Source organism: Phaenicophaeus curvirostris, chromosome 9, assembly GCF_032191515.1.
Source record: "Phaenicophaeus curvirostris isolate KB17595 chromosome 9, BPBGC_Pcur_1.0, whole genome shotgun sequence".
Lineage (NCBI taxonomy): Eukaryota > Metazoa > Chordata > Aves > Cuculiformes > Cuculidae > Phaenicophaeus > Phaenicophaeus curvirostris.
This window is the reverse complement of record NC_091400.1, coordinates 20,712,351-21,000,708: the sequence shown is the minus strand read 5'-3', so window position 1 is coordinate 21,000,708 and position 288,358 is coordinate 20,712,351. Positions and strand designations below refer to the sequence as shown.

The following is a 288,358-nucleotide window of genomic DNA, read 5'->3' as shown; positions in this document are numbered from 1 at the left end:
GAGGAAATATTCATAAATCCATATCAAACAGCACCCAAATTATGACAAATGACATGGCAGTCATAAAATTGCACAAGCACAACTCACCAAGTCATTAATTTCATGGCTGTGGAAAATAAACAGACACATTTTTTTCGCAGCCCTAATAAATTTTAAAAAACTCAAAGAATGGTCCATCTGCTTCGAATAATTTTTAATTTCCTATTCTGTCTCGTTCCCATTAGCTATTCCACTGAGATATTTGCTAAATTCTTTCATTTGCCTCCTCCCATCTGTATTCAATTACTCTATTCCCAAATAGAGTTAGTTTTTCTTTCTCCTAAGTGCAGTACAAAATATCCCCACCTGTACCTTAAAGCAAATGTTATGTGTGTTTTATTATCTGTTAGACTCTATGAGTCATTCTAACTCGATTGCCTGTGCTGAAAGACTTGGAGGGCAATCTGATTTTGATGTTTTCTGGCTTTGGTGAAAAACACCTGCCTGATTCTCATAGCTAATCTATTAACTTGGTAAATGCCTCAACAGATGTTCTAGAATCAGCTAGGGATCAGGGTCTGTCCTCGTGACAGCGTCCGCTTGTAAGCTTGAAATATTTAAATGTTCAGAGATCAGAGGCCAATGATGTGTTTTGGGTACAAGCTTTCACTAAATCATATTTTTTCAGGCGGTCTCTGGAGTGCAATCCACATGCAATAAGTGGCTGGAGTGTTCTGACTGAGTAGGCCAACAACACAGGCCTCCTTGAACTTTGAAGGGACATGAATTTCAAGGCAGGATTGGCTGCTTTTATTGAAAAGTGGAAGAAGTTTTAGACTGCTGAAGCTGTTCCCCTTTAAGCTACATGTCGTTTTTCCAATTCCTTTCCTTTGTTCTTAATGAAACCCATTAAGAAAGTATAAGCCTTGGCTTTGGGACCTGCCTTTCCAAGGATAACTTAATGTCTCTGAGGAACCTGTTCTAAGTCATCATTCCCTGTTTGGGTCAACATTGCTCTGCATGATTCACTTACTGTGTGCCTGAACCTCTGGTTTGTTACGTTGGTTTTAAGCCAGAGTTTCTCCACTGACTCCAAGCCATCCCACTCTACTCTATAAGAGGCCCCAAGCCTCACAGACAGGCTGGGATCACTGGAGCAGAGCAATCCCTTGAGAAGGCTTTACTCCTCCCATAGGAAGGGTGGGATAGATGCATGACATCAATGTCAAGCCCACATGAATTCCCATTTTGCAGGTTAAGGCAGTTCTCCATCCAGCTAGCACCACCAGAGCAACACAGATGAGAAAGCAAAGGCTCAGAAAACCCCGTGGCCACTGCTGCCTCCTTTTTGCTTTCAGAAGTGGCCCTGGGTCAATCCAAGCTGAACCTCAGAGGCTAAACATGTTTGTTACTTTTGTGAGCTTTTATATCACCTTGATTCTTGTAAGAAATGCTCAGGCTTGTAATAATACATCCCAAGTAGTTCAATTTGAAATGGCTGCAAGCTTCACTGAAAAAAAATTCTCAATGAGATCACAGGAAAGGCAGAACAAGAGGAAATTAGGGCACCTTTCTCCGACCTTCACGCACCACTTGGCTCTGCGGGCCAAGATACCTCCACTTCTTCATCTGCTGTGGTTACCTCCACTTCTTCATCTCCTAAATGGGCTTTATGTATGCAAACTTGCTTCACTGTTTTGAAGCTTAATTAGTTAATGTTTGTAAAGTGTTTTGAGATCAATACAGTATTATTACTAATGTATTCAAACCCTCATTTCCGCTGCTCTTCACTCTTGGAGGCTTGACAAGAAGGCTTTCACTGTTCCTCATCTCCCACAACCCTCAGAAGCAGCTCTGCTGTTAGAGCTCTCATCTGAGTGATCAGCAGATGGAGTTGGAGGAGTGAGGAGGGAAATCACTGACTCATACCATTACTGCTGTTACACATGCAGCTTTCTAGAAGACAAAATAGGAAATATGAAGGGAGGATTGATAACAAATACTTGCGTATTTAAAGGAAGATACAAAGTACAGAGAACTGCTTATGTGTTATCTGAAATGATTGCATTTTTCAAAAGCATCCTCTTAGTACAGACATCTTATTGGCCTGATAAGAGATGAGGAAAGGTTCTAAATGTGAGCTGAGGAAGAAGAAAGAGCAAGAAGGATCACTAGAAATGGTGTTCCCATCTGAGGATCTACAGCAAGAAGCTTCATTAAGGAGGAAAAGGAGATTTTTCTCTTTGTAAAGAAATGTGGAAGAACTGACGATAAGTTACCTACTAGAAATAGTTTTAGTTTCTTCCTTCAGCTTTCAGGCTGTATCTCTGCCAGAATTAAATCTACTCCTCTCCTGTCACCAAGAGATTAAAAAATGGAACGGGTCACTGGAACAAAGATTGATTTTTTTTTTTAATTCTGCAAAATTCTCATGATACATTAGGCAGATAGACAAACTCACTTAGCTTCTCACCTATTTTGACACTTTCAAGGTGGTAATTTTTTCAAAATAAGAAGCAGCAATGGGCCATGTCCTGGTCCAGTCACACTGGCACAAGTGATGCCTTGACCTGAAAAGCTAGGTAGGGACTGTGCTGGCAGGAGAGAATGCCTGGATGAGCAAGAGCCAACAAAGCCAATTCAACATGCCTCTGCTCATATAGAAAATCTGACACCGGAGTTAGAAGTGGTATGATCAGAACATGGCAAATAAAACCTTCTTATAATCTGCGCAGCCTGGAGGTGGTCTCCAGACTCAAGCCTGGCTGCATGCCTCCACCTCTGTTCTGCACAGATTAAGATATTGGATCGGGATCCCACCTAATCTAGAACATTTTAAACTCTTCTGTCTGTATTCTAAGCATCTTCTGTTCAGTAAACATTTGGGAAAAGCTGTGTTCCAGACTACCAGGAGGAAGAGAATACATTTCTGACATTAGATACACACAACTCTATCAAGACAAGCTGCAATGAATTTGTAGATCCTTTGGTACAAAAAGAGATATATGAATTATAAAGCAAGAATAATGAAATACAATGTTATTATAGCTGTCCACAGCAGAGGGTGCTAAGATTAAAGAGAAATGACCATAGAGTTAACATGTGGGGCAACAGGAGCGGATTTAAGCAAGCAGGAGATGGAGGTTTGCTGATTACTGAAGTAAAGACAATGGTTGATTCTTCTTGAAAACCACTGTTGCTTTTTTCCAAAATTCAGGTTTTTAATAAGAAAGGAGGTACAGCATCCATAGCAGAAAAATGATGTTTGATTTCTTGCATCAATAACTTTCCTCAGAAATGGAATTTAACACATATACTAATAAAATCAGTCTGACCTCAGTGCCAGGGAAAGTCATGGAGCAGGTGATCTTGAGTGCTATCATGAAGCACATGCAAGAGAACCGGGTGATCAGGCCCAGTCAACATGGGTTCACAAAAGGCAGGTCTTGCCAGACTAACCTGATCGCCTTCTATGACAAAGTGACTCGGCTGCTGGATGAGGGAAAGGCTGTGGATGTGGTCTTCCTGGACTTCAGCAAAGCCTTTGACACAGTTTCTCACAGCATTCTGCTTGAGAAACTGTCAGCCTCTGGCCTGGACAGGCGCACACTCTCCTGGGTGGAAAACTGGTTGGATGGCCGGGCCCAGAGAGTGGTGGGAAATGGTGTGAAATCCAGCTGGAGGCCAGTGACAAGTGGGGTTCCCCAGGGCTCAGTGCTGGGTCCAGCCCTGTTCAATGTCTTCATCAATGATCTGGATGAAGGCATCGAGTGCACCCTTAGCAAGTTTGCGGACGACACTAAGCTGGGTAGAAGTGTCGATCTGCTGGAGGGTCGGGAGGCTCTGCAAAGGGATCTGAACAGGCTGGACCGCTGGGCAGAGTCCAATGGCATGAGGTTTAACAAGGCCAAGTGCCGGGTCCTGCACTTGGGGCACAACAACCCTATGCAGTGCTACAGACTAGGAGAAGTCTGTCTAGAAAGCTGCCTGGAGGAGAGGGACCTGGGGGTGTTGGTTGACAGCCGACTGAATATGAGCCAGCAGTGTGCCCAGGTGGCCAAGAAGGCCAATGGCATCTTGGCTTGTATCAGAAACGGCATGACCAGCAGGTCCAGGGAGGTTATCCTCCCTCTGTACTCGACACTGGTGAGACCGCTCCTCGAATCCTGTGTTCAGTTCTGGGCCCCTCACCATAAGAAGGATGTTGAGGCTCTGGAGAGAGTCCAGAGAAGAGCAACAAAGCTGGTGAAAGGGCTGGAGAACAGGCCTTATGAGGAGAGGCTGAGAGAGCTGGGGTTGTTTAGCCTGGAGAAGAGGAGGCTGAGGGGTGACCTCATTGCTCTCTACAACTACCTGAAAGGAGGTTGTAGAGAGGAGGGAGCTGGCCTCTTCTCCCAAGTGACAGGGGACAGGACAAGAGGGAATGGCCTTAAGCTCCGCCAGGGGAGGTTTAGGCTAGACATTAGGAAAAAATTCTTTACAGAAAGGGTCATTGGGCACTGGAACAGGCTGCCCAGGGAGGTGGTTGAGTCACCTTCCCTGGAGGTGTTTAAGGCACGGGTGGACAAGGTGCTGAGGGATATGGTTTAGTGTTTGATAGGAACGGTTGGACTCGATGATCCAGTGGGTCTCTTCCAACCTGGTTATTCTGTGATTCTGTGATTCTGTGAAAAACAAATCAGATCAAACAAACAAGCAGACAGTGAATGTTATCTTTTGCTCTACCTCTCTGTCCCCCAGAAGTCTTTTAATCAGTATCAAGAAGATACATTTATCTCATGTCAAAAGCAGCCTTAAGTAAGCGAGAGTGGAGAATTCAGGAATACTTATGCCAGTAAAGCTGGCTATTACTTCAATGAAAATGAGGTATCTGACTGATAGCTTAGCTCCTATTGTGTTTCAGTGAAAACACATCCTTGGATTTGGAGCTGCGTAATGACATTATTGCATTAAGCTTGTTACCTGAAAACAGGCAAATTGCTCCAAAAACATTCTGCTACCAGACATGTGTTTGGCATCATCTCCTCAGAGATGACTGAACGTGTCATTAAGTCCCCCCTCCCTGTACTTACCCACCCACCGGTTTTCACAGCCTGTTTAGTTTGCTTGTGGGACAGAGTAAAGGAAAAGAAGGGAAGAGACAAGAGGTTGAACACCAGCAGCTCTGAATTACATGCCCAAGGGTCTGGAAAGCTCACAGGTTTGAAAAGGGATTACCAAGGCTTTGGCTAGTAAGTCAAGCTGAACTCAGAGCAGGAGCAAGTAAAAATTTTTGCCCTTGATGAAATGCAGTGTCTTCTATCAGTAATTCTTTCTTTTCCCCACACAAAGCAAGTTCTCAATTTTCTGCTCCTTCACCACCACCTCTGCAGAAGGCAGGCTTCTGGGATTGCTTAGCCTGGAGAAGAGGAGGCTGAGGGGAGACCTCATCATGCTCTACAACTACCTGAAAGGAGGTTGTGATGAGGTGGGTGTTGGTCTCTTCTCCCAACTAATAAGGAATAAGATAAGAGGAAATAGCACCAGGGGAGTTTTACATTGCATATTAGGAAAAAAAATCTTTACCAAAAGAGTGGTGAAGCACTGGAATCTGCTGCCCAGGGCAGAGGTGGATTCTCCATCCCTGAAGAGGTTCAAAAAGCTTGCAGACATGGCACCTGGGGACATGGTTTAGCAGGCACGGTGATGTTTGGCTGATGGTTGAACAGGATGATCTTAAAGATCTTTTCCACCCTCAATGATTCTACAATTCTTCTCCACTGAGCCCAGAAGCAGTAACTGGATTTCTCTCCTTGAAACTCTTTGGAAGCTGGCATCCTCAGCATCAGCTCTCTAAGCTGTGAGACCTGAACAGAAATCAGACAAAGGTCAGAGGAGGGAGTAGCTTTGTAACTGAAGTCACGCTGATGAACTCAACTAATTTTCCAATGGAGCTGGAGAAGTTCATCCATGACAGCAGACATAATGTCCATTCCAGATCCACATTCCTGTGTGAAATAACTAGTTTATTTGTTAACCTGTAACAGTGAAAGGCTATGAACTGGGAGACCAAAAAACCTTCTCCTTACCTGACATGGATATGTTCCTCCAGGTCAGGAGCCCACCATACAAACCCAGCAGGACAGGCAAAACTTTTACCACTGCAGTTCATGCAGTCCCCACACTGGGACGTTTTACTAACGGCAAGTTCAACACAAACATCAAATAAACAACTGATAAAAGTAGTTTGTTTTATCAAATAAGAAAAAAAAAAAAACACAAACTTTTTAGAGGAATCAGAAATCCAGAGTAGTTTTCTGCTTGCTAGCTTTTACACCTGGAGAACTCCCGATTTACACCAGACTGAGTAGAAATCAGACTTGGGGACTTCCAAATCACCAAATGAGGTGGCTCCCCACAGACATCTGCTTGTTTTGGTGGAAGTCAGGAGGCTAAACGCATTGCACTCATCAGTGATTTGGAGGATCTGGACTTTATCACTTCGGTAAAACCTAACGCTTTTGTGTCTGAAATCCGAGGTTCAAATCTTGTGGTAAGATGAAAGGGATCTGGTTACTGATAAGTCAAAAAGAAAAGTATGGCAACACTCACATAGAGCATATACATAATAAGCCCTCAAGGCTGTTACAACTGGCATCATAACACTGAAATTCATTTAACAGTTATTCAATTCTATGGTCTTTTTTTCCCTCTTTTCTCCTCCAAGTTACCACTCTCACTAGGCGTGAGCAGTCACTGAAGAATGAAGACAAGTAATAAATAAAATGTAATGAAAGTTGGTTTGCATCTCTTTTCATCCCCTCTACACAGCTCCCTCAACCTTAAAATTTAGGGGAATAAAGACCAGGTTTTTGTTGCAGACCATGAAAAGGATATGTATTGGATGTCAGTTCCATAGAAGAGAAAAGGGGAAGCTGAAAGAAACCCATAAGAAGGAATTGCACCACATTCTTCCACCCTCCACCCCAACAAATCTAATTAAGCACGCCAAGACACAAACACATGCTGTCAGTCATTCCAGATCCTATCCACCCTATCAATATTTCAACAGCACTTCACTCTCTTACTTTCCAGGACTATGCACACTCTGCACCATGTGCCCTCATTGTTCCCCATGCTCCTTCCTTGCCCCTTTTAATCACTCACAAGCCACAGACATTTCTTTTCCACACTTAATGCTATGCCAAGGTGGCCGGTGAGCTGGCACAGCAGAGCTTCCTTATGCTCCAGCAAAAGTTTGCAGGTTTGTTGTTTCTTTGTTTGGTTGTTGTTTGGTTGGGTTTTTTTTGGTGGGGTTTAGGTTTTAACAGGAAAATGCAGGAGGCAAAATGTGGCTATTCATATACAGAAGGACACTGAGGAACTGTATTCACGCTTATAAAATAGTATTGCTTATTGGGAAATACTACTTTGCAGTGCCTTCATTTCAAAGAGCACAAGGAAAATGGGCTAAAAACTAGAAAATTACTGGTCCTATATGAGATCCAGAAGTCCCCCACAGACCTCATGTACCTGACATGGGCATTCTCACAGCCTACCACAGATCTGATGCCTTTAGTGACTTGGACTTCTGATCCTACACAGACTGAAGAGTTCAGAACAGAACATAACTTAACAGGGAAGGGAGACACATGATGGCTTTTCATCCTGCGTATCTCCTGCAGGACCAAGGATGCTCTCAGGGTGGCCTCGAGCCATGGACACACACAGTAATTCATTTTCAAAGATGAGGCTTATTTTGGGTGCACTGGAAAGATCACAGCCATATCTTGTGCCAGTGTAAGTATAGGTCTGTCAGCTTTCTCTTCAGATTCTCTCTTGATGTCACCGAGGGAAATGTATAGAAACCCAATCGGATTGAGGATTTCACCGGCTGTTGGGCTGCCTTTGCTGAGATTACAGGCAGTGACCTAAAGTGGCTCCAAAAGAATGACTGGGCTTTCAAGCAGGCAGGAACTATTCCAGCTGAGCAATCTGTCGACATGGATTTTACCCTTTTCTAGTGCTCCCCGATCCTGCTCCAGTGCTGAGTGGATTCCCAGCTTGAAGGTGAATTCCTGCTGTGGGTTCCTACTCCATCCCTATGATGTTTTGGTTTTTTCCTGAAAGACCTAAAGAGCTGATGTTGCAGCCTAATGTCCATAAAAGATGACTGGAGTGCACAAATGGAATGAAAATAGACGTGCTGGTGACCACTGTGTGTGCTGGCATAGACACCAGATAACAGAGACCAGTTGTGCAACTTGATATATCCAGTTCAGAATAGGTATGATTAGATTCTAGTGATCAGCCTGCATTCTCCCCTAAAATCCAAACAAAAACTGGGAAGGGTTAAATCTTTTATTTTCTCTCTTTTGCAAAAAGGATTTTTATCTTTCTGGAATCATAGCTTCTCTCCTGCTGAGCTCTAAATTATGGCTCTTAAATGTGCTGTTCAGTCTCCAAAGTTCTACTTTCTGTCCTCAAATATGCCCCTAAAAAGTGTCTCTTGCTGTGACTGCCCTAATCCCCCCAAAAATGTCAAGCTCTCTCTTTACAAAATGTGAATTCTAATGTTATAAACGTTCTCATGTGATCAGTAAAAAGAATTCAGAGATAAGGACTCATGATTTAAATGCATCCTTTAGAATGAATTTCAAATTAACTTTTCAGCTTCAGTTTTATTAAATTATTTGGGAACACTGAGCTTCCAGTAGCAGGACAGAGTCCATCTGGATAGCATAATTTCACCTTCCATCATGGAGGACCAACAAGTGCACTCTCTTCGTCTGCTTCCTCGTGCTGAGACCTATCACAGAGTCCTCTGAGGTCCAGGGGTGAATCTGGTTGACCGTGACTCAAGTGAGCAGGGAAGGCAAACTAAATGTAGAGCACTAAAGCATTCTCTGACAACAGACACCCTGCATGTGAGTGAGCTGAGATGATAAGGACCCGCATAGACAGACAGGCTTGTTATTCAGAGTTCTCCACCTCTTCTTCAGAGAGTTCTCACTGAGGATCTATGCTTTGGAGAGCCCCAATTCCTCATCTAAAAGGGGCTTTCCTAGTTTAGAGGTCCTTAAAACATGAAGGGAGCTGTGTAAGCTTGGATCCAGGGTAAAAAGGGAAAAATGTCACTCTGCAAAGTTCTAGCTTTAATATAGACATCAAAGTTTTGAAAACCAACATCCCTGGACGTGCTGTCCACAAGCTGTTTCTTCCCTGAGCCCCTCAATATTTTCCACTTCCTTAACTCCCTGAGGAACTTTCCTGCCCAAGGCAGAAATCCAGACATTGAGGGACAGAGGAAGAAAAGGGGGAAAGAGGAAAGCAGGTGAGCATTGCTCCCTTGGGTAGTTATCAATCCTGTAAATAATGAGTTTACTCCTATTTGTAACAAGGTTATCTGCCAACACAAACACTGCATGCCCACCAAGGAAGAACCAAAGCCAAAGGGAACTTCTGAATGGGTCACAACCAGAATTGGCCATCCAGCACCTGTAAAATGTTGACTGTAACATGACCAGTTTCATATATTTGATGAACAACGTGTAATTTCCACATAAATTGAGAAATGACTTCATGACTGAAAGCTGTGCGGGCATGTGATCTAAGTGATGGCTCACTTATCCCTGGTAACATGAACTCAGCTGACTTGGGGATTGCCTGGAGGCCTCCGGGGCATTAGCAAACACAGCATCAAATAACTCTAGCACAGCCTTTTCAGAAAAAAGAGGTTTGACACAGAGTAATGTCATGAGTCACCCTGTAGATGGGTTTATGTGTGGTGTTTGTGGGCAACAAGTGCGGAAAAGAGCTGAAGAGCATTCAAGAATACAGCTGGCAAGGTGCTGACATGCGATTCCAGTAAGGAAATTACAGTTTTTCTCAGCCATTCTTTTGGTGAGGGGTCACTTGAAGCAATGCATGGAATCTCTGGAGACTGCTGCATTTTGCGCACTGTTCTTAGGAACACAATGAGCAAAGCTCCCAGGGGATGATTAATTAAAATCGCTACTGCAAGTTTATCTGTGTATTCATCTGATAGTAGAAACCATGTGTACTAACACAGCAATTCTGACCTTAATTTATAACTAGGTCACTGGATTTCTACTGTGCTAGTGAAGTTAAGAGGTAAAAAAAATGACAGCTGAAAAGAGTAAAGCTCCTTGTGTTTATCCTGGAAGGGAACATGAGCACTGAGGCACTCAGCATGACAGACCTGGCCTTGCAGGAATCTTGCATTCGAATATTTGTTACGCCTGCTAACAGTGTATGGAAAGAGTAAGGCAACAAGAAACGGGTGCTTAAAACCAGCACCCTGAGCAGGCTACAAACGGAGCTTGCCAACTGGGAGTTCAGAGGAGACTAGATCTTCTGACTTCCCATTTCTCTTCACAATTTAGAAAGATGTCTTTCCAGACCTTGACTTTAGTAGCTACCATTTAAGCTCAGGGCCTTGAGCACGAAGCTTGGAATTACAACCCCATTTTTCAGAAATAATGACAGATTGTAGTCTTTTCCAATACAATCTAGAATAGGACTTTTGATCCAGCAGTCTAGGTTACAGGTCCTACTTTCAACCTATCTTCTGAGAAAGCCTATTGGCCCAGTGAAATGGCACACGAACACTTGATTTGTGAGTTTGGGTGGGCTTAAATACAAGCAAAGCTCTGAATGGGTTACCAGTCTCAACACCAAGCAGCATTTTTGGTCCTTTGCAGGACCTAACTCCCTTAGGACACATAACATAAAATAACACAGCACATGCTTATTTAAAACTGAAAAACTAACACATTCAGAAAATCAATTCTCAGACTGTATAAAAAAGGCACCATGTGAAATCACCTGCAGCAAACATGCCTTCGTGTTGCAAAGGGACAATCATTGTGACTCAAGGGTGATACAGGCAGGCCTGACCTATCCATTTAAAAAGAGATCAAAATTCCAGCAGCTTTCTGAGACAGGATCTTTAAAATGCAGCGAACCAACTAAAACCTAACTTTCCTTCTAGAACATCTAAACATTCAAGTTAATGTATTAAAAAGTAAAAACACAATAAAAGATGCACAAAAAGGAAAAACTATCAAGAAAAAGCCACGATCTCAACAGCAGCATGAACACTTCACTCTGCCACATCCTGACATTTTTAGCCAGACAACGGAAAACAGAAATTTCATCTGAACAAATTTGCGTAGAGCAGACTTTGCTGTTCTCCAAATTCTGAAAAAATTAGATTTCTCATCCTTAGCACTGCTTTATAAAGAAAGGGATGCAGGAAGGTCATGGTGTTGCCAGAAGGCAGAGAAAGAGTGAGTTGTTTTGGACATTATGCATGTTATGTAGTCAGATACCACGTATTCATCCCCAGCATGAATTATGTCACCACATTTGTGACCTAGCATGAATTATGTCACCAAGTTTGTGACCTAAACGTGTTGTTGCTAAGCAATGCCCAGTCACAAGGTCTCTTGTAATCCATACCATTTGCTGTTTTACTAGAGATGTGCCACGGTCACAGTCTCCTAATGTGATCCCCACGCTCCTACACTGGCCAACAAAACTCACCATATAGGGATAGCCAGTTCAGGTCGTCTAAAAAAGATTTTTAGAATCCTTTCTATTAATAAAAAAATAAAGGAAATGTAAAAGTTTGGCTCTTCTGCCTGCAACAGGTCTTGATATCATCTTCTCCTTGGCATAACTCCGCCCAGCATTGATGGCACACACCTGGCCCTCACACAGTGCATGACAGTTTTTCACTTTGTAAAGAATATTATTGTTGAAAAGAAGGGAAGAAGAAAAAGAGATCTTCCTTCTTGCAAAGAAAGACTTGAAAAGGTAATCAAATTGCTAGGGCTGAGCAGACCAGGCAGAGAGACTCCTTACATAGGTATAAATTCTTGGATTTATTCTTGGCTCGAAGCCATCAGTCCAGTTTGACATACGCCTCAGCAGCCAAAAGCCTGCGCTTCGATGCAGAATGGAGCGATCATCCTAGACAGAAGTGGGTCACGTCTCGGGAAAAGAACAAAAAATATGGTTTCCTGAGCCACTCAAGATCACCCAGAGCACCTCTGCAAGCTAGCAGGCTGACAGGACACCTGATCCAGTAAAAAACGCAGCAGAAAATCTACTAAAACACCAGGTCTGAATGGATTTTATCACAGAATTTGATTTGTTTTACTCTTTGTTCCTTCTCTTAGGAATGCTTAGAGCATGGTCTGTCCACAATCCATTGCTGTAACACATAAGGACAGGAGAACATCTGCAGTGAGTCAGATGAAGACCTGACTTAGTTCCTTACACAGTTGTCCACCAAGGGACAAAAGCATAAACCTTGAGATGAGCATAACAACAAGATGAGCACAGGCACACATGCATGCACACATGCATAAAATACTGTAAACCACAGTACAGTCTCTCAACCTACCGTGTTCTGACTGTCAAAGGATTCCTTAAACCAGAGGACTACTTTATCTTGCACGCCCTACCAGACCATCCTTCCGTGAGTTTCTCTTGGGGCCATGCAGGGGCAGCCAGGCCAGAGGGAGCCACAGCATCAAGACTCAAAGTGTAAGTACATTGGTGAGAAGGGAGGAGGGAAGAAGCCCTAAACAAAGTCTCGCAAATTGTGAAAACCCATCTGTCTGTATCCCTGCCTGATGACTCCTGGAATTAGAATGATTTCATTCCCGCAAGGAGTTTAGATCTCTGCACGTAGCAGGAACTCTCTCCCAACCTTCCTAGTGAGAAAGGGTGTCAGGGAATCCCTCCAGCAACCTAGAAAGGTCTGGCAACCTAAACACCAAAGGAGGTTCCCTTTACATCCATCGTGACAAGACCTATCAAGAAGTGCAGGTAACTTGGAGGCTGCACTAACAAAAGGTTGGAATCAACTATTCCTGGGGCACAGAGATGATGGACAAGGACAGTTCTAAATGGTGCAAAGGGGCACGAGGGACAGGAAAGAATGTGTGGGGACAAAAACTTGTGGAAAGCAGATATAGCACTGGAGGGAGTGACATGGATGCTGCTGTCCTGCTCAGGTACTATCAGAGGACTACACCAAAGCAAAGCAAGCTCTTCTTTCAAAGGCATGTATCTCATCCAGTGCAAATGGTAAAAGTCAAGAACAGAAACCATACTGAGGCTAAGATTATTTCATTTTTCCATCTTAATTATCCTTAGTTGCTGTTGCAATAGCAAAATTCAAGTACCAAGCTGGGCTGTTACTCATGCCGTACTAGCGCCCTGAGCAGTTCTCAGGAACCAAGTAGGGGTTTTGAACACATGATTTGAAGGTGATGAAATGACCTTACAATGAAGTGACACAGAGAATCATAGAATGCTTTGAGTCAGAGGGGACCTTTACAGGTCATCTCGTTCAGCTCTGCCTGCAGTGAGCAGGGACATCTTCAACTTCATCAGGTTGCTCAGAGTCCCAGTCAACCTGACCTTGAATGTCCCCATGAATGAGGCCTCCACTACGTCCCTGGGCAACTTATGCCAGGGTTCCACCACCCTCGTGGTAAAAAATTTCTTCCTTATATCCAGTCTAAATCCATCCTCCCTCAGTTTAAAACCACTGCTCCTTGTCCCATCACTTCGTGTTGTAGGGATGACCATTTGAAGTATCAGAGGAAAACATTTCTCTCCTTAGGGTCTGGTTCTGCAACTTTAACATTGAAGCACATGACCACAAGAGTCTTTACCTACAGAAGTCTCACCCAGTGAGATTAATGCCTGTGCAGGAACCCGAGCTCGCAGAATGCCACTTCCAGGAGTTAAAAACGTGCTTGTGATGCATTGTGAAAGCTAACACTTAAAGATAATCTTCCTGTCATTTCTATAGGTAGCATGTCAAGTCCTGCCCTTAAATACCTACTCTATCTGCAGTTCAAGTCAATGCAAACTGCAGGTGAGCTATCTCTTCCTAACCTACTTTCCAATGAATTTAGTTCATCCCACATAATACCATCTTGTGTCATACTATACAGATCTCCTTTTTCTCCTAAAATGAACAAACCACTGTTATGATACCTGTACTAAATGGCAATGCCTGGTCTCAGAGTGCACACCAACAGCATTTATTTTGATTTCTCTGAGATGTACTATAGCAAGAGCTGTGGATTTGATAAACACCTTTAGAGCGTGTTATGGAATTTTTGCTCGTGATCACAAATGTGAAAATCAAACATCGGTCAACATAATATAAAAGTGATATAGCATAGAGCAGAATAATGGTTCCAGCACATCTGGCATTGCGATAAATGATTTTCTGTGACAAACAAGCAAGACAATAGACATGAGACAAATGAGTTTCCTGCACTGTCTCAGTAAGGGTTGCCTGTCCTGTAGAGACTTACATAGAACAAACTCAAGATCACCTGGAATTACCTAATCTCATTGGCATTGCATGTGACAGACGAAACATCTGTTTAAAGAAAATGAAATGCACTTCCCCATGACTCGGGTACCGACCAAACACGGATCAAATAGTAGAAAACTTTCCTCAAAATGTTTTTGACATACCTTGGAAAGAGCTGTCAAACAATTCATGGTAGTGCAGAGACATAGACCTCATCGCATTTACTGTTCTATCAAAGAGCATGTCATAGATAATTTAAACATTCTGGTTGTGTGATAAGTTGAGAAAGGATTGGCCAATAATTTGGAAACTAAAATTATCTGCAAGATAAATAGGTGAAATTAAAGGGATTCAGAATAATATCTGTCAAGAAAAATACCCTCCATTGCTGATCTATCAGGAGGAAGGGTACTGTAAGTGTCATTGCCTTGTTTGTTTTGTCTGAAAACAAAGTTTGCAACAATAGATTTTAAAATGCCATTTCAAATTTGGAAACAAATTATCCTCTACAAACCCAAACATTATTGATTTCAATACCTGGTGATTTCAAACAGCAGAAAAATGGCAGATATAAGCATAAGAGAAAATTTTAATTTTGAGTGAAATGAAATTCTCATCAATGAGATTCCACTGAAATGTTTGTTGTTGTCAGTAAAACTTTCCAGACTAACCCAAAACTCACGGATTTTTCCAAAATACATAGATTATAGCTTGAATCTTCTTGCTATGGAAGCCTGAATATCCCCTTCTTTTTCAGAATTTGTAGCCTGTGTCTTAAAATGTTCTAAGAGATTGCTTCAATTTTGGTGACAGAAGAGCAGAACTTTTAAAGCCGTGCATACAGACAGGAGATTCAGATGGAGAGGACAGAGCAGTGCATGGGGAATGGGCTGGCTGGAAAGAGTTGAAAGTTGAGATGGAGGATTGCTCTGGTGATAAAGGTGATGTGGTAGATGATGGGAAGGTGCTCCAATTAAAGTGTGGGTGTAAGTGACAGCACCAGGGTGATGAGAGGAAAATGACTTAACCAGAGATGCTTGAAGCCAACTGGAAGGAAGAAATTCAGTCACTCAGAACAATGCTCATTATACAGGTTTTTCAGGCACAGGGATTTTGTTTTTCTAGCTGGATACAGCAGGTAAAGTGTTCAGGGAGCTGAAACACATCTTCCATGGAAGGCTGCAGGGGAAGCCAGGGGCTCGAATAGCCACAAGTGGCCTGACACCCCTCCAGCTGTAAGCCCAGTAGTCTGCTGAGATAGCCACAAACCACAGCTCTGCCTACTGTGCGATGGTTATAGTTTGGGAGGCTGCAAGATTGCAGTCACACTCAATCATCTGCCTTGAATATCAGCTCTTGGTGACATAACCAGAATCTGCTAACACGAACCTGGTAGCTGCCTTATTGTTAAAAATAACAAAATTATTAATGACTTCCACTTACTTAAGGACACATTCTTGAAGCTTTTACTCTTTGTGAGCTAGTGCCTTCAGCAGGACTGTCACATACAGCCTGGCTGTGATGGAATGGTCTTTCAACCAGGACCTCCTTCAGGCAGCAGGCCTCCTTTTATCCACAAACCCAACTCCAGTCCCACAGAAATACAAACCAACACAATTCCGTAGCTGGATCATTGGCTTCCCATGAGTCACAGCTGTTCCAGGGGCTCCTCACTGCCACAGGGACTTTCTCAAAGGCTCATCACTTTACCTCTAGTAAAAGCTTTTTGACTGGCAACTCCACCTAATAAAACTTCCTGGGGTTTATTGGGCTACTTAGGCTCATCTCCAGAGATATCCCCAGCTAAAGCTGGAAAGATGCAGCTAAAGCAACTTATGAAAGCAAACCTAAAACTGCACTGGACATGGAAAAACTTCTGAGGGAAACAGCACCGGTTTTTTTTTTCAACACAAGCTTTACATAATCCATGGAAGAGACCAGTTTCTAGAGAGGTATCTAGAAGAAGAGGGTCATTTGGATGCCTTGAGTTTCCCCTCTGGAAAACCTCCTTCCACTGACAGTATAAGGAGAGCAGCCAGGGAGTGAAAGTGGAACAGTGGACTCTCTCCTCAAACTACACTCTTCCAGGTACCAAAAAAATCATCTGAACCATTTGACCACAGAGGGCAGTGTCCAGAGGCAGACCAAAATCTGCACAATAATCATACTTAGTTTTTTCTAATCATTCCTCTGAAACTCTTTAACAGCAGAAGAGCAGACAAATGAGTTTATACATGGAACTTCTTGTTAAAGAACATGCAGGGAGGGGAGGGAACCTGGATTAAATTACAAGGAACAATGAAAATTCTTTTTGGGTAAAACTGAAAGGCAAACGTATGCTCTGTTCCACTTGGGAGGATCTGCTTCTTGTCACGTATGGCATGAGTTTGCCAGGGTGCTTCTTTACTTCTGTAACCAAATAGCTTTGTGAATATCCTGGTCTCCAAGGGCAGACGTGAGGAGGAACTGAGAACCCTTCAGTTCAGTGCTTGACCCATCTGATCAAACCCATACACTCCTCTTCAGCAGAAGTGTCACTGCATTGTCTCAGGTCCTGTACATCACCCCTAATCTTCCTCCTGTTTCATCTTTCCCTGCATTTTCAGTCTGGACAGATCACTCTGTTGTACTTGAAGATTCACACACTCTGGTGCAACTGTTTTATTTCAGCCCTCGCTCAGTGAGCCATACAACAAAAGCCAGAGGAGAGGAGCGAGCTCTGCATTGTGTCAGGACTACATAGCTCTGATGATAATTTCCGCTTGACAGCTTTGGTTTTATCCAAGGATTATTCAGTTTGGGAATAACGGAAGATAGACATGCTTACACACAGGTCAAATGACAGTCAGAAAGCACATGTGTTGCAGTTTCTTCACCTGCAGATTAGTCCTGTTGGCTGTTATTTTAAAGCTTCCCTAACTGGCAATGGCAGAAATGACCGTTTGAATCCTTGTATTTGCAGATGGATGCTGGTGTTCCCCTCATATTCCAGGGGGATATTGCTTTGATATTGAATGCTAAAACGCTTCAAAGAATATCAGATTAGTTTTCCTAAAGAGCAAATTCTTAAATACACTGATTAGGTCACTCAAACTCAAAATCATTGGGAAAATGAATTTTTTTTTCCAAGGAGCTATTTCTTAAACCAAGACTCTCACTATGCTATTTTGAATTTTGGGCAAACTCAAATAAATTAATATCAACTATAATGCTTTTCCTTCTGACCACAGGCACAACCACAAATGCTCTGCCATTACTCCTGCTGTTCATAAAGGTTTCAGTAATCATTTGGAGACATTCAAAAGGAAATAAACAGAGAGCTATGCTGATTTTTACTCCATAAAAAAAAAGTAAAATAAAAACAACATGAATTTCACCACCTGTCCTGTTAACAGAGCAGAGGAAGAAATGACAGTTTGGCAGCTTCCGAAGAGCCAGCTGTGACTGTCTGAAATACAGCTGTGAACTCTAGATGTAAATAATGAGAATACAATGTCGGAAAAACCCACTGCTTCATTGATCAAGTTATTAATTTTTCATGATGATGTACACACAGGCAGGTGAAGGAACCTCACTGGCACCTAATTTCACTTCCAAGTTTGTCTGGGTTTCCTAGAACCATATGATCCCACCCAGAAAAAAGTGAAAGTATGCAAAGGATTCTCACTCTGGGGTCTTTGGTATTGAGTATCTCCTGAAAGATAGTCACACCCAATCAAGCCCAGAGTCTGCAACACCAACCAAATTTTCCAGCATGGGTTATATGGGGGTAAGAACTGAATGAGTAGAATGGTCTCTTCCACATCCTTAAGCTGTAGCAATGGGTGTGTGGGGAGAGGAAAGAAAATTGATGATCATCCATTCTAAAATGGGGCTTTTGCATGAGCACCAGGGTAATGGGTGCTCCAGCTTCATTAGATGCACATTAGTGGGGAGCAACCCCCGGCTCACTGAGGGATCTCAGCACTTCGGCTTCCTAAGCAAAGCATTTTGATCTCACCATAAAGGTAGACTCACTTCCAGAATCCTTCCCTCAGCTCTTAACCCCTTCTGACACTTCCAGGATGCATGCCAAGGGACAACTCTTTGGAACACAAGCTTTAAAAACAGAGGCTTATTCAGCGATTGTAATAGATCAGATGGTGGTTTTGTTTGTTTGATTTTAACAAAGAAGAGCTCTATCATAAATCTTCACTTCAGATTCGATTGCTTTATAATATATCATATTGTGATGTAACTGGCATCTGCACTTGGCTCCTATTAGGTGACACCATATGGTACAATTAGAACTGGAGGCAGAGAGTGCCACTGAAATAAGTTAAACTTCATTCATCTACAGTTAAACCACCCTCATTCATCTGCGTGCACTCAACATCCTAATTTAACCTCCAAAGAGATTATCATTTGATGCTGCAGATATCTCTTGTATTTTTGAGACCCTAAACCACTAAGCTGGGCTTCTATTAGGATTTGTGCAAGCTTTTTGTTTGTTCTCTGACTACCTTTGCAGTCCTTCGCAGGGTTAGCCAGATCGGGAAGCTGTGGGCAGTTTCCAACACCTCGCGTCCTCAATGCAAGGAAGGGCTCTTCCACACATTGCTTGCCTCTCACTGGGAGACCCACCCAATTGAATTAAACTTTGTCTTGTGGTACCCACATTCAAGCTATGGCACAAAATAAATCTGCAGGTTATCAGTAAAGGACTTCTAATTGGCAAGACTGCTTTATTTATTCATGGAGGAAGATCAGTGAGTCCTAGAATGCCTTCTTTCCCAGAAGGCTAGGGGGTTGCACACAACTCGCAAATCTTTCTTGATAATCTTTTACTTGAACCAGAAATTATATTATGCTTTTGTTCTTTCACGCCTAAAGCTGACCAAGTGGGCAATGATTTATTAAGCTGGAGTCTTGAGTCTCCTGCCACACAGACCACTTAGTCACAGAAATGGCTCTGAAATAGATCATGCATCCAAAGATAGGCTATAATTAGTGTTAAAGAAACGCGTCTGCTTCAATTACCCAAGTTAATTTGCAAAGCCCTATCAAAGGTTATGAGGTAAAAAGAAAAAAAGCGGCTAACATTTACGTTGCAACATTATGTGTTACACATACACAGAGGAGCAAAAGAGAAAATACGAATTTGCAACAGACCCAAAAAATAAAACCCAAAAGCTTTCACATAATGAAACATCAAGCAAACCTGTGTAAACACAGAGCATTCTTCCAGCCTGGAGTTTTGCACCCTACAAACAATCAGAAGCAAAGGCAATAGTAAGCTTCTATACCCTTTCTCCATGAAAGCCTGAAATCAGAGCCCACTGGACAGAAGGAGATGCATTTCTTTACAGACTGACTCTGGGTTGTAAACAAAGTACTGTGCATTCTTAGATGCTGATTAAGCACATCCTATATCTGAATTTTAGTTTCATTGATTTCAACTCACATAAGATTCTGTGCATCACAGAATAATTTAAGTTGGTGTTTAAAAACTGTTTTTTTCAGAGAATGCACTAGAGAGGGACTATCTTCAGGTAAATGTAGTTTCTTCAGCTACTCCAAATTATTTGGAATATACTGATTCATTACAAATTATTTTAACAATATATCTGGAAAAGATTGAGCCAACCTTAACATTACCTTCCATAGGTTAACAATCTAATCTTTTGCTTTCAAACAACAGATAATAGAAGATATTATCTGTTACAGCCATTGCAGTAGATTGCATCAGCTCCTTATTATAGGGAAGAAAAAGGAGATGGGAAGAGGCATTTCTGGAAATTTCTGCAACCTAAAGCTATATATTGACTGCAAATATCACCATAGCTATGATTTTCTATTCCTATGTGATTGTGCAGTTAGGATGGAGTGAATGTTAACTGGGAGGAAACAAATGGAAAGGCAGAAAGATAAAGTGAAAGAATTGAGCGGATCAAAGTGGAAGACGCTGGAGACAGGCAAGCCTGAGGTGTAGATGGTGAGGAGAAAGTGCACTGAGTTTGTAGCTAACACAGGCTGGCACAGGACAGAAACAGGCTCAGAGGTGCAGTCCCAGTGAGAAGCTAACATCCTTATGAGGAGAGGGCGCTTGCCAGGTGAATTCGACTCACTTCAAATGACTTCCCACCACTGAAATTTATTTAATTTCATCAAATTATTTCAATAACCAGAATTAAGACTTCCTATCCAAGTTTAATCATATCTAACATTTGCTTGTTCAGGAGAAGGAGAGAACCAGATTTAAGTCTCAGTCACACACTTACCAGGAGAGCAGGTCAAGTGGGAATTTCTTTAATTCACAACTTTGCGGTTAACAATAAGAAAAGGGAGATGGGGGACATGTACGCCCGCCCATGCCCAACAGCTCCTTTTGCGATAACTCCAAGCAAGCCACCTCAAGTGCCTCTATTTCAGCTCCTTCTGTAAAGCAATTACGGTAATATTTGCTCACTCTGAATGCAAAGGTATGCCAGAGTTCACAACACAATTTCTGATCCCTAGACTATTGCTGCTACTTGTGATTATTATTATGGAGCAGTTGATGCAGACACAGAAAGTTTCTATTAGAAAACTGAGAGGCTGCTGAGCCATTTTAGTTACCTTGGAAATATTTGTGAAGGATGAGCAAAGGAAAAGGAAGAGGTAGGAGATGAGGCAGCTGTAACCAAAGGACTGACTGCTGTTACTGGTGGGAGACAAAGCCCCACAGGACAATACACGCCAAAACACAGACTTGAACACCAACACAGATACCTGCACCCACTTGACAGCTACGCACGCACCATGGTTCAGCCCCACTGGGCCTGAATCAGCGGCTAAACACAAACAGTTGTGACGGTCCCAATTCCCTTCCCCCTCATCTGGGAAAAGGAAATGAAAGAAAACTTGTGGGTTGGAAATGTAAACTATAACAGCTCTAATGAAAAAAAAGATAATTAAAAAGTATTAATAAAAAAACAACAAAATGTATGCAAATATATAAAATTGCCTCCCTCCGATGTCTATGTCACCACTGACGTTGCAGTGAGGCACAGGGAGAGGTTCCAGGCTGGGTTGAGTAGCAGGAGGGAGCTGGACTTGGAATTGCATTCAGGAACACATAGATCAGGATCAGGGGCAAACAGACAGACAAGGTCCTCACTGGACATCAGTCACTGAAGAAGAGACAGTGACCCTCATGATCCCTCAGTTTTATCCTGAGTATGAGGTCTATGAGATGGAATCCTCTGGTGGTCAGTTTGGGGGTCTCCTCTCCTGTCCATCCCTCCTCCCTGCATGTCACTTTTCCTCCCCTTTCCATCAGCTCGAGGATGGTCTTGGTTCCTACAGGAATAAGTATAAGCGTTGTGCCCCATGTGATCACTTCTAGAGAGAAACACTGTCTAAAACACAGGCAGTGAACTGTCAGAAAATGAAGTTACTCAGACGAGACTGGGATGAAGTCAAACACAGATTCTACTTCAACGCTCAAACGACAACACCACTTTAAATACTGATATTCTTTTCCTCATTAATTGCTTTAACTGCTTTCACCTCCACTACTCATTCAGCACCCTGAACCGAGGTGTAGTTTCAATGTATTTTACAGCAGCTACTTTCTAGAAATTGCTCTGCATTCTTCACAATGCATCATTTCAAAGCAGCACACTAAAATGCAAAGATTGCTGGATAAGATTTAAAGTTTTTGCCAAGCTAAAAATAAAATTACTCTGAATTTTAGAGTCTGATAATCATGTTTATTTTAATGATTGATGAGGGATCGCTATTGAAGCCTTCAAGTGAGGCAGCAGTGCATGCAGCACAGACCTAGTGCTGCAAGTGCAGAAAAACATACGCCAGAAAAATGGTCTTGAGGTTTCCCATTAACATCTACCCCCTTTCACCTGGAGAGAAGAGGCACAAAACAGTCATAGAGGCTTTTCATCAAGTATTGCTATCAAAAGAACTGCAACAATGAAAAGATGCTGTTAAAAGTTATAAACAAAGAAGAGGTAAATTAACATGTTTAGTGAAATTAATGCATTGAACACTCCAGGGACTTTACCATATAAAGCTAAAGAGGCTTTGCGTTGGAACAGCACAGGTAGCTGTGTAGGAAATTCCTGTAACGATATAGCCCTGTGTGGAAGAGTTTTGGATAAAGATGATCTCTTATCCAAAGGCTCAACATGGACTGAAGCCTGACCCACTGGTCTGTTCAGGGGGTGTTTGTGTCGGGTACTGCATAATTTGTGCTATAGGGGTTTTTCCCTGACACCCCCTTGCATGGCAGCTCAACCAAAGACAAATTGTTTATTTCAAGCTCTTCACCAGCCTGCTGAACACTGGGCTTGCAGGATCTGGTGGAGGGAAAATACTCATTTCCCTAAACAGACAAGGCACCCGCACAAGTTAGTACAGGGCCAACTTTCCACTGAAGTTGCTCCATGGAAGCTGATGCTATTTAAAGTGACTATTGTAGTGAGAGAATGGACATGATTTCTGACTGGTAGTTAGGAATCACTCTAGAGGTTTCACAGAAACATGGTTGCAAATCATTTCACCCTTAAAATCTGCTCGCTGTCATCTTAAGCCAGCACCAAAACATGTTTTAAAAGAAAGATGAAGGTCCTGACAGAATGGTTAGAGAACCCCAGTCAGATACATGATACACATGTACACATGTGTAAAGACAGCAAAGTTAAAGGTGCTCAAAAACAGGAGCAGTGCTGAGCAACAGCTAAAGGCTGGAGCCCAGGCTCTCTGTCTGCTGCGTCCTATCATTTGTAGGTGTCTGTTGAAGCTGGAAAACCTATGTTCATTTACACTTGCTACCAATTTGATAGCATAGGTTTAAAAAGGGGTTGAATGCATAAGAAAAAAGCCATGCAAACCTAACCTGTCATATACTTTAAGGCTTTCTAGCTCTGTCCTGGAAAAAAATGATATTTTGCCTTGATATAAGAGAGCGTAGATTTAGATGAGATATTAGGGAGAAATGTTTTCCTGTGAGGGTGGTGAGGGGATGCCGCATCCCTGGAGGTGTCCAAGGCCAGGCTGAATGGGGGAGACTACAACATCAAAGGGAAAGAAGCAGAGAAGAGCCAGGAATGAGGAAAATTGCTGGCAATTTTGCTACAGCCCAAATGATACAGAAGGAACAAACCGTCTCTGCACCTCAGGTAAAGGTCTAGCAGCAGCCTTTTTAACACCAGTCTGCTTTCATCTACTCTACTTTGTAGGAAAGAATCGAGGGAAAACTCGCCAGACTTGTCTTGCAGGTCTTCAAAGGTGGATGTGCAGCCAGTGGGCCTCCTCTATTACGAAAGTAGTCAGAGGGATTTCGTGCTTCTGACGCTGGGACGCCCACCGGTGGCTAGCAGACACAGCTTTCCCTCTTCCTTTCTTGCCTTTTATTTTATTGCTAAATTGCCATTTGCTGTTGTGCCTGCAAGGTAATACAGAAGACTGAACACTGTAAATACTCTAATTTTTACCTAGCTAAGCTTATCCCTAGATGAATCCTGCTGCCTTCTCCTTCCAAGGCAGGTGATGGAATTGATACTGAAACTTTTCCAAACTAAAGTTGATTTGCATTAGCTACCTTCAAAAAACCTAGACACTAACTCTTACTCTAAATCAAGCTGTGATGTACTCTAGATGGCTACAGCTGAACTAAACATTCCTCACGAGCACTCTGCTATCGTGTAGGTGAACAATTCTGTGCAGATTCAGCCCTGCCTCAGCACACTCAGTAGTGTGCAGGCAGCTAACTGAATAGGTCTCTTTGAGCATAATTATCCGGTCTGATTGGGATATTGATTATATACTATCTTTTTCAGGGTTTTGAAAAAACAAACGGAAGATTTTAACAGTAATTGATGAAGAGAAGAACGATCATTGTACCTTTCAACACACTCTATGCTAGAGAGATATGATCCTAGAAGGGGTTTCCAGTGTGCAGTTATAAGACATCACTACATTTTCAGACAAATACTTTAACTGCAACAATGCAGAAAGTTTTATTACAAAGGGAAGGGCCTACAAAGATCTGTGAAAGGATCTGGAGGTCCCAAAAAATAACGAGAACTATAGATAACAGTATCTGTAATGCTATTGCACCACTTGCCACTACTGATGCTATTTGATTTTATCCCAATAATGCAATACGATTCCTAACAGTCACCCAGGGATGTAACCATTGTTAAATGACCTGGCTAAACTTTACAGGCATGAAGTGTAATTGGGGGTGAAAGCAAGTGGTATCAGAGAGAGACTGCGCTGCAAAGACCAGAGTGGAATTTCTATGGTAGAAAACACCACAAGAATTTAAGAGGGTCAGTTCCACAGAATGACTTTGTAATCTCCAATTTATACCACATGTCATGAGACTTGGGTTTTTAGAGTGTGTGAAGACTTCAGAATGATTTAAAACTGAAGATTACTAAGCAGCAGCTGAAGCACAGCTCACAGCTCTCTTGTATTTTTAGAGATGTTCAATGCTATCCACCATGCGAGACAGGCACAGTTCTCAACACGTATAAATGAAGCCTGAATTGCTAGGGATACACCAACCCTTGTAGTTACAATTCAGCAACACAAATTAAAATATCAAGATATATTTTACACTTTTAACAATTACAGATCATATACTCATTAGTTTGTTATGGTACAAGTGATACAGAATTTGCACTCAAGCTGACATCCTGACACAAGACAAACACAGAATCACAGAATGGTTTGGATTGGAAGGGACTTCAAAGCCCATCCAGTTCCAACTCCCTGCCACAGGCAGGGACACCTCCCACTGGACCAGGTTGCTCCAAGCCCCATCCCACCTGGCCTTAAGCCAGGGATGGGGCAGCCACAACTTCACCAGGTAACCTGTGCCAGTGCCTTACTACACTCACAGGAAAACATTTCTTCCTAACATCTCCCCTCTTTCAGCTTAAAACCATACAGTACCATATCAAAACCACACCAACAAATACAACCTAAGAGTAAAATAAATGTCATACTCCTGTTGCCCTGTACAATCACCTCCATGTTAACTGTCTTTAAACTGTATTTGGAACAGTACTGCATAACAGTTGGCTGTGGGATGCAGTCCCAAAGAAGAAAGCTGATAAAGTTCATCACAAGATAGTAATAGTCAAGAAACATGGGTACCAGAATTCTTCTAAGTCTAGTTCAACATAAAAGGTACTTACTTCCATAATATTCACAAGTCCAGTTCTGCTGCCCAAACTCAGGGCTGTGACATGGAGGACGCCAACAGAAAATGACTGCTGCTTTTAGTTAGCTTTTTATCTGGAGTGTAGTAGGGAAGCTTGAACATGAAACATTTGGATCTTAGACCTTTATCACTCTGTTATTCAACTCCTCTCCTCTGGAAGAATCTCCTTCATACTCAGGCTAAACAAAGACCAATAGCAGCAGGCTGGGACGGGTTGGGAAGAAGTTCTGCCTGCTGCAGAAGGTGGGCCACTGCAAGGAGAGCCTCTCCAACAACCAAAGTGATTTCAGAATCCAGTGACTCACAAAGAGCCTCTTCTGATGGTGACACTGTATTTCCAAGGTGATGAAGAAGAATCCTTACAAGTGTATTTACAAAGAGTGTTCAATTATACATGCTTCAAGTTAATATCCTCAGCCTTCATTCATTATGGTAGTATAGTGATTTAGCATAAAATAACACTCAACACTATCATTTGTTTTAATATTTACCCTTCCTGTAGCACTGGAAGGGTTAAACTAAATGGTTCCAGTTTTCTGATGTTTACAATACACTTGAAAGCACCAGAGTGCTTTTCACTTTCCAAACAAGTGATGCACACCATTCCTGAGGAATGCAAGTACGCTGTCACATGCCTGTGCTAGCAGCATCTGAAGTGAAAATTAGAGGTCAGAATAACCAGTGGCATAAGATTGTTTGAGGGGATTCTTTCATCCCCTGCAGTTCTAGCACTTAAAAGAAATTGTTTTGGTACCAAGGTCTTTGGCAACACCACCTCACTGACAAAAGTCAAATCATCCTGTCCAATACTTGACTGGGTAATCAATAATCCTGGCCAGAAAGGGTTTGGACTACTGCCCCCGCTTTGGTTTTTGTTTTTATCTTTACTCCTCAATTTATTGAAATCCAGGAGCTCTTTGGAGAAGATGATTTCATTTTGACAGATAAAAGGAATGTGACGTTTCCCTGTTAGAGTTGGTGGATAAAGACAAGATAACATTAAGAAGCATCTCTGCACACAGAGCAACCCACCACGACAGACATCTGCATCCATACATTGTTGTGAAATAAAATTATGGCAACACATCATGGTGAATAATCAAATAGTGATAGATAAAAGCATCTCATCTTCAAAATAAAAGTAATCTAAAATCAGAGGAGGAAGATGCATGATCCTGCTATCTCAAGGCCCAAAGCAGTACACAGGCTCAACCAAATGATCCATGAGGTCCCTTCCAACCTGACATTCTATGATTCTGCGTTCACACACACACACATACAAATACATGTAAGGCATAGCTCTCATGCCTTTAGCATAATACATTTCACCATACAGAGAAATACGTACATCTTGAAGAAAAAAATAGCTTACAGCATACTCAACAGGTAAAGCAGCCCCTCGCAAGCCGACATCAGGTGAAAGACACCATCTTCCACCACAAGCACGTTGCATGTTTGTGTATTGAATTACAAGACATTCCAAAAGTTGACATATGTTAAATTTCAGATTAGGACCTGCTGAGACTTTGTGTACCAAGTCAGTCTCTGCTCTCTCATTAGTACAAATTTAATCTTTGCAATTTTCTCTCACCATTACTGGAAAAATCGAGTGACCACAAACATTCGCAGGAATGGCAAGTGCCATCCAAAGCCACAGCACTCTGCTAATTTGTTTTATTACCAGGAATTTTAATTCAGAATACATTCATTAACGGGAGCAGTATTTATTGTGGAGAATGTCTCCTAGGAGGAGAAATTTAGAAAGTGAAGTCAAAGAAACCAAGGCTAAAAAAAAATGAGGGAAAACTAGCTCCTTAGCGAAGAGAACAGTACTCTTGCTTCACTTGTGCTTTCTTATGGAGAAGAGACACAATCTGCTGTAATTATTTATGAGTACAGGGGCAGCAACTGTGCTTTCTGAAAGCCCCAAATTCTTTTCATGTACTGCATTTGGGGCTTCTTCCTTCTTCTTTTTCCTGCAGTACTTTCTGAACCATTGCTTCAAAGGCTGTTGTGTAGCTTCTATCATAAACGTAACTTTCTCCTGCCCAGAGGACACCGTCAATCCAGGGGAAGATACACGAGTGTGCTATTGTCAGGGACAAAGGTGTTGAAATCTGCACAATGATTCCAGTGAATAGTTTTAATATGGGGTAAAGCAACCTAACCCAAAATAAACCACTCAGGATGAGAAAGCAAAGACAAATCCCCTCTATGCACATTCGAGTAGCACCTGATATTCAAGAGCAATAATCTTAAGTCAGAAAGATGACCTTCCTTCAGTGCATCCATCCAGGACACAAGTACTCGAAAAGTATCAATTTGATGTAAGAACTGCAGAAAACTTACGGAGGTCGTGTGTAGGGAAAAACTGAGCAAGTCTTTAGGAGGGCCATAGGGCTGATCTCTGCTTTTTGATCTATACAATTTATACTGGCAATGACAACAAGACACATGGGAAAAAAAGGGTGCAGAGCTGGGCTTTAGTACAAGCTAAAGTCTACAGTGTCACAAAGGATGGAACAGCCATGCAACATGCACCTCCTCACACCAGCTGCCTTTCCTACAGGCAGGCAGCCTGAAAGCCTTCTCTCCTCGTATGCACCCAGATCTTTGTCCTTTTTATGGCATCATTAACCTCACTGAACAGTTATTTCTCCTCTCTTCGGTGACTCTGGAATACAAATGAAAGCCAGAGGGAGAAAGATGTAGGAGGGAGCCAGGAGAGATACACAGAGTGAAGCCAAGAGGAATCAGAGAAAGAAGAGTGCAGAGGGAGCCAAAGGACACAGATGCAGTACCCACCTACAGCAATTGCACACGATCATAATTAGACTGTAAGAAAGGAAGGCACAAGAGAGGTACTGGTAGAAAAGCCAAACACAGTCAATAGAAAATCTATATTCAGCACTCAGAAGAATCTAACAGAAAGGTGAGGTCAACACTACGAAGACTCACAAGCAGAGCCCTTATCCACCTTTCTCTGAGAAAACAAACGAGCATGCTAAACTGAAGATGGATTTCCCTGACAAAGCAAACACTGTAGATGTGTTACGTATAGAAACGATAGAAAGGCAAGATGCAGAGAAAGTGCATGCAAGCAGACAGCAGGAAACAGCATCAGGTTACATTGATAAGGTACGGGAGATGCTAACAGAGTGGACTCTGGTAGGGAAACGTGAATAACTTTAATAGCTAATACTTAATTTAAGGTGACACAGAAGAGGTGACACAGAAAAATGACACAGAAGAGAAAAACAATGGGACAAAAACGAACGGCTCACGTCCTTAACACAGACAGACTATTGACTTAGGAGGAAGCTAAATACTATCCATGCTGGAGACAGAATCTCACTGCTGCTGCTCTTATTTACAGTTGTTGTCTAAATCCTTTCTCTACTTTAGTGGTCCCACAGAAACAACAGCTCATTCCTCATAGATGTGGGCCATTCAGCTATTCCGCATGAAGTTACACAGCGAACAAAACTTCTTTGGCTGAGTGGGATCACAAAGAACAGCAGACCACATCCAACAGTGGAGTTAAATGGGAAACATGGAAATATTTATACTGAAAAAAGTCTGTGGGTAAATAATGCACTCTATAAAACAATCAACGTGGCAACTGGATGCAAGACATACACAGAAAGGTCCGCATCTACAGTGGTAAGTTACACTACACTGTTTTATACTCTATACTGTTTTATATAATGCAGCTTTCACATTTTTACTTCCATGTTTTGGGACCTCAAACTGCAGCCAGTTAGAGGGGCTGACACCTCACCAGTAGCCAGGCGTGGTCAGAGAATGAATGCACAGTGCCGTAGCCACCCAAACAGAGCCATGTGCTGAATGGTACGCGTGCCACTGAGCATGGCAACTTCAAGTGCAAACCTCCTTTGCAGGAAACAGACTCATTTATGGATGGCAGGGAACAACACAAGCCTGTACCCCAAGAAGCAGGATAGTAACCTTCAATCATAGAATCACAGAATGGTTCATGTTTGAAGGGACCTCAAAGCACATCCAGTTCCACACTCCTGCCATGGGCAGAGACACCTCCCACTGGATCGGGTTGCTCCAATCCACATCCAACCTGTCCTTGAACACCTCAAGGGATGAAGTATCCACAGCTTCTCTGAGCAATCCATTCCAATGCCTCATTATTCATCGTTATTTGCACAGTATTTTTTTTATATTCTTACTTACAATTTTATTTGTTATCTCTTTCTGAATTATATTATTTCTGAAGTCATATAGAAAGTGAGGCTTTGTTTTCTTAGTCTTATTTTGTGGTTTGGTTTTTATTTGTTTTGGGGAGTTAATTTGCATTTTTAGTCATTACAATTAACAGTGTGTCAGTTCTCTTCCATCCAGAAATATCTTTCCTCTAGAAGGGTTTTACTACAAAGCTGCTATGCAAACTAAGAAAGACTAATTATAATGTCAGTGGACCATAATTACTAGAGGCTCTGGATCTGATAGTTTCAAATTGGTATTTAGGGCAGACCAGCAGATCAACAGATGTGGATCTAAATAAGTGACTTGGAGCATAAGGCAGCACAATGTCAGGGAAGTGTGGTGGGACACAGTTATTAATGGGCTTTTAATTAATGGATATTCCAGACAAACCTGTTGTTATGTGTCCAGCTGAATTCAGCTGGTTACAGTCTCGTGCTATTCCTGCCAGGAGTGTCCTCTTTAAGAAGAAACTTAGATGAATACTGGGCATTTGCTGTTCCTCTCTCTAGAGGTCTACCTGCATTGTGGCTTTGCTCAAGCAAGAGAGGTTCAAGCACTTTGTTAGGGAGGCCCTCACAGATAATCAGGGAGAAGGACACAGACTCATTCTTAGATGTGGGTTTGCACTCCCAGATGAGCCTGACAGCTTGCAGCTCATCTGTATAAAAAATGCCTATGTTGGAAACCTATGTGTGGAATATTTAGCAAAGTGAATGACCATACTGAAGACTCAAAAAACAAGAATGGGATCAAACCAAATATAGCAATGTCTGGGAATTATACGCATTTTAAAATTGTGTAAAGCATTGGGGCCTACAAGAAAGCTGGGGAGGGGTGGGGGCTTTTTTCAGGGAGTGCACAGGAAAATCAAAGGTCAAACATGAAACCTATGCAGTGTTTCTTCTCTATCTCTCACTGTACCCTCAAATCTGTTAAACCAAAATCTGACATCCTAATATATCACATCACATAAAAAAATTCAAAGTAAATTCAATATAATCTCAAATATTTGAATCCCAAATCAATAAGAGAGAATCTTAAAGCCAACAAGGCAAGTAGTGAAGAGAAAACATAGAATCACAGAACAACCCGAGTTGGAAGGGACCCACAAGGATCATCGAGTCCAACTCCTGCATAGGACAGTCCCAACATTCACACCATGTGGCTGAGGGCACTGGCCAAATGCCTCTGGAATAGTATCAGGCTCAGCACCGTGACTGCTTCCTTGGGGAGCTGTCCCAGCGCTCCACCACCCTCTGGGTGAAGAACCTTTTCCTAATATGCAACCTAACCCTCCTCCGGCACATCTTCCTGCCATTCCCTCAGGTTCTGTCTATGTGTTTGCATTCTTACACCGAAACACTCAAAATCAATTTCTATGTCTAGGTAGAGACTCGCTACTATTTAGCAAGTTATTTCATAGTGACACAAATCATTTCTCCCGAGTATGTAGTAATTTCAGGACATAAACTGTGAACACTAGCTGTATGTGTGTACATACTAATTGTATACAACACAATTAGTTTTGGTAGCAGTTAGTAATGGAGTTGCAGCACTTGGAAACTGCTTATCACATTTGTCAAAAATTGCTGGGAGGTGCCAATGGTTCATTTACTTCCCAGTTTGCCCTGGGACCTCAGTTATCCATAAATCAAGCACAGCACTTTTGGCTTCCATGGTTCTTGCTGATTTATAGCAGAACCCTTTACACAACATTAAAAAAAAACCCAGAACCCAGAGCAAGGCACATGAGACCATTACTTAGGTTTCTACACCAGCACTCAGAGACAGGACGCACCACTTTTACAGTTCCTTCTACAAAATGAATTGTGCTGTCTTGCATGATTCCCCCTACACAGAACACAAAGTGGGGTCCTACAGGGGGAAAATGCCACTTGTTAATTGTAAGCAGACTGTAATGCATTCCTAGGAAAGGAAATAATTAAAATAAAGTAGCCTCCTCCCTCACAGCTCATCTACTTTGTAGTATATGTAAGACAGACTCCAGAAGCTCGGACACCATCCTAGCAAGCGAAGTTAATGCACTGAGTGCAGGGATTGATGCAGCCGGCAATCCCGACTGCTGCTCTCAGTGCTGTGTGGTGTTGGAGCAAGACCAGAGTTGCGAAGGCCTGAGCACTGGCACTGAATAATGCTGGGGGAAAGTGGAAGCAGAGATCCACAGCTGAGAGAAACGGGATGCTGCTAATATCCAAATATTCTTTTTTTAGAAATAGTGGGGGGAAAGCAGCACATCTCCAAGTGATGGATATTCTTCCCAGTGTATTTCAGCTTTTGGCTGCAAAAATTCCCACATTAGTGCAAACATCAAAAAAGCCAACAAAGAAAAAAGAAAATCTTCTCTTTGCTTACAAGCTTGTATTGGGTACAACGTGACACCAATCAGTCACAGATGTACTTATTCTAGAGCAGTATTTAAAACAATGAAAGATACCAATCCAAAGGAGAACTCACACAGAAGCTCTGGAACATCGAGAACACTTTCGAGAGTTCTCTGTTCCACTGTAAGCCCCTGGCGTCTTTTTTGCCTTTCTATTTCCCACAATAAAATTTATTTGCAAAAACAAGTGACAACGCAAATCACACCATGTCGTGTTCACAAAAAGGGTTCTTGGGCACTGGCAGAGGCTGCCCAGGGAGGTGGTGGAGTCATCATCCCTGGAGGTGTTTAAAAGACAGGCAGATTAGGTGCTCAGGGATCTGGTTTAGTAGTGGACAGGTACAGATAGACTCGATGATCTCAAAGGTCTTTTCCAACCAAGCAGTTCTATGATTCTATGCAGCAGTAATTCTTGGTGGCATTAAGTGAACTGTATCAAAAACTAAAGAGGAAAACTTGAAAGCCATGAGTCTTACAACTAACACAGAACCTGCAGCAGCCAAAGCAGTAACAGCCAAGAGAGATATTGTCTTTGTTTACGAGGGAGGGGAATTTATTCTTTTGATTTGGAGTTGCTGAAGGGAGAAAATTAGATTCCTTTTTCCTTGAAGCATCTTTGACATTGCACTGCTTGACAGAAATCTACTGGACTCTAGGAAATGTTTCATCTATGTTTTTCGGAAAACGGGCAGATATGGCTGCTAGTAGCAAGTCAGAAAATCCTGAACTACTGTAAACCTATACAGCTCCATTGATTTTATTGGAACTGGATGAACAGAATAACTCATCCTATACAGTTTCTCAGCACAAACTCCACTGGAAGTGCTCCACACTAAACACTGACCTCACTAAAAAGCATCAGAATCCCTACATAGTTCCTGAGGTCTAATGGAAACAAGCAATAGGCACTTAACATGCTTCTCATATTTTTGCCGCTACAATTGCGATTGTGCCCTTTATATCAGCAAAAAGTAAACTTATTAACCAACATGAATTGAAATAAATAGTGAAATGATTTAAATGAAAGCCTTCCCAGGCAAAAAATTGTGAATAAATGCGGGCTGTTTAAAAGAAAAAAAAAAAAAGCCTTCCCTTTTCTTAACTCCTGGCCACGAGCTATCGAGATGTGATCAACGTGCATTGTAGCTGGCTCCAAGCAAATTACAAGTAGCAGCTTTAGGGTCCTACTTAGAGCTGACATGTAACTCCATCAATCACCTTTGTTTTCATCATAAATCACCACATTCCCAGGACACTTTAAGGTTTGCTATACTTCACAGGTCTCTACTTTCCTCTTCTAAAGTTCCTTCAGTAATATAATATACATGAGGAAGAACAGAGTTTAATCTATATTGGTTTAAATGCATAGCTTGTCAAAACCAGTTTTACCCCCAGGTGACAATGATCTTCATAATTATTCCTGAATGTTGTGTTTTAGAGACCATCTCTTTGCTTATTTTATGGAGATGGTGTTTTCTGCATCCTGACTACACACCTGCCTCTCTCTGAACAAACAGGAATACCGTGGGTTTTTAAGAAATGCGTGTCTCTTCCTCTCCATTTCCCTTATCTGAAATTTGTCATTCAGATATTTTAGCCCTCGGTTGCACGGAGGCGAATTGCTATTTGACTTTGAGGAGCAGAACCACAAGGATAAAAAAGCACAAAGCACAAGGGAAAACACCCATGTCTATCCCGAGTTTGATAACCACACTCTGCAACTGCTCTCTGGTACTCAGCCCAGATTCGAGCTTTACGTGAAGCCATGGTTCAGGGACAAAGGAAATCTTCTAATCTCTAAAGCACTTGGGCATCTCTCTGCTTCCATCCCAAGCATAAACACTTAAGAAAGCTGCTTACAGAGTAGCCCTGTGGATAAAGCACTCGCCAAAGAACTTGGAGACCAGGGTTCAACCCCACACCTTATTCCTAGGAGCTTCTTCTGCCTACAAAGCTGCTGAAGTGTCCTCAGTGAGGCCAGACCTCCTCCTGAGAGTGTCCTACACTGCAGCCAAACACATAGGAGGCAGCAAGACAAAGCCTAGTGTCCAGAGCACGCATGAAAGTGGGACAGGAGAGGGTGAAGCATGAGTGTGAATTAAAACAGTTGGTCAATGCTACAAAAATTTGGTTCCCAAAGAGAAGACCTAAAATCCTGATGCAGTTTATTACAGAACACCCAGCAAATCTGCTAAAATTCAGTACACATAGAACTACATCTAGACACAAAAAAGTAAAAATTTCAAAATTAGTATACTTTTTTTTAAAAGGATCCAAGTTGTCTCCAAGACTGAAGGTATATTCTGAGTGCATAATTCAAGTTGAAAGACCAAAGGATTACACTGGGCTGCAGACTGAGTACGTTGTGACGGACGCTCTCAGAAAAACCAAACATACCACAAAATGTATTCTCTCATGTATAATCCCCATTAGGAGGCCTGATCCCTGTGCTACAGGGCTGCAGTGCAGCTTTTGTGATATCTGTGTTAGGCAAACAGGAAAAAGGTCACCAATAAGAACACTCCCAGTATAATATTCAGATTATATTGCAAAATTAACATTCTTAAAGGCTAAGCAAGATAAGCTGATTACAGTAAATGGTTTTCCCTCTTGCACATTTGTAGATGGAACAAAGAGAAGCCACACCAGAAGAGGAAGGAGGTGATTTACAGAAGAGATCACTGACTGCTTGGAAAGAAGAGTAGAATTACATGTGACCCGTTTTCTGCAATGGCACAGCCTTCTCTCAATTTAAAGCTACCTTTTGTGTCAAGGTGGGAAGAAAGGGTCCATAAGGTATCAATACATCAGCATTCTGTTCTCTTCATGACCTTTCAGAGGTGAGCCCGTCTACCCAAACAGCCAATTTCCCCTCTCCCCTTGCGCTCCCCAAGAGGCAGCTGTTGGCATAATCACCTCCTTCAAGATCTAGGAGCCTCAGAAAACACAAATAATGCACTAGGCCAGCAGTTCAGCACTCTCCTTCAATTACCAATACACAGAAGTCGGGAGAAGCAGGCAATAAAATATCCACTTTAAGGTAGATTTTAAGAGGTAGAAAAAACAAACCCATACATACGCCCTCCTCTCCCTCACCACATGAAAGTACAAATTTGTTCTCCCCCCACCTTCCTCAAAACATCAGCTAGCACAGAAAACTTTTTAAAAGGAACAAAACGTATATTCCTCCTTAGACTCTCCTGTATCAGTAGAGAAATTCATCATCCCATGGGCCTCAGCAATATTTTCTGCTTCAGCCTATATGCTTTCAAATTCCCTTCCAAACATAAAAGCAAAGCATCGATGAAAAGAAAATTGATGTCCCAACAAGCAAGAGCTCTTGCAGTGATTACAACCAAACAGCAATTGGCATGAACAGAGCCAACATTTAATACCATTTTAAGGTATAATTAAAAAGGAGAGCTGCTCAGAAAGGGCTCTTTACTATAAAATATGGCAGGTACACACTACAAATACTCCACCAGCTTCTTCCCATGCAGTGGGAGCCTAAAAACCTTCAGATGAGAATGTATGGTGGGTCTGCAGAAGCCCTTTACAATAACACTTAGGGGCCTTTCAGCACATAATAGACTTTGGCACCCTGCTCTCCCTGTCATTAAGGGTGGCACCAGGAAGATTTAGAGCAAGAGTTTGCCTCCTCCCTGTCTCGCAGAGTGAGTGCCATAAAATGTTGGGGCACTTCCACTCCATGTCTGGTCACAGCCTGATTTAGGGGGATTTGATAGGAGGGCAAATAAAAACAGATTTGTTGTTAGATGCCTTGTCTCCTGTTGTGGAGCTTGAGTAATACCGCAGGTTAAGAGAAGCTGTGGAGCAGAGGGGAAAACCAGAGCGGTTTAGCAGCCAAGCATGGTAACTGCGGAGATATGAGCTATTTCACTGAAGGAAACAGGAACTCCATTGCCAGGAGTTTACTGTTGCAAAGCAGGGAGGTGTTTGGTTGTCTAGGGGTTGGTATGGTTCTTACACAAGAGCCAGATGCAGCTCAGACTGGATCCAATTTTCCCTGCAAAGCCTAGGATCTGAGTATAATCTCAGTGCACGTGGGTACCTGACTGCACAACCGAGAACACCGGTATCTCAGCCAACTGTCAGGAGCGACACTGGGATGTGTTAGATAGAGATTCCGTAAGGTATGCCCACACGTCTGATCGCTGGGTCTTAATGCTAAACTGACAACCCCTCAGGCACACAAAGTCCTCTTTTCTTCTTTCAGGACAAACATATTCATGTCAAGGTATGGAAGCTACCTTTTGTATTATAGGAAAACCCTCCACACAATGAACAAAGACTTTTCAGCTTTGGAAGCTGGCTTTCTCAGTCATTACAGGCACCCAAAATATTTAGAATTACCTCCATCTTTTATAGGGACTGCAGGAAAGCTGCAGTTAATTAGTGGCTTTTGTCTCTCAAAGCCATTTGGTGCAATTGGCCTGCAAGAAACATTTTCCAACTCATCTCTAACCCTTCAAATAGAAATAAAGTAGTTTTGTACGATGGAAGCCCATGGGAAAACTTCCCACCAGCAACCACGGTGTTAAACGAGGCACAAAGCAGGGCAGTTGCATCAGAGTTGCTGGAAGGTGATTGTAAGGTGCAGTTCCAACACCTGAGAGAAAACTAACTTTCTGTGCATCAGCAAATTAAAATGCCCCATATTAAAACCCCAAATCTCTTTTGGCTAGATTACACAGGATTTTTTAAAAATACAATTCTTTTGCCTGATGTTTCTTTCACACACTTTCTGCCTGGCTTCACTGGAGACCTACAGGAAAGGATTCTTTTTCATAGAAGCATAGAATGTTTTGGTTTGGAAGGGACCTCAAAGCCCATCCAGCTGCCACGCCCTTGCCATGGGTAGGGACACCTCCCACAGGATCAGGTTGCTCCAAGCCCCATCCAACCTGGCCTTGAATCCCTCCAGGGATGGAGCAACCACAGCTTCCCTGGGCAACCTATGCCAGTGCCTCCCCACCCTCATCGTGAAGAATTTCTTCCTAATGTCCAGTCCAAATCTTCCCCCTTTGCAATTTAAAGCCATACCCCCTCATGGTATCACTGCATGTCCTTGTAAAAAAGCCCTCCCCAGCTTTCCTGTAGCCCCTTCCAGTACTGGAAGCTGCTCTAAGGTCTCCCGGGAGCCTTCTCTTCTCCAGGCTGAACAAGCCCAACTCTTTCAGCCTGTCCTCATAGCAGAGGTGCTCCAACCCTTGGGCCATCTTTGTGGCCCTTCTTAAACCCCTCTTCACTTTCTTCAGCTGAAGTTACTCTCCTCCAAGGAACTGACAGCTTTAGTGGCCTTGCAGTTAAGAAACACGTCACAAACCCGTCTTTCGGGAAAGCTCAAAAAGAAATGTATATACACAGTGCAGGAGCAGGGATGGTAGCTCTCACACTGCTTTTACTCTGAACCCGTACAGTCTCACCAAACTCCTGACACTTCCAAACCCCGGGATTTCCCTCCTCGCAAGGCACATGCAATGGTTGTTCATTCAACTTATTAGCCAGCATTTTGGGTCATCAAATAAAAATGGTTCAAGGGAATATTCTAAAAGTAAGTACAGTTCTTGTTGGAAAAACAGCAATCCGTGGCTCAATATTTGACTGGTTTAGAGAATGTTAAAATCGAGGCTCTAAACAAGATGGGCGCTACCTGCTGACAGCCTGGTGCACGCATCATTGAAGGCATATGAGACAAATAGCTACAAGAAAAAACTAAGCGTAGAAAGAAATACTTCAATAATCTTAGCTAAAGCATAAAACCTTTGTTTCAAAGTACCAGGGCTAAAAATTTGTTTAGCCACAAGAGGGAGACAAACACAGGGAAGGGCAGGATTCCACACTGCATTCAGCTCTCACTGGGAGAGAGTTTTATGGAAAATACGGATGTGGGCATGAAGCACAAACTTAACTTCGATTTTGTAAATTAGTTTCCCGTACATTAAAATTAAAAGATTCCCGGATGTGGCAAAACTCAGATCCATACTGGGACAGCTGCAGTACTGCAGTTAATGCTTGCAGTAACATGACGTTTCTTCGCATGTGCTAATTCCATAGAACACCACCAAAGCCAGAGATAAATTTAAATTTGCATTTTAAGCAACTTTTCTAGAAGAAAGGAAGGTCTTGTTGCAGCGATGAAACAGTTTGGCCATAAAAATCAAACTTTTCCGAAACATCAGGGTTAAACAGAGTTCACCGCATTCTCAAGGTACACTTTTATGACATCTATAAGCCTATCATATGTTATAAATTAATGACAGATACAGCATATTCTAATTATACCACCCATGTCTATATCATTTAAGTAATAGCTCTAAAGGGTGGATTAAAATGATAAAAATCTAAGGAATGGCTGTAGATAATTGTGTAAGGTGTTGCACCTCTCAGATTTACAGCCTGCTGTACAACATCACCCTCTGCTGGGCGTCAGGGAGGAGAATTTGCATGGTAGCATCTTCAGAGATTCCCCCAGTGCACCACCAGGGGCAGAACAAGACGTGTGGTGCTTTATTTGATTGAAGCACATCATCTGATGCACAATTTAAAACATTTAGGCTGTAAGATTTCATTACAGCTCAGCATAAACTGATCAACAGACTCAATGGAACAAAATGACAAAAGCACACTCAATGTGTGGTAAATAAAATAATCCAGGGACCTGGTTTTATGAGGCTCTCCCTCCCCCTCACCTGCTATGGCTGACTTTGACAGCTCGGAGAAACATACAGAGTCAGGATTACACCCAAATCACCTTTTACTTTCAAATTTTAAGGTAAAAAGATGTTATTTTAAAGAGAGGAACTGTTTGCAAGAGAACCATTACACAAACAAATTAAAACAACTGAGAATTTAAACCTTACTTCATGTAATTCCTATAAACTGGTATTGGCAATCTCAGGCTACCCAGCAGCACAATTGGAAGTTACACATCTGGCGTTTGGTCTGTAATATAGTATAACCCGTAAGAAAGGCGAATAACACAAAAGGGAGGGAAATTAAATGATTTCCTTACCCACAGTGGACCAAGACTTGGATATAACATTACAGAACGCCATTCCATGTATTAACTCTCTTCACATTACGAAGAACACGCAATCACACCATGCGATGCAGGAAGCTAAGGAAGAGCAGGCTGCAAATCCCGTGGTGCTGGAATGAGCCTCACCCCAGCTATGAACAGCGGGAGAAGATTCAGACCAAATATCGTCACTATCAGCAAATCACCTTCATTTGCAAGGATGTGCATTTGAGCCACATAGATCCCCAGTGGGTCAAAATTAAAACAGAAGTAAACTAGTTTTATAATTATTGATATAATAGACAAGAGCTGGGGTGGCCAGCCATCAGTTCACTTGTGCCACTTGCCCTGTGCCTCACCCAGCCAAAGCTGTCCCTAACACAAGCCAGAGTCCCCTGGCAGGACTGTGTCCTTAGTGAGTTGCAGTGGCTTCCCATGAGAGCATTTAGCTGCCTAGAGGAGCTGGAAGACAGTGTGATTCATTCACAGCTCATTCTTCCCACATCCCTGTGTGGGCTTTAACCACTGGGGAAATCACCTTTACTCCAGGTGCGGTTCCAGCAGCTCTCCAACCCCAGCATTCCCCTGGAGGCATGCTCGATTGGAGCCCTTATCTTCAGCATTTATGCTCTGTGTTGTAAAATCTTGCATTCTGGCACAGGACCAAGAATGCCAGAAGGTGCTGTATTTAACTCATTTTAGAGAGAGCCACCCCATTACACGATTCTATTCCAAACAAATTCATACAAGTGGTAGTTTTCCCTGACTCCAGCACATGCTGGAGACGGCGCATGAAGATGTGCTACAGATTGCTATTGATTTAAGGTAGCCAGCACTGTGGAAAGCAGGTGCTGTCATAGCCCCAAACTCTTGGATGCCCAAGAGAGATAACACAGCTGAGCTTTTCTGTTTTGCATGTATAAACAGTAAGTTTAAAATTAAGATTAATGTAGACTATACACCACAGTGACACTAAGAAAAGGCCCAAATGATGAATACCACTAGAAGGAAACACACACTTTCTAGAAAAGTCCAGGTTTCAGATTTCTTTAAGTCCAGGCAATCAAGACTATGGACTTCTTTTTAATACACTGTGAATGGGAAACATGCAGGTCAAACACTTTATGAACTTTTTACTGATTAAGGTTAAACAAACATAAATCAAATTTAAATTAAAGCCATTATCTCAGTTTGCATAATATGAGTTCAAAAACACATCTATAAAAAATCCCAAACAAACATTTGTAAACGCATGTATGTATTGATCCGGAATGTGAGAAGACACACGCTCACTTTAAACCTCTTGCCTGTAGCAAGACAGGACAGAACACTAGCAGTTCTTTCACAGTGGATGTATTGTTAGCTAATGCTTTATTTCCTTTATTCTCAATAACTGTTTAATGTTGGAGAAATGTGACTCTTTATCACTGCCATGTGGATCACGATCTAAGAAACTGTCTAGCAATACAAAATACTCATCAACCTTATGTGACCCCTGACTGTGCAAGGATCCTCCTTGGTGCGAGGCGTGGCTCATGGGCACAAGCATGGCAGAATCAAGACCACGCTATCTTCCTGATGAGCAAAAAGTTATCCCAAGTCTACAGATTGTCTTTCTAAGGTGCAGATGAGTCAATAATTTCCATAGTGTGAACTGTGGAGTAAACGCCTGCATCATCAAAGCCTTGCAAGAAAAGCCTGTGCTGGAATTCCCAGTGAACAGTAGAACCCATCTCTGCCTGGGAGAAACGAAGCCAACAGCAGCACCGATCTCAATTTTATTCAAAACCACAAGTCATGCCTCGAGGATATAAATTTATCCCCTCCCTTTCCCATCAACACACACATTTTGCCCCTCGCCTTGGGAAGCATGTTATTAAAAAAAAATTCATTTCCCCCTTGGATACATTTTTATATTGTATACTAAATTATGCATTTAAAATCAAATAAAAAGAATTTACTGCCTTAAGATTACCGCACACATCAGAAAGTGCTCTGTTTCTAGATTTTGGAAGAATTTTCCACCTTCCCCACCCAAGCCAAGCAAATATCCAATGTTGTTACAGCTGAAGCAGCAGGGGGAAAAAAAAAAAAGACAAAACTCTTTTTCCATGTTAAAAAGCTGTGATTCGAGAAGCAAGAAGGAAAAGAGCCCATCTCAGAAAAGGTACTGCTCAGTTCCTCAAATTGGGGAAGGGCATATCTTAAAAGTTCACAGTTTAGGTCAGTCTTAGATAATAATCCTCTGATCCTCACCTAAACAATGTGAGGCTCAAGGCCTGATTAATTGGCAGCTGAATGCAGAAGTTTATCTTGCAGCTTTTCACTCCTTTTGGTTGTGGTTCTCCTCATTGACAGGAAATGAAGAAGTTGAACAACACAGAGATGGTTCAGACTCTGCAAATGTCATTCTAGGGGTTTGTTTGGCAGAGGACAGAGAATAGGAGAGAGAAGTGACTTTTTTTCTAGTATTAATACCAACCAAAACCTACCCACAACAGCAAACACTTGCAAATCCTGAAAACATAAAAAACAAGCATGTCAATCCTTATTTAGAGACTTTAAATACAAGTGCTCTGATACCCTGAGATGTGTTCCTGCCCTGTCTCCTTCACCTTGGACCTGTAATTTCTCAAATTTCAAAAAACTCAGGAGATTTAGATACTTCAGTATAATTTTATTATTTTAAATATGATTACCTGTAGTTAGACAAATTGAACTTGAGTTTCTATAAGGAGCAACTGCAGGCTGTGTGGTCTCTGACTAACACAAGGTTTGCTCTTCAACTTATGCAGAAGAATTTGAGAAACTAAGGTAAACAGGACAATAAGGAGGCACAGACAGATTTAACCTAACTATAAACTAGATTTTCTTTTTTCCATGAAGTTCAGTGAAATGAGAAACTGGAGATGGATATCTACGGTTCACACAGTGCTGAAATGCTCTTGTCCCTGGAGGTGTTCAAGGCCAGGTTGGATAAGGCTTGGAGCAACCTATGGAAGGTGTCCCTGCCTATGGCAGTGGAGCTTGCAAAAAAGAGCCAATATGGGGCAGGGATTAAAGGATCCAGCATATTCCAGACCCAGAGATGGTCTAGGAGCAGCAAGTTGACTATGGCCCAGGTCAAGGGGCAGATAAACCAACCTGCCAGGAAAAAGAAGGAAGTTTGGCATCAGATCCATATGGTGCTCCAAAAAAGAGAGACATCCAACTGAGAAGGCCAAGGACAGAGCACAGCAAACAGCCCAAGCAGTAACCATTTTGGGGGGTTCTTTTTTATTTTTATCAACTACTATAGAAAAGAGAGTACTGAACGCAGTGTCATTCTATTTTTCCTCTATACGCAGTGATGGTGCTGCTCTTCTCTTCTGCAATCTGGCAGATCCAGGTGGCAGGGAAGATGACATTTGGAAGAGCAGGAACTCCTTGACAGGCTACAGCATATTTATCGGAAAGCTTTGGTCATACCTGAACCATCAGGAAGGATTTATCCAAAACCTTTGCATAACTCCACCGCTCCCTCACCCTTACACTTCAACCAGACAGCACATCTGTTGGATGCTGTCACTGAAATGGGTTTAACATTCCTACAGGCTTGCCCAGCTTTAAACTCCAGGCCTCTAGGTTGCACGTAAAGGATACCATCATAATTCAACTCAGCGCACGGACATTGAAACAGGTCAAACATTTGTCAACTTCCTTTAAATGTCTTTTAAAATATTTCCAGAACCACTAAATAAGCCCCTAGAGATGCATGAACAAATAGTCAGTGTCTGTTAAAGAGAAGCGGAAGGATTGCTCTCTCCCAGAAGGGGATAGGCAGGACATCTGGTGAACACTCCAGGTTTTTCCATTCCTAAGGTAATTGTTGACACAGTCCCATGGTCCCACTTATGCTTTCAACTGGAAAACTAGAGTTTGAATAGCATCATAATTCATTGTTGGACCTTTCTACCCCTGAATTAGATGAGTAATTAACACGGCTCCTGGGACTGTGGCTGTACTCCTTGGCACTGTGTGTTTGGTTGAACTGGAAGTCTCTGTAGCAAGGAAAGCAACTCCCTTACCAGGCTTGACATAGTGTGGCTACCAGATACTATCTGTACCACTAGTGGTGGTGAGTGGGAAGATGACCACTTCCCCATACTGCACAGGTCTCTCTTAGGACAAAATGAGCTTTACAAAGGCCATGCCTGCTGCAGCTTCAGATTCCCTGTTTTGGATATAATGAGGACGTGACAGACAGGGGAGTCTACACCAGTAAAGATGTACCATGACAGATGGCAGAAACCTGAGATAGAGCAAAGCTGATTGGGAAGAGCCCATCTTTTCCTATGTCGTATTTGTGCTGAAAACAGCAAATTTAGCATTTCTACCTCAGGTGAACCGAAGGCAGTAGTCATTGTTCTGCACCTAAGTTAAAAAACTGTGTGTTCCCCTCCTGTCAGTGGATTTAGTAGTAGTAACGGTTGCCACATCCATGAAACAGGAGTTGTAAGTTTTCTGCTCTGGCTGAAAAACTCTACACAACCTTCCCTCTTCACCTGTTGAAAGAGCAGCATTCTCCCTTCCCAGCACACTAGAGGATGGTGCAGAGAAAATGGAATGCACAGGAGAAACAGTAGAGTTTGGACTGCAGCGCAGATCTCAGAGAAGATGATCTAAGCAAACAGATTCTTCTCAGGCAGGCCATGGTACAGGTGCCTCAAAGTCACATATAAATGACCCTGCTTCTCACATTATCTGTTTAAAAAACAGGTTCTGCTATTAATAGTCATTGAGATCATCCAGCCCAACACCACTGTGCTTACTAAGCTGTGTCCCAAAGTGCCACGTCTACATGATTTTTTAATGCTTCCAGGGATGGGGACTCTACCACCACCCTGGGCAGCCCCTGCCAGTGCTTCACCACTCTTTCAGTAAAAAAATTCTTCCTATTTATCCAGTCTAAACCTGCCCTTGCGCAGCTTGAGGCAATTTCCTCTTGTCCTATCTCTTGTTACTTGGAAGAAGAGCCTAGTACCCACCTTACTACAATCTCCCTTTCATGTTGTTGTAGAGAGCAATAAGGTCTCCATTCAGTCTCCTCTTCTTCAAGCTAAACAACCCCAGCTCTCTCAGCTGCTCCTCATACCCCCTGGCTTCAGGCCCTTCACCAGCTGCATTCTCCTCCTCTGCACAGGCTCCAGCAGCTCAATGTCTCTCCTGTACTGAGAGGCCCAAAACTGAAGACAAGATTCAAGGTGAAGCCTCACCAGCACTGAGTAACAAGGGAAGGATCACTTCCCTGCTCCTGCTGTCCACACCGTTGCTTATACAAGCCAGAATGCCTTTGGCCTTCTTGGCCACCTTGGCCATGTTCAGCCACTGTTGATCAGCACTCGCAAGTCCTTCCCTACCAGGCAGTTTTCCAGCCACTCTTCCCCAAGCCTAGAGTGCTGCATTAGGTTGTTGTGACCAACATTTTCTAAGGAATGAGGACTTAGGTGGTGCAACATCTGTATTTCCAATAAACTCACAGACCTCACCCAATGGAGCATGTTTTCACCCAGCTCCTCCTACTGGAGCCAGTGGAAGCCCTGTAGTCAACTTCAGCAGGACTGGGATTTGACTACTTGAGAGACACAGCTCCTTAGTTAGTGGAATTTTATGTAAAACTTGATGCTGAGCATGCAAGTAAAATATCAAACTGCTCCAATATTTGTGAGTGTTTGTGACAACATGTCAGCTTGTCTTCTAGAGATTGTCAAGTGAAAATTCCTGCTGCACTGTAGAGAGGTGGAAATCTACCCTCATGCCAGCAGGCAATCAACAAAAACAAGTACTTACAAAAAAAAAAAAAAGGACCACCCAAAAATCTTCCCTGGTATATTTATGGTCAACAATATAATTTAAAATGTGCTGTAAATACACATCCTGGGAACTCCTTGTGCGCTTATGTGAGAAATCAGGACCTAGCCTATGGCGGGTGGCTGCATCACACACCAGATCCTGGAGCAAATGAACACATGCTCCATCCAACCAGCAAAGACAGGACAGCAAGCACCACATTGAAAATATTCTGCTGCCTGGTGAGCTGTCAAATGCAGTTCCAGCAAAATAAGTCTTGCACGACTTCTGCTACGTGAAAGAACTTCTGTATGCAGTGGGAGGATGTTTTTAAAGGCTGTCCAGTTTTGCACTGTGTGACAAAAACCACACCAGTGCTAATTCAAGAGGAGGAGCTGATTGTCAGTAAGAAGCAACCAATATTTTCCAGTCAATGTTTCATATATGCAACACAAATTGATACCCTTGTGTTTGTTTCTGTCCTGGCTCTCTCTATTGCTCCCTAATGACATGTAGTCAAGTGTTGTATTTTGATCTGCATGTTTTCCATGAATCATTAATGCAACAGTACAGAACATAATGTTGTTCCCACCAAAGCCACATTACGTTCCTGGAGATGGAGTGTGCCCACATAATGCTTACAGAAGGAAAATCACACCCCGAAGAACGGGCATGTGTGCACGCTTGCATGATTTTCACAAGCTGCTGTGGGCAAAGGCCCCTCTTGCTCATTTGCATTTACTTATTTTTAACCTATTTTCATTAGTTTCTTTTTTTATTACTATTTTTCACAACAGCTTCTGCAGTTACGTTTGTTTTGATTGTTCTTAAAAGAGTTGAGGGATGTTAAATGGCCTGGCTTGAATTAAGCAGAGCTTGTAAGCGTTAGGCGATCTCCATAAGATCGTTGCCATGTGGACCACAGACCACAGGTTTTTGTCTCCAAAGATGTCATCATGTGCTGGCACAACTGAGCTGACACTTCCCAACATAGCCCCAAGCACCAGCTGGGCCTGGCTTTTAAAACAGCCCCGCACATATTTTCTGCGTATCTCATTTCCCAAACTCACTGCTAATGCTACAAATAAGACTACTCCACCAGCCAGGAAGGCCAACCAACTGGTCAAGAAGATAATTTACAGTTAATGTAAACCTATTCAGCAGGATTACCAGCACATTTATACACTTACAAGCAGTCATGAGTGGCACATGATGCTAATGGACATTAAAAGGAAGGCTGCATGATGAATGAGGGTAATTAATGATTAAAGCATTACACAACACGTTTCTCTGGGAGTGCCATGTTAGTGTCACTAAGTTAAGATCCATCAACCTGCAGCTTAAGAGGTCTTGGGGTTGCAAATCACTGCGAGAAAAATAAAGATATTTTTACCCTTGCACTTTTACTCTTGTAACGAAATGCAGGAACATTAAATACAAGAATGAGGGCATCTCCAGTTTGATAAACGTATATTAAATACGTGCATCGAATGCTTTTAAGGTTTAGCTTGATGGGGTCCTGGGCCATCTCATTTAAACTATATATCACCTAAAAAGGCTAGACCAGATGATCCTTGAGGTCCCTTCCAACCTGGCATTCTATGATTCTATGTACCCCTTTTTCTGAAGACTTTAGTCTGCTGCTGACAAACCCTCTCCATCTAAAAATGTTCCATTAAGAAGTATCTTACATTAAGTACACTAAGGCATTGTTTGCATCTGTAATTTTTCTTAACCAAATAGGAAAGCTTACAAGGACAGACAGACAGGGAGCCCCTTTGCTCTACTCATGGTTATGTATGTTGGTAGAACTGGACAGAGAAAAAAAAAACTTAAAAAAAACAAACAACAAAATAAAAGATTCCTTGACCACCATTTTCTGTTAGGAAAGGGAACAACTTCCATGGTGCATGAATGTACACACAGTACGTACAACCTCACCCTGGAAGGCAGGCAGCAGCAAAGCATGCTCTAGTCTCATTGCTTTTAAGCCATCAAGAGGTGTAAATTACAAATACATCAGAGGACTAACAACAGTGAGTGTGACACTGCTCTCTGGACACTGCAGCAGCTGAGGATGACTCAACTTTGCCTCCAAGCAGGAATTGGAAGCTGTCTTGTGGTCTTGCAGCACCCAATGCCAGGAGGAGCTGCCATAACACACTGCTCCTGCTGCCGCTCACCCAGCCATCGGCTGCTCCAAGTGAACACGCTGCTACCCACCCCACCTGTTCCTGGCCTTGGAGAAGAGTCATCTGAGGGAAACACATGCTCACCTCTCATCCAACCCCCTTTAGCATCTACTACCTTAGCCCAAACACATGGGCTTGCCAAACGTTTAGGTATACACAACAGCCTGTCCAAACCACTGGGGGTGCAAGAACCCTTGAGCAGGAGAATGGGGTAGACAGACAGACATGGTAATGCCTTAAACTGCAACAAAAAGATGAGCTAGAAATCAGTCCATCAGACTCCTTGCTTGACATGAGATCTCCAAGCAGTGACTAATGGGCGGCTTGAGGGAACTGAGGTGGTTGGGAGACACTGTTCCATGGTTTTGGTTTACTTTTTCTCATGCAGGTTCAGTCTCATCACAGCCACAAGCCTTAACAGAACCATCTCCTGTGATTTTTAAATCACATCTCTCCGGCCTGTTTATGGAAAGATTAGACAGCCCGGTGCTGAAGAGGCAAGCACATGCAAGATGCAGGTCAGCATTATAACAGCTGAACACAGTAAAGATGTGACCCACTCAGAGGAATCGGTTCTGAGCCTAAAAAACAGATTTTTCCCTGTCTCTTGCACTAACAGGAGAGACTCACCACTTTAACTTGGTGTCTACTGAAATGATGCTGAGTCTGCTAACCTGAGCAAAGCTAGCTGTTATGGCAAGAGATGCAGGTACTGGAAAGATTGCCTTGGCTCTGCAATCAAAGTTATTCCCTGCATTAAATTTCCTTTAAAAAGAATAAAGTTAATTTAAAACTCATACAAAAGAGAACACTGCTGTATGCAGCTGGAAAGGATAAAAGAGACATAAATTTCCACAGCTATATAGGCAATTTGGTTCGTTTCAGCCATCTGTAGCCTGAACAGATTTTTCTGTTCTCAGTACAAACAGCACAACATTCTCAGAGCATGAGAAGCAGCCAGTTAGAAAAGAATGAGAAACTTGAAGTGATCACTTGATCCTCATAAATGCCGCTAAAGCTGATTTCAGAAGTGGGCCTTTGCCTTCCTAATCCCAGTAATTCCTTTAATTGAAACGGCAGAGGTTGTATTTTTCAGCTAAGACATGCTAGTTCTTCACTCTTTAAGAGACTGAAAAGCTTTTTTCATAGCATCATAGAACCATTTGGAATGGACTTTAAAGCCCATCCAGTTCCACCTCCCTGCCATGAATCAGGTTGCTCCAATCCCCATCCAACCTGGCCTTGAACACCTCCAGGGATGGGGCACCCACCACTGCTCTGGGCAACCTGGGCCAGGGCCTCCCCACCCTCACGGGAAAACTTTTCTTCCTGAAACTTCATCTCAATCCCCCCTTTTTCAGCTGAACACCCTTCCCCTCTTGTCCTGTCCCTGCATTCCCTGATCAAGAGCCCCTCTTTAGCTTTCTTGGAGCCCCTTTCAGTACTTGAAGCTGCTCTAAGGTCTCCCTGGAGCCTTCTCTTCTCTGGGCTGAACAAGCCCAACTAGTATCACTGGTAATACACCTTAAACATGATGTTTTTCTTCAGATGTGAGTAGTTAAGCTAGCCCTACAGTAAAAATCAAAGAACAGCATCAACACAAATAGGGTACTTCCTTAACAGAAAAAAAACAACATGAAAGAAAAGTAGAACAGTAATTATGCACTCTTCAAAAGGTTTTATGTTCATGCCTACCCTATTAACTACCTCTGATGTCTTTGATTTATTTTATATACATTATTATCACAGAATTGTTTGGTTGGAAATGACCTTTGAGATCACTGAGTCCAACTGTACCTGTCCACTACTAAATCATAACCCCGAGCACCTTGTCTGCTCATCTTTTAAATCCCTCCAGGGATGGGGACTCCACCACCTCCCTGGGCAGTCTCTGCCAGAACCCTTTCAGTGAAGAAAGTTTTCCTGATGTCTGATCTGAACCTTCCCAAGTGCAGCTTGAGGCCATTTCCTCTCGTCCTATCACCTGTCACTTGGGAGAAGAGATCAGCAACCACCTTGCTTCAACCTCCTTTCCAGGATTTGTAGACCGTGATGAGGTCTCCCCTCAGCCTCTGTTTCTCCAGGCTAAACAATCCCAGTTACCTCAGCTGCCTCTATTATAAGACTTGTTTTCCAGCCCCCTCACCAGATCTGTTCCCCCTCTCTGGATACACTCCAGCCCCTCAATGTCCTTATTGTAGCAAGGGGCCTAAAACTGAACACAGTTCCTACAGAACAGGGAGGACTGGGAAGTGACAAGGCTGTGATATGAACAGCTTGAATGAGCCAAATCGTACTGCATCAATAAGGTCATGATATAGGTCACCAGCAACATCGCTTTCACTAGGCTGGCAATCAAATTGCAGATTTGACATATGACTTCACTGTCACAAGATGTTAACTATCCCCACTGAGGCAATAGGCAGGCAAACGCAGAAGTGCACATTTTCTTTTGATTTATTAGACTGTATTAATTTACAAGAATAAATACAGAAGTAATTAATTTCAAATAATGCAATTTAGCTCCACTGAATTACACCTGTTCCTCAGCTCCACCACTGAGCAGAAAGGCACCAGGTATAATAAAAACCTGAAAAGGATTAAAATATTGAGTCAGGCCAGGGACAATTGCCTTTTTTATTTAACACAGGCATTGTCTATTACAAGCAATTTTCTGAAGGCTATTGCTCTTGCATAATACGCCTTCCGAACACGCAGAGGGTGGGGTCCCAGCAGCCCAATTCTTTTAATTCACTGAAGTGGAAACAGTCAAGAACAAATGGAAAGCAGAGATCAATTGCTCCCACTGGCGATGTCACCAATTATGAATTTTGCAGAATTAAAATGAATTTACCATCTTGGCTGCGTTATTATGGTTACATTGTGTAACATTATGAAAGCACATTCATCTCATATAAGATTAGGTGAAATAAATGTATGGCATTTCTCCTTTTGAAATACTGTACTGCTCTACCAAGATGTCTCTGGCTCACTTTTTAACTCATCACAAAGCTGCCAGCAGAATTAGGAACCAAATGCAGCAAAAAAAAAAAAAAGTAAAAGGGCTTACACACCAGGAGTAAGGAGTAACCTTTTTAACCATTCCAAGGAAATTCAAAAATCACTATTCACCACAGCTTCTAGACAGCTCCAAAGTAATTTTGTCGTTTGGGTTTGTGGAAAGAAAAATGCTTCTTCTAGACAACAAACACTCCAAATTTGCTGGGTTGTGTTTGGAAACGAAATAAAGGGAGAGTAAATATTTAATTACATTTAACAAGATTCGAGAATGGAAGTAAGAGAACACATATGACTATTTTGCAAGCTAACATGGAAAAAAGGCTTACCTGCATCGCAAGCTCCTAGCAGGGCAATGATTGCTGTGGCCCACTGCAGGCAGTTTAAGTCACAAGGGTCTCTCTCACATTATGTTGATGCCAGGAAAATGCTAGACTTATTAAGGAACACATTACAAAGGGAATACGAACTGAGAGAGACAAAAGGAGGAAATAAAAGCTCTACAAAACTTCAGGTACAAACAGAAACTAAAACTCCTAATAGCATGGAGGAAGAAAGGCAAGTTCAGTGATCAGGAGGAAGAAGCTTTTACAGGGCAGTAAGAGAGGTTGCAGGGGGCAAAATGTTGGAGAGGAAACCTAAATCATCAGGACAACACTGCACAGTAACACTCTGCATAGCCTGGACTGCAAAGAAAAGCACAAACAATCTAGTTTAAAAAAATGGTGGTTTTCCTAGTCTAGACAGTGCTGATCCAGGGCACTTAAAGGAGCTCCAGGAGAGCAGGGAAGGGGCTGTTTCTGGGGGAATGCAGGGATAGGATGAGGAGCGATGGTTTTCAGCTGAAAAAGGGGAGATTGGGATGAGTTCTTTAGAAGAAACGTTTTCCTGTGAGGGCAGTGAGACACTGGCACAGGCTGTCCAGAGCAGTCATCCCTAGAGGTGTTCAAGGCCAGGTAGGATGGGGATGGGAGCAACCTGATCTGGTGGGAGGTGTCCCTGCCCACAGCAGGGTGGTGGAACCGGATGTGCTTTAAGGTCCCTTCCAACCTAAACTATTCTGTGATTCTACCCGCTACCACTATCTGCTGAAGTACCAGAGATCAGTAAACCCTTTCAGCTATACTAAGTCATTGATGGGCACCTAGCAGCACTGAAAAATCTGCTTCCCATATTGGCCTTTCTTCCTAACAGGTGAAGTACAGATATCAGTACTCAAACACAATCATAGTGAGAATTTCAGCACAACTGACAAGCAAGCCACAAAAAGAATGTTTCAGCTTGGATCCCATCTGCCTCAAGATGTGCATATATTTGGTTGGACTATCTTGCTCCACAGTTCAAGGACAGTAGGCACCTGTGAACAGGCATTTTTGCAAGACTGAGGTGCTCCTTTTAACTTTTATTCTTATTATTTATATTGCTGTAAGAACCATGAATCAAACTATCAAGCTAAACACATGCTGGGACAGCGTTCTAGCCAAGAGCTGAAAACCTTAATGCTGCAATTACACAAGGAGTGGAAAGAAAAAGGTGATGAAATACGTGTCAGGAGATGAAATACCTTGTTCAAAGCCCAGATCAAAAGAAGAACCAGGGAAACAATCATACAGCCTACAACCCATCTGTTTGTGCTACTTTCTGCTCCTAAACGGGAGTCAGGAATATCTGGAGAAATACAGACCTGTGCAAAGAAATTACATGAACTTTTCCTAATTTGAATCCACCAGCCATAATACTACTACTAATAATAATAATCTTAAGGAGCTGAGACTAATTGTCTGTTGAGTATAAATATGAACTGCCCTCTTCTGGACAGAAATGGAACACACCGCTATCTCATTAACCCAATTTCACATCCATACAACCCAGAAAAAATTAATACTGTTCTAAGTGCGCAGAGATTCTTTGGAGGTGGGCACAGAATTATCTGAAGAGCATTCAAAATTACTGCTGTCTGAAACGCGATGCTAGGGATTGCACTCTCTCTAAGCTGATCCAAGACATTGCCAGGCATGAGCCATCACTTCATAGCTATATACAACAACGGCTTTTAAGCTGTGAACTTTAAGTAGCTGAAGGACAATCACAGATCCAACACTTTGTGAAGCTTTAAACAGCGATCCCACAACACATGCACCCAAACCCCAACTAAACACACCCACTACTGCCACTTCCAGCAAAATAGGGGGATAAAACGTTTGAGAAACCCCTACCACAGCACAACTAGCTCTGCTTTGTTTTTTCAGTAGCAGCATTGTACAAACCAAATCAGGAGACTGCACAAAGAATATTTAGAAACATCCTGCAACAAGGCCAAACCCAGCCAGCTGCCTAGTAAGGACCTCCCACGAGGTGCTGAGTGCCCCTGACTCCTGCTGGAAGTTATATCGCAGAAGCCTTGACACATTCGGACACGTGGAGGACACCCATTATTTCAGCCATTTGAAAGGGAGCCTGATTGATATAAGACACCCACAGGGGCAGTAGGAGATGGTTGCAGCCTGCGCAGTGACATGGGAAGGTCAGAGGGAGGTAGAGGGACTACACTATGTCAGGTTTAAAAAATAAATACCCCTCCCTCTCCCAGAGCTTTGGAAATGACCTACACATCATTTTGTCAAACAGTTTCCGTGGTGATATGGGCCAGCACAATAGTTGTGACGGCAGCCCTGAGCAGGACAGCACGGTGGGGGATGCAAACGCTCAACAGACAGTGCTTGCTTCTTCCAGTATACGGTTCCTGAGCACATAGCAAGTTAATCTTGTAGTTGGGACCAAAATGACAGGTTTCTTTTTGCTGCATTTTAAAAATATTAAGTAGCTTCTATCAATTAATAAGTTCTTTAACACACAGTACTGATGCAGAGTGTAAAAGCAGCATTGCATTCCACTAGTTAGTAAACATACCTAAAGATGTATTTTTCACTGTGGTTTAAGAGGGTGAGGACGTGTAAATTACAGAAACAATCCTACAATATACATTTTCTGCCTAGAAAACCTAGTTCCAGAGTCAGTATTTCTAGAAATGTAAGTACTGAAACTGCACTTTAGTTGTCAGTAAATTCATTATCACATTAACTAGGTCTAAATTATTAAACCTTAATGATGTAGGTTCTCAAAATGCGTTGGGCTTTATTTTCCCACACAGAATCAATGTTAAACATTAGCAGTATAAATTAAGTAATACTTTACCATGGCATGCTGCTGCTTTGAATTGAGTTACCCAAGGAAGATGTATATTCATGGCTACAGGCTCTCTTTGGCCTCCTAGCGAGGATGATATAGTTTATTGTAACAAATGAGCGGTCGACCTGTAATGACTTAAGTGATGTATACATTTTTGCCAGTGAAAATGTGCCGGCAAGGACTTTTCTGCTTAAGGGAATGAGAAGAAAACAGGAGCATGTACTATAAACATCATTTCCATGAAAGCCTGAGGGAGCATCTCCCTTTACACAGTTTAGAAGCATGGCGCATATCACAAAACATTTTAGGATAGTTAAATTAATTGAATATAGACTCGGGCAAATTTGAGAAGGATAATTTTTAAAAAAAAAACATATTCTGGCTTTAATCCTGAGCTGCTTTTTCTCCTTTTTTGTGGCCTTCCATCTGAACCATGGGAAAGAGAAGTTAAGAGACTACACAGTCATTATCTCGATGCAATTTATGAGTACTTAAAAGAGGAAAGTATTTATATTGCAAAGTCATCATAACTACTGTCACATATTATTGCTGGACTTCAATTTCTTCTGTTGCTATTTCTTTCACTCACCCGGAGGGCTTTAAAATCACAATGAGTAGTTTATCTGATAGTCTAAAGGTTACAGTAGTCCCCATTTTGCAGTGATATTTGAATTGGAGAAAGCAAGGTAAAAGATCTCTCTTACATTCCTTTTCCAGGATACCTAAAATCAAACAGAATAGCCATGGATGCCAGCCTGTCAAAGTCATTAGCAGCTGCCACCAACAGATCTTTAATTTTTTTCTTCTCTACCTGTAAAGACTACAGTAACCCAGGCCATTTGCCACAGATCCCTTGGCTGAGCTGCCATACCCACAGACTATCTCACCTCATCACGAAGTGAAAAACAAATGCTGATTCTACTCAGAGACAGAATCGGAGACTACTGAACCTAAAAAAACAGGTATGCTATAAACCAAGAGGTGAGAGACTGCACAGCCAGTGTGATAGGTCCACTTGCTCTTCTACTGTTTGAAGTATCAGAAATATTTCCTCTAACTACTGTGACGTATAAAAGGCAAGTTACCAGAGACAGATGACACAAACTTAGGCCTGACCCAGGAGCTGAAGAGGGGAGAAAGGAGACAAACGCACTAATGCTAGCAGCATGGTACGGTCCCAAGAACAGCACATGGACGTTCAGATGTCTCCTACCCCTAGCAAAACCCAAGTGATCCTACCTTCTCTCACATTTTGGTAAGAACAACAATGACCTTTACAAGAAAATCTTGCTAAGCAACACCTCTTGACACTGAAAAGGCAGCTTTTCTCCCTACATCCCCCATCACGGTGAATAAGAAAGGGATACACAGACCAAACACCATTCCACTCAAGGACAGGACTACCAGCAACAGTTGGACCAATCTGGGCATAAAGAGGATCACACTACTGCTTTCCACAGTGGCATACAGTGCTCTTTTCTCCTGCAGGGACTGCAGGTGGTATAGACCTTTGTCTATAAGACTGCTATTCCTAACTGCGTTCAAGCAGATCAATGGAAAATATGCACCCTAGTCTTCCTGGGAGAGTAAGCCACTGTCAACCAAACACACAGTGGTTTAGGTAAAAGCAGCTACAAACACCACCACTACCAAAAACCAACCAAATAAACCCCATAACCTAAACCCCAGGAAGACAAAAGGAAGCTAAACAGCATTTTCAGCTACCATCTGAAACGTTTTTACCTCATCTGCAAAAACTTGTATGTGCATTCACAAATGCTGAAATTACTTACAGGTAGAAAATACTTCATAAATGTGAGTCCATGCCTTTAGTAATTTCTCACCTTTTTTTTCTTCTTTGCATTTGTCAAACCTACAAACGCAACTGATACTTAGAAATAGGGATACGTGACTTGACCTTACCCATCATCCATATTATCATAGAATGGGTTGGATTGGAAGTGACCTCAAGCCCATCTATTCCACCCCCCTGCCATGGGCAGGGACACCTTCCACAGGATCAGGTTGCTCAAGGCTTCATCCAACTTGGCCCTGAACACCTCCAGGGATGGGGCAGCCAGGGCTTCTGTGGGCAACCTGGGCTGTGCCTCGCCACCATTAGATGGCTGGTAACACATTAAACAAAACCCTCAGGCATAAGCACCCAACAAAAGTGTTACTGTGTCATGGGTGAGCTTTGTTCTCTTCAGACTCACCTTTTGCTTTGTACCAGGCTCATTTTGAATAGAGAACCGTTTTCACCGATTTTATGTGTCTAAATGTGAGCAGTTCTTAGAAATAAGACTGAGACACGGACTCGTTTCAACAGTCTCATTCCACTTCCAATAAAAGAGTACACTTTACCACCTACCCAGCTGACTTCCAAGGACTCGGATTTACAAGTCTCTTTTCAAGTTTGATTACATCAGGATACTGGCTTATGAGAAGAGGGACATTAACTCTCAAAACTAAGGTATCCACAAACATGTCAGCACGGTATTGTAGCAAACATTGCTGGTATACCTCAAGTATGTCCAGAAACACTTCCACAATGCTGTGTTTAGATCTGCAGCTCTACTACTGTATCTCCTAAAAATTACCATGCAACAGTTCTGGCTCGAGCTGAGTGCTTTCCCTTTCACACATCATCAGAAACGGTTTGAGTCAAAGGCTGCTTTCAGTTACACTTGTCCTAAAGAGACTGCTTTAACATAATTATGAATCTATTCACTTCTACATTAAAATATCTATTCAAACTGAAAAGAAAATGGTATGGTGCTTTTTAAGAGCCTTCTAGTAACACCTAATGCGTGTTGCACTAAAAACATACTGTCACAGCTGTAGAAAATACCATAGCAGTAATTGCGGTCAGTAAGACACAAAACAGAACTCAACCTGGATTTCCATTTAAATAGTATGCTTACAGCTAGAATTATTTGTATTTAGGCATTTCCTCTAGGGTTTCATTCCTGACACAGGGGATCTTTAGGTCCTGTAACCCTATTGCAGCATTTTTATACAACAGCAATTCAGGTACACACTGTAGTTTAGAGCACATTTCTTCCCCATGGGAATGAGCTTTCCACTCATGTAACTTGAAGTACACAGACTGCTATTGCCAGCACAGCAGTAATAAAGCCCTTCCTTAACTTCTTCAGTACCGCTTCCTATTGGTTCAACACCAGCTCTCAAATTTCTCTGTTCCACTTGTTTAGTAAACCCAGAAAATGCAGCAAATTGCTTCCCTGCTACTTCTGTCTGAGTTCTGTTCAGAGGACCTCAGAAAGGGTCTGGGTCCAGTTTTGTATTCAGAATGCTCCATCAGTACCAGCACTAGGACCAGCAACAGCAGAATTAGGCTTTGCGTCTCTGGAGCATCTTTAGGTACCACAGCAAAACAACAACAGCGTGACTGGGTTTGAAAATGTAATGGTACCATCTATTTACATAACCTCTAATAAACCACAGCTTTATGTTTCCTCTAAAAAGGAAATAAACCTAAAGAATAAAAAAAAAAAAAAAAAAGGGGTTAAAGGGGTTTGTAAAGAACTCTGAAGGCTCCAAAACTTCATCACCATAAGGCCATATCTGACAGAGCATGGATGTGTGTGCCACAGATCCCCAACACTGCCTGTTTCAGAGATATTAAACAACAAAACTAAATTCAAAGATTTTATATATAACAGTATTTACTTTGTAAGGGCCATCTCCTGGCATCTCCAGCATAAAACCCAGGACCCTTTTATACACAAACAAAACCAGAAAAAGTATATAGGTACCAGCCAACTGACCACTTTACAGAGTCAAATCACACCTCAGGGAACAGTGGACTCAGAAATTCTGAGGAACACCAGAAACATCAGGACACCCACAGCAAGATGCTACAGTCAGAATCATAGATTCATTAAGGTTGGAAAAGACCTCCAACATCACCCAGTCCGATTGTCAGTCCAACACCACTGTGCCTACTAAACCATAGAATCATAGAATAACCAGGTTGGAAGAGACCCATCGGATCATTGAGTCCAACCATTCCTATCAAACACTAAACCATGCCCCTTAGCACCTTGTCCACCCGTCCCTTAAACACCTCCAGGGAAGGTGACTCAACCACCTCCCTGGGCAGCCTGTTCCAGTGCCCAGTGACCAAAGTCCCGAAGTGCCACATCTACATGCTTTTTGAACACCTCCAGGGATGAGGACTCTACCACTTCCCCAGGGCAGTCTCTTCCAATGCTTCAGCACTCTTTCAGTAAAGAAATTGTTCCTAATATGCAAGCTAAACCTCCCCTGGCAAAACTTGAGGCTCTTACGCTGATCCCAGTCTGGATGTTCACTGTACTCACTGAAGCTGAATGGCTGTAGTGCAGCCATGGGCGAGAGCACTGCAATGCCCAAGCACACAGAAGGTCTCAGAGCTGAACTCTGGGAGAGGTTCAGAGAGCTGAGCACTTCAGACTGGGAAATATGAATGTCACAGTGGGCCAAATGACCAAACGAACTCAAATCCTCCAAACCCCTTTGTCATTGCATCCTTTCATCACAGTGTATTTCGATATTCCTGCTTTCAACTGTCCAAAACCAGGTACTTTCAGAAATTACAGTATTAAACTGAACATCTCATCCTTATGTAAAATAAGAAAGTTTAATGCTTGGTGTAACTCCAACTGTCTGCTTTTTTTAAGCAGACATTTCATTATGTGGCTACAGAATAAATTCCATATCTTAACATAAGAAAGAGAAAGTAAAACCTATTAACATAGTCATAACTACTGGTTCCTGCTCCAAATCCCACCATTACATGCAAGGTGCAGTGCTAAAATATAGCAGGTATTTTTTTAGGTTACTCTGAGCCAAGCAGAAACTCATTAGGGACCTCTTCAAAGATCAGCTCATTGGAAAGCAAAATGAAATTATCCTGTATGTTCTGGCTACTTGCAGCAGCATCTTTACATTATGCATGGTTCTTGATTGTTCCTAGTGTGAGCAAATTGCAGAGCACACTATTAGGGATTTTCACTTTTATGCAAAGGATGGGAATTTTTTGGTGGTTTTAACCTAACACATTGGTGTTCTGAGTATTTATAACATATTGCTGCATTTGTTATTAATAGAGCAGCGTACTGGAGAGGGAGTAAGAATCAATAAAACTCACTCACATCTGCATTTATAGTATTTAAAAACAAGATAAAACATAAATAGTCCACAGAGTTTACTTGGGAGATGCACTTTCCAAGTAATTTCATCCTTCTACCTTGGGCAGCAGTGGATGATGAATAATTGGTATCATTGGAATGTGATGAGGAAAATAAAAGAGACTAAGAAATGGTATTTTCTATGGGTTGGAAAATGCTAAAACCAGAAGCAAAGTCCTCACAACATTCCTATACTGTGTGATACGCTACAGGCCAATTTTTAAGAATATTTAACTGCCTAAAGATAGGATGTGGGATCCCCAAAAGGAGCCTCATCCTTAGCCGCTATGAACTTCTCTCTGTTCACAAAATAAAAATAGCTACATCAAAGGCTGAAGCCACAAGGAGTTTGAGGAGCTCCAAGAGGCAATATGTTTCAAGCAGATCTAATATAAGACCTCAGCGGGTGCAGAACATGATTCCTAGGCAGCCTGTGTGGAGTGCACGGCTATGGGAGTGTCTAAGTGGAGATACGGCTGTATGAACCCAATGCTCTGACAAGTTCAGAACTGTTCCAGTTCCCAGATCAAAACTCCCATTTGCTACCTGCAGGGATCTCCCGATACCTGTGCTCCACCTCTCCTGAGGTTTGTGTGTACCAGGGACTCCACAGTCAACAGGATAGAGACCACTGCCCACGCATCCTGCTGGGCTGCCCACCCTCACGTTTCCAACCAAACTGCCCGTGCACGCCTCCCGTATGCAGCATTCACACCCACTCGTTCCACATTCTGGCAAGGCAAAGGAGCCGCCAGACAGCAGCATTTACTCTATGTTTCCAACTGTTATTGGGAGAGGGGCTCAACAAACCTGAGCAACATGCAAGCAGCAGAACTGCCAATGGACTGCTGACAAACTCACACACCAGCAGCCACCAGGGAGTATGAATAGTTCTGCATGTTCTGCCTGAACGCATTATAATGCATGAAAGGTGAGAAGGTAAGGCAGAGGGCTATGGAAAAGAGAAGGAAAAGGCATATCATACCATGACTCTACCCAAGGAATAAAGTAGACTGCTGCAATGCTCCTGCAGTTCTGCCTGATTCCTTCCTCATCTCTCAAATTTGTACTCAACACAAAAGATTCGGCCCTCCCATTTTTCTAATGCCTCAAGAAGGACACTTCCCAGCACCCTACCTCATTCACTCTCTCCACCAACGCTGCAGCCCTCCGGTTGTCTTAGCTAAAAGAGGTATATTAACATGTGTTAATATGGAAGTGTTCAAGTCCAGGTTGAAAGGGGGTCTGAGCAACCTGATCCAGTGGGAGGTGTCCCTGCCTATGGCAGGGGGTGGAACTGGATGAGCTTTAAGGTCCCTTCCAACCCAAATTATTCTATGATTCTATTCTATGATTCTGTGTTTTAGTTCAGATGCAACAGTGATATTTTTATTCTCCTGCACCTGCTGGAGTGAACCTAGCCCAAAGACTGCAAGAACTGCTGATGCAAATAATAAAATTATTTGCTGAGAATTAGCAAAAGAGAAGAAAATGATACCAAGAAAACACACTTGTGCCTAACTGGCTGCGCAAGGTTTAATTGATGTTACTTTAGCTGCTGAGGTGCTAGTAAAAGTCAAACAGCTCTGGACACGAAAATCTGGGAATATGTGTATATCTCAACAACCAGAAGAGCAACAATTCAGTCCCTGTAACAGGCAAAATTGAGCTTGTGGGTGTGGTGGCAACCAGGCAATATGTTACATCTGACTCCTTGAGCAACGTTTTCCTCACTGCCATTTTTTTGGCATGGAAACATCACTTTCTGCGGGTGCCAGATTGGTTTTGAGCATTTGTGGATGAAAACGCTAAACTATGCGGATAAATTTCAAAAGATGAATGAGCATCTGCATTCCAATATAATTTATATACAATAATACATGTTATTTATATGCTCTGAAAGCTCTGTAAGCCAAAACATCACTATTGTGTCTATTTTTGAAATGTATAAATAAGACATGGGGTTGTAAAAAAATTATATTGGAGTGCAAAGGCTCATTTATCTTTTGGAATTTACTCACACACCCTTTGCACTAGGAAAAATAACATCACCCAGAATTTACACAGAACTAACATCAGTCCGATGAAAGGTTCTATATGAAGTGACATGGTAATGCACAAACTAAGTAAATTCAGGTGTTTTCAAATTCACTAACCCCCACCATAAACCAAAACCAGCTTCCTCAGTTTAAACTAACTATATATAAAAAACATGATGCAAACACAGGTCAGTTGTTTTCAGCTGAAAGAGAGGAGATTGAGATGGAATCTTAGGAAGAAATGTATTCATGTCAGGGTGGGGAGGCACTGGCACAGGTTGCCCAGAGTAGTGGTGGCTGTCCCATCCCTGGAGGTGTTCAAGGCCAGGTTGGATGGGGATTGGAGCAACTGGATCCAGTGGGAGATGTCCCTGCCCATGGCAGGGGCTGGAACTAGATGGGCTTTAACGTTCCTTCCAACTCAAACCATTCTGTGATACTAAGTTAGCTGAAAACCAAGAACTGCTCTTGCAAGGAGGACCAAGTTCGGCTTTTTCTTACCCCAGGGCAACAGCCATTGCAAGTAATTATTCCAGCTTTGCACAGGTCCGTGATAGTGTGATTTGCTCCAAGGAAAGAAACACCTGCTCAAGCTTTAAGAATCTATAAGGTCTAGCACATATAACTTGAGATACCATTCCTAACTCCACTGCTAATCCCCAGAATGGGTACTAATTTCTGCTCTGAAAGAACCTACATAAACCATTTGGTTGTTCCCAGTGATTACGAATCCACTTTGCTGAAGCCAACCAATTAGAATTTGCATCCTTCAGTTACAGCAGTTGGAAGAAAATCTAAACCACTTTACCAGTCTTTTTATATCAACTTCAGTTTTTCTTTAAAATAATGAATCTGATAGAAGAAGGTCAGGTTCCTCTCTCCCCTTCATAATCACTACTCTGCTCCTTCTCACACAGCCCAGTCTTTCAATGCATCACCCACTATGGTTTCTGTTGCATGTCCACTGCAGATCCATAGTTCTAATGACTCAGATAGGAGGTTATAGCTTTCACACTAGTTGAGAAGCCACATCAAAGCCTGTCCTACTGCTATTCCTGCTTCTCCTTTCTGGCTGTCTCTTGTGGATGAAAGAGACATAACTCTTGTAAACTCATACTGAAACATCTTCTGAAGTCTTCCACATCCATCAGCTTTTCAGTCTAAACCAGCATTAAGTACGCCTTGTAAAAGAGTTCAGACTCGGAGACAAAAACCACCAACATTTATATGTTGTCAGAAAACCTCACCCAAAGCCACTGAGGTTGAAGAATATCAGAAATAAACAACTAAGTGAATAGTTATGCTTCATTCTTCCCAAACTGCTCTTTCCGAACACTTCTGAGTCTTTGATTTGTCACACTTGAACCTAATTGCACCATTACCTTTAATGCAGAAAAAGCACCAGGATTTCTTCTTTTCACAAGCGAAGATTTGCCAAGCTATCTGAAATTCAAAAAATACACCAAATCCCACAGGAAAGTGATAGTTTTTAGCTCACTTTATTCTTGAAAAACGAAGAGGAGAAACCACCCTGGGTGAAACAAGAGGAAACCGAAGTACTTCCTAACCAAGACTCTTGTTATTTCTGCTATATCGAACTTCTATGCAAAGAACAGGAGAAGAATAAAGGAAAAGAACTCAAAAATCCCTCAGATACGCTGTAAAATCCCTTTTTCAACAGAGCCAGCATTGAAGAAATCAAAATCAGAATCTAGGTCTGCTGTTTCTCCAGTCACAAATATAATTGCTGCTTCTGCTTCCTTCCATGTGATGCAATCTTTCAGATACCAGTTCTGGCCTGGTTACACACAGCGCAGTGTGCTAAAACTTCTGCTGCAAACTGCACAAATAAATAACTGGTGTTTAAGTGCACTGTGGGATGAAAGCTTTATAGATCCAGAAACATTTGTCATCTGCTCAGTTCTGCAGCACATACCTGCTTAAAGCCTTCCAGCAACAGTGCACATAGCTGCAGTCGGGTGGTTCCCAGCCCAGCAGCCTACCCCTGGATCCTTCTACTTCTGCAGATGCTATAAGCTTTTTTTCCTCTATGCACATTCCCAGTACCAAACAGCAGACACAAAGCTTGAAAAAGTGACAACGGAAGATAAAGCATTTCTTAAAATCTAAACAGCCAGAAGCAAATGTAATCACAATATTTCTCTACCTCTGGCTGGAAGGCAGTGCATAAATACAGAAGTACCTCATTTAAACCACTGAATCAAGCTTGGCACTCAGGACTGAACACACTGTCTTTTGTTTTTCAACACAGAAAAAGAACATATTTCAGTTCACAAGTGATATTATAGATATTCCTTTTGCACTAGAGAATTAAAAAAAATATACATGAAGGGAGGTGATTCTGCCCCTCTATTCTGCTTTGGTGAGACCTCATCTACAGCCCTGCATTCAGACAAAAGGAAGAAATAAAAGCTCTACAAAACTTCAGGTTCAAACAGAAACTAAAACTCCTAATAACATAGATGAAGGAAGGCAAGTTCAGCGATTAGGAGGAAGACTTTACATGGTGGAAAGAGAGGTTGCAGGGGGCAAAATGATGGAGAGGGAACATACACGGGTCAGGACTACACTGCACAGCAACACCTTGCACATTGTGGACTGCCAAGAAAAGCACAAATGATTTGATTAGAAAAATAGTGTTTTTTCCAGTCTGCCAGGACAGCACTGATCCACAGCACTTAAATGGGCTACAGAAACAAGGCATCAGTAACGGAGCAGAATCATCCCAGAGTCTCTTGGAAAGCACCCGAGGGTCACACCTATGCAGAAATAAGCGGCCAGGATGTTTCCTCTAGTCTGCACCACACTCTCATGCTCTGATGGGAATTTTCAAGAGCTAAACCCACCTACAATTAATTAGTCATAAGGACAAAAGGACAAAATAAAGTCACACAGGAAAATCAGCTTCATAGGCATCACCAGAAAAGATTTTAACTCTGTCAGCTTGAAAAATAACCTGCCCAGCTTCCAGTCATGAGGGCTGTCTTCCCTGGGCTGAAAGAAGGCAGGTATCTGTCAGTAGGAAGTAGATTCCAGTTTGTACAACCGCGTTATCCAGAGGTTCCTAGTTAGAGTCTATCCAAGCATACCACAAAAATAGCATCTTTCTCCCTCCCTCTCCAAGCGATCACTTCTTTGGATTAGATATTAACCTCAGTCAAGCAATGAAATTTCATCTGGAACTTCTTCTCTGAGTGCTTACTGGGTCACATCAGGCAACCTCTTGAACATATCTTTCTAGTATGCATCAAGGCTGTAGCATGTTTTCTGACATTCTAATCAGGAATCCATGGAATGGGACAGCTGAGGCTCCTGCCACCACTCAGATGTCTAACACAATCGGATGGGACACCCAGGTAAATGAAACCAGGTTTGGTAAGGATTAGAGATGGAAGGAAAGGAAAATCCTTTTTATAAAGACAACCACACAAGATTACTTTTGCACAGGTCTCATTATAAGTAAGCACAGCAGAGGGATAAAGGTCAAACTAACCTTTGCAAAGGCTGCTTTGTCCTAATTAGTCTTTTTTAAAATAGGGAGGGGGTGGTGTTGATAGGGTTGAGGTTTTATGTTTCTGTTTGATCTTACCCACCCGTCCAGACAGAAAAGGTGATGGGAAATGTTTATATTTGCTCTTGGAAAAACATAAGATTGCCAGTCCTGTTCAGAATTTTCTCTATAGTTTTGCAATAGCTCGGAAAGGTTACTGCCTCCATTTCAGCTGGGAAGCTGAAAGCAGCAGCATGCAAGACTCCATTCCTGCAAAACCAGCATTTTTATTGTTGTATTATCTGGGGACTTCCAGCGTGGGAACACTGGGAGTACACAGTCAGTAGCGACTGTTCGTCTAAGTGCTACCACTTAGATAACCACATACTTAAAAGAGACTACAGGCTCAATTAGATCAGTGACTTCTGGTCACTCTACTTCAGTTGTCTGCACACAGTCCTTCAGTTGCCAAGACAGGGATAGTGGCTACACGTATAGCATGAAGAGATGAGTCTTTTCTCTGGAACAGAGCGTGCACAGCTGAGCACCCACCATGACCACTGCACTGTGTGGTCCCTCACACATGGTCACAGGTACATATGCACAGAGCTAGACTTAAACTGATTTAAGATAGAAGCACAGGGGCTAGTTTACTCTGGTTCGTAAGCAGGTTTCACACCTGATGCCAAGCCTAACGCTGACATGGTTCAACTACAAGTGTTTCATCTCACTGCTCTGAAGCCAGGTGATGCAAGCAGCTCCTCACCAGCAGCTCCAGGGCAGCCCTCCTGCTCCAGAAGCCAACTCATATCCCTTCGCTTTGACAACTACTTCACAGCAGAGAGGGAACATTGCCCAGGAGCTCCCGGGAGCACACAAAGGAATGCACTAATGAAATGACAGCTCAGATAGCCCAGTGGTTGGAAGATGAAGATTCACTGACCCAGCTTCACCCAGGGAAGATGCAGACAGACCAGACAGAAGAAATGGTGCTTCCAGCAGCCTGTTACTCCACTGCATCCTAAAAATCCCAGGTTCTTGCCATCCCTGCTGCTCTCCACACAGTCTGTCCTCTTCCAGGCCAGAGCATCCTCAGCACAGCCCCAGCCTTGCCCACCATCCTCCAATGCGCTGGCACTGCCAGTCCCCACTACCCTTTCCTGCCTGCCCAGATCCAATCCACCACCCCTCATCCCTCTTGTTGAGGAAGCTTTCATTTGGTTATAAACTCTTTCAGGCAAATATGATCTTTTATTACGTGCTGGTACAGTGCCCAGAAAAATGGGGTTTTGATCTCAAGGTGCTACCGTAATATAAATAACAATAATTCACTCCTCCCAGCCTTCAGTAACTGCAGGAGTTGCACTGGGAGATGGCGAGTCATGCTATCACCCCCTTCTACAGCACAGAGATAAATAATTTTTGCTCATTCCAGTATTTTGCAGAGAAGGAGGAGGAGGGAGGAGAAAGGAAATGCAAAATGAATCTAAACCACATTTGATTCTTTAAATTTATAATTACTCCAAGTGATTTACCAGAACATAAAATTATCACATGCAGAGTCAAGGACAATATTCTATTCATGCACAAGAGTCATTTATTCATTTATAATTAGATAAAAAGAATTGCAATTTTTTAAGGAAAAAAATTTGCATGTGGCAACAGTAATGTATTAGGGAAGGGTGGCACTTTGTTACAGCCATTTGTTAGCCAGGACACGGGAGCTGCAATTTAATAGACAAGAAATAAGTACAGTAGAGTAAGGGAAAAAATTAAATTCCGCGTGATCAGCAAGGTTTCGAACAATCGCCAGCCAACTGAAGTGGGTGCCATATCTATAAGTCATTTTGTTTTATAGGCCATTAGGATCTCCTGAGAGAGGCTGTACGGAGACCGCTGCTTTTTGTTGAAATTAAAATGTCAGAGAAAAAGAAATAGAACAAAACAGGGAATCTGCAATTAATTACAAGGCCATAAAAATTCAATAATCAGGAGGCAGTGCTGCTGTAGGCACAGCGGTATCTGATCCAGGCTAACAGGAATGGAATACATTAATCTTTTCAAATTAGTTTTTTAATCTGACGGGGATATATAGTGACGTGTTCTTTTACTGTTTGAGCAGAGCTGCTGTCTAATATATAATGCTGAGTGTCTGGAATTAGGACATCTATAGCCATTTTGTGACTACAACATTTTCACGGCATTTATTCAGCCCTATCTGTACACCTGTCCTACAGGAATCAGGCAAAACATGTTCAAAGTTCACAGCCCAGATACTGCTAAGGAAAAAGAGTTAAAATTCTGGGAATTAAAGCAAAAGAGCAGAGCCCCAAATGAGCTTGGCACAAGGCTGCTTAAAATGACAGCCTGCTCTTCAGGCCATGTCATCAAGCTTTTAAAGTGAGTTCCCTTTCCTTGTCTAACATGGATTTCTCCACCCTTTTATTTTCCCCAAGGTGACCTGCAAAAAAGAGACTGCTTCCATTTCTTGCATGCTGTAGAGTGAAGCCCCAAGAGTTTTTCAGATTAGGGCAATTTCTTGCTTTTCCATTGAAATATCAATAATGTCCTTCAGACCTGTTCTTCTGCTAGACGATTCACTGCTTTTCCTAGCGGCCCTTTTCAGGAGCCCAGATATGCAGTACAGATTGTTACTCAGACGTCAGGAGATGAATGAAGGTTTAGTAGACACCAGTTATCTAGAGTGTATGTTCAGCCTCAGAGTTTGAGGGATGTACAAAGATTATTTGACCCTGTTCTTTTTTCAAACTAACCTTTTCCTCGGCTTTACCCCCTGGTTCTGCTGAAATGGCATCAACTACATTTTCACTCACTCACCACTCTGTGGTCAGCAGAGACTTTCCTATTGAATGAAGAACCAGGAGACTGTTCCCTCTTTCTCCACTTGCCCAAATATCTTCCTCTTTAAAATGATGAAAAACAACCCTGAAAGACAACTTCTATACCTTATATATGATACGTGGGGGGAAAGGCACAGAAACTCCACTTTTTGACTTGTTTATCAATCAGTTTGCACATATAGGGTCTTTTTACAGAGACTCACTCTAACTTTGCCCTATTGAAAACAACCATGTGATGATCCAAGCCTCTTGCCCCAAAACTTTTCTGGAGGTGGGCAAAATCATTGCCAACCTGTTCCAAGTGCACTGGGCACACTTGTTTTGCCCCATTTGAGACTTCAATCCTGGAAGCATACATCCCAGGAAAAGCAACCTCCCCAGGTGAATGCTAAACTTCAAAGCTCAGGTTTGAATTAAGACTTTCTACCTTTGGCTAATTCCATTTTTAGTTTACAGATAATTTTTTTCAATCAAATTCCAGTGCAGTCACTCAAAAAGCCATTTTTTGCTTTGTTACAGTGCCTGAATGTAGAGTAACATAGTTTATGCATTCATTGCTTTTTTCCTGCAAAGCAGAATAAATGGGCATGGGTGTATCCTTCTCCCAGATCCTTCAAAAGGGTAAATAATAATAAATAATATGTTGGTGTGGGGGCAGATGGAAAAAAAGAAGAGAGAGTGAGAGAGCAAGTAAGCAAGAGCTACTACTTTGAGGCAGGCTTTGTAGGTTAAAACAAATAGGAGCTCTACTTAAGAAACATATTACAAGCATGCAAAAAGGTAGGAAAAGCTTCCTGAAACGGGCATTCATCATTTTCTGTACATCTCTTTTCTTTTAAGCCATGCTGACAGCTCAAATCTACCTGTGGCTGGTTTATCCAACATCTTTATCCAGTCAGCCTGGATACATCCCTCATACGTATACATATGAGCACATCCACACTCAATGACAAGGAGGGTACAAACTCACCTCCCCTGAGGCTATCAACTGTTATCAATGTTACTGTGGGAAGAATCTCCCCCTCAAGCTCCACAACAAATTCATCTGTCCTAGCTGCCTACTATGCCATGGTGTTTTACAAACATGCTTTAGTAGTTTCAATGCAAGATAACTACATTCTCTCATCATCATTATCTTCCACATGAAATTCCTTTCATCAGAATGAGTACCAAGAAGTAGTTTTCTGGCTGTGAAAGCCATGTGTAGTGATAATGTACCTCTAGCAATGTTTGGAAACAGCTCATCATGTTAGTCCACAACAACTTAGATAGGGAAGGGAAGAACACTGCACAAGACATATTTCAGGGGGAATCTAGGCAGATGTGATTCCCTGAGCCACCACACTGTGATGCTCACCTCTACTGACCTTCTGTTGTCTCACAGGGGGCACTGCATGCTGAACAGGCCGGGCAGAATTAACTCACATTCTCATCTCCCAAATGCAGCCTCATCAAGTGAGAGTTAAAACCAGAGCTAGGAAAACTGGCTTAAAATTAATGCACTAAAACATTTCCGTGTTCATAAAGTGTTATGGGCATAATGAACAGAATATTATTTCCATAAATGTTAATGGCTCAAAATATCTGTAGTATCATAGTTACACGCTGCCCACCACAACTGTTGAATTCTCAGAACAAGCTGGGTCTCCCCACTCCTTCTGTTCACTTTTCCATCCTAGCTAGATGACCACAAGCAAGTAGAGTGATAACAAAAAAGCCATTGTATCCAAATTTAAAATGCTTCCAAACATACTGCGGTAGTTTCAATAAAAACAGCGCACAAGCAGCATTATCATGGAAAGGACCTGAACACAACAGAAATTATTTCATTTAAAAATTTGAAACAGAACTTAAAAAGCCCAAACTTTTTGCATCATTGTCCAGCTCTGCTTAAGGCAGCGTGACTTAATCTACACTGCACCCTGACACCTCTGAACACTGTTCACATCCATGCGGCTCTATTTAGAGTCAGCAAAGCCAGCAGCACTAAAAGGGGCATTTCAACAGCCAATACACCCAGCATTAAAGTGAATAAAGCTTGAAAGACAATGGCTGTAGGCTGTGCCAATATCCTTACACACGTGCTACTTCTGAAGTTGCAACAGTTTTAAAGTCTAGCTTACACACAGCATCCGCAGAAAAGTGCAGAAAAGTTTCCTTGGCTCTTTTTCCTACTGTCCAGACTCTGAGGACAAACAGCTGCCTCCTGAAACACGTCCTGTTGGCAAAAGACAGCAGCCTTAAATTCATTTAGGACAATAACACATTCCAGGATAAATATTCATTGTGATTCATGAGGAAATTAACCATGCGGCTCTGATTAGCAATAATAAAGAGACAGACAGGCAATACCTATAACTCACAGTGAATATTAAACACCCCCATCCTTTCTTTCAGTTCCTATATTGTAACAGGAAAAAACACGTTCTAAAATCTGCCAAAAAGGGAGGAAATAATTCTTGACAGTTATCTTGCTTTCTCTTCAGCTGAGAAAGTAAACACCAAGTGCTTAAGCCTTGCTGTATCCGAAAGACTTACTATATTTATATGCAGATGGTAACCTGAGACACGTTACATTAGAAGAATGTTGGGTGTTTGTAAGTCTAGACAGTCTTCCAATTGCAACACACTTGTTCTTGGTGATAGGCATTTTTTTAATAATAATCTTCAAATTAATACATATGCTCACAATAATACATAAAAATTATGATATTATTACATGTTTATTAGACAACAAGAAAAAAACTAACATCAACCACAAACCAACATGCATAGGACAAAGGCCGAACAAGAAGCAACCAGCTAAACGTGCTGAATAAGAACATGAGATGGGCAAGCTTGGCCCCATGAGAAATGAGGACTGAGCTGAGGATGGAAAGAAACGGAGTAAAAGGGTAGAGAGGGCTCCGATCCCTGAACAGCTCTCGGAACGCAGCTCTGCCCAGTGAGACAGACATCAGGTGTCATTTTGACATTCCTCGAATCCAGAAACGTTGTAAAAAACATAAGCTTCAACCTACTGAAAATGAGTTTAAAATGCAACCCATGTTTTGGCATTGCGTATTGACACAGTATGCCCTGTCTATCTGTTTTATTCTCACATGTGCAACAGCAACCTTTCAACAATACACCAAAATAACAGATGGCACAGAAAAAGGAAGCCAAAAATGCAACACAGGACCTTGCTCTGACTGGCTCATAGCGTCAAGAAACAGAATAGTAAAACTATATCATTTATGTAAAAAAAATGTGGTTGTGTGAGCCAGGAGACTTGATGATTTAACAAAAAGCTTGTGACTAATCTATCATCCTTTGAGCCTTTTATGGGCTACCACTCAATCTTTGGAGTCTCGCACTCCTAAAGATTCTTAAGACACCTCGGCTGCCATTCTCCACCCCCACCACTTCTTAAGCTTGACAGGCAACTCTCTTCAGAAAGCCGCCAGGAATTCCATCAGTCTGTACAATAGCACTGAGAGCCCATAACTTCAGGAATAAAATATTCCCAAGAGCAAAGCACTGACAAACACGTGGGCAGAGCGAAACCTCTTCTGCATAGGTGTGTCTGGGTTGGCTGAAAGCACTTGCAAGAGTATGAATTAAGTGATATAAATGCTTTAACTTAAGATTTTTATGTCTAGAAACTGAATGAGCCCCCTATGTGCTTCATTATTTAGGCATTTATCCTCTACATAAAAAAAATAAAAAAAACCTTTGTGCATTTCATAGCTTCTGCCTTTTGGCTCTGGCAGTCACAGAAGGAAGACATTTCAACTCAGCAGCCCTAGACCAAAAATCCACCAATTCTGTACAGAATTACCTTGTTGCTACACCTACTAGAACTGCAGAAACACCACTCCTTGGTTACACGTGACACAGCACAGTGACTCAGCACCCCAACCACCAGACATATATTTCCTAAAGGGCAATGGAGCGCTCGAAAAGAGTGAATTTAAATGATTTAGAAGACAAAGAGGTAGAAAGGAGGAAGGCAGTGTTTCTCAGTCTTAGACTGGTAAGCCTGCTTCTTCAAGCAAGCCAAAGTGTTGAGATTGCCTTAGCTCTAATAGTAAAGCTAAAATTAAAAATTATAGCCATGAAAATATTCCTACACATGCAAAATTTATTCTTTTAAGTAGCTGACAGAATATTTGGCCTTTCAAATCAATGAAGCAAGAGCAAGATTTTCTCTGTACGAAGCTGAAATCAAGTGTTCAATGCTTTGAGAACCTCAAACACCTTTTGGAACCTACAACATCTTTTGGAACCTACAACATCTTTTGGAACCTACTGCTTCCCCACTAACAACAGCAAACTGCCGACAGAAACAATGTGCTTCAATATAACACCTCTGAGAATCAGAGAACTGGGTTCAGTTCTCCATGTAGCCACACATTGCAGCCTTAGTTCTGGGAAAGTCACTTAGCATACCTGCATATCAATTCTTCATCCTGAAAAAGAAAGATATTGTTTTACTTTGCTGTGTGTCTCAAATGACTGAATATCTGTTGTTGACTTTGCCATCTTAAGACCAACATGAGTCATTGACCAACACAGCCAACATCTATTGATGACTTTGCATTTCAAGACCAACATGACTCATATGTATTTCGATACAAGAGATAAAAGCTTTAACTACATGGATGTAATTTCTTTAGGATGTTCACACTGGGATTCAATGTACTTCTAGATGTTGCATTTAATTAACACTATTTATGCCATTGAACTCTACTAGCAGAAACTGTCAGAGAAAATTTCCTATGTCATTGATTGAAGAAGTTCTTTCATTACCCATAGGAGCTGACAAATTCTATGTTCCTCTACTCAACAACTCTTTTTGTGCTCCTGATCCAGAAGCTAAATATGCATTATTAAAGTAAATAAGTTTGATTAGCAAATAAACAATGAGGAAATGGCAAAGATCCTCATGTTTAAACTACAAATACAGCGAAATGGATCAAAATCAGGTTAGCCATTATGATTAATTTTCACTGTTTCCTAGTTCTTCTGGATGATGGTCATCACTAGGATGATTTTTTATGTCTCCAATGTAACTACATCCCACCTGCAACCCCATGGTTGTAGCAGAGCACCTCATTAATGGAGCAATGCTGATAAATTAGAGAGATATCAGATATGAGCTCCAGAAATGATTAAGAGAGTGGAGGGACTGATTTATAGGGAAATATTAAACGACTCCAGTACAAATAACTTGGTGTATTGATGATCAAGGGCACGGGAGGGAAGTGAACACGATTAGAGTCTACAAATATCTGATGGTGTGAGCATCAGCAAGTCAGAAGAATCATTTAGTTCAGTAAAAGGTAGTGCAACAAGGAGTGATGAGATAAAATTAAGACACCATTTAGCACAACCATCAGGAAGAATCTTCCAAGCAAGGCCTGGCTGGTTGCAAGAAGGCAGTGGTAGGCGCAGCCCTTGGTAACACACAGCAACAGGCTGGGCTTGGAGAAGGTTCCACGCCACAGCTAGATGCACAGCATTTTCCTCAGTCTATTAGGGTCTATACTAGGCAGCCCAGACTCAACACAGGCACTCAGAGCCACTGTTCCAAGAATGCTACAGCACCTTATTTTTGCCCAGTCACTCCTACATTATTCCCATGCTTGCTCCCCACCGAGAGGCAAGCCTCATCATGTGAGGTGTTTAGAAATAGATTGGACAAGCGTTAGAAACTGTACTGCAGGGACTGGCCCTGGGGGACAGATTAGATGACCTCATGCAATGTTTTTCCCTTCTAATTTATGCAGTCGGATGAATACATAGCTTTTACTGAAGACTGATCAAGGGTGCAACGATTGCAATAATCATGATTTGATACAACAGTTTTCTTCCAAGTTAGAAGGCTAATACTGTCTTTGTCCCACTCCCACTTTCCTCCCCCAACCCTAATTAACTCCTCTGTGCAGTGGCTCAGGAATGCATGTAATCCCTCCTGGAACGGGTTTTTCCTAATCCCCCATGACAGGACTCACAGCATGTTGATATGGACTCCAAAAGACAGACAACTCAGTGCACCTACAGAAGCCCACAGCAGACCTGCTACCAAACCTTGCCGCATTCTGCTCTGTGGTGTCTTTAAGTTTATGATCAGCATTTTTTGTTCTTAATTTCACATCCCACTTGACTTCTGAGCTCACTAAAGAAACAGACCAGCAAACGGTAAGTTTCAGGAATGCAAAAAATATTCATTATGGACTCTAAAGGAAATTACATTCCATTCCTTAACAACGAAAGTTAAAAAAAAACCCAACCTATTAGAAGCCTCACTCTTAGGAGTTATTACAGCAAAGAGAATGTAGCAACATGCTTTCAAATTGGTAGGGCTCTAAATGAATGATCTCAGGAAAGTCAGTTGACTTTCCTTTTTCCCCAAGAAACCATTGGATGAAAAGCAAGACGGCTAAATATACACACTACACCAAATCACATTTTCTGACATCAGAGCCAAAAACAATGACTGATCTCATTCATCAAAGGATTTTGATTTCATCCACAGCAACTCTCAGTGCCTGAAAGATGATGGCAGCTTCCTTGGAGGTGTTCAAAGGCTGCAGCAAAGAAGGCAGAGAAAAAGTGAGAAGAGGCTTCAGGGTGCCAGAGGAAGCCACGATACAACCTGACTGTTTTCAGTTTGGTAACAACAATTATTTCAGTAAAGAATCTCACAATTCAATTCATACCTGCCCACTAGAAGATTTAACCAAACAATTTTGATGTATTTTACAGATACAGAAAGAAAGTTAAGTAGTAAAAAAATAATGAACTGCTATAGCTAAATATAATAAGTAAAAAAGGACATGTATAGATAAAGCTGCCTGTGAAACAACCATTCTCATCTACTCTGCTGCCATCTATTTCAAAACCAACATTTCTCCATAAGGTGATGCTGAGCTGTGTCATCAGTGGTTCAAACAAGGGGTTTACTTCCAGCCTCAGAACCAAACGTGATTACAAGTCTCATTTATAAAAATGATATGAATTTCATGGCCACAATCAATATTTCTTACTTCACCACTTGCCAAGCTGCCCGCACCTCCTGCTCCCTCTACAGAAACAAAAACTGTGACAGGAAAATGACCAATGGAAGCATGTCAGCTTCATGCATTACAGCCTGAGAAATAGAGAAATCATTACAGATCTAACCAAGACAACCATAGGCCACCATGAAGAATGTAGTAAAACAAATGAATTCCACTGAATCACCCAAAGTAAACTCTTCTTGAAGATTACAGATAGCGATGACAACAGCACAAAGACAGACACATCCTACTTGGATAGTAAAAAAATCCCAGATTTAATAAAAGCTTACCACAAGAAGCCAGCACGAAGATAAACAAACCATAAAGCACATGCACATAGAAAGGGTGTTCTAAATAATACAAGCAGAGGTGAAAGGGAGGGTGCAGTAGTTCAGTAAGTAAATCTGAATTATTGAGATTTTCTAGATGTTTTCCTTATTTATTCTTATTTAAGTTGCCCAGAAAAGGCCAGAGGCCAGAGAGAAATTAAACTATCAGATAATTGGAGACTGCAAGTTAAGCTTATCCTAATCAATGTAATACCTGGGACTAAAGAGTGTAAAAGAAAGCAGCCATTAAATTGTTCTTCAAAGGGGTCATGACAACACAAACATATAATTTAAAACTCAGACAAAGATACAATAACCATCTTATGGACAGGGAAAGAAATCCAGCGACTCCAGAGTTTTGTGGTAAAGCTCAGATTAGAACCCACCTGTCAGTGCATTGGCTGTTCAGGCATAAATCTACCTGAACAAGAAAATATTTATCTTCAGGAAACCGTGGAGCAGCAGCCATGTGTATATTTTTAAAGCTTTAGGTAGGATCTGAGCAACATTACATCCCCTAACAATTTGCCATGTCAGTCTGCTCTACAAAGTTAGTGTGAAAGCGCTGCTGTGAGGTTCCACGTTTCATGGCTTTCAATAATAACTTCAGATCAAATGTAACAAGTTTACAAAGGCAAGTAAAATATTTTTTCACCAGGTCTGAAAACTCACTCCAAGCTGAGTTGTTCCCCCAACACCCACCCCCAGCTCCTCCTCATTTCTCAGTGAAGGTCCCACAGAGCAAACCTGGTCTCTCCATTAACTTCCACCACATTTGCATCATCCCCTCCAGGTTTACACAGATGCAAAAGAACAGCTTGGTATATTCCTGACATGGATCAATAGAGGAAGACTAGAAACCCAGTTTAGCTGCCACCTCTCCCCTGCCCCATTAGCTTGTATTCCAGAATATTCAACATATGCCACTGAGAAACAACGGCTCTACTTGCCGTTGGAGCAGAAATCCAGACTAACTTTCTAAAGTGGATGTGGTATATTTTGATGACACTGAAACTGAGCACAGAAGAACGTTTTAGTGAGTTTGCAGAGGAGAGAACTTGGAGAGGGAGATATTATTTGCTGCTAGCAAATTGTATATCCCTACACGAACCCAGACAAAGAAATATTTCTGCATCTATCTTCAGTTATTCCTCTGGTACCTGAACTGCCCTAAGATAAAGTTTTCTCAAGCAGTATAATTTATGACACACAAATACAGAGAATCTCTCCTTGGAAATCTGGGGGGAAAAAGCCTACCTTAATTCTAAATAAAAGGGTGTCCAGTGATGATACTGTTGTGGAGAGTATGTTATGGATGAAGCTTGACTTTTAACTTGTATTCTAAGATTGAAAGTTATGAATCAGAAAATGAGCTGCAGGGCATAAAAAAAATTTGGAAGTGATTGCTTAGTTTAACACAATTCCTCTGTCTCTCAAACTATGTAGAATTCCCTGGGTTCCTGGAGAGGAAAGCTCTTAAAGGATTAAGAAGCAATGTCAGAGACAACACTATTTGTTCAAATTTATTTTCTTTTTAACTTACTTAGCCATTCAGGTTTAACATCTCCAAAAATAACTCATTACTCCTGCAAAGTACTGTCAATATGATAAATGAGAACAGAAAGAACATGGAACACTAGTATGAAAGTTCATAGTTTCTGTAACACAGGCTTTATCGGTAGTGAGAAATAATTTTCATGAATCAAAAGTTACTTAAAACTTTCCTGCTAGCCCTGTGACTTAATAATCCTCTTCAGAATAGCAATTTATTTATACAAAGAGACAGAGGGCCTTGTCTCATAGATCTGTCTGATTAGATCCATCTTCTAGCTCCTGAGTACTGAGATATTACAGCTAACACCAATGAGGGAATAAAATACTTTCAAATACAAGACAGACCTTCAGTCAAGAAGGTCTTTACTTGGATGGTATAAACATGAACAGTTGAGCAGTGAAGCATACAGTATAATTTGTGCCAATGTGAATGACGCAGCGTCAGAGACACAGTGAGAAATGTCAACGAGAACCTTAAAATAGGAAAGCAGAAGGTGGCTCTCTAGTTTAAGCGTGTAAATATTTCTCAGCAGGCAAACATTGCTCTTTCTCATACAAAATATTTGGAAATGAGATACAGCAATCAAACACTAAGCAGAGATTCCCTGAACTAATTAATCCAGACAACCTGACATCCAACAAGACTATGACTTCCACTGCAACAGGGGCCGATAAGGAATGCAACAATTAAACCAGTTGTTCTTTCACAGACACAAATGTAGGTCCTGCAAAAGGATCTAAGGTAATATTTAAGACATGCAGACTGTGTGTTATTACACTAGATATTCAGCAAGATGTTAATTAATAATTGTACATCACTCATTTTATTAAGGCAAAAAGCCAATATTGCTCAATGTTCCTTGGAGGCTGATGTTTTCCTTTCATTAAACAACGCATGCTAGTGCAAAGCTGTAAAATAGATGGTGATTGACCTAACACCACAGGACAAGGTAATGCAAACAAACTTTGGTAGTCTTGCCAAACATAAATATTTTTATTTTTGGGATTGATTTTGCACAGAATGCTGGTTCTGTAATAAATTCAACTTCAAGACATTACTACTTGAATGAAACCCAAATCTACTGTTTGCGTTGGAAGATTCTAATGAGAGCAGTCATCTAAATGGACAGGATTCAGAACTGAGACCCAGAAAAAACATTACTTTTGGTTAAAAGCCATGTCATCGTTGGGAGTTCCAACCAAATCAACTAAAAATGAGTTGACAGAAAGATGCTTACGCTATGCAGTGAAGTGAAAAGTATCAAAACAATCAGCTACATCATAACGAGTGGAACGTTGACAGTGGTTTCTGCGATCTACAGTAACATACATCAGCTCACACGCAGGCAAGCAAAAACTACTGGGAAGTGTCACCAGCATTATTTTTGCAACAGCTACTAAAAAAACTCTCAAACCAAGTATTCACCTCCTAAATGGTCCATTTGACTTCAGAGGAAACTGGGCCTGAGTAGAGACTACAAGAAGAAACACATGATGTTACAGAGAAAAAAAGAGGAGAGAAAACAAATGAAAACTTCAAACCCTGGCACAGAATTTCCAAAGTACAAGAGAACTGGAGGCTGGACGTGCAACTCCCCTGCACTAACTTTGAAATGTTATCTCTTAAGCAGACAACGACCCCGACTGGACTCCAAACGTGACACACTAATACTGGAGGAACTCAGGAGCTCAAGATCCATGCTAAATGGAAAAGTAACTTCAATTTGACAGCTTTTGCAAAAGGTAGTTGAACTGTGACAAGGAAATCAAGATCTTTTTCACATGACAAAAAATGGACATTTTCCAAGGTGCCAAATTACCAAGTAATTCTGTTCATCAAAAAATATTTTGAGAAACCACGTGCAGAACCTGGATCAGTTTTTATATGACCTCCACCCTCCCACACCTTTTACACGTACTTGGAGCTTTTAACTTGAACATTGCTCTCCTGGGACCCTTAAAAACGGGCAGGAATTTCTCAAACATGAAAAAAGTGGGGAGTGAGGAATAGGCCTGTTTTGTTCATCCGGTCTTCCAAGTTCTCAATATCATTTAACTGTTTGTTTCCAAGCCGAGTAAAGCAGGGCCCACTGTCAATAAATCAAAGTAACTGGTATATTAATTGTTGGAGTCAGACAAACTGCTCACTATGCAAACCACACAGCTGTGTCAATTCTTACAATAACTGTCCTGTATTAAAATTCTGGTCTGTTTATGGTTTACAAAGTAACTTGAATTTTGAAGCATCTGAATTTAAATCTATTCATAATATTTCACAACAACATAGTTAAATTCACTAGGTAAAGAAAAGGATATGTTAAAGTTTCTAATCAAGAATAAAAGATTCTTACATTCCCACTAGTAGGGCCTTTTATACAATAAGAGGGGCATAAAGAAGCTCTTAAATTGGGCATAAGGAGCAAAGTAAAAAGGAGGCTTCAACCTCCAGACAAGCTGGCCTGAAGACACCAGCTGGCAAAGCTCAGCCCTGCTGTAATGCTGCAACTTGTTGCTTCTTGTCTTTCAAGGAGGGGCAGGGGGAAACCCCGAGTTCTGCTGTGGTTTTAACACTGCCTAAACAGATTCATAAACCATGAAACAATTCTATTTGCATTCATTGTAGCCTGAAAAGGACAATATGTCCTAGTGAAAAGCGCAGCAGGATACAAACATCTAAGTTGGAAATTTGATGCTAGGTACCAAAGCAATTCTCTAAACGACTATTTTAAATTGAATACATGACCAATGAAAATTCATCATCATCATCATCTAGTGGCTTTTCAGTGCTTTTGTTGAAACACATTCATGGTCTTGAACACAAAACAGCAATTCACTATTAGATCCCGTTAAAAGACTTTAACTAGGAGAGAAAAAAATTTCAGATGGCAAATATAATTTTGTCAACAACACAACCACCTGAAATGTTGATTTTGATGACAGAATATTTAAATGGAATATTTGATTTAACTTCCTGGGTCAGACTATTTCATTCTGACTTTTAATTTTGTATTGCATTTTATTAAATTATTGGCATGTATCATTTTATGTGATGTTGGAACGTTCTAAGGAAAAAGCATTCTGACATCTCTAAAACAAAGTATTTCTGCCTTTTCATACCATGTTTAATTTTACACCCAATGAAGGAAGGAAGGCAAGAAAATAATCAAAACATCACAGCTACCTTGAGGGACAGCAGATTTATTTCTCAGTCAGATACAGCCACGAAGAGTAGTTTGCATTAGCTCTCTAATTCCTAATGGGGGGCCTACAGGAACATTGAGGAGAGGCTCTTGATCAGGGAATGTAGTGATAGGACAAGGGCAATGATTTTCAGCTGAAAGAGAGGAGATTGAGATGAGATCTTAAGGAGAAATGATTTCCTGTGAGGGTGAGGAGGCCCTGGCACAGGTTGCCCAGAGCAGTCGTGGTTGCCCCATCCCTGCAGGTGTTCAAGGCCAAGTTGGATGGGGCTTGGAGCAACTGGATCCAGTGGGAGAAAAAAAAAAAGCCCCACAAAACAACCCAGAACTACTCAACCTTGTGCTTTTTTTATAGCCTTATAGAGCCAAGACTCTTCAGGAAGGAGATACTCAGGTAACACATCCTCATGGGCAGGCTGATAAACGACTGTTTCAGGTGACTGAATCCTTCAATATTACTGGCACATTCAATTTCAAAGTCAAGAGAAAATGAGCTTTTTCCAAAAACGTTATTGAGAGGCTCCTGCCTGGAAATGTTCATTCAGACATTGTTGCAGTCTGCTCTCACAGAAAGGAAACAACACTGTCCAGTTGCCAGCCAAGGTGTGTTTTATGAAAATAGAAATTCAATTTCAATGCTGTCAGCTTCAGTAAATTGATGGCACTGATGATACTTCCCTTGATCCACAAGTCTGTGAATCACCTTCCTAGGGACACAGTAGCACAGGCTGTGAGACAGGAGGAGTGTCAGTGTCGGCTGAAGGAACCCCCGTGGATTCATGATCGCTCAGACAACCAACCAAGCTGTCTTAAGAATAAACAAATCATTTCTCCAAAGTCCCACACCACACATCTTTGTGCAGACGCTGCCCTTGATTAACGTTCACCATCATTTAGTAGCCTCAGCTTTGCACTGAAGCTTTCAACAGCTGTTGACCTAGTGCAATGGCCACCTTTCTGTCATGGAGCTCTTTTTACAAAGCAAGAGGAGGATGCAAAGGATAAAAGTCACCTACAGTAACAAGTCAAAGAGAAAGAACTGAGACAGCTGTAACCCAAAGTACATTGTTTAATATTTGCAAGTTCCTTGTGTTACATTCAGCGAACCACTGCTGCTTCTCCTTACGCTCAGGTAACATCACTGATTAATGACATTATTTTCCTCCCACCCCAAATTCTGGTGCATGCCGAGGAACTACTTTTCCCACACTCACTTTGCACTCTGCTGCTACTTAGACTCTTTCAGACAAGGCACACATCAGGCACCAATGATGTTACCTTATACAAACCATCCTGAGTGAAGCTTTTTTTAATTGTTTGGATAATTAAAAAAACATTAACCCATTGCCGTTCTGTGAACTAGCTGGTGGCTTAAGACAAGTGCAAGTTTCCTTAAGACCCCGTGAAAAGTTAGAGGAAACTATTCCACTTGGTGGCAGCAGTGGTCTAAATCAAGTTACACCTGCAAATTCATAGCAGCAGTCTTCCTTTCCTTGATAACTCCCCATACTTCAGTTTCTCCTTTAAATGTTAACAAAGCTAATACCTCTCTGCTTTTTCCCATGGGATTACATGATTTAAAACAGCTTCCAAGAAAGAAAACGTCAAAGCAGCTTCTTTTTTTCAGTGAGGCTTGCATAAAGGATACCTTAAGAGTAAGTCTCTGGGAGAGGAAAGTAACTTTGTTATCTAGTATATCCAGTGCATTACTCCACCAAACATTTATAGGGAGTTGTATGTGGAAAAATGCCACCTTCTCCCCATCTTCAATGGGTCAGTGTTTTGGCAAGAGACGAGACAATGACACTGAGATGTATAATCAGATAGCTTCTGATGCCAGCTCCTTGATAAATGATGTTACAGAACGAAGTCTTGTCTGTAGAGCAAATGCTGGGTATAAACCTGTCAGTACCAAACTCTGTTACTCTAACAACCCCCCTCGATGATAGCTGTAGCAGTTGCACACGGCCTTGTCGAACCTCAAGAGGTTCACACACACCCACATCTCCAGGTCCTTCTGGATGACAACCCAGCCTTCTGGAATGCCAGCTGCACCACTGAGCTTGGTGCCATCCGCAGACTTGCTGAGGGTGCACTCAATCCCACTGTCTATGTCAATGAGGAAGATATTAAGTAGTACTGGTCTCAGTACAGGACCCTGAAGGACACCATTTGTCACCAATCTCCATCTGGACATTTAGCCATTGCCCACTACACTCTGAATGTGGCCATCCAATTCCTCATCCCCCAAACAGTTCATCCATCAAATCCATCTCTCACCAATTTAGATGGAAAGATGTTGTAAAGGACTACATAAAAGGCCTTCAAGAAGCCCAGATAGATGACAACCATAGCTCTTTTCTTGTCCACTGACAGCATCAATCCATTGTAGAAGGTTGCTAGGTTGGTCAGGCAGGACTCGCCTTCGGTGAATCCATGCTGGCTGTCTCATATCACCCTGTCCTCCATGTGCCTCAGCATGGCTTCTAGGAAGATCTGTTCCATCATCTTCCCAGGTACAGGGGCAAGGCTGACGGGTAGGTAGTTTCTGGAATCCTCCTTTCTGCCCTTTTTAAAAAATGGGTGTGATGTTTCCCTTTTTCCAATCACCAGAGACTTCCCCTGACTGTCATGGAGTGTGGCTTAGCCACTACATCAGCCAGTTCCCTCAGGAATTACTTTTCAGGTTGAGAAGGGGAAGAGGAGATCTTTTTAAAACTTTAGTAAGTAGTTTAAATCTCATTTTCCCTTTTCCCTTCATACTGATTTGTTTGAAAGAGTGAAATCCATTTGTTACTCCCCAATTTATCATCAAAATGAGCCTGACATTAATTGCATTCTGTTATTACAAGCAGAGGTCATATGTGCTTTTCTTAATAGAGTTTGCAGCTCTTATTTTTATAGATATTCCATGTGGGCTAAATAACATTAAGAAAGCTAAGGTCAAAGCCCAGTCATTTAAAAGGAATAAAGGGAAAGATTTACAAGACATCTGGTGAGAACAGTTTATAAGGGGAAGCAAGGCTTTCCTTCTGAGGTTATACCAATTGAAGCCTAAATTGGGGAAGAAATCCCAAAGGAAGACACACTCCACTTGGTAAATCAATACTGCTCAGAGATACAACTGATTTAATCCTGAATTTTAAATGGGTGAGAGCACCCCACACTCCAAGAAGCTTCCCGACAAACACTAAGTTTTGATTTCCATAAAGCACCTTTGAGGTTTCTCCTCAACCTTTGCACCAAAGCAGGCAGATGCCCTGGCTCAGGGGTTGCCACTTGTAGATCAACCCAGCTTTCTGACACTACCCCATACCTGCCCTCACAGCTATGTTCTCTCAGGTCTGCCAGCATAATCGCTTATGAAATAATTTCCTAAACCACTTCAAACAAATTTATTTCACCAAGTTAAACATTTTTTCTAAGCTGAGTGATTTTAAACACATTCAATTACATGAACAGTTCTGCCAGTTGACCGGAGGGAGGGATCCCTATGGCAAGTAGCCAGGGACAAGGATAGCCATAGAGCAGGAACCCATCAACCTGCTGCATCTAAAGCTGTAAGAGCCTGATCAAAGCCTGATCTTGCTGTACCGACATCTACTTCTATTACTGTAAAGCAAACAAACATTATTTTACAAAAGTAATTCTTAGCAGCATTAAAAAATGTTTTCCTGCTTTTAGTGGTTTTTGTATGCTACCCAGAGTTTTGCTCACACAAGCAGTTGTCTGCTTACCTGTCCATACCATGCATGTATTGGCTGGAATTAAAGCAAACACTTAGTACAACACTCAATCTCAGATCCAGAGCACAGCCAGTGGACATGGCTGGATTCGGCACTGGTGAGACCGCTCCTTGAATACTGTGTTCAGTTCTGGGCCCCTCACCATAAGAAGGATGTTGAGGCTCTGGAACGAGTCCAGAGAAGAGCAACAAAGCTGGTGAAGGGGCTGGAGAACAGGCCTTACGAGGAATGGCTGAGAGAGCTGGGGTTGTTTAGCCTGGAGAAGAGGAGGCTGAGGGGAGACCTCATTGCTCTCTACAACTACCTGAAAGGACATTGTAGAGAGGAGGGTGCTGGCCTCTTCCCCCAAGTGACAGGGGACAGGACAAGAGGGAATGGCCTTAAGCTCCGCCAGGGGAGGTTTAGGCAAGACGTTAGGAAAAAATTCTTTACAGAAAGGGTCATTGGGCACTGGAACAGGCTGCCCAGGGAGGTGGTTGAGTCACCTTCCCTGGAGGTGTTTAAGGCACGGGTGGATGAGGTGCTGAGGGACATGGTTTAGTGTTTGATGGGAACGGTTGGACTCGATGATCCGGTGGGTCTCTTCCAACCCGGTTATTCTGTGATTCTGTGATTCTGTGACATAATCTGTGGTTTGAACTCAGAAAGATTTGGGGCTGTTTAGTTTCTGTAAAGGCAGAGCAGCCCGCTTACCCAGCCCACAGCACTTACCACCTCCAGCCGCTAAGCTGGCTCAGGAGTGGCTCCACCTCATTTTCTGTAGCAGCAGCCCTGGCTTAAGCAAACTGCCCTTACATCTGTTCCACACTGGCATCGCATTAGGGGGACTGCTGAAGTCCACTCAGCAGCCTGGAAGAGGAGCGGATGCAGCTCAACCACCATCCCTGCCCCAGGATGAGGGTGGATGGTTTTTGGCTAGATCTGTTAAACCCAGCTCAAGCTCAAGACTGATGCATCTCTGTGATTAAGAAATCAAGCAAAGAAGGCAGGAGAATTCTACCAGGAATCCTGTCAAGAGTTCACTTTGGGCAAAGCTTACACCTGCTGACATGAGTACTCCTCACTGACTGCAAGATCTGTCTTCAACAGGGTCCGTCCATCAAACCTGCATTGTCTGCTTTAATTACAGTATATTTTGATCAGTCGCCTTCTATTGCTCTACCCCCTTTAACACTATGTCCTTTGCTGTGGAATCCAAGACTGTTTCTTGCACATCTTCAGTAAAAAACGGTGCTGTTCCACTGGCTTCATACACACACAGATGCTGAAGATAGCGTGGACAACCCTTTTTTTCCTCCTTGCAGTAGCCTATTCAACAATTATGACTATAATGCATTGCCTGGATCCCTTCTTATTAGCCCTCATTTCAGCCCTGACTGCAAATATCCATTTAAAGACCATGACTTATTATTTTGCATAGCTTTAAGTTAGTGCTGAAATAGTACATGGCCAGCTGAACTATCTGTAGCCTGCAGGTTTGCCTCAGGCTAAACCATCTCCTATACTCATAGTCAAAGCAAGTACCTTTTCATTTATTAAATGTGTTGCATTCACATAACTCAGGCAGTGACTGGGGCTAAATGCATAAAAGATACACTACAGTCAACCCATTTGGATGACGTTCAAATAAGACTTTTAGCTCCCATCTCAAAAAAACAGAGAGAAACACAAGTTTGGATGTTTTTTATTTGACCATCTGGAATTATTTAGAAATATCAGCTAGAAATCTAGACCTCAAAAAAGCAGGGATTGTAAGAGAATACAAACAGCCCAAAGTTCACAGATCTTTGGGACAGATATCTCAGTCCAATCCTGTATCTAAACCTAGAAGATAATGAGAACAAATACTGTAAGGTCACGATAAAAGCTTAGCATTTAGGCCAGTACCTAGGGGTAAAGGTATATCAGCTGAAAGAGGGGAGGTTTAGATGAGATCTTAGGAAAAAAAGTTTTCCTGTGAGGGTTGGAAGCACTGGCACAAGTTGCCCAGAAAAGCTGTGGCTGCCCCATCCCTGGAGGTGTTTAGGACCAGGTTGGATGGGGCTCTATGACCTGATCCAGTGGGAGGTGTCCCTGCCCATGGCACGAGGGTGGAATTGGATGAGCTCTAAGGTCCCTTCCAACCCAAACCATTCTACAATATCCAGAGATCCCATGGGAACAAGACCTGCTTGCAGGAGCCAAGGAGCTGGTCCTTAGCTCTAGGGAAAAAAAAATACATGCAATCTTGGTGTTAATTCAAGTGCAATTTTTCAAGTGCAATTTGTCATGAATTTGATACAGAGACCAATGATACTCCTGCAAGAAAAAAGGCAAAGATAAAGGTTGAGGGAAAATTATCTGATTAAAGCAGAAAATATTTATCTTCAGATAGTTCTGCACCAGTAACTTTCCCCCTGTTGTCCAGGATGACTAATACACTCCAGATACTCTGTTTTATCTGATGGATACAGACTCAGTACAGTGAAAGGTACTCATCACAGTATTATTGAAGAGGTGCATGCTGATAAGCCTGTGGTCTCTTTTCCAAGTAAGACGCTTGACTCCTTCCACCAAATTCATACAAATCCAGTTACTCCAATTTTGAATGCCGCAATTCCAGTTTCCATGTTGATCTGCCAAGTGTAGAGACACAGAAATGGACGCTGCCTGAAGTTCCCTGAACGCAAGTGCCTAATATTCATTCAAATACTAGCTTTCAAATAACACACTAGGTCCATGCCAAAACTCAAAGGTAACACTCACTTCCAAAGGATGGCCCACCATTAAAACATGAAACACTTATTTAGCAAAAGTACACCCTGCTAAACACAAAGACCTCTTTCCAAAGATGTCACCAAGATATGACAGGAATCAGACATAAAAGACTTAGGCAGGCACACAGAGATAAAATACCTGTTCCATTTTACAACCTAATATTGTAAAGACTCTTTAAAATATATTAAGTCACCATAGAATTTTGCCAAGATAGTTTTCCGTGAAATTCTGCTTTTCCCTCTTGCATGAGTCTCTGCAGTTATTTTTCTAATAGTTTTCTTTGTTTTTATCAGAAATTAATCTGGCTCATCAGAGCAGCTTCAGCGTGATGGGTCTGCACTAAGATAATACTCCATGTATAATAATTTACATTAAATCTTTTTGCTAAATACATATTGTTCCCATCACTGAACAAACAGCCTATCCAAATGTCCATATAATTTGTTTTAACAACATGTTACTGTTCCTGGGTAATGCAACAAAGCAGGCAATCACAGATGAGTGAGCAATATGCCAATAAAATTGAAAGAAATAAATTAGTATCATGGTAACACATGTGTCTTCACAATTAATAAATTCCACTCCATCAGGCTGTGATTTAATTATGTATTCTGTGTAGGGCTACCATGAATCATTCATGTACTCTCTTAGCTAAACGGCTGGATACAAAGCTTATGATGGGACTATTCACATGATAACATAAGCAGTCAAGAGGAGGAGGAAACAAAGTGATCCTAAATTAATTTTCATTTCTTGAGATTTGTTTGGTTTTTTTGGAGGGCAAGGGGACAAGGGTTTTGTTTAGTTACACTTCTTTAAAAAAAAAAAAAGTCGCAGTGTTTGGGGTTTCTTGGGTGTTTTTGAAGCTTTTTTTTATAAAAAGGATAAACATTTAATCACTTTCTGTACACCTCAGCTGTAATGAAGTGGGTTTGTACTGCAGTAGTCCACAGCTCAGGGTAGTGAGCAATTCCTTAACATGCTCCTTTTCAGGAAATCCAGCTCTGTCCGTTGCCTGCTGACAGAGCCTTAAATGACGTTGTGCAAAGTAAGATCAGTCCCTGTGGTCTCCTCATTCTCCTTACACTCTATTGCTCCTTTCTGTCAAGAGCCATCCCCATCAGGGACTCCTCAGCTCGTGACAGACTGACACAGCTACAGATGAAGAAGTAGCGCTTCCTACAGAGAAAGGCACACACTCCAGGAGAGGAACATCCCACAGCAAGTCAGGACTACACAACTTGTATCTACCACAGTGTAAAAGAATAATACTAAGTCATTCCCTGGTTGGAGGAACTGGTCACTCCTTTACTCTTAGGCCTAGCAGAAAGGAGACTTATCCTTCCACAGCATCTGCTTTAAAGATCCATGATGCTAAGAGTATTTTGACTAACTTTAGAAAGTTATAGATGAAACTCAGTCAGCAACAAACATGGAGACAGGGAGGCATGACTATTCAGGGATTGCTACCTGCCACTAAGAGAAAAAGTATCTCAAGTCACAGCAAAATTCAACAGGTTCAGGCACTGAGAGTGGCAATAAATCCTTGCAAAGGCAAAATGGGAGCAGGAGGTGCCATTCCATACATCCCTTATAGTTGACTGTGACCTCGGCTTATGAAGCTAAAAATTCAGAACAATTCTGCGAAGACCTAAGATGGTCCAGCTCCAGAAGCTACTTAACACAATTCCAGTACAGCCCTTTAACTTATATGTTATGAATAAGGCACAGAGGGTTTTGAGATTCCAGAATTCCAGTCATAAGTAAGAGTTGGATATTTCTAAATGATTTTTGAAAGTTTATCCAGATTCAGGCAAACTCCCTGGAAATGAGAGAATGAATCTTAGAAGAAAGTGCTGTATCTCCATCACTTTTCACTTGAGGTTGATAAGAAGCTTTAGAGCCCTTTATGTTAAACTCTGCACTAAAATACCTTGAGTGAACACTACTTCTGTTTTAAGCAGGAACCAAGGAGAGAATTTGGCTGCAGATAAATTTGGATTTGTTGACCTCTATTTGTCCAGAAATAATAAAAACATCTTACCAAATGCATCCTACCCTGAGTTGCAAAGCAGAAATACAGAGTCTTCTCTGACTCTCCACTCAGGTAGCTTTACCTGAAACATCCTGGAACAAAACCTCAGCAAGGCTTAGGACACTGTCACCCACAACACATAGAACCCATGGGTTAGATGAGCAGACAGGGAGGTGGATTAGGAACTGGCTGGATGGCAGAGCTCAGACGGTTGTTGCCAGCCACAACACACCAGCAGCAGATACTACTGTGGCCACTTGACAAAGCTCTATTCATGACAGACTAAACACATTAAAAGGGCATACACATTCACAACTAGAGTATAGACTCATTAGTAGTTTCAAGAAGGGGAGGGGAAACCCACATGCATTTGTTTCTTAAAAGTTGCAGAGCTAGACCCAGATGATAGTAATAAAGTCAATGGTATAACTGCTGCAAAAAGCCTGGAGGACCAGAAGCAGTTTTATACTCCTAGAAAGAAGCAATTACATTGAAAGGTGGAGTGAAGAATGTTATCAACAGAATACATATTTGGGGATTTAGGAATAATCTAGCGCCTGGTTCTAGGAAACCCTAAGGTTAAACCCAGTTCGAGCTCTAAAGAGTTTGAGGAATGAAGGCAGTATCTTTCCTTCAACAGCCTGGTTCTTTAAGGAACAAAGCCTGAGCTCACCATCAGAAGGTTCCTGCTGTCACCTCTGGAAACACACAAACCATCAGACCCAATGCAGGACTGCAAGTCAAAAGAACTTTGGAATATCTGGAAATTATTTTAAAAGCAGACTATGTGCTATGGGGACACAGTAACTAGAAGTGCTGGAGTGACAATAATTGCAGGGCTCCATTTGTGTCAACAGTACTGCAAGGGCCCAAAGTGATAACTGGTTTAACTGTCCAAAAGTAAGGTTATTTCACAGGCACATAAGGTGTTGTTATTTTCAGTCTATTTCTCTCTGCTTGTAGCATTTATCTGGGATAAACAAATGTAGGCATTTTCAGCAAGCCACTGCTTTTTGAAGGCCTGGATGGTGGAATCATTTTGAGAAACTACAAAAGGAATCAAATCCAGGCAGCATCCCCCACCAGAGCTGACTATTCAAGCAGTACCTGGTAAAAACAGAGTGAGAAAGGCAGCCTAACAGGTCTAAAAACAGACATGGAACTGGAAGCAGCAGCTTCCTCCCAGAAGAGAGCAAGCATCTAGGTCACATACACATCCAAACCAATATGTCCAGTTGCAACCGAGCAACATGATTCAGTGAAAGATGTCTCTGTCCATGGCAGCGGGATTGGATGAGCTTAAAGGTCCCTTCTGACCCCAATCATTCTATGATTCTATGAACTGGGGAACATCCCACTCCTTTCAACCAGTTCCTGTCATGCTGTTAAAAAGGCAGAGAACCTACAGATGTTTTTACAGGATACAACAGAAAGCCTTGTTTGGTTCCACAGATGATCAATGAAACATCCGGATGCAGCCGAAGAACAGAATGAACTGCCCCTTGCAAAGTCAACCAGCACTGTTCACATCACCATAGCCATCATCGATGTCAACTTACCCTCCACCTCTGTGTACCAGACTCGTTCATGGATAAAGGGGGGATGAGAGCGGCAGCAGTAAGTTTAAGGACATTTTACCCTCTCTCTCCATCACCACTTCTGTTTAACAAATGTTTTCAGGTTGTTTTAGTAGGGTTGCAATTATCCTTTACAATTGCTCCTACCCGAAGTGGAAAGCTACAGTTGGAGTTCCTTGCTGAGGGGAAGTGGTACTTCACACAGTGTAAAAAAGTTTGTAACACATGCTGACATGCAACATGAGCATCAGAGGAGGGTATAATAAGAAAAAAAAAATAAAAATAAATCTGGACCCTTTTGGGCAACAGGATAAGATACAGATGGATAGACCAACTGATCCAGGTTTTCTGCTCCATCTGGACCTGTGAAGCTTTGAGTGTTTAACATAGCCATTCTGCAGCCCATATGCAAGAGGATCAGATTTTCATCCCCCAGTTTAAGTTTTCTTCCTCATTACTAAGAAAGAATAACTGTAGTTTGTGCCCAGCAGCTATAGGGTCTTAGGAAAACAGTCTTAAAAGGAAGATAGAACTGACATACTCCACAGAAAATGGTTTATGGTACCTACTGTGGGGAATAAATTTGCCTGCAGTGTGCTCAAGTTCCATATCAGATCATTGGGCAATTTCAGTCTTATACAAATATTTAAATAAAGTATTTTAATACACAGATATTTCCAAACAGCTTTGGACAGTTTCCCTTCTGTGCACTGAAGCACAGGAAATTTTTTTCTAGACCAGTTGAAAGACTGTAGATAAATCCTAGGGAAAAAAACGTCTGCAGTTGTACCAGTTGAGAAGCACGGGATCTCCAGCTTCCTGGGATGCCTTCAAGCATAAGAGCAACGTGTCTGAGCTTATTAAAGAAGTGAAAATGGAGGAAGAGGCCTGACAGTTTTCTGGCTGGACCCAGCTTATGTGTGTTATGCCAAGTCTGTTCTAGAAAATCACTTTAGTAAAAGGTTTCTTTATGTTTCTGAACTAGTTTGGTTTCATGAAATATTAAAGACCAGCCGTCAGAAGGGAACATGTCAGTACAAACATTCCTCTCCCCTACAAAAACATCCCACAGCTAAGTGACATGACATTCATGTCACATTCTTACCCTGTTCCTTTCCCATGACTGCCTGCTGCCTGGGCCTTCAGAAAAGCCACAGCCTGGTTTTGAGAGTCCATCATATCCTGGACATTTGCATAACAGGAGAGGCGGACATGGAGTAGTCAAAGTTTTCCAGCAAGAATAAATTTTTTCAGCTGATGACAGCTCTGAAATCTGAGTCACTCCAGTTGTCCTGAAACACGTTAGGGGACCAAGAAACATGCTGGCAGATGAAATCCAACTTGCATAAGTTTAAACTAATGTACACTGGCAAAACAATTTTAACTTTTCATGTACACTGATGAGTTGCAAAGATGGAGGCCTCTCTGAGGAATAAAGGCAGAGAAGCCAACCTGAAAATCACAGTGAAGTTGCCTGCCCTCTCCCCACCCAGATGAGTTAATAAAGCAGACAACTTCCCACTTTCTTGGCTCTGTTTAGCGAAGCTTAGAAACTACCCACAAACAGATAGAAGACTTGTAAATCAAACTGTCATCTGAAATACCTCACTTAATCTTCCATCTGGAAGCAGATCTGTGCAGAGGAGTGGAATCAAGAAGGGGCTGCAAAGGAACCAGAAGCATTATTTTTGTCCGTTACAGAGCAGTCTGTGCTCTCTGCCACCACACAAGGGCACATGCAGGGGCTCAAACAATATCCTTTATTTCAGTGTACATTTCATGCAGTGGTTGAACAACAGTCCCCTACTTCGCACAGGCACAAATACTGCTCCCTTTAAGTCCGTTCTTGTTACTGTAAGCAGGGCTAAAGAGTGAAGAGGAGATGATCCTCCTCTGCTTGCTGAAGTAGCATTTCTTGAGCAAGGAACAGAGGGGAAGGTGCCACATGCACCTAGACTCAACTTTACGTTTCCAAAAAAAGAGCACAAGCAGAAGGTTGGAAGGAGATAATAATGATGCACTGAAAGTACCCCACACCTTGAAGCAATGGGACAAAACAAGGAGTTTCAAGCAGCAGAGCCTATGTGGGAGGGTCAGGAAGCAGATCATGGGGAGCACTGGTCAAGGGACAACCAGAAGGCATGTTTGCCTCCAAGACACACTGTCCACCCGCCCCCGCAAGCAGGGCTTTCCTTCGCCTCTCCCTACTTCCCATTTTTCTGCACCTTATCTCCTCTCAGGTTAGAAACTCTGCTATCCTGTGTTTATACAGCACCTCGTACAAAACAGCCTTATCACTCACAAACATTGTGCAGCAATTGCGGATGGGAAGTGTGTATCAATCACGCCACTCAGCCAACTATTTAACATTTCGACAAGTGTTATTTCCAGGACAGATATTCAGTGGGAATAGGATGAAGTGCTAACTTCTCTTCTTTGTAAGCAGCTACAGCTTGGAAAATTCGAGTTACCCTCTGTAAAGCTCTTCTATCTAAGCTGAGTATCTTACAGCAGGAAAGACTCACTAATGAAGTTAATGACAGCTAACACAATGATGATTACATCGACATGTTCTTTTGAAGAAGAGCAAAACACAAGACTAGAAGCAAATTTCAGAGATGTAAATCACTTTGGCATTACAAACTTTCAGTGTCTTGAGAAACTAAAATCTATTCAAAATAATTCAGCTACAGTACACAGGGGATTTGTCCTTTAAAAACGAGTTTACACAACACAGCGTTCATACAAACCACATTATCGCACACAACGCTGAAGCCAGCATCTTCCTTTCTGCGTTAGAGGTCAGCAGCACCCACTGTATCTAGAAGTGGCTGTCAGTGTTATAATTAATCTATGCTGACAGATGCATTAATTGGAGCAGATCACAGTGCTCAAGCAATGTAGGTCACAATGCTTTAACAATACCAATACAAAGCAGTCAATGTTTCAAATGACCTCGCACCACAGCCGTTTCTTTTGGAAAAAAGGCCTCCACAGAGAGAAAACCTTGCGCCTTTCTCCCATTCCTTTCATTGCAACCTCCTATCAAAAGGAAAGACCAAGCTGAGGGCAGATGTGGGAAAAAGTCATTTACTATGCTGGTAAATATCAGAGGCAAACGTTGTACTGTCAGTTGTAATCTGATTTTACAAATAGCTTCATTGGAAGTTTTATGTATAGCAATAATATTTCCCCGCTGTACCAAAAATAAACTTGTCCATCCAATTACCAGCAAATTATGAACCGTTAACTTCATTAGCAAACGGTCATTTTTTTTCCTATCCCACAGGGGGAAAGGAAGCTTGAAAACTCCTACCCCTGCCTGACTTCAGTGCAGTTCCAGGACAGTTGTTTCCAATTCACAACACTCAAAGTGCCCAGAGTGAGTTCCTTGCTCACCGTATTGGAGTGGCTTTGGAAAAAAACCAGAGTCATGGAAAACTAAGGGCAAATCAAGCTCTGCAAGGAATAACACCTACAGCTTCTCTTCTGGCTGCACTGATGCAGGTTCCTTAAGCCACTCTGCAGAGATACCATTTCCACATCAATATAGCTGGCCTGAGAACACAGCTCCCCTGCTATGTGAGAGGATGCTCTGACTCCCAACATATGCTTGGATCACTCTCAACCACTTAAAAAGGGGAGAGGTTAGATAGAGCAAGCTTGTGGCTTTGATTCCAGGCGTTTTACCTTCAAGGGCTTTATGAACAGTTAATCCTTATCTGTCAGTTCAGGAAAGTAGATATTAACCACACACTAGGAGAGGCTGAAGCCAGCCTTTGGACAAGTTTACACTAACTCCATGTGCTCCAGTTTCACATGCCCATTAAGAGCTGTTGCTTTGTCACACACAAGCAGCCTTTTGGTCCTACAAAACAGAGGCACCGGCCTGCATGTTCTTGATTGCCACCTACTGGCATTCTACATAGTAGAGCAAGACTTACACATACACACAGATAGCTTGAGCAAATCTTTGCTTAAGTCACCAGGAAAAATAATTTTCTAAGATTAAGCTCTACTTCAGTGCTGTGCAACAGCAGCAATGAAAGGAAAAGGAAAAATAGCCTCACTAAGCCACTACTTGATGATCGATCTAAAATATAAAATCAGTGACTTTGCTTTGGAAAAGATATAAATCCCCCTATGTTTTTTTCCTACCAACGATTACCTCATTAACAGAAAGTTCATCTTCTTGCTCTTCTGCATTAGAAATTCAAAACTATCAAGCCTTAATCTGATTTGGAGTTCACTTAGTGATCTGCAGCACAAAGACGTAGAAAAAACAGCACCTAGGACTTTCTGTAGCACTTTTCACCAGTAGTACAAGGACAAGTCTCATCCAGTAGTGGGAACGCTCCTTGAGAAGGGTTTGTATACAGAGATTTTTGCTTTGGATCTTCAAGGAAACAACATTCCTTAACCCCAGTCACCAGACAGAGCTGGACATGAGAAATGGGAACAGCTTACCCCAGGTAACACAGGTCTCCTCTAATCACTCAACTACAGGACACATCCCAAATCTGAATCTGAGCTATCTTCCTAGCAGAATGACTTCATCAGTGATTGAGTCACCCTTGTAGGACCTCTGGAAGGAATTCTCCTTTGTTAGGACACAATATTGCATGACTGCCACTACAATCAACAACAAGAGGTCAATAGTGGCTTCTCAGAGTCTAGACCTGACTGTTGACCATACTGTACATCACACCTGTTCAGAGTTGGTCCCCCCTTCATAACACTGCAGTAGTTCTGTATGCCAACAAGGCAATAAAGCCTCTCAAAATGGAAGGAACAAAGTAAGATTCTCCAGGTTTTGTAGTCCATTAAATCCATGCTTTCTGAAGAGGTCTTTTAGGCAATGCTGAAGGGACAAATCAGAGCATATTAAAACCATACCAGGATCATAGCTGTGTGACAAAACCATGAGAAACTAGAAAATACATTCAAATCAGAAATGCAAACAAAACTCAAAGTCAGAAGAGTGTGTTTACACAAGATAAAAACTAATGATTTTTCTTTCTTTTAATGAATCAACACAGTGAAAGGGTGAGACTGTAAGAAGAAAAAGAAATCAGCCTCTATATTAAAAAAAAATTACACATGGCCTATGAACTAAAGTCCAAATTAATAAGTTCCTCCTAAAATTACACCACAGTTCAGACTCAGTGCTCAAATTCAGGTACTGCTGCTTATGTACCTCAAGACAAATCAAGGGCATAACCACAACATACTATACTCCTAGCTCCACATTCTTGCAGAAGCCACCAGAATTTGCAAACTTGAAACTTGGATCACACATGAATTCATCTCAAAACAAGCAGAGTCCCTTGTGGAAGAGAACAACATACTTTGAGATTCATCTAACCACAACTGTCTAGTTCTCCCAGTAGCATTTTTAATAGATACAGGGTTTTGTGCTTATGCCATTTTTTTCATGTCTAACATAAGAGTTTCTTTGCCTTTTGGTTTTTTTAATCAACTATTTTCTGGTAACAAGTAGTGCTGCCTGCCAGCATTTCCAGGAATAAAAAATAAACAAACTGAGAAGTAAGGATTTATAAGTGAGCTAAGCAAATCAAGAAACAATACTTCAAAAACATTTTTCACAATTGAAATGTACAAATTGTCTTTGACAAAATCCCCAACATATGAGAAAACCACTTCCTGAGCCAAGATCAAACTCAGAAACACTATACCATTAGATGCACCCCTTCACAAGCTGCCTCATTCAAACTCATAAGCTAGCATTTCATTCTGCCAAAGTAAGAAATGGAATTTATCCTCTTTATTTTTCTCCACACCTCAGCTTTCAACCTGAAAGATTATGATTTTTATTTGAGGGGAACAACAAGAATGAAGAAAAGCTTTGTGGCAGCACAGTACTTGCGTTGTTTATATCATGATCAAGCTCCACTTTGACAGCAGTGTCCAGCAGAAGGGTGTTCAAAAGCCATAAGCCACCTTACAAGGTCCCACTAGCCTCCCTGGCTATCTGCTGCTTACTGATGACTTTCACATCGCCTACCACAGAGAACACAGATCAGCACCTTTATCAAGCTGCTAGGCTGAAAGCAAGCTTATCATAGACAGGATTAAGACATGAACATTACATTCAGATCCAGGCTTCCCAAAGTTGAGAGTAATTTCATCCAGGCTCTACAATCAGTTCACTTCTGCCTTGGAAGAAAGAAAATAAATCATCACTTATTTTCTCCACTTTTATTATTTCCCTGCCAACTTCTCCCTAATCTCTCCAGACTCCCTGCATTGCATAACTGTCTCAGCCATTCTTCCTTGTCCGTCCTTCCCCAGGAAATCAGATAAACTGACGGATCAAACTGCAAAGGTCAAATTTATCTTTGGTATTCAATATTAGCCAACTTATTTTTAAAGACTGAAGGTTGCAGCATATGCTTACATGAACTCTATATCAAAAAACCACAACTGATGTTTAGAGGACATTAAAGTCTCTCCTAGTAGGACTGAGGAATGGACTTCAATGTGCCCCCCTCCAAGTTTCTTTAACTAGAGTTAAATAACGCTGGGAGGTTAGCCTCTGTATTGAGCCACACACATCTATGCTGAAGTTGGGAGCTAGTCAAAAAAGAAAATAATTCAACCTATTCAACTGCTCTGGGGAGAGAAGCCTGGGAGCCTCCTGTGAGCAACACGAGATAGCGTTAACAGTAGCAGTTTCGAAATTTTGCTAACGGGGGAAACCACTCTCATTGTAAATGATTTCTTCTTTATACCCAGTATAAATCCATCCTCTCCAACTTTAAAACCATTATTCCTTGTCCTGTCACAACAGGCCCTGCCAACATGTCTGTCCCCAGCTTTCCTGTAGCACCTTGTGGTACCAGAAAGCTGCTATAAGGTCTCTGCAGAGCCTTCTCTTCTCCAGGCTGAACAACCCCAACTCTCAGCCTGTGCTCAGAGGGGAGGTTCTCCATTTGCAGATGTTGCACACCACAGTGGGATGTGGATTCCTCTCTAGTGATCACTCAAACAGCTTTTTTTGTGGAGGGGAAGGAACATTAAGAGACCCAAAGTTGAGCTTCTGGAGAAGAGACTCATACCGTCACGTTCTAGTGTGGAGAAGCAGAGGAGCCTCTGACAGGCCAGCTTCCTAATCTGAAGAATTCCACATGGCAACTGACAGTCCTTTCAACGAAGAAGCACCTGGAGTACTTAATAACAGAGAATTAACGATCTGACAATAGGCAAGGTACTTGCTCAGGCATTAGTAAGGAAACAGAGTGACACCTTACATGAAAAGCTACTTGAATGCCGTTTAAACTTGTCAAATTGCAGAAAATAGAGCTGCAAATTGATAAAATGAAAGTTATTCATTATGCGAACTAATGTCTAATTTTCTTAAATTGCATCCATTTTACATAAGTTAAAACAAGAGAGACTCTTTCCCTGAAATACTAACGCATGAGAACAATCCTGGACAGGGCAAACTACCCAGCACCTCCTTCAGAGATCCTACAGCTAGAAGGCACCCAATCAATCACCTTCTCTGACCTCTTACAAAACACAGATCATACCATTCCCTAAATGAACCCCCCGCTTCAGACAGAGCACACCATCAAGACAGGGTGAAATTGCTAGTGAAAGAGAATCTATGACAACCCTTGGCAAAACACTCCAGCAATTAGCCACCCCCACCCTTCTCAAACACAGCTCCTTCTTCTACCCTGCATTTGTCCAGCTGCAACTCTCAGACAACAACAAACACAATACACTTGGCAGATAGACAGGAGAACATTTCTGGTCCTTATAGAAGTATTTATAGACTGGTCAAGTCACCTTTCAACCTCTGCTGAATAAGGTAAAGCAGATTATGCTCTTAGTGCATGTCACTAAAGGACGTTTTTCAGACCTGTTAATCATTCTGACAGATCGCTTCTGATCCTCCTCTAATATATCAGCATCCTTCTAGCCCTTTTGAGACCTAGGCATCCTATCTCAAAAACAATTGCACCAGCGACAAAGGCATTACTTCCCATTTCCCATTTAACAATACCTCATTTCCACATCAAAAGACCTCTCTAATCCTTGTGGTCACTAGGGAATGGGTTATTCAGCAGGTGCCCCAAGTCCCTATCAGAGTCCTCTCCTTCCCTGAAGAGTCTCTCACTCTGCAAACATGACCTCTTTAGCTCCTAGATACCAAAATCAACTTTCAGCCCTGTTGGGAGGATCCAAAAAGAAAACCTGGTGCTAGAAAACCTGATATTGCAGAGCACCATACATCCTTCTTGTTGACTCAAGCCGGGGGTGGGGCGAGGGAGAGCATATCTGAGACTTTATTCACTAATGATATGGGATTTTCATCTAAAAATATTAAACAATATAGATCTACGAACTAAATGCTGCAGGATGTTACTAAGAACACACTTGCTCAGCAAGGATTCCTTGTTAAGCATCACATTGAGAGACCCGTCCCAGCTGACCAGTGGGTAACATCATTAGCGTATGCGAGACTAATTCTGTATCACTTTTTACCCCAAAGCCTCCTGTCATAGGAAGTTGACTGCTTTAGAGATGTCTAGGGTATTTTTTAATCAACTAAATTTATCAAAGAAGCAATATCAGGTTAGTTTGACAGGAACTATTTTCCATAAACCCGTCTTGACAGCTGTTAGTTACATTACTCTTTTTAACTCTTTGCATGCTACTCAATTTCCTGTATCAGCCTTTTCATTATTTTGCCCAGGACCAACACCAAGTTGACAGGGCTATCGTTACAGAGTTTGTCTTGTTTAACATTTTTCTACATTGGCAAAACATTAGATTTCTTCCAGCCATTTGGAACCTCCCCACAGACTCAGGAACAAACATCATTGTCCCAGAGCAATGGACACACCATCATTTTAAGGACTGCTTAAGGATGCAGGGGGCAAGCTGGCTCCGTACTTACTTACCTGGCACAGGATGTGCACCAAGCATGTCATGAAATCACAACTAAACCAAGAGCAAATATGGAGAAGGGACAGTAACAATCCTAGATGGCAGGTGCCTCAATCTAGCACACTTTTAGGGATTTAAGTTACCACTACAACACTCTAAGACTCCTTTTAGAGGGAATCCCTCTGCAGATGCCCCTTGACCCACCCATTCAACAAAAGCAGGAGGAAGACCCCGAATGCTGCCATGCTGTGTAGTTTGATAGAGATTGAAGATTAGAGCAACTGTGAGAACTGGGCACAAGGAAGCACATTTGGGAAGATGGGAACAACTCATTATCAGGAGAGGAGATCCCTGTTTGCTCAAGCTTTCCAGGCACAGACTCTAACTGAAATCAATGCTGAACTCTCAAAGTCAGGAGGTAGGGAAGCTTAGACATGTCAGCAAAATTCAATGCTTAATGAAAAAAAGATTAGACAAGTGGAAACCAGGCTAGGAAGAGGCTAGAAGGCCTAGATAGAAGCAATAGTTGATGTAAGAGACGAGGACATGTCAAAGAGTAACAGAGGCATTGCAGAAGGGCAACAAGGCAAAGGAGAAAAAGCCATTAACAGAGAAGACTGTGGAAGAGGAAGAAATTAAATTGACAGTACCACTGCAAAGCCAGATGTGATTGCTTGAGATCATCTTTGAATGATCCCCTCCCAGCCTGCTCCAGTCAGCCCTCACAGCCTTTGCTCAGCACTGTCAAGCATGGAGGAGGACACGGACCACAGTGATAAAAATGAAACAGGGAACTTCCAGGACTGCAGCCTGCATCTCCTTGCCATCCACTGCAGTTCTGCGACTGTAGCTGCCCTGCTCTCCAGGGCTATAACACAACCTGTGGTGGCATTGAGACATTTGGCTCTGGCAGAAGTGGTGGACAACAGCAGACTTGCTGGCAGAAGTGTTGCAGGTCAAATTTGATATTTCCCTCCTACCAACAGCAGCAAGGTGTCATCTTGTTCTGAAGAGCAGAAGTCACAAAAGGCAAAAATCCAAGAAACTATGATTTCAAAGAACCACTTGCCCTTAAAAGCAACACTGTTCTTTAAGAACATAGAAGACAGGTTGGAGGTGGAGGCTGTTTCCAATCTTACCACACTACATCACCTGAATTAGTTTTCATAGAATCTTAGAATGGTTTGGGTTCGAAGATTATCCAGTTCCACATCCCTGCCACAGGCAGGGACACCTCTCACTGGATCAAGTTGCTCAAAGCCTCATCCAACCTGGCCCTGAACACCTCCAGTGCTCCACAATTTCCCTGGGCAACCTGTACCAGGGCTTCACCACCCTTATTGTGAAGAATTTCTTCCTAATGTCTAATCTAAATCTTCCCCCTTCCAAGAGGGAAAACAGAGGAATGACATTCCTGACTCCAAAAGAGCAGAATCCTGAGACAGTACAATGAAGAACAGAAGAGAAACATATTTTGCAAGTACAATGACAATGAATATGCCAGTAATCTCACAGCACAAAGATTGCAGCTGCAAAGGTGACAATGCTAGCAGGGGAATGCGAGTTGTACCTCACTTTGATGGTAACAGACCCAGGCAAAAAAAAAAAAAAAAGTATCATCAATTTACTAGGCTTAGTAAAACTTTATTGCACCATGTTCAAAGCATATTTGCCTGTATGTAAAACAATATCAAACCCATTGCAGAGCTGGCCAAATTGGCTGGCAGCTCAGAAGAGATGGCATATCTGACAGCAACAGAGTTAAAATGCTGGGACTGATTCAAACTGACAACGTCCCTTTAAGGGAACAAGCATAACCAAACGGGGCTATTTTTAAACCACTTCTGCAGAAGGCTGCTGCCATTTCTGACACTGCTACCAGCAGCCAAGGCAGCATCTGTGCCAGCAATTTCATGGAGACAGTATAGCAGGAGTGCACTCCTCTACCTCCCTCCCCAGCCTTGTCTCAGAAAGAGACCAGTGAAGGGACTTGAATGAATTTTATTCCCAAAAACCTCAAAGCAAAGCAACCAGCATATGGTGCATTCATCAACTGGAACAACAATAGCCACGGCTGTGCACACTCAACACACAGGTCTTTCAGGCGGTATTGCTGGTTTTCATCAAATCACTTGTGGCTCTAGAATATCAAAGAGGAAGAAATGCAGCAGCTCCTCAGAATGCATAAGAAATTAGTATGATGGAAAGAGTACAGCCAGAGCCACAAGGTAGCAGACTTCTACTCCCAGGACAGACTGGTCTTCAGAAAACATTTCCACCAAAACTCATTTCTTTTTTTCAGAAAGTCTGTTAGGTGTTATGAAAGAGGTGGGGAGGGGAATCTTTTCCTTATCTTGTGAAGAAACAGCACGGTTCATTAAAGAATGATTTAAGAGACATCATAATTTTTATATTTCCTTAAATAGAATTTACTTAGGGCTTCAGTAGTCATTCCTATACAGTATTAGAAAACACTTGAAGAGGAGCTGTAGAACAGCTAGGCAAGAGACCTATGTTAAAATTCTTTAGCTCGTATTAGACTTAGAGGAAAAAAAGTCTTACAAATCACACAGTAGGAATGACTTTTCATCTCCCACTTCTACCAGTTCACTAAAGCAACATTGTGGTAAAGAGTCAATTGACACAGCTGATTCATTCTAAGTATCTTCTGAAGATGCTCCCTGCCTCAGGAAGGCTGTAGTTTTGGATGAATAAGTTCATGTTGACTGTTCTTATAATAGCTCTGTCATTTGCAACCTGTAAATCACACAAAACAGTGAAGCAGCTGCTAATCAACAGTAATGCTGCTGACTTCTGAGGAGTTGCACCCAATATTGGCAATATTTTAGGTTTTCACACTAGGGAATACAGCATCTTAACTCAGGTCAAGCTTTCTCCAATTCTTAAGGCTTCCTTCACATTCCAGAGCACAATTTAGTAGAGACATAACTTCTCCATCATCTTCCCCTTCTCCCATTAAACCTCTAAAATCCCTGTGGCACCTTGAGCAATTGCTTGCACAGCAGAGCACCATTTCAGCTGTCTTGTGTCAGCAAATACTCTATGGACCACAACAACCCACATCCTGTAACTTCATTATCTACAGCAAAGCTAGATGCTTATATGGATTGCGACAGCATAGCGCAGACTTCATGAAGCATCCTCTACGCTTAAAAAGCATGATTTCCAGAGCAGAAAGTGCTCTCTTCTTCATTAGGATCAAAATGTCACTAATGGTGCCACTAGATATCAAGCAGCATCCTTTTGAGAACATGGCACATTCCTCTCTCCCAGCCTCCCGATGAGTAGCGCATCCAGCTGAATAGCTTCTTCAACAAATGACATGTCACAGCCTTGACACAGAAATACTTGCACCTTGTCAATCACTCACTGGCCATCAAGTTCAAATGTTTGTCTTAACCACAGCTAAGAACACGAAATATAGGCTCTCAGAGAAGAGGATAAGTGCAAATAGGAATACAAAGCAAATGTGGCAAATCAGGGGAAACACTGTGCCATTTGCACAGTAAATAGGCAACTTTTGCAGCATGTGGAAAATGAGGCGTACAGAACAGAAGCCGAGTGTTAGACGACAAGGATAGAAATGTAAGCCGATATTGATGGTCTCCAATTTTAAACTGGTGACCTAGACGTCCCAGCCCAAAGGTTGGCTACTGTTTTATCTATCAGCGTTGTTATACTGCACCCATCACTGTAATATAACACAGCCAGTCAGGTCCTTTATTGCCAGATAAATCCATGCATCATTTCCAACACACTAGTCACTTCTTTGATAGATGTGTAAAACAAAGCACCATTCTGCGCAGCAAGTTGTCTGCGCCAGTCAAGGCATCACTCATCACTCCATTCCAACCAATTCCATCTGAACTAAAACAACAGTAAAAATCAAAAATAGGCATTTAGGAATTATTTATGGAAAATAATAGTAATTCCCAACTTTTGTACTTAACCTTTCTGGGTCCAGGTCATAAAAACCACTTAAATATCTTAAACATGCCTGTGAGGAAGTACTGGAAGCCAAGTAAAGGCCTTGTCGGGAATTTCTGGAAGGTCCAAAGGAATTAAATTCAAGAGAGCTGGATGCTTAATACCTGCAATTCACTTCAGAAAACATCTAAGATTCCTGGAATGATAGAGAAAGCGGTCTCTACAGAATCCAGATGCCAGCAGAACTGATAACAAGTAAGGTATCAGATATAAGAAAGGTTTGGTATAATACGCTGTTACTGCTTCTCAGAGTCATTTTAGAGAGTCATCTTGGCCTCATTTTCCTTTTCTTCTCTTTCCTCTCAAAGGCTTTCCACTGAAGAGCATGGCATTTCACAGCTACCTTTTTAATGGAGAATGACATTTAATTGAAAAGCCCTTTTTCTGCTATAGCACTGCTTTGGCATGACTACATGATATTTTTAACCAGCTCATTCCCAGTCCTCCCAAATCACCCAGAGATGTCACTTTACCCATCTGCACGTGGTATCTCCCACTGAGATCCTGCTGGGCCACCACTGCGTTTTCACAGGTACATCATGCTTTACAATTAAGGATTTAGGTATATTATTCCTCTCGTTTAACACTGTTCACTTCCTTTTTATTTCAGTGCCAACCACCTTCAATGATGAGAGAATACACAAACCAGTTTGTCAGCATGCATCATCTAAGCTGATACAGAACAGCTCTGAGGCTATAGATTTTAATATCTCATTTAACAGCCCAGCATTATTAACTTAATTTACTTCAATGCTGCTCATTCATTATTTTGAGCTCTTAACTTCCACATGCTAGGTTAGCCTCTTCTGTTTTCTTTTCAACCCTCTTTCAGGCTGCAATCAATTAACTCTAAACTTGAGTCATACTTGCCAGTGGAGGTATCTGAGGCTGCTTAACCCGACGAAGAGGGGGCTGAGGGGAGACCTCATCACTCTCTGCAGCTCCTGAAAAGAAGGTTGTAGTGAGGTGGGTGCTGGATTCTTTTCCCAAGTACAAAGTGATGGAATGAGAGGAAATGGTCTCAAGTTGTGCCAAGGGAGGTTTAGATCGGTTATTAGGATGTATTACTTAACAAAAATGGTTTTCAGGCACTGGCAGAGGCTTCCCAGGGCAGTGGTGTAGTCCCCATTCCTGGAGAGATTTAAAAGACACTTTCCCAAGTGACAGGGGGCAGGACAAGAGGGAATGGCCTCAAGCTCCACCAGGGGAGGTTTCGGCTGGACATTAGGAAAAAGTTTTTCATGGAAAGGGTCACTGGGCCCCGGAACAGGCTGCGCAGGGAGGTGGTTGAGTCACCTTCCCTGGAGGTGTTTAAGGCATAGGTGGACGAGGTGCTAAGGGGCATGGTTTAGTGTTTGATAGGAATGGTTGGACTTGATGATCCGGTGGGTCTCTTCCAACCTGGTTATTCTATGGACATGGGGCTCAGGGACATGGTTTAGGGGCAGACTTGACAGCATTAGGTTAAGAGTTTTCTAACCTAAACAATTTTGAGATTCAATACTGTATTTGTAGCCAGAGACCTCAGGGAGTCAACTCAAGAGACAATCTTTAATAAAGTCCAGATTCCCATTAAAACAAGCTCCACTTAATCACTCCATGAATCAAGGTGCCGCAGCTTCAATGAGAACAGCTCCAGTGCAGGGCATTCCCAAGATGCTAGGCAGCAGGTAACTGGCACACCAGGACACAAAGGTTTGCTTAAAGGACACAAAGGGAGATGTCTCTACATTCAGTGACAACAGACAACGATGAAGCAGCCTGCTCATGTTCCATCCTTTTGGTGTTTTGATGCTTTTTCAAACTACTTACAGAAGCCTGGAGGCATTATGCATCCTCTTTTCACAGTGGCCTGTACCTACAGGGCTTCTTCCCGCTTTACTGTGCCAGAGCCACACAACCATATTTTGCCTTCTAAGCCATTTTATGTAAGGAGGTCTCTTGGAAATCAACACTGGCACGAGGGAGAGAAGGAACATAATAGCAAGTCCTAAAGCTCTTAAAGCAATGTATTTTTCTCCTAGTTCTAAATAATTTTATTGTATCTCAGATTTTCATCCCATTACCTCAAATGGCAGGAAATGGCTCACCACTTGCTTTCACAGCAATGCCATTACTGCAAAGCAGCATCACTTTTAATGGTGCCAGGGTTAGTGGCTCCAGACAGCAAAAAAGGGATTATGGTAGGGTGCCCATTTACCCACTGTTACCTCATTTCATCAGCCATTTATCAACACATTCTTCATTTGGAGAAATAAAATCAATGGTAGGCAGAGCTCTTCCAGTGCATTTAACTTCCCTGGCTTGATACAGGTGGTAACACAGCTGAGATCAAACACTTCCATCTTTCCTCCAGAGCCAGCTTGGCTGCAGACTAACTGCTGCTCAATTAGATACTGCAATATTTCTGGCAAGGGTTAAAGTATGCTTTCTGCAGTTGGGATTTGCCTAGCTGTTGCTTTCTTTAAAAATATTTGTTTCCTCCTTACTAGCTCATTCACCTTTTACCCGAAGCCCATAAGAAAACAAAGACCTGCCTCAAGTTACCTTTGAACAACACATAAATCTAAGTAAAGCATTAAGCATCTAAGAGAAATTGAGATACTAGAACACTGATGCTGCATTCCACTCTAAAAACCCTGTCACACACTGCAATAAGCATTTCTGTAAGTTAAATGCATTGTGAATAAAGCCCAGGGAAGCTTCAGGAGACCTTCTGGTTTCTTGCCAAGTCATTTCTGCTCCCTGAACATCTTTACTCCAAGCTGGGATAACAACGGCTGCCCAATGACAATTGTCTTGCAGAGAGAATTTTACGGAGTTTAATTTCTCCATATATACATGAGGACAATAGAAAAGGTGTTCCATTATTCCTTTACTTTGCAGAGAGAAAGAGGTACTGTAGTACCTCGTTCCACTTTTGAAAAGCTTCATCCCTCTTTGGGTTTTTGTGCAACATGCAAGGTAAATCCAAATTAGCTACCCTGTCCTTAGAACAATTAGAGGTTCTGGAATCAAAAGTTAGTAATGTTTTTTGTTCACGTAGCACCATGAACAAGAAATAGCTTGCAAGACTCACCAAGAATGGCTGATAGAGACCCAAAACCTAAGGAAAAGCCACACCAGCAAAAACCTTTTCTTTTTGAAAGGACAAAGCGGTTTAGACTGCAAGCCAAGGAACAAGGAAGCACAACTAGATCACATAATCTTAGAATGGTTTGGCTTGGAGGGGACCTTGAAGCCCATCCAGTTCCAAGCCCCTGCAAAGGGCAGAAAGACGTCCCACTGGATCAGGTTGCTCCTGGCCTTGAACACCTCCAAGGATGGAGCAGACACTGCTTCTCTGGGCAACCTGTGCCAGGGTCTCACCACCCTCAAAGGAAAACATTTCTTCTTAAGATCTCATCTCAATCTTCCAACCTTTGCCATCACTTATCCATGATATTTTTAAGGACACTTATTACTTCACATGATTTAATATCCTAGAATATTCCAGCCCTCTACCTGTCTCTACACCTCTGCCTTTCTCTCCATCCCCAATATGGTCCACAGGATAGCAGTGTGCCACTCTTGGCTCATTTAAGTTTCTCCACATTTCTGCCAAAGCATCAGTCTCTGCAATTTGTTAATGCTTCATAATTAGTGATTCAAAATAACTACAAAGCCTACTTCTCAAGTTTAACGCCAAATGAGTTGTAGCCTCACTCCTCCTACAAGGATCAGTAACATTTGGCTGACACGTAACATTCTTACTCACATGCCCCTGCATGTGTTTCGAACACTACATACTGGAGAGGTTTTATCTCCATATTCAGGCTAGTTTCTCATCCAGTAACGTACACATTGTGTTTTGCACTTTACAAATTCCTAGTACATGTGTAACTCAGTAAATCAGCACTTATAAATCAGCCACAGCCTGCACCTCGTACCCATCTTTCCACTCCCTGCCCCAAAATGCTTTGTCAGCAAAGGCCTGAGCTATGGGTTCTGCAGGTGCACGTAGATCAATATTAAACACACAGTAGTTCAGGCTACAGTGACTAATATTAGCTTTGCTTCAGCGGTCCTTCTGAGAGTATCATTACCCAGGTGAGATTTCCAAAGCACTCCACACTGACAGCAGTTAGTGGTGTCACTCTCCTCGAGACATAGCACACAGGTACTCCTTTACGCACTGATTATACTGGCTATGGACCACAATGTTCCTTAAAGTTCAGTAAGGAGGATCCCATTAAAAGACATACCAGACCATAGAATGTTTTGGGTTGGAAGGGACCTTGAAGCACACACAGTTGCAATCCCCATCTCAGAACCCCATCCAGCCTGGCCTTGAACACCTCCAGGGATGGGGCAGCCACAACTTCTCTGGGCAGCCTGGGCCAGGGTCTCCTCATCCTCACAAGAAAACATTTCTTCCTAAGATCTCATGTTAATCTCCCCTCTTTCAGCTAGAAGCCATTCCCCCTCATCCTGTTCCTGCACTCCCTGACCAAAAGACCCTCCCCAGTTTTCCTGGAGCCCCTTTCAGTACTGGAAGCTGCTCTAAGATCTCCCTGGAGCCTTCTATTCTCCAAGCTGAACAACCCCAACTCCCTCAGCCTGTCCTCTGCCCTGTACAGGAGGCACTCGGATCATCTTTATATGATTCAGAACAAGCTGTTGGATTACAGTCAACAGCTCTTTCACCTGCTGAAACCCACAGACTCTGGTTGTCCTGCAAACAAGCACATCTTGCCACGTACATAATTAAAAATCTGTCAGCTTCATCACTAATTTTTCCCCACAGAAAAAAAAATGTGTGCACAGGACTCTTCCCTTCACCGATATTCAAAGCAAAGTGGAGTGAAATATTTCTGTATACTTTTAGGTCACAACCTACCTGAGACTCAAAGTAGAATCATGGGATTGTATAAAAGAAAGGGAAAAAACACACCAAAGACCAGGCTGAAGCAGCCACAACATCAAATAAACTGTTCCTATCTCCAACAGCAGTCCTGCTGTTAATTACATCAATGCTTCCTCTTCCCACAGAGCCAGGAAATGGCTTTGCTGCTGAAGTATCACGAGCTTTTAGGCAGGGTATCTTCATAAGCTAACAAAAAGCTGGGGTATGATGGGAAAAATTATTATTGGTCAACTTGGAAGGGATATGGATGCAGCAGTGTTTGAGCAACATGTGTCACATCTTAGGATATAGTCCCAGAGCACACACGAGGGCAGCAAATTGATCCAGGAGTGCTAACACAGAGATCACAACTGATGCTTCAGATGGAAGAAGCTGACAGCATACATATAAAAAAAAGAAACTGACAAAAACCAGCATCACCTGTGTGTTACCTGCCCAGCCCAGCTGTGTGGGCAAGCAGCAAAAGGAATTCACACTGCAAATTCAGTGCCTCTGTTGAGGCAGGCAGTGTGCCTATCATAGAGCACCAAGATATACCGCAGGCAAACGAAGCTCTTCACAGCTTTGAATCAGCAGGCAAACCAAGCACAAGAGCTATTTCCTTCAGCACAGGGACACAACATCCTCTGGAACAAGACACTGGAGAGATTCAACAGCAAAAAATTTAACTCCACACTGCAGCCAGTTTGAAGCAAACTGCAGAGATCAGTGAACTGAAGGAAACAGTCTACAGCTGGAAAACAGCCAGGTAGTGGAGATAACCCCAGCTGCACACAGTGGTGAGAATTAACATCACTTGTTAGTGGCCATGTGACAGGCCCTTTTCTTAGAAATTTATTGCGAGTCACAAAGCAACACTGAGGTGACTGGAACCCCACTAGTTAAAAAAGAACAAGTCACCTACTAAACCATCACCTCACCTCCTGCATTACCCAAAGTTTCCATATCCAAGCACTCATCCTCAAGATGTCATCAGTCACAGCCCAAACAAGGCTTTCGGAGGGGAATTACAGAAAGATTCTGGACTGCTGTGACAGGAGACAAGTCTGTTATATGTAGTCACTAGGTGCTGCGAATTCTCTCTCAGATCCTTGCTCTGTACCAAGCGCACCTTTTACAGTCCCTACCAATACAAAATATGCAGGCTATTACATTTATGTACTGCCTCCACCTTCCAGCTGCTTTAGGAACAAGACAACAGTCCACCAAGAATGCTACTCCACTCTTCCCTCTTGTTCTTTTGCATACCCTTGAGCTGCATTGCTGTCTGCCAAATGCCAGAGAAACCAGGCTTTCACCCCACACAGCAGCACTCTTCCCCCCACAGGGAAACCCACCAAAACTGTCAGTCCCACATGCCCATCACTATTCACCGATAAATTGTCCTGTCCTCGCACCCAAGCATCCCTCAACAGATAAGCAACTTCCACACATGTCAGCCTTCAGGATGTAATGGAAAAGCCTGCAGACAAAGCCACTGCTGCCATGGCCAATTTGGCTAGTGGTAAAAAAAAGGAAGGGAGAGAAAGAAGACAAACTCATCGGTTATTTTCATTACAGAAGACAGAGGTGATCAGCACTGTTACAGATACAGAATCTATACACACCAAGACTCTGGCTCGGTGTAAAAAAGCCCCAGTACAGGAGCCAGGCAAGAGATTTCATATTTCTGGTTCTAGAAACCATTAATTCAATGGCTACATGACCCATACAATTGAGGTCACAAAAGGAAAAACAGGATTTTTATCTCCTTCAACACTGACAAGCCTCAGACCAAGGAAGAAGGGGCCATTTGAATGCAAGGTCTCCAGCAGCCCAACAGAGCCATTAAGAAAGAAAACCAACAGGGAAGCTCTAAGACAGCAGTTGTCAAAATAGCAATCCAAATGTTCATGCTAATGCTCCTAAGCTGCTGCCAGGCCCTGCGCTGGCTCCATTATCTATACAGGATGGCGCAGTATAGGTGAAGACATGACCACCAGATCCACAGCACACATCCAGATGTTGTCATCCCTCTCCCAAGCTTTGCTTCTCCTAAGCCTTCAGCAGAGTGTTCTACACAAGATCTCATAACTCAAGTTTTAATGGATTTTTGGCAGGGTTTTATTATTTTGTTTTCCTCCTGGTGGAGCTTAATTTCCACTCATACACGATCCAATGCAGAGATAAAGAAAGAACTGAGGAGATCTATCAGCCTTTTGGCTACTCTGTTAGCACCAGCTACATGCTCCTATATTCCAAGATGCTGCTAAAGCCGCATAACTTCACAGCTCCCTATGCTTTGAAGGATGCATTTGCCTTGCCCTCCAAGCATATCTGTGTTTGTACCACTGAGGTAACTGTTGGCTCCAATGAGAGGACGACTCCATGATGACAATAGCATCACACGTGCATAACAGGAAACAGCTTCTGCCCCCCCAAAGTGGTCTCATTTCAAAATAAGGTGCAATGAGGGGGAAACCAAATACAGAGGACAAGGTAAGAGGATGGAGAAGCTGTTAAACGAACAAGTTCTCATTGTCCATCTCTACTCCCCCCTTGCTGTTTTTCACAGAACTTGGCTGCCTACAATCAACACACCACACCAGGAACTGGTGTTTGAGTGGGGTTTTTTTGGTCCAAAAGTGGACGGAAATATAGTATGAGGCTATTCTAATCCAGCGAAGTTCAGCTGTTCCAATACATTTTCAAGCAAGCCATCACAAGCAATAGGGTGATTCTTTAGAGTGTTAGGGGAGGCAGGGATTTAAATGCTGCTCTGAATTTTACAGTAGGTGAAGGTACTTATCTACCCTGACCTGGCTCTGCTTTTTATGTCTGGCTTATTCCATTCTGTGAAGCCTAAAAAGGACAAGAGAGAAAGTGTGGGAGTATTCCTCTCTTCTTATCCTTGGCCTGCAAAGACAATATTGAATTTATAGCATGGCCACTATACACACCCCTCCACAGCCTGGATCACTCAGAATCCACACCAGAAGGGCAAAACATCTCCAGATTGCAACATGCCCATTCATTGTCAGGTATCAGTGCTGCTGCTTAGGATAAATACTGCACACTAGGAAATTATTAGAGAGAAAAAAGCCTCACACACACCACAAAAAACCCACCCAACCATGTGCAAAGAGAAAAGGAGATGCACATGCCAAGCTCTTCTCCAAGAAGATTATGCTAGAAAACTGGGCAGTGATCTCTGAAAGGATAACTTCAAATTAATAGACTAGTACACAGCCCATGTACTTAACCCATATGCCAACAAGCAATAGAGCACAGCTCTGCTGTTCATCCCATCTGATTGTGGAAGGGTAGGAGCTGGAAGGTTTGTGCTGCCAAAATGCCAGCCAAAACAGTACATTTGGTTGCTTATCAGTGCAGCAGATGTGAAATGGGCAACCTTTCCTTTCTCTGACCTCCTCAAGGACAGCAAAAGCAGTTCCAAAGGAGGAAATAATAGGTCAGCAAAACTAGCAAATTTTCTCAAAGTTCTGCTTTTTGACACTATTCCGACAGTATGTCTTTCCACCAGACATTTGTCAAGAAAATATAATGCCTTTAATATTAATCTCTTGCATAAGAAAACCCAACAAGCCAAAAACATTCAGATTAAACAAAAAGACAGTTATCAACAGCAGCAAGCAAAGGTTGTGCTGACAGGATTAGGATGAATGCTGACCAGCACGCACAGACACTGAACATGTAGGACTGAGCTAAAAGATACAGTTTTACACTAATCATAGAGAAAGGAACATCTTTCTCCCATAACAGCTGAAAACTCATAGTGTTGCACTTCTACCAGTAGCTCCCCTACCTGCTGTCTCCGTACCAAAGTATGGCAGCTCAAAAAACATCCCAATATTTGAGACTCGGTCTCTTACAACAATGCTTAAGTAACTAATGCCTATCCTTTCTCCAAGCTTCCAAAATCCATGGAAGTTTAGGTCATTACAACCCTGACACATACACCTGACCTAGTGACACAGAGTCAGAGAGAAACAGGCATTTACAGGACAAATCACTCGCCTTTGTAGAATTTTGGATACCTACACTGCTGGGAGCACAGCTCATAAATGCCTGTTCCTCTTCACTGATCACAAACAAGACTCTAGACAACCTACTCAGATGCAAGCGCCTATAGATATTAAGTTGAACCACTTTAAACTCAGGTTTACAGAGCACTTCAGAGACAAATGGCAGTTGGAGCAAAGATATAACATTAATAATTTCTTAGATGGTACCATACACCTGCAAAGAACATTAGAAAGTCCCACACTACTTTCCCAACTCAATTTACTCACCACAGTTGTGCAGTCTGGGCTCAGCTCATAGTGAAAGACTAGGATATCCTGTGGCTATCCCACACATGTAAACTTCCGTGCATTTTCTGTGAACAAGTCAAACCTCCAGTCTTAATTTTCAGGCCATCCTCTGAGTTTGAACTGAGGATCAAACACAGTTGACTGCTTCAGTATCTGTTCTTAGAGTACAGTCTTGAAAAAACAATTGCATTTCTTTGCCCGAGAATATCTCAAACAATTCATTTCTGGTCATTCTGTGCCTGGTCCAGGATTTAGCCACCACCATTCACTGTGTTACATTAGAACAGACAAAAAGGGAACCACGCTCCATAGTCTAAATGGTTTTTGCAGTCTCAGAAGGAAGGGGCCAATACAGAATGTGCCAATACAGAAATCCACAGGGAAGGCACAATCAGCCACATATTTCCTAAGACTGTTATGGGACACACAACACTCCATCAGTTCTGCCATTTGGCCTTTCTAAGTCCAAGCCGACTGCACAATAAACACCAAGTCCACATTTCAGGCCTTATTTTACATCTACAACAATTCTGTGGGTGAATAAACATCAAGAAGCTGAACAGTCCAGTAAAGACACCGCAACTAGGCTGGAAGAGTTACTAAACCCCATTTGGTCAGAGAAACCATCTCTCCCTTGGAGCCAGACAAATAGCTTTGACTTTCCAAAAGGCACTTCATCAGGAATATGCATGGCACACAGTAATTACCTATGTTCTCAAAAGCTGTAAGAAAGCCAGCCAGCTGCATACCTATCCTCCTCCTGGCCCAGCTCCCAAGCACTCTGGCATTTTCCACTGTCGCCTAAACGAATTAAACAGAAGACAAAGGCAAACTGCACTAAGGCTTCTGCCAGTTGGGTAGCACTTCAGGTTTTAAGGACCTCAGCCTAGGATTCAGTTATAACAGTTACTGTTTACAACATGCTACAAATACCCTGCTAGGAAACATAATGGCTCCCTAACTGCAGAGCTGCTCTGTGCTGTGAAATACATCAGCAGGGCTTTGCCAGGGTACAGCAATGGGAAGCACTCTGCATGTCCTTGAAATCCAAATGTTCACACCACCAAATCTAACTGGCCTCTCACACACGCTCCCACATGGGAAATGGAAGCTGAAGAGATACATTTTTAACTTTGTGGCTATTTTTTTAATTTCAAATCAAAATAGTGTGTTCAGTGTTCTGCATCGTTACCTTCTGTCCTTATAACACAGGACATGTGAAAATCCAGAGGTAAGGGCAGCTTCTCTCCAGCAGCACAATGGGACCAAAACTCCAATTTACTTTCTCCAAGTTCCCACTGCCTCTGAGCCTCCTTCAGAGCCACACTCACCTATTTTTGAGGTAAAACCTTAAAATAACAGGCAGCCACTGCATCGACTGCCCCAGTACAACTACTCCCACTTTCCCCAAGAGACTACATATTCCAAGTACTCCTTTGCCTAGCAAAGCCTTTACTGACATTGTGAGGGTACAGTGTGATTTACTTCAGATAAAGGAGATGGAGAGAGAACAAACCCATACCTCTCAGCGAAGAGCACAGCGCTATAGAGTTTCTCCTCCATGGCAAAACACAGCAACTTCAAGAACAAAATGGCACCAGAAACCATCTTAAAACCACAAAGGTGTGAGGGGAGGGAGAGAAAAAACAAAACAGAAAGACAAAAAGATTAGCAGTCTTACAGCTGTACTTGTTACATAAACTGACACAGAGTATAAGGGACTACTGCAAAAGAAGGGAAGCACAACCAAAGAACAGAAGCTGCAAAGGAGTACAGAGGCGCAAGGTGCAAAGAAAAGACCACAAAACAATTTTTTTCCCAGCCATTTCTTCAAAGAGCACGGCAAATACAGGAACAGATTCCACAGCAATCGTGCAGTGTAACCCAAAAGAGCCAGCTGTTGTCCACGGATATTTATGATGCTTTATCCGAGGAGGCTATTATCCCTGGGAATGGGCTACAGAAGAATCATTTTGCTACTTCACAGGTCCAAGGCTCTAAAAATCTGTGTTACACTTAGGAGAGTAAAAGTGACGTATGCAGAAGTGATCAAAGGAGAACAGGCTGGTTTATAGCCTGCAGGGGAAACAACTGATCATATATTCTTCCTATGACAAACAACTGAGAAAGTAATTGAGAGCCAAGCAGAAGCCAATGTTGTTACCTCAGCATTATTGACTTTAGGCAGACATCTTAATCTAACACACGACAAAACTTTGGTCATTGCAGTAAGATATAGCTTTCAAGGAAAAATGATATTTATAAAGGTAGTTTATGGTTCAGTTAGAGATTCTTATGAAGTCAGGCCCAGGCTATAAAGAAGGAGAAAGAAAGGGATGACTTAAAACCAAAACAGATAGAAAGCTCAATTAAAATGTGAAAATATGATTTAAGTATAGTATAACAGAAGGATCTCCTGATCTTCAAAACACTAAAAGGAAGCAGTAAAAACATAGCTTTAAAACACTATGCAAAGAAAGCCTCATTCTTATCAAAGGGAGGATTTGCACTGAATTCAAAGTTCACCTGTTACGGGTTATTTAAAAAAAACCTCTTAACAAAAATATTACAATTTTTTTATGAAAAAGAGCCTAGGTTATTTAAAATATGTATAACACAAAATGAAGCCAGAGGAGGATTAGAAGTCTATACAGCCCTTTGTTAACGTTCAAACTCAAAGAAACACAACAGTAAAGAAATAAAAACAATAATCAAGAGCAAAACAATATGAAATTATAACAATCACCTTAAGAATATATAGAAACAAAGCGTGAGCTCAGTTCATCGCAATTACAAAGAGCACATCTTCAATTAAAAAAAGAGTAAGGAAATAGAGGGAAAATTACACATACATAAAGAAGTTCTTGCCTGCATTTGCCTGTGTCTTCCTCCAAGCAATCAGCCCTCCACAATGCCAGCCACTGCTCTCTACACCTCACCTCTTTCCTGGAAAGCATCCCAGAAATCCACACTGTACCTTTTCAGGGTAACACACCACACAAGGGGTTTCAGGTGATGCTGCAGCATATTAGTAAACCACAGCTGACTTCAATAGAGAGTCCTTTCTTTGCAACTGACCAACAGTCTAGAGGAATTCTTGATTTGAAGTCACAAAGTGAACAGCTTGGCCTGGCTTTCACGTGTTTGTGACAAATTCTTACTCATGAAATGGCACCTAGAGCTCTGTAGGAACCTGATCTAGTGATCATTCATTGTTCTTCAACATGCTTGGGGCAGACTATCTAAGAACACCCCAGTTCTGCACCTCTCCAACTGTCACACTGCATCTGTTGCTTTTCTGCACTGGAAAGTCTAGGGCACATGCCCTTAAGGGAAAGGAAAATCCTCTGGACTTCCAAAACTAGCCATCCACTCACGCAGTTGGTATGAAATCTGCTCAAACAGCTGGTATGAAATAAAACCAGTCTGCTGGCCTTTGACATGGAGTCCTTCAGTTGTCAAAAAAAAAAAAAGGGGAAAAGATAATGGCATAGGAGAGCCCAGTTACTGAGGTGTCATGGCTGTGGTTCATTTGTTCACTACTTCTTTCATTTTATAGATGCGTTGCACTGATAAGGAGCAAAATTTCTCACATTTTCTTTATGCACTATACAGTTGAAAGCTTAAGTGGAGCAGCATTTTGACGCTTACAGCAGGCTTTGTAGGTAAAGCAGAATGCTGTGCCCATTTCCATCACATGGGGACCATTCACAGAAGCAAATTAATACCAAGAATCATTCCTTAGTGGCTGGCACTCATTTCCCAGCTGTCCAGGCAGCACTTCCAAGTGGGAGGCTGGGCCACCATCCAGAAAGATTTTGTTCAGAACAGTCTGTCACCTGGTTTGAGAAATTCAACATGCCATCACACCACATCCTTCAACAACAAACTCTCTTTGTCAGGAGAACTGCTTCTATCATTGGATCTGTCAAGCTGAACCACTGCATGAGCTATTTCACTGGGTCTCCTCTAGTCAAGCTCAATTGGACTTTTACAGTCCTTGATACTTGTGGGATATTTTCATAGAAGCCATTATCTTACTTTGCACTGGGAATTATGCCGCCTGGCAGGGGCTATCCCTCCTCATGATACCTGCACGTCCAAAGTTGAACCCAGTCGTGTAATGAGATGGCAAAAAGTAGTCATATATATATTCAAAATGTTGGCCTGCAAGCCAGTAAGGCCTGAAAATATTTACCAATATGTCAAAATGCTTCTAGCTGAAAACCATTTCTAAACCATTCGCTGTTTGCAAGTTTAATGGCTTAAGGCTTATGGGCTCATGAATCACCAGCTTTCTTAGCAGCAGCATTTGAAATGTTGATACCTTAGCCTTGAAATAGATGTGAAGGTACCACAGCCTTTACAAGCTGTTATCGAAACACATACTTTAAAAGCTCCCACAGAAGACTAAATGTGATTCAAGTAGCTGAGCAGGAAGAAAGTAACTGAACCAACTTAGTTAAACTCATTCTTCATGTCCGCATTCCATTTTAGTGATTACTCTCCAGTTGGACAATGAATCATATTAAAGGGAGCTTTGATACTTACAGTTTGTCTGATAAAAATCCAGATTACTTTAGAAGCAATGATGAGTATTTGGGAAACCATTAGTCTTATTTCAAATTACTAAATTCAACTATCAGGAGAAAATTTTGGAGAGCAATTCCATTTATCACAGATTAAAAAGAAAAAAGATTGTACTATTCTTACAATCCTGAGATTTTCAGTTGGGAAAACATATGAACATTCATGGCAAAAGAATTGCTGCAACAGATACACGTGGAATGAAAATCTTTGAGGTCAAGGATGTTATGCCAGTAAATGACAAACACTGCATTACAGAATTGTAAAAAGAAGCATTAAGTGTACTCTATACTAGAGAGACAACAGGGATGGAAGAGACAAATACAATAGCAAAACCAATGGGAAGTAAAAAAGAAATCTCAACTGTGAATAAAAAAATAATAAATCCATATACTCTTCTCTAAAATACGGCATTACCAATTGATTTATCTAGGTCTTGCAAGGAGATACACACCGCAGAGTATAAAATATAAAATATATACATTTTCTGTCTACAATGCATAAGATAGATGAAGAAACACATAAATATGGTAAATAAGTTCTGTTGCAGTTTTAACCAAAGAGATTATGAAAATACATTAAAATAAAACAAATAAAAGTAATAAGTGCTTAAGGATTTGTTTATCTTTGAATAGCTTAAAAGGTATGAGAATTCACAGCTTCCTGCTGTTTCTGAGTAACTGTCCATATCTGCACATTCATTCATCAATGGCATCGATGCAGACCACTTCCAGATCTCCCTCTTCACTCCTATCTCCTTGCAGCCAGAATAAAATCCCCATCTGTTTCAAACGGCTCTCTGAGGATGGCTGGGATCAGGTCAGCCTCGGCTCTCCAACCCTTCTCCTCCCTCAATATAGATAAAAATTACTATTTTGCCTATCACTCAACTCATAACTCCTCTATTTCTACTCTAATTTCTCTCCAGGTCCTCACATGCAACCATTCAAAAGTAATCAGAAAGATTTTGACGTATTTCCAAGATTATTTCTGTATGTTCATCTTCACAACCAAAAACATGTGTCCAAGCTCTCATCACCTTGATTACTGCAGCTTCTTTCCCCAGCTCATTCCAGTCCCATCTATCCAGAGTACCATCTCAATCAGCATTTTCAACAATTAGCCTGACCACGTTAACACTAGAATGCATTTTTGTTTAGTTCCCCCATGTATTTGGGCTTTTACTGATTCTGCACACACCTCTTTGAGGTAGACTCCTCATCAACAGCTTCCTTCCTCACGAGTTCTCCTTAAAACTTATCTGCTCTAATTCGTCCTGAGAAACATGACAATCAGGCTTTTGCCAAGCACACCAGTCAATACAATCCAACTCCTTCTTACACTTCCTGCCCACAAACATTGTTTTACATCCATATTGTGAGCTTTCAGGGAAAAAGACCATAGTCTCCTCTTCTTTTGACTGTACACAAGCTCCAAATGCATTGCTGCTTTACTCCCTGAACTAAGTACATGCAGTATTTACACTCGCTTCTGAACAGTTTATGCAAATGCTGCTGTGTTTTAGAGGACTGGATGACTAATATCCTCATTGTAAACAGAGAAGAGCAACATGTGGGTAGAACAATGAAGTTCAACAGAGAAGAACACTGCATGGGTAACTAAGATTTGAAGTGAGCATCATTTAAATTATGGTTGGAGCCACACCAGCAGCCTTGCAACCTGAATGAAGCAGACACAACATGCGACTCCACTGCCCATGGTCATAAACCAATATAGCTTCAACACACGTAGGGTTCTTTTCCAGTGAGGAGTGCTGTTCAAACATGCCTGTACACATTTCCTTCAGGGTGTTTGTGAGGTACAATGGTTTTCCACCATATAATGAATATTAATTTCAAGAGTCATTTATACTATAGACATAGACATCTTTACCTAGAGCCCTGCATCCAGTTCTGGAGCCCTCAGCACAGGAAGGACATGGATCTGTTGAAACGAGTCCAGAAGAGGCCACAGAGATTATCCGTGGGCTGGAGCACCTCCCATATGAGGACAGGCTGAGAGAGTTGGGGTTGTTCAGCCTGGAGAAAAGAAGGCTCTGGGAAGACCTTAGAGCAGCTTCCAGTACTGAAAGGTGGTGTTCAAGGCCAGATTGGATAGAGCTTTGAACAACCTGATCCAGTGATAGGTATTCCTGCCTGTGGCAAGGCGGTTGGAACAGGATTGACACCTATGCCAGTACCTCCCCACCCTCACAGGAAAACATTTCTTCCTAAGATCTCATCTCAATCTCCCTTCTTTCAGCTGAAAACCATCTCCCCTCATCCTATCCCTGCATTCCCTGATCAGGAGTCCCTTCCCAGCTTTCCTGCAGCCTCTCTCAGTACTGAAAGGCTACTATAAGATCTCCCTGGAGGCTCTTGCCACTCTAAGAAACTGTTTTATCTTGACCTGCATACCTGTAAATCACCTTCCTTATATAAAGGAAACAATACATTGTCCTGTACACCAACACAATGAAATCCCTCCTGACACTGCCACCTCAAGTAAGCTGTTCCCGCACAAGTACTCTGGGGAGAGTTTCAGGCACGCATTTAAGTATGTTAGCACTTCTGTTCACCAATTCGCTTGGAGATTTCAGAAGCTTGAAGTTTCCAGAGAAATTCAAGTGGGGCAGCTTGGCGACTTGAGACCAACACAATATCTGAAGCTTACAAATGTAGAGTGTTTCATGGAAAATACAGTGCATCCCGCAGTGACTCTGCAGTTGTAGCAAATAATCACCAGATGGAGCTGCACAGTCACAAATCTGATTTATGGCTGGGAGAGGAGATCATTTCCCACTGTTCTGTTTGGCCTAAAACTGACACATTCCAGCATTTGCTAATAACTCAGCTTCTGAAAGGTATAATGAAATGCTTCCCTTCACAAAAACAAAATGTACACAGAGAAAGTGATGAGATACTGAGTGGGAAGAAACAAAAGCAAAAAAAAAAAAAAAGGAGAAACCAACAACACTAACAGCTTTCCAAGCCAAATAAATTTTTTTAAATTAACTGAAAGACATGGTATCTGACAAAACACATCAGACGTCTTGCTTTGTTCAGCAAGTCAGAAAGCCCAGCACACTCCTTAGAGTTTAACATGATTGACTGCTGCAAAACAATCATAGAATAGTTTGGGTTGGAAAGGACCTTTACAGGCCATCCAGTTCAAACCCCCTGCAGGAGCAGGGACATCTTCAACTCAGTTAGGCTGCTCCGAGTCCCAGCCAACCTGACCATGAAGGCTTCCAGGGATGGGACATCCACCACCTCTCTGGACAGCCTATGCCAGTGTTTCACCAATCTCACTCTAAAAAATTTCTTCCTAATACTCAGTCCAAATCCACCCTCGCCCAGTTTAAAACCGTCACCCCTTGTCCTATTGCAAGAGGCCCTGCTAAAGAGCTTGTCCCCATCATTCTTGTAGGCCCCCTTCCAGTAACGCAAGGCTCCTCTAATCCCAGAGCCTTCTGTTCTCCAGGCAGAACCACCCTGACTCTCCCAGCCTTTCTTCACAGGAGATGTGTTCCATCCCTCTGATCATTTTTGTGGCCTCCTCTGCACTCGCTCCAATAGCTGCATGTCCTACGCGTGCTGAGGACTCCAGAACTGAACGCAGGGCTCCAGGTGGGGTCTCCCCAGAGCAGAGGTTCAGCATCCCCCTCCCTCACCCTGCTGGTCTCACTGCTTTGGACGCAGCCCAGGACAAAGTTGGCTTTCTGGGCTGCAAGTGCTCATTGCTGACTCGTGTCCAGCTTTTCATCTGTCAACACCCCCAAGTCCTTCTCCGCTGGGCTGCTCTCAACTCCTTCATTTCCCAGCCCCAACCCAGGTGCAAGACCTTGCACCTGCTCTTCTTAGGCTTGTCAAGGAGGAGGAGAGAAGGAGGAAGGAGAAGGAAGGAGGAAGAGGAAAAAGAATAAGAGGAGGAGAAAGAGGTGGAGACAGCGGGACGGGGCCGCCCCGCCGGGAGGAGGAGGCTGGCCGGAGCCTCCCAGCCAGGCGGAGGAAGGAGAGGAGGTGGAAGGGGCCGAGATGCCTCTTTTCAGCGTGCCCAAAGAAGTGGCCGTCGGGACGGCGATGCTGGGGGTAGCCTTCGCCACCGGGGTGCTGGCAGGTGAGCGGGGGGGCAGAGCCGGGGATGCGGGGGCCGAAAGTGCCCGCAAAGCGACCCTCCGAGACTCCTCATGGAGCTTCTGTCGGAGCTGGGCACACGAGGCAGCGATCTCCGTGTGCAGCCAGACAAGAGCTGGGACACAGCGGATTCCCCGCTCATACACGTGTGTAAGTTTTCCCTGAAGTTTTATGTGTTTATGTTACTGGTTTTAATGTCATTGTGAGCTTCACAACTGTCAAATCTCTTGCTAATTTGGAGCTTTGGCTCCAGCTCTGTCTGACCTCACACTGGAGATGGCGAAAGGCAGCAGACAGAGGTGATCATAGAAAACACCTCTGCTCAGCTCACATCACACTGAGCACAGGACATGATCATCACCAAAGAAGGAACAGGTCTGGAAAAACACTTTGAATGAAAACATGCTATTAAAAAACCATGCTGTAAGAATGTTCTGTCTAACTTGTAGAAAAAATAGAGTTACTTAGGTGAAACTTAACTCTACTTTAGCTTAAATAAAAATTTTCCACTTTCTGTAATAGCAGCTACTTCTTGTATCACCCCTTCTGGTAATCCAGGTACTCCTGGGCCAGGATCCCAACAAGGGTGGGGACACAGTCATCTGGGCAGCCAGGAAAAGCTGTGTGATGTCCTGGTCACAGCTTTATCCTAGAAACGGTTTCGCTTTCATTCCTCGGGCCCAGGGGAAGCTCAGGCCCTGGGTCAGGCAGGAATGGAGTCTGGGGTTGGGTTTGTTCTTACCCTTTGGCTCCAGGGAATTGCCACAATCATCCACTCCTCCATATAATCTGTAAAAGAGAGCCATTAACAGAAAATAAGTAAAAAACTTGAAATAAGATGGGGTTTAATAGCAAACAGCTATCAGGAGATGCAAAGTCCTGCATGCTTGGCTCATGGCAATCCCAAGCACAATTACAGGCTGGGCGGAGAATGGATTGGGAGCAGCCCTGAGGAGAAGGACTTTGGGTGCTGGTGGATGGGAAGCTCGACATGAGCCAGCAAAGTGTGCTCATAGGCCAGAAAGCCAACTGTGTCCTGGGCTGCATCAGAAGTGTAGCCAGCAGAGCAAGGGAGGGGATTTCTGCCCCTCTGCTCTCATAAGACTTCACCTGAAGCCCTGCGTTCAGTTCTGGAGCCCTCAGCACAGGAAGGGCGTGGATCTGTTGGAGTGAGTCCGGAGGAAGATACAGAGATGATCAGAGTGCTGAAGCCCTTCCCATATGAGGATGGGCTGAGAGAGTTGGGGTTGTTCAGCCTGGAGAGGAGAAGGCTCTGCAGAGACCTTAGAGCAGCTTCCAGTATTGAAAGGGGCTCCAGGAAAGCTGGGGAGGGGCTCTTGATTAGGGAGTGAAGGGACAGGACAAGAGGGAACAGTTTTCAACTGAAAGAGATGAGATCTTAGAAGAAATATTTTCATGTGAAGGTGAGGAGGCACTGGCATAGGTTTCCCAGGGAAGTCGTGGCTGCCCTATCCCTGGAGGTGTTCAAGGCCAGTTTGGATGGGGCTTGGAGTAACCTGATCCAGTGGGAGGTGTCCCTACCCGTGGCAGGGGATTGGAACTGGATGGGCTTTAAGATCCCTTCCAACCCAGACCATTCTATGATTCTGTGATCGATTCTGTCTTTTAGTAGACAGGCTTTCAGAACCTATGTTTTTGCATATTGGTTTTGTGCTGAAGAAGCCATTGAGCAGTGCCAGATTTCCCCTGGCTCAAGGGCAGGAGACAGTCATTACGACAAAGGGTTTGAGAAGATGCATCAGCTGATGGCCCTAAAGACCAGCAGCCTCCATCCGTCTGCAAAACAAGGTCCTCAGATGAAGAAAATAGCATGCCTCGGTCATGCCTCTCGCCTTATGTTTGCTCATTGCTTGGACATCTTACAGTTTAAAAAGAAGGGGGGGGGAAAGATAGAAAAAAAAAAGAGCTCCCCAGCTACACTGCATGTTTCTTTTTCACTGGATTTTTCAGAGCCAAGAACTTTTGAACCTTTAGTAACACTGAATCGCTTGGTTTATTTAAGCAGGCAGTAACTGACAAAAAGATATTATTCCTTATCTCTCTGTAGGTAAAAGATGCCCTTCTTTAGTTTTTGGGACACCCAAATCATCCAAAACTATTATGGGGAAAAGCAGTCCTCTCTGGCAGTACATACTGGATCACTCTTTGCGGGAACACCCGATTCTAAAGAAGTTGCGACTGGTCAGTATTTTATCCCTCAACACAAGTTTTCTGTTTAGTGCTCCACTAGGACATTTTGCTATTGCCCACACTTCGTCCTGAACTGCTGGACTCTTTGTGACATCCATTCCTTGATCTTGTTTGCACAGTCCTGGGTGGCAGTGCACAAAATTACTAGATCATCCAGGAGGGACTACAGGCACCCTCAGCTGTATGGCTGTCAGTTCCTTATGGGTATTCCTAAGGACGTTCCCAGCCCTTTAAGGTTTCTCTGCTAGTTTTATAACCCAGTAAACCTTGAGGAGGAGACCAAAATCCTACTTACTGTTGGAAAGAAAGCCTGAATCCTGTTCCTTTTCTCACTCCTTGCACTTCTCAGAATTTCCAGTCCTTAGAGACTACTCTGTATGCATAGTTATACTTCTTGATGGTATCTGATCCAGAGGAAATCCAGGTTAAATCCACTTCCTTTGGATATTCTTCCTACACAAGAGAACCAACACAAAGTTGTCCAATCTATTAAATCCTAAAACATACACGAGAATTTATTTTAAACTGGTATTGCCCTGACTCTTCAATGTTCTTGACTGCCCAAATAAGTATTTAATAGTACTATTGTGTGGTTTAGGCATGTCTTTTTATCCATGGCTCCCAAGCATGTGTGCTTGGACTGTGCTTGATTTTAGTGTGAACAGATGACTTCTGTTCCTTTTAGTTAGCATATAGGAAAACTATAGCTCAGGGAAGTGATGTTCTCCAGCTCAGAACAGACCTCCTGACTCAGAACTGAGTCGTTTCAAGTGAGACAAACTACCCCTGTGTAAAAGGAATTAAATGTTAATTACTGGAGCTGGTTGGTTGGAATGAGCCCTAGAGGAACAAGGGAAATGGGAGGGCTGTCTTTTCCACTATACTGCCTTGCTTCTCCTGCTGCTCCCACCCTGGCATGGGCACAGCTTCTCCAGCTCTGTGCTCTGACTACACATTGATCTGTGTAGCTAGAACAGTGCAGTATGACCTTTGGCAACAGACTTTAACCTTGCAGTTCATAAAAACATCCAACACCATTGGAGGAATAAGGGCACAAATACAAAATGTATAATTTAAAACAAAAAGACGCATCCATTTATGTAAATACACAGAAATAAAGGACTCTAACAGCCAAGGTTCCTCACTGGTTCTTAACCAGTTATAGCTATTGTTGTGTTTGCTGCAACCATGGTAACATCAGGACATGTCACTGCTTTTAGTGATTAGCCACTGCATATCACACACACCCCGCCCTCCTTAGTTATTGTTCAATTCAGACCAGTTTCTAGCTCCTAGATGGAGGACAAAGCCATCCAAAAAGAGAACGGTGGGAGTATCTGTTTTCCCTGGGATTTCTCTGGGTTTTCTTTCCCTAGAATATTGTTTTGGAAGCTTTGGGGGTTGTTTGTTGTGACGTGTTATTTTTTACCCCTTTCTAGCTCACTGCTGATCTTCCCTGCGGTAGAATGATGGTGTCCTGTGACGAGGCTCAGCTCATGGCAAATTTGGTCAGACTGATTAAGGCCAAGAAAGTTATTGAAATAGGTAAGAGTGTCACTTTGTCCTCCCTGTAGCAGAATAAAGTTGGCTGTGCTTCTCCAGATACAGCCATATTTACTTAAATTATCTAAATGCAGCAAGGCACAGCATCCCTGTTGCATCAATTAGGTGAGCACACTACAGCATGAAAAATAGCATCTGATTTGCACGTACTTACCACTTTGATAGTCTGTGCATTCAGTAAGTCTGGCATCACCATGGATGTCTTACCAGCTCAGAGGCAGTCTGTAAAATTAAGCTCAACAGATTGCTTGGGTCTCCAATGTCAGACAGCAGTTGCCCAACAGGGTGTGTTCTTCCCTTCCTGTATCAGTTTCTTGCCAGAAGGAAGTGTTTTGCTGCACAGGCCCATGATCCAATCCACCTTCCTTAATGCACCAGTGTTTGCAGGATGTCCCAGGGCCAGGCTGATGCTGAGCAGTCAGGTAGGGGTTCCCACCATCTTCATTCTTGGCCTGGCTGTTAGGATACCCTTGTTATAATGTGGTTTGCTGCTCCTCTAGTGCCTTTGGCTCAGGATTTAGCTCCACTTTTAAATAAGGCTGTTCCCTCAGAGGCAGGAACAGACTCTGTCCCGTCTGTCCAGGATATTTGTGGAAAAAAAGCCAACATTAAGCTTTGCTAAAAGATTGATTAAAATTAAAAATTACTCTCAACTCCCCATTACATTAAATTGAACTGGAAAAGCTTTTGTGTCTATTACCAAATTGCCATCCTTGACCCTTTTGGGGTTTTTATTCCCAAAGGGAGCCCTGTAGTTCCCTGTTTACAATACGTTAAGTGTTAATGACTCTTACGATTTTCCCAGGTGTTTTCACGGGTTATAATACCTTGAATATGGCCCTTGTCCTGCCAGATAATGGCAGAGTTATTGCCTGTGATATAAACGAGGAATATGCCAAAATTGGAAAGCCGCTGTGGAAAGAGGTAAGTAGCATCTCTTCCGTTATATGTTGCAGCTGCATTTGCATGTCAAGGGATTTGGTGCCTTAGACTTACACATTCATACAGAAGCATTCCTGTCATTCAAGGAGGCTGAAACAGTTCAACTGGGAAAGACAAGTACTATCTGAAACTTAGAAACAATAGGAAAAATATGTGAACACCAACATCACCTCCTAGTGCAACCTCCTGTCAGGTGATTTCTTGACCACTTCCATCAATTCTTTGCTCTTTTTCATTCTAGGCAGGAGTAGAGCATAAAGTTGACCTGCGGATTAAACCAGCAGTCCAAACGCTTGGTAAGTAGCCAAAAATGCTGTTATTTTTGCCTCCCTTAGAAATAGAAGATGGATATAATGATGAAATCTAGAACTAAATATACTTGTGGATGTGATCCCTTTGCTAATAGTGAGACAGCTTCTTACATTAAAAAAAACAAAACAAAAAAAACCTAACCAAACACAGTGAACAAACAAACTGAGAACTTCACAGCTTCCTAAGTTCAGTTTTCCTTCGTGCTAGCAGAGAGGAAGAAAATCCTTGTTCTGTGCTGGTCACCTGTCCTGTCCACTGCCTAGTTTAATCTGTGAAGTACTATTGTCAGCTGCTTCTGAGAAAGCTGATTAAAAGAGATCAATTAGACAAAGCCCAATTTCTCCTATTGTTTACTGTAAGCAAGTATTTTTTTGTTGCAGACAGGAAAAGTTTTCTGAAAGGGTTGAAGTGCAGAAAAAATACAAAAGCCAGTATAAAACTTAAGAGTCTAACAGCTGAATTGTGCCTAGAGAAGTTCATATTTAGGGCCTGTCAAAAACATTAGAAAGCCAATTACTTGTCTTATTCCTGAAAAAGGGAGATGCAGGGCAGAGAGGGTACTAATAAATATTCTGAAAATGAAAGAGATTTGCTAGGAATGTAGGAGGCAGAAGAAGGTTTCCAGCATAGGTGTTTGATGGATACACAGATCCAGATCCATCCATCACCTTGTATTGCTACCAATTCTTCCATCCTTTCTCAGGAGGCAAATACTGGCAGGCTGTTAGGTGCCCTGTCCTTGGCGTCTGATGGGCAGCTGTGTCTAGCAGTGCTTCAGACACAAAGATCCCCTGGTGACAGATCATGAGGGCAGGCGAGATGGGTAGCTGAGAGCATTGCTAAGGCACCAGTCAGCACCTCTGCAATGGATGAGTTGAGTTCCCCTTCAAGAAGCCCATTTAGGAGACCTCAAACCTAAATTCCACTTGCCAGAGAGGGAATACTTGCAGCAATCTTTTGGTGTGTTAAAAATCTCTGACAGAATTTGTTTTTTACCTGTATCATGGAACTTGATTGTCAGTGAGAGCTTAGCATAAATGTGAGAAAAACCCTCATCCCATTAAGAAAACAGTTCTCTGTCAGCTTAAAAATTAGCTGAAGGTGCAGAGCATATCCAGTTTTAAACTGCTTGCCTTGTTTTGACTGTAACTTTTAGCAGTCACAGCTGTATCCTGCAGGTTTAGAACTCCTCCATAAAATTCCAAGCAGGCAGAACTCGGTAAACGGGTGTTTTATGGCATACATCATGACTAGATTGGTTTCTGTGGGATAAGCTTTTCTAGTAATTAGCTGTAGAGGAATAGGCTGCCTGGTCAAGGCACCAATAACGTTATTTAATGAGAACTTTGACAGAAATGGATGACTTCCTCCTAACACAGCATTAACCAGGGTGTGATGGCTCTCTTTGTCACTCATCTAGATGAACTACTGGCCAGTGGAGAAGCGGAAACCTTTGACTTTGCTTTCATTGATGCGGATAAAGAAAGCTACAATGAGTACTATGAAAAATGCTTACGCCTCGTAAGGAAAGGGGGAATAATCGCTATTGATAATGTAAGTACCACAGTTGTAGTCATACGAGCACTGCTTTTACCTCTGGGAGAAGAATAAAAGTCACAGTGGGATTGTAGCAATATGATTTCTGACCTACAGCTCAGTTGTCAATTGCAGCATGTTTGTTTTGTGTTGTATAATGGAGGCTCTTAAAATTTGACATCAATTCCTAAAGCAAGCTGTATGGAACACTAATACATGCAAGGAGTAAAACTATACGGAAGTAAGAAGTAACGTGTTAAATACCTGTGAGTACATGAACAGGCTGTGATAACAGAATCTGTAATTCATCACAAGGAATGCTCTGTATTCCTATTTGTCTTGTAGCACATTTTCCACTGTGTACAGTTCTTAGCCAAGATCAAAGGTAGCACTTGTCATCAGTAACTACTAATAAGTTACCAATTAATAGCTCTTAGTAGAAACAAAGAACAAATGGGAGCTTTTAAAAATACCTATGTTTAAACACTTTTTAAATTTTTTTTAATTCTGTGGGCACCCCATTCCACCTGCTTATGAGGGCTCCATGCCAAAGGCCACTAGAAACCTGCCACACAATAAATACAATCAGTTTCTAGAAAATATGCAGGACCTTTACCAAAGCTACCTTTGTGGCCCAAGGAACATATTGGAACAATGAGATGCATGCTGTTTCCTTTTTCATTAGGTCCTTCGGAGTGGAAAGGTGCTAAAACCAAGGAAGGATGACTTTGAAACCCAGAGCATCCACCACCTCAATGAGAAGCTTCTCAGAGATGCACGAGTCAATATCAGCATGCTTCCAATGGGGGATGGACTCACGTTAGCATTCAAGCTGTAACTGGAGGAAGCCCTGCACATGGGGAACAATCAGCAGCATCAAGTAATCAGGAAAAATGCAGGCGGAGCAGTATCAAAAAATAGTCATTTAACCTGTATCTGCACTGGATAGCATAGCCTGGGAAAGCAGACGTTAAGAGCAGCAGGATCCTAAGGACAGCTAAGTTGAGAACAGAGACTTATTTTGAGATCTACAATGGTTTCTTATTTTAATTGTAATAAAGCAAGTTAACTTTCATGAAGTTGTCCTTGTAAGCCAGTGGTTAAAGAAAATCTCCCTCTGTAAAATGAACGAGTTCCAAGAGAGTCAATACAACAAAGTCATTTTCTCCCCTAAAAGAGGCTACAGAGTAGCAGAATAATCAAAAAGGAGAAGTAGTGGAGTTTACTAACGTTAAAAGCCATAATAGAAAAGTGGATTTTTAATTAAATGTACATGACATTAAAGAAACTGCTAGCCTTCTCAAACTAATGATGTTGAAAGTCACAGGTAATTTATGAAGGGTGTTACATAAGGAGCCTCAAATATACACCATTTCAGGAGAGAAAACAAAGTTGTCTTTAAAAGCTTGTCAAAAGACAAACAGGATTGCCAAAAATGTGACCTCCCTTAAACAGTTGTATACAAGGACAGGATTTCTTTCACCTAGATAACAGGACAGGGTAGATTTTTTTCAGGTCAAAATAGGAAGAGCAAGTGGGCAAGAAGAAAACCCAAATAGTTCTTCCTCCTTACTCTCCTCCCTCCCACATGCCCACCAAAGAAGCAGCTTGCTAGGTGCTTGTTTCCTAAAAAGCTGCAAGCACACAGCACTGGTGACAAGCCTGCAGAAGGAAAAGTATGATTGTGTGAGGATGCAATACTGGCTATTCACATAATTACTGAAAGCAGAGACTACGCCAGAGATTATGCTAATGCCTTCTTTCCATGGTGAATTACAAATGGTAATTAATATCTAGGGCTTTTTCTGTTTCAGCCTGATAGTCTTATTACAGGATAAACTTAATTAAACAAGAAACTGAAACAATGGTTACAGACCAAAGGTCCCCTGGCTGCTGTACACTGAGGGGAAAAAGGCCACTTAGATTTGCTGTCTCCTGTAGGGAAGCGATATCGCAGCTAAGAGAATCTTTGCATTTGCTTAAAGAATGAACTTGAATGACTCAAGGCACAAGGGAGCAAAGTTTTGAAGTGTCAAAATTTTTAGAACTGGCTACTTGGCTCATGTTTTTTGAGATTTCAGCTGTGAGCATGGGTTCTGAGGAGGGCCTGATGTTCAGGGCACAGCTCTACTTGTCTCAGGCACTGGGGTTAGAATATTGCAGTGGGAGAGTAATAAAGGAAGTATTGCCCGATGGCTTCAGAGGGGAACTACGAGTGAGGGAGGAGATCTCAGTTCTATTTCTGTCACTTCCACATAAAACCCTGATTCAGCAGAGCACGTCAGGATACGCTTAAGTACTTTGCTGAATTGAGGACTAGTTGCTGTAAAGTAAAATCCATGTCTGGGAGAAGGCCAGGACAAGGTCTGTACAGCCCTTAAATAAGATTTTATATAGGACATGAAGCTTGCCCAGCTTCCTTCTCTTGGGTACACAGTTTTACGCTCAGAGCTTCAAACCTCTGCATGCCTCAATTTTCTTATCTGCATAAAAAAAATTACACCTTATCAAAATCTTAATGACTATAACAGTTCTCAGATGGAGTGGCTAAAGTAATATAGGAGATCATTACATATTTGCTTGCAAAGCTTCCGGACACTATATGCATTAACAAAAGATTGTAAAGGTTACAAACACAAAACGGGACGCCCAACAGCTGGAGCATCCTCTCAAATATTCCTGCTTTCAGAAGCTCTAGGATGACAATCACAAGTGACCTACAAGTTGTCAAGAATATATACCCTGGCCTAAAAATACTGTGATGCCATGTCCCGAACACACAGAGGTCACTGGAGGATTGATCGCTAACCTCTAACTGTTTCACTACTAATTTCAAAGTTGCAAGAATCCTATTAGTAAGACCGAGCCAAAAATTAGTGAGCATCAGGAGGATTTTTGCAAGAAACTCAAATAACAGTTTAGCAATGTTCAAAACCAGATAAAAAAAAAATCATAAAATCATAGAATGGTTTGGGTTAGGAGGGACCTTAAAGATCATCCAGTTCCAGCTTCAAAAACTCCAGTTCCTTGAATGGTAGGTGCTGGCAAAGTCACCTACACACAAGGAAGACCCAAGTCTGAAGCTGCACACAGTGAGCTCCCGTTTCCCCTCTGCTCCATTTTAAACATGCAGAGCACAGCGTGGGCATTTAATCAAACCTGTCTCCATCCTGATCACGTAATTACCATTAGAAAGAATAGCAATGTGTCCCTAAACTATAGATTGATGAGCCATCTGTAAGCTGAAACAAAGAGCAGAAGGAAGCTTAATTGAATCAAATATTTAGAATACATTACACTTGATCTTGCAGTTACTCAGAGGCTGGCCTTCTCTTCAGGCTTCTGTCCTGCATGCCTGGAATTCATCACCACTAACTGCATTTAATCCTTCAACCTTACCTTAAAGTGACTACAGGTAATATATAATTATGGTTTAATTCAAGTAGTGAATCAGTTTTGGGGAATTTGTGGGGACAATGGGAATTCAGGCTTTCAGTAGGTGGTAAAAGAGGGCCACATGGTAAAGCAGCACAAGTCCTTGTCTCTCATGGTGAGATCATGTATGGGAGCTCATGGCCCTGCTCACCCCTCCCAGGTAACGCACTGTCCTGAGCTACTCCTCATACTGTAAAGGGTTTTGTACCCCTGAAGTGAAGCTGATCTGGGAGCAGAGCTGCTGCTCAAACCTGATCACAACACTGGCATCTCTGAGTTGCAAAGGTTGACACCAGAGAAGCCAACACAGGTGAAAAACATACAGCTGGGACTTGCTCAGAAGCAAATGAGGCTGATGAATAGTGCACAAAAACAACAACAAAAAAAGAAAATACTCCCTAGTGCAGTAACCCCCTAGAACCACCACGAGAATGAAAGCATGTAATCCTAGCTGCTGGTTGGGTACCTCAGTCCCTGCTCCAAAAATGTCACATTAGAAACAGTGGGGTGTGATATTTGGGTGGGTGACAGAGAAAGAAACAGAAGGCTGTTTCAGAGCAGACTTTTCATTTCTAGTAGCTAATTAAATGAGCTGACAACACTCACTCAGCAGTGCTGCCACATCCCCCCTTTGTGCTGGCTCTCTCCGACATACCCAGCAGAAAGGTAGCCAGAGCTTGGAATTATCTACAGCATGGAAAGCGCTCAGGACTCAGATGGATGCTCAGAAATCTAGAGATGGCTGCCCCCCAAAAAAGAAACAACTCTCCATCCAGGGGTTGACACAGAGGTTCCTGAACGTTCAAGGCTCACTTCAGCATCTTTAACCCTGCAGCTTTTGATCCCACCAGGACATGTGGTTGACAAAGCAGGAAGCATAGAATCACTGAGGGTGGAAAAGACCTCTAAGGCCATCCAGTCCTATCATCAGCCCAACACCACTGTGCCTACTAAACCATGTCCTGACATACCATGTCTACATGCTTTTTGAATCCTTCCAGGGATGGAGGCTCCACCTGGGCAGCCTCTTCCAATTCCATAACAACCCTTTCAGTGAAGAAATTTTTTCCTGAGATCCAATCTAAACCTCCCCTGGTGCAACTTGAGGCCCCTTCCTCTTGTCCTATTGCTTGTTACTTGAGGGAAAACTGGGCTGCTGGGTGTAGCGTAACTCAGAGGCATTTGTTTGAATCTCTGGCATGGCCACCCCTCCTTCTTAGTAAACACATGACACCATTTCAAGCTATTTAAATTTAGAAACATAACACACAGGGAATTGCTGTTCACGGAAGACAATTAGCAAGCATTTTGTGATAAAGCCCTGAGGATACAGAGAAAGGAACATGACTATAAACCTCATCCAGCCCTCTCCTTTGAAGCAGGAGCAGCTCCAACATGCCCAGAAACCTTGCAGCTCAGACCCGAGGCACACGCTGTGTCTCAGGCACTGCAGTCTTGATGATATTCAGGTGGCAACAGCAGCAAATGCCATTAACTTAAAGCTGCCTCCTTTGTGATGGTATAGTGGCATAGTTTGCTGTTTCCCTGACGTGTCCTCCTTGTCACTTAGAGAGATCCATCCAAAATGGCCACAACAAGGAACAGTAAGCCAAGAGGTCATTGCTGTTTTAAGAGGCCCTTCTCCCTACTAGCTGGGGTGAATACAGTTTGGTTTTACCTAACTCATCTCCTGAAACAGCACCACCCTCGCACTACCACAAGGAACACAACTGTGCTGAGCAGCTCCATCTCTTCTCCCAAACAGCAGGTGCATCAAGACATTTGGATAACCCAGGAGCTCCCTATGCACAAGAGATCTCCCTCCTCTCTGGGTAGTTTGCAGCATGTTTGATTTTACCACTCATTTAATTTTCACAGCAGCAGCACTGTCACATCCTTCCCAGAATGAAAATGTGGGTAAAAATGGCAAGGGTCTTTTAGGGAGGGATTTCTGATGAGATCTCAAACAAGAAGTGCTGAGCAGGGAATGGCAAAGCTGGTTCTTCCCTGCTTGCACACTGAAGATCTGCAGAAGAGCATTTCCTGTAACAGTGAGCATGAAGTTTCTTCAGAGCAACTTCAAGGTAATAAGTTTTTTTTGTTTCCTCACCCGTGGGTTGCTTTGCTCTCTGCCCTGCCAAGCTCTGCCCCAGGGCAGTGCCGTTCTCCGCTGCTGCTCCAAGCTCTGCCCAGGGATTTGCACTGGGATGAAAGGCTCTGTATTACCTCTGCATAATTCTTATCACACACAAATTGCTCTCACGCATTTGCAGCTACTCATGGTTTCCAAGTCCCCTGTTTTATAACAACAATTTTAAAAGCAATGTTTTCAAAAAGGAAATGAACAAACATAAAACCTGTAAAAGAGGGAAATTAATGCAGGATTTCAGACAAGTTATTTATCTTCTTTTTGCCTTGGTGCAATACTGTAGGGATAAGCATGTAACTAGCTGCTTTAATATTTATTCCTATTATAGGAAAAGTAAACATCTCTGATAAGTCACTGCTTTGCAGGATTAGATTTCATATTTTAGAGACTGCTTTAAATTAATGCAGAAGCAAACATTATCTTTTCTTCTTATTCATATATTTCCCTAATGAGTTCCAAGCAAATTGTGCCTATTTGTATTTTATGATTTTAAATAATTAAAACATTTTATGGAGGCAACTAAAATTCTCCCCCGAGTTAGCAGAAAGATTATTGATTGAACAGATCTTGAGCTACAAGGAAAAAAATATTATTTAGTTTAAAGGCTCATATTTTTGTTCCTATTCACCTACTGAACAACCAAGAGACTTGGCATTTTTACAGCAACCTTTTGAGCTTTGCTGGGGTAGTGACATGGGTTATGCTGGGGAGTGAAAGTAGTAACTTTTTGACGTTGTGAAATTGGATTTGTGGAAGGCAGGTAATGACAGAGTGTCATTGCTGCTGTCACAAGTAAATGTAGCACCTCACTACTGCTCGTGCACAAACCATGGTGTGTGTCTGTCACCCAAGGTAAAACCTACTGGTACATTCACAACACCAAGAGTTTGAATCAAGTCCACAAAAAAGTTCTCTGTGGGAAGGATGGGCTCCCACAAAACCCCCACAAGTCACCTTGTGTGGCACAGCCACAGGAGTCCCTACAGTTATGGCCTAGTAATGGACTCCAGCTAAAAGTATGAAAACAAACCAACTAAACAAACCAATCAACGAATAAAAAGCACCCCCCCAAACATTAGGAATTTACATCTAAAGGTAAGTAAAACATGCATCTCTTCACACTAACTACTAAAAAAGTGAAATTAAAAAAAAGGGAAAAATCTCAAAACTTAGGAGAATATATAGAGAGATCCAAAAGGCTCATTTTTTTAAGCATTATTACTTACCATGCCAGTCTTGCCCTTTGCCCTAAAACAGCTAAATTCACAAAGGCTGTTCCTCATGGAACTCTATACTTACTTCATTTCTTTATAAAATATGTATTTTTGTATTTGACTACTAGAAGGCTGCATTGATGTTGCCTGCTGCATGTCAAGATCTGGAGGACAGAAGGAGCAGTCACAGCTGCAACCAGCAGAAATGGAACATTTGCTGAACAGCAATGGACACGTTTGAATCCAGGCAGAGCAGCAAGTGTTACATGGGGTTGGGGAGCAGACACCAAGATCTGCACATTGCTCTGTGCAAGGGAAGCTACATCTGCCCCCACCTCAGAGGGATCCAGCTCTATGGATGGAGGTGAGAAAGGATCCCTCGGGTGTCTTCACACACACTTTGCACCCAGCTACTTGCTGCTGTGAACTAGGATTGTTTAGTCTGAAGAAGAGAAGACAGACACGAGACCTCATGGCACTCTGCAGCTCCCCCGAAGGAGGTTGTAATGAGGTGGGTGCTGGGCTCTTCTCCCAAGTAACAAGGGACCGGATGAAAAGAAATGGCCTCAAGTTGTGGCAGGGCAAGTTTAGACTGGATATTAGAAAAATATATTAACAGAAAGAGTGGGGAAGCATTAAAAGAGGCTGCCCATGGCAGTGTTGGAGTCTCCATCCCTGGAGAAATGTAGATGTGGCACTTACAGACATGGCTTGGCAGGCACAGTAGGGACGGACTGACAGTTGGACTGGTTCATCTTAGAGGTCTTTTCCAACCTCAATGATTCCATGATTCTACATCTCATCAGCCTCCTGGGCACATGAGCAAGGTATTATTGTGCCACTTCCACAGTGTCACCTTCAACGTCCCCTAGCCATCTACACAGCAGCTGATATAAAATGCTCTCCCAAGACACTCAATCCATCTTTTCAATGTATGGTAATTAGTGGGGTCATTCCAAAGTAGAAAGACATGGTTAATTGTGCAACTCCTGTGCAAGTCCTGAAAGAAATCACAGAGCCTTCCTTGGTTTCCTTTGAACAGCAGAGTGAGATTGTATTCCAGGGAGCCTCAAAGTCCTCCCCAGCACAGAGGAGCATTAATTCTCTACCAAGTACAGTTACACAATGGTACGCGCTAGGTCAAACTCCTGACAAAACAGTTCCTGTATAAAAAGCTGCAGCTTCTTCACAGCTTCTACATCACCTCTGGGTCTTCCCATAGCTGTGTGGATTTTAGGCACGGCCATTTCCTGGGGATTATTCCCACCAACAGGCAACAGTCCTTGGCCTTGGGTCAGGGGAACAAACAAGATGGAGCCACTAATATGTCCTCCTGTGGACCAAGGCCACCATACCACAGCTGAGCTCTCTCAGGCCCGCTTGCTATGCAGGATCAGACCTATCCTAATAATCCGAGACTGATCCAAGTCACCACTGAAGACAAACACGAAAGAGGCAAAAGCACAGACACATTTAATCAACACCCAAAGATCTGAGGCCCCAAAATTCTTTCCGATGTTACAGAAAGGGTCCTAGGTGCTATCAAGTCCATCACACTCCTCTCTCTCATGCAGCTTTCTCATGGTTGCTTTAATGGGTGCTACTAGGTTTCTCTTTCTTGATTTTCAACATAGTCAGTCACATGCCAAATATTGAGTGATGTCCCTTATCTTAAGCTTAACTGCAAGCCTAGATTTAAACTCCTAGGCATGGGCAATGGTAAACTCTAAATGAAAACATCAGACCTGCATGCAGGACCTGCCTGTTGAGCTTCGGCAGCATTTACAGTCACTTCCACAAACTGCATTAAAAGCATATGATTAAGGCTGCAAAGCTGAACCCTCAGAAGGTTACAAAAAACTAATTAAATTCAACCAATCTCAATTTGGACTATCCCTATTACATAAAGGCGTTATAATACAGACATTAATTTTATGATCAAGCATCTCTGTATTCAACTTATGTGCTTCTTCCTGACCTTATTAGGTCTCATTTTGCTTCTTTTGCCTCCAGGCCAGTAAACTGAGAACCTGTAAACAAGAAAATAGCTGGCTTTAGGTAGCCTGTGCCAGCAGAGACTTCTAGGTCTCAGAAGGGCTAAGCAGCGTTATGCCACAGTCACATTTCTCCAGCAGAAAACGTGGATGAAATTAGGGAGCCAGACTCACCAGCAGAAATTATAACTGCCTTTTTTATGTTTAATTATATTTTCTTTTTGCCTTATGCTTACCTTACTTCATCTCCATAAAAAGAAATCAGGCTGTTACAGCTACACCAAATTGTTCCAACCAACTCCCTGTACTTTCCCTCCAAGGAATTCAAAGCTATCAAGGAAAGAAAAACAGGGGAGAGGGGAAGAATGGGTTTTCCTGTGGAACAGCAAAGTTATCCTGTGAAGACCCAGACCCTGGGCAGCAGGCAGTGCCCCCCTCCCACACCAGCTCATGCTTCTGTTACTGGCTCCACTTGTGAAAGCTGCACTCGAGTGGGGGAACTCCGTCTTATGGTGGAGGAGTTAAGGGAGGAGATAAAGAGGCTGAGGACCATCAGGGAGTGTGAGAGGGAGATAGACCAGTGCAGTAGCGCCCTCTCACTAACTCAGCAGCCTGCTGTCCAAACACCATCCACCTGCAAACTGCAAGGTTTGCAAGGAACAAGAGATGGGGAATGGCAGCAAGTTCCTGCCAGACAAAAGAAACCTGCTCCCCTCAACCAGACAGCAAAACCCTAGATCCCCCTGGTGAACAAGTACGATGTGCTGCAGGTGGAATCCAACCCTAAGGATGATGGCTCCCACAGCCTAGAATCTTTCCCTAGGCCGCACCATCCTCAGAAAAAGATAAAAACATCCTCCATTAAGAAGAAGAGGAGGATGACTGTTGTAGGGGACTCCCTCCTAAAAGGAACTGAGGGACCCATTTGCAGACCGGACCCGCTCCACAGAGAGGTCTGCTGCTTACCAGGGGCATCAGTGAAGAAGGTAGCTAGGAAACTTCCTTCCCTGGTCCACGAGACAGACTACTATCCTCTCATAGTAGTCCAAACTGGTAATGATGATCTAGTAAACAGAAAGACCAAAACCATCAAGAAAGACTTCAGGGCCATTGGGAAAATGATGGAGGACTCTGGGACACAAATAGTATTCTGCCCCATCCCAAGGCTAAACAGAGAAGAGCTGGAACTCAGGAAGAAAAACTCGATTAATGCCTGGCTCCGAGCCTGGTGTGAGGAAAGGGGCTTTGGCTTCTTTGATCATGGGGTGGCTCACGCACCCCCAGACTTTGTTGCTAAGGATGGGACACGTGTGTCTCCTAGGGGGGCTAAAGCCCTTGCTAAAAACCTAGCTAAGCTCATAAATCAAGCTTTAAACTAGATGTGAAGGGGGAGGGGGTTGAGCCCAGCCTAGACAGGAACGAGCCTGGACATGGGGCAATGGTGATTTGGAGAGGGTGTGCTGGAGAGGACCACCAGTACCTCACCACACAGAAAGTGGGGGTGAACACACCTGGGGGTGCTAAGGGAGATACGGGCACTCTGGCACTAGCTACTCCAGTTACCAGGCAATTGGGAATGAACTCTGTTCCCTCTAAGAGGGCTGAAGGCTCAGCAGCTCAGCTGAAGTGCATTTACACCAATGCACGCAGCATGGGAAATAAGAAGAAAGAGCTGGAAGCTGTCGTAGGGCAAGGAGCCTATGATGTCGTTGCCATCACAGAAACGTGGTGGGACGACTCATATAACTGGAGTATGGCTATGGTGGAGTACGAAATCTTCAGGCGGGATAGGAAGGGTAGGAGAGAAGGTGGGGTAGCCCTCTTTGTAAGGGAGGACTTGGACACAGTTGAAATGGATTGTGGTGATGAGGAGATTGAGTGCCTGTGGGTTAAAATCAGAGGAGCCCACTAGAAGGTAGATTTTGTGATGGGAGTCTGTTACAGACCACCCAGCCAAGGAGAAGCAGCTGATGAGCTCTTCTATAAACAGCTGGGGTTAATCTCTAGATCAATGCCTCTCATTCTTGTGGGAGACTTCAATCTTCCTGATATCTGCTGGAAGTACAATAGAACAGAAAGGAAGCAGTCTAGGAGGTTCCTGGAGTGCGTGGAAGACAACTTACTTGTAGAGCTGGCAAGGTGCCCTCCTGGACCTGCTCTTTGTGAACAAAGAAGGCATTGTGGGGGATGTGGCAGTAGGTGGACGCCTAGGACAAAGTGACCATGAGATGATAGGGTTTTCTGTTCTAGGTGAAGTGAAGAGGGTGGTTAGTAGGACAGTAGCATTAAATTTCCAGAGGGCAGACTTTGAACTCTTCAGAAGGCTGGTTGGCAAAGTCTCATGGGAGACAGTACTTAAGGGCAAGGGAGCCCATGAGGGCTGGGAGCTCTTCAAAAAGGAAATCCTAGCAGCTCAAGAGAAAGCCATCCCCATGTTCTGGAAAAAAAGCCGGCAGGGGAGAAAACCAGCTTGGTTGAACAGAGAGATCTTGAGTGATATCAGGAAGAAGAGAAATGTTTATGGGCTCTGGAAGAGGGGAGAGGCCTCTTGGGTGGACTACAGGAGGGAAGTGAGATTGTGTAGAGAAAAAATCAGAAGGGCTAAGGCTCAACTAGAAATCAGATTGGCAAATTCTGTGAAAGATAACAAAAAATCTTTCTATAAATATATCAATAATAAAAGGAGGACTAGGGATACCATACAGTCCCTATTAGATGCAGAAAGAACAACAGTGACAAGGGATGAGGAAAAGGCTGAGGTACTTAATGCCTTCTTTGCCTCAGTCTTTAATTGTAAAAAAAGTTGTTCCGTCTGCGTACAAACTCAGGAGCTACAGGAGCAAAATGAGGCTCCCATGATCCAAGAGGAGGTGGTCAGAGCCTTGCTAGTCCAACCAGACACCCACAAGTCTATGGGGCCGGATGGGATTCACCCAAGGGTATTGAAGGAGCTGGCGGATGTGCTGGCCAAACCCCTTTCCATCATCTTCCAACAGTCCTAGAAGACTGGGGAAGTCCCACTGGACTGGAAGCTGGCTGATGTTGTGTCCATCTACAAGAAGGGTCGCAGGGAGGACCCAGGAAACTACAGGCCTGTCAGTCTGACCTCAGTGCCAGGGAAAGTCATGGAGCAGGCGATCTTGAGTGCTATCATGAAGCACATGCAAGAGAACCGGGTGATCAGGCCCAGCCAACACAGGTTCACAGAAGGCACGTCTTGCCAAACTAACCTGATCGCCTTCTATGACAAAGTGACTCGGCTACTGGATGAGGGAAAGGCTGTGGATGTGTCTTCCTGGACTTCAGTAAAGCCTTTGACACAGTTTCTCACAGCGTTCTGCTTGAGAAACTGTCAGCCTCTGGCCTGGACAGGCGCACACTCTCCTGGGTGGAAAACTGGTTGGATGGCCGGGCCCAGAGAGTGGTGGTAAATGGTGTGAAATCCAGCTGGAGGCCAGTGACAAGTGGGGTTCCCCAGGGCTCAGTGCTGGGTCCAGCCCTGTTCAATGTCTTCATCAATGACCTGGATGAAGGCATCGAGTGCACCCTTAGCAAGTTTGCGGATGACACTAAGCTGGGTGGAAGTGTGGATCTGCTGGAGGGTAGGGAGGCTCTGCAAAGGGATCTGAACAGGCTGGACCGCTGGGCAGAGTCCAATGGCATGAGGTTTAACAAGGCCAAGTGCCGGGTCCTGCACTTGGGGCACAACAACCCTATGCAGTGCTACAGACTAGGAGAAGTCTGTCTAGAAAGCTGCCTGGAGGAGAGGGACCTGGGGGTGTTGGTTGACAGCCGACTGAACATGAGCCAGCAGTGTGCCCAGGTGGCCAAGAAGGCCAATGGCATCTTGGCTTGTATCAGAAAACGGCGTGACCAGCAGGTCCAGGGAGGTTATTCTCCCTCTGTACTCAGCACTGGTGAGACCACTCCTCGAATCCTGTGTTCAGTTCTGGGCCCCTCACCACAAGAAGGATGTTGAGGCTCTGGAGTGAGTCCAGAGAAGAGCAACAAAGCTGGTGAAGGGTCTGGAGAACAGGCCTTATGAGGAACAGCTGAGAGGGCTGGGGTTGTTTAGCCTGGAGAAGAGGAGGCTGAGGGGAGACCTCATTGCTCTCTACAACTACCTGAAAGGAGGTTGTAGAGAGGAGGGTGAGGGCCTCTTCTCCCAAGTGACAGGGGACAGGACAAGAGGGAATGGCCTCAAGCTCCACCAGGGGAGGTTTAGGCTGGACATCAGGAAAAAATTCTTCACAGAAAAGGTCACTGGGCACTGGAACAGGCTGCCCAGGGAGGTGGTTGAAACCTTCCCTGGAGGTGTTTAAGGCACGGGTGGACGAGGTGCTAAGGGGCATGGTTTAGTGTTTGATAGGAATGGTTGGACTTGATGATCCAGTGGGTCTCTTCCAACCTGGTGATTCTACGATTCTAAGAGGTAAAGGAAAGCAATAAAATTAAAGTTCTTTTTTTTCCTGGAAATATACATTTTGGATACTTCTCCACTTCTTTTTCCTTCTCTCCATTGCTGCTAAGCAGAGAGAGTTCTTCATGCCCATCAGGTACCCATTTGCAGCTTACACAGCAAGGCAGGCACAGACCCACTTGCAACAAACACAAACGCAGCCATGCTCTGCAGCGTGCCCCAGCCCCACCAAACTCAGCACATGTCTTACAGTGACACACTACATTTTTAATTCCAGACAGAAATGCGAGAGCAATCTCATTTCAGGAAGAAGAAACTGAATTAATGCAAAAGCTTTGCAAGATAGTGAACTTGCGTATCCCACAGAGCATCATTCTCTGGGTTCGGTGGTGAGTGATGTTTTGCCAAACATAAGGGGAACCAAGAGCAACTCCTGGCAATCCTCTTGGGATAGGGATGTGCTGTGAGTTAGGAGGAGCTGCGCTGCTGGGAGATGCCATTGCGAATGACTGCAGTAGGACTGCAAAGTGCACCTCCCAGCTTCACGCACAAGAAAAGGAAATGGGACTTGGAGCCAGACTATTTAGATAGCCCACAAAAGGAACACATTTCGGAACAGAAGGAAGGTTAGCTGGGTTGTGCTGGTTTGGCAAGGAGTCCTACTGAGACTCCAACAGTTATGCACACTCCTGAACTCACCTTCTGATGGGCGAGATAAAGTTAAACTAGGCAAGCTCCAGGCTACACAAGTGGGCTGTAAACAATAACAACACTTTGATAATGGACCCTAAATAGAGAGGGAACCTTTGCTACAAAGTATTAAGGCTCACCTGAAAGCCTAGCACTCTTGCAGCAGGAATGAATGCTGCATCACATTTTGTAAGGAACTTCACAAAAACTAAGATAAAAGTAAAACATTTCCTCAAACTCGATGGATGAAGGTCACCCTTCTGTTAAGAAGCTGCAATACCAGCCTACAACCACACTAAATTGCAGCACCCCAAAGAGGTATTTGTGAATTACTGTTCACTTAAAATCATTTCATAAAACATTGGTCCACAAAATACCAGAGATGCCCTTTCCAACTCACCTGGTGCCATCTCTGTCAGTGAAGACTCCATAGCTGGTAGTGTGGATGGCCACCACCTCTGCTTGCCACATGCGAGAGGATGTCCTTCAGAGCTGGTCCCATTGAGCCCAACTGAGGAATGTCACAGGGATGATAGTATCCAAACACTACTACAGCAAACACCACTAGACCCTCCTCTGCCACAGGCAGGCTTTTGTCCAGGCTAAAGGACACAGGTGGAAAACTAACAACAATAAGGGAAGGCAGAAACACTCCCTGCCCAGCTCCCCAAGCACATGGTACCAATCAGAGAAGGGAAAATGACACCAGGTGACTCTGATGATGAACATTTCTAGGGACAAGACATCCACCACCTCCCTGGGCAACCTATGCCAGTGTTTCACCACCCTCACAGGACAAAATTTCTTCCCAATATCCAGTCTAAATTCACCCTCCTCTAGTTTAAAACCGTTTCTTCTAAGACTTTATCTAAATCTCTTTCAGTTGAAAACCCGTTCCCTCTTGTCCTGTCCCTGCACTCCTGATCAAGAGCCCCTCCCCAGCTTTCCTATAGCCTCTTTGAGTACCAGAAGCTGCTCTAAGGTCTCCACAGAGCCTTCTCTTCTCCAAGCTGAACAACCCCAGCTCCCTCAGCCCCTCGTACAGGTGCTGCTCCAGCCCTCAGATCATCTTCATGGCCTCCTCTGGACTTGCTCCAACAGCTCCATGTGCACTGGGTTTGCAGTGTTAGCAGCTCAGAACTTTTTTTGCTTACTTTGCCTGTGTTCCCATTGGCATAAACCCTAAAATGTCTGGGGTTGGAAGGGACCTCAAAGCCTATCCAGTTCCAACTCTCCTGCCATGGGCAGGGACACCTCTGACTGGATCAGGGGCTCCAAGCCCCATCCAACCTGGCCTTGAACACCTCCAGGGACGGGGCAGCCACCACTGTTCTGGGCAACCTGGGTCAGGGCCTCATCACCCTCACAGGAAAACATTTCTCCCTGAGAGATCACCTCAACCTCCCCTCTTTCAGCTGGAAACCGTTCTATCCCTGAACCCCCTGACGAAGAGCTCATTCCCAGCTTTCCTGGAGCCCCTTCAGTGCTGGAAGCTGCTCTGGGTCTCTTCTGCAGGCCGAGCAGCCCCGCCCTCCCCGGCGCTCCCGCGGGAAGGGGCGCCGCCCGCCGCCAGGGGGCGCCCTGCAGCAAAGCGCTCGGCACGGGACACGGGGGCGGAGAGGAGCCCCGCCCGGCCCAGGGCCGGCTGAGGGAGCCGGAGGTGTTCAGCAGGAGAAGAGAAGGCTCCGCGGAGGCCTTAGAGCAGCCTCCAGCACTGAAAGAGGCTGCAGGAAAGCTGGGGAGGGGCTCTTGATCAGGGAGTGCTGGGATAGGATGAGGAAGAACGGTTTTAAGCTGAGAGAGGGGACACTGAGATGAAATCTTAGAATAGAATCAAGGAACGGTTTGGGTTGGAAGGGACCTCAAAGCCCATCCAGTTGCAAACTCCACCCCTGCCACGGGCAGGGACACCTCCCACTGGGTCAGGGTGCTCCAAGCCCCATCCAGCCTGGCCTTGAACGCTTCCAGGGATGGGGAAACACTTCCAGGCAAGGGATGGGGAAGAAATGTTAGAAGCAATCTTAGGAAGAAATATTTTCCTGTGAGGGTGGAGAGGCACTGTCCCCCGTTGCCCAGAGAAGCCGTGGCTGCCTCATCCCTGGAGGTGTTCAAGGCCAGGTTGGATGGGGCTTGGAGCAACCTGATCCAGCGGGAGGTGTCCCTGCCCATAGCAGGGGGCAGAACTGGATGAGCTTTAAGGTCCCTTCCAACTCAATCACAGAATCATGGAATGGTCTAACATCTTCCCCAACAGATCCAGGATAGAGAACGTTCCATGGAAACACCCACAGACCCCTGGAAGACTTCTGACATGTGCACTGCCAGTGGTAACTGCACTGCAAGTATCACCACAATGTTGGCTTCAGCAGGAAACTCTAATATAAAAACACGCACTGTTGTAAAGGTCAGGTATTCAGAGCTACTGCTTGCCCTTCACAAAGGTCTGTCAGGTTCATCCTAACACCAGCAGATAAATGAGTGTAGATACAAACCAAATCTCAGTGTCTAACACTCCACATTGTTTCACAGCATTTTTAAGGTTTAATTGCATATTCTTTGTCAGTAATTGGCATGCAAAATAAGCTTGCCTTTTTTTACAGGACCACCAGTATCAAACTAGCAGCTAAATTAGAAGATGCTTTACTTTAGACTCACAGAAGTTAATTGAATTGTTTAATGCTTTCCAATTGACCCAGCAGCACGTGGTAAACACAGCCACAACAGGGAAGCAAAACATAGGCCTAGGATCAATCATGACAAAGGAAATAGCACTAAATTACAACAAATGCACACTTAAATAATTGATATAATCAGTATTTTTACCCCTATGCCCAGTCAGGAACAGAACTACCCCACTTGCAGAGGAAGGTGACAAATGAGATAAAATTACTCACAACAGACAGCCCTCCTTTCACAGCACAAAAGAACTCAAGCAGCTTTTTCCCTGTGTTTTCTCTTCTGTCAGCTCACTCAAAACATTTGTACCTGCAATTCCAACACTGCAGCCATGGGTGCAACCCAGTATGTGTCATCATCAGTGGCTTTCCTTACCTAGAATTGCTTTGTCTTTGCAGACTGGTAAGATAAGGAAACAAGGATCTTAGACATAAGCATGGCAGAATGATCCGTGTGGGGGCTACCTTCCATTCGCTCTGTTCCACTCCCTACAGAAGTGCAGTTGCTGTAGATTTAACCAAATCATTGTGCACAGCTACCAGATTGCAGCAATAAGCCAGGCACCAAACAGGACGTTAGAGGGCAGTAACACACACTGTTCCCAACTTGCTATACCCTAGGGATAGCCAAGGGAGAGGTAAAAACCTGTGCCCGAGTGCTGGGGAGTGAAAGGTTTGCAGACCTGTTTCAAGTAGTTCCAAACAAGGTTCCTGATTCTGAACAGCTGCAATGTGCCAGAGGGAGATGTAAGACTATGCCACACCAAGCTGAACCACGTGAAGAGCAGACAGTAAGAATGGAAGCAACCTCGGGGATCCCCACAGCACAGTGAGAACATAAACATACAAGTTACTTGGACAGCAACTTGCAAAATCCAGGACATCACAACCTCACATGAAAGGATTACTTACAGAAGCACAGTTAAGTCTCCTCACAACATGCACACAAACAACACCTGCTCCAGCTGTCCCAGGGGTAAAATGCAATGCTCTAGCTTACAGAGAGATGCACAGCCATGCTCAGGTCACTCAGGTCACCAGTGATCTCACATGGGCTTAACTTATTCAGAATGACACCTGAGGACAGGCTGGTTAGCACTAAAAGGTAAGGCTTTTCACATGTTCTATCAAAATGGAGCTATTTAAGATACCAACATTCCTTACCACATAACTCTGATCACACCACCAACTTCTGCAGCACACTTTGTAGTCTGAAAGCCATTTTTATGGCCCTCATTTCAGGGACGTCAAGAGATTGACAATGAACTTCCTTTCCACGCTCAAAGTAGTGATTTCTGACACAATATTTTAGGAAAACTCACATTTTCACAGTCCCTTTTGTTTTGCAGGGCCCTTTTGTTTCTCCAGTTGCCTGTCAGCACAGTAACACATGAAACAACTTAAGGTTTTAAAGCCGAGAACCAGCAAAGCAACACACATGAAAACAGCGGTAAAATAATAGGTTCAAGGTTTCCATTACTCATTTGTACAAATTTTGTCAGAGAAACTCTGCAAGAGCTGCTTTTATTTCACTTGCCCAGTTTGTGATCTCTGGAAAAACAGCTCAAGGTGAGCAGGCAATAAAGAGAAGGGCAAAAGGAGTTGTTTCTAAAAAAACACCACCAGAACAAATCACTGCCACCACAAAAAAAAAAAGCATCAGACTACTATAACCTGATCAAACACTTCCAAAAATGGAGCAGCATCATTGTTGCAGCCCTGCTGGTTTATGGACGCAAACAAGGCATCATTCATAAGCAGAAGACAGAGTCCTTTACCTGCCCAGGTGCTTGAGCTGGACGATGCAGCACACTGTTTTACTTCAGAAGCTTACATGCAGTTTCTGAGGTACCAGAGGTTGAGAATCCACACTAAAATTCAAAATTCTGGTTGCACCGAGTCTAGCTTTAGGTGGTCCAGCAAGACACTTCAAAATAAAGATGTAGTTTACAAACATAAACATGTAATAAGAAAGCAATAAAGAGCTCCTTACATGCTCCTTTCATCACCAAGTGGTGGCAGTGCTCCTCAGAAAAGGGCAGGTAGTGACACAGCAGTAAAGGTCTCCAAAGCACAAACACTGCCAAACCTTCTCTTTATCCTGTGAAGAAAGCAGTCAAGTACACTGGCAAGCGTGCTCAAAGGCCTAAGCTGGAAGCTTAAGCTCTGCTCTGCCTTCTGCAGAGGGTAGCTCAGCTATTCCACAGCTGAAGCCCGAACACAGGCAGTTTACAACAGAGCACTTGAGAATCCGAGTACAGGATGGAGCAAGACTTTGAGCAAATCACTCAGAATTTATGGGGCCTGAGTCCAATTAAACCAAAACCAAAGAAGTTTGGTCCATTAAACCAAAGAGCTTGCAAACCAGAGATAAAGCTTCCCAGCCACAAGCTGGCCACCTGCCCTGCAAAGGGAGCTGCTCTGAACTGCAGACTGGAAGACTCAGGATTCAGACACCCTTCTCAGCCATGACAGACTGTAAGAAGTGGGCTGCAGGACATCCCCAAACTCAATAAATCCCCGTTCTTACATGTTAGCATTGTACATGTATTGAATGTATTCCACATTAAAAGCATTCACAGCAAGTTATTTTTGACCTTTGAAAGGATGCTATGTTTACAGATCAAATAACCCTCCTTCTTTTATTCTCCTTTAATTCTACCCTAGAAAGACATGAGGTTTTCCATTATTCTGTATGTTTCTGGACTTAAAATGCCATGACTTCTTAGTCAAAGGGAACGCAAAACCGGATGCATTTTCCTCCATCTCCATTTAAAATCAAGCCTTTATTTCAGTCATTTGAAGCAGAAACCTCTCACAGCAGTTGGGGTAAGCAGGCTGTTACACCATGACACTGGTACATTCAGTTGCAGAGATACGTCTCACTTCATACAAATAGAAGCAAAAGGTGTGTTTGTGGGGAGGTTTTTCACCTCTTGGGCAGAAGCATCAAGGAACAGTTCTTAAACATCTCAGTGCACCAAGTACATCATTCTGCACTCTTTGAGGCCAACTAGCAATGCAGCAAATCTCATCCGTGGAACACAGCAGGCATTAAACTGCTGTGACAAATCTTACCTGACAGAAAAGCACATTCAACTGGCTTGAGGAATCCAATGGTTCAGTGAAAGCCGACTATATTCAGTGTTGTCATGAGTGGGTGTGGGTCCTTGACTGCACAAAGAGACAGAGCACTACTTCTTGGGTTAAAAGTTAAAGCATTAACTGAGCGCTACCCTCATATCTAAAATTATCTGAGGCACAAGTATATGTGTGTACTTTTTTATTCATAATTTGATTCGGGATACCAAATGTATTTCTACTTCAGGTGATTTAACAGAGTTGTTGACCTCATTTCAAAACATCCACTGATCCATTTTCTCATTCACTGGCAATATCAAATGTTAAAAGGAACATAAAAACAAACATGCACACAATCGTACAGGTTTCATAAATGTCTATTTCATTATTTGTGGGTAGCGCATTAAACAGTTAAATACATTTAAATAATGTTTAAGTGACTGCACTAATGCAGAATTTCAACTAGATGGGTAACCAATTTACTAGAAACCAGCTAACAAGTAACTGCCTACATACTTCAAATACAGCTCTTGTTCTAGGTCATCCTTCTTGGGAAAAAAGCCTGCTGGTCACATTGGAAATACATTTTAAGGCCAAATTCTTCTGATATCCCTTCTCTGCAGCATTTTCTTCACCTTTTTAAGCCTCCAATTCCAGGCCAAGACCAAGTTTGTGGCCACCAGCATTGATGCTCTTTCCGTCTATCAGGGCAGACAGTGTCAGCTTCACACCTGTAAGATTTTTAATCAGCATATTTAAAACGTAACATCAGAGCAGCTTTCATGCAACTCAACCTCTGGTATTACAAGCCCCAGTTGCAGCTCTTCTACATCACTTGGCTCTAAAGATTTCTACAGGAGAATCCATTCATCCATGAAACCTATTGGAAACTGCATGTGAATCAACCAGATGGTTTTTGTCAATACAGTGTTATACAATGGATATCTCAAGTCTCCAGTTGTTAAGTACACAAGAGCTCTCCTTGTTTATATTAAGGTGTGCAAAAAGGAGGAAAACTATCCCTAGACAGACACTTGTACCAAGAAAGGGATAGAATGAAACCACAGTTTGTACTGGGTTTCAAACAAGGAACTAACTGATGCTAGCATAGCATTAACAGCTTCTTTCATATTTAGGCAGAACAAGTTAAGCTCTGGAGGGTTTTTTACTAAGTATGAAGAGCAGTAAGTGGGTTCTTTTGATGATTAAGCATTATTTCAAGATCTGCTATGCTCCAGTAGAGTATGACTGGAAAAGAACAATGGTAGAAGACTGCTGTCCACAGCCTAAAGCTAAGCTTCCGAACGCAACGCAGTCCTCTCCAACACAAGCCAGTGAGGAAGAGGATGCAGAAATACCATGAGATTCAACAGAATCTGTCTGATTTAAAGGTTTGATGTGCAAGTTGAGATACTGTAAAACATCTCCTTTGCCTTCAAGACAGAACTGTCTTGAAGAAGGGACACAGCTGCATAAAAACACACAGATTCCCTCTGTGATGGACAGATTATATGCATACGATGTAATTGATGCTATAACCCTTACCTGGCCTCAGGGTCTGGGTGTAACCCACTCCAACTAGACTAGAATTGTTCACTTTCGCCTGAAAAAAAACCAAGACAAAAAAAATTTGTTAACATTCAGTAGCTGGAATAAAGGTAACAGTGCCATTACCAACTTAACCACATTTTATTTGTTCTTTCTATCTCTCTAGACTTACTGGATGGTCTCTTTCTAGCTATGCCCTTGTTCTCAGCTTACAACTGAAGCAGAAACATTTAAAAGCAGACAGAATGTAGTGCCAGGGAGAACTGTTACTGCAATGTGGTTAGGCAGGAGAATTGTCCCCCTCTTCCCTTTCATAAGGCCAGAGCAATTTACCACCAGTCTCCCCAAACAAGCCCCTTCAAGGAGAAACCTCCATCTTCATAGTAATACAAAAAAAAACTAGGATCTTGTGGGTCCAGTCAAACAGCAAACATTGCTTAGTATCAAAATCACATGCAAAATAAGTGATCTCACTCGTCATCACTTCCTTTGTAGGATGATTCCAACAATCCAGGTTCAATTCTGACTTTATAACATACAACTATTTTGTGTATCCTCTTTTTAGTCAGGATTGCCAGAGTTCTTACCATGAGAACAACAAAGTTCCTCAAAAACCGGTTTTAAAAACAATTCTGAAAACCTTACAGAGCCAGACACAAAGGGGGGGTTTCAATGTTTTTTAAACAAATACATTAAGTCACAGAATCACATAATGGTTTCAGTTAGAAGAGACATTTAAGATAGAGTCCAACCATCAATCCAGCCCTGCCTACTCCGCCACTAGACCGGGTACTCAAGTATGACATATGCTCTTCTTTTAAACACCCCCAGGGATGGTGACTCAACCAAACCTGTGCGCAGCCTCTGCCAGCCCTTGAAAACGCTTTGAGTAAAGAAATTCCTCCTAATATCCAACCTAAACACTTGACAGTCAGAATCTAAGAGACTTTGCTGTATGCAACTTTACAGAAGTTAAAAACTCTCACTTTAATTATAACTGCCTGGATTGTCAGAGTAATTCCTATAAAACTTCCTTCTTTCTGTATCAGTAACACACAGATCCACAAGAGCTGAAGGTACCCTGTGCTTGTCAGAACCCTTGCGGTTGGAGCCATACTTACAGAGATAGAAGCAGTGGAATCCAACTTGTATTTAGCCGCAATGCCGAAGCGAGTGCTGTTGCTGCCTGCTGTCCAAGCCAGGTTTACAGCTGTTTCAAGATTGTCACTCACTTTCTGGTAAATTGACCCACCAAATTCTGAACCATCATTTCTGTACAAAGAAAGAAAAAAGAGAGTTAAGATTCCCGTATTTACATAATCCCAACCTTTTTTTTTTTAACCACTTTGAATTTTTATTCAAATAAAAATTCCAGATGTTTGAGCTTTTTCACATTTTTTGGCAGAAGGGGAGATAAACTAAGGCTTCAGGGTAAAACTAAACGGCAATTACTCTGGAGGGGAAGATATTTCAGAGTGCTCAGTTAATTCTCACACTAATGTTGAGCTACATGCATGAATGTTATTCCAGACCATCACATCCTTAAAAAATTAATAAATGTTAATAATTTGGAAACAGGCATTCCAAATTCTATGACCACTGAATACACATGATATTCCTTAAGAATTAATGACCTTTTTAAAAATCTGTGTTTGACATCAGTAAACTGAAATGGAATTCCTACAGACTGAAGTGTTTTATAGCTTCCTCCCATATCCCTCAACTTCCATAAATCCAGACAGACATAATCTCCACCATCCCCTTCCAAAGGGCAAACTTATACCTCAAAAATAAAGTTATTTCCTCACTAAACACACTAGAAAAATGCCAATTTTTATTAGCTTGGATTGAAAACAACTAAGTACTTAAGAAAGTTGTGATCCGCTTGCTCTGAAGCACATTTAAGATCTGAAGGCAGCTATAGACAAGATGCCTTATACTTGTTTAGTTACTCTGTTTCATGCACTCTCCATCCTGGACAGGCAAGGAGATGGACCTACTTCCTAAGTCCAAAAGCGGAGTTCTAGCCTTGCTCCAGCAACTACAGCTGGCCTACTTGAACTGGACAGTGCTAATTACTAACTCAAACAAATCTACTGTCCTAAAACTACAGTCAGATACAATTCAATGTAATGGGAAAGCTGGAAAAAAGCATTATCATGAACCCTGTGTGACTCAAGTACTGCCCTGCTAATCAGTAGCTGGTAAGCTGTAGCACAGACAACTGTCAGTGGGAACGAGCTACTTTTGAAAGCTATGTACAAAGTAACATAATTTACTTTCCTACTGATAAATGCTCCCCTCTTCATGGCCCTGCAAACATCTCTTAGTATTTCAAGCCTTTGTATTCCGACTTGAAGAACAGGTAGACAAAGCCTACTTAATCCAGACCCGAATTCCAGTACTTACACATTAGTGTGCAGTTGGAAGTCTCCAGTCTTGTAACCAACAGAGAAGTTATTTCTTGTCAATTTTGATTTGGCACTATCAAAAGTCATCTGGTAACCAGCGAGCCAGCCTTCATAACCAAAGACACCTGAACCATGGATGGCAGGCCCAGCAAAATCAAAGTCAACATCGCAGCCTAGGTTTAGGCATTCACGTTTATAAGCTGACTTGATTTTACCGCTTTTCTTTCTGAAACAGAAAAACAAGACAAAGCTCGCACTTCCTCAAAGGACTGCTGAATTCAAACCATGTGACTCTACATGATGTATCTAAATGCCAAGTGAATGCCTCCTATAGACAAGGCCAAAGCATGGTCTACCCATCAAGAAAGCACAGGGCTAATGCAAACAGGCATTTTGGAATGAACATTGAGGCACTTTCATACATCCTGCAATCTTCCAAGTATTTCTATCCCAGAAATTACGCAAAGCAGGTTTATGTGAAATGTCCAATGCCAACCCTGTAAACTAAGTAGTGATGCTATAGAGCAGAAGCCTTCAGCATCGGGACTCGCGTTAACAGTAAACCACCCAAACACCTGCCAGTGCAACAGCCCAGATGAACATTTACTGACCACGTGTGGCATTACCGCCCTCAAGATGGTAAAATGGCTAATGAATCTTACCCTGTATTTGGTGAGAAAGTTGTATCAAATGTCAACTTCAAGCCTTTGGCAATCTAATAGAATGGAGAGAACATAGGATAAAGCCACAAAAATTCAGTTCTGCTAGTGAGGCAACACAAATACTCTCCTAATCTGTTACCTGATCTTCAATTGCAATTTCTGTTCCCAGAGTGTTATCTGTGTTCCATTTCTCTGTGAAAGTCAGCCCGTACTCAGCCCACTTGTATTTGGTCTCCAAGCTCCCATTGACTTTTCCAGTGTCTGTGTTCGATGAACCAGATGTTGTGAATTCCTAAAAAGGACAGTGTCCACATTATACAGAAGACACATGTGATCCTGAAAGCATTATACAGTGACAAGAGAAGAGACGACTTCTTAGAAAACACTAAGATGCTGTTATTCTATGCAACAAGTTCAATGGCATTAGACAGTTTGCAGAGAAGGGAGAACAACATGGGCAGGAACCGGACAATTCGTGCCCACGTGGAGGCCTCCCCACACTCCCCATCTCAGCTGCACCATCTCTGCCCCTACAACAAAAAGGACAGGTTTGCAACAGAACTCAGAGCAAGCCAGTAGTTACCACCAGTACTCTCCTGAAGAGCAGAAAGAAGTTCTTGACATGCATGGTTAAGTCTGATCATCCTAATGAGCAAATTAAACACCAAGACGAGAACACTATAAGGCATTTAGTCCAACTCCAGTAAAATCCCGTAAGGATCACATGTATTTTCATTATCCCAGTCAACCATGACCAAAGATAAATTGCGTACAACTGCCAAATGTCACAAAACGCCATTATTTTCAAATTCAGAGTGTGGTGGGTGGTGGTTTGTTTGGGGTTTCCTGTTGCTGTTTAAGAGGGTTCCCAATCTAACCAGCACACCAGCCCTTCACACAAGCCATAGGCATTCCTGGTTTTACCGATATCCATAAAATTCCTAGTACCCTGACACTTTCGTTTAATGACACCCAGGAAGAACAGTCATGGTTGAATTGTGAGCTAAGGCAACGGTAATTCTATGGTTTTGGAACAGTCTTACTTGGAATTCTTGAAAATATTTAAAAGTTAGCAACATCACTTACATCTCCTTATTAAGCTAAGCAGTTCCTCATGTCTCTTGCTATTTGGATTCTCATAAAGAACAGAATGAACAATTTCCGTGCACCACTATTTAGAAACCATAGGCAATACCTAGTGGAAATGGAAGCCTGGTTTGCAAATATATGTTAAGGAGCTCTTTCCATTGAAATATTATTGCCCTTAAGGTTTGGAAAATGTATTAAAGTTTTTAAAACATATAAATCAAAACTCTGACTTGCGATTTCCTCCACACACAGTATTCTTTTCAAATCAATTCCTCACACTCACCTCTCCCAGAAGAAAACATGAATTTGAAATTACCAGTCCTTAAGCATTTGACTTCTCACAGCCCAAGACCTCTTGCACATCACAAGCATGCACAGAAGTCTGTTCTTTAATGGTGGGTGACGAAATTTAACCACGGCCAAGATATTTATCTGTTCTATGTTAGTGAACCACTGAACCATCCACACAGCTGCATAACTCTAGTAAGTCCTATTTCTTGGCCACTGACAGGGACTGCACAACTGCAAGTCCAAATATCTTAAACTTTGACTCTGTGCTTTTCTTGCCACACAGGGTTTATGTGACTGCAACCACTGTGGTAACAGCTTTGAGAGCAGCAAGTTACTGTGTTCTCTTATCTCTGCTTCACATATCTGCAGTGCATACATGCCAGCACTTTTGCTTCCCAGGAAGGATGGCTTAAAATTGATAGGGGATTCACAAGCGGGTTTAGATTTTTCTGTTTTACCAGTATCACTGGTAGCCCTCAAAAGAAACAAGCTTAAAATAACAACTGCGTCTATGATAGTGCTCTTGCAAACTGCTTCAGTCAGGATACATGCCTACAGAAAACAAGAGTATAACCCAGACACCTTGTTTATCACAGCCAGTTACACCATTAAAGCTTCTAGTTACAAACCAAAAAAAAAAAAATCTAACTTTGTATCTTGCAAAGTCTGCTATAGAAATAGATAAGTTACAGGAGGCACTGCTGGCATGACAAAGGAGACTTGCATGGAATACTGCAACAATTCAAGACCTTTAAAGAGGAGCCAAAGATTCAAAGTGCTAATTCACTGCCAACCACTTCACAAACACAAATAGTATCATAAGGTACTTTAGAAGCAAATTCTGTGGTAGAATTAGTATAGTAAAATACTTCAAAGATCTGTCAGTTATTTGTTCACCTTCACACCTAAGGCAAGGTACAACAAGTAAACCTTTATATTTTACTAAGATTAAGAAACAGTGTGGTACCCTGTGACATTCAGAATAAAGTCACATGTTTAGGGGCTTCTGAAATTATTTTACACCAGTAGTTTATCACTCATATGACCTACAAACTACTTAACAGCATCTGGAAAGTATCTTTACTACCAGAACATAGCCAGAAAAAAATGTAATGAATAAAAGGTATTTAAACTCACCACTCCGCTGGCAGATTTTGTTTTCACATCCAGCTTCACCAGCCCAAAACCTTAACAAACAGAAGTCACAGTTACACAGTAGGCTCTACTCAAGACCATGCACATTTCCCAGGAAGGCTCAGCAGTTGCCACACATATGCATGAATAGAACCAACCATAGACTGACTTCATTAACAGTCAAATTTCAGATGCCACAGGAGGAAGAGGAGGCCCCTCTAGAAGAAACCAGGAGTTCTGTTTTATCATCACCACATAGGAAGTGGGAAGCAGCCTCAGTTGTACACCATACGTTTAACTATCAAACAATGACCTCCTCCAAGAGCAAATTTAGTGACAGACAAAATGCATTCTTTTCTGTTCCCAGGATGGCTATGCCATTTGAAGAGCCATCGTAAAATTTGTCTCTCAGCACCAAGAAGAAATATCTCAAGGTAAAAAAAAAACTCTGAAAGTGAAGTTGCTGGGAAAACCACAGCCACTGGAACTGTCATATAAGCAGGCTTTACAGGAGCATCCATTCACATTTTTAACCCTTAGAGCTGAGCGACATTCTTGGTCAAAGAACCCCAAAAGTCCAGAAGTGGCTAAAGCAGCAAGATTTAACAGACTTCACATTGAAACAGCCCAGAAAACGCCTCCAATGGTCAGCCGACAATAATGATATAAAACCAATGCACCTTCCCCCGCCCCACAAACACAGGCACTGGAGAATTTTACACACAGGCTTAAAAAAGCAATTCACTGCTGCACCAAACACCACATTTTATACAAGGTACTGTTCTTACCATAGCCTTTATTGAAGATATCCCTGGCAGATTTGCCGAGGTCTACGTAGGATGGAGGAATCGCCATTGGAGCTGAAAGGTAATAGGGTAATTAATAGTGAACCTTTCACCTCTGCGCACACAGAAATTCCTAACAACTCTTTACAGACACATTCATACATGAAGGCAGGTAATCCACAGATAGCTCAAATGACTACAGCACTCAAACACCCACAGGCCTTTAGTGATGACCACTGGGAACACTGAACGCTTTCTTGGTAATCTGCTTGTAGAGAAGAGTTATTACAAGACCACACAAGTTTCACATAGATTTTCCATTATTTAATCATCAGAAACCAACTAATAGGCCACATTTCCAGAGCTAGCAGCTACCACCAAACACCAGGAAACTGGAAATCTGAAAACCTACTGTGCAGATAGCTACTTCCTGAAGTTCCAAGTCAAATTTGATGGATGCTTATGAAAACTACCCAAAAGGTCCTATGAATTTTTATTTTCACAATGCAAAAACAGTGCAGACCTGCTTTGCAACATCATTTGCCCCATATTTTAAATGGCTGCCATACAATTTAAGAAGCAGCAGCATCTAATGCCATTAACTAGCAAGCAATCTGAAGAAGTTTCTCCACCCTACAAGGTACAAGAGTTTAAGTTTGGGATGGTTGCCTTGTTAGTTTTAAGTAGTTGTGGAGTGCTGGGTCACTGAGAAAAAGCTCTCTTAGACATCCAAGTCTCTTTCTCAGCTGGGAGCCTCTGGCAATCTTGCTCTTCCAGAACCTGTCAGTCAAGACTGGCTGTGACACTGCCCCAGAGCCTGATGGATGGATACAGCCTAGGGTCTGGCCAGCCTGCACATATCTCCTCCCTGTGAAGATAAACATTATCTGCACCTTCCCCTCCCTGACTGCTCTCCTATAATTTCCATAGCAAAAGGCCACTGCTGGAGGCACCCTACTTTGAAGTTTCAGAATAGAGAAAACTGAAGTTCCTAACTCCCCTCACCCTGTGGAGGGCAGGGGGACAATGAAATAAACTAGATAAGCACCATAAAAAGGCTTAAGAAACACAAGCAAACAAAAATCTTCTCTTATCTTTCCAAGCTGATTAACCACATATGTTTTGCAGAAAAAGTCAGATTAACAGAATTGACTGCTTATCTTCCTCTTGTAGGCTTTTTCTGTTGGTTTTTTTTTTTTTAAGTAAATGCAAAAATATCTTCAGAACCTCAAAAACAACAAGGTCATTGCTCTCACATGCTCACTTTCATTAAAATCAGAAAAAAATAGTTTAATTTTTATGCACTTTTAACCAATACTGAAGTTTCCAACATCTGGCTACAGAATTGCTTGTCTTCTGCAGATCTCTGCAAGCTCATAAGTGTATTGAATAACACAGAAGCAAGGTAAGCTTTTTCTTTTTTCTCCCAAAAAGGTTTCTTTCCACCTTTTCATGGCCTTATCTACACAAAGGGAAAGCTTTCCTGGAACACCTGATTCAGAAGAATTTCCTTTAGGGCACCACTCTGCTGAACAGATTGTTGTTTCAGAACACCATTCACATTAAAACAAACTCAACACACCAACACTAATTACCCCTGCCTTATACAGCCTAATTGCACAAACTGCTACTATTTAAAAAAACTGAGCCTATTTTAGCAGCAATGGTTGCACACAAGACTGTATCTCATCTTTCTACCATTTCTAACACAGTTTTCCAGAGTACCTTAGCCACACGAACACTTCAACCACTCCTCTGAGCAAGTTCACAGTTTACCTATAAAATAATACCCCCTCCCCTTCTTTAGTGAAGAATAGAATTCCATACTCTACAAGCAGGTCACTGTAGTAAGACATCCACTGCTTGCCCAAAAATATAAACCAAAGCTTCTTTTAACTGTGAAAAAAGACTGTCTCTTAAAAACAAGGAGCTATGAAAATGACTCAAGAGCATCTGAAGCTTATAAAGTCTCAGCCCAAGTTCGAGGCCATAAAAAAATGTTAAAAAAAAAACAACCAACAATCTTTCCTCGTTAAGAAAAAAAACCCAATTCTAGAACCTCTAGAAGCAATACCAATCCCATATTATTTTTTCATATCTCATATTATTTTTTCAATAAAGAGAAGCAGGTGGCAGACCAAATTCCAAGCAAGTGTGGGAACACTGCTCTTTCCTCTCTAAATTTCCACTGTACAACAACAGTTCATTAGCAGTTTACAAAACTTTAGAGAAGTTCAGGTATATATTTTTCCTTGAACGAATACTCCTCACTTCTAACGACCACCTTCAGAAGATTATTTCTAGTTTTAAAGGTTTACACTGGTCTTTAGCACTGACTGACTTTCACAACTGAAATAACCTATCTTTTCACTTTCATTTTCATTGCTTCCAGTCTAACCAGATAACCATTACAGGCAGGAGAGTTATGCTAAGCAGTAAGGTTCAGAGAAGTTAACGAACTGCTATCTGTGGCTAAATTCAAAGGATTACTATTGTAAACACGATGCTGCCATTTTACCTGGCCTAATTAAGCATCCTTCCCACTGCAAGGAAACCAACCAGTATTTGTCCGGATTCCAGCCCATTGATGCACTTTCTGTGATAACAGTTAAAACAGCATTACTGTCACACTGCTGTTCTAACCCTGCACTAACAGTGACAGATGGGCACAAAAGGTGAGCACCATCATCAGAATGCTCATTAAATGGAGATCCCAAAAAATAATCATTCCTGTGTCCTCCAATGCTTGGAAGTTAGCTAGGCTTCCAAATTCTTAAAATCGATTTTCTTCAACTCTATTTTGAAGGCTTTCACTTAAAAACTACTAATTATAAGTGACTGAAATACAAGTATCATTTAGCAACAAGAGGGGTTTTTTTGTGAAAGCAACCATCAGATAAAGTTATTCCTCATTTCAAAACACAGAGAATCTACTTGAATCCCGTAAGATTTCCACTCTGATCTTTGTTTCAGGCCATCCTATAAAAAAATTTAAAAAAAGTGTAATTAATCTGGCACTCCCAAGCCACAGACATGCTGGCTGCTCCTGCAAAAATTAAAGAAAATCAGTCCAAGAACATAAAAAATATTAATGTTCCCAGAATTATTACATCACAGCTTTTCTTCGAGGTAGCATTTCAAAACTCTCTCACACCCTGTAATTATAGGAACACCGAGGAGTTCTATAAGGATTTCTAACAATTGTTAGATCTCAGGATACTGAGGAGCAGGCCAGAGGCCTGAAAAAAACTTAAGGACTCAATGCAGTTTAAGAAAACTGGCACTACCTCCACTGAAACTGTGTTCCACCGATGTAACTCACAATAGAAAAACTGGTATTCAAAAAGCACGTCGGACACAGCAGTGACCTTTAGACTCATGCTGCTACTAGGGCCTAAACCACTTCCCGACTTCTCCCTGTTTCCACCCCGCACCAACGGAGAAGGGAGGAACCCCGCGGAGAAGGGAGGAACTCAAAACATCCGAAACCCCGTGTTCCGACACTGACAGCAGGGGGCAAGCGGCACCTCCCGGAAACGGAGGGCACTGGGGATGTGCGAAGGCAGGCTGGGAGATGGCAGAGGCACACAGACACACACTCTCCCCATGCAGATACCACACACAGACCCCCACGCGCAGAGATTCCACCCCTAGACTCCCCCACATACACAGACACACAGCCCCCCTCCCCGCACGCACAGACAGACGCACAGCCCCCCTCCCCGCACGCACAGACACACAGCCTCCCTCCCCGCACGCACAGACAGACACACAGCCTCCCTCCCCGCACGCACAGACAGACACACAGCCTCCCTCCCCGCACAGACAGCCACACAGCCCCCCTCCTCCCCGCACACACAGCCACACAGACCCCCCTTCCCCGCACGCACAGACACACAGCCCCCCTCCTCGCTCACAGACAGACCCACACAGACACAGCCCTTCCCCGTCCCCTCCCCGGGCCGGGCGGCGCCCAGGCCCTCCCCTCGCCGCCGTTCCCGCCAGGCCGCACGCCAAGGCCTCTCCGCAAGGTGAACGCGGCCATCTTGTGGCGCCAGCCCGACCCCTGCCTCCTTCCCCGAGCCCTCGCCTCACTCAACGCCCGCGGAGGCCGCGGCGGGGAGGTGAGCGGGGGGCGCATGAGGAGAACCCCGCCCTGCCGAGATCCCGGGAAAACGGCGCTCCCGGCTCCCGCTCCCCTGCTCCCGCAGGGCCGGCGGCGGCGCAGGAGGCACCTGGCTGTGGCGGGCGGGAGGCAGGGAGGAGCGGGGCCGGGCGTGGCGGGGCGAAGGCCGCGCTGCTGCAACTGCCGGCGGTGGAGGGCGAAGTGAAGGAGACACCGGCCCGCCCGCCCGAGTCGCGCAGGACCCCGACGCGTCGGGGCTGCCCCGCGCAATGCCTGACCCGCCGCCCCCGCCGCCCCGCGCCGCCACCCGGCGCTGTCAACCACGAGGCACGCGGGGGCAGGTGCCGAGGGCACCCATCCTGATGGGGGAGCGCGGGGACGAAGGCGCCGATCGGGGCAGCCCCGTGGGGTCCTGCGGGGAGGGCGAAGTGAAGGAGAAACAGACCCGCCCGCCCGAGTCGCCAAGGACCCTAACGCACCGAGGCTATCCGCGCAATGCCTGACTCGACACGCCAGGCGCCTCGAAGCGGGGCGGGCGCGGTTGGAGGGACAGGGGACTCCAGTGGGGAGGCAGGCGCTTTGCGGGGCAGCCCCGAGGGGTCCTGCGGGGAGGGCGGTGGCGGGAGGCGAGGCAGCGTGGAGGGGGCGGTGGCCTGTGGAGCTCCACGGAGGGGTAGGGGAGCCATGGTACCGGGTTCCCTACGCCACACCCAAGGAGCTTTTCTCTTTAGGAGTCACAGAATGGTTTGGGCTGGAAGAGACCATAAGGCCCATCCAGTTCCACCCCCCGCCATGGGCAGGGACACCTCCCACTGGATCAGGGGCTCAAAGCCCCATCCAACCTGGCCTTGAACACCTGCAGGGATGGGGCAGCCACCACTGCTCTGGGCAACCTGGGCCAGGGCCTCCCCACCCTCACAGGAAAACATTTCTCGCTAAGATCTCATCTCAGTCTTCCCTCCTGCAGCTTATAACTGTTCTTCCTCATCCTATCCCAGCACTCCCTGATCAAGAGCCCCTCCCCAGCTTTCCTGAAGCCGCTTTCAGTACTGGAGGGCTGTTTTAAGGTTCTCCAGGCTGAACAGCCCAATGAGACCTCTTGGAGAAGAAAGTCAGACGAGTGTTCTGCAGCAGTTGCTGTGATGCTTAGCGGCAAGGATCCCCGTGTTGCTAGTGCCTATCAGACCAAGGTGCTGCAGGACTGGTATTTCTGACACTTCTCCCTGCTTACTTCAATTACGATATGGTCAAAATTCCTCGAGAAAGTAAAAGTGATTTACAAATACATATTATATTTGCATAGTATGGAAAATAGATACTCTCATCCAAAGCTACCAGTTCACTGTGGTACAACAGCACTTTTCCAGGTTATTAAATCATAGAACCCCTAGGTTGGAAACGACCTTTGAGATCATCAAGTCGAACCATACATGACTACTACTAAATCACACCCTTAAGAACTTCATCTACCCATCCTTTAAATACCTCCAGGGATGGTGACTCAACCACCTCCCTGGACGGTCTCTGCCAGTGCTTGAGAAACCTTTCAGTGAAGAAGTCCAGTCTGAACATCCCCTGGCACAGCTCGGGGCCCTTCCCTCTCATCCTGTCACCCATCATCTGGATGAAAAGACCAACACCCATCTCTACAACCTCCTATCAGGCAATTGTAGACAGTGATGTGGTCCCCCCTCAGCTTCCTCTTCTCTAGCCTAAGCAACCCCAGGTCCCTCAGCTGCTCCTCACAAGACTTGTTCTTCAGCCCCTTCAACTTCACTGCTCTTCTCTGAGCACGCTCCAGCACCTCAATGTCTTCAGTGTAGTGAGGGGCCCAAAACTGAACACAGTATTTGAGGTGTGGCCTCACCAGTGCTCAGTACAAAGAGAACAAGGCCAGTCAACACCTGATCGTTCATATTAAAGGATAAGCTTCTGATTTTATTCTTCATGTAAGTCCAATACTTGCACATTCAAAGACCCAACATGTTAGGAGGTTTCATTTTGATACCTTGGAATAGGACAGCTTGACTTTCCCCAGAGGGTTTTGTATTGATGAAGGAAAACCACATGCTGAAAGAATAAACAGCAGTAAAAAAAGAACACTGGTGTATCTGATTGCGGAGGGGAACATACATTAGGAATAAATAGAGAGCTGATTAAGTACAAGTAGATGGTGGCAAAAGTTGTCCATTATTTAAAGGCTTGCATTTATTATTCATATCCACAGTGTAAATTCAGTCTGAATAGAAATTCAGTTACTTAGAAGAAATCAGCTTTTTGCCTTTTTTTTTTTTCTCCCTTTAAAGATTAACATTTTAGTCATGGCTCGGCTTTATTTTTAGCAATTCAGGAAAGGAATTGCTGCCCCACCCTGAGCAAAATAATGCAGTGAATCACTTGCTTTGTGAGACAAAGCAGAGACATAATCCGAGACAGACAACAGTGCACAAACCCCTCTGCATTAACATTCCAGGCTTCTGTAGTGACAGACTCTGACTGCCAGTGTTTTTTGCTCTCACTCTGCCCTTTTGTCACTCTTGCAGCCATGCCTCATTCCTCACAGCAGATCTCCTAGAGCTTAGAGCACTAAGGAGAGCACACCTTCAGGCCTACAAGGGTAAGTCATCCAAATGATTCCAGACCTTTCTTCTCAGTGCTTTCTTCATACCATTCAGTGCAGATATCTCCTGTGCAGGCACTTGGAGTTTAACTATTACAACTTTGTATGAATACAGCCGTGCACAGCCATAACTGACATGACAGTTGTATGGTTTACCAGTGCCACTTGTGAAAATAAGACACCTCTCCCTTCACTACAGAAGTTTACTGCATTTGAACACAAATTTTGCTTATGTCTCCATATATTACACTCACAATTACTGAAGTAACGAATGTGACCAACAAAAAGAGAGCGAGTGGCCACAGTGCCTATCAGTGTCCAAACAGCTTAGATAAGTTTACGTTCACTTCTAACACCAGCCTGAAGTCACTGTCTGCTCTTGCCTCCAGATGCAGACCTTCAGATTGAAGTTTAGGTGGAGAAGAAACCTTAGTGGATGTCTAGCAATGAACAAGTAAATCAGGACTCCTCATTCTGAAACCATTCAAACCCAAGGGATATAGCAGAGATTACAAAAGTAAAACCAGAAAATAGTTGAAGCTGGAAGGAAACAAGTTCAGAACCAACAAAGCCAAGGGTTCTTTTTCAACCCAGGAGTGCAATTCAGTGGCATTAAGAGCCACAAGAAACTAAATGTTTCTGTGGGCTCTAGGGGATTACATGTGTTGGTATGGCCTCTTCAGGCTCAGAAAATCCCCGAGCTATACATGGAAATATCATTTAAGCTTACTCTGTTCTCACACCTTTTTTTTTATGTATGTTGCCTAAACCATTGCTTAATTAATTATGTCAAAGGCAAGAATATTAGGCTAGCTACACCTTTTTTCCAATACCATACAACTGCCCTTATGCAAACCAGGCACCTGGGAAGCCCTGAGAGAGCAACCTGAGCAGAAGAGGCCTGTGCCATCACAGTCCCTTAGGCTGACAGACTCAATGCCTCCTCATTTCCCACACCCCCTCAAGCAGATTTAGGCAGCCTTCAGTTTAGCTTAAACATTTAGGAGGAGGTTTAGCTCAAACCAGATTGTAAGATATGCTGAGAAGAACAGGTCCACACAGAAGCCAACCAGTTAAATCATCATCTGATAGAGACACACATACAGATAATCCCTTAGCCCAGAGAAACACCAACAAATATTAGGCTGCAATTTTCAAGCTGAGAAGGCAAATAAAAGGCAAATCTGAGAAAGCTGACGAGGGAACCAATTTGTTTGAAGGCCTTTCCCAGGCTAAGAGAGCCACAGATCACCTTACAGCTGCATAGCTAAGAGAAGATGATTGCCCGTAGCCCTACAGCCAAAACAGACTAAAAACCCAGTACTTGTTGTTATGGCCCACAGAGACCCTACATACTCTTCTAGTACATGGTCAAAGCCAAAGCAGCCTATACTCAAATAAACAGGAAGAATGCAGAAAAGGTTCTCTTTAAGCTGTAAGAAAAACTGAAATGAAAACCAACCCATACAGAAGAGCCCATGCTTATTCCGTCTTCTGGACTTATCTTTGCTTGAATGTAAACTCTTTTTCTTCTTTTTTCTTCCTGTTGAAGTGTCCATTGCCTCAGGTTGTTTGGGTTTTTTTTTTGTTATCCTCAGTAGACCAAGAAACAAGCAACTTTTTAGTAAAGCTAACTACTACCTGACAGACACACAAACCATCATGTCTCCTGACACTCTGAAATCAGTATATTAATAGGCTTTGTTCTTTGGGGAGATACCTCCTTGAAAAGGAGGAGCAATTGAGTAATCAAATGCTGATTTGAAAGCAAAACGCAATCATTCATACAAAACTCACTGAGCAACTCAGAGAGGTAATTCCAGTGTTCCTAAATCACTTACGGGGAGCAATAGGTTTGAGTGATTGGTGCAACAGTTCTCACCTGAAGGAAATATGAGGCTGATGACTCATTTCTGCTGTGCTGGTGACATTTGTGCTCCTGGTGCAGAGCGTAGCTGTTCCTGTGTCAGATGGATGCATGGCACTTGGTTGTAGAGATGACAACTTTATCAATTATCTCAAGTTGTTCACAAGAAGGTGAATGAGGGTTTCATGCCACAGAAAACTCAGTGCATTTTACACCAAAGGAATTACATCTCAGAGCAACAGAGCCTGCAAGACTTTGCTCAACCAGCTGGAAACATTTTGTCACCTTCGGGCGACTGATTGCTTCTCTGCTTGTGAAGCTTGACCGGTGAGAAACACAGGTGGCCAGGATGCTGAACAATGGGTTTATGGCACATCTTTCACTGAAGCCACTCTGGGGTTAAGACTAAATTCTGTAATTAACACTGTGAAGGTGGGGGGGATGAAGCAAAACTGAGCTAAGGAGGAGCACTGGGAGGGCTGTGCCTAAGCTATTGCAAGTTATGGGAGGAAGAACGGACAGCAGTTTGCTACAAGGCAAATCCTTTCCCCAGAAAAAAAAATGTGCTTCTCTGACATCACAATCTTTTACATGATTTATAGGGTGTCCTTTTTTTGTGCAGAGTGTTCTGATGATGGTCTTTACTATAAACTGCTCTGGAGGCACAGCTTCAAACCTGAAAGTGTCTCTACAGTAACAGCCCCTCTTGGAGGTAATTTTATTTTCCAGGACCAAAGTTTCTTTTTTAACAAATGAAGAACATAAAAATCCTAATAGTATTTGCTGGCGTTCCAACCTGCACTTCAAGCAATTTCTTCCTGAAGGTAAACCTTCCTTAAGGTCATCTCTCTTTCTAGGATTTCTGGTTGTGGTGGGCTTTACCAGCATAGCAAGGAGGCCGTTTGCCATAGTCAAGCTGCAGGAGTTTCAGGCTGCTGTAACCTGACCTCGTGCCCCAAATGGCCTCAGCCTTTGAGGAAGCGGCAGCTGGGGACAGGCTGGCTGAGGTCTGACACTGGTGCATGCCTTGGCTCCTGTGGTGAATGCCACCAGTTCTTCTGAGAAGGTAAAGGAGGTTGACTCGAGGGACATGAGCCTTTAAACAAGTGGAAACCAGCAGATTGCTGGAAGCAGATGTGTTAGAGGTACGTTGGTGAGGCTGAGCTGGTCAGCGGGGCCCCACACCGTACTACGATGGTCACACTTTGGGTATGGGCGCACCGTTTGGCTGCAGTGGCCAGACGCGATGTCAGTGACCCCTGAATGAGCTCAAAACCAGCCATCACTCAGCTTGAAAGAGTGGAGGGTGGCCTCAACATTATCATAGAATCATAGAGTGGTTTGGTTTGGAAGGGACCTTAAGGGATCATCCAGTTCCATCTTCCCTGCCATGGGCAGGGACACCTCTTTCTGGATCAGGTTACTCAGAGCACCGTCCAAAGCCTTATCCTATAGGCATATAGGAATAAAGTGCCTGCTGTACGCATCTGCTCTGTTCTTCAGCCCAAGCAGCCAGGACACTTTAATGAACAATTAATTCCCTGGCTGCTGCCTTTCAGGAACACAGGCAGTGGAGGGCAGGCTTGCCTGGCTCTCTGAGCACAGCAGGCTTGGGTTGTACAAGCAAAACTGAGCTACGTATGCTGGGATAGAGCCAAGACTTTCAAAAAAAGAGAGCTGGGGAAAACAGGGAAGGTAAGCAGCGGGGACGTTTCTATCACCATTTGTAAAATCAAACTGACATCCAGTATTATGCGGAGCATTTGTTGGTAGCTCCTGCATCGTCCAGCAGCAAATCCCACAGGGAAACAGGCAACGTAGACAGAGTTGACCTGAACCCAATTGATCTGTGAACAGCTCGAGTTTCACCAATGCAATCTGACACAGCTGGTTACCTGGCTTATCTTGAAAGGACAAACCTGTTCTAAAACCTACAGGAAATGATTTATCTACAGACCTATTTTGACAGCTCTCATACTAGCAAAAGTTGTTAACGAGTCACCTTTTCTGCCAGTGTGATTTCCTTGGAAAACTGCAGAGACCGCACCCTCATGTGGCATGTGCATGTGTGAAGGGTGTGGATTCTTCAGTCCTTCAAGGATTTGCCTTTCTGTATGAATACAAGATAACAGAACACAGAAAAAGTCCCATGGGATGTTCTGCTCTCTCTCTTCAGCAGATTCTCCCTCTTTCACAGCAATTTAGCTGTGTACATGTATGGTCATGTTCTAGGTAGTTGCCAGGTGTTCGGTGAAGGTCTCATTGCCACAGAACTGATGGCAGTGATTCATATAATTAGGTTTACCTAATGACCCTCAGTAAAATGTCATATTTTATTAATACATTACTTCATTGACTCCTTTTTATTTACTCAAAGTGGACATTCTAGTACAGAAATTTGTGTCAGCCTGAATGTTTTTTCAAAAGCTTTGATTGAAATGTTCTCTTGCTCCTCATCTGTTCACCCATGCCACAGGAAAAGCAGAGGAAAGATTTGTGCATATACATAGTATGTGGAAAACCAAGGGTAAATCAATAGCCATCAGATGATATAATTCTACATCCCCATGGAAGAGCCAAAGTGAAAATGACACAAGTAGTGAACCATCCATCAACCACACCAACCAGTGCTGGTTTGAATTGAATTTGGATGCATTTAGGTGTGGTAGAAGTAATGCCTGAGTAGAAGCCTATCTATGGATTCAGCTCATGATGTAAACCTGTCTTGTGGGCAACCATTTCTGGAATACAATAAGTTAATTCTGGTGTATAAACCCCAGACCATTCCTGGTCAGTGTGCACACCACATTGGTGGAGCGGTGCTGCTGTAACTCAGACCTCATCACAGTCTACATCTTCCACACAAGGGAGAATGAGGAGCAGGTGTCAATCAGTTCTCTCTAGTAACCAGTGACAGGATCAAGGACATGGCAGAAAGATGTGCCAGGGGAGGATTAGGTTGGACATTAAGAAAAGATTCTTTACCCAGAGGGTGGTGGAGCACTGGGACAGCTCCCCAGGGAAGCTGTCAATAGAAGCGTTTGGACAATACCCTCAGCCACACGGTGTGAATGTTTGGGCTGTTCTATACAAAGACAGGAGTTAGACTTGATGATCCTTGTGGGTCCCTTCCAACTCAGGACATTCTATGATTCTATGCCATCACACCAGCCCATCTCTGTCTTGACAATTCCAATCTGAAGCACTGAGGCAGCATCTTCAGTGCTGGGACAGGGGTGGCACCCAAGCAGTCTTTCACATTGCCAGCTGGCCAGAAGCAGACACCAGCCTTCTGCTAATGCTCTGGTTTCCAATTACTGCAACCCACAGCTCAAAGCAACAGCCTGGTTAAGGAAAAAAAACCAGAACAACTGAACAGAAGACCAACTTTGTGAAAGACCTGGGCAAAGGAGTTGCCTCAGGAATGGCCAGAGGCTTCCAGCAAGATGTGTTCACCAGAGCCCCTGGCAAACCACTCTTCCTCTCCCTCTGCTGTCTCCTTTTGGTTATTTAGAGGAGCATGCAAGAGAGCAGAGACTTCTCTAGGTATTTCCAGTCTCATGACTGATGGCTTCGATTGCTGTCACGCCCCTCGGCATGAGCCACGGGCACTATTTTTAGTAGGCAGGACAGAAATGGAGGCAGAGCCTTCAGCCGAGTACACCACAGCCCTCTGTTACACACAGAGTGAACCATGCTTTGGCACCCTCTTTAGAACGTTTGGCTAAGAAACTCTTTGCTCTCCTCTTCTTAAACGCCTGTATCACAAACAGTTCCCCGGTAACACAGTGAAGTCCTGTTTGATCCCAGTGTGGGGAGCAGGCGCACGTGCCTTGCCGAGTTATTCACTGTAACTGAGTGATTCCCCCAGAGCCACGTTAGCATCTTGCCAGAGAAGGCAGAGCGTGCCAAGATCCACCAAAACCTGCTGAGAGGCTAAAGGAGTTGCAAGAACCTCGGCCTCATTCAGGCATCAACTACAATTTAGTTTGGCCCGAGCTGCGATCTGGGGCAAAATAACATTTGTGGGTTTAATAGGAACTGCAGCCAGTGCTTTATGTTTTTATTGCCTTCTCTCTCCATAACTCGGGCTCTTGCTTCTAGGTCAAACCATCACTTCATGCAAACAATTTGAATGTGCCTCCAAAGACCTCCTGGAGCCCAGGGCTGCCATAACCCTGCTCCTTGGGCAGATCCACTCACCTTTGCTTCCACCAGAACATTGGAGCACAGCTTGTGTTTCCCTAGGAGAACAGGAGGACATCCCTCGCCTTATTGCTGGCAGAAGCAGGCACAAAATAGAATTTGTGATGTGTAACAGGTTTTACGAATGTGTAAACAGTAACCATATCAGGCTATTGTTCTGTACATATTCAGTACAACAAGTCCCCAGTATTATAATAAAAACCACTGAGGAACCTTTTGCAAAGTGCCATTAGGACACACAAGTCTTAACTTCTTAGAGTTAAAAAAAAAAGAAAAAAAATCAACCCCCTGGACACCATGAAATAATTCGAACCCAAACCCTTAAACTCTAGAGGGAGCCTTTGTGATGAGAAATGTAATGAAGTCACAAAAAACACCAGAACCATGGGGTAGAGGTTTATCAGTCCTTTCCGTGCTTCCATTTGTGCACAGAAGTGATTCCTGAGCAGACACAGGCATCCCTTGACTCTTTTTTTTTTTTATAATTCCAACCTTCATTCTCTCCTTTTGCAGGACTTGTGAAACAAATTGCTTTTCCCTATGTTTGCTGAGGATCCTTCCTCAGTAGGAATAGCAAACTTGTTGCCTGCTGCTCCTCTCCTCTTCCTCTCTGCCCATTTCTTTTCAGGCTTATGGTCTCCAGTTACAGCATTTGAGAATCTACCTGTGGTTAAGAGACAGAGATTCACTTCTGAGGACTTCTTCTAGGGGCAGCGGGGCAGGGCAGGGCTTGGGGGGGGGGGTGTAGTTACTTGCTTTTTACATTAAATTGAATTATCTTTCTTTGAAAATAAGTATTCTTTATCCTTTCCAACTGATCCTGCATGTTGTAGTATGCTAGAAACCAGAGCCTGAAAATAACCTTTTGAGAAATTAATGAAACTGTTAGGGAATAAAACCCTGTTAGTGAATTGGCTGTCAATACTTTGCATAAGGTAAAAGATTACTCTGATCTATGAGTAGCTCTCCTAGTATCAAACTTCATTATATTTTTGACAGCAATGGGAATCATTTTGGTATTTGGCAGCTGTTTCACAGTCCAGAGAGAACCAGTAATTCACCAGAATTTGCCATAGATCAGTGCCAAAATAAAAAGCAAACCAGGCAGACTTAAGACCACAGCTGTAACCTTTAATTACTGCATCACCCAGAACAGCTTGAAGTACATGCACATACTTGTAACAGTTTCATGTTGTATGTGCTAACTGGGTTTTGTCAGCATTACTGATTCCCACACTGGAGGAAGAGCTCGTAACACCATCACAGCTGCGCTTTCAGAAATCACTTTCAGTTAGTCCAAAGTGAGCTGTGAAATACACTTGGTCTGTGAATGACACTGACAACTCAGTGAAAGATGAACAAGTCAATAGACATTTTGAGTGAACAGTAAATGAGACTGAGACCTGCATGTTTGATAGGTAAGAATAAACTGTTTCCTTGGGGAGTTCACTGAAAAGAGGGAGAGGATGCAAGGATAGAAGAGTGTGCAGATCCTAAAGGTGTTTTACTGTCAGTCATTTAATTACTTAGGAGAGTAGCTTCTGTTGTGAACCGGATTTCCTTGTGAGAGCTTTGAACATAACTGAACACAGTGGTCCAACCAGGAGAATCTGAGGTTGACTATCCCGAGGTTGTATCAAGCAAGAACGTGCTGCATTTTAACACCAAACTTCAGCCCACCTGCATTGATTCCATTTCATTTCTCCATTACAGACAGGAACTGTTGCTCTTCCTGGCTCTGGCTGTAGCTGTAACACTGAGAAATGCAAGTTATCCTGGGAGGGAGGGGAAGAGTTTATTCCAAGTTCCCATCTTTAAGCAGTATCGTCACATATTCTGGGAAGCACGCAGCTATTTTCCCAATCAGTTTTACAACACGCAAAGTGCATACTTGTCTCAAGCTGCTTGGAACACAATCTACTGCTTCCCAGAACATTGGACCAAAGGCCACGGCAAGCACTCTGCAACTGGTACCGTGAACCTCATTGCTTTTGCTTCCCCTTCTTCCTTGTAAATAATTTTTGTTTCTTTTATTTCCTCCTTGTAAAATTATTTGTTTCCCCTTCTTCCTGTTGTAAATTATTTATTTTTCTCAGTCTCATTTACTGTTCATCACTCAAATTATTTCAAAGGTGTACCCGGAACCTTATTGCTTTTGCTTCACCTTCTTCCTTGTAAATTAGGTTTTTTTTGAGAAAGGCCTATTGCCACCCCACTTTGCGTTTTTGAATCCAGTCTTTAACAACTGAGTTTAAAAAAACAAACAAACAAAAAAACCCCCACCACCACACAGAAGAAGGGCTCCATATCCAGGATTCTTTCCCTAAATGATCAGATTGATTAAGATTTTATAATGCAGAGGGAGATAAAACAATTTCTAACAGTCCAGTACGTTACCTTTACCTGGCTCACACCAATCAGAGCGTTTTAGCTGGATTAAGGTTACAAAAACTTATTTCAAAATGGCAATTTACAAATACAAACACACACCTCCAGGCCACATAGCACACCTGGTATCCTGTTGAGGTTTCTCCATACTTGCACTTACTAGATGACTGAAACCCATGACTGAAAGTACCCACAAGCCCAACACTCAACCCATTAGAAGAGCAGATTTTGAGAAGTTTACTTCACTCTTTCACAGCTTTTTTAGGTTGTCGGTTCACTGTAACACTATTCACCACCAACACCTAGAGACACTAAAGCTACTCCAGATGGAGCCTTTGTCCTACTTAGAATCATAGAACGGTTTGGGTTGGAAGAGAAATCGAAGCGCATCCAGTTCCAACCCCCTGCCACGGGGAGGGACACCTCCCACTGGATCAGGTTGCTCCATCCAACCTGGGCCTGAACACCTCCAGGGATGGGGCAGCCATGACTTCTCTGGGCAACCTACGCCAGTGCCTCCCCACCCTCATTGTGCAGAATTTCTTCCAAATGTCTAAATCTAAATCTTCACCCTTTCAATTTAAAACCATTCCCCTTCATCTTATCCCTGCACTCCGTGATCAAGAGTCCCTCCCCAGCTTTCCTGGAGCCTGCTTTAAGGTCTCCCTGGAGCCTTGTCTTCTCCAGGCTGAACAACCCCAGCTCTCTCAGCCCTTGGATCACCTTTCTATCCTTGTCTGGACCCATTGCAACAGTTCCATATCCTTCGTATCTTGTTGATTCCAGAACTAGACATAGGACTCCAAGTGGAGTCTCACAAAAGCAGAGTAGAGATCTCACAAGATCAAACATGTTTTCTAACTTTTGAATAACAAAAACATTTAAGTGATTGGTCAAAACAATTTACAGCTGGCAAAATCATCAGGCACACTGATGCACGCCATAGGCAGCACTCATTTTCACACTGGTAAAACAGAGCTTTGGAGAAAACTCTAAAACATAGATTAATCGGGTAGATTTCTGTGGTCACAATGTCAACAGAGACAATTCACCATCATTTTACACATAAAATAAATCAAACATTTTTCATCTTTCAAATATTTTATTTTAGTACTTTTAAATATATTTTAATACAACAAAGATATAAAACAATATATTAATTCAATCTGAATTTAAAATCAAAACAATATTTACTTATTTACAGTACTCACTTTAAACTGCACCGGATACTCTCTAGCCACTAGGTAAAACTGCTCTGTTGGAACACGACTGAAGTAACTGAAGTGTGAAAAGCCACATTTTTACATCCCTACTATGTGAAGAACCTTGTAAAATGCAGTCTGAGGTTTCTTGCATATGACAAATTTCTCATACTTAACAAAACTGACTTGAAAAAGTACAACTAAGTCATGGTTAAGTCCTTATAACTACGCAGTCACTGGGCTCGCAGGTCAGGTTATTGTGCTCCACATTTATCATCCTATGTTCTTACACACCTATCACAGCCTGGCTTTACAAATGTGCACGTCGCTGAGTAACGAACATAATACTCACTGCAAACTTCTCAAGATACCAATATAAATATGCAAGAATCTGTTATATGGAAAGTTCTGTGTTCACAATACTAGAGTGTTCAAGGGGTTGTGAGGGGTTTTGGTGTTTTTCCTCATAGAATGAACAAAACATCGGTAGGTTCACAGTGAAGGGCTTTCTCCCCTCGAAATACTGTTCCCATTAGACACCACCAAAGACGCATCAGAAATAGGAATCTGTATGAACCACCAGCGCTCTATCAATTAACCCATGATTGATGAAGTCTAGATGCACAAACCACTTTGGAAGATAAGCTGTCTCAGCACTAGAACGCTGCCAAATGTATTTCCATCTTGACAAGACTGTGTTGGGTTTTGTACTTAAGGGTCAAATTTTAATAGAACTTGATCAGTGAAAAAAAAAAAAACAAGCCAGAAAAATCAATATTGCCTATAGATTACTGCAAATTCTCCTCAACTCTTCAGTAGAAACCGTGTGGACAAGATGAAAAACTCACAGTTGTTATAGGTGACTTTTGTTATACTCAGAGGTCCACAAAACTGACTTTTTTTTTTTTTCCCTGAGACATCTGCTAATTCTTCAAACATGTATTTAATGATAAAGACTCAGCTTCATGGTAGTTTTGGTACTTGAAAACCTGATGGACTTTTGTATACTCAAAATCAAGCTGAACTGTAGCCCTAAGCCTGCGCGCATACTCATGCTGTCAGACACTTGCACTTGCTGACATCATGCAATAATTCATTCATTGCTCTGGATTCAGATCATGTGTGTGCTCCCACACACCACAGAAGGGGACTCTGCACAAAACAGGCACACAGCAAAAAGCCTGATGCATGATGATAAGGGAAAAGGACAAATATGAACACACTGAGCATTAAACCCAAGGCCCAATGATTCTCTGCTGCCTCTAAAGTGCCTGCCAGCAGCAAAGTAGTAAAACACTTCTAAAACACTGACTCTTTCAAGAAGAAGTACAGAATTTTAAGCCTGTCAATTACTTGCAACTTGTTTCCAACTAGTAAACAACGCTTACATCATCAACATTACAGGCTGACCTGTGCTCTTTCTTATGCGAGATCAGTTTTCTGCCTTCTGCCAGCCTCAAGCCTTCTTGTGTGTTCAGAGACAAAATGAGCAGAAGAAAAAGCAGAAGAGGACACTTATCTTTTTAACTTACCTCAGTGCTCATAAACCAACCTCTGTGTGTTACTGATCTTCGACTCTGACATTAAGCATCAAAGCGAACAGCAGAAAATTTTTCCTTTAAAAAACAGACAGGCAATGCTGATTTAAAACACAGATAGAATCATAGAATCATAGAATCACCAGGTTGGAAGAGACCCACTGGATCATCGAGTCCAACCATTCCTATCAAACACTAAACCATGCCCCTTAGCACCTCATCCACCCGTGCCTTAAACACCTCCAGGGAAGGTGACTCAACCACCTCCCTGGGCAGCCTGTTCCAGTGCCCAATGACCCTTTCTGTGAAAAATTTTTTCCTAATGTCCAGCCTAAATCTCCCCTGGTGGAGCTTGAGGCCATTCCCTCTTGTCCCGTCCTCTGTCACTTGGGAGAAGAGGCCAGCACCCTCCTCTCTACAACCTCCTTTCAGGTAGTTATAGAGAGCAATGAGGTCTTCCCTCAGCCTCCTCTTCTCCAGGCTAAACAACCTCAGCTCTCTCAGCCATTCCTCAAAAGGCCTGTTCTTCAGCCCCTTTACTTAAAAGAATTTGAAAAATTAAATTAGAACAAAGAGAAGCTTTGTTTCAAAGTTTATGGACTTAAATAGTACTGAAATGATAATTTTATGTAAACATTGTTTCACTGGGCTGTACAGGAAAATCCTCCTGCATGTTTAAGTTGCTACATAACTTTACAGTTTAGCACCAACATGGTTCTTTCCAGAATCCACAGCTTCGCAGGTTTAATTGCATACCTCTCCAGATGTCATAACTCAGAATACAACCCTGCACATCCTTAGACCAGTCGTTTCTTAGAGGTTAATAACCAGCATTTGTGTGTGTGCATTGCAGAGGCAAATATAAACTAACAAATAGAGCTCTTCCATTATCAAGTCTCATGAGGAATGCTCAAATTGCCTTTCTGCAATCAGAAAGTTAAGAACACCAAATTAGAAGTCTTTAAATCTGAATATTTTATCCTCTTTTCCTGAAGTGGAAGCATATTTGATGGCAGGAGCCATTAACCAATGGCAGATTGAACAACATAGTATTAAACCTGCAGTTTTGCTAAAAACTTGGAATGTTACAGATACAAAAGTCTGAAAAATAGTACAGTGGATGTGTGCTCAATACAGCTGGCAGAGTTACTCTGGGATGTGCAGCTCCTCTGTGGAATAGAAGCTAAATTAAGATATAACAGTAATAGACTATGGAGAGCGAAAGACAGTCAAGTTAGTACAATGCAGATTTGTAAGAGGAACACGACACAGCAAGGAATAGCTGACCGCAGGGTACACACCTCTAAATACAAAACTGGCTGGCAAAATTCCAACGGGATTCTTTTCCATGTAAACCTAAGTATGCTGTGGCTACTGAGTCAGCTTGCACCAAGCTGGAAATGCTCTGGGTACCTTCCAAGGCTGACTTAAGCTGCCTTTCTCTGCACCTGTCACCTATTCTGAAATGGCAGTAACTAAATTAAAAGGTTTATTTTTTGCACCTTTTAATAACCAGCTTCCATTTAGCATAAATCCAATTTCAGGTCTCTACAGCCAGCGTTAGCTTTGTCCCCTTAGAAACCACTGCATCAGACATGACCAGCTGCATGCTCCTCACTCACACGATGGCCTTGGAGCGCTGGGTTGGGGGCTTAGAGGGGGTTGATGCAGGTTCTTTTATTTTTTAAACAACCAAAACTCAACTGCATATGGTACTTCTATCTTTCAGTATAGTAAATGAACAACTTAAATGAAGAACTAGTCTCCTTTCATACTTGTTAGGAGAACATATACTCTGTGTGTTTATATCTATATATAAACAAATATACTGTGTATATATATCCAGAGATATTCACCATATTGCTGACACCAGAGTGCTAAAACATACATCAATATGAGCACTATTTCCAATACTCACTAATATTACTTCTCCTGAAAGAGGTACTACATGCATTTTCCCCATCCATTTATTGGACAGTAACATGTATGAAGACAACTGTTCCATTTTTCCAGAGTTAAAATCCTGCTCCTAAAAAGCATGCACAAGTTTGGGTATAAAGCAATTAAGACCACGCAAAATTTGCTTTGTGGCTTTAAACTCACTAAAGCTAAATTAACTTTACTTTCAGCGGATGTAGCACTTACTTGAACTCATTTATTTAAACACAAAAGGGAAAACTTCCAGGTGCTAGAAAAAACAGAGACAACTGATAGACTAGACTAAATAAGCTCTCATTAACAAAAATCATCATCACTGCATAGCCACAAGGCAGACTTTCATTTTTGGCAACCCGTATGCAGACCATTTATACTGTCAATTGTACTTTAAGACTTAACAGTTAAGAGGCCCTTTTAGCAAGGGACTATACTGCTTTCTTCATTATGACACAGTACTCCCCAATCTTTAGGTACACACAGTTTGTTTTGAAAATTACACTTATGACTGTTTTAAAAGGAAGTCTTCATCAATTTCTCATCTTTTAGTCAGTTTATGTAAGGGCTGGCATGTCAGGTAGTGGAGATTTGGACCTGTAAAGGGTGCGCTATACTTAGTATACTAAGCACATCTTTGAGGTTCAAGACACAAACATTCACCTAGAACCTCACTGAGGATAACAGTGTTCTAGTTCATATTCATGGTTCACCAACAGCCTTTACCGGTCCCTGCACCGTTTTCTGTTTTAGCAACATGAAAACAAAACACATCCCTGTGAAGTATGGGAACCCCATTTTATGGCTAAGAATCTAAGAAACAAGACAAGGAGCAGGAGATCACCAAGTGAAAAGATGTTACTTTACACCCCTTGTCCCAGCTAGCCCTGTAGGATCTTAGTTGCAGTGCTTCAAAGAATTCTGAATTGACCCACGTGTTCTTCAGCCAATCAATCTTTTCAGTATGGTAGGTTTGGAGAAAGGCCAGCAATACTCGTTGGGAACAGTGCCATTGACATTGCATTCAAAAAAAGAAAACATGGGGAACCAGATCCTTGCTCTCCTACTCTGTTGATAGGCTCTTGTATTGGCCAGCGTGTGGTAATACAAAAAGAGTCTCGTAGTGATATAAAAGGCAATGAAGACATCTATTGAATAATGTTCATGTGCAGCCAAGATAAAGAAGATTCCAAAGAGGTTCAGGACCCAGGACAAAGTGTGCAAGAAGTTCCAGCTCCTTGGTGTATCTAGAAGAAAACAGAAAGTGACTGACCTTGAATGTCTCAAAAATCTGGGTCATTACAAGACCCAGGCCTAGACATTGCAAGTTTCTATACAGGTTTTTCACCCAATACTGCGACAAAGTTACTATCCTCATCTGGAAATACTGTTTACTGGTCCAACAAATCCAATGAAAGCAAACATGCAAGTTATAAGTGCTTATCACTTTATGACTTCAATTACTAATACAGCTAATATGCATTTCTGAATTAACAGAGCCTCCCAACAGGGTTTCAGACCATGCAAAGCAGAATTCTGGGGGCTTTCAGGTCCTTTCCAACCCAATCCAGTCTATGATTCCACGAAATCGCACTTTGTGTGTACAGCACAAGCACTATTGCTTCACACGTTCTCACACATTATGAGGTTGGGTGTTTTGGCTTTATGAATTATACAGAACGTACAGCCACCCAGCTGGGTATTCTGCCTGACAGGGGTCTGTGGCAGACACCTACGGAAGTGAACAGGAGCAGACGACCATTGGTATCTTGCCTAGTGTTCTCCCAGCAGCAAGCTAGAAAGCCTCTCATTTTCATGGCTCACGTGTTCTTTCAAATGTGCCTACTCATCCTGCTGCTGATCTAGACAGCGCTGTTCCTCTCCTGTCTGCAACTGCCGCAGACCTGAGAGAGAGCACAGCAATTCGAATTTATGTTTGTTTGCTTAAATGTTACACACTGAACTTTTTGAGGAGGTCAAGCAGCAGACATTCTTAAGGACATTTAAGTACCTGCACTCTCACACCCTTGGCTGACAGTGAGCAGCAGATACTCTTAACCCCTAAGGGCATTTAAATATTGTCACCATACTTACATTCTGTGACAAAGAAGTTGAGCATGGTCAGGACAACAGTGTGGCCACTGAACATGTAATCTCCACATGTGTGTACTCCGGTCAGAGTCATTCCAAAGCCACTCCATATTGCAAACGCCCGCTGGAGCTTTGCCCAGACACTGCCATACAACTAAAAGACAGTGACATTAACCCTTAGTAACGTCCAACCCCACTGCCTGAACAGCACATCCTTAATGTCAGCTGTACAGCACAATGTATGTTTCACACCATTTACCATGTTGGCTCTTCTATTAAAATACAGGTTAGCACATGTCTGGATTTTACTGTGGCAGCGAGTCGTGTTAGTAACTTCAACTACTAATTGTTTTCATCATAGCTCCAATGAATACTGGAATTCAGAGCAAGGATTTTGTTGCAAGAGATTTACACAGAGAGGATGCCACCTTTTTTTGAAGACAATCAACCTCACAATGTGTCATTGTCAAGGTTCCAATATATTCAGCTCAAACCTCTTCTAACTCAAAGCGTAAAATAATAAAAGTCCATGTTCTATGGAATATCCCTGATTAGAAAGGGTGAAATAATAATAGTTCAGAGTTTTATTTTACCAAAACCACCCATCCAACAAGACAAAGCAGTAATTGCTCCACTTTCAGTCATTCTTCATGAATGCAGTATTTTGAATGCATACTTCTCTCATGTATTCACTCTGGTTTAGATTGTGAAATATTCCAAACACCCACCCTCCCTCAACTAACTGTCTCCTCTCCAAAGCAGAAAATGCTTCCAAAACCCCTCAGGATGCTTGGCTGCATAACAGCAGTTAATGAAGGGGTGTGGCGGGGAATTAGGAGAGAAACAACATTGTTCTTTGAAACAAACATCTGACATTACGATCACAACAACCTTAAACATACCTTAAATAGAATTTTGAAAAAAAGGAAATAAAAAGAGTAATTTAAAGCATTTTCAGTTTTTACCTTTCCAGTGCACTGCAAGTGCTGGCCGGGCACAGAAAGTGAGGTAACAAACATGGTAATGCAGCGTAGTAAGAATACTGTCCCCATGAGGCTGCACATCCTTCGCAGAAGTATAGATCTGCCAAAAGTACATAGGAATTGAATACAAGAACCCTAATATATTGCATTCTTAAATCAGTACAGCTACAATAAAAACATATTCCTGCACCCCAACTTAATCCCATGAAGTCACTTCATCATTGCTTCAACTTCCACAGTAAAAAACTCTTTTTTTATATAAGTAGCCCTGTAAAGGCCTGGTTCCACATGGCAGCATGCTGACTGCCACCACATGGTGCAGCTCCATCCTCTGCAGGTACACTCGTACGAGCTCTGGCACTCATACCTGCTGTTGGCAAACGCATAAAAATCAACAAACTGGTGAAAATTTAACTTACACACATTCACGTAGACAAAAGGGGTTTTCTGCCCTTCAGTGACTGCAAGCTGCTAGGCTGGCTCAGTCATCCTGCAAAATATCTTTCTTGTAGGACTTCCTTATATACCAATTTATTACAGTATGAGCCTATGTACTGACAGTTCTCTGAAGTGCAGATGTTCTGAAGGACATCACATACTAATCTGGTAGAAAAGCAAATTCTTACTCCTGGGTAAGATTCACAGGTCACCCTTCCTGATCAAATCCCCATATTAGAAGCTTAGAAGATACTTATTGAATGGAAAGTCTTAAACAATCATCATAATTTTTTTACAGTCCCTTCTCTGCATCAAAGTACCAGTTAATTTGGATTTTATGTACTATACCTATGTTTGTGAAGCAGAAGAACCAACAGCCAAATATAGCAAAGAATTACGCCGCATACTTCAGTCATAGCAAAAGCCCACGGTATCCTAGGGACACTAAAAAGGATGAAGCAAGACAGTTAACTTACAATCCAATGGCTTAAGTTCTCTTTCTAGTCTCAGTACTGACAATGAAGTCATACAAAGTTCTAATGACAAAACTAACTTGCATTAATTTGACAGTGGTTTGAACTACAACCAAGAAGTGTTTTGTTAGACTGAATGAAATAGAATTTGTATTAATTTTTTAATTACGTTACCTCCTTTCTAATAATGGATTTCAGCAGAAATTTACATACAATTCAGTAAGTCAAAGAAAATCCCTAGTATGCTCACCTAATTCACACGTGTGATTTCCTAACAGGATGTGTTCCTCTGCCCCTGTTTCCCAATAACCTTTTTCATTCTGACACAAGCTTGCATCATGTCAATTATGCTGCTTATGCTTCTAAGAACGCCATGTCAACATAGTAAATACAATGCTGCAAAGCCTAAAGTGCTAAATACTTATAACAAAGCAGAACTGCACAGAAAAGCGTTTGGAAAAAAAACAATTGTTTTCAAAGCTAGATTTCAGTGATAATCACTATATACAAACCTTTTAGCCTTGCTTGTCCAAAGATTTAAGACTTCCTTGCACACACGTGGCAGCAGTAACTATTTCCACTCTGCGATTTCAGCAAAAAAACAATAGACAGATTTCCAGAGAGGTTGCTCCCCAGTTTGTGTTCCCCCTGATACACAGGAGCAGCAAAGCACTGCTCAAATGTGGTAATCACCTCACATTGTTTTGCTGCTTTCTGAAATCCTCATCCTCCTGCCCTCTGAATACCCTGCGGTACTGCCCTGGGAGCTAAATCCAGTAACGCTATAGCTCCCACTCTCTCCCCTCTTCCAGTCTGCTGGACGTGGTTCATCCTGGCTGAGTTATTTCTGAATTTAGTGGGGGGATTCTGCACACTAACACAAGATTAGACTCCTGCTGGCTTCATGACAACAGAAATCACTGGCAAGAATAAGGAGATCACAAAGATCGACCTCTTAAACAGTTTATTCTGTCTTTTAAAACTCTTCAAGCAATAAGTGCTGCAAGTGCACTTGCTCAGCAGGAGCGCTTATTCTCTTTTAAATGTCTAACCAATGACTGGAATTTCACCTTTGCTATTTTGTATCTGTACTGCCCCAAGTGGCAATATTTTCTTTGATAAATGAGCAGGTATTGCAGAAGTCACAACAGCGTTTACATACACAAATACCATACCACTAAAAAAAGAAGATGGTCTATTCAGTCACTTCAGAGTTCCTTTAAACCATTTTTCACAAGGTGACAGCGGGGAGACTGCAAATATGCAGTATCAGGGCCATTCCTTTTCCACTTCCTTGCTCATTGGCAGACCAAAGTACTCCTTCAACAAAAATGACTCTACACCACAATATGTTAAGCTTCATAGCAGCATCTGGATTTCAGAAAATGCATACAGTTGCTTATCCATGCCAGCTGACCATCAGTGTTTGTACTAGAATGAGAGGATGGATGAGCTAATCCCTGTGGTGTCATGAGCTAAAGGTGCAGAATCAAATATAAACTGGGTAGAACAGCTCCATTTATTCTCCCTGAGAAGACTAAATCTCCACATCTAATGGATGCATCTATCAGCTATGAGGACAGGCTGAGAGAGTTAGAGTTGTTCAGCCTGGAGAAGGCTCCACAGAGACCTTTAAAGCAGCCTCCCAGTATTGAAAGGGGCTCCAGGAGGGGAGGGACTTTCTAGAAGGGCATGGAGCGACAGGATGAGGGGGAATGACTTTAAATTGAAATGAGGAAGATTTAGATTGAACATAAGGAAGAGATTCTTTACAATGAGGGTGGTGAGGCACTGGCACAGGTTGCTCAGGGAAACTGTGGCTGCTCCCTCCCTGGAGGTGTTCAAGGCCAGGTTGAGCAGCCTGATCCAGTGGGATGTGTCCCTGTCCATGGCAGGGGGGTGGAACTGGATGAGCTTTAAGGTCCCTTACAACCCAAACCATTCTATGATTCTATGTGCATTTCACCTTAGCAGAAAGGTTTATGATCCTCTAATTACTACTCCACAGAGGCATCTTCATATGAAACTTTGGGAATGAAGATAAGACAGCCAACACGTTAACCATCACATTACCACTTTGTTTTAAGACAGTTTCTTACCTATCTAGAAATATGTCTGGTAGAGGTGGATATGTTTGCATGTCAGGTACTCGCTCGTGCACTATAACCATAACGAACGACGTGAAGCCAAACACTATAAAGACATACACACAACTTAAAATTGTCTTCCAATACTCTGGGTCCAGCCTCCGTGTCGAGTGTTTGTTTTTCCCATTCGCATATTGATACTGATCACCATTCAGGTCCGTAATTGGTCCGTCGCAGTCCCGAGGTACTTCACCATTACAAAACCAGTCTGCACCCTGCAGCGAGCCAACACTTGGGCACGTCGTGCCAACATGACCATCGCTGCTGTAACCCAGCTCTTCTAGGACATCCAGATGCTGCTTCTGTAGCTTGCGTATGGACAGCATGAGCCTCTTGATGTCCCCCAGGATTTTGATTTCCAAAGGAGGTGACCGTAAATCATATTCTGTGAGTGTCAGCAGAGTGATTCCATCCAGCCTGTGTCTGTTGCACAAAACATCCACATATTCACAGAATCCTTCTTCCTTCAGCCACTTGGCCACGTTCTTGGTAGTCCAGCGACGGATGCAGAGCTGGGTATTGCCTGCCATCCTCCTTCTCTAGCCGCCAACAGAATTAACCTGGATATTGGAGAAAGAGATGAAACTCGAATGTTTAAATATTTTAAAAATATTTTTATACAAGCAAAACTAAGTAATTATCTCACTTGTTCCTAAACAGAAATGTAAAGCTAACAAACACCAGGATACTTCCTAGATGTACCCAGTCTGCTTTTATTCCTTAGCTTAATAAAAATAAACAAATCTGGGTTTGTTAATTACACCACATAATTAAAAACAGATTAGTCTGTTTTTTAAGTCTCAGCTTAATCATTAGTCTTGCCCACTCTTTGCATTTCATAAACTAAGCCATAAAGTACAGCAAACCACCATGTAAAACTTAATTAAAGCTAAAATAATATATTACAGGTCCAATTCAGCCCACTGTTTCAAAACATCGACTGAAGCTTTGGTAGCACAACATTCCCTCCAACCCATCCTGAATAAAACTAAGAGTAGTTATCTACAATAATATTCACCCGAGGCATCTTAGTTGTATGTTGGTGATGCAGCCATCATGATTTTATCTTTGATCTCAGTAACTTATATGCTTATTACACTGCAAATCCTTCAAAATTCTTGTGGCCAGCAGGGCAAGGGAGGTCATTCCCTCCCCCTCTACTCCTCTCTTGTGAGACCCCATCTGAGGTCCTATGTCCAGTTCTGGAACCCCAAGATAAGAAGGATATGGAACTGTTGGAACGGGTCCAGGAGGCCATGAAGATGATCCAAGGTCTGGAGCACCTCTGCTATGAGGACAGGTTGAGAGAGTTTGGGTTGTTTGGCCTGGAGAAGAGAAGGCTCCAGGAAGACCTTACAGTGGCCTTCCAGTACTGAAAGGGGCTACAGGATAGCTGAGGAGGGGCTTTTTACAAGGGCACGGAGTGACAGGACAAGGGGGAATGTCTTTAAATAGGAGAGGGGAAGATTTAGATTAGACATTAGAAAGAAATTCTTCACAATGAGGGTGGGGAGGCACTGGCAGGTTGCCCAGATACATTGCAGATGCCCCAGCCCTGGAGGTGTTCTAGGCCAGGTTGGATGGGGCTTGGAGCAACCTGATCCAGTAGGAGGTGTCCCTGCCCATGGCAGGAGGCTGGAATTGGATGGGCTTTGAGGCCCCTTCCAACCCAAACTGTTCTACAATTCTATGAAAATATTCGGCTTTTAAAGTAACATTAATAGAAATCAAGCATTAGCCGTAACTCCAAAGCATCTTCAAGAGAGACATGGTAACAGATAACACAAAACCATACCAAAACCAGAAAACGTGTTCTCTTTAGACTTCAGATTTCTCAATGATGTTTTCTTGACTCAAGAATATTGTTTGGAGGAAGGCAAGGCATCTCAGCAATGTTTTGTTCACAGGAAGGTGACAAGTCACCAGAACAGCTTAGAACAACCACCACAAAGAATGTTACATGGAATACATGAACAAACTCTGAAAGTCTACCACTGCCACGCAAAGTAATTAAAAGCTTATTCAGTATTAAAGACCTACAGTAGCACAGAATGGATTTGTGCATAATTTATATTTGGTGGCTGATGTATGGCTACAGTCTAAGAAATAGCTACAATTTTGTAGCTCTTTTAAACCTGAAAACACAGCCTAATTAACTGGAATGTTCCAATCATGCCAACCAAATTGCAGCAGATACAGGACAGCAATCACACTTGTGCCACATCTATCACTCACTGGAATTAAAGCAAGGAAACAGTCTATTTAATCTATTATTTAGCTTCTGTATATGGTAAACAGGTACTCAAATCCATCATTCAACACAAAGTTTTACACCATCCTCACAGCTCTTTGACAAAAAGTAGCTCTTTCCTTGTCCCTTCTCTTTTTAAAGAGGTGCTGTACCCATTGTCAGAAGTAGCTCTTATCATAATTATTGGATGCAACCTTTTCTTCCAGCTTACATCTAACAGGACATATGAATTTATTCTATAGCAGAGAAGATGCAACTTGTCCAACGAGACTTCCCAGCAGTGCAAAAGAAACAGTTCAGAAGGAAAACGAGCATACAAATCAGAGCTGCCCTTCTGAAAGATTGAAGGGAGTCAAACCTGCAAAGATATTCTCTCTGGTGCTCATTGATTAACAACATGTACTTAATGCCCAGCATTAAGTTCTCAAAAGTTGCCAAACCAGTCATAAATCACTAACTTAGCCTCTGCATTCACTATATTCTTTCTTTTCCATATAAAAGTATATTTGCTTATTTCTATATTATCTTACTATTGTTAAAAGTCTTGCTCAAAACAACAGTAACAACTACTTTGCTCACAAACCTATCCACAAAAATGACATTTAATTTGTAATTAATGATCCGTTAATTGACCTTTTCTGTACTACCTTTTATCTTACTTCAGTAACACAAACAAACTTGAGCTGCTTATCTGGAATTCCAGGTTCCCTTACTGGGAAATACAGATGAAAAAAACCCTCTATTAATCACAGTGGGTTTTATAACACTGCAATCACCACAAGTTTTTTTTAAAAGCAGTGAATTTAGACTCACCGAAAATACACTCAACTTACTGTTTTGTCTTCCAACCCAAGCAACTTCTGAGGACAACAGCAGCAAGTCCTCTCTAACCTACAGGAATCCTGTTCATTTGTCAAGCGGCCCCACACCAGCCAAGTGTTTCTTCATCAGGCACTGCAGGAATAAAAACTAATCCTTACATTAAGTGCAATAGAAGTGACCTTCCAACACTGAGTAAGCGATACACACCCAAAGGGCACTGCTGAACATCTGGACCTGGGAGAAAGTCTGCATTCACCTCACCAGGCACCTGACTTGCTCCTGTCTTTAAATGCTGTTAAAGATCAGACATTTAACTAACTCAAAAAGACAAGGAAATCAGCAAAAGAGGGGAGCATTTACACAAAACACAAACTTAAACCACTCCACACAGCTATTTTCCCTACAACAGCAACAATTTTGTTTTGATGTTCAGTTCAGCTTTGATGACAAGGCAGTTTCTTTAAACTCAGAAGTTGCCATGTCATTCAGACTACTTGTTTAGTACCACTTTTGTAGTTTAAGGGGTAAAAAGCATTTTCCCTAACAATCATAGCACCAGGAATACAATCCAGATTTCTATTTCCAGCTGCACTTATTCCTTTTTGAGTTTAGTAACAACTTTTGCAACGCTACCAGCCTACAATACCAGACTAACAAAGAGACCAGATTCCCTAAATAACTGCACTTAAATCCGACAGAAAACAGCACCACTAACTACTTTGCCTTCTACATTACTGGTATGAAACATTGCTGAAACCAAATAATGGATAGTTTTATCAAATGGTGAATAACATGCATGAATAACACAGGCTTAAACGTCAAGGGCAAAATATCCCTTTTGACTGCCATCACCAACGTCTGGAGCTCACTTGCTGATGATTTTCCTGCTGCTGTGAGAACTTGATATTTAGTCAGCTCACCACCAGCACGTATCATGTGTCCCATTTCCCGTTTTCCTTCCCCAGACTTCCAGTTAGCAGCATGAACACAACTGAATGTGAACTTCACATGCTTGCATTTAAGTATTTCTTTTTTCAGAAGAAAAGCGTTACTTTATGAGCCACAAACATTTCTAAAATTTGGTTGGGGCATTTTAAAAAATAGGATGCTTCTGAGAGGCTGAGCATACTCCGTATACAGTATTTTTTGCAGGTGCGTATGTAAATACAGAAAACTCATCTCTTTCAAAATGTTTATCCACAATTCTACCACCTTTTCCTCTACTGAATTACTGCGGGTCAGCCATTAAATCTCTAACTTACCTAGCATGCAGACTTTAAGCCAGTACATTGAGCACCTCCCACACAAAGATGGGCTGAGAGTTAGGGTTGTTCAGCCTGGAGAAAACAAAGCTCCTGGTTAGACCTTAGAGCAGCTTCCAGTACTGAAAGGGACTCCAGGAAAGCTGAGGAGGGGCTGTTGGTCAGGGAGTGCAGGGATAGGATGAGGGGGAACAGTTTCCAGCTGAAAGAAGGGAGATTGAGATGAGATCTTAGGAAGAAATGTTTTCCTATGAGGGTGGGGAAGGACTGGCACAGGTTGCCCAGAGAAGCTGTGGCTGCCCCATCCCCCTGGAGGTGTTCAAGGCCAGGTTGGATAGGGCTCTGAGCGACCTGTGGGAGGTGTCCCTGCACATGGCAGGGGGTTGGAACTGGATGTGCCTCAAGGTCCCTTCCAATCCAAACAATTCCATGATTCTATACTGAGGTGAAAATGTTGAAAGTTGAATACGATTATCACTGCTCTAGGCAACAAAAAGCAGCACTCACATCACACTAACATCACGCTGCAGTCCTGTCACAGAAATAAAACTCAGTTACACCAGAATCATAGCTGAAGGGTTAAAGAGGATCCCAGTGATGTCCGCAGCAGTGAGTAGAGCAGTGGCTGGATTTGTTTATTCTGGACCTGCATGCAAAACCCTACCAGCACCTTCCCTGCTTCCCCACCTTCCCATGGCTCTCCTTGCTGAACATACCTCTAGATTTTTTCCCCAGCTAGGTTCGATCCTCACTGTCCTTGAGAATTTTCAGAAGGACACTGAAGAACTATCAGATCTCAAGTGATTTAACCTACATTTCTTTCTGGAAGGTTTCAAGCTGAATATAGGTAACTCCAACCCAGACGCTCCTTCACTAGGTTTGCTGGCCTAGGAGCACAATATCTGGAGAAGGATTTTTCTGTACAACAGTTGCTGGTTTGGAATGTGGACTAGAACTGAATTTGAGGCTCCTCAGCACAAAAAAAGCCACACACAAAAACATGCACTGAGCCAGTCTGTGACAATAAGACTACTGTCACACACCAGCTCAGTAATGCTGTGCTGGAAAAAGAACACACAGCCCCGCCTTGTTAGGCACTAAAAGTCTCCGGTACTCTGCTGACTTGCAAGCTTGTCACTCACTCCTCCTGAGAACTTAAAATTCTTCAGTGCTTATTTAAAGCAAATAGCACCAAAGGTTTTATTGCCACATAGTAGAGAGTGACTTAATCCTTACCTTCTAAATGCCTTCTAAATACAGTATCTTGTAAACAAAGGGAGATAAACAACACCTGCAAAAACAATTAAGGGATTTTGCATGGGTTTGGTTTTTTTTTAGCACAACAGCTACCATGTTGTATATAAAACTGATGAAACACAGCATACTGCCCACCACAAGAACAAATAACTGTGTAAGTATTTTCCTGAAGCAAGCAGATGTAGAAATATTCCTGTAAAACCCACACTCAGTTATACTTGGTGGCTCTGCTATCGAGTTGCTTCATAAACATTTCCAATTAAGTGAGATGATTAGCAGTATCTTAACTGTACCCAGAAGTATTTCTGCTATTTATGAAGGTAAGATAAGAAATCTCATAAAGTAACACTTTAGTTTGAGGATTTAAATCATCAAGGAAGATGTACTTTTCAAGAATTATATACTGAAGTGCTGCATTGTGGAAAATACAGAACTGAAACTGTAAAGCCAAAGATCAGCTCCGTATGCTTAGAGGAGCCTTTCTGCTGGAACGCCTCCACGCAAAACCAACAGTAGCCCTGAAAGCTGAACACACTTGTCTTAAGAACCACTAAGTGTGGTTACAGATTGCAATAAGCTGAGCAGAATGCATGCTGCTCCCTAACTTGTACACCTCTTCAAATCAAACAGGTTATACTACACTCAAGTGAATGCTCAGAATGGCTCAACTCCTCATCTACCAACCAGCCAAGAAGACTTTTTTTTATCCTACCACCATAATTCAAGGCACACAGAAGTGATTTTAAAACAACCAATAAAGTACTCCACCACTTTATCTCAGGATGTAATTCACGGTACTCTATTAATATTTGTACAAGATCTTGAACATTTTACATGCCAAATGTCAAGTATTTTTTCCCTCAACTTCAAGTAAGCGTATATCCATCTTGTAACAGCATATCTGATGCTCTTCTTTCTTATACAACTTAGCAATTAAACAATCCAGGTTTGTTTTTCTCCTTTATTTCTTTCTTTTTTTCCCCGCACAGTCATCTTAGGATGGAAATAGGAGAAAACATGCACAAACTTCCCATCCAAATTAATACCAGAATAATATCTGAAGTTAAATTGTTTTTGTTCCTACTTCCCACAATCATTTACAATCCGATCTTTCTGGTCTAGTGAAAATCTCGGAGCCTTCCTCATCTTAGATGCATTAAAATAAATAAGAAATAAAAAACTGTGAAGATTTCATTATTTTCAAATAAACATGAACAATGTCATATGCTTCACATATTTACTCAGCCAGCTCAGTGGGGTGCAAAACCTAGCTCAGTACAAAGAAAAGGGATAGTATAAAGCCTGCAAGACTGCAACTCCCAGTGCAACCTGTGTTTTGAATTGTATAGTACCAAAAAAAACCCCCAGCCAGCCAGTAAAAAGAAGGCCACATAAAATAGCTAACGGGATAATTTAAAATTCTTGTTCTTGACAAACCTAGAATGTTTCCTCCACATCCAAGTACCACTTTTGTAACAAAACCTTACCAAACTTCTCAAACAATTTTCTTCCAGTGAGTCTAAAAAACACTTTGTCCCAAACCTTCAAGTTAATTCTACCTCTTTTCTATACCACAGAAAGCCAAAGGAAGAGCAAGACCACCAGCATTCCCTTAGCTCTGATACCCAGCAACAGGCCCCTCTGTCAAACTCAAGGGATGTTTAAATGCCAGGGAATGCCTTGTGGAAGTGCTGCCACTTCAGAGCACAGCGTGGTCAGCTGCCTCTGTGCAGGTGGCATAGACTCTGCGTCCAGCTGCATGGGAGCTATGGGGAGATGCACCATGCTGAATGCCAGCAGAACCTTCCATCAAGTCATCTTCCAACACAAAAAGTGTGTTGGGGTTTTATAAAAGGAATTTTGTAAACTGAAGCATCAAACACAAAACTGTAACAGCGTTTCAACTCCAGTTAGAAAACAATAAACACATGAACATTACAACTGCCTCCCATTTGCACCTCTTCTATTAACTTACAGAGTTGAAGAAAGCCTGCCCGTTTGAAGTATTCAACAATCAACAACAATAAGGTGAGTAGCTGGAGAGGCTGCCTGATGCTTGCGCAGCGTGGATCCAAGAGACCCAGTGGATGACAGCTCCTGCTGTTATAACTTTATATACACACACAGGCCTTAAGTCCCACAGAATCCATCCCACACGTGCAGCCTCCTCCACCTAAACCAGAAATGTGAATAGCATGCATGCAAACCAAGAACAGCAGTCTTCCATGCTGCCTCATCAACTACCGCACCTGACATCCTCAAATGAGCCTAACACACAGCACAAGTACCCAGCATCACTTCCAGAAGCGATCTGTTTCCAGCTAAGGCCGGCACAGGTGCGAGACACCAAAAGATTTCCCTCCTCTCCCGACCTGCTGTGACATGAAGGCACAGCCCAGACCTCGCCACCCTTGCACACCCTGCCTCCTACTCACCAGGCTTCTTAGAATCATGGAATGGTTTGGGTTGAAAGGGACCTTAAAGCCCATCCAGTTCCACCCCCTGCCATGGGCTGGGACACCTCCCACTGCATCAGGGTGCTCAAAGCCCCATCCAACCTGGCCTTTCAAGGCCTCACCTGTCCTCAGAAGAAAACATTTCGTCCTAAACTCTCACCTCAACCTCCCCTCTTCGAGCTTAAAACCGTTCCCCTTCACTGTATCTTTGCACTATCTGAACAAGAATCCCTCCCCAGCTTTCCTGCAGCCCCTTTCAGTCCTGGAGGCTGCTCTGAGGTCGCCCCCGGAGCCTTCTTTTCTCCAGGCTGAACATCCCCAGCTCTCTCGGCCTGTCCTCACACAGGAGGTGCTCCAGCCCTCAGATCATCTCCGCGGCCTCCTCTAGGCTCATTGCAACAGCTCCATTTGCAACGGGCTTGCACCAGCTCAAAGCCTTTTTTTGCTTACTTTGCCTGTGTTCCCAAGAGCATAAAGCATGGAACGGTTTGGATTGGAAGGGAGCCCCAAGCTCACCCAGTTCCACCCCCTGTCACGGGCAGGGACACCTCCCACGGGATCGGGGGCTCCAAGCCCCATCCAGCCCGGCTCTGAACACCCCCAGGGATGGGCAGCCACGCTTTCCCCGGGCAGCCTGTGCCAGCGTAAACAATTTCTTCCTAACCTCTCATCTCACTTTTCCGTTTTTCGTCTTAAACCCTTCCCCTCGTCCTGTCCCTGCCCACCCTGCCCAAGAGCCCCTGCCCAGCTTTCCCGCAGCCCTTCCCCGCGCTGGAGGCCGCTCGGGCTCTCCCCAGCCCCTCCTGCCCCGCAGCCCGCCCCGCACGCACCGCACCGGCTCCCCGCGGGCAGCGCCGACCCAGCGGCGCCGCGGCCCCCGCGCGGGCAGGAAGGGGCGGGGCGCGCGGGGCGGTGGCTTCCGAGGGGCGGGCACGGCGAGCGCCCCGCCCCGCCCTGCGGCCGCCGAGGCGCGGGGACCGGGGAGGGGGGACCGGGAGGCTCCCCGGGTCTCAGCCAGGCGACGGGGTAGAGTCGTAGAATTATGGAGTCATGGAATCACCAGGTTGGAAAAGACCCACCGGATCATCGAGTCCAACCATTCCCATCGATCACTAAACCATGCCCCTTAGCACCTCGTCCACCCGTGCCTTAAACACCTCCAGGGAAGGTGACTCAACCCCCTCCCTGGGCAGCCTGTTCCAGTCCCCAATGACCCTTTCCGTGAAAAATTTTTTCTAATGTCCAGCCTAAACCTCCCCTGGCGGAGCTTGAGGCCATTCCCTCTTGTCCTGTCCCCTGTCACCTGGGAGAAGAGGCCAGCGCTGAACCCAGGATCCAAGGTGCAGCATCAGCAGTGCAGAGAGCAGAAGGGCAATCACAATCATAGAATTATTACAGTTCGAAAAGACCTCCAAGACCATCCAGTCCAACCACATAAGATCAAATCAGCCCAACGCTAATGTGTGATGCCTCTTTCTCAGCCTCCTCACTGGGTTCAGGCTGTGGCAATGTCTTATGGAACTGCCTTGGCCCTGGATTTGTGGGAATGCAAGTCTGAAATACATGGAAGTATAGTCACAACTCCCTTGAGCTGTGTAATACACTCAAAATCCACAGCTGTTTGGCCAGGTGTTTTTTAGAGGTAATGAGACAAATGCCTAAACCTTCCATTATCCCAACAGTCATCAGCTGAAGAGAAAAGTGAGAGTGCCTTGCTTTCCTCACTGAAGGCCAGCAGAACACACTTAAACCAGGATAAGGGTATAAAACCCAACCCTTGGAAGACAATATAGTGGGTTTTTTTCCAGTATGATCTTTCTGTCCACCATTTGGAAGGATCTTAGTATAGTGTGGATGGGAGAAAGAAGTGGAAGTTTGAGCACACTAAATGGAATTTTTGTTGATTTTTTTTTTTAATGAGAAATGAATAAACGGAGCAATGCTGCAGTCACTAACCCACTACTAGTGTCATTAAGATATTCCCATCCTTCATTCAGAGGAGAACATAGGAGAGAAAACTTGCAAGACCTTAATACTGTCAATTCTCCCATCAAACAGTTGTTATGAAACATTTTTCTTCTCTGTAGATGTGCTGGTTTTTGCATCACTACTCTTTTCTGATGTCCGTAGGAAAAAATCAATCTGGAAACTGGCAGTCATTCATCCAGAGTGATCCACAGCACTGATGTGAACAGCACTGACCTGAACAGCACTGACAACTTGTGTAAGTTTCAACAAGACACCGTCACTTAAGAAGCTCCATAAATAATACAAAAGGCAGGGATGGAAGGAGACAGACAAATTACAAACAAACAGCTCCAGAAATAAATTTATTTTGTAGATCAACAGACTGTGGTAGCAGCCAGCCCTTTACAGCAAAAGGGCACAGTCCAAAGAACAGTCAGAACTTACTTTGTTAATGATGTAAGTACTATGAGGACCAAGTGACCTAAGATGTGGCTTCAGTTGAAGTAAAAAGAAGGTGCCAGCGTCGCTCCATTAAGTTAATTACACAAGCCTTTTCAGTTAATTTGGCCTGGTATTTTTTATTCACAGAGACAAAAGGATCTTGTGTAGTCCTTACCCCTGTGCCACAACAGCAAAACACAGAAATTCTGGATTTCTAAATGCTTCACAGCTACATCAAGTTGTCAAGTCATCAAGCAGTCCAACACAAATGTCCACCATTGCGCAATCTCAATAGTAATGGACTACATGCATTTGAAATAGAGCAAATACTGGATATCCAGAACAGAAACAAGCTCTAAGAACTTGTGCTCAGCACCCTACTCCCAGATACTGGTTCAAAGATGCTTAATTCTAAGCAGTCTGTTCCATCTTGCTTTTATTATTCACACCAAATGATGTGCAATTTCCCAGATGAGTTACTGCAGTTGGAGTGAGTTTGCCACTTCCTCTGCCAGTTTAGCAGTCTCTGCAAACACATAACAGATTAAATGCTGTTTCAGTCCCCACAGCGTTCCCCTTCTTTCCCTTTACCTGCACGAGGTGAATAACTGACAATTTCCCAGTTCGCAGACACACACATATGAATCTGAAATAAACACACGTAGCCAATCAAATGGAACTTGTCCTTCTGCTCATAATCATAGAATCATAGAATAACCAGGTTGGAAGAGACCCACTGGATCATCGAGTCCAACCATTCCTATCAAACACTAAACCATGTCCCTTAGCACCTCGTCCACCCGTGCCTTAAACACCTCCAGGGAAGGTGAATCAACCACCTCCCTGGGCAGCCTGTTCCAGTCCCCAATGACCCTTTCTGTGAAAAATTTTTTCCTAACGTCCAGCCTAAATCTCCCCTGGCGGAGCTTGAGGCCATTCCCTCTTGTCCTGTCCCCTGTCACTTGGGAGAAGAGGCCAGCACCCTCCTCTCTACAACCTCCTTTCAGGTAGTTATAGAGAGCAATAATGGGCCCATTAATAAAGCTGACTTACTCCAGGTCCACGTATTCTAATTCTAAATACCTAGCAGTTCTCTGAGAAAGAAGAGAATTATAGAAGAGCAAGGCAATTCAGTTAAAATTAGTGTATTCTTTGCTTGTTCTGCCATGAACTTTTCTTCATCAGCTGCCAGTCTATCACAGCTTTCTGTACACTTCCAGGTGCCAGGCTGGTACAATTTACAATCCTTTATCACATTTGCTTGTATCTAAAAAAAATGGTTTGAGTTAAAAATGTAAAAGTAAGTAAAAACTGAAATGAAAAATGGTTGCAAAAATGGCAGTAGCAGGCTACAGAGCTGTCTCATCACAGTTCAGGTCACCATGTCAGTGCCTTGCACACAGTCCAGGGGCTAACTCACCTTTGGAATCTCATTCTCACCCTTTTTATAGGCTCTGTATCCAGAGCGCCGTGGCTTTGTTGGGTGGTTTTTAATACAAACATGCACTGGAGTCCACCAGCTCACCCGACTGCAGGAAGGAAATAAAAATGAAAGCAGATGTTTCCTTGTCCTGTTTTCCCTACACTGTTTATAGCAAGACCAGGAGTCCATCTGCAAACAACTTCCCAAATTCAGTCTCCGGACTTCAGAAATCCAGGTTGGAAGATGAGCCATAGTTATATACAAATATGAATTCAGGACTATCTGAAGCTTTCAGGCCCCTTACATTATATAAGCAATAGATTTCCATCCCGTGATCTCCTGGACAAAAGTTGCATCCATGACAGAAGTAGAGCAGACAGACGTACCCAGACTGGCCATGTGTCGGTGGAGATGGCCCCATGCCAGGCCCTGGGTTTCCTGGGCTGCTTTACAGCAGCAATTTGCCAGCTTTAGCGCTGGAGAAAGCCTCGATGCTTGACTTCTATCTGAAGTTATCACTGCTAATGGCATTTTTCTGCTCTGTCTTGTTTCATCACCTAACAAATATTTTTAAAAAGATCAAATTATCTTGCACAGAAAAGTGCACAACTGAACACTTGTAACTCTTAAATAAGCATAGACATGCAAAAGCTGCTCAGCCACCACATTTCAAAGCTGAAAACTACTTGTCCTTGCTAAAATAGGATGTTCTTTCAAAGAGTGAATTATCTAAATAGTTTGTGCTTTATTTAACAGAAATTTCCAATAAAACTCATTCCGTTACTTTGAGTTATGTCACTTCATGCTGTGTGACACAAAGGCATTGGTATCAGTTTGACAGACACTGCCAATGCTGACATGTCAGCCTGAGAATTTATGACAAATTAGAAGCTACAGATATATTTAAAACTATTGCAGATTGCCAAGAAAGATGGGCTTTAAAATGTGTAATTACACTGGGTGGATCTTTGGATGGAAAACAATTAATTCAATTCACATAGTTGTATTGAATCAATGTTCAAGCTGACACTTAAAAAAAAAAAAAAAGAAAAAAGAGAGGAAATTTATATTGAAATTTCCCAACTAGCTCCAGTTACAATATATTATATAGCAAAGGAAAATGAGACATGCTAATGTAATGGGTTGTTTGTTTTTTTTAAAAAAAGAAAAATCTGTCATTAGATAATGCTCTTAGCATTTAATAATTTGAAATAATCTATCTCAAATAAATCTCAAACTCATATGCAGAAGAGAAAGGCCCCAGCTGAATAGAAAATGAATTGCTTATGAAAACTCTCTTCCAGCAGAGAGTACAACATGGCAAGGGGGGGATCTTTCACTAGAAGTGCTAACTGATCTAAATCTTGATGTCTTCTTTTTCTGGGTTTTGGGGTGGGGTTTTTGATAATCTCATTTTTGTATAGACCAGATCTCACCTTATAATTTTTTCATAATCTCCGTGCTTGAGTTGAAGCATACTTAGTCATATGTGAACATTTAAGCATCTATTTCATTTTCAAATTTCTTTTGTAATGGAAGAAAAAGGGACTGAATGCCTAAGAATGAATCAAATCAGTGAAACATACATTATTTTTCAAGGCAAAAAAATAAGCTTATTAGAGGGAGGGGGAAGAAAAAACAGAGTAAATTCCAAGTACTAAGCAGACAAAATTGTTCCATACAACAAAAATACATAGAATCATTAAGATTGGAAAAGACCTCCAATATCATCCAGTCCAACACTGCTGTGCCTACTAAACCATGTCCCAAAGTGCCACATCTAGATGCTTTTTGAACCCCTCCAGGAATGAAGACTCCACCACTTCCCTGGGCAGCCTGTTCTAATGTTGTAGGACACCAGAAAACCCTGTCTCATTAAGTATTGACTTTCATGTACCAGAATTCAATTAGTTCAATTCTTCAATAGCTAACCAGCCTGACATTCAAAGCCTGAAAATACAATGATGAGTGAATCAAGTAGATCTTTTGCAGTACGAGATGTCTGCATCTATGGAATCATATGTCACTGAACTTCCATGCTGGCACACTTTCACTATACAAATTTTCTTCTTTCAGGAATCATGAAAGGAATTTGACTTTGGCCCCATTTTCACAAAAGAGATGGAAGGATGTCCCAGACACAGCAGCAGTTGGTACCAATCACAGTGGTACCAATCACAGTGGTTTCAATGGAAGAGAATCCCTGTCTGTGGAATAGGTCCCCTTTCCAGTCACTGCAGGTTTTCCAGGCAATGCCGTCCTGTGTGCTGGTGGAACACTCCATGGCAGTTTGCACTGTGGCCACCTCATACATTATTAGCCAGAGAATGTTTGATTTAGATTACTGCACCATGTACTGCCTACAAAGTAATCACAAAGGTGTAGTCCACTCCTTAAAAGGATGCCTTCTGTTAGGTGTTCTGACATTAATCATGCATTAACTTCAACCAAAACAGCAGCTACATTAAGATCATATAGAACTGCATATAGATGTTTTCCTAAGAGATGCCCAACCCGACAGTCAGGAGAACAGCCAAATTCTTGGAATCTCAAAAATTCCCTACTGACAGAAAGCTGATTTTGCGCCTTGGTCATACAGTATGACCACATATCAGTTTTTTGCTTTTCACATCCATCTTTAGTAGCTTTAAAAGTGTCAGGAAAGCAGCAAAGCTGCAGAGAGCTAAACCCATCTGGATATTAAGGTTACACCTGGAAGGAATGTCCTGCCCAACTTGAGGACAAAGCTAAATTCAAGCTTTCCGTACTTTTTCAGCATCTGAATTCAGGCTACCTTTATAGAAACTAAATTACAACAATTCCTTACCAAGTCAGAGAATCATGGCCAGGTCCTGTGTAAATACATGGAAGGACAGCTACATTCTCAACAATCCTGACCCAGTGCCGGGGGCAGAATGGCAGGCCAGGGAGAACACAGAGCGGGAAAAGATAGTCTTGTACTCTCCAGTGAGGTTATGTTCTGTGGAGGTGGTCTGAAAGCCAGATTTCTGCCTCCTTTCCATTTGAAAGGCAGCTCCTCAAAAAAGTCAGCAACACAGGTTTACCAAAGTCATGTTTACAAACTCTTAAATGTGTAGAAGATGGTAGGTGTGGAAAGGCACAGTTCTGAAGCAACACACCTATGCCATGCTGATGTTGGAGGCACACAGGACTTGAATGTCATTCTTCTGGATTTCGTGTCTTCCTGCTCAGAAGATTTTGTGCTGCGGATGAACTCTGAATTCTTAGTGCAGTTGAGGCAGAGTCCAATACAAGCTTTACAGCTGAAGAGGGACAGAATTAAACAGGTGAGTCACATTTTTGACAGAACTTGATTGGCAACAAAAGGCTTACATTTAAAAAAAACCTCGCAGTGAAGCCTCAGCTTGAGCCTCTACCCAGAAGTCTGAGAAAAGTAAAACAAATTAAACAACTTAAGCTGCTCAGTCAGTCAGCTTTTCTTACTCGTAAGCACAAATCAATCAGCTGAAAGAGTTTACCAAAGGATAAAAGAAGGATGAAGCAGAAAAACAAGGTCATACACTAAGGACAGGCGGGTAGTGCTTGAAGTTTAATTGTAACCATTTTTGTAGGTCTCTGCTGTATAGGACCCACTGTTTGCCTTATTCCTAGCCCAGCCTTGCTGCACGTTCCACTATCCCCTTGAAATAAGCCCAGCAGCCCTGGTGCTTCCATTTTTTCTTTATCACCTTTCAGGCAGGAACATACAGCAATGGAAAGTAACAGCCTCTTTGTATTTAGCAGGCTCCTAAACAGTTTCTTCTCTAAATTCACAGAATTTTAACAATTTCTGTTTCATGACAGACTCTGCACAAGGCCACATTTTTTCTTGCACGTAACATCCGCCCTGTGATGCTGGAAACTATTGCCTTGTATTAGGGTGATCTCTCACCCAGAGTATACCTAAGCATAGACTATCAGTCGAGACTTCAATACCTGGTTGCAAACAGCTCTCAGTGATAACATCTCTTGATAAAATAAAATAAAGCATGCACTCACTCCATCACAATGAATCAATACATGTAGAATAAAGGTGGTTCAGACCTGATCAAGGATAATATCAGCAGCAAGTTTCTCATCTTGGGCCACCTTCTCTCCTAGACTCCTTTCATAAAGGAGCAGTGTAGTACATGTCAGCAACCAGGCTTGCAAAGCGTATCAGTATTCCACATGTTTTGCCCCTGTAGCTCAATGACCGCCAGCTTTGCAGCCCCTTGCCAGGAATCCCATAGCCTGCAGCCCTAGAGCACAAACACTGCTGTGCTTGGAAGAGCCCACTAACACTGCAGTTTGACACAATCAACTATTAACCTATGACTCACCAGACCTTCCTTTATGAACTCGCCAGTGGCTTCCCAGTTCCACATGTCACCCATTAAGCTCACATCCTTAGTTCTGTCTTCAGCAGAGGGAGGTACCACACAACATGTCAGGTGTGTTGTATTAACATCTTGGTGAAAGCAGTGACTGCAATACAGTTAGGCTCAGGTAATTTTACTTGATGACAAAATGGTAGTATCAAGAAATACAGTTCTCTACGTTACTGGTGGTAGGCAAGTCATCATCTGTTTGGTGTTTAACCTCCTGGTGACTGTGTTTGTAGGACTCAGTGGTGCATTTTTGACCCATTTGCTGCTGGGTTTCTAAGCACCTCATAGTAACTGGAACACTGTTGTTACCAGAGGATAGTTGCCACTCTTCTTGAACTGGACAGGTTTCTGTTTTATTATATTGGGCTTTTAATCGCTTGTAATAAGTGTTCAGATCTCACTGACTGCCACTGCCACATCGAGGACACCGCTGAGAGCAGTCACAGCCATGTCTTGGAGAGCATCTTTTGTGCAGGGACTGATGCTCCAGGTGCTGAGACTGCTGTGGGGCAGAGCTGTGTGGTTCTGGGGAGAAGCCCCAGGGAGCAGACTGGAACCAGTACAGCCCGGTTTGGTACATGCATCTATTTCAACTGTCTGTGCTTGTTAGGGCCATGCCCAGGCGAGTGGCCAGCATGGGGGGCGGTTCAGGGGGTGCTGAGATGTGGGATGACATGGCTCAGCAGCAGGAGCTGCTGCCTGGCACCTGCCCCAGCCCATCTTCTGGCCTCCCCTGTGACAGACCCAGCAGCTGGCAGCACCCCACTGCTCAGTGACGTGCCTCTGGCTGGTGACAGCAGGGTCTGTCCCTGGACCTCAGCATGGCTGAGTTGGAGGTGCTGGGCTCTCAGGGACCTGAAGGTGCTGGGGCATGCATGGGGGACGTCCCCTCCCTTAAAGAAATCGAGCAACTTCTGAACACTGGGCGGCCCTCTTGCAACCATGTTGATGAAGTATGGCCCAATCTATTTTTAGGAGATCTGTAAGTACAGCTTTCTGGACACACCTCCATTCTCTCTATTTGCACGCTTCACAGGTGCAGCTTTACACAGCTCATAGCTTTGCTAATTGTTGTCATTCACACTGCAGTCAGCATGGTTTCTGAGACAAATTTATGACTAAGCTGGCTTTTGCTTCTTGGTTAGCATTTGGAAGGAATGCATGGGCTCATGCTCCAGCTTGTGCTCCAGCAAATGGCTTACAAGATGCAATCCCAGTGCTTCTGCTCTGGGAATATCTCTGCACCCATCTCAACTTGTTTGTCTTTTCCTTAGAGTAACAGCTCACAACAGGTTTGTTTTGTGGAAGATGGGTGTGACCCATGTTTTAAATGCTGCCCACGGCACAGCATACAGCCACGGAGGGCAGGACTTTTATGGAGCAACCATTGATTACTACGGTGTACCAGCCCATGACCTCCCAAGCTTTGATATAAGCCAGTTCTTTTTCTCTGCGGCACAATTTATCCACAACGCTTTGAACACACCAGGAGGTATGAAATTATCGCTGGTTATCTTTTTATGCAAGTTGGCAGCCTCTGGTAACAGGTCAGCTCTGTAAGCTCAGTGGTGGACAAGTCTCCTGCCAGCTGCTGGTCACCTGCGCAGTGGGTGGTGGGAGTGCTGGGTACCTGTGTGTAGCTCTAGCCAGGTCCCAAATAGGTAACATGAGAAAAAGGATGAACAATGCAGGAGAGAGACCCGGGCAGAGAAGAAAAGAGGCTGAGTAAAGAGCAAAAAGTCTGAGGGAAAGGCTGGTTCAAAAAGGGAAAAGCAAACCCATACTTTTAAAATGGACACCCTCTTTGAGACCTTCCTATGGCAACTGTCTAAGAGCAAATAAAGAAAGAGACGAAAGTCTTGATTTCTTCAGCCACCAGCCACATGCAGAGGCTCACAGATTGTAGATGAGCTTCTTGCGTGAATAGGACCTGCAGGGCTGTGCCCATGAAGAGATTTACCTTTAGCCAAGAAGATTTATAGCATGTTGCACAAGAGACTGAGCTGCTTGGCACTTGTGCAATAAAATACTAATTAACCTGTGTTACATAAAAGACCATTCCTTAGCATGAGTAAACTGGCATTAATGGAGCTGTCTCAGTCTGTATCGCAAGTTCTGCCTTCAGAAGAGAATTATAGTTTCAGTAAATTGCCTGACTATGCAATGGTCCTGGGCCAGTCATTTTTCTCAGTGGCTAATGTGTTAGTGCCATCCATTCCGGCCGGATTTTAGCGTTCTTCACCTAAGTAAGTCCCTGAAATCAGTGGATGTGGTGTTCCTCTTGCTTACAACAGAACCATGTCATTGCTTCAAGAGGGTTTTCTTTGATTTACCCGTAATTCTGAGAGCGGGTTGTAACCTCATGGCAGAAGTGAGTGTAGCACATGCAAATAAACTTAATTGTTGGCAGTTCACATGGTCTATTAGATGGATAAGGAATACATCATATTTGCGGTGTTAACTCTGCCCAGGCTAGAGAAAGCAGAAAGGCAGAATGGGTTTGCCATCCCTTTAAATTAAATTTCATCCACTGTACTGCTGCTTTTCTACAGTTATAATTGTTTTGTTTTGTTTTAACCAGCTAAAATTTTGGTACACTGTGCAGTTGGAGTGAGCAGGTCAGCATCCTTAGTCCTGGCATATCTCATGATCAATCACCACCTCTCATTGGTTGAAGCCATCAAAACAGTGAAGCAGCATCGATGGATTTTCCCCAATCGCGGCTTTCTGAAACACCTGCGGAATTTGGATGCTCAGCTACAGCAACAGAAGGCCTGCTGAAAGGGCAATGCTATTGACATGTGTTTTTCTAGTCTCACCCTTCATAACCACAGTGCACTTACAGCTTCCTAGGATCAATGCATGATGAAAGAATAAACAAAATTATGCATCAAAGAGAAAAATCAACAAAACTGTAACTGGATTCATTCTAACAGCTTGTTTCCTCCAAATCAAGCAGAGCCAACATCAGTACAGTGAACAACGTGTGCTGTGCAGCAGCTGTGCCTAGTGTGGTGCTACCAGACGAGTCCACAGAGGTGGTGAAGATGGACAGAGTTTGTTCTGGTTTGTGCTCAGGTCAGAGGCAAGTTCAACAACGGCATCTGGCTATGCAGTATGTTTACTCCCATTACTGAGGAGTGTGACATAACCAGCTTCCTTGGTTTGGTTACAGTTCTCATGTGCACGTTCTTGTACAAAAAGTTTTTTGTCTTCCAGGCCTGGTGATGTGGCACTGGCAACTTGTGAAGAGCCCAGACACCGCTACAGGTACATTCCTCCTTCTGCTGAGTATTGCAATGCGACTAAAAACTGTGACAGCCTGAAGACCCACCCCAGCAGAATAAACTTCTCTGCAGCTCTGGTTCAGCAAACCCACAAACCTTTTCTTGTGCAAATGTTTTCAACAAAATATCTTATGTAATGTAGTGTATTGAAGGCATTAAAAACAAAGATGTCGGATCTTCAAAGCATTTTGTCAGCTTGGACTCATCAGTTCACTCTCCCTCCAAATTATCCCAAATCACTTCTGGCTCTGAATCATCCTTGGTTTAACGATGGGTAGGAAATTATTTAGCTGACATCAATGACAAAGTTTAATTGGTATAAATTAGTTTTAAGCTGTTTTGAGGATGTCACTTTTCCTATCACCAGTTAATTAGTAGTTAAACCAATGTGATTTTTAATACAGAAACAGCTTTTGAAATTCATACTGCCACTCTGCCTGAAAATTAGCTTGTTACCTTGCAGTGAACCATGAAGTGATAATCAAATCTATTTTTGGTCTCTGCTGCTGGTTTGATTTATTGATTAGCTGACCTTATAAACCTTTCCTGCCAGATTAAGTAAATACATTTCTACTTCTTTGTTTGCATCTGAAGCATCAGTTCTGATCATTTTCTTCTCTGCTGAAAGAGATTTACAAGGTTATTAGAAAACTTAAATAGTGGTGACTTGTGAGTAGAACCTCTTCCTTCCCAGACCCCCTGCCCTCTGTAATTTTTGGAGAGGTCATAACATGGATGCTGACTCTGTCTAGCACTTATGGGGATGGAGAAATCCCTCCCTCTTCCAGTGCACACACATGCTTTGCAAAATAAGCATATTGAAGATCTTTTCAAAGATCTACACGACCATCTGTTCAGATTTTCCCAAGTCTTGCCAAAGAGCTCCACTGACGAGAGAAAGAGAAGACATTGCAACATAAAAAGATCAAATAGAAAATCACATTTAAAACCCAGCAGCGCTCGGACAATCTTGATACCTCATAAAGAAGCAGAGTGGTGGAGGAGGAGCTGGGTTTGCTTTGAAGTTCTCCATTAGCATTAATAGGGATTTATATGAGTTAATATTTCATTATAATTTATACTTCATTCACATTACAATAGATTTTAGTCTGGAAATCTTTTGAAGACACAGCATTGAAAAATCTGAAATTCATGTGAGTGAAATAATGCATCTTAATGGCTTTAGGCTGGGCAAAATTAGACTCATGTGAGCTAGATTGATGGAACCTCCCATCAGGATACTGCTTTGCGTGCCCCAGAACATCTGTCCCACAAAGCCACAGCTGTGAATGCTACTCCAGATTTAAATTAGTAGCTGCTCTAGGAGACATTGCTCATTCTGGGAGAGTGTTGCTTCACCACCGTGGAGAAAAGAAGAGCATAGGGAGAAGCTGAGTCAGGATGGCATCCATGCCACAGCAGTGATTTTGTACAGCAAGAGTGACTGATCCCAGTGGAGGAAATGAATTCATTAGAAACTCCTTTCAAGGGCACTGGCAAATCACTAAAGTGTCTTTAATCTGCAGTGTTAGTGTTGCCTATATTTCCTGCCTGCCTGTATCACTCCCTTCATAATATACAGCTGAACTTTGGCTCCAGGTCTGCTCAGGGTAAAAAGATTCCAGTCAGCACGAGCAAAGGTATTTTTCCTGTGAGGACGGCAAGACACTGGCACGGGCTGCCCAGAGAAGTTGTGGCTGCCCCATCCCTGGAGGTGTGCAAGACCAGGCTGGATGGGGCTTGGAGCAGCCTGGTCCAGTGGAAGGTGACCCTGCCCATGGCAAGGGTTGGAACTGGATGATCCCTTCGAACCTAAACCATTCTAACATTCTATGAAAAGTGGTAGAATTAGTTCTGTAACTTCCAGGAACAGAAAACAACAGCTGCTGTGATATGCTAGGAGGAAAAGAGACCTTCTCATCCATCACTCACTCTGTCCATAGTTCAGGCCGTGACGTGACGTGGCATTAGTATTTCCCTGTTTTACATTATCAGCAGGAAAATTGTATTTCAGATACTGAAACATAGACTAAGGAACTGAAACAGAAGAAAAATACTGCCTCACCAGGAGGACTCTGTTCAGAAAATGCACATCTATCAGCAGGGTCTACACAGCCCAGGAGACTGAAGGCGTGGAATGTTAACTCTTAACTGAGGGAAGGTCCCATTTTAAAAGGTATTTAAGTACCTAAAGGTAAGCAAGGTACCTGCTGAGCTGGCCAGAGCTCCAAGGCTCATGCAGCAGTGCTTGCATATCCTCCCAAGAGCCCACAGGGACTGTCAGGATGATGAGGAACTAATTACCTTCCATATCCTCTGAAGCCAGCAGGTGCACCAGCCTTCCTGCCCCAAACTTGCCTTACCATGGGGTCTCTTCTCAATCTGTTCTTAATCCCTTTAACCATTTTTCAACTCTTTTTTAGTGTTTAGCTGAAAAATGCATTCAACAGAGCCTGGAACAGAGCGTGTACAGTTCAGGAGCACGTTTCTCCCATGGGAAAGGCCTATGTCAGAAAGAAGAGTTAGACCTCCTCTGAAGAGGACCTGAAAACCCATTTTTCATTCTCTTGAGCCATCTTACTGAGTGGGCCAGGAGGGCTGGTGTCAGCCCAGCAGAAGCGAGTGGTTGTCTGTGAGCAGAAAGCACAGTGACAAGGACTGTCCCAGCTGCAGCTATAACAGACTTAATCTACTCAAAGCAATCACAAAACCACAGTGTCACCTGAAGGGAGCCATACAAAATTCCAGTGGAAACTTCTCTTAATTTTACTTTCTGGTACAAGAACTGAGGGCATCAGATGAAGTGAGTAGAAGCCAGGTCTGAAACAAAAAGAGGGGTTTAGGTGAGCTGTGTAATGCCTTGCCATGAGATGCTGTGGAAGGTAAAAGCCTGTAAATGTTCACAGGGTTAACTGGAAAACTTTATGGAACAGAAGTCCATTACATAGAGTCCTTACTTAAAGACTCCACCCAGATCTGGAAGCTTATGAGCTGCAGCCAGCTTGAAGTAGGAAGACTGTTACAAAGCAGTGTAATTCATGCATTCATGTTCTTATTTTCTGTAGGCATCCCCTTATAGCCCCTGTTGGATGCAGGATAGCAGGCTCAGTGGATCTTTAGTGCGGTCCAGGACAGGTGCTCTCTTGCTCTTTATTTTGAACTCACCCCTAGAATGAGCTGTCCCCTCTTTCCCAGTAGCTTATTATTAGAACTGGCTCACATGAGGTATTCAGGACCGTGTTTCGGTTGCGCTGACCGACATTTCTTTGCCGGGGAGAGCTCAGTGCTAGCAGGCACAGTGATACAGCTCATGTGGGGAGGGGAGGAGCAGGCTTTTGCATAAGATTCCCTTAACGCGGACTTCGCCTTCTTGTGGTTGTTCCCTGTTCCATCAGGGAAGCAGCGCTGAGCTAATCCAGGGAGGTGTCAAGGCGCGTGCTTTATTTAGAGACAGCCACCTGCTTGGGAACATCAAGGGCAGCAAAGAGCAAGCTTCAGCAAAAAAAACCTCCCCTCAGGCTTCTGCTGCTCCTGCCTAAATCTGCCTGTGGCCACCAAAGGGCTCGGAACCCCTCAGCCCAGGAACCGCCAGACAGTTTGGGCAGCTGGAAGGTGGGATTAAACCACGTGGTGAAGGGTGGGCTAATCTCTACACAGGAGATATGTGAGTGTTACTTGAGGCTGAGCTGTCTGGAAGGGTGGGGAATACGGTACTTGTTAACATATGCTGCCCAACTGCTTTATTTAGTTAGAGCTATTAAACTTCATTGCCTTAAAATAGACTTAAGATTAGCACAGAAGAAAGCAAAAGGACTGTCCAATAAAGAAAAAATTTACAGGAGAGGGTAAAATTAATTACAAAGAGAATCAGTCTCTCTTTATGGCTTTGCATTATCTTATAATTATTCAACAAATTGATTTTATAAATGCTGCAAAGATTTGCCTTATAAAATACCACAAGACAGACTCATGATTCTGAGTAGCCTTAACATTGAACTATGATTGGGTTTTACCTTTTTCACTTTACTTTTTACTAAACGGGAAAGTTTCACATAAAAAGAAATATCCTAATAATTGCTGTTCGCAGCCTGATTTGCAGTTAAACTATGGATATTCAGAATAACAATAGGCCTCACTGTTTATTTGTCAAGCTTGTGTGGATGGCTGTTCCACTCTGGAGCATGGAGAAAGCACGCAGTCATCTACACTCAATGTACCTGGTGCCCACTGTTAGGCCAAAACAAGTTCTTCCCACCACCAGCAGGTTGCAAAGTTGTTGAGATATCTGGACAGTACAATTACAATAATTCCTAAATGAGAGAAGCAGGAAGAACTAACGAACCTGAGTGGGGACGGGGCGGTGGGGCCTGCTTGGGGGCTTCTGGGCCTGCTTGGGGCTTCTGGGGGGCTCTTGGGGCAGTGTTGGTTGGCATCACAGGCAGCGTTAGTGCTAGTTCCTACCAGAGCAGCGCAGACAAGATACAGAGTTGTCCTGTTCTGACCTTGTTTGCAGTTTCCAAGGGAGAGGGATTCCTGGTGCATATTGCTCTCTGCAACTACCTGAAAGGAGGTTGTGGAGAGGAGGGAGCTGGCCTCTTCTCCTAAGTGAAAAGGGGACAGGACAAGAGGGAATGGTCTCAGGCTCCGCCAGGGGAGGTTCAGGCTGGACATCAGGAAAAAATATTTCACAGAAAGGGTCATTGGGGACTGGAACAGGCTGCCCAGGGAGGGGGTTGAGTCACCTTCCCTGGAGGTGTTTAAAGGATGGGTAGATGAGGTGCTGAAGTGCATGGTTTAGTGATCGATGGGAATGGTTGGACTCGATGATCCAATGGGTCTTTTCCAACCTGGTGATTCTATGATTCCATGATTCTAATTACCCACTGATTACAGCTAAATATGGAAATTCTTTTAGCTATGGAAAAGCAAAGCCTAAAAATGAGCTAGATGACTTGGAGGAAATAAAACCAGGTTTTGCAAAGGCAGATTACAAATCATCATAGAATCATAGAATGCTTTGGGTTGGAAGATGATCTCAAAGCCCATCCATTTCCACCCCCCTGCCATGGGCAGGGACACCTCCCATGGGATCAAGTTGCTCCAAGCCTCATCCAACCTGGTCTTGACCATCTCCAGGGATGGGGCAGCCACGACTTCTCTGGCAACAGGGCCATCCTGGGCTGAACTGCAGCCTTCCTAATCTCACTGCATTTCAAATCAGGAGTGTGACACCCTGTGGAAAAGCCTTGAGCACAGTGAGTGGCTGCCCTCTGACAGGGACTGGTGGGCACCCAGAAATGCAATGGTGCAGGTCTGGCCCTGGGTGGGGAAAGGCAGAAACCAGCCCAACATGCAGCACTTCACTGAACTTCTGTGGTGACGAGGGGGAGAATGCAACCTTAGCCTTTCCAGTTAAACCTCGTTACCATACTTGGAAATTAACTTTTTTTACTTTAGTAGAACCATTTGGAGAAATAAAGATTTGCAGAAATGAGCTCAAGAAGAAGTAAAAGCAAAGATTTAGGACTCTACAAAAATCACTGAAATTGTATTATCTTAACACCATCATTTGATGTTAGACATTCTTCTAAGTGCAGTTTTAAGACCTCCTTGTGATGCCTGCGGGTATATATGCTCCAAATTCTTCTTGCATGTTTATTTTCAATCACATTCTGTCTCTTGAGGGGCCGGGGAATGAATGATGGGGAAAAAATGTATAGATAACAACAGTGTGTACATATAGTAAGGGAAAGATGAACTTTGAGAACATTCAGCTACCAGGAATAGAAATGTAAACAGGTTGGTTTGATAGTGCAACACATGATTGCTAATATTGAGGTTAAATACAAAGAGTTGCAGAGTGCCACCAGTGAAACTAGAATTTATTAAATGCTAGAGATGGAATTTTCTTTATCCTGCCAACATCAACAAGACAAATCTGAACAACACCTGAGAATAAGGCTTCATGGGACCTTCCTGAGGAGGAACTGAGAATCAGAGAGAGTATTTGCCCTTAGGGTCCAACCCAGTACTCAGTGAACTCAATAAACAGGATGATTCTGTCACTGAGCAAACCTGTGCCAGTATCACGGCTTGTGCCAGCGCTAAAATAACCTGGAGCAGTACTATCCATTGTCACTGCTTGTTTCTGTGGAGCCAGTTACATGCAGTTTCTGAGGAGCAACTTGGGAATTAAAGGTCAATCTAGAATTAAAGCTGCATTTTACAAGAAATATTTTTCCTTATCAGAAATTTGATAAAACTCTTTAAATGAGTTAAATCTTTCCAGTAAAATGAAGTACGGATGGTTGACTTTACATGATGTCTTTCATGCCGGAGGACTTTGAAGTGGTCAACAAACTGATTATTAAATATTTGTCTGGCTCTCAGCCACTGCTGATATGTAAGGCCAAGGCCAAGACCCTTTGGGCTGAAAGGTAAAATATTTTTTAAAGTGCTACATAATAAACAGCTGAGGGCACAAGATGTAACACATCCTGCAGAAATCAACCTTCCTGCGGATTTTAAGCAGGCAGGTTTATCCCCTGGAGTTCAGGCAGATTAGCAAGGCTAATACCACCCCAGCAAAGATGCATCATAGGCTTGCAAGACGGCTGCAGGCTATGCTAAAACTTCAGTGTGCTCTTTCATTTCAAGTCCATTATAGGAGGACCTGAGCCACCTCATTGCCTAGGGACATGATTTAGTGGTGGACTTAGCAGTGTTAGGTCAAGTGCTGGTCTTGATGATCTTAAAAGTCTTTTCAAGCCTAAAGGATTCTGTGATTCTGGGAAGGGAATTTTTGTACTTTGTTTGAGCCAGTAACTGCACGCCTTTGTAGTCAAACAGAGCCTATAATACTTGTTGAATTTATAGGAAGTTATCGGCAGGAAACTGTCTTTGCAAAAGTGAAATTCCTTGGCATTCTGCATTATCCACCTCTATTTTGAGTATATTCAGTAATCATAAATTTATGCCTTCTTTTCTACAACTTAAGTAGTCTTACAGTGTGGTGAACACTGGGCTCTGCAAACAGAAACATTACAAGGCAACAAGAAGCTAAAGAGGGGAGAATGAGATGAGATCTTATGAAATCTTTTCCTGTGAGGGTGGGGAGGCCCTGGCCCAGGTTGCCCAGGGAAGCTGTGGCTGCCCCATCCCTGGAGGTGTTCAAGGCCAGGTTGGATGGCGCTTGGAGCACTGGATAAGTCAGAGGTGTCCCTGCCCATGGCAGGGGGGTGGAACTGCATGGGCTTTAAAGTCCCTTCCAACCCAAACCATTCCACGAGTCTGAGATTCTATGATTCAAAGACATGTTGAGTTGCTTTCTGTCACGAGCTTTTGTAAACCTCTCTTCTCCATAGCTCCATAGCCCATAACCAGAAGACCTGAGGAGGGTTCATGTCTTCCATGCAATGAATGCTGCACATTTTGCATGGGAAAGCAAAAGAAACCAAACTGTCTGTGGCCAGGAAATACATTATTATGGAATACATACAGAGGGCTCGGTTCACTTTTACCACAGCGCACATTTCCGTATCGCCTCTAGTGGCGAGTCCCTCTAATGCAGCACTTTGATTCAGCAATCACAGGTTACTTTAGCAGCATTAACTGAACCTCACTCAGCCACTCGGGTAAGCCTAGTTATCTACTTACCAACATTGTCTCCATTGGCATGTGGGAGGACAGCAGGATCTTGAAAGATTAGGACTAACCAACAAAGCTATGTCCAAATCAGTGGCAAAGATCACACGTGGTCTGATGGTAACCATCAGAATGCAACTTCTGTAGCAGGAGAGGAACAAAAAGCAATTATAAAAGGGAATGATGGTGTATCTTGGTGAGTGGGGAGAAAGTTCTGAGTTCTCAGTCAGAAACCACTGATTTTTAAGTTTTTGATATTGATTTATCAGAATACACAACACAAAAATTGTAACTTTCTGGTTTGAGAAACAGCCAAAAGCTGTAAAGAGCTGTCGCAGAGACATGCCAGTTGGCCACTTACAAAGCCTCATGCCACATGTTTTTCTGTCTTCCTGGACTCGGATCTTTAGTAACAAAAAGTGGTTCTTGATTGATGAAAGGGATGAATGTAATGCCCTGGAGGCTACTTTATCTTCTCTGCTGCAAATTGTATCTCTCAAAAATGAGATGAGATGTGAGTGAGGCAGAAATACGAACTCATGCAATCTGTGACCATGGCGGTATTCCATGCAGCATGGAACATTGCTACATGTATTCATTTCTGTTTTGAAAAGAAAAGCTTTGTTCGCTATATTCTTAGAAAAAGCAGACCTGCTTCCTTTGTGCTAGCTTACCTTATGATTGCCTGTCACTTCCCTCTAGGCAATGCTATCCAAAAAGTCACCCAGTAGGCAGCAATTTCATCAAGCTGCAGGATTTACATATTGAACTGAGATACAATATACAACTATGTAAACTCTAAACTCTTATGAAATAAAAAAAGATCAAAGCAACAGGGGTAAACGTCAGACAGACAATCCGAAGATGAGATAACGATGAAAGGAACATGACCTAAAGCTCTGGCATCAAATCTATCTTTCCTCTCTGTTCAGGGCATAGAAGGTTTCTGAATCTTGTATCCCTGGACATAAAAAGAAACTAATCTGTTTTGCTGCATTTGGATCAGCAAATGAAAAGATAAAAATGTAGTCCAATATGTACAAGAAGTCACGCAGATGGGGGATGGAATTTTCCCACCCTGGTGACAAGAGATGCTCCATGGCTGGGGACTTCCCAGAGGGACCTTCCTCCCACCATGCTCTCTGCCCAGCTCAATCTTAGTTTTATGGACTGAAGATTTACAGGAAATGTCATACATTTCCAGCCATAAATTATGTTTCTTATCAGGCTCAGAATTCCCCATTCCCACCAAAATTCTTTTTCCACAACCACTGCTGTGTCCCTCGCACTAATAAATACAGAAAGAGCCAAGTGCTTTAACTTTACAGGAATATTTCACAAAAGAACTTGTCTTTCAACCTTCCTCTGCTTGCTCAGAAGAAAGTTTTCTCCTAGCGCCCCATCTCCTGTCAGTGTCTCACAAAGGAAAGGGGTTTGTTGGAGCAGGTCCAGAGGAGGACACAAAAACAATCAAAGGCCTGGAACACATACCCTTTGAAGACAGGCTGAGAGAGTTGGGGTTGTTCAGCTTGGAGAAGAGAAGACTCTAAGGAGACCCTGTTGTGGCCTTTCGATACTTAAAGGAGGCTTATAAGAAAGATAGGGAAAAACTTTTTAGCAGGGCTTGTAGCAATAGGACAAGGGGGAATGGTTTTAAACTAAAAGAGAAGTTTAGACCAGGTATTAGGAAGACATTTTTTATGCTGAGGGTGGTAAAGCACTGGCCCAGGTTGCCCAGAGAGGTGGTAGAAGCCCCACCCCTGGAGGTGTTCAAGGCCAAGTTAGACGGGGCTTTGAGCAACCTGATCAAGGTGAAGATGTCCCTGCTTATTGCAGGAAGGGTTGGACTGGACAACCTTCACGGTTCCTTCCAACTGAAACCATTCTATGGTTCTGTAAAATACTCACTAGCCTTTTGAAATTACTACCTAAATTGGCAAGCCAAGCTCAACCACCCTGGGGTAGTTCTTATCTTAGAGCAGGTCCTGGAAAACAAACTATAGTTTTAGACTGAAGTCCTAGATACACCTAGAGGTAAAATCCCTGGGCAAAGCTGCTGGTGGCAGTTCCAGCATCTCAGCAGAACCACCTAGCATTTGCCCAGAGCTCATTTGACACACGTGTGCATTTCCGTACAAGATAACACAATGCAACATCGGGACACCAACACTGGGGCCAAACTAACTCATAGGAAAACTCCCACCAAAACCTAGCGGTGCAATCCAGGGCTGAATTCACTCTCCTGTTTCTGAAAAGAGTAGCCTGACAAGGACAGTATGGCCTGAGAGGCAAACAGAGCTGGCAGGCTCTTAAGCGTCAAAATAACACCAGAATAGCTGTCCGTGTACATCCTGTGCTTCACAGGCAGGACACAGACAAGAAAAACAATCAGGTTGCCTGTTGGAAACAGCAGCTTCCCAGGATCGCTCTACCCACAGTGTATTCGCGATCAATCCATATTGGCAAGTACCAGCTTTCTCTGTGTGTTCCACCTCACGCAGGCTGCCTGCGGAGTGCAGTGCAGGCAGGCTGGTGCCTGCTTGTTATCGCCAGCGTAAATATCTCTGACTTGTGTTATTGTGGCACAAAGCAGCTGGACCATTTGAAAATCATTTAAAAAGCACTATAAAATTAGGGCTCCAGTGCTCTTATTTTATGACTTTCATGAGCAGCCATTGCCTAGAGAGAAATTATCCTCTTTATTTTCAAGGCTAAAGGTTCTTTTAACATTCATCAAAATCAAAGTGCACCCTTGGTAACACATTGAGCTGTTACTTATCTACTGCAGACTCTTTACCTTCTGCATAATATCACATTGGAGATCTCAGTTCTTCATATACAACTCATTTCATTGTGTCTGCTGTTGTGTTCACTGAGTGAATTTGCATCGTTCCAGGAGAGGCTGGTTGATGCCCTCAAACATATTCTTTCCATAATTCCTAATTCTTTTTTAATTTCTCAAACAATAGCCTGGAGTGTTTTTGTTACTGATCCTTCCATAAAAATGGCCAATTACCTCTCCTGGCAATGGATTTGCACAAACCAATTAAGCACTGTAAGCGAAAGACTTTCAAGGGCATAAATAGTACTTACGTGCATGACCTGATACACTCCCCTTTTCTGCCTTTGAAAAATCTCTCCCCCATATATATACATATACAGACACATATATAAAGTCTTGGATGATTTTTTGATTTTCCATTTTTGTTTTCACAGGCTGCTTCCTTAACAACCTCAGGAAAATGGTGAGTGAACCAAAGCAGCATGACAAAATGCAAACGGTACAAAGGGAAAGCCGTTCCTTTTAGAAATAAAAAAGCGGCCCAGCTTAATTGGCCACAATTAAAGATGGGATCTGAGGGGCTTGGGAAGAGACACTGTGTGGAAGCCTCAGCTACAGAGGCTGCGAGTGGGGAATGGTGAATTCCTGCACATCCTCTTCCCTACTGCTCAGGAAAACGACTGTTGTCCTGTGTTTAACCAGCCTTAGGTTTCTCTAAGAGACTAGTCACCTTATTATCCAGCCATCAAATGCAGACTGAAGACAAACATTTAGAAAGGCACAGCCTTAGCTCTGTTCTCATGACTCCCTCTTTGGCCAGGATTTTGTCTTTATTCCCGTGCCAAAAGAAGAGCTCTGCAAGTGGGGCTGGTTGGTGCTGACAGATCCTGCTGGGACAGCACGTGTAGCTGTCAGAATGCAGCATCCCGCATGGAGATGTAACCAGCCAGAAGGGAGGCTGTGTGTGTGCAAAGAGAGCCCCACCACCACGTCAGGATCTCTGCTAGCAGAAGGAGTTTGAATTTTTAACCGTAGAGGTCTTGCCTGTCAGCACCTGATTTTTAATTCATCAACAGGATGAATTAGCTTAAGCTAACAGAGGGATAAGATGGAATTACTTGGTAATCACAATTGTTTATGGCCCCAGGAGAGCAGAAAATGGGACAGGTGTGAGCAGCAGACTCTACCACACTCTACTGTCACTACAGATGAAGAAAGTGGGACAGGCATTTAGTAAGTCAGGATAAGAAAGCATTTCAGCTCTGTGGCACATTCTTTGTTTGAACAGTCAGCAAACCAGTAACCATCTTCTTACATCTGACAGTCTCAGAAATAGAGCACTGGGCCCAACTGAGCTGACCCAGCTCTGAGCTCCTGCATTGCAGACCAGATTCAATCTTTTGGTGACAGAAGAGCAGGGTTCAGTGTAGACCTCCCAAGACCTGACCCAGTACCACAACTGCAATTGTCTCAGCTGTGCAGGAGCTGCATCCCTTCTGAGCTCACCTGCAAGCATGTTTTTTCCTTCTCAGGTATATACACCTCATTCAGTAGAACACAAACAGAAAACTGCAAAATCCTTTCCACCCAGAGCTTTTCAATTCCTGAACAGGGTGCTCAAAGCCTCATCCAACCTGGCCTTGAACGCCTCCAGGGATGGGAAGGGAATAAGAGACTAAAAGAATCACCTTGCTTTTTACTTTGGGTGATTCCATTATGTTCTGGCCTGGTTTGTACAGCAAATTTTGCTGGTGGAGCTAAACCAGGCTAAATTGCGCTGTGTGTAGGAAAAATGAGCCCTGTTATAGGCTTTTCTTATATAGAAAGCCTGCATGGGTAAGGATACAGTGTAGATTATTCGATGTATGCACCCAGGTCAATACCAATTTAACTAATCCAGGACATTTCACATTTTTCATCCATCCAACCAGCACAGTTTCTTGTACATCAGTAACAGCTCCCTCTAAGAGCCCATTAGGAGGATACAGTGGATTTTGAAATCATTCAAGATTGCTTTCTTCTGCCATCTTCTGGCAATATGAAAAACCACAGTGTCTCAGGAACAGACCAGCCCAGCAACACTGCTCAGGAAAGGGCTGTCAGTACAGGCAGTGCATAATCACATCAGCCGCTGTAACTGGAAGAAAATCTAGTCCTTCTTGCTTATTCGAATGCTTACCTAATTCTTCCAGCTCTCCTAGTTGATGTAGGAGGAGTGACTTGGTGGTTATCACAGGACAAAATGTCTGCTCCGTAATCCTCTTGGTTCTCTAATGTTTGGAACAGCAAAGGAGAGTTGAATAAAACCATCATAGGATCATGGGATGGGTTGGGTTGGAAGGGACCTTAAAGCCCATCCAGTTCCAAGCCCCCTGCCATGGGCAGGGACACCTCCCACTGGATCAGGTCACTCAAAGCCCCATCCAATCTGGCCTTGGACACCTCCAGGGGTGGGGGTCTTCTCTTGGCAGCCTGGGCCAGGGCCTCCTCACCCTCACAGAAAAACATTTTTCCCTGAGATCTAATCTCTATCTCCCCTTTTTCAGCTCAAAACTGTTCCCCCGTCTCCTATCCCTGCCCTCCCTGATCAAGAGCCCCTCCCCAGCTTTCCTGGAGCCCCTTCCAGTACTGGAGGCTGCTCTAAGGTCTCCCTGGAGCCTTCCCTTCTCCAGGCTGAACAACCCTCTCATGCTCATTTTATAACAGGATTTCAAGGAGTGTACCCTAAACATTTTGAAGAGAGACTCTAAATATTTTGACGACAGTACTTGTTGCTCATTTTGCTCTCAGCTCTTCATAGCTCCTTGACAATATAAAACCACAGGAAGACCTTATCCAATAGGAATGGAAAGCTTTCCCTTCCACTGCAACAACTCTTTCTTTCTGATCTGTCCATGTAAACACCACAAATCATGCCAAAGCACCTTGCATTATTTGCTTAATTCTAAACCAGAACACTGCCATTTTTTTAAAAGTGTATGGAAGATTTAGATAAGATTACATTATGGCTTCTGCTTTTTTCCCCTCCTTTTCCTGCAGTCACAGAGATTCTTTGTAAATGACTACTGATAATCCTCATTCTCCTGTCACAATAGCTTCTCCCACATAGTTTTGCTAAAATATGAAAGTAATAGATGATAATTTAAAAAAGAAAACATCCCAAAGGAGAAAATATCAATATTTTTGTTTAAAACAAACTCAAAATTCAGAGCCAGTGAGAAAAACTACTCACAGGATTCCAGCCTGCATAGAGAACACAAATAAAAGCTGGCCAAAGTTTTGTTTATTTTCGCTAGCACCAGCAAAAATGACTGCTTGGGATGCCAGGCATTAGAGAGAATGGATGTTAATGCTATTTATAGCTCATGCACGGCTCCCATTGCCACTGTACCTGAGAAATTCACAGTCCTTAATGTATTCCAGCTCACAGCAACTTTCTCAAGCAGAGGACAGCTTTCCCAGGGCTGTACTGGACGTTTGCTTTGGGAAAATGAACGGTTACATGTGCAGCCTGGTCCCAAACCATTATAAACCACCTCCAAAAGACACAATCCCCAGCAAGGCTGCTCCCCGCTGCTACCTGTCCTTGACACTCCCTCTTGGGACCTGTGAGGATTGCTCCTCTACTGGAGGCTCTTCCTCCATCCATTCCCAGCTTTGGCACCGACCTACAGGCCACACCAAGCCTCAGCAGGAAACAGCATCAGAAAAACAACAGCATAAAACAAGAGAAAGGTGAAAAAAACCCTCCCAAAACTTGCTGGCCTATAACAACCCTTGCTCCTGCCCTGCAAGCACTGGCATCAGCACAGCTTCCGCACAGTGGGGCAGCACTGCTGGCTCCTCTCAGAGACAACGCAGGAGGGACTGGTGGGGAAACTCCTTCCTACAAGCCAGCAAATGGCAGGGCAAGCTCTCCCAGTCACCCTGGCCATCTAGGAGCCAGCATCGCAGCCTGGAGAGGTGACGGCATGTGCCACTTCCCACTTTACCTGACCAGGCAGCTCCCTGGTTGCTTTCACTCTGCTTTCCTTGATACTCTAACACTAGGGAGGGGTAACAGGAAAACCACCCCAGTTTTATTACTACAAATTCAAGATAAGAAATTGGGAGCAAGTATTCATCAGACACATAATCAAAAGGTTGCAAGAGAAAGCAAACCAAGTTCTAGGTCTTAGTGTCTCCTTTTAGCTGTTCTCATGCATCTCATCAGTGGTCAATTCCTTTGGTATAAACTGCCACTCTACTTAAAAGATAATAAAAAAAAAGCCCAAACAAATAATGATTTTAAAGCCAGCAATCAAAAAATCTAAAAAAACCCCACTCCTGCTCTGCGCCAATAAAGCTGAGAGCATCCCTTGAAAGCTCTGTGATTTGCCTGAAAAAGCTTAAGTACCAAAATAGATCTTCTGCTCTTGAGTTTTGAAGTCTTTTTGCTCTTGATTCCACTGCAAAGAGATTGTACAGCTTTGTCAGCCTTAGGAAGAGGTGCCTTTCTCACAGGTTCCCTTTCAAGCGAGGCAAGGCAAGGACAGCACTTCACTGCCTGGGTTAAAAGTGCAGTGAGAGACAAACAGCTCAAAGAAGCCACTGCCGAATGACTGAGGAATATCAAACCCCCTTTACTCCTGTCTTCAAATATTCTGAAATCTTGTAAGCTTGACAGCATTTTCAATTTTATATTGACAGCAGCAGTCAGAGAAAAATCATTTGAGGAGTAAATCAAGGAGGAAAAAAAAAGCCCTTTAATCCAGAGTCACACAAATCCATTATGCCTGCAGAAGGGCAAGTGTTTTGGAACCCTATTTAATAGCAATATATTAACATCCTTGTTTGCCTTTCCTGAAGCTTGCAAGGCATGTTTTTTCCTCTCTCTTCACCACTGTTTGTGGCAGCACTACCCAGACCTTACACCTATCAGCAGCCTGTGACACTGGTGCAATCTGGGTGCAGTGCTGGCTGCGACAGCGCTCACTGAGCTGTTATCAATACCAAGGTCATTTTGTTTTCCTTGCTCTGTCTGGAGCTCCTTTACCCTCAGGGCACAGGCTGCCTGAGGAGGCTTTTGGTCTGAGCTCCTCACACGCCACAGCCTCTCTGCTCCATTTCTGCGGTTATGTAAGGTTAGAGCGAAGTTTCTACTAATAGAAGCTGCTAGCTGCACGGTGCTGTGTGCTCTCCTGATGATGGCACACAGCACAGTTATGGCTGCTGGCAGCAGGACATAAAACTACAGCTATTTTAATTCAGGGAGAAGGATGAGTGCAGTCACGATGTGTCAAGAAAAGCAGTAGTTTGGGGTTTTTTTAATTCCTAGCTGTGGTACCCTGGCCAGGAGTGCCCCAGGAGAGAATTAAAGGGGAAAGCTACATCCTAGAATCATAGAATCAAGGTTGGAAAAGACCTCTAAGATCATCAAGGCTTGACAGATATCCACAGACGAGCTGGAAATTATGGTAGGAGCCTGTGGAGGGCAGCGCTGTCTTGCTGAGGATGGTGCTTTGAATATCTCAGAGATGCCAGCTGCTAAGGTAATACTTTTTTTAAAAATTTCCTTTGAATCTGATTGCTGCAGATGTGAAAGCTGTCAACCTGGCACAGCTGTGACCTGTCACTGCACACAGGACTCCCCCTTTTTCCACCTGCCACCCCCATTTTCCAAGCCTCCTTTCCTGCATGGGCAGGTGTCTCTTCCTGGACTGCATGGCTTTTAAATGAGTGGGTTGGAGAAGGCAGAGGGACTGGAGGCAGCAGGGATGTTCCCCTCGCCTTGGAAAGACAGGGCCTTGGGAAAATATGTGCAGATCCGTTATGTTGCAAAGGAAAGGAAATGCTCTCCATGAGCACTTCCATGAGCTAGCAATAACATCCTCTCCCTCAAAACCAGCAGGGTGCAGGTGATTCTCCCCCCATCAGCTTGGATCCTGCTGGCAGGGCCATGAGCCTGGATCAGTGGGCTCTGTTTCTCCTGGGGGCTTGCCTGGTCCAAGGACAGACGTAGCAGCATGACCTGGATGGGGCTGCTGGAAGAAGCTGTGTGAGCAAGTGGTCAGAAGCCTCACTGGGGCTCCCCACCTCATTTAGGAGCCCATCTGAGCTGAGACACGCTCGGGCTAGATCTCCACCTGCACTGCCTTGCAGCTCTGCCCTGGCCATGAATTCCTTTCCTTACCACTTCACCTGGGACCTGCCTCAGCTCTGCCAGCTCTCCTGGCTCTCCAACCCCCTGGCTGTGGCTAGTTACCCTCACCTGCCTTCTGACTGCTCCTGACACAGCCTTGTGTGTCCCAGCCATCTCTGGATGTCCACAGCTCCCACGGGCAGCAGCAAGCTGTCTCTGTCCTGCACCAGTACCTCCAGCCCCACAAGGAGAGAGGAAGGAGCCTTTTACTCTCCAGCCCAGCTCAGGCTCCTTACAAGCAGCAGCTGGTACCTCCCAGCTCCATTTGGAGGAGTCAGAGGGCTGCATCACAAATGTACAAGGGTGGATGTGGACAGAGGTGTCAGAAGGGAGGCTAAGCAGTGAGGAAGTGTGAAGACTTGGATTTTCTCCCACCCAGTAAAACACGGCTGCCAGCACAGGGTGAGGGGCATCTGGGAGTGGAGCTGAGGGGGCAGCCATGGGGAGGCTTGCGTGGCTGCTCCCGCTCTTCCCTGGCGGGGTGGTTAAAGAGAGGGTTGTGTTTTCCAGAGCCCTCTATCTGGCATCCTTCCCAGGTAGTAAATTCTCTTAAAACCCAAATCCAACAGAGCTTTAATTGTACATTCTGCTTTTCTCTTCACTCCAGAATAATAGCAAGGGCATTAATACAGTGCTGTCTTGAACACGTACCCGCAATGAGGCTGAGGGACCAATTCTGCTTCCCATTATTCAGGGGCACTGCCTCTGCTGAGGCAGATCAGGGTTTAAACAGCGAGCAGGAGCAATGAACTTCTACTGTTCCCTGCTGTTTGAGTGTGGGCAAAATAAAAGGCCATAATATATGATGCAGTCAGCCAAGAAAGCAATACTGCTCTGCCATGTGCACGGTGTACTCCAAGATGAGTCCAGGATCTCATTTCTAAATTCCCATAGGTGCCTCATTTAAACCATCAGCCATAACCTGCTTCTCATTTTCAATACCACTTGGTATTAGAGTTGCAGTGAACTGCTGGTGAGAGATTCTAATTCCTGCAAACAAGCCCCTGTAGGCTTGCAAGGAAAACAGAGAGTTCCACTCTCGATTGCCTGCTAGGTTCCCATCTGGCTGGTTTAACTTTGCTATTGCTTTTAAATGTGCCTGTTTCTGCACACGAAGCTTTCAGCTCTACCTCAAGAGACTCCTGGGTTCTCTTAGCATCGGATTCTGGCCAAAATGTAGAGACACCAGTTGGGTCTTCTTAACAAAAAGGAAGATCAGGTTTCACATTATGGTATCTGAAAGATTAATTCCACTTACATGATCATTTCCCTGCAAACTACACTTCTTTCCATCTGGATTTTTCCTTCAGGAGGACAAAAAGCCGTAGCGTTGAGCACTACCTGGGAGAAAAGTGCAAGGAGGGTAAAAGAGGAGTGCAGGGACGCTTGCTGAGAGAAAAGGGAAGAGAGAGGAGAAAGCCAGAGTAGGCAGCAATTTCAAATGCACCAAGAGGCCTCTTTTATTTCTCATGTGATTTATATTCTGATCTCATGCTTTGGTATTTTGGACCATTTCGTTTGTTGGGTTTTGATTCAGGGAATTTAGGATATTTGGCCACAGGAGCTTTCTGTATCATGTTATTGTTATCTTGTGTTTGTGTTATTGTAGCAACTGCAGGCCCAGCCAAGATCTGTGCCCTGCTGTGCCTCAGGCTGTCAATAATCTCATGTAAGACCTTGTTATTGAAAGACATCCATCCCCATCTGGGCAGCCACCACAAACATGAGCAGAGTGGTGCCAGCTAGGAAGGTGCTAGCAAAAAAGAGAAGAGAGGACTTGAGGCCCAAGTAATGCCCAGCCACAAACTCCTCCTGGGACTCTAGACGTTATTTCATCTCTCTACAGCTCAGCTGATACTTTAGGAGACAAGGTAACAACCATGGCAGAAGGACAAGAGACTTTTCCCCTGTTACAGAAGTGAAAGTTAGGGCTGGGCAGATAAACGGCTGCCTGCTCAGTTACCCTGTGCTTGTTTTTAGTTAAACAAATCATATTTTTCTCAACCATGAAGGAGCCAATTCATTTTTTGTTTAATATTTTAAAAGATTTTATGCAACGCTAAAGTAAAATTCCAGAACAAAAGTAACTTTGAATAGAAAAATTGAAATGGTCATTTTTTTTTAAATAACCAAATGAACCATTTCAAACATTCACTACTGGAGTGTTTGTCTTTTTTTTCAGGATTTTGCCAAGTTTTGTTCCACTAGAATCTGCAAATGCAACACAAATCTGTTAAATGCTTCAGTCTATTCATGGCAGTGGGGATTGTGCAGTTTTTTCCTGTCTTTGCCAGAAGAATCTTCAGGAGAAAATGGCAATTGTTTCCAGTGTAGGCAAAGAAAATAGAAAGCCTTGCAGAGTGTAGCATCCTAGTGGCTGTATAATATGACGGAAATGCAAAGCTCAAGAGACCTCACCTGGAGCCCTGTGTTCTGTTCTGGAGTCCGCAGCACAGGAAGGACATGGATCTGTTGGAGTGAGTCCAGAGGAGGCCGTGGAGATGATCTGAGGGCTGGAGCACCTATTGTACAAGGACAGGCTGAGAGAGCTGAGTTTGTTCACCCTGGAGAAGAGAAAGCTCTCAGGAGACCATAGAGCACCTTCCAGTACTGAAGGGGCTCCAGGAAGGCTGGAGAGGGGCTCTTGATCAGGGAGTGCAGGGATAGGATGAGGGGCAGACAGTGTTCAGCTGAAAGAGGGGAGATTGACATGAGATCTTAGAGAGAAATGTTTTCATGTGAGGGTGGTGAGGCCCTGGCCCAGGCTGCCAAGAGAAGCCATGGCTTCCCCAACCCTGGAGGTGTTCAAGGCCAGGTTGGATGGGGCTTTGAGCAATCTGATCCAGTGGGAGGTGTCCCTGCCCATGGCAGGGGGCTTGGAACTGGATGAGCTCTACGGTCCCTTCCAATACAACCCATTCCATTACTCTACGACTCTATAATTCCAGGCTACAGTTTAGAAGCAGTTGTACCCAACTTGCATGGTCTAGATCTCTGCAGAAAATGTTAGTGATCTTGCAAGACAGAGAATTTTTTTCCCCACCTACATGGGTTCCTGTTTCCAACCAAAGCAGCTTCTGGGAGCCTCCCAGAAGGAGCAGCTTAGGGAGATGCAATCAGTTGAAGCACTTTTGCTAGCGCTGCAGTATCTTCAAGTACAAGGATAGGTGAGGGGGAAACCCTCAGCAAAATCCCTGGCCTTCAATTAAAAAATTCATATTACTTTCCTAATTAGTCCAATCACCTGGAACAGCTATTTCCAAGATTACCCTGAAGGCCTGGCAGAGCAATTCCATATCAAGGCCAGAGCAGAGCAGAGCGCTGTGCCTGGGAGGAGCTGTGCTGCACACTGAGTCGAGGAGCTCAGCGCTCTGGCATTAGTCATGGGAAGCAAGCAATGCCGACGCATTTTTGGGAAAAGGATTGCTGTGTGATAGGGCACTGTCTTGTAAACCACCTCCCTGGCTGCAAAGGCTGGAGTCACCTGTGAAGTTTCACCTGTTAAGTTTCACCTGCACCAGAACAACTCAATTCTTGGAGGCCAAGAGAACCTCCTCCAAGTCAGGTCTTGAAGGACAGACCTCAGAATGTAATTCTCTCTGCTAATCACCTCTTTCCCTCTCTGTGCAAATCATCTCCATTAATCTAATCAGCTGACAGGCTACAACAGGACTTTAAAGCAGTGGGGGCTGACACAACTGAAAGTTTCACATCCATCTGCTTCCCTCCACAACTTTAGCCTTTAAAAATCTGAAGTCACCGAGCATCAGCCATGCTCCTTCAAAATGAGCCTGTGGGCTTATGGATCTCCTGAAGTAGAACCTGTATTATCTTTTTCTTGATTTCCTTTTACTGCTTCAGCTTCATATTCTGTGTTGGTGTAAGTACAAATAGGTCATCACGACGATGCTGGCAGTAGCTCTTGAGCACAGTGCATGACTTTTGCAAGGCAGTAAAACTTGTAGGGCAAGACACGATATTTTTTCCTGTGCTATTCTTCATGCTAATCTGTGCTGGGATTGCACAACATGCTCCTTTACCAAAGCTCTTGGTGTTATGTTATCTGCCCCGAAAAATTCAGTCTTTTATCCCTCTATTCCTCTCTCCTTCCCTGCAGTTCTTTTCATCCATCATTAAAAGTAAAAGCAGTTAGATTTTTTCCCATCTCTCCCATCATTTTTATTGTGCTTTTCATATTTTGCTTATTAAGTAGTTACTCTGGGGAGAGGTCCTTTTGATTGGAACATAGGAAAAGCTGTACCTGCTCTTAATGTTTGGGGGCGGGGAGGGAAAAAAGGGCTGAGGAAGCAAATTTAGGCTGAGGACACAGAAATATAAGTGCTGTGTTCAAGAATATGCCTTGCATCATCTCTGCCTTGTTTTCCATATGCAACAAGACATTCTCCCCTCGCTGTCTGCTTACTCCCCACACCATTTATTTAAAAGACAGGTAGACAAGGTGCTCAGGGACATGGTTTAGTAGCAGATAGGAATGGTTGGACTCGATGATCTAAGAGGTCTTTTCCAACCTAGTGATTCTATGATCAGCCTATGCTGTGAAAAAAAAAACCATACCTGGATGTCTGGACAAAGTTGCTGTTGTTGCTTGAGAAGCACCATCCATCTGGCTGCTGCTGCGGGGTAGGGGACAGCCTTAGATGACTTCCAAAGCTCCCATCTGCATTTGTTCCCTAGAATTGCTGAGAAAATAAACTCAAACTCTGGATTTAGGTGTTCAGCCATTAGAATGAAAGCTTCTTTCCCACTTTGGGAAGAGTTCTAGTCTGGCTCCCACATTGATTATGGCTTTAAACCCAACAAGCAACCAAACAAAACTCATCAGTGTTCTCTGGGGGCTAGAACAGCAATTCAGGGTAATGAGATCCTGGCAGGAGAAATGATCCTCAAGTCTCAGAGAAGGGACTGCTTGGGTATCTTTGAACTCTTGCTCTCAACTGAGCTCTGCTTCAAGCTGGACCGGCTGGCCTGAGCTTTCTGGCTCTAAACCAGCAAACAGCATGGCAAAATGGATGCCCATAGTCCTAATTTGTGAAGGAACAAAACAGCCCTGGATGGGATTCCTCACAGGGCAACAAAGCCAGAACTTTCAGCTCTATCATTTCCCACAATTCAGATGCTCTTTTTTCTCACATCCCAGGTTAAGTATCCTGCCCCTCAGCTGAGAGAAACAGTATCTCTCTGGAGGCAAATTGCTATCAGATTATTTAGTCAAAGTGGAACAGCTCCCAGAGGAGAGACTGAGACCAGCAGACGCAAGCATACCAGTAGAGCTAAGTGTTGAGGGGTATCCGCCTGAGGAACAGGCAAAACTGGTTCAAATTCTCCCCAGGTGTATTTATATACGTACAGACATACATAGAGATAGTATATATGCATGTGAAAATCTGTTTGTAAGTATTTGCATGTGTATACGTGTGCTTAAATACATTCCTTTAAATGAAAGGGAACTGTACACACATGTACATTATATATGTATACACATGTATGAATATGTCTTGTGTACAGACCCTAGGACTTCCACCTTGGCGCTAGAAGCTTTGTCAGTACAAGCCAGTCCAATGATTCATTCTGTCAAAAAATCCCAATTTTAAACCAGGAGAATCAAGTGTGCACAAACACGTTGGTAACTCCGCAACATAAGGCACTGGAGCTCCCCTGTATGCACTCATCAGTGCTATGGTAACAGAAAATACCTATACTTGTGAGATCCAGCCCGTGCTGCACTTGGGTGGCACAGGATGCTCTTTTTTCAACATTGTAACCTTCCAAGAAATTAAATCATATCATTTTATGCTGCTGCTTCCTCAGGGGAAGAACTACCTGCCTAGAGAGACATACCACAGCATCAGCCCTGCTCTTCGGATGCTTTTAGCAGCACCTGCAGGCTATGCCACACACCCCAGTTATAATAATGTGATGCTATTTGGAGGGTGATGAACAGGACCACTTTCTAGAGAATATGACTCCTGTATGAAAATTTCCTCTTAATTCATTTCAGAAAAGACATCTCTGATCTAGCCTGAGTGCGTGCAAGAGAGGAGCAAGATGCCTCACACCAGAGATGACTCTTCTCCGCCTGGCAGTGCAGGGAGCCAAGCTTCCTATGAAACCCCAGCACTCTCAGACCTCCAGCGGCTCTGTTGGTTCAAAGGAGGGTCTGACAATCACCTGGACCAAGTCTGGCCAAATATTTACCTGGGTGATGCGTAAGAACATACCCTCCTATTGTTAAGCTATTATCAGTCCCTGGGAGGAGGAGGAAGTGGGGGAGGGTGGGCGGGGAGAGTGTAGTGCACTGGGGAGCAGTTTTTCAAACTGCTGGAATGTTTTTGGGACACAGACTTCTGAAAATGATAACATAAGGCGTTTGGATAGCATGAAAACCATGACATACAAAAGGCTGTCTTACTCATAGTGTGTCTGAGATGGGTTTTCTATATTCTGTAAAACACAGTGGATTTTGGCAGGGTAGGAACTGCTGGTATTTTAGACAGAAGCGCTTAAAGATCCCATCCTAAATTGGTGTCAGCCCCAAGATACATTATCTGCCCTGGAAACTTGTGCTCTAAAGCAGCAGCCAAGGTCACTGTAGCCCTCACGCTCAGACAGGAGCGCAGAATCAAGAGTCAGATGGAGGAGGACCCAAATGACTTACACAATATAGATTTTGCCAGTCCAAATCCGAACTTTCCTTCAAAGATGATAGAACTGAAAATACCAAACAGAAATTTTCATGCAAATACCTTATACCTGTGACCACTTCACTTCTTGCCATATCCTCTGTTGGATTACTGCAAATTACACAGATCAGCAGACGGGCGGAACAGCAGCCCATCTTTCCCAACTCCCGCTCCTCCTGAATACTTCCCTTGATCGCAGTTGTGTGGAGTAACTTCAGTCCCAGGTTATGGAGAGCCTGGATGGTGAGCGTGATGCAGGCACTTGATGTTCCATACCTAAACCAGGAATGAGGTGCTCCTGCATCTGTGTGAGTTCTCACCCTTGCACCTCATGTGTGCTATGAATAAGAGATTAACTCTATAATTTGCTAAATAACTACTTAAAGGAAAACCTTGACCGCTTTATACAGTAAGCCATGTCCCCAGGGATTAACTGCTGGGAGGCATTTGCTTAGCTAACAGTATCTATCACACAGACAAGCCTCTGCTCTCACTGCTCTCTGCACCACCACATCACATATTTCACGTGCAAAGCACTATGGGCTTCTTGAAATCTGCTACTCTGTGAGGAAGCTGCAGTTCCTCCATCCTAGCAGGAGCAGGCACTGACTTCAAACTGTGCTATTCTAGCAGAGCGTCAGGAATGTTGCCAAAGAACCCTTCATGTCTTTCCCTAGGTGGGCTGCTAGAAGCAAAACTACTCTTCAAAGCCTCAACATTACTCATATCCTTAATGCAGCAGATGGGCCATATAGCATCAACACAGGAGCCAAATATTACCAAGATCTGCAAATAGAGTACTACGGAGTAGAAGCCTTTGACGATCCTTCCTTTGATTTAAGTATCTTCTTCTACGATGCTGCCAATTTCATAGGCAAAGCCTTAAACACTTCAGGAGGTAAGAGGGAGGCAAAGAGAAGCTTTGGGAGGAAGTTTCAACATGAGCCAAATGACTTCTTGCAGTAAGAGGCAGCCGGCAAAGCTCAATTCAGGACAGCGTTTGAGAAGGCACGCACAGAACGGCTGCATGGAGGATGGGAGAAGGACACTTGCACCATGCAGTGCAAGGAGGGTGGCCATGGCCAGGTTTCTGGAAGCTGGGGAGGGCTGGCCACCCCAAACCCAGTGTGGTGGGAGGGAGGACCAGCTCTAGGAGTAGAGCGAGAGATTACGGCACTGGGTGCTCCTCCACGGGTCCATCTCACAGGAACTGGCAGGACCCATGAGCTCTATCGCAGCCCAGCAGGGGCTGCAGCCCAGCAATCCTGCCCTGCTCCAGCTCCCGATGCGCTCAGCTGGGAGCAGCAGCATCTCAGTGCTGGCTTCAGTGCTTCGCATGCCTAAGTGCTTCATAGAATTGGAGCTTTATTCAGACTGAGAATATAGAGAAGCCGCAGAAGTTAATGAACTAAGTCAAGAACTACAAGCTTGACCCAGACCCTGCTGCATCTTCGTCAGCAGAGTTTGGGTTATGGCCTAGTTATGATAATTTCCATTTGTTCCAGAGTTTGCTCTGCCTCTGCCTGGCTGCAGGCTCTGCTGCTTCTGCTGGAGAGCTTTGTTAAATCCCCAGTTATGGTTCACACTGGGCTGCTGAGGTACAATGAATTATGAACCTGCTTTTACAGGCAAACTATCCTACCGAGTTTATGGGACTTGTCAGTCATCACAGTCAGGGCTAGGCCAAAATTTTCTGCCAAAACAGGTTTTTTGTTACCTCACAGAAACCTTTCCTAACAAGCTTAGTCACAGAAAAGTTCTCTTTCCACAGAAAACTTCAACTATTTTAATCCGAGGCCTAAGTTAGACGCATGCGGTCAGTATAGAATACAGAAATACCACCTTGCCCGAGGTGTATGGCACAATCTTATGCTAACCACCCATGAAAATCCATGAAAACATCTTTTCCCAACTTGTCTCTAGGAGTTTTTGTCCTCCCTGTGTCCCCCTTGCTTCAGAAATCCTGAAGCCCACTCACTGTGCTGTGCCTCTTCTTTTGCAGGTAAGGTGTTTGTCCACTGTGCCATGGGCATAAGCCGCTCTGCGACATTAGTGCTTGCCTTTTTGATGATCCATGAAAACATGACACTCGTGGATGCTCTGAAAGCAGTGGGTGCTCACAGAGACATCTGCCCAAATTCAGGTTTCCTCAGCCAGCTCCGGGACTTGGACATTAAATTAAATGAAGACAGGAAAGGAACCAGAGAATCTGCTATGAAAGAGTGATAAGAGATTATTGTTGAAAGAAAGAACAAAATGTTATCAGATTTTCCTGTAACTCTTTTAAATGAATTGCATTTGTAAACTAAGGGTGCAAGTTTATGATACATGAGAATGCCTGTTGTTACTAAAAGTAGATTTCACTTGATGTCCCCATTGTGCAGAGCCCTCCTAGATTATCCTTGTAATGGTTGTGTATTGTATCCTTCACTCTCCACCTTAAAACATTGCTCTCTGCTGGTATAAAAAAAAAAAGAGAGAGATATCAGGTTCCACTTCAGAAATAGCTGTGTTTCAGCAACTAGTGAAGCTCATATTGCTTTATGAAGTGTTAGGCTATTGGAGGTGAAAGATGCCATATTATTTATGCTACAGTACTGCTTAGAAGTTTTCTTATGAATCAGCCCCCCACCTCTTTGTGCCCTGTATCTGAAATGCTTTGTATTTGGAGAGCTGGGTGTGGCACTGGTTAGTTCTTGCTTTTACAACTGATGGAGCCCCTGAGCTGGGTGCAAGAGGCTACTCAAAGACTGAGCAGCTGGCAAACAACACAAGCTACTCTTTACAAAATGATTCCAGGTCTATTTAAAGTGGTTTCCCTTTAACTGCTCACCAGACTGTATTTTTTTTTGTCCATGAAAATACCTGTGTATGAGAGAGTGATCAAAAACTGTTCACCCTCCCCAGTAAAATCCATCCAGGAGATGCTGTAGAAAATGTTTCCAGAGAGGAAGGTGGGCTCCCACACAAGGCTCCAAGCAGCTACATGAGTAGTGGGAATCAGGGCTGGAAAGCATTTAACAAAATTCAAAGGATCCCAAATATGCCTGACAGTTCAACATTATAAAATGTGGGATTTTCTTTTTTCAAAAATGAAGGTCATTACCATTGCAACATTGTGTTCTGTGGCATTTGCTTTTGTGAGGGGACCCAAGCGAAAACTGAAGGGATGCAGGAATGGCAAGGGAGGTGCTGACAGGCATCAGGCTTTCATCCTGGGTCTCTGGGCCACCATAAGAGCACTCAATAGCTACTGTCATCTGATGGATCAGTGCTGCCTGGAAACTATGGGAAGCACATCTGGCTCTTGGTTCCCAGTGGACAAACATTAGCAGCACAAAGCCAGCTTGGGGATGGCAGTTGTTTGCATTCCAAGTACCAAACTCAGGAATGCAGAGAGTGAATACTCCCCACCATGTGAGCAGGCTGCTCAAGAACAGTGCAGCAACAAGGGAAAACATTCCTTGCCATTCCCAGTGCTGCCTGCAAGGCAGATTTCTGCCTTCAGGACAGACAGCTCAGCACCTTTTATAATGCTCTTTGGCAATATCTACATCTGCTGTGTGGGCCAGGCTAGAGAAGCGAGAGCACAAACCAGAGCATTCGGGGGAGCTCCAGCCCCGCAGGGATGCAGGCAGCTGGAGTGCGACCCACCCACCCCATTGCCACGATGAACCCCAGCACAGGTGGGCTGGGGAGAACCCAGCCACCCCTCTATTGCACACGTCGGGGGGAAAGCCCAGCTGCCCCTCCAGTGAGCGCAGGAGGCAAAAACCTGCATAATGGGGGAAACCTCAACCACCCCACTGCCACTGCCAACCCCCGGTGCAACTCCCAGTATCCCCCGGGCGCTGTGTTGGCATGTCCAGAGCAAGTCAGCACGGCCGGCCCGCTCACATCAGCTTACACCACCTGACGATCAATTGATCGGCCTCTCTCAAAGCTCAGCCTCCCGCTGCTGCCACCCTCCAGTTGCCTCGCTTGGGCTGATGCTCGCAAGTCCAAAGAGGGTAGGGAATTATGGTTTATAATTAACGCAAATAAAAATAGACTTTGAATAAGCTGAACACAGAGAGAGGCTAGAAATCTGTAGTGCAACTGGCACGATAGGAGGAAACTAAGTGGTATTACTCAAACAAAGGTAATCCAAGACACCGCGGCGCGGGAGCTCCGACTACCAGGCAAGTACTTTTAAGCTTGTTTACAAACCAATCCCCAGTGCACACCATACACGCACCGAGCAGCGGGAGCTCAACCACAGCCAGCTAGACAACTGCAGGGCCAGGCCAGATTGTCGGTGTACTCGGAAACTCGGATATTGGTGAAATTGTAATTTGCTTTCCAGCTGGATTCCCATGCTGAGGATCTCTCACTGAGATTCTTGAATTCAAGGGGTTTGGGTTTTTAAATACCGATCCGGCTTGTATTTACATTTCTTACAGCTTGATTTTTAAGATAACAGCCATAAAACCCTGGATCTGGGTTTCCTTCTTCCCAGCTGATGTTCACAAGAGTTGTTCCTGGGAAGGGAGGCACTGCCCAGCCAGTTACACTGAAGAAAATGCAAACCAGACTGTGAACAAAATGCTGTTCAAAAACAAGACCTGGAGAGCTAAAAAAAGGAAAGATTTTTTTTTTCTTTAAACTCTAACTCTTTATAGTTTGGTTCTTCCATGGATTATTTATAACTAGGCTAGCATTTTCAGACAGAAATGGTATTTTTAATATCAGCAGCCTTCCTCAGAAGATTTTTATTGAGGAAATATGCATGGCTGTGGAAGCCATAAGGATGCATGAAGTAGAAAAGTCCAGCAAGAGAAGACTGGGTTAAATTAATTCCTGCTAAATACCTACCAGCAGACTTGCTGTCTATATGGGGAGCTGGAGACAGAACTGTAGCAGGGTAAAAAGGATACTGCAGCTATTTATAGCACTGCCTTCAACACCGTAGGAATTCAAAGGAAAACTCCAACTCAGCACACAGTCTTCTCATCATGCACTTCTGTCAAGATTAAATCACGGCCGAGATCATCCCCTTTCCCTGCAAATCCCTGCTAGGAAGGACCTGTTCCTTTCGGCAAGTAAGGAACTACCATGGTACAAACCACCCCATAGCTGACACAAGCTGGGGTCTGGGAACCTCACCCAGCCAAATGCCATCTCTTTTCTCTTGGAAGTTGGAAGATGGGGACAAAAAGAGCCTCACAAGCCTCAGCGCTTTAGCAGGGAAGACTGGAGTCGTTTCACCTGCTCTGCATCCCTGCTCCCTGCACTGTTCCCAGCCCTTCTTCTTACACCAGATGCTTGGGAGTGCTTGCAAACAGAAGGGTAGCATTGCTCCAAGACACTCCCAGTAGCTGGCAGCCAGGAGGAGAAGAGGAACAGGGTCCTGACACATGGTCACAGTCACTTCTGGTGTCACTGAGACGAGGCCCTTACTACACAGGGGTAAGTGCCCCTCTTGCCCCCGCAGGGCCATCCATCTCTGGGAAGGATTGGGCTCCAGAGGTGTGGGGGGCACCTATCTATAAGCAGAAATTATCTCTGATGTTAAGAGTACAAATGAAAGCAGCCTTGCAAAAGGTGTTAGCAAAAGCCTGACCACCACTCTAAAAATAAGGCAGGCTCCTGGAGTTCCTTGGCCCCACTCTTCTTTTAGCATCATGGTGCCTCAGATCTTTCCTTCTGATCTTCCACCTTCCAGTTTCTCTTCAGTAAGAGCTGTTCTTTCATTCGTCACAAAGCATTAACTACTCTACTCCTCTCAGGGCTCTTCATTTGTAATCCTGTTATCAAGCTGTCTGCTAGGTGGGGAGCAGAAGGGGCAGGACTTGCTGCTGCCTTTGAGGTGCAAATAATTATTATGTGCATCTGTTATTGCAGTTGCTGCCTCTACAGGTGGAAAACACACTGTTCTCCAACAGATTCACAGCACTCAGTGCTCCTGCCTTGTTTTTCCTCCAAAGCCAGTCATGTGGTGTTCCTAAAATAATAAACACAGCCTTACTGCTGCCACAAAACCCCCTGGTATATATATTTTTTTGGGAATGAAATATTAAAGGATTTGAACAGTTATTCACTGAAAGCAAAATACGAGCAGTAAGGTTGGGTAAAGATTCAAAGGCTGGTTTGCTTCCTTTCCCTGGGGCACATCAAGGCTGTACTGTTTGCACTTTAGAGATGGATGGTGGGGAATTACTTAACCCAAAATGATGGAAACAATTCAAACTATAATAATATCGCAGGAGAGTTTCTCACGTTACATCTATTCCCCTTACTGCTGGCTACATTTTGCCTTCAGATTCACGTGCACAACTCTCATTGGACTCTAAAGGAACTGTACTTGAAGCCAAAATGCATTTCATTGTCTTCCAAAGGCTCTCTACGGTTTAGTTGCTAATTCCTGAGCTCAAGGACTGGGGACAAATCTTGTCTAAACATTTCCCAGTGTCTGTCTCTGCGAGATTCCCATCTGCTGTGTTTTATTTTGAATTCCATCTTCCTAGTTTCCTAAAAACACAAAGCAGAAACACACGTTTCCTCTGCCCTGCAGTGCAGGAATCACCAAATTTCCCAGCAGGTTGTCTCACAACATATGACAGATCCAAGTTTGTCTCAAAATGCTACAAGCCTTTGTGGAACAGTAAGGGAGGAGTACGGAAACGCAGACCAAAGTTCTGAGTGTTATGAACATCCCCACCCCCAAAAAGACTCCATATCCTGTTTCTTCTCTCCCAAAAATTTCACCTGGCTTTGGGTTTCATTAGGAGAAACACATTGCTTGAGCCCAGGCTCTAAGTCTTCACTTTGTGCTTCTTGCTGACACTGCAGAGACTATGAGAGCCACGAAAGCCGAGTCTGACCTGGGGGCTTCAAATTTACTACAACAGCCAAGCAAATTAAATGGAGAGCACGTTAAGCAGCTTGGGAGATTGTTGTTGACCAACAAATCTTCATTAAGTTCCTGCACCAAGCTGTGCTGCACCTCCGATGGAACTGATTATTGTGCCTCCGTCTGTGTTTCTATTTCTCCACCAGGCTTAAAACAAATTCAGACTTGCTTTAGGTCTAATTAGAAATAAAACACAATATCAATCCACCTCGCCCCATGTATGCACCTAGTTTGGAGGGGCTGGTGCATCATTCAAACAGGTCAAGTCCCACTCTGTTCACCACATTATTTACTGCCCTGCTTTTCCCGAGTTCTTTTATTTACTGCCAGTATCTCACAGAGGCTTTGTTCACTGGTTTATGGTGACTTCCTGGGTTAGTGGTTTCCATTAACGGAATCCTGGAACAATTTGGGTTGGAAGGGACCTCAAAGCCCATCCAGTTCCATCCACTGCCATGGGCAGGGACACCTCCCACTGGATCAGGTTGCTCCAAGCCCCATCCAACCTGACCTTGAACACCTCCGGGGGGGGGCTGCCACCACTGCTCTGGGCAACCTGGGCCAGGGCCACATCACCCTCACAGGAAATTTATTTTCCTAATTTCTAATCTTAATCTCCCCTCTTTCAGCTTAAAATGATTCTTGCTAGTGGTTCATTTGTTTCCATCTTTAGAAGGCAATTAGTTCAAATCTTTTTGTATGAGCTGATCGAAGACATCAGGGGGCATGTGTTTTTAACTGCTAGTTTGTTTTAGAAATATGGCAGGAGTTAACCTAAAGGACAAATTATTAGAAATACCTGTAATCCCAAGAGCTAACACAACTGCTGGGAAATTCTAGATCTTGAATCAGCTGTGCAGCAGAAAAGGATGAGTTCTTAATTTCCCCCCCCTTCAGCAGACTTAGTAGCGAGGTTTTACAATGAGAAGAAAGCAATTTGCTTAGCTGACTGGGGATTTCATCTCCTGTTGCATCTCTTAAACTATACATACATCAGCAAGCAAGCCTCAGCTCTGTTCAGTCTCAGCCTGTTCTCTGTACTAACGTGATTTATCGTTTCTCGTTCTCAAGCAGTATATTACATTATACCCCAAAGGGTCAGATTAGAACGGGCCAGTATTTTAATGATTTATGAGAGGCATCTGGGACTGCACGGGCAGCATATGTGTTGTGTGACTGCGATGGGAGGAGTCTGTATTGATCCACACCAGAGTGCTCCAAGACAAGTGTGTCAAATTCCAATAAGCTTTAGTTCCCAAACCTGATTTGACAGGTGGCCAAACTCACACTGGGACTGACCAAGGTTCTCATAGCGGGAATAAAGCAGAACAGCTGGACTGCTTCTCGCCATTGCATTGTGAGCAGATTTCCATTCCTTTCTCTTGTTCTGTTCAATCTTACAGAACTTAAGGAGGTGTTTATCCTTCCCAGTTCTGTAGCCAGAAACCTGGGCAACAGGAGCTTGCTATCAGCCCTGTGCTTTATTTTTCAGACAGAAGACGTTGGGGAGAAACACAGGCTACTGGAACCAGCCTCTCTGAGTCCTGCCATGGCTGTCACACTGCTAGAAAGTCTTGGATCAGAGAGGCTGGGGTGGGAGCAGAAATGATGAAGAAACACATAGAAAGACAGCATGGGTGTTTTAAGCCATAATGTCACCGCATTTAATGAGGGATTGTGCTATATTTTTTTAGGGTATCTCTAAAGAAGGACTTTGCAAGCAGGGAAAGAAGGGTATCAGCAGCACAGTGTGGAGATGTAGGGCTTCTGTCCCCCAGGTTCAATTTTGTATGTTCTGAACTCTATTTTGAGAGCCAAAGCCAAAATCTGCTGAAGTACTCCTAGGAAACTTCATCCCACAGCACGGAAATCCGAAGTTGACCAGGACTTTCAACTCATGACATAACCCACCCGTGGCTCACTAGAGGTGGGCACAGCATGCAACCCAAGTTACACGCAAGGGGGACCCTACCCAGCGTTCGGCAGCGCTCTGCCTTCGGGCTGCCTCCCAGCTCAGACTTGTGGAGAGATGTAGAAAAATCATCCAACTTCACTTTACCGTCTCTACCTGTGTGGTAGGAACAGCAATACCTTCCTCACATTCTCACCGCAGTAACAACTATAAAATGCATTCCAGTGCTCAGGAAGCACCAGGGAACTGTGGCTGCCTACCTCCTGCTGTTTCCCATCTTCCTTCCTCGCAAGTTGTTCAGCCCCCCTGCTATGCCAGTGCAGGGATATGGGCCTTCTGGCTCCTGTAAGCTGGGTACCTGGTTAGACACCACAGGACAAGGAAAAAAACAGTAAAACTGGCAGTGCCCCTAAAAAAAACAGACCCCCAAGTCCTGCAATATATTGTTTTTAAGATAGAAGAACATACCAGAGCTAGTGACAGGGGAGAAGGGCTCTGCATTGCGCCATCTGTTTGGTTAAATCCTTAAGGCAGAATCCATTCATTCATAATAACATTCTCTGAATTCTGAAGCCTGATGTTTTCAGCACCGGGCTGGAGGACACGTCTGTATTAGTTTTTGTTAAAGCAGCCTCATTCATCTTCAGGTGTGGCCTCCTAAACTCCACTGGGCACACAGGACACCAGCCTAAGGGACAGCTGGGGTCCTGTGCAAGGAACAGCATGGGAAATCTTGGGCCTCTCAACATTGCTGAAGCAAGAAACAAACATGACTTCTGCCTTGGATCATCTTGAAGGTGACCTGGGAAAATTAAATCAGGCTGGATTAAGAGTATGCAACAGGGAGTAAGCATGAAGAGTGAAACCATGGCTGAGAGACTGGACCAACAGCCAGGCAACACTTTGTCTTTCTTCCATTAAGCTGGATTCAGCGTGCCCAGAAACTCATCTCATGTTGTGTTCAGCAGGAAACAAGACGCCTGGATCGACACCCCTTATAAAGTAGACAGTATGCAAAAGATGTAGTAATAGAGCTGCTTGGCATTGCCGTTTCACCCCAAGCAGCCACAGGGAGGGAGCAAGAGAACATACTCTGTGGTGTGACAGCAACACTGAGCTCTGTCTCCCATGCAGTGACACGGCTGAAATGCATCACTGCAAACAGAAGCCTCCAGCCCACTGGATCTGCTTCAGAGAAATAGATTCAGCGCATTTCAGGCAATCTGTGAATAAAGCCAAGCTCATGCCTCTCCGCAGGGTCACGCTGTACTAACAGCAGCCAGTAATGAGAGCACCTCAAGCTTCCTGCAACAGCAGGCTGCAAATATTGGTAGAGCATTACTAAAAGTCGAGAAAAAGCAACCTGGATTTGTGTTGTTCAGGGAATGTGAAGGCTTTGGAGTTGTTGTACCAAAACACCCGTGTCAGCCAGATAAGCCACCCGGTTACTGGCAGCTCCAAAAGGAAATCAAAGCGGCTCCCATTACTCCCAATATACAGCAACCTGCATCAACTTACCAGCCTGTCTTTCAGAAATGTTTCACCCCGTTTTTCAGTAATTGGAGGGTTCTTCAGGAAGAAAATACAGTTTACTCATTCAGAGTACACTGGCTTTCACCTCAGACAAGTCATTGCTGGAGGCAATAGAGATAAAGTAATTTAAGAACCCCTGTGTGCAGAAGAGCCAGCCTTACACAGGAAGAACTGAATTTGAGGCAAGCTTGTCTTCAAGTGGGAGCACAGGGATAGCAAGAGCATCTCATGAATGTTGTACATCTAAGAGCTGTTCAGTATTACAGTAATGTAGACTGGGATTTTTGTTTTCTCAAGGTGGGATGAAAAACATCAGCAGTAAATGAAGGAAGGAGTTACAGACTGTCAGAACCAACCATTGGCCAAGTGTGATGGCTGCAGTCCATCAGCAGAAACTAGCAACAATGGTTGATTGAGGAGCTAGAGGGACTATCAGTTATGGGTGTGCTTAGATATTGTGGAGATGTGGCAGATGCATTTCGGACCAGCTACTGTCTTGCCTGGGGCGATACGCAGTGTGTCTGATTCTCTACCCAGTCAGGTTGAGTTAATGGGTATCAGGATGCACTTGGCAGCTGAGAGCACAGGAGTACCAAGGGGCTCCAGAGGGCCCAATTTTGCAGCTGAACTTTTGTGCTCACAGCCAAACCTCCTAGGACTAAAGCTGGAGGGGAGCTGATTTCCCTTTGCTTGCTTGCCAAGAGCCAAGTTCAGGTCCTCAGAGCTCTGCAGTGCTCTCGCTCCAGCTGATGACCTCATGAACACCTAGTGTCAGGCGGAACACAGCTCCCTGCACAGCTTTAAATGTTTGTGTTTCCCGGCATGTACTGGTGACATCATTGCCACCTGAGGGCCTGAACTCTGCTCTTGGCAGGTAAAAGCCTTTCGGGTCACCTTACACTGGGGTTCTTGCTCTTGATGCATATTTATGTAATGACTGCTGGATGGCTGTAATAAAACGACTGTAAAGCACCACCTAAAACGCACCAGTAATAAATTCTTAATAGCTAATGCTATAACAACCAGTTACCAAAAAATATACCATAACATGCAGATTGTTAAGTGTCTGGACCTGTTTAATGCCCGGCTTTAAATAGTTACAATGCAGACTATTAAAACGGCATGTAAAATTTGTGACTAGTAAATGAAAAGTCCAATTCAGCAACAAAATATACCCAAGCCACAGAAAAACTCAGGGTGAATGAGCATCTCCTTTTATCTCTGCAATTTTTCTGGTGGTGCGACCCATTGGCCACGGTTTCTATAAAGCATGTTCCATGTGCCTATCCCTACCTGGTGCAGGTGCTGCCTCTGCCTGTGTCTCAGCTCAGAAACATGGTTAGAACGCCTTTAATATCACAGAAAATGCAACTTTGCCAAGCAATCCCTTGGGTTTGCATTCCATGAGGAATGGGTGGGCCAGGAAAAATCCATTTAGCTGCCTGTATTTGTCTCTTCTTTTTTATCCAGTCAAGGCAGCAGTGTGGGTAGCATCTCTATAGAGATGATTTCACATGGCTAAAGAGTAAAATAAATATACATGCAAGATCCAGAAAAAACAGCAAAATCAGAAAGTGGCCAGTTTTGCACAGTTGGTACAACACTGCTGCACATGATGGCTGCTTCTGTCTGGCTACTGTCAGAAGCCACACACATGGCTGGTAAATACGAGTGTCCTAACTAGCTGATGACAAGAGAGTATTTTATACTGGTGCTACAGACAAAAACAAGGCCACCCTGCCTGGGGGCCTTCTTGCTGGTGTGCATCCTGAAACAGCCAAGAATGGATGGGCTGAGCCCTGCTGGCTGGCCCACAGGCTTGCTGTGAAAAAATTAAACATTTTTGAGGCTTCTGAGGCCTGGCAACCCCTAACATCAGTGGAAGCTGTGGTGCATTCAGCATATTTGAGAGCCAGGATGGACTGATTAATTCCTTCCTTACAGTACTCAAGTACTGCTTTGCATCAGAAAATATCGCGGCTGATGGACGTCACATGGAGGGAAGTTCTGCTTGGACAGAAGAGAGGTGTCACAGTCCCACTCCAGTTAGGACAGAAAATTTGGTACCAACACAATACTGAGGGGAAAAAAAAACAATAAGAGGTTTTCCTCTTCCTTGCACTGCTCAAAGCTGTCCAATACAGAGATTAATTTAGTCTGCCCCTCAACAAAGGCTCTGTGTGGTCTGTTGAGAGCAGGGCCATCCAAATGGATTTTGCCAAGTCACACAAAGTGGGTGCCTTTCCCCAGATGTATAACTGGGTTCAAGTCGTGGGTCTGGAAGCCTCTACTAAATTTGGAAGTGCTGTTCAGATTACACCCTCCAGCTGCTAGAGAGATTTTCTTTCAAACAGTTGGCTCCACACATACCTCATGCCTCCCTGGAAACTGCCTCTATCTCAGCTTTCCAGCCCAGCCAGCCCTACTTCAGTCAGCGCTGTGTTTGATTCATACCATCTATATCCCAGAGCGCTCTGGGCAATTGATAAATGATGGCTCTGGCGAGACTATTGGGTTAAATGCCAAGGAAGAATGAATGATGGCAGTAATACTTGTCATTTGTGTGGAGATGTAGCAACACAAAACCCTCTCTCAAATACACGTTATCCTGGAGAAATCTTTCCAAGGGATAGGCTTTCTGAGAAACATTTATGACTTCTGAGTACTCATTAGGTGTGAACTTGACCCAACCTACTTTGGCCAAGCCCCAGGCTTCAGCCTAGTCTTGTACCACCACAAATCAAACAGTCAGACTGGTATCTTCACCGAGGTGACAACGTTACAACACACAGTAGCTTGAGAACAAAAGGATGTAGAGCACTTTGTTCCCAGCATTTAAAAATTCAGGAATATTGATACTAAAGCCAGAGGAAAATGGCTACGTTCCACCCAGACCCAAAAGCCAACACAAGCCTGGGATGATTAAAATACTCATCGCATCATCGAAATGAGAGCATGGACATCCTTATATCATCCTTTACTTTGGCACTGTGAAATACAACGAAAAGCAGAGGAGAGAAAGGCTTTCTACTAAACATCCTAGACATGAGGGTTTTTTTTCCTGCTGATTTTCCACAGCATCGTGCTGCAAGGTTTTGTGTTGCCCCACCTCATCCTTCACACCATCCTTCCAGCTTGATCTCATAACTATGTTACACCAAACTGCCAAATTACCCTGACATTTGAGTTTGTTCTTATTTAATGAAATACTATGGTGTTGGAGACATGGGATAAGAGGTGGCACGCTTCCTGAAAAGCTTGCCAAGGGCTATCTACCCAGGGAAGTGCTGCTCCTGCAGCATCACTTTGCTTTCTCCCTAGGATGTTCCACATGTAAGGAACTGTTGTCCTGGCCACTCTGGTAGCCCAGCTGCAGCAAAGCCACTGATGGGTTTCAAAAGAGGGGTACAGATGGAGGCATGGGGACACATATGGCCTCTTGGTCACTCTAGATTGTCAGGACAACCTTCTGCTCTGTGACAGGCCTCCTTGATTGCAATTCTCCTGCTAGTCATAATTAAGGAAATTCTATTACACTGTTCAGATACAATTATAGTTGTAGTACAAACCGAATCAGAATTAATCTAAATATAATGGTAAAACTTCTCCTGCGTGATTGAATAATTACTGCAATACAACTCCAGCAGGGCAAAGATCAGGAGCATTTCATATGAGTATCAGTCAGAAACCAGCATTTTTAAATTGTATTGCTCATTCAGACGACACACATCACAGAAACAGATCCGCTGCACAAAGCAAACGTAGAGGAATTGAGCTGAGAATCATTAAAAATGCATTTTTAAAATGAAGAACCACATTATTACATACAATCATTTTCCTTTCCCACTAATTTGTTTTAACCCATTCATGCTTCTTATAAAGCATCACACAAAATTTTAATCATAGTATTGTTTTCTTTAAATATGTGCATTTCAGTAAATGACACTTGCATGTATAAATTCAGTCCATTAAAATGTTAGACTGATGCTGAAACTGAGCAGTCATTTATTCAGAAAGAAACTGCCTTGTTTTCCTGTCTGTAAATTTTCTATGTAAAGCTATTATTTTTTTCAGTGAGTTCAACAGCTGAGTTGAACAGTCCTGCAGAGACTCCTCTGCTTTTGAATCATGCACAGCCTGTTAGTTCTAATTATTTCACATTTGAAATGTGAAACCCAGTCCTTCATTTGTGTTGGACACTGAGTTTACGTGAAGTGATGCTGTTCTCCAGTTGAACAAACGGAGCCATAAAGCAGATGGACTAAGTTTTGTACACAGCATCAACAGATCCTGTCTGTGTTTCAACAGGGATAAATTCCTTTGCTATAACACAAGATCAAGGTGAGCACAAGCTGAAAGTCAGCTTAGAATAATTCTGGAAAAGCACACCCATCTTATAAAGAACATTATTCAACAGCTTCCGATACCCACATAGCACTGCCTTCCTTTGCCAAGCCTACACAGTTACGTTCCTTTCTAGAAAGACAACTGAAAACTGAACCTCTGAAGAAGCACTTTTCCTATGGTGTGCTATCCTTCAGAGATGTCCACCCAGCTGTTGCAGGGATAGAGTTACAGACCTGGAGAGCACAGCTCCTAGAAGAGCCATGAGAGTGAGCTGCCGCCTGTCCCTCCCCACCCTAAGGACCTCCTGAATGCCACCACACTGAAAACAACTTTATAGGGAGTGAGAAGTGCCCTAGAGTAGTTATTAGCTATGTTACGAGGAATAAAATACATCAAAACAGGGTAACATTTGCTGCAGATATTATGAAGTGGGAAGGATTGCAGGAGGCTGTTATTCTTGAAAGTATTTAATGGACTGGCAGATGGCCCTGTGGTCAGGACACAGTAAACGCAGGTCCTGTTCCTGCTGCAGACCTGCGTGGGATCAGAGAAGTCACACTGGTGTCCGAGATCACCAGTGAGACCTGGGCAGCCCTGGCACAGCGGGCACTGGGGTGGCCAGCATCAAAGAAGCTCTCAGAATCAATGGGGGATGTCCGCTCCAGCATGGGAATTCCTCCATCCCTCCTCTTGCATAAAGCCATCCCAAATGGGCAAGAACATCTGCTTTTGTTTTCACAGTAAGAGCTGACACTGGAGGAGATAAGCACATTTGGGAGGGGAGCACATTCCACAGTGAAGCTCTTTGTAATACAAACAATGGAGACCATCCTGGGAACATTATTATTTGGTGAAAACTTACTGTATTCAGGAGGACAAGGCTGCCTGTGAAGGTGGCAGAGGAAGGGATACTGACAGAAGAGAGGGGGCAGCTCTTGGCAGCTGGGGGGCAAGGCAAATTATCCAGTGCATGGCAGAAAGGTGCCTTCTGGTCAACTTTCATTGGCCTAACCCTGCAACCTGCTCCCCTCCTTCACTGCTGTGGACATCACAGGGACTTAGATGCTCTGTTTGTCCTTCAGCAGAACAACGGATTCATATAAAGGGGCAGTGAGCTCCCAAAGTAGGCCAGTCCTCAGACTCTGTCTTTGTACATGCAAAGACAAATATTTTTTAACAAAATTACACCAAAAGGTGAACTTACGGCTAGTGAAAATAACTTGATGGGAACCCAGGAAAACCTTTCGCCACAGTTAGTGTTTGGAAAAAAAATTGTCAATGGAGGTGCATGAGCATAAATACAACCTGTTTGAAAATGGCAGAGCTGTTCAGCAGAAAGATGGATGCTTTCAAGTTTTCTGTCCTGGGCTGTTCTATCCCAAATCACCTCTCTAATCATTCATGTGAAAGCTATTCAGCAGTCAATGGCAGAACTAGACTTTGACTTACTGACTACAACTTCATCCATGTCCTAGGTGGATGCTTCTGGCCTAAAACTGCTTGAGTTGACAGAGTCCCCAGTATCTCTGTAATGCAGATACTTGACTAGTTTTTAGAACTCAGAAGAATATATATATATATATTAATAATTTCCTACAACATAACTCTGGTAAAAAACAGAGATTCTGTTCCCCTCTTCAAAAATCCCCTGAACAGTTCAAATCTAACTCAAGGAATCGCTATTTCAAAATAAATGCATGGCATGGGAGCAGAGTAATTGCAGAGATGAAGTGATGCCTAAAAGCCTGTTTCTCCTTGTAACTGAAGTTCTTCAAGACTAGACAGTTCTTGGAAAGGGCAGAGAGGAGAGGACTGCAAATGAAACAACATGCTAAAATACATATATTAATGCTCATATGAACAGCAGCCGGAATCACTATAACTCGCTCGTGCAGACTCTTTCTACCATGGACATTTATCATCTAGACAACAAGTAGTGCTGGCAACTACCATCAGAAAGAAGGAAAATGCTCCTTACAGAGTTTCCCCTGTTGAAGCTAACAATGACAAGTCAAACAGTGAATAAGATTTTCCATAACCAATTCTATTCAGCTCAGTTTGTTGAGCAAACTATAAAAGACAAATTAGATAAAGCAGATACAAGAATCAGTAACTTGTTTCCATATCGACTGCATAGCTGCATTCACACAATACGTTATCCATAGCATTAGCTCTTCCAATTTGAAAGCAGGACTCTCGTGTTGGTGTATCAAGGACTGCTCTGTTTCACTGCAGCAGTCATAGTGCCTAGAATTCCAAACAGGAAGTGGGAAAAGTCATACTATGATGAAAAAAATCTTTAAAAACATAATCATGGAGTTTTAATTGACGTTTGACACACCCAGAGAGAAGGATTGAGAAGTCAGGTCAAAATAAGCCTGATGAGGCCCTGAGCAGAGCAGTTCGAAAAAGCTTTAACCTTTAATTTGTTACATTGATATAAAACTTCACTTAAAAAGCACAGGCTTCAAAATCACTGAACCACACCATGGAGCTAGGGGAGCCACTAGACTGCTGTTGTTCAAATTGCAGCAGTATTTCCGTGTCTGGTCACAGTTTATATGCACATAAGCACATGAGAAGAAGACAATCTGCCCTGAAGACCTTACTGCTGTAACTGTGAGGAAGCTTTCTGAGGGGGTAAGGGAGGGTGAGAAGAAGAGGGGGTGACCTCAGAAAGGTCTCTGGGTGATAGTGAACATCTGCCCCTTTACCTTACAGGGATGGCCTGGGACTCCCTGTGCAGCAGGGACTTACTGCGCCCCAAGATACGAAGTGCCTCAAGCTGGACGCCTAGTAGCCCAAGCAGTGTGGAAACGCCATCCCTGGAGGAGCTGCGGCGCCTGCTCTGGACACGCACGCACCCCACGGGGCATGTGGATGAAGTCTGGCCAAATCTTTACGTCGGAGACCTGTAAGAGAGAAGGAAGGGTTGAAGGCAACTCTTAGCCCCCATCCTAAACCCCATGATATCATCTACGCTTTATTTAAAATCATTGAATCACTAAAGCTGGAAAAAACCTCTAAGCTCATTCAGTCCAATTGTCAGCCCAACCTCACTGTGCCTGCTAGACCATGTCCCAAAGTGCCACATCTACATGTTTTTTGAACACTTTCAGGGATGGAGACTCCACCACTGCCCTGGGCAGCCTCTTCCAGTGCTTCACCACTCCTTCTGTAAAGATATCCTGATATCCAATCTAAACTTCCCCTGGAGCAACTTGAGGCTATTTCCTCTTGTCCTGTCACTTGTTACTTAGGAGAAAGCTAGGGACTAACTAGGTGCCTCACAGTCAGTCTAAGCATTAAGCAAGCCTGAATTGTGCTTAGCATAAACAAAAGGCATCCTGAGAATCTCAAAAATATATTCCCTCTCCTGATTTCTTCTCTGGTGTTACTACAGGAGTCCCACACTGGAACAGGCTGCTGGGGTCGGGGCATCTTACTGCAGGCGGTCACTAGGTAAAATATAATCAACATTGTGTTCTCTTCACTTTGCCAGATGGCATCAGTCCCTTAATGGATGCTCGGCAGAGGACTTGGTGAGAAAGCAAAGCAGAAAACTCTCGGCTCGTGCAGAAATATTATCTCCACCACTTTTCTATTTTTTGTCAGTTGAGATGAAGAACCTAAACTGAAGTTTGGTGAAAAAAATGCAGGAAAAGAAGTCAGTTTGTTAATGAGCCACTTCTGTTCTGAAGCATTTTGGTGGACACTTTGTACCTGGTGAATCTGTCAGAAAGCAGCCACTACAGCATGATCTACCCAACACCGTCATGCAGCAGGCAAATATAACCCCATCATCTTTATTCCAGGTACATCGCTCGTGACAAAGAACAGCTGAGCCGAATGGGCATCTCCCATGTTGTAAATGCCGCTGCTGGGCGATTAAGCATCGACACCGGACCCAAGTTCTACAGAGACCTGCCTGTGGATTACTATGGAGTAGAGGCAGAGGACAACCCAAACTTCAATCTCAGCATTTACTTCTACCCGGTTGCTCGGTACATAAAAGCAGCACTGAATTCCCCAAGAGGTAACTGGGCCATCTGTGTATGTCGTGTACCTTCTGCATAGGAGCCAAGTAGGGCAAGGTATCAAACAGTATTTGGCATAAACCAAATACCTGTGGGGAAGAATGAAGATATCCAAACCAAGTAGCATCACACCTGCCTCCTGAATTCCCACAGTGAGTGGGAGCTCCCCTGTACCCCTGAAACAGGGAAGGATTAACTGAACAGGCTTTCAAAGGGGCTTTCCCTCTGTCTAGTGCTATTCATTAGTAAAAGATGAAATAGCAAGGGTCCCTTATTACCTAGAGGGACAGACTGGCCCAAGAGGAGGCACATACACTTGATATTTTCAAATTAGTGATGAGGTTTAAAATAAAAACTGGGATGGGGTAAAAAGACAAAGGCAAGCATCATGTGCAAGTCAGAAAAATCAACTATAATGCTACAATCTGTGCAAGTCCTACAAGCACAGGAGAGGGAAGAACACGCTGGGAAGCCATCCTGTAGAAGAGAACCTAAGCAACACCAGCAGCCAGGAGATAATGCTATGCTGTTGCTAGAAGGAGTATAACTTTGAAAAGATAACCCTCAAAATCCTTGGATTTATGAAACACAGGCCGGATACAATGCCAGAGGCCTGGGGCTGGTGGGGGATTGTTACTATTAAGGACTAATCTTAACAAGAGTATGTCTCCTCTGTGCCACAAAACTGTGCAGATATCCACTCAAAAGTGATCTGAAGAAGAGAAGACTCTAAGGAGACCTTGTTGCGGCCTTTTAATACTTAAAGGGGGCTTATAAGAAAGATAGGGAAAAACTTTTTAGCAGGGGCTGTAGCAACAGGACAAGGGTGAATGGTTTTAAACCAAAAGAGAATAGGTGTAGATTAGGTATTAGGAAGGCATTTTTTATCCTGAGGGTGGTGAGGCCCTTGCCCAGGTTGCCCAGAGAGGTGGTGGCTACCCCATCCCTGGAAACATTCAAAGCCAGGTTGGATGGGGCTCTGAGCAACCTGACCGAGGTGAAAATGTCCCTGCTCACTGCAGGGGGTTGGACTGGATGATCTTCATGGTTCCTTCCAACCCAAACCCTTCTATGATTCTATGATTTATTAAGAGAACAGTTACATACTGAGCAAACTGTTTTGCCTGGATCATGGTGAACCTCAACATCAACGAGGTTCTTAAATATAAACTACCCAGCTTAATCATATGCAGCCAGTAGATCTGATCTACACCACACAATCTAGGAAAGTGAGACACAGTGACTGACAACAGTGCAGTTCAGTGTTAGATAGCTCAGCACCTACTGCTGTTAGAGGGCTTGATCTGTCCTGTTAAAAAGTGTTTGTCTTTGTGAAACCGAGGGCTGCACTTGTATTTCCAAACCACTAACATATTAGGGGAATTTAGCTCTGCACCTGTTTCTATTCCAGTGTGTGCTATTTGCAATTAGTGTCATTATTGCAGTGCTCCAGAGAAAGGTAAGCTCTGAAATATTTTCTTGTATGCATCAAAAAGACAGTTCCAAATCCATTGACAAAAGACAGAAAAGAACAGATGACTCGTGGTGGCCCCAAAAGCAAACAAAACCAGGGGTTTGCAAGATGCATGCCTGAAGACTACAAGTTAGGGATGCAGAACAAGTTTGATCTCAAGACAAACACACTGAACTCATCGTGTCTAGAATGCATATTTATCCCTGCTCCCAGGCTTTTCAATATTACTTTACTGAACTCCATATGGACGCAGGATTCTGGGAATGGAGACGACGTGAAATTCAATCATATACAGTCCAGCTGTTGCTGACATTCAGCATTGTAAGGAAAGTGCAACAGTTTAGAAAATACATAAACAAGATGTTCTGGAAGCATCATTTCCTGAGGTACAGAAATTGAGCAGCTAAATACCCATGACATGCACAGGGATGAGACAGGATTGTTACGCACATCATTCAAAGAAAAGAAACACCAGCATTTATTATAAGCAGTGATGCTGAACAAAAAATTATACCAGGTGACAAGGGGCCAGTTCATTTTAAATCCAGGATGTGAGGAGGTGCTTTTCTGTGATTGAGAAGTCATTTAAGGGTGCTGCTTAAATATGACAAGCAAATCTAACATCTTTTTTTTAAGCAGAATTAAATTATATTTTTCAGCTGGGAGTCTAAGTCAAAGTTAAGACTATGTAAGGCACAAACCTATTTAAAACTAGGAATCAAATCCTCATTGGAACTAAGAACAGTTCCTCCCATCATGCTTGAAGAAAAATTCTGATGTTCATCATCAGAAATCCAGAAAGCAGAATGGTCAGGTGTATTCCAGATTTCTACCTTAACTGAACAGGATCTATTGATATAAACATGAAAACGTGATGTAAGGAATTTATTTTTAAGGTAATGTCTTCAAACCTACATGCTGGAGCCTGAGCAAAAGGAAACGGGGGAGAGTGCATTCGCATCCTCCTAAATGGGAGCTACTCCGGTCACAGAGGTCAAGGGCTGAATCACATCCTGAATCACTTTGTTCATCATCTTTGTCACAGAGATGAAGAAGTACATGTACTGCTATTGCAGCTACCTGATATCAGCATTATTTGATGAACCCTGCTTCCCTGGTTGTCCTTCCTTCAGCAGAGCCCTTGCTGTCCCTTTGCCCACATACCAGAGCTGCTGGGGACGCTCAGCCAAGAGCAAGCAGCTGCTCCATCTGCCCCCTGCTCTGCAAGGAATACCCTGGTGTCAGGGACATACTGGCATTCTCCCTTGCGCTCATGGGGCAAAAGCTTGAGTATCTGTCTTGCCCCTTTCCCTGGCCACCTGTACAACTTGCATTTTTCTGGAGTGCTGCTAAACCTCAGCATTAATCAGCAGGGTTTGATACAGTCCAGCAGAAGAGAGAGGGACTTGAAAGCACAGATAAAAGGATGCCATGGAAATGCCTAAACTAACACCATGTGGGGAGACAGATTCATTCCCAAGTAGATCCTCTCTTTATTGACCTCTGAATATGTTTAAAATGGGCAAGTTAAATCAGCCATTACCTTCCTGCAATGGTAAACGCTCTCAAAGGCATCTCCCTTTTTCCACTGTGCTGGGGCAAATGAAAAGCCAGGCTCTCTATCCCATCTTCTTGTTGTTGTTGGTGGATATGAAAGATATTTAACTTAGGAGAAAAGGGTCCTCTCTGTTGCCTGTGCTGTAGGTGCACTGCATACATCAGCTCAACCTCCCACTCTCCAGCAGGTGACAGCCCTTCACTGTTCCAGGAGGCCTGGGAAGAAGGGTCTCACCACCATTTACAGCCCTCCATAGGCTTCTTACTGTTTTCAGCTGTGACAAGAGAGACACAATTAATCAAGAAATAGATATATGACTCTGCACCTGGCTACAGGACAGTCGCTGGAACAGAACAGGAGATGAGAAAACCCCAGTGGAGTGGGAAGAGACCCTGGGGCCCACCAGCTCAGCTGAGCTCTCCTCCTGGTGACCAGCAGAATTCTGCTAGATCTGACAAAGTGAGGGCAGCTGGGGTGTCCCTCTTGGTGACAGATCTAGAGGCTAGTCTTAAGCCAAACTGAATCCATCCTGCAAGAAAGTAAGGGCTAGCTCAGGACATTTATCTCAGTTAATGATGAGTAGCAAAAGGACAGTAAGACATTATGTGTTTTAATGACCCATTTGTTGAACAACATTGAATTTCTCAATTTGAATTTGTCCAACAAAGTTGAATGTGCAAACTTTATCCCTGTTGCAAACCCTTTGATGTCAGTAGAGTTACAGCAGGCATGAGCTGGATATAATATCCATAATCCGTTGTTAAAAACCAAGTGTTATTGTTCTGTGCAAATCCCAGCCAGATGACAGTTATTGTCTGCCTCTGCAAAAAGTAGCTTGAGATATGCGGTGCGACATTTCAAATCAGGATTGCAAGATTTAATAATGCCAGAAGCTAACTGCCCCCACTTCTCCCAGTTAATCCCATTATTCCTAAGGGATCCTGTTACACGCTCAGAGAGAAGGTTGCAACATGGCCCTCTAATGTTATATCAGTCCAACTTCTCCTTGCACAATGAGGGAGGGGAAGGCAGAGGTGGAGGATTTGGGCTTATAGCATGGATTCCTTAGTACAAAAGACCTGGCTGTAACCTCCTTGCCCACCCCAAGATAGTGGCGTGCACCTTGACTGCCTCCGAGAAGACTGCTTTCCCAGGCTGTGGTCCAGCAGCCACCCTGGAACACAGGGCTTGGTGCTGGGATCATGCATCCCGGCTGCCTCCCGTGAGAGGCTGATTCAACGCGCTGTTATCAGGCCCATTACAGCCAGCCTGAGTGCTGCAGATGTGTTTTGGGCGCTAGTCAGATGGACTTTATCACAGTGGGTTCACAGCATCACTTAACCCACCTACAGCTACTGCCAAAAGATGAGCCTGTCAACAGAAGCAAACAGCAACATGGCCATTGTTTCCTGAATCAGGTTTAACATTTAATTTCTCTGCTTAACTAATAATCACATAGTAAATTCAAATTTGCTTCCATTAGAGCAATTTTACATTAATGAAATCATTTCACATGACTGATTTATCTGCAACAAACAGTCATTTTATTGTCAGTGTACCAGCATTTATCATAACCTCTGAGCATGGTGAAACCAAAGCCCACAAAATGGAATGGACACTGCACATCTAAAAGGGAATATACCTGCATCCCCGTGGGAAAGTGTGTTAGAGAGCCACGCTGAGCAAGGCCAAGGTCAATAGTTGGGGCTTGTCCAGCTTCTTGCCGAGACACCTTCTAAAGTGCATTGCTGATCAAGGAGGACTCTTTTGAAGTGCAGATAAGAAAATTCATTGTGCTCGTACTTGCCACCTCCTCCTCTCAGACACACAATTAGATATAAAATGGTAGAGAGCCAGCCTGGATAAGCAGGAGCCTGGAATTTGTTCTGCTTTCTGTGTGCCCAACAAAAATCTATCTGGCACTATTTAATGGCAGCATCCATACCTGTGCTCAGCTTGGTCTTCAGTTCCAGACTGCAGGTGGGGCTGATCATTTTCCACGGCAGAAGGCTCCACCTGAGCAGGAAAAAAATGGACCCAAGAACAATTTTACAGAAATTATGTTCAGAACAGCAAGTCTCCTGTCCCTCATCCAATTTCTGGCCAAATTCAGACTGTATTTCAAAATATTTATTTCTTTCAAAATCCAACATGAGAGCCATCAGGTTTTAGTTGGTTTAGATTGTTTTTTCCCCTTTCTTGGTGCAGTTCACACTATAAATATAATTTCTTTTCATTTCAGTTGTAGAGTGCTAGTAGCAGAGTTCTCAGACAAATAAAAGAAAGCACTTCCGGTTCCAAAAAACTTTTTCAGAACACGTTGCTCCTTGGCTGATGTCATCTGGGGTGCGTATTAGAGTGAGCGTCTGTGTTTCGGCAGCCCCTGCCGCTACATTGCAGTTAGACCTACGGCAAAGTACTCAAGCACGAATTTTCTAAAGAACTTTGAGACTTAGCCCTATTCACAGTATTTCTCAAACAGAAATAGTGCTCCTGACTCCTTTATGTTCCTCTGAAAATCTCAGACCTGGGTTTTTTTGAGCGTGAAGGTCAAGGGAGGGGATTCTGCGCCTCTACTCTGCTCTCATGAGACCTCACCTGGAGCCCTGCGCCCAGCTCTGGAATCCTCAGTGCAGGAAGGACATTGATCTGAGTGAGTCCAGAGGAGACTGGGAGATGATCCTAGGTCTGGAGCACCTCCTGTACAAGGACAGGTTAAGAGAGTTATTCAGCCTGGAGAAGAGAAGGCTCCAGGGAGACCTTAGAGCAGCTTCCAGTACTAAAAGGGCTCCAGGAAAGCTGGGGAGGGGCTCTTGATCAGGGAGCTCAGGGACAGGAAGAGAGGGAATGGTTTTCAGCTGAAAGAGGGGAGATGCAGATGAGATATTAGAAGAAATGTTTTCCTATGAGGGTGGGGAAGCACTGGCACAGGTTGCCCAGAGCAGTCGCAGCTGCCCCCATCCCTGTTTAAGGCCAGGCAGGATGGGGCTTGGAGCACCCTGATTCAGTGGGAAGTGGAACTGCATGGGCTTTAAGGTCTTCTCCAACCCAAACCATTCCATGATTCCACGATTTCTATGAAATTACTCTTCTAGGGAAGATAATGCAGCATGCACATCCTACAAGGTTAGTGTGGAGGCTAATGATAGTGCAGCACATCGAAAAACACATCTAGCAAAAATCCAAATTAGCATTATCTTTCTGTAGGACTGCAAAGCTTTTCCCCACATTCCCATAAAAGGCAGGACCTCACTTCCAGGAATCCCCATGGAGTTAACGGAATCGACAGCCATGTAATTTACCTTGAATAAAGGCATCGGTATCTCAGTAAATTCTGTATCTGAATGGGCAAACACAAACAGAAATCACTTGATCCTCTAACTCTGCAAAAGTGACATTACGTTTGCAAACCCCCTCCCTTCCCCCAAAGGCTTTGATGCTGAGAGTTCAAGCTGCTGTCACCAGAGCTGGTTTAGCGCTTCCTCAGTGCCTATATTTGTCCCTTTTATTCCTACCAAAGACACGTCTATCTTTAGGGCTGAGCTCGGATTTCTCAGGCCAGAATAATGAGAGGTGGCTGTGTCACACACAGAGTGGAATCCAACACTTCTCCCAACTGCTGGCCAGAGCAGCACATGCTTGCACTCCCCAAGTATGCGGCTGCACCATGATCATTAGTCAGAACCAGAGCGGCTGCTAAAGAAATACTCAGTCACAAACAACGTGGGATTTAAAACAAAAGCTGTACACTAAGTACCCAGAATTAACACCCAGGGAGATGGGGGCAGTCAGGCTGAGCGTTTTTTTTTGCTGCATCTGGGCTCATCATCCAACAGGGATATTTTTGTCTTGTTCCCTGGTAACAGAGAAACCAAGATGCTGCAAGGACAAAGAGAACAAGGAACCAGCCCTGAAAAGCCATCCACTCATTCTACTTGTCCTCACCTTTCACAGAGAAGCACTATCGGCAACACTTTATTCCATCTTCAAAGGAACAAAAGCAACATGGGATTGTTTTCACTGATTTTCACATTTTTCAGGATATAAATTGTATTGTTAAATTGCATTTGGTACAGCTGTCCAATTAAACAAGAGACCACAAGTGTGACAGTCTAAAAAAACATGCAGAAAATATTTAATGCCAATCTTGTGGAGATTTCGGTGAAGAACCTCCAAAATTTTCATGCCAAAAAGACAATTTTTGGGGTTTTTTGCTGCCCTAATGGGAGAATGGGAGACAGTGCTGTCCATTAGGTGGTCAGGAGCTCAAATCTGACTCTAATGCCTGGTGACTTCAACAGCGCCCGACTGCTGAGCCACGGCCGCTGCGGAAAGACCAGCTCTGACTGCAGCGAAGAAAAAGAGAGTTTGAACGTGTTCAGGTGTGGCTATAATTCAGAATAACAACACAACATCTTTTTTCCAATTAAAAATTTCTCAGACTCATATGCTGCTTGTGAAAATTAAAGCATTTTACAGTATTTACAAGATGCAGGATTCCAGGTTCAGAATGGGCTCTTTCTTCACCTCCACAGTGAAAGGATCATAAATCTGAATTTTTTAACTGAAACCAATCCTTTTGACTAAATTTACTTTAGTTTCACATAAGTTCATTTAAAAAACAGTTTCTCTTGTCCCAGTGGGCTACAGACACACTTTAGAAACCCGGGAAGCATTCATGGTATAGAGTTGCATTTTTAGGCTCCTTCCCTTAGTGATCACAGCAGAAACCCAAAAATCTCCTAAGTTGTTTGCCTACTGATCCCCTAATAGCGGAGGGAAGAAAACAGTGTTAGGGAAGGACAGGGACTATGAATGGACAAGGCTGGCTACAGATATAAAAATACACCAGCAAGAGGGTGTAAATGGCTTACACAAAGAGGAGCTGTTCTTGATGGTGACACCCACTGTCTCACATACTTCCACAGAGGTCTGGACAGCACTCAGCACCATCAGAAAGCCCTAATAAAGAAGGAACAAGAGCTTATGGAAAGTCAGGAGTGTTCTTGTAGCATCGAGCACTTGAGCATCGCACATTTGAACCCCCAAATTTCCAGGCTTTCAGGTAGGAGGTAACCTGCCAAGGCTGTTTCCTGTAGTGTGGTCTTTAAGTATGAAGACCTGAACCTTCGCCAGCAAGCACATCGCTCCCAAAACCACGTGTGAGCAAACAGGGACATGGCTGGGCAAGAGGGCTAAAGGCACAGCCTCCAGGTTGTTCAAGGTCAGTCTGGATGGTGCCTTGAGCAGTGGGATGTCCCTGCCTAAAGCAGGGGGGCTGGAATTAGATGATCTTTAAGGTCTCTTCCAACCCAAATGACGTTGACAGCTAAGCCCAAACAATCAACGATCCCGGAATACTGTCATGAATTTTCTTTCCACAGCTATTAAAAACCCAACCAGCACTGCACTAGGTCTGCTTTGCAGGGCTGAGCACACACTTTCTCAGCTCCAGTGTATCAGCACCACTTCCATCCCTGCTCCAGCAGGAAAAACCACCCCACTGGGCTTCCTGACATAACTGCATTTCTCTCTCTCCTTTTTTCCAGGCAAAGTACTGGTTCACTGTGCAATGGGAATCAGCCGATCGGCAACTCTTGTTCTTGCTTTCTTAATGATCTGTGAAGACATGTCCCTCGCTGACGCCATTCGGACTGTACGCTCACACAGAGGGATCTGCCCCAACTCCGGCTTCCTCAAGCAGCTTCGGGAGCTGGACCTCCAGCTGGCAAGAGGGAAAGGCAGAGAAGCAGGAGCCTGCTAGTGCCAGTGAGCAGTGTCTCCCGGCGCTGGACCAAGAGATGCTGCCCTCCCTGAAGACAGCGCAGGGATGCTGTCAGGACTGCTCTGTAACTGTGCTGAGAGATTCCCTGGGAAATGGCTGGTCTGGTTGGAGTGCAGTATGTATATGTTTTGGATAAGCCCACTAATTGAAAGAAAATTAAATAAAGGATTCAAACAGGCAGTTTTGCCCACCTGGGCCTGTTGATTTAACTACCTGTTGAGAAGGGCAGAGGGAGCAGTTGGGTTTTCATGCAGTATTAAAAGGCAGCAAAGCCAACTGGAAATAAAAAAAAAAGACTTTTTACTTGCTTATAATTGCATTAATATGGCAAGAGGGAAAAGGGCTAAACTAGTAAAACACAAAAGAAACCATGAGGTTTTTAAGACAATCTTTAACATTTCACATCCAGCTGGCACGGAGCAAGACTCCAGGCTTTGCAAGCTGCCATGCTCCTTTTGTCTGACATGCTGACACCCATCAGGATCCAGCTCAGACCTTGGTCTCTTTCCACCACAAGCCAGGGGAGCTCTCGTTGAGGTTTTCACAAGTCCTTGCAGCTTCAGATCTATGGCAAACACCCAGAACCTACAAAGACCCTGAAATCCTCAGGAGCCGATGTTGGAATTCCCAGCCTGGGGCAGGGCTGTTGGCTGCTCGCTGCTGGCCAGAGGGAGGGAAGGTGTCTGCTCGCACGCCTAAGGCAAGGGGAACCTTTAGGGCACACTGCGGGGTGGCAGTGCCAGACAGAAACATCCTCCTCTTGGCTCACAGCCCAACGCTCCAAATCACATTCCCCCGTTTTAACAGAAAGCCAGAACCTCGTGGCATCGTGTCAGAGCAAAAATGAGCAACGACTCTAACAAATCCAGAGCAGCAGCTCTGTATTTCGATTACTCTTTTACGCCCAATTGGCCACATTTAATCTTGTGAAGCACTCGAAGCAGATATTTGCTACAGTGCAATAACAGCCACATACAGAACATTGGCAAATGCAAACAATATAGAATTTCCACTTGACGGCAGATTAATTTGGTGTGATGTTTTCCCTTGAGAGGTCTTAAAGGCTCGCAGTTCTGAAAGTACGCTGCAGTTTGTATTTATAGCACCATGGACGTTGAACAGAAAGAGAGAAGCATGTACTCATTCTGAACTTAAGTTTCTTTTGCCTACATATATTAAAAAAAGAATTAACTGAGCATAGAAAACTTTCACTGCATTTCTCATAATGCGATATGGAAACATGATTCCCCACAGAGCTGGCAGGGAAATTCAGGCAGTGTTTCCACCCTTTTAAACACAGTAAGTAAAACACAAGCAATGCTACAGACCGATTTCCTCTCAGGGAACAGAGAGATGGGTCCTCCCTCCACAAAGTGTTCATCCTTTGAGACTGGAGTAAGCGGCCAGAAGGGAGGTCATTGCTAATGACGGAAAAATCAGTCAAGTTATAGCTTTCACAGCTCTCTGATTGCCTGCCACAGCCAGGAGACTGGATTTCAGTGTGCATGGTGGCTGGACCACTCCTGGCACTTGAGTCTCCACCATAGTCTGCCTGGGTATCAGTTTTTATTGCAGCCCATTCCGAGGATGGTTCGTGAGCAGTCTTTTCAGTTGCCTTACTCACCACTCCCTTCAGAGTCTGTAACTCAGCCTATGCCAAGCCAAAAGGCACTGCGTTCAAGCACCAGCAGCATTTGAAACACAATGGTCCCAAATCTCTACACACGTAGCCTGTTGGGACAGGTCATAATTCCCAGCAAGTTGCACATCTGGAAACATCTGTGGTTGCAGGGCAGAATTTAAAGTGAAGAACTTCTCAGGGTGACTGAGCCTGAATTTACCCCAGCTGAGAATAGTTTTCTCACATGAGATACCTTGCCATCACCAGTTTTTCCTCCCAGACTCTCAGCAATGATAAATACAGAGAGTATCGCTGTAAGCTTGTCTGCACTGTGTCATTTATCCCTTGGATTTGCACTTGGGGTTTTATTTGTAAAAGGAAAGACAGACCATAAATCTGCTCTGCAAGAAGCCAAGGAAAGAGCTGATAAAAACTTTCATCGGGTTGTGTGGAAGATGAGAGTGCCAAGGACAGGTTTCCCCTGGAGAGCAATGCCAGCCGGGATATTGCTCAGGTCCATACCAACTTAGACTGTCAGCCTTTTTCTTGTAGGTGCATTAATTTCTTCCTCCTTGTTTGGGTAACTTTGGGATTGCTGCAGCAAAGGTGGCCCTTCTACAGGATGTTCTTAATTCACAGTGTTCACCCTTTCTTCTCTTACAAAAAAATCTGAACTGGGACCAGAATAGAGCACAAAGCTGAAAAACAGTGTAACCAAAGCTAACTTCGTCAGGATTGAGTACCGAACCACTGGACAAGCCTAACCTGACCACATTCCAGAGCAACTGCTTTGTTCATGGCCTCCAGCACACATGTGGCCGCTCTTTGGATGCAGCACCCTAAGGAATGCACAGCACCTGTACACGAGGATGGAGGTGAGCAGTCTCACAAGCAGATCCCCCGGTTCTGGCCTTTTCCACTGTAACCAGTGGTTCTTGCTTCTGTTGGACCTTCGGCACTGCCCACCAAGACCAGGTGTCTACATCAGATCTGCTCCTGCCAGCCCCTCCAGAACTGCAAAGCACTGTCAAGTCCTCTTGCCAGACGTTATCCTTCTCCCATTCTTTTTTATCTTTCACTTCCTCGATAACAAGGCTGAGCTACGTGCTGCTGCAGAGAGGGCCTTCAACACAGCTCATACTTTAAAACTTTCCTAAGGTTCAAAGAGTACACACAGCTCCTGAAGCCAAGTCAAACAGGAACCTAGTGCCTACGAGGCTTTCAACAGTTAAGTTTTCTTTAGGCTACAATTACTTTGCTTGGAAACTAGACCCTTGATCTGTTGCAGGAGGCTGCAGTTTAATAAAGTCAAACAGTTTGCTCTTTGCAATGTCCTATTTGTGGTACAAGCATCCCTGAGTTATCCCGCTCCCCCTCCCTGCTGCCTCCTGGAACCTCGGCTGTTTATACACAGAAAGCGTTCTCAGGAAGCACTCCTAAAAATATCCAGTGATGTTAGCTGAGGATCTGGCTCTGTGTCTCCTCCTCCAGCTTCTGTCTCCACAACATCCTTCCATCATCTTCATGCTCAACAACCCCGGCTGCCCAAGCAACCTTATTCCTGTCTCACCCTTTAAAACGCCAGTTCTTTCCTTTCCTCCTCTGCCAGAATCCACTCTCCACCCTGTCACCGAGCAGTTTCCACGATATTGCCATGCCATATCCCATCTCATGTTTTCTCACTTGATCACTAAATTACAATGCCCACATCTTCTCTATCAAATCCTCGAGTAGATCTACATGGGTCTGTTTATTTGTCAGACAATAAGGCAGCTCAAAATCAGGGCAAAAAAATGTACCAAACCAAATAATAGCATATTTTACTTTACAAAGAGGTGTTTGCAGACTGCAAAACAAGATGCAGTACTCCCCACAGACTAACTTCTGAAACCACTCTCATGAAGACAAAGCATCTCCCAACGGAAAAAAACATTGCAAATAGAAGTATTTTCACACTAGCACAACTAGAGAATGTGCACAGCAAAAATCCATCCAGCTGACAAAATCAGCAGTTATTGAACTCCAGGCAAAATTCAAAGGAGGTCTGGGATTCAGCTCACACTTCTGATCGGTCTATTGCCCAAGAAGAGGGGGGAGCCTCCCCTCACACAAAATGACACAAAAATCAAGGGATAGGGTCTTCCAGTTGCTGCTGTATGACCCTACTTGTTGCCAGTCATCCTCGTGACCACAAACATCTTCCAGCACACACAGTAGGCACCCAGCACAATCTGAGACTCATAGCAGCACAAAGGATCTTTGACCTTTCAGTCCATCCACACATCATCAACTGACTTGAATGTTTCCGCTAGGTAGGTGTTCAGCAGACAGACCCCAAATATGAAAGCCTAACAAGTCTGCTGTTGCAGTAGACTAGATCTACTCTTGTGGTTATTCCCTGCATAAAACTCTTCCGAAAGACAGTTGCTGCTCTACAAACTCCTTTCTATGAAAACAAAGCAAGTAATTAATCTAATTCCTTCCAATTCAATGAGAATTAAAATTCACCAATTCATCTAATATTAAGTATCAACAATGAAATATTCACAAAGATTGACAACCAAAACGATTTGTCAAAGCCCTTATGAATGCTTTGTGGGGACCAACAGCTCTAAGACAAAAATTCCAAAAACCTGAAAAGAACAGAACTGTAAGAATTGAGACACTGATAATTTTTGCACCAAAAACATTGAGGTTACTTCAAATAGATAGATAGATAAGTTCTTTACATCATTGGAAACCCCTCAGCCAGCAAAGAGCAAGCAAGGAATTATTTGCTTGACTCTGGTGACAACTGGCTGTTACCAGAGTTATTCTGACACATTGTTTTGGAGAACATCTGTTTTCACTCCAACTCCTTTAACTTTCAGATGTGAAAAACAAAAGCTCATTTCCATGCCATGTCTCCCATCTTCAACTGGCAACAGTTGCGTGATCATGAAGTTATTGTAATGCTGGGTGATCTATTTGTCAGTTTATATTTTCCTATCAGATCTATTTTTAGCTGCTCATTAGTATTACTTGGAGCCTCTCCTATAAATCTTAAACATTTATAGCACATCTCAACAATTCATCAAATGCAGCCAACCTCCAAGGAAAGGAAACCCAAACCACTTCCCCCAGCTCAGCTGAATGAGATTCAGATCCTTGTCTTTTAAACTTCAAACTCAACATTTTCCCATCTGCTCTTTATACACAACAGCCCTTTTGCTCTGCACCAATATTTTATTCTCCATTCATAACTTTTTTATTTCCCTCCCGAGGTTTCCTGATGCTTTTAGTCTGCTGGACTCGGAGAAGACTTGGATTTTGGAGGATTTCCCCCTCCCACACTCCATCGAAGGGGAAAAATAATCAGTCAGCAATGAATGGCCACTTTTCATTGCTCATTCACCAGAGAGACACAGCAGGGTCCCGGGCCTGGCCTCAAAGACACTTTTCTTTGCCATTCTTACAAGAGGAAAACAGCCTTTTATCACAGACTATTCAAACTAAGGATAGTTGGAAAATTAAATTTACTTGTTACTCTCTATTCTATCCATTGGCTTGAACTTCTAATTTCTGGCTGCGTGTATAACTAACTACTAGTGACGTGGGCATTTTTGTAGCTGTGACTGAGCCTGAAGGTACCGGTACATGTGATTCAGCCAGGTCACCCATGCAGGGAACATGTCTAAAGGGTTCAGTCTATGCCAACAACAAGATGATCTGAAGAGATAATAACCAGAAGATGCTGGGCTGCATCCAAAGCAGTGGGACCAGCAGGGTGAGGGAGGGGATTCTGCCCCTCTGCTCTGCTCTTGAGAGACCCCACCTGGAGTCCTGTGCCCAGTTCTGGAGCCCTCAGCACAGGAAGGACATGGATTTGTTGGAGTGAGTCCAGAAGAGGCCACGAAGATGATCCGAGGGCTGAAGCACCTCCCATCCAAGGACAGGAAAGTCAGAAGAATCTCCAGTCTTGAAGAAACACCACCCATTGCCAGGCAGCACCTCACTACTTGAAGAGGCTGTGGAGTAGCTCACGGCTCGTGGGACCAAATACTGCCAAGGTCAGGAGAGATGGGTCTCCTCCTAATCTCTCCTGTGGAGACCCCACCCTTGCATGCTCTGCGCTTCTGAAGGCTAAGCAACAAGTAAAAACAGTCCTGGCACACACATTAGTCTTATGGAGTGGCTTTAATCTGAACAGATCATCTGACCCTGCAGGATGGTGTTGCTCTTCAGGGAGGTAGGGAGTACTTGGGGAAAGGCAGTAACAGGAAGCAATATTTAGATTTTTACAATCGAAGTTGCTTTCCATCAGTTCACACAATTCTTCAATTGATCTTTTACTACTGTCAACTTTCATGGAAATAAAAAAAAAACCAAACCAGCCAGTTTAGATCTAATTACACCTCCACGTGGTTACACCCTGATTTTATGATCACTATACCCTCCAGCAAGTCCTCTGGTTTCTAACCCATCCTGCTTCACGCCATGGACATGTGCCAACTTACCTGCACCTCTGCTGTCCCAGAGCCTTTTGGTCAGATGACAAGGATCAATGCCATGCAGTCCACCTGGCCAGTCACCCAATAGCATTTCAAGAGATGAATGCTAATACATCTTTCTCAGGGTGGTCATGTTGACAGCACTCATCCCAATGCTCAGAAATGCCTCCCTGCTAATAAAGGTGCCGGCCTGCTGAAAAATGAGAAATAAGTTGTGGGCAACTTGGAAAAAATCATCACAGAAGGCAAAAAATCATCACAGAAGGCTAAAAATTATGTATATTCTGGCAGTTAACCCACGCAATGTATTGCAAGAGCCCTTCTGGAGCACTGGGATTGTACCGGCAGGATATTGCACTATGGAATATCAGCTTACAACAGGGAATAAGTATTTTGGGAAAATGCAAACTGTGCTGGCACAACGACTCAGAGAGGTGACGCAGCAGCAACCCCAAGCAAGTCAAAGAAAGCACTATTGTATCAAGATTCCCTCCCCACTCCAACCACTTTTCCCATGAAGAGTTGTATGCCAAATCCTCTACAATTATTCCAAATTCAAACGTAAGAATAAACTGACACAAACTACAAGGTTTAAATCTTACCCAGATTTCCCTTAACACTAGGCACGGAGCTGGGATCTTAAACTGTATTATGATAATGGCAGCTTTGGATCTAGAGTCACAGCTGGACTCAGCCACGCACACAAATCACCCCTTACCTTCCTAAGCAAGAGCTGCATTCTCTCTCCCAGTGTGAGAATGGTTTATACACCATGGGACTTCATTATTATTATTTGTCTTAAGGTTCATTGTTTTCATTATTTTCTTGACAAGGGCAACAAATTTCTATTCCTTCTCCCCTGCCAAGGAAAGCTGAGCTGCTCAGGTAGATTTAGGAGTGGTAGCATGTTAGGAGACATGGGAAGAGCTACAAGCACTAGAGTGCTGCCACCTGGTTCTCCACAGCTGTGCCCTGGGCTCCGGCAGCTGGGGCACAGGCTGTTCCAGTTACTGGGCCTTCAAACAAGAGGTGCCAGAGTGTACAGACCTACACATTACAGCTCCATCAGCATCCGTGGCAGGGGGACATTTAGCAAATCTCTTCACTTACTAGCAGCTCTGAGCCCTGCTCTGGCAGCGTTGGGAAGGAGCAGCCCTTTGGGAGCCGTCGGTCTCACTATTTAAACTGAGACGATTCCCACCAGAAAGGGGAAATTTGACCAGGCTCTGTGTTATCACACACAGACTGATGGAACAAAGCTGTGTCTCGATTTGAAAGGGATCGTTTACTGACACTGCCATAACCAATCCATTTATTTAAAATAAATTATATTCTTAAACATCTGGAAAGACCATATAATAATGCCATTTATACAAGGCTGTAGTCTTTCGAAGGAAGATTTAGCTACATTAGCCCATAAGATGTGTGAAGTGCACAATTTTGAAGCCATCCTTTTGGCGATGTTTTACACATGCACTTAGATGAGAGCTGGGCTGCAAAAGCAGGGATATAGTTGCCTGTCACTAAAAAATAAAGGTTATAAGATGAACCACTGCTTAGTGCAAAGGAATCTGTTGGGAAGAATCAAAACATCATTATTTCTCTAATGGTATAGAGAATCATAGAATCACTGAGGTTGAAGAAGACCTCAAAACTCATCCAGCCCAACTGCCAGCCCAGCCCCACTGTAGTCACTGTCCCCAAGCGCCACAGCTACACTTTTTTTTAATCCCTCCCATGGATGGAGACTCCACCACTGCCCTGGGCAGCTTCTGCCAGGGCTTCACCACTCTTTCAGTGAAGAAAGTTTTCCTAATATCCAGTTTACACTTACCCTGGCACAACATGAGGCCATTAATATATATTCTATAACATCAAGAAACCTAACCCAGAAACAGAGAATACTTGCAACCCCCACTGAACGCTGTCCGGATGCAAGAGAGGCCCCATGGCCCGGCCCCCCCAGCAGCCTGAAGCGACAGGCAGTCCAGTGTGTGCTGAGTCCCTGTACCCCTGTGCTTGTCTTTGGACACTCCTCGGATGCTACAGCTCACGCCCAGGAGGCCAGAGGGATGCTGTGGCCCCGAGCAGGACTGCAGCTGGCTAAACAGGAAAGGGAGATGGGAGCAGGCCACAGTGGGAGGACAAATGCCCTGAGTGGCTGCAGAGCGAGCCACAGCTCCCCTTGCTCAAAGGCTTGAACCTCAGCCAGAGTACAGTGATGCTGCACACAGAGGGTTTCTCACAAACATTAATCAGGGCTTGATGTTTTTCCTGTCCTGCCTGAAGGATTCAGAGTTCAGGCTGAAGACTTCTAGTGATTTCTGCCATGGCAGCGTAGCAGGGCTCTGGAGACACTGGCGGTATTAATGGCAGCCTGAAAATCATCCCTCTCTTTACGAACGGAGCCAGTTCACCGAGCTGACTGCTCTGGCTCACTGAGAGCAGACTGTCATGCATCACCAGCTGAATTCACTGCTGCTCCTCAGGATCGGGCTGTGCTGACTGCAGTGAGACAGCAGCGTCTGAAGGGAGGTCATCTTCATTTCTCAATCTTCCCTCTAGGAACAAGAGTTTCTTCTGCATCTGCACTGCTAGGGTTCTATTCATAGCTTTGAACCCAGTGATGTAATCTCTCTTTCTGTTTCCAAGGAAACAATATTTGATATATTCTACTTTCAAGTTTTTCCTCCCTTAGGTTCCCCCTAGACTTGTCTCCCCTCCTTTTTAAAGAGCTAAGTCAATAGGTAAAACCTGTACTTACTTATCTCTGGCATGCAGCATCGCTGCCTCTCTCTAAACCTGGGCGTATTCATATCACTACAAATGCAAGATGTTTAAAAACATGCTTAGCAGTAATTTCATGCACTGTTTATACATATTACTTTCCCGATTGTAAATGAGCCGTAATTGCAATAGGCAGCAACTCCTCTTGATAGCTCAATTTTCTCAAAAACTTCCGTTCCACATTTTAGCCCTCTAAAATCCTCTCACTGGCCACTCATCCAGCTTTCCCACAGTCTCACTCCTCAAGCCAGGGCTCCTGATGGCCACTCTTGCTTCTTGGCGCTCCCTTCCTGGCGGCCGGGCATCTTCTGACACCTCTGCACGCTTCTCTCTGGCACACAGAAAGTTTCTCAGGGCTGTTGTGACTCTGAGTTCATTTTCATTCACATGAAAATCCTCTAAGTGAATGTTCTCTTAAAACACTTGGCTGTCACTTCACTGTTTGTAAATTACGAAAATGCAGGGGACTGAATCCATAATTCATACCGAAGGCAGCACCAGAACCAGCTGGGATAAAGAGCATTGAATGGAGTAATGTGTGTGCTTTGGAGTCTGGATGGAAAAGCAATGGGTCGAGTGAAAAGCTTTCCTTAAAACCCTCAGTGCCAGCGTGTTTATATGCATGCGGTGAAAGGTGTGGCAGACTGGCTGCTTTCACAAAGAGAGTCTATTTTAACACTGCATAAAAATTAAGAGTAGCAAAGCTTGAAAGCGCAGTTGATTAATTTTCACTGGGAAACATGCACTCTCCTGCCTTGTGCCTCCCCTCCATGATATAAACCGATAAATGAGCTGGACCGATGGTCTCCACATACAATGAAGTTACAGCCAGAATGTTTTTTAAGACTCTCTGTTTTGGAACATCAATGGGCATGTAAAATCCCACCCTAAACAAGATGATGTGGACTGAGAATGTTCAACAGCAGTTTGTCTGGTGACAGGGAGGAAAAGGGATAAAGCACATGCTGAGTACACAACCAGCAAATATTACAGTTATCAAAGAAACTACCAAAGTGAGCAAGGAAATTCTCTGCAGTTGGCATCTTCCATTTGCATCATCACAGAATCACCATGGAATCACAGAACAGTTTGGGCTGGAAGGGATCTCAAAGCCCATCCAGTTCCGCCCCTTGCCATGGCTAGGGACACCTCCCACTGGATCAGGTTGCTCCAAGCCCCATCCTGCCTGTCTTTGAACACCTCCAGGGATGGGGCAGCCACAACTGCTCTTGGCAACCTGGGCTGGGGCCTCCCCACCCTCACAGGAAAACATTTCTTCCTAAGACCTCATCTTGCTCTCTCCTCTTTCAGCTTAAAACCATTCCCCCTCATCCTGCCCCTGCACTCCCTGATCAAGAGCCCCTCCCCAGCTTTCCTGTAGGTCCCATGTAGACTAACATCCATCAATTCCAGTGCTAGTTCCAAAAACGATCAGGCTCTGCTTTGAGGCATCTGATCTTGATTCAGAAGCTTTGAGTCATTCCACTGAATCTCCAACTTGGCAAAGGCAAGGAACATGGGATGTAAGGACTTACATGATCTAGATCTCTGTCAGCATCTTTGGACCCCTTTCAAAAATTCACCACATTTTTTCCTCAGAACCCTAAAACAAGGCTTTCCCACATTGCATTCCTACTGGAAGCTGCTCCAGGAAGCCACTTCTCCTTCCACCTCGAAAGCGTTCATTGCCAGATCTGTCCCAGATGATCAGTTGTTACCAAGCCTTCGTATCTCCTAGTCCAGCCATAGTTTAATGACTTACCAACACTCTCTCCTTCCCAGTGGTTACTCAGTGTCCTGAAAAGCCTTAGTAAACAACATGTTTGACAGGAAAGGGAAGAGTAGGAAGCTTCAAGTACTTGTCACTACGTTGTGTTAGTTTATTTCTGAAGTAAAACATTTCTGGTACCTACAAAGCAGAGCACATTTCCTGGCCTGGCAATGCATTGCTTTAAATAAAGCGTTTCTGCAAAGAAACTGCTTTATCAAGTTTGTTTGCTTCCCAAAGACAGTCCTTGGCACTGAACAGGTCCAGTTGGGTGTCAGTAAATCAAATGCTTATTTGATGTCAGTGAAACTAAGATGCGACTGCTGTTTTGCTCAAGGTTGTCAGAAAGCTTTTCAGTAATCACTTCCAGCCAGAATAGATGCTCAATTGTTCTTCTTTCCCGCTGCAAGGGGGAAAAACAGCAGCTTACTCTTCCTCAATAATTCCCTCATATTTCATTTTTAATCTCTTAAGCAAATTACAAGTGAAGACCTTTGATGTATGCGCCAGCCAAACTCATTCATTTCCCCATACTTGCTGGACTAGAGAGGATCTCCCGTTCTTATGCATGTGGATGATAACAACAACTTCAAAGCCCCCAGGCGTGCATTTGCTTTCCCCGATTTCCTTTCTAAGTATGCCTTTCCTGGGCCAACAGCAGTTAAGACCCATAAACAGCCGCACTCAAATGCCATCTATTAAGGCAGTTTTGCTGTCTTTCATAATGTAACAGCTCTATTTCTGCTCCACAGAACTTCTTGGTCTGGACTTTTTATTTCTCCTGAAACAGAGTACCTTATTTCCAACATTTATGATGTTCTCAGCTTAAAAAGAGCCTGGAACCTGATCAAACTCAGAGCAAAAAGCCATTAAAAGGCACTTGCCCTCAGCTGGTGGGGAGCATTCCTGGTGGATTATGAGGCATTGTTTTGCTGTTGTGGGATTTTATGACATGAATTGTACTTGATTACTTCTTGGAGGATGTAGGTCACAGCCATATGGGACCACAGGACCAGATGTTTCTGTGCGGCAGAACAGCTGCACCTGAGCAGTGGCTGGGCAAACTTCCCCCAGGCTTGCTTAAGAAAAATGGGAAGGGGACATATTTCAAAACAGTTAATGTTATAAGTTATAGTTATACTCATTATTTAGTCTGTTCAATTCATTATCAGAACACTTGGAGGCAAAGAACACAGAAGAGTTAAAGAGAATATCGGACAGTCCCATAAATAAGAAAAACCACCACCAGAGACAATTTACATTGGGAGAAAAGAAACGGGTTTGGAAAAGCTGTAAAACTTCATGTTTCAGGCTTCCAGCCAAGCTTTATCTAAGGAGGTGGAGTGGGGAGATTAAACAGATTTTCTCTGGGGCAGAAAATCTATCCCATAAGCGAGGAGCCCAGATTTTATGTCCTTCCCTTTAAGGCATTTGTTGCTGACTGTGGTTGGTGGTGCAGACACTGGGCTGGTGGCACCAGCATGGTGATCCTCCATCTGCACTGCCAGCAAGCTTGTACTAAGAGGACAGCAAAAATCAATCCAATTGCTGGCTCTCAGCTCTATTTAAGTCTAGGTTTGGCACTCAGAATACCTTAAGATTACCCTGACCTGAAACCTGCTCTCAGCATGCCTGGACAAATCTTTCTGCTCAGAGCTACGTATGAAGCAGCTATTACTTTTGTTTATTTTTTAAACCACACTATGCTTAGGAATAAGATGGACCACACGTTCCTGGAATCTCTGCAGCAATGTGTTATGAAGGATAGAGAGAAGTAAAAGAAAAATCCTCCTTATCCCAATAAACAACCAGAGTAGAAACAGGCTGTGGCCATTTCCCAATGTCTCATTTAAGTACAATCCTGTGTGTGATATTGCAGTATATTAAGGACAAAGCCACCTTGAATTTTGGCAATGCCCTTTGTAGAGCAGTTTAAATGTTATGACCAATTGGAAGTACCTGTTTTTTGGAGCACCGGAGCACGTCAGGATGTCGTGCGTAGCACTGAATGACATACTCACTGGTTAATGCTCTCTGCACAGGGTTCCTCTGGTGGGGGCTCTTCTCACAGGGCTTCCTCTGAGCACTGACTGAGAAACAGGTTTGGGGTCCCAGGCTCTTCCTGTTCCCGGTCTTCTTCAGTAAGGGAAGGTTATAAGAAAGCCCTCATTCCCTATTTTCCACATTACTGTGCCTTGGGATCTAGACTCCATTTCAACACACATCTTCCACAACATTTTTTCTGCTGACAGAGAGAGAAAAAGCAGAATAGTGAACAAAATGCTTTTCAGAGCCCTGGCTCCAGTCTCCCCATCAAGCCCAGGAAACCTCATTCAGGACTGGGGTCCTTCCTTCCTAGCCCCTAGGGACCTTGCTTCATCCCACCATTAAATATTGTCTTATAAACACAGCCAGCCCTGCTGGTCTAATAGCCCTGTCAGGGACATAGCAAGAGATGTACCAGACAGTATATTTGACTCCTATCGGGTCAAATTGCAGTTCGTCTCCTGACAATGCTGCTTAAGCAGCCCATAAAACAGTATTTCTATCTGTTATACTACTTGGACAGCCAACATCAACTGTTATCTACAAGAACACTTGCTTACTGACTAAAAAAATCCACCATAAGTAACATACCATGAGTCTATTGTTTCTGATGGACCTTTCAGTTCTCCCTTTTTTTCAGAAATGCTCCTGATGCATTAACTTAAAACATTCAGACAATACCTGAGCCTGTGAAGCACGGCTGTCCCTTCGGCTTGGTCTGCAGAATGGTCTGACAAGTCACCATAATTCTGATTTCCCTGCTGGTAGAAGCCAGCACAACTGACATCTGGCTGAGAAGAAATAACAAACACAACAATGTTTATTAAAGAATCAACCAAAACTCTGAATATATCAATCAAAAATAACCATCCCAACAGTATATCCTGGTCACCCTCAACCAGGAGATGAAGAGAGAACAGACTCAACTAGTAGGTAACAGGGTAGTAACCATCTTTTTGGTTTAGGGGTCTGCAACGCCCACCTCATCAGCACCTCGACTGTCAATAACGATAACTGGGGGTCATCGTTCAGGATAACATGACGTTAAACAAGTAACACCCAGCTAGATCCTCATGCATGCAAAGCGTTGTCAAACAAATTTTATGTAGCACTGCTGAAACACCAGTTGACTTGAGCAAGAATGAAGAGCGCGCAGCATTTTGTGAGAGGGCGCACAGTCCTTTAAAATGCTCCTCTCTCTCTGCACCAATCAAACCAAGTTATAGCTGGGTTAAAGCTCTGTGTCAAGTCTAAGGACTGCTTGTCTGTGCAAGAGAGAACCATCTGGATTTACTTTATGGTTCACTTTAAAATATATATCTAAAGTTTCTTAACTTTTGCCAGACAACTGGGAACATAATGGTTCCTGCATGCCGTGAGCATCTCGGCACAGCTGCAAGCATCCATTAGGACAATCTGATATAATTATACACTTACACTTCCCTGCAATTGTTAAAAACCCAGCTTTGCCAAATAACAGCATATTTTGTAGCAAAGAGGAAATCTTCCAGTCCTCCAGGTTGGAATGGGGGAGGGAAGTGTTTGAAAGAATTTTACTCAAAGCTTTTTTTCTAAACCAACACAGAAATTTCAAGCCCTAGGAAACAGTGTGTCAGATTTTTTCCAACTTTACCTCTGCTGTGGTCTGGCCAGAAAATCTATCCTTACTCTCCCTTCTGCTCTTCTTTACCCAGTGACTGTGGAAGAAATTTCATTCCTTGTAAGAATTTTTTTTTAAATGAAAGATGTTGGGGTTTTCCTTGCCACAGAAATTGCTACTTACAAAGTTGGCTGGGGGCATTTTTCCACAGTCTTGCTAATTTTACTCTGGTGTCATCCTTTTCCCCACCTAGGCATTGGTCTCTTCTAACTGGAATCAGCTTACCAGGCTAGAAACAGCCTTATATCTGAGCAGTGCCTGGCGTTACAGTGGGTTGGCCCTTTGACGCTTTCAGAATGCTCATGGAAAATAAAGGGATGATGAATTTTGCCCAGGGGCTGGTGCAGTTGCTTGGCTAAGATAGAGCGAGCGCATGCAGAAGGTAATCACTGACAGCAAGAACCCACATGCTGAACAAGAGCAGGCTGAATGCACACAAGACTCCAGGAATGGGGAGTGATCTGCATGTTCAAAGCACCATCACTGCAGCCAAGATTTCCAGAAATGACCAATAATTTGGCAAACACCTGCTACTGGGAGCCCAAGGCAACTATTCAACTTTCCAGAGGGCAGGTGCTTACCTCTTCCAAAACAAGAGCCTTCAAAATCACTGACCACTCTCCAAACATCTCAGGTATTTTAGCATTAAGACTTTTCAGGAAAGCTGGGGACAGACTTTTTAGCAGGGCCTGTTGTGACAGGATAAGGGGTAATGGGTAGATTTAGACTGGATATAAGGAAGAAATTTTTTTACACTGAGGGTAACAAGGCACTGACACAGGTTGCTCAGAGGTGGTAGAAGCCTCATCCCTGGAAACATTCAAGGTCAGGTCGGATGGGGCTTTGAGCAACCTGATTGAGGTGAAGATGTCCCTGCTCGCTGCTGGGGCGGATGAACTGGATGACCTGTACAGGTCCCTTCCAACTCAAACCATTCTACGATTCTATGATTCTATTTTTTATTTAACAAAACCAAAAGTAATGGAAACACACACAACTGCTCCCAGAAACAGAATGTTTTTCCAGGAGGTGAGCGATCCCTGCCTACACGGACTTGAAACCCTACAGGGAGAGGGGCACAGGGCTCCGGTTGTTTTGACAGCCAGGCAGGCAAACAAACACTTCTGTTTCAGCTAAATGTTCCTGGAACTCAGAATGCCAGCCTAAAGAAACAATACCACAAAACACTGTCATACCATCAGTCTGACATCAGGAAGATAACCATGGGGAAGCACAGCCCAGCAGAATCCTGCCTGTCCCCACACGTGACACACAGACCACCACTACCCACCTCCCACAGCAGCCTCCTCTCGCCGGCATGGCCAGGCTGCTGGATCCTCTTACCCACATTCCCCCACCCCGAGTTGCCTGCAGGGACAAAAATAAAACACCCGCTGCTGGTTTCTGTTCTGTGGGGTCTGTATCTCCTCCTCCACAAAGTTTCTCTGTTATCAATGTGGAATTAATTTGCACAACAACCTTCCAAGGTAAGTCAGAAGGCACAGCAGGTTTCTAACATCTCAGCTCTGGCTCATTTTAAGAGCCACTATCTGAATAATTGGCCAGGAGGAGATTGGCTGCTCTGTAACACAGAAACTTGGCCAGAGTGATGCTGTGAGCATGAAACAGCAGTAGATCCAGTGCCCAGAACTTGAATTGAAGCTGATCGTTATTATTTCAGATCAGTACTGCAGTAAGAACCATGGGCCATGACAAACTAGTCCTGGTCCTTCTGGGATAATCTTCTATCTTTTAAACAGACAGGGGGTGACAAAGAGGGTTGGAGGGATTTGAAGTAACATTAGAGATAACTGACATCACCAGGAACTTGCATCCCACTGAAAATTAATGGCATCTACCCTGAGACTTGGGTACTTTGGAAAAAAACATTTGGGCAACCGGAAACTTTGGTCAAGCACAGGCACTGGCATACACAGAAGACTCTTTCTGCTCTTGCAAGACATGAAAAATGTTCCACAGTGGGGATACATCATCAACTGGCTGCTTTCTGCATGCACTGGGGTGACAGCAGGGAGCACTGGGGTGACAGCAGGGAGCACTGTGAGCCAGTCAGACAGACAAGAGATTAGAAAAATTGCCAAGATGGTAATCCCAACAGAAATGGCCAGGAGGACCCAAAAAACAGGCAGAAAGACCAGTGGGCTACTTCCCAGTATCATGCACTTGTCTTGACTGGTCTCTTTGCCTCCTTCCCCTCTTTCCAGGCAGAAGGTAATGGATCTGAAGAATTTCCCCTGAGAAATAGCAATATTCACATGACAGCTGGAGCTTCTTATGTCATGGTAGGGGGTTGGAACTGGATGACCTTTAAGGTCTCTTCAAAATCAAACCATTCTACAATTCAATGATTGCAAGCCTGTCTCCAGCAGCACACAAATCTAATCACTCCTAATGAAGCTGTCTGAGTTGGCAACACGGAGGCATGGTTTGCCGCAGAACAAATGCTTGAGGAAGAGGGTATTGTGTACCGGCTCCTTGCACATGATCACCGATCTCTCTAGCTGACAGCCCTGGGGGCCATGAAGGCCACCACTCTGCCCTGGATGAAGCATTGCAGTGGAAGAGGTGTGGCTCCGGTACCAGGGAACCCAGATTTATCTTTGATGGATCTAGCTGGGGCTTCCCACAGAAAGTTGTAGACTTTCCACAAAAGGAAGGCATGGAGCTTTTCAGGAAAGCTTTTTAGGGAAGTAGAGAGTTTTTCTAGAATCTACCTCATTTTGGGGAGCTAAACCCATGTCACTGGGGCTGAGCTGGGCTGAGCACCACAGCACCTTCTCAGCAGAGAAAGGCATTTCATAAGCCAGATGGACACTGACAGTGGCAGTGCTGGAGAAGATCAAGAGAGTAGAAAGGAGAAGGTGGCTTTCTGGTGGTGCACATGCAAGATATTAGGATCTTGTCAGGATGCCACCTCTCCCACTGCCCATCACGCCAAAGCCAAATCACATGTGCACAGCATGACATAAACCAGCAGTGCTACGCTCCCAACCCACACAGCATCAGGCTTGACAAGGCAATAAGGAGATAAAAGATATTTGTTTTGTTCTAGCCGACGTACAGGCATCGCGTTATCTTGGTCATACCGAGGTTAGGTAGCTCACTCGCCAAGTTTAATGTTTCAGGTCGCATCAGGGAATAGTTTTACCAGCAGATGTAAAGATCATCCTTCAGGGTGGGCAGCAGTCAAGGTCAGAGTCAGCAAATCCTCTGCTAAAAATAGACTCAAGTTGCAAAGTTGGTGAGATTTGTCTGCTCTGCTGCACTTCACAGGACCCAGCTACACAGAGCACCCAACTGAGCTTACAGGTAAGGCTGAGCAATATCTGTGTTCTGCTTTGCTTCCCTTTGTAACCGAGTCTAGTGAGCCAGGGAAGAGACTGAGAGCTGGCAAACTTTATAAGGTAAAAGAGAACTTCACTAACTTGTTGCAGAGGGGAAAAAAAAAAAAAAGCTTAAAACAGCTGCAGTCCAAGAGGTTTTGAAAGTACAATTTATATTTTCAAAAAACAAATGGATCGCATTACAGAACGTACTTTATAAAATAGGAAGGTAGGTGCCAAAACTGTATTTATCTTAAGAGATAATTTCAATTTGACTTTTGAAAGTTAGGAATAAAAACACAATTTTTCAAGCTTTTGTGACATCTGTCCCAGAATATTTTGCTTATTCTTCGAGAAATGCTCCACCCTCCAGTTCAATCCAACTGTTTCAATTGAATTACAGCTCTCTCAGATGACATTGCGGTTTAAGTTTCTTGGGGCAAGATATAATATTGAATGAAATCTCAGCTCAATCTGTTTTAAATTAACCATTTCAGTCAACAATAGAGAATGGAGGCAAAAATAAGTTTTTGAAGAGTCATCAGTGGCTCAGAAATTCATTGAGAGAGCTGGTTAGTTTTGAATGTTCACAGCAGGAGCGTCTGGGAAATAATTGCAATATAGTTCCTCTGATTTTAAACTGTTTAAAGACAAATGCATTGGATTAACTGTTTCACAGTGCCTGAACACTTCAGTATTTGAATGAAGCAGTAAAATAAAGGAACTGAAGAAAATAACAAGTTTTGATGGAGACTATGACAAGATAAGGCACCCAGGGTTATGTTATTCTGCACTTAGGTATTTGGCAGGTACCCGGGGTATTTCCAGCTTGGGATGTACCAACACTTTGCTTAATTCTTTCAGGCCTCTCAGAGAAAATTCATACACATGGGGTGATGTTCGGGCTGCCCCGTGCAGGGAGAGGAATAGGACTCGATGGTCCTTGTGGTTCCCTTCCAACCCAGGACATCCTATGATACTAAGAAATATATTTATAATGATTCCTTCATTCCTCCCGTGAAGTATCTGGCACAAAATTAATGGTTTTGGTCTAGTGTTTAGGCAAAATCACGACCCCAGGACCCTTTGCAGCACTACAGCTCATTGCAGTCCCCTGCGAGTGCTGGGTTACACAGGGAAGCGCGCAGCTCTTCCTGACTACTGCCAGCATTCAGGGTCTGAGTAAAACACCATGGGGATGGTGTGTCAGGGAGCCCCATTTTAAATGCATTTAGTTAAATCATAGATTGGTTTGAGTCGGAAGGGACTTTAAAGATCATCCAGTTCTAAAACCCTGCCTTGGGCAGGGGCACCTCCAACTGGATCAGGTTGATTCCAAGCCTCAATCATCTGACAAAGCAAGCTTTTGTTACTGCTGCTAACCACCCCTCAGCTCAGCTGATGGACTTCTGAGTCATGAAAAGCTTAGAAACCAAAGTGCTGTTTACCCTCCTCCTCAGTGCAAACATTGCACTCCAGGCAGCATGTGCATTGGCTCCTGCAAGGAGAACTTCCCAGTTTATAAACCAGCCCTCTGCTAAGTCATGCTCAAACAGGGTAAGTGCTTTTTCATCCTGAAGGGAGGTACATACCTGGCATGCTAGGTAGAAACGGAAGAACAAAACTTTTTTTAATAACTTAGGATCTTGCTCAGTAGATCCCCTCTCACTGTTTCTGAAAACCCTTAGTCATTAGAGCTGATTTTTTTCTGTCTCCAGCACTGACTGCTTACCAGGAAACAAGTATCAAACTGGGTTCAAACCTTTGACACGCTGTTTTGAAAGCGCAGAACTGCTGTTATCCATCCTTACCTTCTCTTGGGTACTTCACTCTCTTGTCCACACTGGTCACTACACTGTTGCGCCACAAAGGTCTTATTTAAGGCAGTTATGAAACTGAAAGAAAGAAATAAAAATAAAGCATTATTGTTGCAGCTTTCTGGAAGCCAAGAATGTCTCAGGTTTGGACCCCCTGGAAGACAGATGTCCTCTGATTCCAGTGGAGTCCAATTCTACCTGATAAACAAAAACGTTCCCATAAGTCAGCTCTCCATACAACATGAACAAAGAAATGGGGATCATTGCTCAATAACAAGCACTTAACGCACAAAAATGATTTCTTGATCATAATCACGGGGCTTTCCTTCCACTTTGTTGTCCTCCTATCAAATTTAGTGCTCATGGCAGTAAAAAAATTCAACTTGAATGTCAAACCACTGACTAATTTCAAGGGCATCATGTTTATCTCCTCCTGGGCAGCTGTGGGCATAAGGTCTACTGGAAGTGTTGTTCTTTCTGCAGAGCTCTCCTGAAAGGCCCAGAGCTGACAGACAGATCATCTGCTTCGGCATCTTTAAAAACACCTTAAGATATCTCTGCTCCATTCCCTTTTTCAGAGCTGTCATGAGGAAAGAGGTAGGGAGCAGAATCTGAAAGCATAAAACTAGGAACAAGATGAAGATCTGCCTCCCCGTTTACCAAGAGGTTACATATTTAGGTGTCTGCTGGATGGTGAGAACCTTCAATTTCCAGCTAAACCAGAGGTATTTGCTATTGCTTGATTTTTTCAAGGAGAAGGAGCTGTCAGACAACTCTGAGTACAAACCCAAGGCTGGTAGATGTGTGCACACCAAACTGCATTTAATAAAGCCCCAAAAAGCATCCAAAGCCCCACCAGCACCCATGACTGATGTCCTAAGGGCTGGGAGAGCTCCCAAGAGCAGGAAACATGGAGAGCAAAGAGTTTCAACCATTCTGACACATAAATATGGACTGAGGCGAGCATTAAGGTGAAGAAGCCCTGTGTCAGGCAAGACAGAACAGCTAAGAGATCTTGGCCTTCCTTCTGAAGGAAAGGGTGAGGAAAACTGTCTTCTGCCTCCATTTTTCTTCCCATCTTTCTTTGTTTAGCCTCTATCATTACACGTTTGTGCCAACATCATTGGTGTGACCTTACGGAGGACCTGCAGCTTCAGGCACATCAACACAGCTACAAACTGGCAGCTAGAGCACAGAGGTGTGGGACAACAGCCCCGAGGGAGGAAGCCCTTGGGCCAGGGAGGGGAGCAGAAACAAAGTAGAGAAGGGACATGAGTCCTTGGCAAAGGACTAAGGCAAATGCAACCCTGTTCTGTGCATGCCTGCTTTATTTAAACAAAAAATATCTCTACAGCCGACTTGGATCTTAACTCCCAGGCATAAATCTTGCCAAACTGTTTGGCATCTTTACACACAGCACTAGGACTTGTGCAGCACAGCGAGCCAAAATATTAAGCAGCATACTATCTAGTTATGGAGCTGATGACTTAGAGCTTGCAGTCCTAAAGTCCTCAGAAAGGTCCCCCACATCTGGAGAACCAGCATTAGAAATGCACAAAGCACCGAAGCTGACATTCACCTCCAGACACCAACCTCTGTTCCTTCCCTCACCCCTGGGATTCCCATACTGTACAGCTCAGGAATGATGTGCCCAAAAGCATTAATTGACCTCCTCCAGATTTTGAGGTGGGGGAGGCATATCCCTCCTCCAGCTGAGCACATTTGAATGTGGGCCACTCTAGTCTATGACCTCCCAGGGCTTTCCTGGAAATATGGGATTAGTTTGAGTAGTTCGAGGGACTGCAAACAAGGTGCAGGAAGGAAATCTTTCACTGCTCCAGCCACCAGACTCTGCTCCCTTCTCTGAATTCAAAGCAGATGGAAAATCTGCCAGTCTTTTTTTCCTTTGCACTTTCTTTCCTCCCTCCCTGTTCTGTTAAAAATAAAAAAGTTGAAGAGCTCCACAAGCAATTCCCTTTGGCAGCTGTGGAGTGGATAGCGAACATAAAGAAGAGATGCCTTTACTGTGCCTAATGCATGCTGCTTATCCAAATTAGCCACACAATTACTTCTATCAATGCAAAAATAGTTTAATGTCTTTTTTTTTTTTCCCTAGTGCACAGCACTTGAGAATGACTTAAAATGCAGTGTAATTTGCCACAGTGTCTGTCCTGAAGTGGCTCGCTAATGAAAAGAGGATTAACTTCCCATTATTCTGAATTACCATTTTGTGAAATCACTAACAATATTTTCATTTATATACATATAACCCAAGGGGGAGAAATATTCCAGCCATCCAAGTGATTAACAAATAAAATTCATCAGATAACACGCACTTCGGTCTGATTTATTAACAGAAAGATTAGGGTACGAAAATGCAGATGACTGAATTTTTATCCTTCTCATTCTGATAAGCACTTCAGTCCCTGGCAGTGTAATTGGTGAGCATGGTGGGTCAGCCTTACAGTCACAAGCTGGATTGAGAAGCAGAATCCACAGGCTAACACGCTTGGCAGATGAAGTCTCAGAGGCTGAAGCATCATCCCCCAGTCCTGCTGAAGCGGACCCAACCCTTGGCTGCTGCCCAGCCACCACAGGGAGGGACCGGGGGTGCTCATGAGTTCATAGAGCCTGGCCTCGGCACAGCACAGCCAGCAGCAAGAGAGGAGCTGGAGCCTGGGTATGGGGAAGACTGGGATGAGCCACGGATCGCCCTGCCTCTCTGGAAGGGAGCTCCTGGCCCAAGATGAAGGGCTCCATTCCGTTCCAAAGCTGGGCTCAGACCCTCCTGCCTGGCCTCTCTGGGACAATGGCAGTTTCCGCTAGCTGGCTCCATTCTTCCTCCCTCCCTTGAGATCAGAAAAGCTGTCTTGTGCTGGAGCAGTCCTTCCAGGAGCAAGCAGGGTGCAGAGTCCCTGTCCAAAGGGCATGAGGACCATGCTGGCTCCAGAGAGCTTTCACATCCAAGGTTGGGTGTCCCCCGCACAGTGTGGTGCGAGGAGAGACTGCCAGGCCAGTACAGGAGAGCTGCACTGCTACAGCATTCAGCCAGCACTCAGTACCCTTCCAGCACTGAAAGGGGCTCCAGGGAAGCTTGGGGGGTACTCTCGGTCAGGGAGTGCATGGGTAGGATGAGAGGAAATGGTTTTCAGCTGAAAGAGGGGAGATTTCTTCTTAGGAAGGAATGTTTTCCTGTGAGGGTGGGGAGGCCCTGGCCCAGGTTGCCAAGAGAAGCTGTGGCCGCCCCATCCTTGGAGGTTGTTCCAGGCCAGGTTGGATGGGGCTTGGAGCAACCTGATCCAGTGGGAGGTGTCCCTGCCCATGGCAGGGGGTGGAACTGGATGGGCTTTGGGGTCAAAAGCCATTCTATGATTCCAAGGATTAGTCTAGAAGGCAAAGGATTTTAGCCCAAAGCACCACAAGGGGCAGGAGACTGCTCGGACAAGTCTGTGCAGGGAAAAGCCTGTAATTTGCCTGCCACCTGATCCCCTCCTGCAAGGGATGGTGTCCCTTCCCCAGACGTCTACTCAAGAAACCAGAGCTTGCCCTTCCTGGGCTCGTGCTAGACAGTCATCCTTACACTCACACCAGCATTGAGAACTACCACCAAGCAATAAATCCAATCCACTTTTCCCTGTTACATCTGAGGGGGCAGGTCTAGAGAACAGTCTTCCCTCAGCTCCATTGGATGTAGGCAGAGCTGTTGAGACGAGGTTAGAGATCTTGGGTTCCTGGAAAGACAAGTCTTTCCATCCTTCTCCCCCTAGTCAAACTCTTCATGGCAATTAATTCCAGCACTCAAGTACCAAACCAGCCCCTCTTTTCCCCATTCCCCTCCTCCTAGTTAACCTCTGTGACTTCTTGCTTAGTCTAGAGTTAAATCTGAAACACAGATTTTATTAGTGGAATTTCAGCTGATGCTTTCCTGTGCTCTAATTCAATTTAAAAGTCCCCACAGCAGATAATGTTGGCAAGGCATGAAGAAACACAGCTCACTTGTAAGTTCAGGGAGCACATGGCTTCCCAGGACAGACAAAACCAAGGATACCTCCACAGAGGTCTCACTTCCCAAGTACTAACCAATCTTCAAACCAACACGGTGTTACAGGACCACAAATGCTCATTTGTGCATACCGCTGCCCTGTGTTGAGGTCTGCAGTCTACACGCAGGACTATAGGGTTAACAAATCAATGGCTACTGAGTGTCATTAATGATTACAGGGACCTCTCTTCTTCCTTTCCTTTCCTCCACTCCGGTGCTACGGAACACAGTCGGGTCCTGCAGTCAATGTAAAAGGCTCGCAGTTAAGATCATACCTTCCTAGACAACGAGCAGTTCTTATCAAGTCCTAGATAACAGCCTATTCACTCCCCAAGCATTAGATTTGTATCTCTGGCAGTCAAACATGATCTACACTGTCGAGTCTGCATATAGAATCAGCTTAATTCTGGCATGGGAAGGAAAAAGGCTCTCCTCGGGAATGACTACTGGGGCACAGAGATGGGACTTGGTGCTGCACCGAGCACAAGGTAGGCTGGGCAGAAGCTGGAATTCTCAGAGCCCTGAATGTCACCAGAGGACCACTTAGCTAAACAGCATCATCATGTTCTAGGAAGCTTGGCTGATAGATCCCCTTGCTAGTGAAAGCAAGCCAATTTTTGAACAAAGGTGTACACATGCCAAACAAAACCAACTCCATAATCTCGCCTAGCTTTGGAGAAGGAAAACTGCAATCATTTTGCTTTTTCAGGTTTTGCAGAGAAACAGAACATGACAGGCACAAAAGAGCCCAAACTGAGCAAACAAACCCTACGGGTATGTGGGATGTCAGTGAGAAATAGCCTTCCTGCTTGCAGGAATGCTCTGCAACAGCTGCCTGAAGGCAACAGCCAGATTTTGCGTTATTAAAAGGACAAAAACATCACCACTGGCCAAAAGAAAAAACTGAGGAAGCCACTAGAGGATTTGTTGCCCTCAAGAAAGGTGGATTTTTGGCAGGCTGTGCTCACACACCTCTTAAGATCAAGCCCAAGTCCACCTCTTGTTGTTATGAGTCTCCTACAGAACTGCAAGGTTCAACTTCTCCCTTCAAGGGATGAGACTCAGGAGCACCCACCACACTGAGACATCAGGCAGCCCAGCAGGACAAACAGGACAGAGCCAACAGGGAGATGGAGCACATGGCTGACAACAGGGAAATGGGGGAAACTTGTTTCAGAGGACAAAAGGGGAGGATGGTTAAGCAACAACTGACAAAGAAAAGGCCAGGCATGAGGACAGCCCCAAATCCCAGTTCCTAGAGGTTTATGCAGCACAAAGATTAGCTGCGTGAGGAGTTTAACCTCCTGCTGACATCTTGCAGAGCAAAACCTGCTTTGCCTTCAGAAATGTGCAAATCCATTGAAGAAAACCAAAGGGGATATTACAGCACCCATGTTCCTCACAATCACCCTTCTCTGCCGTTGTGTCTGCATCTATGACATGGGTGTTTGTCTGGCAGTGTGCAGAGCTTCCAGTGCAGTGAATTTGGGCTGAAAAGCTCTAGTGTACACCCATTGCACTTGTCAGCCGCTCCCTTAATTCTTCTTCTTTACCATACATGGATGTACAGTACCTTAGCTCTCCTCCTCTAAAACTTCCTTCAAGTAACAAAAAAATTAAAACAAAACATAACCTGAAACAGGGATAAGGAAAGGTAAACGTGGATGCAAAACCACTACCTGTCCAAGAGAAAAAAAGAGTTCTTGGACATGTGTAGTTACCTGCTGCATGCTAAGGCAGTGAGTTCATAATAAAATGGACGAGGGAGCCATTGGCACTCAAGTTAGTCTCTGGCCTTTAACTTCATTCACCAGCTCTGTGAAAATTTTAGGCTGCCCTCTGAGCTCCTGCTGCTTGTGAGGTCAGCACCCAGCTCTGAAGGAAAAGTGAAGGTGGAAGGAGACCGTCTAAATGGGTTGTAAGTGTTCACTCCACAGTTGAGGGAGGCAAACTATAGAGTGAAGTCTAAATCAGGGCAGCAGCTGAGGAAATTGCAGCAAGCGGGATTGAATTGGGAGCTCCAAGTGATCACAGAATCATAGAATAGTCTGGGTTGGAAAGGACCTTAAAGATCCAGTTCCAATCCCCCTGCCATGGGCAGGGACACCTCCCACAACACAGATGTACCCAGCATTCATCAGAACAGTCACATTTAATCTACCCGATCCTGAAGATCACATAAAAGAGAAGCCTTTAGGAGATGTGCAATTAATGCTAAAGAAATACCTCGAATTTCCTGGTCCAGTTCCCCCAGGTGCTCTATATCCCTTGGACAAGGCTGCTAGGCCTACCAAATTCTTACCAATGGATTTCCTACGAAACAAAATCTCAGCAGAGATTGACCTTTGGCGACCGCAAACCTCTGGCTTTTGCCGCAAACCTCAGCAAAAAAAAGCTCACTTTTTTTGCTGGTGAGCTTGTCCAGCAAAGTATCCCTCACCTAGTTCAAGGGAGGTACAAATTCAGGTGCACGTCTGTGTCTGCCACAGAGCAGGTACATCAATCTCGCACCATGCCCATCACCACCTGGCCAGTGCTGCTCCCAGTCTCCCACAACACCTGTTCCTCCCACAAGTGAGCAGAACTCACTTGCTTTGAGCTTAACCTCCTGTTTTGGTTGCATTTCAGTTTCTCGCACATCCTGAGCACTCTACTCCATGGACAAGATGTCATCGGCAGGTTTGAACACTGGCAAGAAAAATGCCTACACAGCAATCAAAGTAGACCCTGATGACGATTATTGTACCCCAGGTGCGTTTGAGTTGGAGCGGCTCTTCTGGAAAGGATGCCCAAAGTATACACACGTCAATGAAGTCTGGCCTAACCTCTACATAGGAGATGAGTAAGTGCGTACGTAGTACCTCCGTATAGCAGATGAATAAGGGTACGTGGTACACCCCTTCTACAGAGCAGATGACTAAGCTGTACCACATACAGCTCACCAGCAGAGCAGGGCATTTCTTCTCTCCTCCTCCCTATTCACTAGTATTTAGTGGTGGCGACATAGTTTGATGAGCTCAACAGAGTACTCTGCACCTGCTGTGCCCTTCCACACACCGGCAAACAGCCCTGGTTGTGCTGCTTTGAGTGCTGGATGAGCGCAGTGAGGTCTGCTGCTAAAGCTGGAGTAATAGGAGCACTCATGACACCTGCAGAAGCTGCAGAGGTTGTAACTTGTCACAATCTAATTTTAATGTCTTACTTCAAGGAGTAATTTATCAATTATCTCTAAGCGAAAGTACTGGTACAGTTACACTGACAGGAGAGCAAGGCACAGGTTGGTTTCAGCCTCAAATGTAATACCTGAACAGTGACTGAGAGCTCAGCCTGCCACGGTATTTCTGCATTTCCAACCTGTGCTCATGTACACGGGGCTCTCTGCATTTCCACACTGCTCAAGAGTTTCAACCAGTTGGAGCGCTGTGAAAGGCAAAGCTGCAGAGATGTGCCTTGCTGATCAGACCAAGTGTGACCTGTAAAAAACCAAACCCACAGACCAGCCTTAGCTCTGCTGAGCACAGGGCTAAGCTCCAAACAGCCTCCCCTGACAAGCAGGCCAGACTGCCGCAGCAGGGAGAAATACCATCCGAGAATCCCCAACTCAGACCCTGAGCAAAGCAGGGGAGCTTCTCTTACACCTTCAGTATTAATGGTCACCCTCCCATCCTCCTCTACACCCCATGCTAACATGACATTTCTTTTAGATCATTGCTGCAAAAGCAGGAGCCCCACTGGCTCCAAAGGGCTCCATAATTTATTTTAAAAGGCCCTAAAATTCATTTATTGTCAGTTTATAAATAAGGGAAGACGCACAGCCTTGAATGTTCCAAATTCCCAGTATCATCGACCAGGTACTTCTGCAGCACCAGTGGCAGCAGAAAGACACACCAAAGTCCTGGGCTTTCACCAAACCAGAGCTCCCACTTCCACAGACAGGAACATATAGATATACATATATGTATTTTTAAGGGACAGGAAGAGCCTGACCAAAAGACTCAGAAACAAAGGAAAAGGGGGTTGAGTGTCCTCTCCTCAAACCACCCTGCCCCTCTTGTTAGATATTTGTAACTCAAGAACAGTCTCTCCTGGCATTTATTTCTTCCTTCCTTGTTCAAAATCACCAGGCAAATTATTGTGAATGAAGCCGTTTGAATAATGTCTCATCTCTGCAATGAAGCTACAGCTCTGCCTTCTGAGCAAAAAGGTCTGAGGAGACCAGAGGTCATTGGGCAGGCAGTCCCTGAGCCCAGGACACCAACCATCAGCTCTTCCATGGCATTGTTCCTGAAGCCACAACTTGTTACTCCTCATATTTATAAACAGCTAGGAGGCATGACTGAGCCCAACACACACCCACACTCCGTACAAACCAACCAGAGGAACAGAAAAAAAGCTGCTGGAGAGGTACCAAGAGCTACACCCACTTCAGCTGGGCAAGTTTTTACTTCTGCAGGGGACAGGACTGCAGTCAGGAGGAAAAGCATTAGTGCTTCCAGGGGAAACAAGCCCCCTACATAATGAGGATAAAAGAATGAGAAAGCCAACAGGGAGGAAAAAAGAAGAAGGGAGTGAAGAGAAGTGAAACTTCACCATGAAATAGGGCTCCCTGCAGGAAGGTGGCCACTGTCAGTCAGAGAAAGCCAAACTTGACATCCAGGAGCAGAAAACCCAAGAGCTGGTCTGCAGGCAAGAGGCAGCTTTCACTATGAGAACTACAATTTGATTTCATAGAATCATGGGATGCTTTGGGTTGGAAAGGACCTCAAAGCCCATCCTGTTCCACCCCCTGCCATGGGCAGGGACACCTCCCACTGGATCAGGTTGCTCAAAGCCCCATCCAGCCTGGCCTTGAACAACTCCAGGGATGGGGCAGCCACAACTTCTCTGGGCAGGCAAAGCACTTGAAGCAGGCAGGGTCCAGGGTCCTTTGTCTCTTTCCTCAGCCAGCTCCACATCTTACTGCTAACCAACAGCTTCCCCTTCAGTGTGGCAGGGGTCTGGAATTGTTTTATTTTAAGATCTTATTATAGCACTGGTCGCCAAAGAGCTGCCATGGCGACATGAGCAGATGTTGGGTGTATTTGCATCCCTCGCCATGCTAAATTAAGGTTGATCTTGAAAGAATTTAGCGGAGCTCATCAACAAAATCAAGTGAACATACACAGGCAGAGTTTATCTCCAGAGCCTTCACATCTGTGCTTCATTCCTGCCTCCTGCACTTACAAGGTTTACAGAACTTGTGAGTGCTTATGGAAATGCTAATTAGTTACTCTGACTGGTAACCACATCTTCCTCCTAATGTAACCCAGGCTATCAAGGAGCCCTGTGAGGCCACTCCATCCTTTTGTTACAAGGCTTCACTGCAGATGTTGCCCAGAGGCAACAAAACCTCCATGAGCCTGTCAGGCCCAGAATAATCAAAGCCTCAAAATACAACATGCTGGGTTCAGCTCCAGCTGAAATTTTTCTCCAGCAAGTTCCAAGGACTTTTAAAGACCAGACACTGGAACTTGTAGGAGACAGCCCAGTGATAGGAACAACGCATGCTTTGCCAAGGCTTTGATTCATCTGCTACCAGGATTAGTGCTGCGTGTCTCCTCTTCACATCTAGAAGTCTTCTAGGGCTACAGAAAGCAGATTTTCCTTGCTCCTTCCCCTCACTGGTCACCGGGTTGCTTACACGGGAAGTTTCACTCGCTAATCCCAAGCCTGCTGGGTTCCCTGCAACCACAAGCAAAATCTCCGCTTGGAGTTCCCTCTTGCAGGAATTCAGTGCACACACGTTACTACCCGAGATGATGCTTGTGGTTTCACAGTTCTGAATTTCAAAGAACATTTTAGCTGAAGGCAAAGGTCCCCCAAGATTCTGTTTTGCTCTGAACCATTCATCAGCATTTAAGGCCACAATTTCAGATCCTTCTGTGTTTTCAAACTATGTCCAGAGGAAAGCAAGTCTTCTGGAGTTTCATTCCTTGCAGGTTAAATCTCAAGAACAATTTTCTGGACATGCAGCTGAACTGGGCTTGTACTCCAAGCCCGCTACAATCTGTGCTGTCCCATAGAGCTCCAGGGCTTACAGCCTTGAGAACACAGGTAAAGGTCAACACGACACACAAGTAACTCACACCTACAGACTGGAGCACATAATCAACATATATAACTAAGCTTTAAACATAGGCTTAACTAAAAACTCACTCTCTCTTTCCTCTTGCCTTTCTCCAGAAAAGCAATACAGTGTGGCTTTTTCCAAGGGACTAAGTCAAAAGGCAGTTTATGCCCATCTTGAAGAAAACAGATGGGACTCTCCCAGGGTGGCAGAGTCACCTCTCACTGTTCAGCATGATGAACCCCGAGGATCTCCACCAATATTAATCATACAAAACCAGGACAGTATGTAGATTTAGATTACAACAACATGCTTGAGGATGTAATTTCAACTCTGTTAGTATGAGAACCTGCTAATTGCAACAGCAGTTCAACAAAGCAGAAAATCGCATCTGTAACACCTGTAAACCTCTTACAGCAATGGTTTCCACAAGCAACACTTCCACACAGATCATCCCTGCCTACAGGTGATTTCTAACACTTGCTTAGACACAGAAGAGTGACTGAAGTGAAGGCCAGGAGCTGACTGACTCCATCACGTGTTCAATACCTTTGCTGTACAGAAAGCAGAGGCATTTCCTCTGTCTAGGTTTCATCTCTTGCAAAACCAACATCCACCATTTTGGGCTAGAGGAAAATGGCCTACTGAATCTTCTTCTACTACATTAGAAAGATCTTGCTCAGTATTTTCAGTGGTACCTAAAATGCTCCTAATTCACACCAAACAGGAGATACCCTCAGAAATGGAGCAATGCCTCTGAAGGAAAATGGGATATAACCACAGAATCACTAGGTTGGAAAAGACCCACTGGATCATCAAGTCCAACCATTCCCATCAATCACTAAACCATGTCCCTCAGCACCTCATCCACTAATCTTCTAAACACCTCCAGGGAAGGTGACTGAACCACCTCCCTGGGCAGCCTCTGCCAGTGCCCAATGACCCTTTCTGTGAAAAGGACTGCATGAATGCCTTGCTGTCCCTGGATTCCTTCAGTGCTGGAGTTGCAGAAGGAAATTGGGTCAGTATTATTGGAAATTCTCAACATCTCTCCTCAGGAAGGAGAACCGCCAGATTTTCTTCAGAAAGCGTGAGTACTGCCTGTATTCAGGAAGCTTCTTTCTGACACTGACCATCTGGCAAATCCTCCTCCTGCACCGAGCTTCCCCGCAGTGCTGAGAAAATGGAGAGGTTTGAGAGACACAATTCCTCTTTGAGTAACAGTGTCTCAGATTTCCTCATGTTTGGTCAATCTGGTCACATCAATCTGCAAACAATCTATACTAAAACATGTTTGCCTGGCTCAACCTCAGCACAAACCTTAAGAGCCTTGGCTCTTCTCAGAGCTTACAAGCACACAGGTACCATGTGAGGTGTTCACCTACCTATGGTGCGAGCTGCTCTGCCCACATCCTCGTGAAGCACTCCTTGCCTTCCTTTAGATGTACTTGGGCTTTCATCACAAGCTGCCTTCTCTTCCCTTTCTTTCCCTTAGCGGCTTTTAATACACTTCATACTCAATATGGAGGCGCAGGCTGCAGTGCCGGCAAATTGTCTTTCCCTCTCTTCCAACTCCACTGGTGTGGACATCCTCCTGCTGAAAGCAGCTGGGTCTGAAGCTTGTTATGACAGTGTTTCTGAACAGAGAGAGCAGGCATTTGGATGCTGGAGACAGTAACTTAAAAGGAAGAGGGTTTTTTTCACATTGTAAGTACTTACATTATTGGTTCCAGAGTTTACTGCACCGCTTGTTTTTAAATCCTATGAATCTTAGCTTTAAGCCTGACAGGAAGCAGTTAAAGTCTTGTACATGTCCTTTACTTGTCTTCACACAACCCAAGAGATATGAATCATCTTTTGGGAACCATCTGAAAATGGATGACATTTTTTAGTGGGTCAGTCCTCCCACTTGGTGACAGTCTGCTATTATCCATATATGCCTGTGCACAAGTGATTTTATCACCTATTTCTACCATTTAGGTGGTTTTCCCATATCAAATCAGCCCCCCTTGCCTCAGAACTCTTAAAACCATGTTTATGAGTCCATCTGTCCTACGGTGAACGCAGGCTCTGGTTCAGCAGAGCACTGAGCTTGTACCTAATGTGCTTTGCTACAGAGCAAAGGACTTCTGGGGGTGCTTAACTTTCAGCATATGCTTATGTGCTCTGAACTGGAGAGCTGAGGAGTTCTTACAGGGGACCAATCAGCCCAGTTCAGCTCTTACTGAACTGAATTACACTGAAATTCTCACTGTTGCCTCCCAGTGCCACACCTCCCCTTCTCTGCAGAGGAAAACATTTAACGCAGGTACCAGGGACCACAGTTGCACCACCTAAAAGGAAACCAAGGGCCAACAGCACTGGGATGGGGGAAATGAGATCCACAAAATGAAAACAACTGCAAGAGGAGTCAAATGCTTCTGGCTTCACCTACACTGGCATTATAGCAAACTCTTCTTTACAATGGCTACTTAAAATGCAACCATCATCACAAAAATGGAAATATTAATGGTATTTTATTAGGAAAAGCAATGCCCGAAGAGGGAGAAAGAAGAATATTGCCAGCCTGACTATAAAACTCTGGTAGTGAGTCAACTGCAATGGAAAAAATCCATGCCATTTCTAACTGAAAGTGAATTAGAGAGTTCTAACTCCTCCACTAAGATGTGCAATTCATATACCCCAAGTGATCCCAAGCTATTAGTCACCCCCACCAACTGGATATTTGCAGATATTTATACTTGATTTATTCTTTCATCTAAAATATTGATATCTCAAGCAAAAAAAACCACAAGGAAGACAAAAACCATCCCCCTTCCTTAGAGTGTATCCAGGAGTACCATGCATGATTAAACACACCAATTAGGCTTTAGTTGAAGTAAACATATAATGGCACAACAGGTTGAGATGGGGTTGGAAAGCCAGCGGGTCCTTCACACAAAGCCAGAGACGACCCATGGCTGAAGCCCGTCTGAGCACACACCACAAGGCGCACAGTAACGTTTCCATTTACAGGCATATCAGGTCCCCTGATACCACAGACTCATAGGATGGGTTGGGGTGGAAGGGACCCCTAGTTTAACCAAACACAACAGTAAAAGGAAACCCGATAAGGAGCTGTGACCACAGATGGGTGATTTGTAAAAAATGAAAATCATTTTACAACAGAAATGAAGAAAAAAAATCAGTAAGTTCTTTTAGGGATGAAGAGCTTCTTTTTGAATCCCAGGTGATATTACTGCTCACATATCACTGACTCTTTTTATTAGTTCTGCAATATCAATTGACGGGACAGAAAGAGAAAGCAGCATTCATGGGTCCTATTTCAAGTCCTGCCACTTACTTGCTTTTATGACTTTGAATAATTCATTCTATTTCTTTCTGTATCTCCAGTTTCTGCTTGAACAAGATGATAGAAGCCAGTAGTGCCTACATTACAAAGGCACCAGGAAAATAAATGTATTTTTAAGAAGCTCTAGGGCCTGGGAGAGATAGTTATGAACTCCAGAAGGATCTTGGCCTCCAATTGACAGTATCTTAACATCTTGACAACAGTAATTGATGCATTTTTGAAGCATTATCAGTTTCATTAACATTTAGAACACACCGAATCAGAGATTGGCTTTTTTCCTGGCTTGCTGAGTAAGAAGCTTCCCCACTTACTTGAAAACTCTTGTTTTAACAGGAAAACTGCATTAGATCGCTACAGCCTTGAGAAGGCAGGCTTCACCCACATCCTCAACGCAGCCCACGGGCAGCGGAACGTGGACACGGGACCAGGATATTATAAAGACATGGCTGTGGAGTACCACGGGGTGGAAGCCGATGACCTCCCCACTTTCCAGCTCAGCCAGTTCTTTTATTCAGCTTCTCAATTCATTGATAACGCGCTTCAGGATGAAAGAAGTAAGGAGGGTGCTGAAAATGGTTAGAATTTGACTCCGTAGTTCCACACCATTCAGCTTTGTGGGAACGAAACAGGTCCAATACAGTTTAACATAGAATACAGAACTACTATCAGGGAACTAGCAGAAGAGAAGGCAGTACTGTAACAAGGACCTTTCTCGCTGCAGAGCCAGTACAGTCCAAGAGTCCCTAGCCAAGCACTTTGATCCAAGCCCACAACACAGCTTGCATTAAGGTCTCTTGTCTGACAGAGGTTTGTTACTGTTTTGACGCATCCACAAACACAAAGACAATCAGACATTCCATAGGATCTATGAATTAGCTGTCTTTTCCTGAAGTCAGTCCCTACCACTAAAGGTTTAATGAGTATTGGTTGCATGGCCGTGGGAGTGGAACGTGAATGCTCTGCAGTGACTCCAGGCTGTCACTCCACAGCTTCACGTTCTGCAGCATTCAATGCACTCCACAAATATCAAGCCAAACTTCCTCCCTGGCCATCAGATCTACCCCAAGCTACACTCCTTACACCCAACTGCTAAAACTGAGCAAACACAAAGAGAAGAAAAAGGGGAAAAAGAAAAAAAGTTTTGACCTTTGTGACCAGAATGTGGGTATTAATGAACTTCCTTTGGCTGTAACACACTGTTTGGGGTGTGGCCTTCAGCCAGTCAACGGGTCATATTCAGTGACTAGATGCCTACACACAATGCCTTTCGCTGGGAACCTGCACAATCAACAGTGTTGAAAGAACCCAATGAAGAAAGCGCCCTCCGACATAACACACTAGTTCTGACCTCACCTTTAAAGTCTTCATGATGGCGAAGGAACTCCTCCATCAGAGCAGCATTAGACTTCAAGCATGAGCAGACGGCCTTAAGGAGAGTGAAAGTAGATCATTCGAAACCATAACTGCTCACAATTATGCCTGCTGTCGGTCAGCTGCGCATAGCGATTTCCCCAAACATGCAATTCAGACCACAGGGCAGCTTGAAATTTATACCCACAGGGCCTGATTAACCTGAAAGCAAAATGTTATTTTAAGAGGTTTTTAAACTCCCTTCTATGCTATAGATTCAGTACTCATTCCCTCGGTACCTTAGCTCCTCAGAATGTTAAGTAGAGGGGAAGAGCACTTTATGTTCATGTGGAGACATCATGGGAAAAATGCAGTGAAGACTGAGATGATAAAAGTGATGTGAGAAGAAGCAGATGAGACACAGAGCCAGCGTGTCTGACCAAAGACACCTCCACATCCATCACTCCACTGGCTTGGGGATGGCAGGGTTGCATCTAGACAGATTTTCAAGGAACACAAGCCCAAGGCAAGAGACTAAAATAGCCAAGGGCCTCGTCATCACTCAGCAGACCTCTGCTCTGCACTGGTATTGTACATCCAGCCACACCTTGAAGGGTACAAGTGCTCTGAATCAGAAACTGCAGGAGCAGACTCCAGGCAGATATTGGTCCTGAAGTCAGAACTGAAGAGACTAAAAACCAGTACAGAGAAGCTGTGATCCTGCATTATGCTGGAACTGGCAGTCACATCTTGAATAGCCACACACAGGACAGACTGTTTTCCACGAACCAGGACACATTTCAGAACACTGTACAGCCATTTCTTTCCTTTGTTAACACAATGCATTCTCTCCTAGCTCCCAGCACTCCCCACCCACACAAAGCAAAGACTTCCATGTCCTATCATGCATTTTATCACCTCAACAGCAACCCATTTACAAGGTGGGAAGCTCTAAAGAGAGGCACGAAAGGCTGAACAAATGGCAGTTCTTATCCGTTCTGAATATTTGCAGTAATAATAGAAGGGATTATCATTTTCCAGAAGAGGAAGAGGCACTTCTAGTTATCAGAGAGGCTGGAACTGAGCCAAGATGCCTCTAAGACTTTCTGCTAGGATTAGGACACAGACTGTAACCATTCATTCTCTAGTGCTGGCACTTCTTGATGCATCATCCCTTACGCAGCAGCACTGCCTGCACTAAGCCATCCCCTTGTGTCTGGAAGCAACAGAGTTAATCGGCAACAGTCATGGCTTTACACCCAACACTCTTCACCAGGCAAAGCTGACAGAGATAAACTATTATTGACCCTGATAGGGTTTTTTTCCCCTGTGGCAATTCAGCTTAGCAGGGCGTTAGAGAGTGCACTCCAAATCTCCTGCCTTCAGCAGTTCAGTCCTTTGCAAGACCCCCCTTCAAAGGTTTCCAATCAGTGTGGGGAATCTTTTCAAGTGTTTCTAAAGCTGTCAGTCAGACATGAACCCACTCTGCTCTCCTCCACCTTCCCAATGCAGCAAACCGGGAAAGTTCTGCTTAGGCTTACAGCCCTACTAGCCCCTGGAGCCAAGGATCGTCTGCCTCTGCAAGGCCAAAGTTAAACCAAGCAAGGTCACAAAGCTACACCTTGAGACATTTATTCAGAGATTAATACTATGAGCAGAGACTCTGCACTCACAGCATACAAGACAGGCTGCTACTGTAAGGGGATGATCACATAAACACAGAGGTGGTGGTGAGGTATTATTTTCATCCCACATCACAGGTTAAGGGTGAGCAGCCAGAGATTTCTAAAGCAGCTTTCCTGCAGTTTAAGAGATGGTTTCTTTCCCCCCCTCTGGGCCCTTCTAACCCTCTGCCCTCAAAAACATCCCTAACCTTTAAAAAAGCCCCATTAGCCACATTTTACAAATGAAGCGTTTGGGAATAAAGTGATGCAATCTCAACCTTGAAGGACAGTATTGTCAGAACAACAGAAAAGAATCAAATTTAGTTTGCTTAGAACTGAGAAAGGCACCTCTATGCATCTCATTGCTCCTCCTCATGGAAGGATGGTTAGACAGCACACCAAGCCCTCCCACACCCTTGAGCTTTGGTCACCATGTCCAAACACAGAATGAGACACACGCTGCTTGTGAAGCACTCAAGATCAGGCCACAGTGGGGCTTGCTACGTTACTCAATGCAGGGCTGCAGCCCCCCAGGCCTCCCCTGCACCCTTTGTTCACAAATTCAAAGATACCTGGTTTAGGATGAAATGGGTGATCTCCAACGTACACGGTGTTCGGTTACCCCCATCAGATATACGGCCACAGCTTCCCCAACTGTAACATGATGGTAAGAGAGGCCAAAGCGCCAAACAGAGCAGGGCACTACAAAAACCTTCACTGTCGGAGAAAAAAAAAAAAAAAAGACATTACCCAGTGTCACTTCTGCCTCATTTCTCTTTGTTCCCACAGACAAGGTTCTGGTTCACTGTGCTATGGGCCGCAGCCGCTCAGCCACGCTGGTCCTGGCTTACCTGATGATCTATAAGAACATGACGATAGTGGATGCCATAGAGCAAGTCTCAAAACACCGATGCATCTTGCCAAACCGGGGCTTCTTGAAGCAGCTGAGAGAACTGGACATAGCACTGGCCCTGCAGAGGAGGAACAGCAAAAATAGCCTACCGTCTGACAGCAACAAGAACAGCACCACGGGCTAGAGCCCTTCCTGGTGGGACTGCGCTGCTGGAAGAGAAACATAACAGGAGGGGAGGGGAAGGTGTGGTTGATGACAGTCACAAGGATTACTTGTATTTTGGAAGGAAAAACAAAGTAATTTCAAATGCTGTCAAGATGAGAAAGAAGGGAAGTAAAATTTAAAACCCATCTTGCCAGAACGTCCCAGCCTTAGCAGAATTCATTACATCAACAAATAAATTTTATCCTCTGTAAAAACCATGAAAGCAAGCATAACTTAAAGCAACCCCTCTTCTAGCCAAGTACCTCCCAAATTCCAATACCAACCCAAGCACTTGGCCTTCAGAAGGGCAGAGTTAGGCTTTCCCAAAGAAATCGTGCAGGAAAACCACCAAAGGTGGTAGGCAGCCCAGATGAATTGTTTAGTCCCAGAACACTGGAGGATCTTGCAGGAGTTTGCCTCTGTGCTTCTTCCTGGCAGCTCCATTTCTTCTTTCACAGTAACAACCTAGGGCAGCACAGAATTTAAAGAGCCTCCAGGCAAGGATCAGCTATTCTGCCTTCCCAACGGAC

General features: G+C 43.6%; 7 protein-coding genes and 2 long non-coding RNA genes across 17 annotated transcripts; 5 read left to right on the top strand and 4 right to left on the bottom strand.

The window, feature by feature from the left end:
* The first annotated feature begins 120,023 nt into the window (after nt 1-120,023).
* Nucleotides 120,024-127,806, top strand: COMTD1 (catechol-O-methyltransferase domain containing 1). Its single transcript, XM_069863470.1, has 7 exons — nt 120,024-120,150; nt 122,236-122,369; nt 123,818-123,923; nt 124,747-124,865; nt 125,125-125,179; nt 126,616-126,749; nt 127,417-127,806. The coding sequence occupies exons 1-7, from the start codon at nt 120,069-120,071 to the stop codon at nt 127,567-127,569; spliced, it is 783 nt and encodes a 260-aa protein (XP_069719571.1). The 5' UTR covers nt 120,024-120,068; the 3' UTR covers nt 127,570-127,806.
* LOC138723935 (dual specificity protein phosphatase 13B-like) lies at nt 120,705-226,300 on the top strand. 6 transcript variants are annotated; one of them, XM_069863473.1, is made up of 6 exons: nt 120,705-120,716; nt 203,456-203,490; nt 210,739-210,767; nt 222,505-222,712; nt 223,864-224,084; nt 225,189-226,300. In XM_069863473.1, exons 4-6 carry the CDS (start codon nt 222,552-222,554, stop codon nt 225,410-225,412), a joined length of 606 nt encoding a protein of 201 aa, XP_069719574.1. In that variant the 5' UTR covers nt 120,705-120,716; nt 203,456-203,490; nt 210,739-210,767; nt 222,505-222,551; the 3' UTR covers nt 225,413-226,300. The 6 variants fall into 6 exon arrangements, with proteins under 6 accessions (XP_069719574.1, XP_069719572.1, XP_069719573.1 ...); XM_069863471.1 differs by lacking the exon at nt 120,705-120,716 and having other exon boundaries at nt 203,370-203,490; XM_069863472.1 differs by lacking the exon at nt 120,705-120,716 and having other exon boundaries at nt 203,370-203,542.
* Nucleotides 146,076-158,697, bottom strand: VDAC2 (voltage dependent anion channel 2). Of its 2 annotated transcripts, none has more exons than XM_069864304.1 (9): nt 158,552-158,697; nt 154,313-154,387; nt 153,528-153,577; nt 151,150-151,302; nt 151,011-151,063; nt 150,347-150,574; nt 149,059-149,209; nt 147,935-147,992; nt 146,076-147,120 (listed from the first exon to the last, which is right to left on the bottom strand). In XM_069864304.1, exons 2-9 carry the CDS (start codon nt 154,377-154,379, stop codon nt 147,029-147,031), a joined length of 852 nt encoding a protein of 283 aa, XP_069720405.1. In that variant the 5' UTR covers nt 154,380-154,387; nt 158,552-158,697; the 3' UTR covers nt 146,076-147,028. The 2 variants fall into 2 exon arrangements, with proteins under 2 accessions (XP_069720405.1, XP_069720406.1); XM_069864305.1 differs by having other exon boundaries at nt 154,313-154,384; nt 158,545-158,681.
* Nucleotides 173,750-188,296, bottom strand: SAMD8 (sterile alpha motif domain containing 8). Its single transcript, XM_069863468.1, has 6 exons — nt 188,201-188,296; nt 180,273-180,880; nt 178,049-178,144; nt 177,245-177,362; nt 176,283-176,433; nt 173,750-175,435 (listed from the first exon to the last, which is right to left on the bottom strand). Exons 2-6 carry the CDS (start codon nt 180,848-180,850, stop codon nt 175,131-175,133), a joined length of 1,248 nt encoding a protein of 415 aa, XP_069719569.1. The 5' UTR covers nt 180,851-180,880; nt 188,201-188,296; the 3' UTR covers nt 173,750-175,130.
* On the bottom strand, nt 190,566-219,031 carry LOC138723938 (uncharacterized). 2 transcript variants are annotated; one of them, XR_011337949.1, is made up of 4 exons: nt 218,904-219,031; nt 217,744-217,826; nt 207,535-207,663; nt 190,566-191,303 (listed from the first exon to the last, which is right to left on the bottom strand). It is a non-coding gene; the product is annotated as an uncharacterized lncRNA (long non-coding RNA). The 2 variants fall into 2 exon arrangements; XR_011337948.1 differs by lacking the exon at nt 190,566-191,303 and adding an exon at nt 202,571-202,698.
* DUSP13A (dual specificity phosphatase 13A) lies at nt 197,371-200,429 on the top strand. Of its 2 annotated transcripts, XR_011337947.1 has the most exons (4): nt 197,371-197,573; nt 197,866-198,083; nt 199,173-199,669; nt 199,811-200,429. XR_011337947.1 is itself a non-coding variant. In XM_069863477.1 (3 exons), the coding sequence occupies exons 1-3, from the start codon at nt 197,413-197,415 to the stop codon at nt 199,370-199,372; spliced, it is 579 nt and encodes a 192-aa protein (XP_069719578.1). In that variant the 5' UTR covers nt 197,371-197,412; the 3' UTR covers nt 199,373-200,428. The 2 variants fall into 2 exon arrangements, 1 of the variants encoding a protein (XP_069719578.1); XM_069863477.1 differs by having other exon boundaries at nt 199,173-200,428.
* On the bottom strand, nt 225,518-232,953 carry LOC138723939 (uncharacterized). The gene is made up of 3 exons (XR_011337950.1): nt 232,459-232,953; nt 232,251-232,348; nt 225,518-225,643 (listed from the first exon to the last, which is right to left on the bottom strand). It is a non-coding gene; the product is annotated as an uncharacterized lncRNA (long non-coding RNA).
* Nucleotides 232,954-240,583: 7,630 nt separating this feature from the next.
* On the top strand, nt 240,584-250,893 carry LOC138723870 (dual specificity protein phosphatase 13B-like). The gene is made up of 3 exons (XM_069863306.1): nt 240,584-240,784; nt 241,686-241,906; nt 250,489-250,893. Exons 1-3 carry the CDS (start codon nt 240,594-240,596, stop codon nt 250,701-250,703), a joined length of 627 nt encoding a protein of 208 aa, XP_069719407.1. The 5' UTR covers nt 240,584-240,593; the 3' UTR covers nt 250,704-250,893.
* Nucleotides 250,894-268,290: 17,397 nt separating this feature from the next.
* DUSP29 (dual specificity phosphatase 29) lies at nt 268,291-288,120 on the top strand. Its single transcript, XM_069863480.1, has 4 exons — nt 268,291-268,426; nt 276,928-277,141; nt 284,091-284,311; nt 287,561-288,120. Exons 2-4 carry the CDS (start codon nt 276,957-276,959, stop codon nt 287,806-287,808), a joined length of 654 nt encoding a protein of 217 aa, XP_069719581.1. The 5' UTR covers nt 268,291-268,426; nt 276,928-276,956; the 3' UTR covers nt 287,809-288,120.
* Nucleotides 288,121-288,358: the final 238 nt, after the last annotated feature.

Coding starts and splice junctions, on each gene's coding strand:
- COMTD1 (XM_069863470.1), top strand. CDS start 120,069: ATGCCTCTTTTCAGCGTGCCCAAAGAAGTGGCCGTCGGGACGGCGATG. Junction 123,924..124,746: donor CAAGAAAGTTATTGAAATAG/GTAAGAGTGTCA, acceptor CGATTTTCCCAG/GTGTTTTCACGGGTTATAAT. Junction 125,180..126,615: donor ACCAGCAGTCCAAACGCTTG/GTAAGTAGCCAA, acceptor TCACTCATCTAG/ATGAACTACTGGCCAGTGGA.
- VDAC2 (XM_069864304.1), bottom strand. CDS start 154,379: ATGGCGATTCCTCCATCCTACGTAGACCTCGGCAAATCTGCCAGGGAT. Junction 151,303..153,527: donor CAAAATCTGCCAGCGGAGTG/GTGAGTTTAAAT, acceptor TGTCCTTTTTAG/GAATTCACAACATCTGGTTC. Junction 147,121..147,934: donor CACCCAGACCCTGAGGCCAG/GTAAGGGTTATA, acceptor AAAATCTTACAG/GTGTGAAGCTGACACTGTCT.
- SAMD8 (XM_069863468.1), bottom strand. CDS start 180,850: ATGGCAGGCAATACCCAGCTCTGCATCCGTCGCTGGACTACCAAGAAC. Junction 177,363..178,048: donor CTTCTGCTTCACAAACATAG/GTATAGTACATA, acceptor TACTTTTGGCAG/ATCTATACTTCTGCGAAGGA. Junction 175,436..176,282: donor CAACTTCTTTGTCACAGAAT/GTAAGTATGGTG, acceptor GTTTTCTTCTAG/ATACACCAAGGAGCTGGAAC.
- DUSP13A (XM_069863477.1), top strand. CDS start 197,413: ATGGCTGAGTTGGAGGTGCTGGGCTCTCAGGGACCTGAAGGTGCTGGG. Junction 197,574..197,865: donor AATCTATTTTTAGGAGATCT/GTAAGTACAGCT, acceptor TCTTTTCCTTAG/AGTAACAGCTCACAACAGGT. Junction 198,084..199,172: donor CGCTTTGAACACACCAGGAG/GTATGAAATTAT, acceptor TGTTTTAACCAG/CTAAAATTTTGGTACACTGT.
- LOC138723935 (XM_069863473.1), top strand. CDS start 222,552: ATGCCTCACACCAGAGATGACTCTTCTCCGCCTGGCAGTGCAGGGAGC. Junction 222,713..223,863: donor AATATTTACCTGGGTGATGC/GTAAGAACATAC, acceptor GTCTTTCCCTAG/GTGGGCTGCTAGAAGCAAAA. Junction 224,085..225,188: donor AGCCTTAAACACTTCAGGAG/GTAAGAGGGAGG, acceptor CTTCTTTTGCAG/GTAAGGTGTTTGTCCACTGT.
- LOC138723870 (XM_069863306.1), top strand. CDS start 240,594: ATGGCCTGGGACTCCCTGTGCAGCAGGGACTTACTGCGCCCCAAGATA. Junction 240,785..241,685: donor AATCTTTACGTCGGAGACCT/GTAAGAGAGAAG, acceptor TCTTTATTCCAG/GTACATCGCTCGTGACAAAG. Junction 241,907..250,488: donor AGCACTGAATTCCCCAAGAG/GTAACTGGGCCA, acceptor CCTTTTTTCCAG/GCAAAGTACTGGTTCACTGT.
- DUSP29 (XM_069863480.1), top strand. CDS start 276,957: ATGGACAAGATGTCATCGGCAGGTTTGAACACTGGCAAGAAAAATGCC. Junction 277,142..284,090: donor AACCTCTACATAGGAGATGA/GTAAGTGCGTAC, acceptor TTGTTTTAACAG/GAAAACTGCATTAGATCGCT. Junction 284,312..287,560: donor CGCGCTTCAGGATGAAAGAA/GTAAGGAGGGTG, acceptor TTGTTCCCACAG/ACAAGGTTCTGGTTCACTGT.